The sequence below is a fragment of the Syngnathus scovelli genome, chromosome 9 (assembly GCF_024217435.2).
Source record: "Syngnathus scovelli strain Florida chromosome 9, RoL_Ssco_1.2, whole genome shotgun sequence".
Classification (NCBI taxonomy): domain Eukaryota; kingdom Metazoa; phylum Chordata; class Actinopteri; order Syngnathiformes; family Syngnathidae; genus Syngnathus; species Syngnathus scovelli.
Window position 1 is genome coordinate 10260142 of NC_090855.1, and position 288358 is coordinate 10548499.

Here is a 288358-nt window from a genome sequence, read left to right on the forward strand (position 1 = left end):
AAATACTTAGTGTGTGAGTGTGTGTGTGTGCGTGCGTGTGCGTGTTTTTTATTTTTACATAAACTATTTTTACAGGATTTTTGCATCCTGGATCAATCCATCCAATCTTTTTAAACAGCTTTCAAGTTACTATACAGTAGACGGGATCTATTACTTAAACTGCAAGAATTCTACCCAAAATGCTAATAAATATTAAACATGGAGAAAGTTATGTAGTACTTCACTGCATCATGCTGCAATACTGTAAGTTTTATAATTTGCTTAACAGCTGTATTAAAAAACAAGGCAACACTATTAGAAACACTGCACAAGTCCAATCACACTAACATAAATGTTGTTCTAATTCTTGGGGTCAGTTAAAACAGGAAACTTTGGATCTACATATATCTCTTGTAATAAGAATATACATAAAGATGTATTCATTGTGTAACGTTTATATAGTAATAGAAACAACGTCCTAGTTGTATCAAAACTAGTCTGGTACCCTTATACAAGACAGATAAATCAATTATTTTAAAATTTACCATTCCAGGTGATAGTGTCCAATTCAAAAACAAGATGTTCGGTCTCTCTTCATTATTAATTTCTTTTTTTTTTTTTTAATTCAGGTTTTTGCCGGCTGTAACATGTGGCACGAAACAAAGACATCATCGCTGTTGTGCGGGCCGCCAGATGCCTAAGGGACATTATTGGGCTGGCTGTTGGCGCTGCCAGACAGTCCAGTTTCTTTCCCTGCAAGTCAGTCAGACACCCTCAACTCCCCAACTCCCACAGCCCCCGTCACTCCTGCCTCTGTCTAATTACCAAACCTAAAATCCCACTCAACTAATTAGCCACAGCAGACCCAGGAACTGTGAGTAAAGGTAAAGAGATGGCTTCATTCAAGAATGTGCCTGCATGTGCGTGCACGTGTGTGACAGAGACAAGAAGGGAGACAAAATGGAATATTTGAGTCTCCCTTCGCTAGCCTGTCTCTACAGCCAATTAAAGTCATTTATTAAACTCTGCAGAAGCTGTTGAGTTGTGCATGACAGAGTGATTGGGAATGTGTTTATTGAGGCCATTTTTGTACTCCACACTCTCATGCCCACTCATTTATCCTCCTTGTGCATGCACTTGCATATGAGCAAATGGCAATATGTCTGTTCCTCTGTCCATCATCAGCGCCAGAATGCAGTGGGATATAAATTACGATATGTGGCAGCACCACTTGTGTAAGTCTTAATGAAGGGGCAAAATAATGTTATTCATCAAGTCCCTCTGATTAATTGTAATGAAGGTGTCATCTATAAACTTGATTGAGTAGTTAACGGCGGCAGAGTTTGTCCGTAATTGGGGTGTTGGATAGGAAAAAGCGGGGGCTAACAGGTGTTGGGGGTGCAGTGTGCTCAGAGATTTTGGAAGCTATTCTCACAATCAGAAAGAAGAAAAGAATCAATGACTAAACTGATGGACACATTATTTGAAGGCAAACAAAAACAGGAAACGATGCTTAAGATTAGGCAAATCTCTCAGTTTTAGTCAAGTTTTCAGTCCAATATATATCAAAATGGAAATGACATTTTATTTTGTGGTTTTGAATGAATGACATTTGATTTGTAATTTTACAATATTATCTATTGCATGTGTCCTAACAGATCTGTGACTCATTAAAATTGCCAGTGGCCTTTTAAAGATATGTATTTGAGTTCACCTGTTCTAAAATAAACATGTGACAATGAATTTCAGTGTGAATGTTTGTTTGTCTCTGTGTCCTGCAAGTAGCTGGCAACCAGTTCCAGCTTCTCACACAAAATTTGCTGGGACAGGCTCCAGATCAACCACAACTCGAATGAGGAAAAATGGTACAGAAATTAAATACATAAGTGGATTATTATCTTTTTGTATTTGTGAAATATGGTTTTCTGATTGGCAAATATTTAACCAGAACTTTATAGGCAAGAGAGCTTATGCAAATCCTGTATGGTAAAATAAATGTGATAATAGACTTAAAAAGTGTGTGTTAAAATCTCTTAATCTCTAAAAATAAGACCAAGGATGTAAGGATGGTTGTGGCCAAGTCCGAAAGCATTTTCACAGCACTGTTTTAACAATAGCATATATAACCGCACGGTAAATGAATCATTTAACACAATACAGTGTGATAAAAACTTGCCTTTAGTGGCTTCGCAGCCTGCAAAAAGATACCTACAAACAAACAATTCAATTCAACAGATGAAATCACACAGCACATTCATCATTTTCTCACCTATATTAACCCTTGTGGCAGCCTCTAGAGGGGGTCTGGCTCCCCAACTGCATCTGTGGAGATGTAGATATGTATTCAGGTGAGCGGTAAGGACACTATTCAACACTTTTACGATTAATGACGGCATCATCGCTGTTGCCTTGCTGACCAGCCCTGGAGTTTCATTGGCCGGATAAGAGGAAATGAGAGACGGCGCTGGGAAGAAAAGAGAAATATGAGCATCCTGTCGACAGGATAACGGACAGGTTCTCAGTCGTTCCCCTCGGTCCCCCTGTCCTCATTCTTTACTGGCCGAGAAGGCTAGCCAGACAGCGTTCTCTGCGGCCAAGGACACAAGGGTGTCAGCTACGCGTCTGGGTAACATCGTTCATCAGGGCCGCATCGGTAATGGGTATCTCTCTGTGACAGTGGTCATCAAGACACAAAAGCAAAAAGGCTCATAAACATTACATGACAGATGGCAGGGTGGACAGCTTTGGACACAGGAGGTGGGGGGTGGATGGAGAGTGAGAGATAAAGTGTGATAGTGAGAGAGAGGCAGAAGGACAGAGGTGGAAGAGAGATCTCAGTTCTATGAAAAGTCTCAAGTGCTGGATGCTTTATGAATGCTCTTGTCCAGTGTCAGCTGTGAAAGGATGAACTGAAAATCACAAAAGAAATGCTTTGTGTCCATTGTCCTGCAGAGGAGCGAAGTGCAGTTAGCACCTATAAATCAGGATACAATGTTACACCAAATCACAAATCTGTTCTAAGCCCGTATCTCACTGAGTGGTGAAGGTTTGCACACGTGTTGTTGTTGTTGTTGTTGTTTTATCAGGGTTCATTCAAGGTTGCAAGACATGTTCGCCTTTTGCAAACAATTTGAAAAGTCGCAAACACTGTTTCTTGTTGCAAACAAATTTTGAAACACGGCGACAAGAAAAAATTCGACTTTTAAAAATATTTGGATATGTCTAGCGAATGTCTTTGCAACATTTTGTGACCCTAAATAAATGCTGCCAAAAAAAGCGACATTTCCCACGTTCGCTAACACTAGCAAACCTTCACCACTTTACTATTAATCATGCACAAACACACCACAACATTAGACCGCAGACAAATCTGTAGCTCTATCAAAAGAAAAATGTTTAGTTATAATTGACTTTGTCAGTGTGGTATTAATTTAACTATTCTTACGTTTGCATCAGTTCACTGCATTGCATTATAGCAAGAGTTATTTTTACTCTCATGTTGCTACAACTCCCATATTCAATTGAAAACACTACAAATACAAAAGATATTTAATGTTCACGTTGATGAACATCATTATTATTATTATGTTGTTTACAAATATACTCTCACTTTCAATTTGACTTGATCATAACTCAGCACTAAATTGGCAATTGTTTGACACGGCTGTTCTTTTGGACTTCATTCAGATAAGCTTAATGTTGTGACTGCTCAGTGTAAAGGAAGAGACTTGTTCACAAAAGAGATGGACCGCAGATATTTTCACGACAATACATTTAGCTATTTAATGTAGTAGCAATACTATATGTACTTTATCCTCCAATTAGTGTATATATAATATGCGGCGTTGGCAAGAGTTGAGCTCAGCATAATGAAACTTGTTCCAAGCAGAGAAAGAAAAAAAAAAGTTCAACTTGTGGAGAGCAAAACAAGCCTACAGCACTGATATGTCAAAGGATTTCATCAAACACATCACTGGCACGACTGGGTCTTTGAAGAATTTGACGGATAAGCGTTGGAGGAGTCTGCCTGAGGAGGATGCTGTTGTAAATAAATTGTGGTCTATGCAGTTTGAAGCACACTGAAAGTATGCTAAAGAAATAATTATGGAGGTGGCGACAATGACAAAATGTGAGAAACAGGTTGTGTGAAAATGAGGTGAGGGTGTCAGGCCCGTCATAGAAGCGAGCGACTGTCGAACCTGTTACAGGTCCCCTCGGAACCAAGACGATTGTTGTGTTAGCAACACCTTTTTCCAATTGCTGATGTTTACTTTGTCGGTACAAGTCCCAAATGTGAGCTTTAACAGTCAAATGACTTTGCTTGCTTTGCAGTGATGCTGGAGGACCTCCTCCTTTGTTTAGTTGAAATAACCTTGCCAACGAGTAATCGTCATCCATCCTTTGTACCTGTATAGAAAATGGAAATTAGAATATCCATCACCCGTGCCAAATGTCAGCATGACTGATGGTTTAGTCACAGGATCCCCTTTGCCTTGTACCCGTGTCAATGTTTCAGAGTGAGAAGTGAACATTATCTAGCGCCATGATCTGATTTAGTCTGCACATTTCCATCGAGGAGAGCTTTTGGAGTGGATGATGCACAATGTCTGCAAGGAGGCAGCCAGCAGAAGCTTTATGGAAATCTAATACCATGAGAGCTTTTTTGCTATGTTGGACTTGTTATTCAAAGAGTGGGCAGGCGACATGTTTGATATAAGACAATGGAACGAGGCAGAATCTCATATTTTTGAAGTGTTTCTGTCAAACTGCTCTGAAAGATGATGGGAAAATCTGTGCAAACAGGTTTTGAGTGGGGTGTGCTAAGACTAAAATACCAACTGTTCTCAGTAAAAAATCCTTTAGTAAATAACAGGAAACGACCCTTGAGAAGGCGCTATGAATGCCAGAGAGCACAGACGCAAGACTGTCTATTAAAACAAGTATTTAAACACATAAATAAATAAAACGATTCCGTGCAAACAGATGAACTGAATAAAATGGAAGCATCAAGCCAATGTTAGGCTTTTATCAAAAACACACTGCCTGGAAGGATATGGCGGTGCAGCTGTGCACTCAAGATGTTAATTTAAGTGGCAAATATTCATTGCGAATAATGTCAATCCAAACATACCAACAACTAAAACCCCACGGTGGTTTAAGATGGTGTCCCTCCTTGCTTTTTGCCTGTTTATATGTGTGTGCACTTTGACGAGGTAGAGACAGGAGCCCTAACGCTGCAGGATGGAGAAAGGTGAACAGGAAACAGAAGGTGCCCATGGAGGAGGTATATGACATCTGTCAGGTTCCAGGGTAGGTGGGGGATTCGGCACCCCCCTCCCCCTCCATCGGCCATGGGTCACCCATTGCCTCTGTAGTCGCTGAAGTTGTCACAATGCTGTGACACTTTTTTGGCAGTGGCGGGAGAGAACCGTCAGGACAGCCATAGACATCCAAGGCACGCACATATTTTGGAGCTAAAAGTATCTAAGGGGAGGGGGTGGGGGCCATTTTGTATATGCTGTTTTGTTTCTTCTCCATGCAGAAATGTCAGCGTCCCCCTCCTCTCTTTATGGCCCTGGATGGAGGGAGGTCAGCTGACATAGCAAGGTCAACAAACAAACAAACAAACAAACAGAAGGAATTAAACCGGAGAAAAAGAGCAAACATGGCAGTGTGTTGTAACCAGTGTGAGGTTGATGACATGGAGCGCCCATTACTCTCAGTTGTGTCCTCTGCCCCCCATTGGCTACTACAACACCGCCTGGCGAGGTTGCCAATGTCACGTCAACTCGAGCATTCACGAGGAAGATTTCACCTCCGTGATCATATAATTGTTTCTTTCCGTTTTTGTCTTTGCTCAAGGTGGCTTTAAATCTTGATTTACTATCTAGTTTAGCTCACTCACCAAAAGTCCTCTCCACTTTTACTAGGATCTGTGAGGAGACCAAAATAGCAGATCATTATGGTTATTTTACAACAGAAGAGTTTACAAGCTTTTAGGTTGAACACCCCTGAGGTCTTTTAATTTGTTCAGCGTAAGACATCAGCAGGCCTCACGAGACCTCCGTTCTGCCAGAATCAAAGGATTAACTGTCTGAACTCAGGGTGAGTGAGGCGTTGACTAAAAAGGGAAAAAATGGGAAACACCTGCTTTGTTTGTCGCTAAAACGATGGGACCAAACAATGAAATTTTGTGAATCAGTTAAATTGCGAATCGAAACTTGATGTAGTGTTGTAGTTCTCAAGATCGGTCTTTTTAAGACGAAGAAGACGTCCGACGTGTTGTATATGTTACTGTGCTACAAAACAACTAACAAATATTTTTCACATTCAAAGACAATAAAATCCCTTGAAAATTGGTTTTGGAGGTTAATCGCTTTTAGTGTGCAAATAAATATTGATATGATATTCAAAATAAATCCTAATGCTTTCTGTGTGTGTACTGTATATTGGTGGCTTATTTTGTGTTACCGTCATAACGATGATTGGTGCTAATTTTGGGCACTAAAATTGTAAAGTTAAATGCTCTCACCGTTTCATCTTCACATTAGAATAAGCCTTTTTCGCCCATCAGAGCAGTGTTTGTGGTGACTTGAATTGATTCAAGCTCCTGTGAGCTTCTGTCTCACACATCTGTATGCAGTGTGCCATTTAAAACAAAAAGCATGGTTCTTTTGTTTATTTTTTGCATTGTCTTTTCCTTTCCGAGTGGAATTTTGACATTGGAGATGACAGGTGTCTGTGGGGGTGCGGAGGAGGAGGAGATGGTAAGAAAACAATCTTTGACTGCCTATGGGTGAAGGCAGACTCCTCCAGGCAAGGCGGCCTTCAGCGTTTAGCTGGGGGCGCAGTATCAAAATCACAGCCACTGCTGTACCCCTAAGGCACTAATCTCAACCAGTTACCGTCAAGTGCTGCTGCTTCTTCATATAATCCTTCATTTCCCCCCTTTCCCTCTGCTCTTGCCATCTCCACCAGCCTTCCACTGTTCTAGACGCAATCCACAGAGGTGAGAGGATAAATGACAGCTTGAGCAAGTGCAGAGGAAACCAGACATCTTGAGCTGCTAGCAATATTTCTTTACTTTGACCACAGTACAAAGCTACATCCAGATACTGGACCAAAGTAGATGTTTGAGACTGCGCTGTGGCCATCTTTTAGATGCCAATGGAGTTTGCTGTTGGACTCGACGTGATTGCTAATTTAGGAAATGCTAACATACCTTTTAATGGTTGGAGGAAAGACTGAATAATAAATCAACCGTCCTAGAATAATCCATGTATGCTAAGGAATATTTAAATGCTTTCAAAGTTCTGCTTATCATAATATATAGTGAATATAATGAGAAAGATATGCGTCAAAAGTATTGGGCAGCATCGTTATGAGACTGGCTCAAACATGCTGACTAATAGAAAGGGGCTGCAAGCATTTCTGATTTGTGTGGGATGGTCTGCCTTGACACTATTTATACACAGGCCGACAAACACTCACGAGTCTTGACGCAGACAGTTGCTGAAGGATGCTGTATGTCTGTCTTATGAGTGAACGGGTCCGGTTGGGGGGATACAAGGGAAGAGGAAATGGAAGGATTAGATGAAACCTTTCAATGCGTGTCATCATCCCTGACATTCTGTAGGGCTTGACCTTAACAGAGCAGCATCGTGTCAGAGACAGGGGCTCATCACTGACTGGGAACACACGCATAGACACACGCAGCGAGCAAGAAAAAGAAAAAGGGAAGTCTTCAGAGCTACCCAACATGCACACAAACACTCATACACAATGGAAATAACACAAAATAAAGTCTCCATTGATGTTCACTTAAAACTAAATTTTAATGTATTTCACAAATTGGAATTAAAATCTGTGCACTCACTCAATTTTAAGGACCTGTTACATAAGGCGAATTGAAATTCAATGAAACGTTTCTTTGTCTAACAGATTAATTTAGGTTGCATACTTGTAGCTTGTCGTTTCAAGAACTGAGTAGATATACCCACACTCATTTTTTTCAAGTCCCCTTACCCATAGAATTTTCACACAGTAACTCATAGGACAAGGATTCCACAGGAATTACAAAAGCAGATTCAGCAAAGAAGTGTCATTGTATTTTGGCGAGGACCTGAACGAAGTTACAAATACAAGAATTTACTTTTAACATTTGAGTCACAGGAGTATCAAATGAACATTCCACCCTGTAGAATAATAGGTCAATGGCATTAGTGACAGCTTATCATTTATCGTGAACCAGGAAGAAGTGTAATAATGAATAAACTGATAAATAAACACAAATATAATGGTTAACAATTTTTTTTGTGGCAGTCCTCTCCATTGTGTTAGAATGTTACTAAGGTCAGTTGGAATAATCACCTCTGTTTTCCATATTGTTAGATTATTTTCCTACAGGTGAATCTTGAATTGCAGTCTTCTTGCGACGAGTTTATATAATGTTAAATATTTTCCTCACGAATGTTCTATCTTGAAAGAACCTTACATAAGGCCACGCTATGAAACACAAAAAAATCCTGCAGAGTCCTCCCACTTATATACGTATATAGTGTGATAATAAGGCAGGCGCCAAATTTTATCGCCCACACTTTCTCATTGGTAGCCTCCCTATTCTTTGGATTTAGTGTCGGCCATCACACTGATACTCCAAAAATATGGTTGACCTTTGAGGACTCGGGATGGTTTACAGCACAATTGTTCCTTCTCTTTGCTGTTTGGACAGCCTGCTCCTCTTGGACTTATTAAGATGTGCTAGTTTCCTTCAATGCTCCCAGTCACTTTATTAAAAAATTTAAATGTAACGCCATTAATTTTTTTGATTGACCCCATAACAGAGGCACTCGTAGTCACGTTTTTTCATGGAAGAGTTAACTTTGCGAGAGAACCTCAGTGATTTACATTATTTCCATGTCTTTCTTAATTAATTTGAGATATTCTCCAATTCTGCGCTTTCTTGTTGCTAATCCATCTTTTTGTCTTTTCAGATGGTACAATTCATTTCAGTGTATATTTCCATCCGCAAGTTAAGAATGTTGCCTATATCAGTCACATAAAGTCACAATAAAAGCGGCATGAAACTTTAGAAGCTTGGGGTTTACATATTTTTTGACCCCATCATGCTATCTGTTCTAATGATGCTCAGGCCTCCATCAAAGTAGGGACCCCTGTGGTTCCTGGGGCCCCTGGGCTCAGGCACTGTTGCTTTGCTTCAGTTTTCTCCCCTCTTTGAGGCCTTGCACAGTAATGAGAAACAAAATTTCAAGAAAAACCAAAATCAAACAACAAAACTCTCTTAGATTGACATCCAGCCTGTGATCTGTCAGCCTTGCTCGTTTTCTGTATATCAAAAATAAAGATTGTTTTAATAGAGCAGTTCAAACACTGTGACTAGCTTTTGTTCAATACATCTTTCTCTTCCTCTCCAAACACATCATGAAGGTGCATATATGCACACACAGACAAACTCTCGTTCTCATCTAAATGGACCAAACGCAGCATAAATATGAAGAATATAGATTTGTAGCCAGACTTCCTATTGATCCTGGGAGACGCATACATTTTGTCAGTTACACAAGAAAATAGTCTCAGATTTGTTTTGTCAGCCACCAAGGCAACAAAGATCATCCATGTAAGAGTGGGGTCAGGACACTAACAAATGCAGTTTCACTGAAATTACATAAAAATATCGTCCATTGTTGCTCATGTTTGCTGAGTTTAGCCTTGGAAGTGTCTTTACTGTCAGGTCCAATTATTGACACCAGATTAACTGCAACAGCCCTCTATAACCAAAATGGCATCTTAGTCTGTTTTACATTATTGATAAGATTCTTGTAAAATGGACATTGGATTGGACATTGAGCTGCCAGCTGCTATGTGATGTCAAAAAACATTTGGCCGTCAGAGTATCATGCCCAGACTATCACTTGCTTTGCATACTGTGTATGTCAAATTTTTAAAGGTAAAATCTTTGACCATTTAGACATATGTATGTACTACACCAACCATGCTCATCTAAAAAGAGGCATAACCAAATTTCAAAATATTTGTATTTCACAGTGAACATTTTCATTTCTTTTTTTGTCTTCAAGTAAAGTAATGAGGTGAGGACCATGCATCGTGGGGCGGACCCTGTCTTGACCAGCTGCCACTGTTTGCATAGTCGTATACTCGCGGAGTTATTTTTTTTATATATATGTTTTACTGTAAATATTTGTCAGTGTTTTGTGAAGATTTTTTTATTTTTATTTAGTTTTAAGTTCTTTAGCTTTTTTTTTTTTTTAACCCTCACCTAAACCACCTCCACCATGCATTTGAATGGGCAATTATACCCGGAGTTTCACTATTTCCCGACTGGCCCTCACCCAAACACGTCGACAGCAAAATATCGGTAGAACATACTATTTTTGATTAGTTTGAGCATAAAGTAACACAATTAAGTGTGCATGAGAAAACAATATTGCATTACTAAAACCAAGAAACCTGCAGATTTATAATAAATTATGCTAAGACATGTTTTAGTTCCTGTATAAACTTGCTTCATGACATATTTAGCCTCACCCAAGGAGCAGTTAATTGCTAACACCTGTGCCCTGAAAGGAAGGAAGTCACCCCCTCGCCCCCTAACACAACGCACAGGGGAGGTGCTTCAAACAGACCAACACAAATTATTAGTGCAGAATGAGGACATAATGGTTGTTGTATTTTTTTCCTCGTCACGTTGTAGTAATTGAAAACACTACAAGCGTCACAGACTAATACAAGATTATTTGTCATTTTGACGGACAAATAAAGATGAACTCATCATCGCTCAAGCCATTTTACTCTCACCACGCCTTTCACCTCTGGATGTTCTACAACTCTCTGGCCAGGGTGCATCCTTCATTCTTCCCACTAAATTACTTAGATTATTACTGTCATTGTCTATTTGTTGTCACTGTGTTTAGGTGGTAATATGTTTCCCTGTCCCTCATCCAATTTGCTTGAAGTCGATGCGTTTTGGGGGATGTGTGCAAAGAATAAAAAGTGGAAGGCTTCTGGCCAACTGAGGCTAACTGACTCTCCTCAGGTGATAATTGGCTGCTGATGCAACATACAACCAAATGTAATTAAAGTGTGTGTGTGTGTGTGTGTGTGAGTGTGTGTGTGTGTGTTGTAACATACAGTAAATAGCATATGCTCATTTCTATGTAGATGATGTAATACACAAAATGTATCACTTTACCTCATTACTGACCCTGGTGTTTTGTTTGTCAAAACTAGTTTGTGTAGAGGGGTGGCAGTGTAAAGTGAAACCGCATCTAAATTGATGAAATGAAATGGCCTAGTCGTAGAGTGTCCGCCCTGAAACTGGAAGGTTGTGGGTTCAAACCCCGGCCGGGTCATACCAAAGACTATAAAAATGGGACCCATTGCCTCCCAGCTTGGCACTCGGCATTAAGGGTTGGAATTGGGGGGTTAGATCACCAAATGATTCCCGGGCACGGCACCGCTGCTGCTCACTGCTCCCCTCTCCCCCAGGGGATGGATCAAAATCACATGGGGATGGGTTAAATGCAGAGGACAAATTTCACCACACCCAGATGTGTGTGTGATGATGATCATTGGAACTTTAACTTTATCTATCATGTAATACATCAGTGCCAACAAATCACAAATAATTGTTCGAATAATATAAAGAGACAGTATTTGTGAAATATTTGCACATTTTTACTAAACCAGACTAATTTTTATAGGCAACCATCTTGTTTTCTTTACCATTCATACTGTTCAGGGTTGTGGGGAGCTGTTGCCTATCCCAGCCAAATTTGGTAAAAACAAAGCCTATAACCTGATGTGGTTTCCTGTCAATCATAGCAAATTTATAGGAATATATTTAAAAAATAATTTGATTTGAATACTCCGCTTCAAAATCTAAAGCTTAAAGCTGACTAATCGGCATTTTGGCATATTGACGTCCGATCTGCCAATTTACAGTGGACTTATGACTCACCCTTGCTGGCAAATATATGGACTCTAATACTGTGGAGCAAAAAAATGTCTGGGCAACAAGGTGACAGTCATCATAATCTATGCTGTTATGAGAGTACAAAAAACTGGTTCAGCTATTCTGTTATTATTCATATCACAACACCTTAACAAACATCACAACACTTGAGTGGCCTTAACATACCGTGCCATAACACTTGTCTCAGCACGGCCGTGTGGAAATATTTTGTCAGCTGTCTATCCTGAAATACAATAAAAGCACATGAAATGGAAGCAGTGAGAGATATGCCACATTTCAGGCACAGCGATCAAGTTTACAAGGAGAAGTCAGCGTTGCTGTTGCAATTATATCCTTCCAACATGTCATTTTTGCAAAACTGCTTATTTCATGTAAACACCAGTCAATGTAAAGATCTTTCTTTTATCAAAAACTGCTTAGGTCCTGACATCAGAGACCACAGCAAAACCTGTCTGTTTCTGTAAAAGAAAAACTAATAATACGTGGGAATTCTAAACAGAAACATTTATAACATCAGTATCATCTTTCTTATTATTTCACATCAGTCACTCTAACAGACGACAAAGACAAAGCAGCTGCTTCTATTTGACTGATGTCAATTCATCATGGAGGTCTTAAGAAAAGGCTGCCATAGGCCAATGCTCATGTCTTTACTTTTGTTCTGAGTCATTCTGATGGCAAGCATTAGGAAGAAGCAAGCCTGCTTCCCTGAGCTTTGTTCTCTGTTGACTCCCAGTGTGAGTTCCGTGTTAATTGGGTAAATGACGGTGTGTGTACAAACGGTGCCACCCAGCACTAATGGCGAGACCAGCAATCACAACAAAAGGGTCGCACCAACTAAGGCTAAGTTTGTGATTAAAGCAAAGCCGCCATGGTGAGGTGCAACAAAATGGCATACAGTGAGCTTTGAAGCTTATTTATGGCACGTTATCTAATCCCTACCACCCGTGGCTATGAATGAGTTATGGATGTATTATTCATGTTAATGTATGGCCGTAACCCGTATGCAGATTCATAACAAAGGATTTCTTATTTTTTTGCACCTCAATATGACCAATTATTTTTCAATCTTGCACCAACTACAAATGGATGAAATAAAAAGTCAGTCAGTGTTTTGAAGTTTGATTGAGCATTTCATTTGCCTATCTGTCTTGGGATGCTCACACTCAAGCAAAGAGAGTTCTTGGTGCAAATTGTCTTCACTTGAGGGAAGCCAAAGAACCTAAATGCTTTAGACTCATCTAAAAGCAACAAAAGGAACAAAAGGGTCCAAAAATAAAGACATTTGAATTAAAATTGTGTCTATTACACTTGTGGATATATTGTAATTGGAAGCGAGAATATTCCCAATTTATCAAAAATTAGATATTAAAAAATGTGTCTTTTTCTGACGCTAACATGAAACAGCTGAGTAAAACACAAACACTCTTCTCAAACAGGAGACTTCTTGATATGTGGGTTTATCGATCGGCCATCCAATCACTGTTAGTGGCATTTCTATGAGATTGCTGTCATGATCTTCATCTGCATCCCATCTCTGGTCTGCAGATCGGAGTTCATGTAACCAATAGTATGCCAAATTAAAGAATGTATGATCAGGTATTTGAAAGTTTTGTCTCTGCCTGGAGTAAATCCTAATAATTTGCAGCAACTAATACATGTTTAATTAGATATATATATTTCATGATGTTCATTTTACGCTAAGTCCTCTTTACTAATGTTGCCAAGTGCTCCAAAGTGCAGCTCAAATCTGCTTGGAATACTTCAATAATATTTATTGTACTTTATTAATTCCATTAGGGAGATTCTTTGCACTAAGCTGGATTCTTTTCTCATACTTTAGACAGAAAGATTGGATTCACATGCAAACATTATTATATTAAATGCACTCAGAGGGAAAAATATATTATGAAGAAATACGGATGATTATGGACGGGTGCCCAGGTCACCAATGAAGGGCGAATGACAGACCGGCAAATTTCTCACCTCTGGGTTTAAAGAAATATCACACATAACAGAAGGCATAAGGAAGTTTGGTATTTGTCGTGTGTTGATAAAACTCACACTTTCTCAGAGCTTGGCTGGTAAATTAGAGTGTTATCATGTACCTTCAAGTTATAAAAGGAATTGATGACTGCATCTTTTCCATCTTCATACAAACTCCAAAACTTACACAGTTCTGAATATCAAATGATTAGTTTGAGTTAAGCATTAATTGTAACATGTTTTGCTATATCATAAGCTCACACGTTTCCTCATAAACATTCAAGAAATTGAATGAGAAACTCCCAGTTTGAACAAAAAAGGATCATCTCCTGGGACAGAATTCATACTAGTACTTGTTGTGAGTGGCTTTTGTTTTACAGCCCATGATTCCGAACAAAGTTCATGAAGATTGATAATAAATAATATTATGATATTCTTTAGTGAGTACTGATCCAGTGCACACACAATACAAAATTTGTAGTGAGTGCCACAGACAACACTGTTACTAGTTAATATTTTTAGTAGTTGGTTGAAATAGTCAGCAATAGACCTGTTGCTAAAACCTTAAATTGCTTTTAATAACATGACATTGTTTGTCAATGTATTGTACGTATGCTCTAGTCTAGTAACTTTCAGAGGAGCACGCAGCAGCAGCAACACCATCAGCTAGCAATGAATATTTTGTAATCCCACCGACGGTAAAGTGATTTTTTTAAACCTTGTAATTATTGTTACAGGAGGTTTGATCTCATCCACCCTTATGTCTCTTTCTTTCACTGAACCATTTGTTCCCCTACTTCTCAACCCAGCCAGTCAAGCAGACGGCTGCCCCGCACCGAGTCTCTGTTCTGTTCAAGGATTCTTCGTTAGAGCTATTATTTTTATTTCCTTTGCCACTGAAGTACTTTCTTATAGTGTGTTTAGTTGGTTTTTCTTTAATGCTGAGGAGTGGGCTTCTCAATCTGTTCCCTATGTTAAGTGCCTCAAGATCATGTTGTGAATTGGCGCAAAATAATTGAAAATGACTTGACTTGCTCAAATGGTAAAATGTCGAGAGCTCACTGGAAATGAAAATGCATTAGAGCACATGATGGTGGATGGTCACCGAGACAAATAAGTGGTGCTGGATTTATAACGTCGTCAATCATGATAGGCAAGAGTAATAAAAGATCAGGAAACAAAGACATCAGATGTCAGAAACTTGAGTTTATATATTTTACATAAAAATACATACTACTAGAAGAAATGAACTTCATTTTAAACTTCTACAAGAATAGCCTTTTCCCCACAGATTTATGAAGCAGTTACAGCTCAGTTACATGTGATGACTTAAAAAATAGAATATATTATAATATTAGAATATATTATTGCACCTAAAATTAATGAACAGTTCATATTGAATAAAATGTATAATTTTATTATTGGTTATCACTTATATATTTTTTTTCAAATATGTGTTTCAGGTTTTCAGTTGGATTAAAACAGCATCTTCCGTGGTTTTTATCTGATCAAATGCAACGCCTTACTTTTGAAGGCTACGGTACAACACATCAGGAAAACGATGTATATGTGTGACATATGTGTAAACCACAGCGCGCGTGTGTGTGTGTGTGGGTGTGTGTATCTGTGTGTATGTGCGTGTGCCACTTTCTCCTTCTGACTGAAGGAGAAAAACAGCCAGGGAGAGTCTATCAGTGTGGCACCCTGCTCCAGAAAATTCTTGATGAAGCAAAGGTTGTCTTCATTAGGTGCATTAATATTCATGACAAATGGTAATTTTGACACAGAAAAGGTCTCAGTAACCTTTTCTCGTGCATTTTTTTTCACTTCTCAAGGAAATTACAGTCCGGCAATGACTTAATTAATGCTTGGTTTCCTCGCCAAGTCGTTTGAGGGCCTGTCACTTTGAGGTGGGATATCTGTCTCATAGCGACAGCAATTGAGAGGGAGAGATAGAAAACAAGAAATGGAGGGGTTTTTTTTTGTAGTGATGGGGAGAGACATGATCAGTTGATATAACGTGTTCTTATTTATCTTTGAACCCTCCATCTCTCCTTTGACTCCACCTCTATACCATTGCATTCAACCCATCCACATCTCTGCCTCTTTCATCCTCTGTACGTTGTGGCGTGTCGCCCTCAAGGCCCTGAAGGCCTCGAATTTCAGCCTGCAGATCATGAGACGTGACAGGATGTGACTGTTCACTTTCCTCTCTTTATCATCTCAGGGATGCTTCTGCAGCAAAGCTTCACAATGCCACTGAGCAGCGGAGCACTGCAGCCCTCCATGCATTCGCCTTCTTCGAGCTGGCGTCGACATAAAAACAATTCATGTCACACAGCGTCACCGGTGGGGAACAGCTCATGGACATCTGACTTATTTGACATATCACCTCTGTTTGAAGGAATTTTACTCATACGGAACTATATTTATGAGCATATTTGAAAAGAACTAAAATACGTATGTTGTTCACCTTTGATTTTGCTGGATCTCTAATTGATTTATATCCAACGGAAGATAATAATATGATATTAAAGCAATGTCTATGATGATATGATATGAAAGCAATGTATACAATCGAACACACGCAGAAGCACACGCACACGCACACACACACACATTCTGGTATAAACATCAGTGTCCCATACATGTGCATATCTGAATGTAACAACAAACAAACAAAACGAACTGAAGTTAGATTTACCCGCAGGGTGGTAATTAAGGGTGCTTGCTCTTTGTCTTCCCATCTTCCTCAGAGTTATTATATCATGTGGCAGTGTATTAGTTGTTTATTGCATTTTAACCCCTTAGAAACACATTTTTATGTGACTCTAACCAATCATCACACTATCTGTCAGCTCCAACAGTATAGACAATATACAAAACCACACGCATTCACATGCGCACGGACACACACACAGATCAGAACACAAAACACACATAGCAATCTACACCACTCAGTCCTTCCCTCTTGTTCTTAGACAGTAAAACATTTGAACATAAGGCAGCATTTCCTTTATCATGTCCCATAAAAAACTGTAATTTGCTGGAACCCCTTGTAGCACAATATGGAAGGCAGTGTGTTTTCCTGATAATGTAGAGATGACAGATAGCTCCGTACTGGGAGGTTTCACTTCACTCCTGGTACCAGTGTAATAAATTGCAGAAAGAAAGAAGGAGGAGAGAAGGAAAGAGGCAGTCAGAGGCAAGCAAGAGATGGGGTAACAGATAGCAACTCCTTTGACATCTCTCTTCTCTGGCCAGTGGAAGGCTGCACTGATTTTACGCTATAAAAATATAGGATTAATTAGGCCGGCAAGGGAAGGCAGCCCTGTCTCATTACTGGCAGACTACCCCACCATGTCCTACCCCCCTCACCCCCCGAAAAAAAAGATATCGCCACTGACAAAGCTGTCGCACTAATGCCAGAAGACATAGTCCTCTTTTTCTCTGTACATCGCCCTTATTATCTTATTTAAAGCCACTTAAGGAGGGTCCCAAAGGTGGACAACACAGTGGATTCTCCTCACTGTGCACCACTTTAATCAGGGCTTCTCCTCTCTTTTCACCTTAGTTACACAGAAGAAAATGTAGCTTTCGCTGACTTTCTCAGATGAGCGCCACATGTGTGACTGGGTGGGACACTGGTGGCACACTTTCCACTTTGTCACAGGAATAATTAGTCTACGGAGACTGTGTTGATCCTCTGTTCTTCTTTCTTCACCCATTTTCAGAGTTAACGTGTGACACAGTCATCGTCTGCCCCTTCCTCTGAAACATCAGTGACGCTCCATCATACACTGCTCAGGGTCAGCTCGTTATTCTTAGTCATCGAGTGCATGGAAGATCACTATAGAGGATTTTTCCCATTTTCAAGTGATCATTGAGTTGATAATCTTGCAAAGATTGCTTTGCTTCATCATCGTCAGTGCACAACTGCCACTGCAACGGAGGTGGGGGTCTTTTGCTCAGTTTTATTGCAAAACTGTCTGTCTGTCTGTCTGTCACATTAACCCATTGTCTTTGCCTCTTCAAAGAGGACTTTGAGGAAGAGGACAGACAAAGGTTTAGGGGTAAGAGGGAGGAATGGAATTCAGCACAAATTTAGCCATGACCAGAATCATGCACATATTTGCACATTCAGCAAAAATTAAGTCAACAAATAATAAGAAATAATGGACCAACAAGCACAGCAATTTTATAATGTGGAACATACAAGTAATAAAGGCAAACAATTTCCATCTTCAACTCTGAAGCATTATGAGATGAGATCATCGACACCCTATTGTCTATGGAAGTCATGTCACATATGCGCCAAGTCACGTTTTCTGCACGTTGGCGCCTCACATGTACATACCAATGAAGGAAGTAGAGATCTTCACATTTTTAAGCTGGAAATACAGTCCCTATGTTGGTTTTGTGTCAACTGATGATGAAAATATTAAAGTTGTTTCAACACTCCACACTGTCGACAAATTGTATCAAGGAAAAAAAAAGACATCAAATTTGAAACATTTGGAGTCGCAGCATGGTACATTCACGCTTTCAAAGTCCCAGCTTGTGTGAAGTAGAGCTGCGACTAATGCAGGAGGTTGTTGAATTTTTTTATTTTAATGTACATTAAGAAGTTTGACCATTATAGAATCAACAGTGAAGTATGTTATGTAAAATTAAACCTCTGACGGCGAGACAGACGTGCCAGCAACATGCTCTGCCATTCCGTTCAATTCAACCAGATAATTACCATGACAGCTTCGAACATAAGGCTATGTTGACCACTTCTTGTTTTGTCCAGGCGAATGTTCGATGTCTGAAGAACAACAAGACGTGAGACTGTCAAGAGCAGCCACTCGTGACTGTGACCTTGTTGCCCTGTGCACCATGCACACCTCGACGCCAATTGCAACATGTTGTGGAGCCGACATCACAAAACCTAATTAGATTGTTGAGTCAATCAGCATCCCACAGGTACCTAACATGGCTGTAGAGAACAACAAACCTTTCTAATTGCCTTGAGAATGATTACACCTCTCACCAGGATGAGTGCTTCAAACATGCTTGTTTTTGTTTTCGATTGCCTTGTTATTACGTACGTTAATTGCGCCATGCAAACCCGTTGGAGCGAGCTTGGAGACGGAAGTCGAAGTTGATAGCAGTCAGTAAAATAAGACAAACTGGGCTCCTGCAGTGGAAATAAAACAATTTCAACCCACCAAACTGTTGTTCAGAAGCATTGTTAGAGCGTCACCTACGCCAAGCGACGAACATAATTAGCCAGGTTGCACTGCGATAACGCCTACTGTCACTCCTCATTTACAGGGCCGGCTGGAACTCTACTCAATTAAGTCATAAAACATGTTCTTTGCTAGTACGCGCTACCACACTGATGCCACCAGACTCTAGCTAAATTGCTAAAAAAGTTATGCAAGGAAAAAAAAAGTTCCTCATTGAAACTTTGAACTCATTTAAACTTCTTCATCATAATATAGTTCTGCAAAAACTCACCTGCGAGTGAATATGCAACACTTTATGTAAATACATTGAAAGAGGCTTTGCTGTCTTAAAAATATATCACCAATCTTTTGATGAAATACGGAATCACACTTAAAAAATGAATTCCGGAGGACGTTTACCTCAATAACAAAAATAATAATCAAAGAAAATGGACAGACTGGGAATAGATGAACCGATTAGAATAGCTGTAAAAATGATGGACGACAAAGCGTTAAAGTACTTATTCGAATGTAAATACAAATATGAATACTTTCCATAAACTTCTCCAGCTGTCTTTTTACTTCCTAAAATATGGTGGATTTAAAATCATGAAAAGGGAGAACTGTGCAACATTACGGGGAGTAATGAAAGTGTCCCCCCAGTATTTATGTGCTCACCTACTTGTCACGGTAATGTTCCTTCTCAGGAGTGTCAGCAAGCTGCGACGTCTGTTTGTGCCCTACACTACAGAAGTATAAAAACAGCTATATTAGCACGGTGGGATTTATGCTCTCAAGCAAATATTGCCAGCTCCTCAAATGCAGGCCAGTTGTGGTGGCAACTGGAGACCTGAGTGCTGGAAAAGAAATGTGGTCTGATGCAAATGTTGGCCTGCAGTCAGAGCCCTAAAGTCGAACCTGAGGCAGTTAGCCTCGTCCCACACTGCCTTGTACACTACAGTGGATGCAAAGTCGCCATACTAAAGTTGCGTTGTCGCCGCTCACCTCACTGCTTTTCCACTAGGAGCTCTCCAGGGCCACCTTCTCAGCAACACTCACCCGTCTATGCACTGATGACTGAGGCCCTCACCACGCCTCTCAAAAGGGGTAAGGCTCCTCTACAAACTGAGATATGTCAGTATTAAAAATGCCAGAGATAAAGTATGTACATGCACCGTTCGCGGGAAAGGAGTCAGCACAGGTGTCATAAAGAAGCACAGTCTTACATGACTGCTGATCATCTGGGAAGAGTCATTTTCACTGGTCATAATCCAACAGTGTATAATACAGTGCACAATCCTCATCTATTACCCTGGACAAAGTTTTTATTAACTTCTATTTTAGAATATGTTCTCAAATTCTGGTGCGTTTGATTGCAGTTGCTCAAACTTACAAAGCAACCATTACATTTGAAATTCCACATTTCAATTCTAGAAAAGAGTAGCACCGTTATACATCAGTGTTTCCCAACCAGGGGTACATTGGGCGTATTGCAGATGGAAGTTAGAGACATTTAATTTTTATTTTGATAGAATAATTTAGTTTGTTACATGGCCCTATGTTTGGCTCACGACCGGTTCAGAGTGTAACCCACCTACCGCCCAAAGACTGCTGAGATTTACGTTCACTCAAAATTAAACATCATCAGAAGAGGGTGGTCTAGTTTTACCTAAGTAAGAGTATTGTTACTAAAAATAAAAAGCAGTTCCAACACTTCCAAAGTGTTGAGCAACATTCTCCCATTTGAAAGACATCAAAGAGTGGCCAAAAATATGTGTAACTTTCTCCATTGTACAATGTGACTTAGTGTCTGTGTGAAGCATTGTGCAGCAGTTTAGGCACAAGTAAGAGCAAAGAGAAGCATTTTAAGTTGACATAGGCATTGACCACCAGAGATGCCCACACCATGACTGGCAATGGTCGGCTGACTTATCCCCCCATTTAAGTTTCGGCGACACAAATTCATGTGTATAATTTTCTTCCACAATGTAAAAAAAATCAAGTTGTCTGTATGCCCCCAAATAGCTCAAATTATGTTGATATTATAAATGTTCCTGCGAGCTTACTAAGATACTATGTTATGCCATGCGTGAGAGCTTACCAAAATACTGCATGAAAATTATCCTGTTTAAAACAAGATGACAGTAAAAATCTAAGGCACATGAAATACATGAGGGTAACATTTTTAACAAGCAAGAGCTATTTTATTGGAGAGGAGTGCAAAACAAACCTGCGCGAGATAATCACACAAAAATGGCCTCATGAAAATTGCCGAAAACGAGACAGTTATCCCAAATCAGAGTATGAAATAGTCAGAGTTGAAATATAAAATAGAAGTTTTCAACCTCAGAAATTGTCCAGCAATATTACACCAACAAGGAATGAAACAAAATTTAGCCACACAAAACAGTTTTGAATCAGGATCAACTGACTTATTAGGCAGAGCTGACTAACAGCAAATTTTTTTCGGCGTATTTAAGGTTAACACAAGCTGAGTGTGAGGCCAGGGGTCTTCTGACTCTTCTGACTATAAATTGCAGCCCATTGCCTCTACCAGGCTTCGTATTAATGAGTCACTTTGAAAACTGGGAGGCGGCTCTCATGTCTCTTAATTGCAACATTTTCTAGTTTCTCGCTCCTTGATGCTTCAACCTAGAAATTATTCTCACTCTGCCATATTAGGAAGCAACTCAATTGGCTTCCATGCACATCGACTGCGTGTGGATTGAGCATTGACTAATTTAAACCAAGAATTCACAAATGTGTATACTTTGTCGATGGAGTTTTGCGACAGTGACATCGTATGAAAATAGGCGGGTGCAAGCTGGATAGTAAACGCAGCGGGACTTAAAATAAATAGTCTTTGTGATTCCTTGATTATTTTAATTTAAATGGCAATTCTCAAAATTCTTTGTTAAAATGTAAACAAAATCAGTTTGACTTGAAATTCCTCTCCTGAATGTGTCAGTCTGTCATAAGGGAGCTGCCCACTGATGACTGAGGGTGGTTCTCCTCTGTGGGAACAGAGTAGAGGACTGGCTAAGCTCTGTGCCATGTCAGCAGCATTTAGTCGAGACCATAAAGCCTCACTGCTGTCGCTCATTGTGACCGCAGTGTGTTTGCGTTAGCGTCAGCTCACAACACTTGATGCTGAGCAGCACTCAGACATGGGCCAACACAGACAAAGGAGGAACATGCAGAGGAACTATGAGTATTTCGGGTAAGGGGATCCAGCAAGATCATGGCAACCTGCCATACTTTATGGACTTAGTTAAGGGACTGTTTATTTTTTTAAAATAGGTATATAATTGTAATGCTGTTTTTGTTCCATCCTCTAGTAGCTGGACCCTATGACATATAACAGATGAGAACATTTGAAGAAAAAAATGGGATTTTCAAGTTAACTGCAAGAGGAATGTTTTTTTTATTTAATGATGGTTATTATGTAATAAGAGAATGGAACACGATTTCACATGGTACACCTCAGTGGTACTCAAAATGTTTCTTGTTAATCCAAATATAAAACTGTCCTCATTCACTAATTTACTGCAGCCCTTTCAATCTACTGTTGAAGAAGACATTCACTTCCCTTGGAGATGTTTTAATTTAAAAGTGAGCAAACACTTGAAAGGGCATACTTTTACTTTTTTTATCATGATACTTCTTACCTAACGTAAGTGTATGGAGTTTTGAGATGTTAGTGAATGTTGCAAATCAGATTTTTTAAAATTCATGAATGAACACAAAGAAAAAAATGCACGTGGTTGTTATTTAAATGTGAGTTTGTCCTTCGCTCTCATGATAAAAGACTGCAAAAGTGAAGTACGACGGCCAAAATGACATTAAAGTTAAACCCGCTTCTTGACATTTTACATCTATAAAATATGTTGAGATGCTCAGGCTGTGGCTTGCGGACCACGGTGAGAGGGGGATGAATATCTGAGGCAGTGGAATCAGCACGGTATGATTCCAATAAGGTATTACGGCTCATGTCGGCTCATTTAAACGAATGCAAGCTTTATCTTGTGGTTTCAAATCATAGAGAGACAATTAAAAGTGTGTTAAAGAACCTGCTACTCATCCCAGGAAATTATGATTCCGGTTTACACCGCTTAGGTGATGAGATCACATGCCTATATTGGGATAGCCTAGAATGTGTTTGTTGTATAAACACCCCCCCTCCCCCCACACACACACACATCTGCATGTACACATACTTGCATCAGGAGGCTAATTACTGGAGCTCATGCGTTACTGATACAATCTCTTATTTTTCTCCCCTTCCATGTCTAATGGCTGTGACAGTAAATGAAGAATGCCTGGGGGGGCATTTTCATTGTGACACGTTTGAGAACGCTAGCAAGCATGATGTGCGTGTGTGCATCTGTGAGCGTCAGTGAGCCTCTTTGCGACACTTCAAAGTGCTGTCACAAATCACAAACACACACACTGAAAGCTTGATAAGATCTGTTCAAATTCTCCATCAAAGATCCACCATTAGTTGTCATCTGTCACCACTGTGTTGAGGCTAGGATGAAGCGGTTATATTTCCATCAAGATGCATATTTTTTTATTAGTATTATTACTATTTTTTTATTTTTTTATTTTAAAGGATAGATGGCTTGATAGCAGCAAGATAGACCTGGCATCTCACAATTAGGTCGCTATTGTTGGTGTTGACAACTGACCACAATCTTGTTCTCTGTATCATCTAATTGGAGCTTTCACAAGGACTTCACTTTAATAAAAGAATACATAAGGTGTAAGATAAAGTGTCTTTTACGTGTTCAGTTTGTTCCTTATCCATTCCATTAAGTCACAGGTGTCAAAGTCAAGGCCCGGAGGCCAGATACGGCCCGTCACATCATTTTAGGTGGTCCGCAAAGACAAATTGTGCATCAAATCCATATGTCAATTCCAAAATTTCAAATTGTTTTCACCTTTAAAAAATAGAGATATTAATAGCCATTTTTATTCCCGTTCATTTTTTAAATAATTTTTATTTTTAAACGTTTGATTTGATTTCAGTACAGTGAACCCTCGTTTTTCGCGGGGGTTGCGTTCCAAAAATGATATATATTGCAATTATTATACGTATTTCATTTTTAAATATTTGAACAGATTTTATTAGTCTGTTTTGAAAAGTAGTTGTTCATCAGTTTGCTGTGTAGCCTATACTATAATACAATATGAGACGGTCATACATTTATTTGAGTTGACAATTTTAATGATCCTTTGAGGCAAACTATGACTATGATGCGGCCCGTGACAAAAATAAGTTTGACACCCCTGCAGTGGGTGAACAAGAGTTGACATTGCAGCCTGCTATCAAATCTCAAAAGTTAAAAAGGATGTATTGAGATCTTCCAATGGTTCTGGCGTACTCAATCTTGTCGTTTCTTAACAAATGCATGTAGACATCAACATCATTTTCAGCATCAACTTTGTTTTGTTGTGTACGGTACCTTTTGTGGCTATTTTGATCTTTTTACATGTCTTATCTTTATTCTCATTACCTTGTTTATTTTTACAGTGACTCCTCTAACCTGATGTCTATTCTAGTGTAGCTATAGTGCGACAGATGCTGTCCCTCATGACATTCCTGCAAGGGAACGCTTAAGAATGCAGGAGGCCCAGCACTCATGGATCACACTGACATTTGGTCAGCATCAGCACATTATGAACTCCAGTTACTTGACACCTCACTATTGTTGCTCCATCTAAATATGAACAATAAGGCTCATCCGAGGCCCACACTGACAGCACATTTGCGCTTATCATTTCGTCGCCTCGCTTGATATGGCCACTTCGCTTCTATTCATCGGCTTCCCCAATTGAACCTACTAAGATCCCCTAAAAGCAGCCCCCCACCCCTCTTGATGTTTCTGTCCCTTGTTAGATCAACCACAGGGCAAGTGTGGAAAGCAATGTGGCAAAGGGCATGGAGGAGCTACTCAGTGGAAGATGATCTTATCTTGAAGGCGCCTCAATGTTTTGTCGGAGGCACTTGGGGGCAGTCGTGTTTAGCCCCGTTTTGGCCCACGTGTCCATCTTGATGGTTCAGTGGCTGGATGTTCCTGTAATTGCGCGGCCATCGGGTTGATTCCCACTCAAGCCCTTTTGTCTCGTCGTCATTACTGTCTCAGTCCTCAACTGCTTGTCGCTGAAAACTGTCAGTTGAGAGCAACGTCCTTTGGATAGATCTTTAAGAGGTCAGAAACTGTGCAACTTTTGAGCATCGTTAGAACATCAACTCAACTTTCATTTGACCTAGGGATGCCATACATTTTCATCTATAGAAACACATCTGTTTGATTTGATTGGTTATGCAAAATAAAAATGTAAATGTAAGTTGCGGGTCTGTGATGGATGGTGAACTCCTGCGTGAATGTCCAATTCACCTTCCGCTTTGCTATTTATAGACACATTACCTCCTACTTTGGTGTTGAATGTACAAATAAGTGCTTATGGGCTCATAAAGAATATTTTGGTGTATAGTGGTTGGAAGTACTGGGGGTGGAATAGAGCCTAGTTTGGTTAATGGACTCTTTCGCCAACCATGACACTGATCTGCACATCTACTGTATGTTACCGTCAAATACTCACACCCTCTACCAGCTTCTAATGAGACTGCTGAGGTCCCTGTCGACAGCATACCTTACATAAAGAGCAGGAAGAGAGGGGAACAGTGGCTGAATGAAGTAGCGGATGAGAGCAGTGTGGGGAAAATTAGGAAGTGAACAGAGGTGGAGCGCTGAGGCTTTGTGAGAGAAGAAGAAATTAACAGGACCCCGGGGATGGTCAGATCGCAGCCACAGTCCCTGGAGAGAACTTGCCACAGGGCTCCCCGCCCAATGCTTGTTACGCAAGGCGGGGGCCACTAGGGGACTCCTTGGGCTACGCTTCACAAATGTGAGGCTCAACTTAAGTTCACCGAGCAAGCTGGTTAAAAGTCCGCTTGGATGGGAAGGAAGCTCACCACAATTATGACCTGCTTTAAAGCATTCTATTAGAACAGAAGCTGGGAAATGATCATAAACTCAGATACGTTTAAAATCAATTTGGGAATAAATCCTCACAATGACGTAGTCTTATTCTCTGAGAACATTACACTCAATAGGCCGAGTGAGTCCCATGTAGGGAATTTTAGGGGACTGAAATGTCAAGCAGATCACTAGGGATGAGGGAATTGGCCAATAATATGCATCCAGCTCAATGACACTGACACCTTCCATTGGCAGCACCATAAATTTGGAACTGCACTTTTCCAAAGGACAGGCGTAGCATCACATTCAATAGCAGTGAAGAGGGAAAAAAAACTCAATACAGCAAATGAGATCATGCTGAGAGTGGTGGTGTCACTTCCTCACTTTAAATTAGAAGGGAGAGTAACAGAAAAGGAAAAAAAGTCACATTTTGTCTTTGTACTCATTTATACACATTTGACACTGTGATGAGGGCAGACAATTGCATTGTAGTGGGATGAATGGAAACCAAGAGATGTTTATTCATCTTCACTAAGGGTACTTGTAATGCTCCTATTCTTGCCACTCGGTCAAGTTTGCACAACATAAATGAATATAAAATTGATGACATCAATCTTGTGACAAGCACTGGAATCCAACAGTAAAATATAATCTACAGACTGTACTGTATGTTATCATATCCAATATAATTAGGTAACAGTAACTGTTTTAGGATTGAATGTTCTTTTAATTGTTGAAATAATTCATTTATTTAACAAAAATTACTCTGATTTTTGATATTTGGATTATTGATGTCAAAACTATTCATTATGCATGTCTAACATGTCATGAGATTGACTGGCAACCAGTGCATATTGTACAAGGTATCTTCCCCTTACCCATGACCCTGAAATAGCCGAATTGGTCAATAAAAGGTAGACAGAAAACTAATAACAAACCTCAGCTTTTAACTAGGGTTTGAATCAATCCATCTATACCACTTGCCCTTAGTAGGGTCACGGCTGAGGTGGAGCTGACTTTTTGGGAGAGAGGAGTGGTTCAACTTGGATTGGTCACCAAGGAATTGCAGGCACATATAGACAAAGAAACATTATATTCACATTCACACCAATGGACAACTGACTTCAGTTAACCTAATAGGTTTTTGGAATGTGGGAGATAGCAGGAGAAAACATATGTGTACGAAATACATTCACTTCTAAGAAAGGTGACCGAGTCTCAAATGTCTTACGTAACTACTCAGCCACTGGCGGCTCATTCGGAATGGTGAGGTGGAAACGGAGAGTGTAGGATAAGGAGGGACAGAAAGGAAAGGATCCAGTGATAAAAAACAAAATGTCCTTTATGGTAACAAAATCATCACAGAACAAAGTGACGGTGGCTGAACTAACAAGCACTTAACACAGTGTGCGTCATGGCAACAGTTATCTCTCCACTGTGGAAACAAGATGACTGCAAAAATATTCAGTGACAGTGAGATTGCAAAAAATATGTCATGTGGTTGCACAAAAACCAAGGCTTTAGTTGAAAACGCGTTGGCACCATTTAGTCAACGTTTGTCACCAGAGCTTGAGAAAGCTCAGTATTTCAGCGTCTGTTCTGATGCATCAAATTCTGGCCACACAAAGGTGTTTTCATCCACTGTTCAGTATTTGGTGAATTAAATTAAATCCAAATAATAGTCTTATCTACCTACACCAGTTATATCAGTTACATTTCCTCCTACGTATTTGTTTAGCTAAGAGTAGCAAGCGGCAGAGGCACAGGCAAGCGCCCACAACACTCTAAGCAATCATGTAAGCTGTTTACACTTTACATTGCTACATTTGGTTATTTTTACAGACTTTGAGAAATTACATGACCGGTTTTTATTCCACATAAACAAACAGGACCTAATTATTTATTCTACCTTTCTTCCCCCAATACTGTCCCCAGGTGTCCACAGCAACAAAAACTGTCGAAAATAAACCAAAATAATAAAGGCCTGCTGTCAAATACTAAGTGTCATTTTTACGAACTAGAGCTATACAATTGAAGCGTAGATGGGTGATTTTTACCTAGGTTTAGATGCGCGAAGGGCGCCGTTGCTTACAAACAAAAAGGTTGATTCGATAGTTAAAATCTACAGGATTTTTGTCAGACACAGGTGGCAAATTTTAATTTTAAATTTAAAGGGAGCGTGCTGGAGCTGTCGATCAAACAGTGCAAGCTAAACAATTTACACGTCTAAACAGCAGCACAACAATGTTAACTATACTAAACATCATGTGGGAGGAAACTGGAGTGCCTAGAGAAAACCCACGGAGGCACGGGGAGAACATACAAACTCCACACAGGAAGGGTCGGAGGACCACTTGACAGTGAGGTAGCATTGCAAATTACAAATCCAAAACACCCTACATTTTTAACAACAAAACTAATAATAATAATGGGACTGTTTAATATCATTATTATAATGATAATATCTTTTTTCGATGTGACTGACTGATGAGTGTACGTGACTAAAATTCATACACCGAACTATGAACTGCATTTACAACTTCACACTGTACTTGACTGGATGACTGCACTGCATGACCCATTTTTGCCATGTAAACTATCCACGTCATTAAACATTATTCCAAGGTGTGAATTAAAAAAAACAAATCAACAACCCAAATTAAAACATTTTATTTGACTTCATCCGTCACACTGTTTATTTTTCCAAGATGAAAACAGCAACAGAATCAAGCCCTATGCGGCAGTGCTGACATAAAGCAGATGGCTGCAGCAGCCGTGTAGAAGGTGTTATCGCAGGCTGACAGTGAAGATCTGCTATTGAAGCAAGAGGGGCGGAGTGTTGGCATAAGGTAAAGTGCCACCTTCTCTCAGTCTATATGCAGTATTGCCACTGTGTGATAAAACATGAGCTTCTCTAATGGCAGGAGTTAGATTTAAACTTGAAATTCCATCAATCTATTTGCTCTGTTGTTTATTCTGTTAAGGGAACTTGAGCCTATCTCAGCTAACTTTGAGGGGAAAAAAAGTTACTACTCAATCACAAGATGTATAGAGACAGATCACCATTCATACTTTCTCTGACATGACGTTAGCTGACATCTTTAGAACATCAAACAATGACTATTTCAATTTCGAAGTACGCTATGATTGCTTTCAGAGCACTCTGTTTCAAATTAGTTTCAAGTAGCCTTTTCCAAACTTAGGGTCAGGAACCAAAGCAGAATTTGTTATGCCAAAACACAATATATTTTTAGATGTTTCAGTGCTGGACTTGCAGTTGCCGATAGATGGAATCTACATGTTTTGAAGTACAGACCTTGCACTGTATCTGATTTTGTACTGATTTTGTTTTGGGGCAGTTGTCCCTAGGAAGAAGAAATCACACATGACCAATGCTCCATAAATAGTATTATTTGTATAGTACACCCCTACATACCGTTTTACTAACATAAAACCAAACAAAAACGCAGATCAACTTACAACAAATAATAACATGTTTTTTTTAGTCCGTCACAGAAAAGATTTGAAGAACATCAAACTGCCCAAAATTTAAAAGAAAAAAGGAAATAATAGCTAAAGATAAGAATTAAGAGAATGTTTTTGATCTGGTTAAGCAGATAATTAATGGGAACAATTGTTTTGGTTTGTGAACATATCAATTTGCAAACAGTCTCAGAAAGAATTAAGTTTGTGGGCTGAGGTGCCATTGCGCCATTGTTTGACAACGAAGAGGAGTCATTAGCAAGAGATGAATTATTCATTCTTTTCTTTATCATTTACATTCCCTTCATTCAACACTCAGGGCCCTATTTTCATAGACAGGTGCCCTTGCGCTCGTTGTAAAAACAGGCGCAGCTTCATTTCTGTGCAGGAACAAGTCCAGTTTACCATGTTTGGGACCGTGTCGTGCCTCGCTGGGTGTTCTGGTGGACAGAGCTGCTGCCCACGGCGCACCTGGCAGTTTGGTGACAGAGCATGGACTGCGTTTGGAGTAAAAATGCGTGAATTTTCATTTTCACCTCTCGTTTAGTGTATTTGTGAATTTGGCAAACCTTCTTCTCTTTCCACAGCGCTTTAACTGAAAGTTACATAATTGTTTTACGAATGTGAGCTAATCAGGTCCATTTCCAATCAGACTTTGTATTTAATATAATACTGCCGACTTTGAATGGGGCACAAGTTACTTCCTCTGTGGCTTTAAATTATTTTTGGGGTGTAAAAGAAAGCTTCCCTATGAAGGAGCAGAGGATGTTTGCCAGTTTAGAAGGTGGTGGGTAGTGGCGGTTGGTCGAGTGGGCTGTCAATTTGTGTGTATGCTATGCAGACCAATGATGGGGGAGGGGGCTCTAGACAGGGATTAACATGATCAAAGAAACAAATGCAGAACCACATAGAAAAAATAAGAGAGCCAGACGAGCCATGCAGGGCCCATACAGCATCACCCCCTCTTAGTCCTTTCCCATAATAACTCCCAGGGAGGCAAAGAAGTAGAACTGAACCATGGCTTCAACTGCTCTCAACCCCTCAAATACAAAAGAAAGCATTTTTTCTTGTATCTGGCATTAGTTTGTACACATCATTTTGAAATCATGTGTTGGCATGTGCAGTATCGGACAGCAAATAAACAAGCAAATGGAGTTTAATAGAGTTGTACCCGAAGCCTCCAGGACATGCACACATGGACACACACTCATGCACACACACACATGCACGCAAACACACACACATGCACGCACGCAAGTAGAGCATATCATAGCTGGCATGCTAATACTGCCAAAGGGAAGCCAAAAACTAATAGCGGAGACATTAAGGAAATGATCCCCAGGCTGATGTGTTTTCTATTGATGGCGACTAAACACAATTGCTATATTTATCATACTCCGAGAAACAGAGCGAAAGAGAACCCCACACCACCACACCATTCCCACTGCCGTCCCTCTCACTTGTCCCCGGGAGAGTGATGAGAGTTGCCTGCAGGAGGGAGAACAACTTAGCGTTTTGTGTGTATGTGTGTGAGTGTGAGTGTGTGTATGCAAGTGTGTGTGTGTGTGTGTGTGTGTGTCACCCATCATTGTACTGCACTCTCAAAACAGAAATAAGTTACGAGCTATACAGATGTTTTCACTGCACTCGTTTGACTGGGAATATGCATATTCCTAGTACTAAGCTATGAAAAGGACATTCTTTAAACTATATTGAGAAAACAGAAGACATTTTGTACACTTGTATGTTCAATTTCTCTTGCTATATTCTACCTTTAAACCATTTTAAAACGATGGGGAACACTGCACGGGTGGACAGTGAGTTGCAGGGCATATAGACATAAACAAACACAGCTTCACGGACAACTCAGAGTAAATTTCTAGTTCCTGTAAAGTGAAATCATAGATTTGTTTCTGGATATATTCTAGGTTTTTGAAAAGCCATCCATCAACTATCTGAAGGAGTTTATCCTTATAAGGGTCATGGGCGGTAAGGTAGACCTTGAACTGGTTGCCAGCCAATTGAAAGTTCCATCCATTCACGCGGAAAACATGCAAACTCCACATGATCGAACCTGCACCGTCTGAACTCTGAGGCGGACGTGCTAACCAGTGCGAACCAGTGAAAAGGACTATGTCGTACTCACTCGTGGAAATCCTGTCAAACTACAGGTGTCCGGTCTCAGTGGGTCAGTATCCCACTTGTTTGGATAGTTCACTGGCATGGCCACTTTAGAGCGCCTCGTTGTCATGACATGGAACATTTCCACCATGGCCAGATTGGATTTATAGTATTCCACCCAGTGGCACTGAAAATGGGAGAATGAGAAGGATAATTATTGAGGCCCATAATTGACAGGGATCAAAATACCAGCACAACAATATGACAGTCAGTAATAAACTAACTTTTATATACAATGCACCAGGTGCATTTGCTTTGCATAAGATTTTTCAACATTGATTTCTATAAAATGCTTCAGGCTACCTGCTCCTACCTGCAGAGTGCTAACTTTGCACCAACAGGGAAGGGAAGCTGAAACAGCAGGATGCCTAAAAAAAGAATAGAAGCTCAGAAAGGAGAAAGGTGTCAGGCAAGGTGGATATGTTCGTGGATCGTGTGATGGAAAGTTCTTGAACACTCTTTGTTGTCTTTTCGTAACAGTTTACATATTCTTTTAGCTCACTTTAATCTCCTCATAAACTCGTAATTGACCCCCTCCCCTCCACTAAAAAAAATGGGCCCCAACTTTTGATAGGGGTTATTTATTTTTTAATTGGTAGCGACTGCAGTTATAAATACTTTGTGCTGATAACATCGTATTAAAAAAAAAATAATCATTGGCTTTTCCTTCTTCATTTTAAAGCATGTGCTTGAGATGACCACCATTCAGAATTTCTTGAGGCGCGGCAGTGTATCTTTCTTTGGTGACTGTCGCTATTGCTCTCAATTCCTCAAAGAACATTGATGCGATGATGCCTCTGGCTGAGATTGCAGCCTACGCTGTGCACTTAAGATAGTCTTGAGGTTTGGTGGCTACTTTGTTGGGCCTGCAGGTTTCCCAGATGACATTTGTCTTTGACATCACATTTCCTTCAGGAAATTTCACCCAAATTGTGCACTCTGCCTGTTTTTTTGGGGCTGCCATGTACATCATACAGTTTTTTTAGTTCAATAATGTAATTAGGCAAAAACTGAGAAAGCTGTTGTGCTCATGTTCAATCAGTCAGGCTTCGGTCCGGCTCAATATTATTCAGTCATATTCCAAACCTATCTTCAGTCATAGTCTATCTTTATGAGGGTTGCTGGTGGGTCATCATTGTTTTGGATATTTCATTATAATTACTGTTTTAATTTCATTTTGAGTTTCTTTTGATTAGTTTTTAGAGTGGGTTTGTAAGTTTTTATTTGTTTTCATTTGCCCTCCTCCAAAATGCTTCATTTTAGTTTTGCTTTTATTAGTTAAGTATTATTATTTTTAAATATATTGACTGTATTATGATTGCAGAATAAAAAGGTCATTTAGTTTTGTGTAATAAAGTAAATAAAACTATAATTCTCATTTAAAATGAATCCCAAAAAGTCATGTGATGTTAATTGAAAAAGATAAAAACAAGGGACATTTTTGTAATGATTCCAATTCATTTTATAAAGGTAATATGTAAATTAGTTTACGTTGTTGTTGTTGCTTTATGCATTTTCGTTATTATTTATTTTTGTCAACGAAAATGTTAAAATTTGAGTTTTACTTAGTTGGTTATTTTTCATGAACGTTGCTAACCTTGCTCCGAGGCCTGTTCACACCCCAATGTGCGGCCTTAACTGGTGGCCTGTCTTGCTCATGCGATCAAGGTCATACGAGTTCAGGGAAGAAAAAAGTCAAAAGACAAAATGTTTTTCATGTATCACATACACACTTCAGTGAAATAAAGAATTCCGATTTGAACAGTTATGTATATCTATTTTACAAATAATGAATTGAGCAGGTGAGGTATGTGACACGGGACCTGTGGTGATGAGGAGAGGCGGGTGAATCCAGGGGGGTTGGGAGAAGTCTTTGGACCAGTGCCAGGTGAGGCTCCCTCTCTCAATTTAAATATGAGAGGGACATTGGCCTGAAACCCAAATCATGTTTTCATTATTCATACCTTTCCTTTCTTCTCATTACATATTTGTTTGAAATTGAAACTTTATACTGTGGTTATTGTTTTTTTCTGTAGTTTATTTTGGTATGATTACTGTTTTTGCATCTGTAAGTAATAAATACAAACAAGTCTCAAAAAAAGTATTATTCCTCAAGATAAAAGTTTTATTTATTTATTTATTTATTTATTTATTTATTTAAAACAAAAAGCTTACTTCAAATACACGCGTCAAGAGGAGCAACAGTAACTGTTTGTATGTCAGTCCTCCGTGCCCCATGGGAAAAAGCCCAAATACATTGGAAAAAAAAAAGGTGTTTTATTGACTCACTTTTATTTTCTTAGTGGTTGCAAAAAATAAAATCATCTGGATCCAGATACTTATTCTAAGTAGAAATAAAGTCTACTTTGAAAATTTATTGAAAAATAAAAAAAAATGGAGAAATGATGCAGATGACACACAGGAAGAATTCAAACCCACAATGTCTTGACTATTAGGCAGATGTGCTAACCACTACGTCCCTCTGCTGCCCGGCTCCAAATTGGGAGGCTGAATTAGACCTTAACCATGCATTGTCAGTGTATCACTTTGATGACTTTGTGGTGCTTTGTGAAACTGGCTTAGAGGTGGTCCTGCTTCTCTTGAAGTCGAAAATTAGCTCTTTGGTTTTGCTTGTGCTTGTATACCAGTTCAAATTAGATTTAATATCAGAAGGAACATTTTTTCCACACATAAGTGGTCATTTTATAATTATAATATAATGATTTATAAGGGTTATGCTTAAAAGTGAGTCTCAAAGTAAAGTATTCAAAAAAATCAACAATACAGCGATCTCTTACCACTTCGCGCTTCATCTTTCGCGAATGTGCTACTGATGCGGGTTTATAAGTGACGGGAGAGCGGGGTTCAAATAAATGCTGATAGGAGTTGGGACAGTGGCAATGAGCCCTGATCGCGCGGGGCGTGCCTCTGAGCAATGTGCGTCACTGTGGACGTAACTGAGTTCAAGTGCAGGATGTGGCAGCCGGCCACGCGCACCAACTGGTGCAGAAGGAGTCGGTACACGTAACAATATCACGTGATTATTTTATTTACTGTAAAGGTACAATACAGTGTGGGAATGGTAATTAAGGGAATAGGAAAGGTTTATGCAGTGTAAAAGTATTGGGGAGGATTTAAAAGGCTTTAATATTGTGTACTGGACCACAATGCAACAGGAGATTCATGCGTGACTCATTTTGGTTTCGCTGTGCATGATGTCCCCTGGGTTAGTGTAGTGTGGTAATTCTGAAGGTGCACACTTTGCAAAGCTAGGCAATAAAACCACTCCCCAATTGACTTGCAATACACCCATGTCCCCTAACGGCCAACAAGAAACAGTGTTGGAAGTTTCATTACAATGGTGTAGAAATAGAAATACATATTCCGTTTCGATTTCGCGAGTCTTCGTTTATTGCGGGTGGATCTCGACCGCATCTCCTGCAATAAACGAGGGATTGCTGTATTGTTCATCCGGTGTAAAAAAATAATAAACAGAAGACTTCAACTGACCAGCAAAGCTCTTGTATCTTGCTCAAGATAAGCTGAATAAAACTTTACCAAAAAGTTGAGAAAAAATACTCCATAATTACCATAGTACTACCATAACTGCTATTCTCAACCCAAGGTTTTAAAAATAAGAGTATTAAAGATAAGATTATGGATGAGACAATTGGCGGTAATGCCCATCGTACAGAAGCAGGGTAAGGAAACAAAAATGTTCTCGGGCATTGTGGGAATTGCGTGACTGGACCTTCTGGATGTGGAACTCAATGGAGAAAAAAAAAAAAGCTTTTACACTTCAACATCTTTCACAACAGTGTGTTTTTGTGGCTTACATTCTCAGAGAACAGCAAAGTCCGTTCCAACAAGAGTTGCTTCCTGATTAGTCATCCTTGAATAAAATACTTTTACCGTGCATCATTTGCAGCCTCGTCTGTACTTTGTCACGCTCGTCTCTCATTCCCCGACCCCCCTTGTCCCCCGCTGCCCTTTCCTGCTCTCCAATTAAACTTCAGCGGCAGGTTTCCATCAGCCGTCTGGTCATTTGCAGCCGAAAGCCTGTCAGGAAATTAACTCATCACTGGGTGACAGCTGCTAATTTCTCCCTCCTCCATGTCACACAAGTGGTCTGCTGCAGTTAATAACGAGACATCCTGCACTGATTAGGGAGATATAGACAGGCAGAGAAGGTGGATATGCATACAATACAGCACACAATCACTCAGTCAGACGTGGAGAATAATAACTGCGCAGATGAACAGACAGGCGTCCATATTTAGAGCAAGATCATCAGCAAAGTTTACAGCGGAGGGCATAAAACCTGTTTCACTAAGTTCCGCTTTGATTGACACACAGAAATGCTAAATTTACTGGCAAGATGATGCTTGTCAATAAAAATTCAGACATTAACCACATCGCATTAAAGGCTGCAGGGTTCAAACTCTAAACATGGGAAAACGTAGTCCGTAAATTACGGTATGCACTGATAATATCCCCTTTACATAATAATAATGCTCGTATACTTTCTCAGGAGTATTATCAATAATCATATTTCTCTACTGATTTTTTTTTGTCATCTGAACCTCAGCGAGTTGCTAAAATACTTTAAAAATAAAATTGAACTGACTTATCTGTTTTGAACTTGCAATCCTTTACAATTCAGATCTTATGTATATGGTCAACCTTTGCGGACTAAAAGCCACAAACTTGAGTGCTTTATACCAATCCAATATTGTGTAAATGTTGAGCATTCAAATGAGATTCCTCCACTCTGTGGCTGTTAAAACATTGGTTCCTAAGAGATGTGCATGACCTCTGTTAAATGCGCAGGGTCTTTGTTGAAAGAGGAGGGCGAGGGGAAAAAAAAAGAATATAAAGTGTGACTTTATGAAATGCTGTATGAGCGTGAGAACAGAAGACAGGTTGAAAAAGCAGACAGGTGTTTTGTGAAATTGCAGGCTCCGTATGTGTTTGTGGGCTTTACTGCTCTTCCACTTCTCTGTGGCTTCACCTCTCTCAACATCCATCTGAAATCCTCTCATTTCTCCTGCCCACTCGTCCACCACTTTCTCTCTCAGCCCACCTCCTCACTCGCTCAGTGTGTGTGTGTTGGTGTTAAAGGGATGATCTTTTGATGCCCTCGTAGTGTTTGAGTGCTTTCTCCCTCTACTTTTAGCGGTCAGCCATTGTGCTCACAGCCGTCATACTGCTCTCCCACTCACTCCATCAGAAACTACAGGCCTGTGTAGCGGCCTAAATGAATATTGATTCTCCCTCCAGTGCCAAATACTGCATCGAGGGGGGAAACGATGAGTGTATTACACGCAATGAAGGGAATAGGCCTGATGGGGGGAAAGGAAGAGAGGATGGCGATTAGGGTGATCATTGTGGTGATAATGATAATGGTGATGATAATGACTGTGTTAGTGATCACAAAGCATGATGGGAGCTATCAGTAAATGCATGTATGTGCATGGAGGTTTCTCACTGGACGGTGAGAAAGTACGTGAATTGCTGTGAACGTAATTGCCGTATTGATGCTGAAATGACATGACAATCACAGCGCACGCTACAATAAAGTGTCAGGGCAACAATGAAAACCTATGGATGCACTCGTTCAAAGTGGCTCCAATGTTTATTGTTAGAAATTAAAATGAATTTAGAACACAGAGAGCTCACAAATAAGCAGCGGCCTTCCAACCATCTACATAATGTAGCCAGCATAGAGCCTCAGCAATGCATAAACCAACAATAAGGTTTTAACTATGCAAAACAGTGGTTCATCGCTAATTGTATGCTAATAAGTATGAAAAGGAGAAGAAAAAAAAGACAAAGGCTTGAAGTTATGTTATACAAAAGGATAATGGAGGGTAACAACAAAACACTGCAACACTAACAAGCAGATTACATATGGACACCCCACTGATGACCAAATACAATATGTGATAATAAATGCAAAAGCAATTTTCAGAAATGTGGCATGGCTTTAAGCTTTGTATGGGTTGTGGCAAAACATTTCAATTCACCCAATTATACAAAAAATCCTCTTTCCTTTGTTGTATAGTCAATGATAGGTTGAGGGGTGGTGATGAAAAACTAAATTTCAATTGCTGGCCAAGACAAAATGGTGCTTCTCCAACTACGGGGCGTCACTGTGACGGCCCTCGGCCTGCCGCTCTTCGGTTTCGCCTGCTGCAGCCTCTTCATACACACCTCCCTCCACCTGTAGGGTGCAGCTGTCCAGCTCCGTAACGATGTAGTGGGTGCCCTCATCGTTGACAATGACCTGGGTGAGACCTTCTTTTATCATCCTCGAGGCTGCTAGCTGCAGCAGATTCTGCATCTCTTCCTGGCCCGTCTGGTTAATGATGTGCACCTCCTCCTCCTGCTTGATCACAGGCTGCGCTTCACCTGGCGCCGACTCGGTCGTCTCCGAAGACACGGCCTCGTGAACGGCTGACGCCTCTTCCTGCATTTTCTCCTGTTGGCCCATCTCGCTCACAACGCTGAGCAGGGCATCCAGAGCAGTGGACGACTCGGACAGGACGTGACCTTTTCCTGCAGCTGCGCAGGCTTCGTCTGCTTTTTGAGCTGCGTCCTGCAGCTCATTCACAGCCTCACCTGCTGACAGCACCACGTATTGGGCGCTCCCTCTGGCAAGCTGGGCCCCTGAGGACGTCACCTCACTGCCTGAAGCGATCACTTCTCCATCTTCTGTGATGTGGAGCACCTCTGTCACCTGGCCTGCCATAGCCAGAGTCTGCAAGGTGGCGGCAGCAGACTCCTCCAGGGTTTGGTCGACGGCCACCTCTCCATCGCTGTAGCCTTGGATGATGATGACCTGCTGGACAGCTCCTTCATCACTGAGCTTCCTCTCTACAGAAGACTCCACAATCTCTGTCTCCACAAAAGATGCTCCCTGGCCTTTAAGACGGCACTCAAATGCTTTGGACACGATACCTGAGGACAAAAAGGGAGGCACACATTAGCACCACATTGCCTTGTGACATTTACTTCGTTCCCCGATCAAAATAATTCAAACAAGCAAATATGTTGCATGTTCTCCCACTACTCTATATGTGTTTGTGGAAGAGGAATTAAGCAGATTGTTCCATCCATCTCAGGGGGCTGCCCCTCTGAGGCCGACTAAAATTGACGTCAAACTGCCCTACGGCTCTCATTGCGTATGTCACATGACCATATCAAACTAACAAACTGCTTAACAGTGATGGCCACAATGCGAGCCTGAAGGCAGTTTGACCTCAATTTCAATCGATAGTAAAGGGGGATATTAGCGTGGCGGAACTTCATTGCATGTTTAAAACAAAACAAAACAAAACAAAACAAAACAAAACAAACAAAGGGAGCAAGTAGAAATGAATGATCAGCATACAGTCCAGAGGGGAGGGGCAGTTTCAAATAGTGACATGTCACTTTACATATTTCTGTGACTTTTTGCTTGATATGACACAGAATAGAGAGATAGAAGGCTGCCAGAAAAATGTAGAAAGAGAAATCTGGTACTAATTGAGCCACGTGGTGCCCTCTTGGATCATAGGTTGCCATGGTGTTACCAAGGTGATAGGAGTAGTGCTAAAATGCCATTGTTTGAACAATGAGCAATGTCTGGCTATGACACAAAGACTAATGTTTTCCATGAAAAAACGGTAACTAGTAGGACTAATAGTACTGAAGTGTGGATGGTGGTAAAACTTCTAAGAATGGATTTACTTATTTGAAATGCACATTTTACCTGTTGTTATTACAGACTCTGAGGAAAAATGAAAGAAAAAAGCTCGGAAGATTTGACTTATATATATAGTTTTCATGTATTTTTATGTATGGCTTAGGTGACGTTGACATTTTAGAGGTCCAGGATTTAATGCTCAGATGACATCACAAAGATCTCGGAGTGTATGGAGGGAAAAAATCATCCATCACTGATATAACTTATCTCTCCCAGACATTTCATGTCCAGCACCAATGTGATCACAAAGTCAGATTTGTTTCTGCAAATGCGCCTTTGCTTTGGAATGCAATGACTAAAATGCTGTATCATGACAAAACAACAACTAATTGGAATAATCTTCTAGAACGGAAAGACAATCTGACTTCAATGAACACAATCATCTTTGTGTTTGCATGTTTGTTTGTTCAATGAAGACACAATACTGACTATATAACTGAGTGTAATAGATTAGCAGTTGGTAATTTAATTTCATGTTTCTTATCAACATTTTTGTTACGTTGCATTATTGGAGGCATTTTATTTCCTCTATGAATAATAGAGACACCTTAATGACAGCAACATGAAGTCTATTGACTAATAAAAACGTGGGTGAACGTTTGTGTGTTGGCAAAGAGGTTCGCAGGGGTTCGTTCTTGTTGTAAAGACATTTTGAACAAGAAAAGTACAGTATGTTGAGCGTTTCAGTTGAATAGCTTGTATCCCCGAACATTTGTAAAGCTAGTAAATGTTGCGTTTTTGTCAGGCTTTGTCCAAGGTCGCAATAGCTCTCCAAACAGTTGCCAGAACTTTTCTTCTGGCAAAGGAATTTTGAATATCTTCCTTGCGACAAGAAAAAACATTAAGACTATTGGCGAATGTCTGGAGAGCATTAAATACCGTGTCATACTATTTATTGATCTGATCAAGAGACCTACTTACATGCTGAAGAGTGGACAATTTGGTTGACATTTTCAATGATTTGTTTGCCCTTTTACATAAAACTCTGTCTCAGATTATAGACGCTGGTATGTAGTATCTAAAGGAGGTTACCGATACCAGAAAGATCCTAAGAAGCTGTTTGGCAGTAATAAGTGTATGATTCTAAACAGAAAAACAAAGAGGAACAAGTGTTACCATTGACAACAATAAAGCACTGCCTGTAAAATAGGAGCGCATGCTTGTAGTCTTTCTTCATTGCAAGCTACCAGCACGACCTGATGTGTAAGTGTTTTCCATTGTTTTTTGGCAAGGGGTGTGTGATAGGATCAATTTAAGATAAAACCCAATACAACCCCAAAACTGGAAACACTTTCTCTCTCCTATTTCCCTTAACTTTTTTAATCCATCGCTGTGACTCTTAATTCTTCATCTGAGTTGAAGGCATTTTGAACTCTATGTTTTTCTCTTTTCCAGCACGACTGCTCCCGTAAATGTAATTGAACGGTTTTATTTTAAGTGAGCTTGAACAAAAACGTATTTTTTTCTTTTTTTTTGTCATGTTACGTGCGTTTAAATGCACATTTGTTTATTTTTGCATTTTCAGCATCCGTACCTATATACTTTCATGGACTGTACAGAATGCCATGTAAGAGTCCGACTTGCCAATGTCCGTGCGCTATCTGCAAATGGATTGTTTGATGAGGATACCCCAGAACGATCGCCATACCCAACAGAGACCTTTCAATATATAGCCATGCTCAATATTTATTTTCGCTCCGGTACTTCATTTGTTTATAACTATCAATCTCACATTACTATCCACAAACTGTAAAATGTTCAGACAGATGGATATTAGTCCGTTCCCGTTTCTATTAGTACAAGATGTCCCTGTATGTGGTTGTGGGTGTACTTATGTTGTGCCATGGGGGTGGTGAGGCTATGCGTTGCTAGTGTGTGTCACATTAGCCATGGGGTGCTGTTGGCAGGTCCCAGTGGCGGCCTGCTGAGGTTTATGGAGTGTCACTCAGTCGTCGCAGCCGTGAATCAAGTTAATGTTGCACATCCCATCTCTTGTGCTGTCCTGCATTCCCGGTGGAAGAACAACATTTGAGCAGCGTGATTTGGCCCTGGCGAGAGGTTGATGCCTGTTTAATATGTGTTCTGAGTCTTCTACGTGACTCATTTCTTTAAAAGGAAGTACTAGAAGGGATGAGAGAGAAAGTCAAGAAGGCTGCTTCATTTACTGAGATGTGAAATAAGATAGAGGATTGCTGAGAGGAGTGAAATAAACAAGAAGAAAAGCAGAAGCTGAGATTGTGATGTCATTTAGAGGTTTGATAACAAAAATGTCTAGGATAACTGTTACTGGGATCAATAATTAGAATCGTTATAACATTGTTAAGATTTTTGGCTCAATGGCGATACATTTTGTTTTTTTACTACCGATGTGCAGTGTTGTTTTTGGGAGCCAATTTATTTTTTCTCACTCTGCCTCACTTCCAAAATCACTCGTAAAAAAATGTTTTCTCTTCCTCTGTACTTATGTACAACACAGTTCTCTGATTTGTTGGCATTCTTTGTTATACTGGTTAATCTTTTTTTTTTTTTTCGAGTGGCAGAGATATAGTTTAATGGATTTTAAGTAATTCTGGGCTGCTGAGTCAAGAAATGGCATCCATTTATTTGAATGTGTTCTATTTTTTATAATTTTGATATTTGTCAATTAATTGATTTATAATTCATTTGGGGACATCAGAAATGCTTCTTGTTTATTCTCTAATGCTTCTTCTGACAGATTTTCTGAATTTTTACATGATTTTCACAAAAAACACAATTTGTATAAAAAGGCTCTCTGTGATAATGCTTGCTGACTTTCATGATATTGGATAAAAATGAAAGAGTATTGTATTGCGTGAAAAGAAACATACAGCTTCAAAGTTATGGATTAAAGGGAAAACAAATGCCAAAATATGCGAATTTTAGCCATTTTTTAAACAAAAAAAATCTCAAAATTTAGATGGATCCAATTGAGAAAAAACTGTCATTTTTGGATTCAGCATTATCAAAACTGTAAAAATTCTCTTGGCACTAAAATATTTGTTGACCAGTGGTATCAGAGTGACTATGAATGGGGGATTAGATTCAAAACATACCAATAAAAAATAAATACTTTTAAATCGAGCTTAAAAACTCATCATAATTTTGTCATCAATGAGCCATATTTGGTCTGTCACTGTTTAGTTGTCATCGAGAAAAACGGGCGTCAACAAAATCATTTTGTCATCGTCATTGTTGACGAAAACACGGTACCTACGGGGAACATTAATTGCTTGCGAAATTATTGCTGTTTTGGTAGATGATGCTTCTGGTACCCTTCAAGTGGTAATGTATGTCGTTTTTTTTCCCCATGCGTGCGTTACGCAGAATGCCGAGTCTAACGGCAGTTGGTGTGTTAGCATCCTTGTTCGGTGTATCCTCCAGATGCAACTATTGATCACTGGATCAATGGGTTGGCCAGAAGCGAGGGCCCGAGGCCTCTAAGTGGCATTACTTAAGCTCAGAGAGGCTACCAAGGGAGTGGTCAGACAGCACTTACCAGCAGTTACAGAAATTAACCTTAACACTAAGACACCAGTGCATGCAAACACAACCAATTACACTTGCTGTGACACACACACACACACGCACAGAGCAAAGTTGAGGTGAATCCACCCTGGTCTTGAGCACGTCGAAAACACGCAGAAAAAAAAAAAAAATAAAGCTAAATAGTCAATATTCGTAATAAACACAAGCATACTGTATCAAACCATAACACACAAGAGGACAACAAAACATGATCAAAATCTGTTACAAGGTCAATAGCAGCAGCACCATGAAAGGCTAGAGTGGAGTGACACAGAACTCAATCAGTTTATCAAGCGATTACCTTCAATTATAGATATAAAGGCAGCGTGGTTTAAAAAGAGAAAGATGGAGACCTTTGACCCTTACACACATATGGCTGTTATTTGGGTGGATAGCTGGGAGGGTTAGAGAGAAGGGGTGTAAATGCGTGTCACTGGTGCAGGTTATTTTGAAGGTGAAACTGTTAAGCTGATTAACTGTCAGTTGTTGGTGTATCTAGGTCACCGAAGTACAATAGTATTGTGACATCTATCCATCTACTATCCACCTATCTATCTAAACCCTTTTAAAAGTGAAAATTCTGCATTATTTTTTGTAAAGGAAGTATATTTGATAGAGCTCTTATTAATGTATACAATTTTTGCATGTGCTGACTGCATGAACAGAACAACTCCTCAGTCATGCATGTTTTTATTATGATTCTTTAGTCAAGCAGTGTATTTGGTGAACTTAACAGACTTACCTCTCCACACCCACAAGACCTGCATGTGTTTTCTTTTTTGTATGTATTGGTGTGTGTGGGGCGGTGTAAAATGTAGAGGGGCAGCTGAGGTCCAGCTAGTGAAGGCTGTACTTTGTCTGGTAGGGATAACCGCTACTGTCCCCTTTACAAACGCCATGAATCACCCACTGAGGACAGTCCGGTCGACCAAAAAACAAGCAATTATACAGAAGCCAGATTGACACCAAGTGGACAGGGCAGCGAGATGGCGACTCACTCAACCCCAAAGGACGAACAAACAGAAGACAAGGAGGGCACAGGCTGACAGAGGGCCTTCTGCCTTCAATTTGATTCAATGACACGAGTGTGTTTAAAAGTCCCTTATGGCTTCAATCTCCTAATATTGATTTGATTGTTATTGATGTTGTATTATTCAAATATATATAGTACATTCAGGTATTTGCTCAAATGGTGAATTGAAAGACAGGCGATGACGTTTTGTCAGCTTCTCACTAATTAACACGAGCAATCAAAAGCTAATGTCGAGAAAATGGTATACGTTTAAAAGTCCATTCTTTTATGTCGCATTTCTTACTACTTATATTGCTCAGGGTCACGGGTGAATTCTCAGCTAACTTTGGGTAAAAAGTGGGGTTCACCCTGAACCTATTGCCAGTCAATCACGGGGCACATATAGACAAACAACCAAGTTAAGCTTACAGAACATAGCTAAGGTGACATCACATTAACTGGTGATGGAAATCCACGTTACTGGTATTTCAAGTTTACTCTAAACTATGAAAGTGAAAAAAAAGAAAAGGTAATAACAATAAATATTGCAGTTTGCCGATTGAGGTGCACACAACTCAGAGGGGGTTGGAAAAACACAAACACGAAATAAGCGTGGGCCGGGGGGGTCAGTGTCCTGCTCTCAGCTCTTTTTCTGCTGACAGTGGATGACCCAGTATAATCTAGTCCACAATAACTCGAACTCTATCCCCCTCGGGGTCAAGTCAGCGGTCTAGAAGAAAGGAAACAACTACAAATAAATACAACAACTTAGGAGGTGTGTAATGTGGTATAGAGTAGATCTGGAGAGTAGTATATAACCACCCTACAAAGTCTTCCCTATATACTGTATCTGGCAAATTACCTAGACAGCCTATATGAGCACTAAATCTTCTAAATCTTTCAAATCTAAAATGTCTGCCCCTAGTAATTTTGATTGCGTCAAATGTGAATGTGTTGGTAAGGTAAATGAAGAGACACCCGTAACCTTGAACTAAGGTAGGTGGTACGGAGGAAGACATGTTCTCGCATTCAACATGAAATGATGTAACAACACCATGAAGTATGTTGACTTTCAGAAGAGCACATCATTTAAAAAATGCCTGATATTCATTCATTCTCCGAAATGCTTATCCTCACGAGGGTTGCGGGCGTGCTGGAGAGGCTTGGTAAAATGTAATATATGACACCCAAAATATGAAAGGCTAACTTTGTCTCAGAGTGGCGGGAAAAAAATGTGTTTGATTTTTTTGGCACTTGATGAAGAGAAACCTCAAATCTAATTCAGTGAGAGGACAACTGCTGACTGCTGGTTATATCAGATGATATTGGCCATTGATATTGGCCTTGAAACCCATCAGACAAGCCATCTTTTCAGCCAATCAGATACGAGTAATGTAATACCATTGGTTGACATGCTGGTTATTTCCTTGATGCTGTAAATCTTTGCGATTCGCTCTTTACAGATGAAGGTCAGAAACGATCAGCGTGATAGGGCCAGAAACACGCATTGAAAAAAAAAAACTAAACAGATTGAATATAAAAACCTCATCTCGGAAAGAATATGACATTTGACATAAGAAATGATAACAACGATCACTTTCTCGCTTCTCCCTAATAAGCATTCTTTCTATTTCTTCAGCACGTATCCTCTCTTCATTTTTTCCCTTTTAAAATCTCGAGAGGTGGACCTTTGATTGCTCCTTTAATTAGCCATGTCAGACGGCTCAGTGGATTTACTAGAGATGTTGAACTTGTGCAGATAATTATGTGTCTTTTCCTTTTCTGTCTATTGCTATTGCATTCACCCCCTCCACCATCCATCCCCCATCTTCCTTTCACTTGGCCTCCCTATCTATCCGTCTCACTCACTCTCCTATGATTTAATGATTAATTATGGATGTGAGTTTGTGAATAAAACCTTTTTTTGCTAATCAAAATGAAATGTCCCTCATTCTTGTAATTACAGTGTGAGAAGTCTCTTTGTTGCAAAAGCCTGGACTTCACTGTGATCAGCAGTCCATCAAGGCAAATTAAATGAATAATCGTAACGTAATGACTTCAGAATGCAACTGAATTCCCCCCACCCCAAAAAAGGGGATTGATTTGTAAGAGAGAAGAGACAACGAATAACTACAGTGGAAATAACATAGAATGCAGAACAAATGCTCCAATCTAATGTCTAGATGCCTAGAATGGCTAACCTAAGTTAGCACAGCTGGTGATAGAAAGTTTCAAAACCAAAGACGAATGCTACGGTCACACTTGACGCGTTTTGACTAGGGCTCACATCTGCAATTGCTAGTTTGTCAGAATGCCCATCATTAAAAATACACCAATGTAGAAAAAATATCATTAGACTCGCTAAAGCTCACTAAAAGACTACGAATGTGGAAGAATCTTTACGGCCCGCTCTGAGCTTTTAGACATGTTCAAATGTTTTCTTCAGTTCACTCGTCTTGGAACATTTCCTACTCTTTTCCAAGCATCAGCACTGCCGAAGCCAAGATAATGACTGGGTCCTCACTTTGTGACATCACCAAGTGAGGAGGCACCACTGTACCACCACCGCAGACTAAACACAAGCTTGGTTTCTCAGAGCAGCTGTCCGTACATCTTAAATCGGCATGCAGGTTTTCTATTCAAGACACATTTAATGGATGCACTGCGATGCTTCCTCTCAACATCATACACGCTCACCCGGGTGACCCAGCCGGGCTTGATCAAGTCTCAACTTACCTCCCATTGCTTTGGTAGCAGCTATGATGGCCCTCTTTTTTGTCGTCCCTATAATACACAAGTGATTTCGGACTTTGCACAGCTGGGGTCCCGAAAACCCCCTGCAGCCGATTTCTATGGGCTCCTTTTCTGCACTCCTCCATTAATTCCTGGTACTTGGTACGTTTCCTCTTATTGGCTTTCTCAATACAATCTTCCCAGGACACCATAAGTTCCAGTTTGATCAGGTATTTTATAGCTTCACACGTAATGATCACATCCGGACAGAGAGTTGTTGATATGTGGTGGAGAAATCTACAGCTGCTTTCCCATATCATCATGTAACTGCTAGTCAGATGCCATGTGGAGGAGGCCTTTTTTTTAGATGGTGACATGGTTTCTCTCTATCTTTGATGACAGGGACTACTTTCTTTGGAGCACCGCTTGCTGATGTTGAGGGCTGAGGCGAAGATCTCAGCAATTGCTTTCAGCACTTGCTCGTGGTGCCAACGATAGCGACCACCAATAAGAGCTTTTGGGCAGCAGCTGAGGAATGTTCTAGAGTCTCTTCCAGAGCTAAGAAGATTACATTATTTTGGTTAACCTATGCATTAACATTTCTTATTCAAGCCAATCGAATTTGTTGTTTCCGTACATATATGAACAGTACTGTCAGGGGCAAGACAACAAGTAAGATTAAATGCAAAAACAATGTGTTTGGATGAATGGGCAAATGTGTATCATTTTCCTCAAAAGGACACCACTAACCCTTGGAGTCTTATTTGCATCCAATAAAAAGCATTGGATTGTATTACGGAATTAGGCTAGTCTTATTTTTGCTACTTGCTGGGGAAAACACTTTAACATAATTATTTCATTTGATAAGTTATTTTTTATGGACCGTCATCGAAGCAAATATTTTGGAACAAGACCCATTAAGTAACTCAGATCTACCAGTCCGCTCCAACAACAACAATTTTTCGGTACACTAACAACATTTGAGCTTGGGAGCAAAACACAAATATGAGAAAATAGATCAACATCTCAGCATTTATTTTGCTCCTTTTGTTTGATCCCAGCCACTTTTCAGGTGAGCAATAGCATTGGAATATGTTACTGATAGTGTTTTTTGTTGCCCATGCGTGTCTTATTGATATTCATTATTCTAACAATAAATAGTGCTGAATGTCTATGCTCAGGTTCAAATTTGGCTTTTGTCAACAAAAATAAATGAAAACCAGAAAGCTTTCTGTGGGTGAAAAACAAGCAATTGTAAAGCTGAATGAAGACGGAAAATCAATCAGCGCCATTGCAAAAGTATTGGCTTTAGCCAATACAACCATTTCTAATGTCCTGAAGAAGAAAGAAACCACTTGTTTTTAGCATTGAACAGGTAGATCTAGAACAGCAAACAGAAATATGCCTCTGACATATTACAAATGCAGGATTTTGGTAATGCCAGTGGGTGGGTCACACGCTAGGTGCCGTTTGATATTAAATATTGGATTTGCAATTAAAGTATCAGTTCAACTATTGTTACAAGTGAGGTGCTTCACAATCATTGTCAAGCTATATTTTTTCCACATCTGTCCTTCGACCCACCATGCCATATTTACTGAGTATTTATTCACTTAACAGAGGGATACTCAAAATATTTATCGTTCTGATGGCATTATAGGGCCGATGAGCTTGCGAGAGCAGAGGCAGGCGCGGTGGGAGGTTGTTCCTCTAATCTCCATCTCCAGACTGACAGGCTTGAAAAGGGCCTAATGAATGGATCTTTTCATCTGCACGCCTGTGTGTATGTGACAGTATAAATATTTAGCAATATTGGAGTCAGCTCGTGATTTTACACAGATGGAGTGATTGATGCCTCAACCCTGACGCATGCCAATGAAAATGCCGGAGTTACTATATAAACCACATCTTTCCCTCTAACACCGTCGTATCCAGCTCACTTTCTCTCCATGTTTCACACTGCCTCCTCTGCTCTCCGCCTCCTTCCCAGCTTGTCTTCTCACTGTCGATCTGCCCTCTGTGGCACTGCCAATTGGCTTCATTGTTGAATTTCTATCATACATTGTGGCATCGCTATGGTTAAAACAAAGCAAACAACCTGACAAGGAAGGTTTGAGCAGATGAGTGCCTTGTCAACATCGTAAAGTTCATTTTAAATAAAAACATATCTTCAGGCCTAAACGGCCCAATGCTTGCACGTCTGCCTCACAGTCATAAGTTCAGGTTGTTCTACCACATGCCCAAAACATGCGTGTTAGTTTCATTGAAGACTCTTCATTGCCCTAAGGTGTGATTAGCAACTGGTGATCAGCAACTGGAATCCGTCTCACGTGCAGTAAGATGGGCTAGGCAACAGCTCACAATAATGTGAACAAGCAGTAGAAAATTAATGAATGAGTCAAACATTGTTTGACAATATAAGCGAGGCAAATGTCCATAGGATAGTGACTTTGGGAAAGTCAATTCTCAGGTCATATTTCTCAGTAAACTTTTAGATTTACACAAGATCAAGATTGTTATGTAGACATAAACTCAGAGGTTTGTGGTTGTGATTGCTATGCTCTTCCTCACATAATATATCAAGACTGAACACTGGGTCAGTTGACACATACATACCACCCAAACAAAATCTCTTCGCCCACACAGAAGCAGAACATGATTCACACAACATTCAGTTAAGTAAATATATTTGTCTTCTCTTTAGCCAAAACCAAACCAAACCAAACTATGCTTTCGCTGACCATATCGACTTGAGGGTCACTGTTTAAAATTCGGGATCCAGTGAGGAAAAGTCCAAGTAAGTGCGGTTATTTATGTGTTGCTTCTGGGTTTCATACCTTCCAAACCGAGGACAAAAATGTAACGGAAATATATTATGCATAGTATATACTGCATTTGTACATCTATTAATAACATATTTGTCATCAATAAATTTAGCTAGTAATGCACATTTATTGTTTCATTTGGATAAATTAGTTGTTTGCACTTTCACATTGCGTTTGCGCTCATTTTCATTTATCATATCAATCTGAATCTAACTGTGCATTAGTGGTAATATATTTCAACCGTGATCAGCCCCCCTGAGTGACTTTGCCACTGCTTGTAATTCCAACAAAATCTACTCCAATTCAGAAACTATAGTGCACTTCAAGTGCACTTCTGCCACCCATTGACAAAGCATTGATTTGTATTTGTTCCAAAATGAGAACAATTAGTCTTTTACTAGGCCTCCATCTATCATCTACATGTTATTGTGCCACCTAGCCCATCCCTGTCTTTAAAACCCAGCTGGTAGTCCTTTCTTTTGGCAGACAGCACAAAAGAAGAAAAGAAAAACACAGAGATGAGGACACCACAGAAGAGCAATAACAGAGAATTGTTTTTCTGACAATGGCAAAAAAGTATGACTATAATCTTGTGCAAGCAGGTCAGACGTCTCACCCTATGTGCTTCTCGATTAGGTTATTATAGTCATCGTCAAACACTGTAGGGTATACTTGTTACACTTTTCAAAGCAATGAGCAAAACTATTACAATGAGTTCTTGGTGTCATATCCTCCCCAATGTTGTATCTCCAATAACTGAAAGCCATTAACTTAACTTCTACTGTCGTAACTGCAAAACAACGGGTTTCAAATGAGTTCAGAAGCCTGATGGTCAAAAAGTCAACTGGAATTATGGTTGGGTTAAGCGTGAAATGGTAGGAGACATGTTGAGAGAAAATATTTCATTTAGTATTAGGGTAAATTTTAAAGTGGTCAGTGGAAGGTTTAAAAAAAAGAGTAAGGGCAACCACACCGCAAAAACATTTTGCTGCAGTTATGTTATTTGTGCTTTTATTTTTTTTTCCAGATGAAAGATATATTAGTATATTAATTAGCTAAAGTGCTAAATTCGTTTCAGAATGAAAATATGGGAGTATATCTCAGAACACTGGGGTTAAAAAGAATGAATGATCATCAGTCAGCCATAAAGCTAAACAACCAATCACAATCATATTCCCACCCAAGGGCAATTCAAAGTCTTCATAACATCAAATATATGTTACTGAAAGCTGGGACGATAATTTGTACAATCCAGAGTTTTTTCGTATTGCTATTCTTCAAAACAATGACCACCTTCAGACATGCTAACAAATGTCTGATGTTAACATGTATCATGAAAGGCTAAAACACAATAATTTATATTCAGCCATTAGTAGCCATTTAATTTCTGCTATGGCAGAAGAGTGGCAGCTGGGGCTGACTAGCAGTGATCAGGAGACTTTAGATCCAATAAACTACCTGACTGACATTGTGATTTGTGACTGACTGACTTGATAAGTGTCTGGCTCTTTCAGTGAATTTGTGAGAGTATGTGCGTGCGTGCGTGCGTGCGTGCGTGCGTGCGTGCGTGCGTGCGTGCGTGCGTGCGTGCGTGCGTGCGTGCGTGCGTGCGTGCGTGCGTAACAGCTATGGCCAGTGAGGAATGAAGCATGTGAAATAATTCATTTCTTTTAAGCCGTACTCACCCTAATGATGTATAATAGCCTGCAACTACACTTAGCATGACCATTACTGTGGTAAATCCTGACCGAGAGGCACGGACAAACACGTATCCTCATAAAGAACCTGGTTTCTAGAGGCTGTTTACCAAAGGCTGTGAGGGCGGGAAATAACTTGGCATGCAGAGAAATGAAGGAGTCACAAATTATACTCCGTCAAATGCGATCCGATTACAAGATGTGTAAAAACATGCACCCTGACAGCTGTATCCTGGTTTTCTCGCATCCATCTCTCGCACTTCACTCTGTTGTAATAAGCTAAATGTTACAGTTATAATTTGAATCAATCGTCTTGAAATTAAACTCTTCTTTTGGTAGGATTAAACATGCAGTGTGTTATCCAGCCTTTTAACCCTTAATACATTCATTAGTGCAAATGAGATGAAGCTCATCACTAACATGCATACTCCTTAAGTGTCGTGATGAACGTATATGCATGCAAGACAGGTCAGAGACAGTGGAGAGACAGTAAATGACAGTGTCACGTGAGGCGGCTACTGTATGAAACCTCAGATCTAATCAATAGCGGTGAGGAGGACGCCAGGCGCCAGCCGGAGGGTCACCGCTCATCACTCAGGTCAACAGTGAGCATACTCACGTACACATATGCACACATTCAGAAGCAGGCCATTGTGTAGGTCATATTAGTAGACAAGACTATGAGGAAGTAGACAATGGGTCAGAGAGAGGGTGAAGCACATAGCAATACATAGAAACCTGGATCAATAGGAGAGACTACAGGACCAGAATCATGGATGTCCAGAATACCACCAAGCAGAGTAAGCAGACAGCTTAAACAGTTTTGCACCACAGGTAGGAGGCAACAACAAGCCACCAAAGATGTAAGGTAAAATGACAAATTTTGATTTTCATCACGGTTGAAAGAAACGGTCTAATTACCAGGATTTTGAAAAAGGGATTATTGAAGAGTGATTCATGCAATGTCTGAAACATAAAATAAACTATAAAATTACAGCATAGAATTAATGCCTTGGTATTGTTATGTGTTTTTTGTGTGCATTTGACATTGTTCACTGAGAGAGATGAACCACGCCTGGTGGCATTTAGCCCTCCTCTCTAATGACACTGAGAGCTGGGGAGGAGACACAGCCACTGTTATTGAATTATTAAAGGTGCACAGTGAGGTATAAATCCACCATGGTGTAGCGCGCACACACACACACACACACGCACACACACGCAAAGTGAATGTACAAACTCATACACAGAGGCCACTGACAGGGTTGGCGTGACGACTGCAGGCTTTGACTTGCTGACCTTGAGGTTGTTAAAACAAGCTCTCTGTCAGCTTTTCTGCAAATGTTTACATCTTGAGAGGGACACACAGAGAGGAAGGAAAACTGCATGCGCGCTGCGCTGACAGAACTGTGCTTGTCAAAAGCAACAAGGGTTAACTGTTTTATAGCTTACTTATAGTGATAATATTCCAAATGATGGGTTTTACAGGTTCAAATTATAATTACGTTGACTACCGTGTTGTGTCTCTGAAAGTAAAAGTTGATTTTCAACTTCTCTCATTCGGTGCAGACCACAAAAGCAAACAAAACGAGAAGGAAGAAGATGTCAGGTTAGAAGTAGAGCACAGCATACAGGCCGAGGTGAATATTTCAGACACATGTTAAGATGCCATGAAACATGGTTGTATCTTTGAGTTGTCTCTGTCATCTTCACCCCAAAAATGTTTTTTTTAGTTCATAATATCACTGTCATTTAATTGTAATTATAGCTTGTACTTTTAAGTATATTCTTTGGGTGACTTTTATATTTAATATTGTGATGATAGTGAAAAGCGTGTGAATTTTTGTCACATTTTCATACCGTTTCATTTTAACAACAACATTGAAGGAGAAATAAGGTGACAAACTGCCGCGCCTGAATAAAAGGAACATTGTGACGGAAAGGCCAGATGAAGCAGCGAGGCTGCTAACAAACAAGATTCCTGTGAAGCCACGGTGCTCAAACAGAATAGCCGCATAAAGCAATATATGGGTAAGTACATGTGTGCACCTGTAGCCAAACTCATACATCAACCGCCAATTACTGATTTTTATCTGTTAAATAAAAAGAGGACGAATACCGTGACATGCATGAAGACCTTGCGATACCACATGTGGTAATTCCCCCTTCCAGCAGATTTTTACAGCATCCACAATTGCATTTGTACTTCTATTATTATTTCTGTATCTTGGTAAAGAACAGCGTGTCGTTTCTCATTTCCACTGCCTTCTCTTTTTGAACAAATGAAAAGCCTTAAGTGCAATACTGTCAGCAAATTGTGTGACGACAAAATGTCGCTATTTGTATGAATGCATATTTGTGCATGGATATCTGTGTATGAGGACAAGGCATTGGTGTCTGTCCTGTAGCCAAGGGGAGGGGGGCTCATCTTATTAACATCATCAGTCTGCATCATTACTGGGCTGCCAGCAGGTACCATAACAGTGCCATGGCTACAATGGCCCATACAATTGTACTTGCAAAACACACACACGCATGCACGCTCACAAAGCGGACAAAGACAGACTCAAAGCCCCCTTTTTAAATCCTCCAAAGGGTATGCTGGGTGTGTGTATCTATCTGTTATCCAGCGGGTGACCATTGGATGCCTGGCCATGTTTTCACTGGGTGGGACAGACTCCATCCATCCTCTTGACAACAAGGCTGTGATACACAGCAGAGGGTGGAATAAACTCGAGTCAGAACATGGGAGGGTCCCAAAGTCAACCATCTCTGAATGAATAAACACGGGCAAACTATTGGGAAACCTAGCTGTTATCCCTACAGATATGGAAAATGGGAGAAAATGTAGAGCTCGTCTACCTTTTACATATAGGTTTTCCTTTTGTGCAAATCATTCAGGAGAACACTGGTAAGGTCAGAGGTCCCCGATAAAGGACAAAAGAGCCTGTTCTTTAGTTAGTAGTGCTTGATGCCAGGAAGAAACTCAACCAGTACTTTATAGATCTTGCTTTGTGCAATGTGCAAGGGCCTTCCCAACATCAATTCACGCTACTGCGTATCCTGTTAATGGTCACAGGAAAGCGTGCACCTAGCCCAGCTCACTGCAGGCAAAAAACAGATGTTAGCGTGGATATTTTACCCGTTAATTGCATGGCACATAGCAACTGAACCATTCAAACCCAAATCCATATCTATGGCCACCCTGTGGTAATCATTTGCCAGAAGTGTCAAAAACAAATCCACTATCACATTAAACGCTTTGTATTTTAATGAGCAAGTAATCTTTCAGAGCCATTTAAAAAAAACAGTTTGTCCAAATCTTTTCATGCAAGGCCCTCAAAAAAAAAAAAAAGATTCTCTGATTTCACTAGGCAAAACAATAGGCACCAAATTCTGTTTAATTATTAATCACTGAATAATATCAACACAAGTACAATTGGTTAATAAACAGTAATCAAAGAAAAATTTAATACACTTGAATGCAACTAATTTTGTGTGAAATTATTCAATTGATTGCTTCACGCATAACAGGTCAAAATGAGTCTGTGACACGCTTTAATTTTGATATTTATGCAGTTTGCTGTAAAAAAATTGGCCTGTAAAAACAAGTGGATTGAATTTAGACTTTACTCTAATTATCACATCGTAAAGTAGCTGACTGATTAAGTTCTGTGTCTGAAAATCTTTGTCCATAGTGTCTAATAAAAAACAACACATGGTGGAAATTTTAATATTGCATAAACATTCTGTAAGACATCATTTGCATATTGATAGACGGATAGCTGTAGTAGTGAAGTTAATGGTAATAAAATACTTTACGTTATTATGGCATGTAACTGGAGAATGGTAATGAAAGCTCTACTGTAGGAATGGCAACCCGCCCCAGTCTAAGGCGCCTGTACGGCACCACCCGTGACACCAAAGATGCGTCAAAGGCATCAGACACTCAATATAGCGCTACTCTACCAACTGTTATGGATTATGTAGCCGGTAAGCATTCATGTAAGATACACATTGATTTGGCATTGACAAACTTGTTCATATTAGCCAGGGTTTGCTCTTTACAGCATCAAGGACAATCAGCCCAACGATACCGGATCAAGCTAAATTTAACCTCCTATCAATACAAATGTGATTCAAGTTATCCTGTTCATCTACGAAGGGGTTTAGTAAATACCAACCTATCAAAAAGATTCAAGTAAAAATGAATGAGTGACAATTGATGAGAGAGAGAGAGCGAGAGAGAGGGAGAGAGTGATAGAGGAAAGGAAATACAGAATGATAAATGAACGAATGCATTTGCTCTCGTACACTAAAGCAGGAGAAAATAAATGTTGCCGGTTAGTTAGTGTTGTTAATTGGGCATGCAAAATTAATATGTTAAAAGTCACCGCTAGAAATGCAGAAGGGCCCTCTAGATGTGTTTGACCTAACAGAGCATGTTTCTTTTCATTCCGTTTCTCTCTGCCACGTGTCTCCAAAACTAATAAAAAAAAGCCGCACAAATCCCCCATGAAACTCTCCATATGAACTGTCACATTAATAACACTGCACTCGTATTCAAATTTTCTGTCGAAAAGCTAAAGAAAGATTGAATGCCCTGCCGTTGCACAGCCAAAGATTGAAGACGTGTCTCATTGACATTGTTAAAAGTTTATGAAAATATATGAATTCTCAAACGTGGTGGGCCACCGTGCAGCTCCACTCTCAACACTTCTCTTAGAGACCGTGGCTTTTAATCAAAATGATTGAATACCACAAGTTTGGATTCAGGGATTTTAATAGAGGACGGATAAAGTGTCACGGTCCAGAACTAGAAAACCCACATGGGATCACACATGCATACATAAAACCTTACAACACTTTTCTTGTTTTTCTAGTTACGAACCAATGACAAATACATGTTTCCCCAGTAATACAACGCTCAAATGAATGACATCGAAGGTGACTGAGTAGTGGCTAGTTTGTCGTCAGATTATTTTCCCATAATGTTTTGGCGCTGGTAATCATTACTTAAATGGTGCTGTTTTATAATCATTAGTCACGTCCTCAATACTCAATCCAACTCAACTTTATATAGAGCACTGTAAAAACAACCATCGCTGTACATGGAGTAAAAATCAGACATACAAACAAAGACAAGAAAAGAATGAATGAATAAAAGAAAAACTGGTGTCCACATCTAACCCTCGAGGGCCACTATCCTGCCTGTTTTAAATATTTCCCTCATCCAACAGACCTAATTTAAATTATCCTGATCTCTATCAGGCTTCTATAGCGCTTGTTGATGAGTTGATAATTTGAATCAGGAGTGGTGGAGGAGGGCAAAATCTAAAACATACAAAAATGCAGTGGCACGCTTGGACCGGATTTGGATACCCGTGACAAAACAATGGCAAGTCTCATGCTGAGTTAAAAAACAGAACAAGAATGTGTTTTAAGGCGAGTTTTAAAAATGAACTGAGAGTGGGCTTGCTTAGCATTTACTGGGAAGTCATTCCAAAGAGATGGACCTGCAACAGAAAAACCTCGCTACCTCTAGTAGCATCTGGTCCGCTGGACAGAGGCACTGGGCACATGCTTAGGGGTGGACGAGCTCAGGGGGGCAAGATAATTTAAGACTTGAGTACAAATGAAAGAATCTTAAAATGAACTCTAAAATGTACAGGGAACTAGTGAAAAGAGGCAAAGGGGAGTTATGTGCTCCCTCCTACGAGCTCCAGTTAGGAGGCGAGCACCAGCTTTTAAGACCAATTGAAGACACTTGAGGTAGGACTGGCTGACTCCAAATTAAAGTGCAGTTGAGATGAGGAACCAAACAAGCATGCACACGTGAATGAGCAGGCAGATGGACAGACTGACAGACACAGTCGGCGGTCTTGTAACTGATCATCAAGCATTCTTTCCAGTCCACAGTAATGCATTCTTACCAAATATGTTCCCAGTGTTTCTGGCGACGTGATTCAATCGCATTCAGTGTCGTTTCCGTATGCGGGTGCATGTGAGTGTTGAGATGGTGTTATTGCATGCCTTATAGTGTTTTTAGATATTTGTATTATTTGTCATTTTTCATGTTGCACAATTGTACTGCAAAAAATCCTAGTTTTGTGAACTCCTTCACTGACAATGGTAATAAAGTGAATTTTGATTCTGATTCTAAAACAGGGAGTATTTTTATTTTTTTTACTTTCTTAATGCATATTTCTGACTGTTGCCTGCAGTGGTCTAATGGGTAACATAAGTGCAGTAGATTCCATTTCCATGTACTGTTTAGTATACTTTATCTGTCTTCTCATGTTGCTGTGGCAAGTAGGTGGTATTTTTCTCTCACTCCAGAAGGCTACCCAAACAAAGAGGCTTTTTTGCCAACATGCTGTATCACTCTCTACTTTGACATCCAAAATGGTTGCGTGGGGGGCCGACAGGCTGTGAGGTGAGAACAAGTACAGAAAACACACTTAAGGAAGATGCTTGGGTACACAATGTATGGGCCGCCTGCGTGGTGTTGTGGGAGGTGACTCTTACCTGTTTACATAAGTATCGGTGAAAACTGGTTTTACAGTCAAGGCATCACTTTTAGGGGCAAATGAAGTCGCGTTCACATTGGAGATGATCTCTTTCTTGTAAACAGCACAGAAAATCATCCTTTGGTAGTCTAAAGATGACGATTTTAAATAAATTTCACTCAAGCCGGATGGAGCAGAGGTTGAGCCCGCCCAGTAAATGTGGTGAGTTGCAAGTCCTTCTACAAATAAACGTAAAGGCCTCATCTTTCTCACAGTTGGCCTTTTCAAAGAAGCTCAGGAGCCACAGCTATCACTCTCTCTCGCCCCAACCCCCTCCTCCACCCATCATCCACCTTCTTGATTCCCCTTTTCATTATCTCTACAGCGAGTGTGGGGGGCTCGAGGAAGAGCGGAGAGGTCTGAAGAGGTTTTCAAATCCACTGAAGCCTGTCACATTACAAAAACATGTCGCTTTAAACTAAATGTGAAATATCAGTAATTGAAGCCATAAATCCACTTTTGTGTTTCCCTCCTCACCTCCGCCTCACCCCCCTTTCCTCTCTTTCTCGAAGCTCCCTCGCTTTCTCTCTCTTTTTTGTATGAGTGCTTTTGATGAGCAGTAAATTGGAAATTATTTTGTGTTGTACTGCTGCTCTGAAACGTCTTCCCATTACCATGTGTCAGTCAGCACTGACAGTGGAATTACTCATCTGTCAATCTGGCAATCAAAAGACGTTGGTGGAGGTGGTTTGCGGAGGAAGGTGGGACGGCAAGAAGGGGTATAAAAGGAGGAAGAGAATGATCAATAAAGATAGGGTGACGGGAGAGGCTGGTAAAGGGAAGATGTTGGGGGAGGGAGGGGGGGGGCGTTCAGTCCGTCATTTTTCTTCTGTTTGTCTGATTGAATAAATTGAAGCTCTTGTGCCATTTATTGCCACACTGCTGGAGAATGTTCTAATTATGGGTGTGTGTTTTTTCATGGTATTGGTGCCATAAGCTGATAGAAGGTTGTGAGGGCAATGGCACATTAACCAGAATTGCCAATAATGGAAAAAAGAGCAAGAAATAATGTTGTTGTATGGCAATGTGTACTGTTGGGGTGACCTGGACAAATTTCTCTTCCTGACGAAATGTCCAAGTCTCAAATGGCACAGCTGTGTTGTGCGTTACTTTTTTTTTTCATTTTGTTTTTTTCATTTAAGAGGCTATGTGGACCTCCAGATGATGGTATAATACAGGTAGAATTTAAGTGTAAGTAAAGCCTATTTTTGAGCTCTCACGTTGACCTCAACGGTCGCTTTACAACAACTACTTTACACGGACATCATGAAAGAAGCTGATTGCAGGATGCAGGTTTACTGTCTGATTGTGCAGAGTCAGGTTTTCTTGCTTTGCTGAGTTCTGTGTAAACGAGGTTTTCAAACCCTAAAGTGAGACACACCACCAACAACGCGCACTACTATTTTCAAAAGAAAGACATACTCTGCCAATATTTAGAATCACTTTGGAGTTTGAAGCAATTGTATATTCTGCTAAAAATAATAAATACTAATGTGACCGTTTTCTTAATACATATAAATAGTGCATACTTTCCCAAAAAATCCTACCATGCGGTCAAGAAAAGGCTATTTGCATAAAAACCTTCACCCTCACCTGCATGTTCAAGGATAGTTCATGATCATGTTCTAGTGACATCACTACAACACTGTTTTTGCTATGTGTCTGTAATGAATGCTGGGGTTGAGAGGTTTTGCATTAAATTCGGACATAGAATTACAAAGACAGAGGAGAATGAGAACTACTCTATTGCTCAATGCTAAATTAATTGCACCAATTATTCACAGAAAGAGTTGTCGAGTGGCGGCCTTTGGGGGGCAAGGCCTTGACCGCTCTCCCTCATTTTTAATTGGGTGTCCTGTTGAATAATTGATTGGAGCAAATGTGAAATGGATGGGAAGGTCCAAATGTCTTTCATCACAACTGGCTGGCTGCTCTGACAGTTGGTCACAAACAAACTCTGCTGCTGTGCGCAGTAAACAAAACACATGCACATACACAGCATGTGTAAACACGCGGGGGCACACACACACACACACACACACACACACACACACACACACGCACACACATACGCACACGCGCACATGCCCGCTGCAGTGGGGTCAGAATAGATATGACTTCACTAAGACCTCGACCTATGAACCCCCTCCTTTCAGACACAAAAATCAAACAAATGGAAAAAAAAAAATCCTGACAGACACAAACAAAGAAAAACAAAAAACAAACAAATGAAAAAATAAAAAAATCCTGACAGGGAAGGAAGCACCTGTGCAGGTGAACACAGTGCCGATTTGTATCATTGAGAAAAAAGGGACATGAAACAGCATACTGAACCATGAAGAATACTGTAACTCATCAAATAGGACCCTGATGGGAAGAAATACTAAGAGTTCCATACAAGGCACTTAATGTTCAGTCAGTACCGGTTCAACTTGTAGCTATTTTGACATATTGTAACCAAATGATTAGCATGAGGGTAAAGGGATTATCTATACCAAAATACACTCAAATCTGCCCGAATTAATTTCTTGGTGGAGCCCTACAATTTATGGAGGTTGTTTTCCAAATGGCAAATTTCTCCTAAAACTGAGTCATTTTCATACCTGAGACACAACAGTGCTTTGTGAATTTTACGGCTAAAGCAGCATCAGAAATTTAAGACAAAACTGAGCGGACTATGGAGCTAAAGCTTCCTCCAACCACTCAGGAGATAACTAAATGACAGTACAAACATTTGTTCAGTGAATACATCACATTGTTTCATATTCTTAAGTACACACACACACACATAAACACGCACGAATGCACGCGTGGCAATCTGGTAATCAAAGGCTATTAACTCCTGATGCTTTCACAACAAAACAGATGTAAGATTCATGACTTCCAGCCCATGTCTGTTGTCTTTGCCACAGCCTAGTAAAGAAACAATTAGTGCAGCGCTAGCTTCACTGTCCACTCCAATCGATAGTCCCTGATGGTCTTCTAAGCTTATTGACTGAGAACCGTTCCTCTGTCTGACCCCCATCTGTAGCAGCCGACAGCAGTTTAAGTCCACCTTTCTAGATCATGAGAGAGGGTTACAAGGTTAACCAAGACCCAATCCATACTAAGAAAGCATTTATCAAGACCTTCTGGCTCAATCTGCATTTTTGTGCTGAGATGCAATAAATTTAGGTCAAAAGTGGATCCAGTGAGTGACAGAGAGTCTCCACTCTTGAATGTTGCTGTGTCCCTAATGATCGGATTGTCTTGAAAACCTATCCTATGTCTAAACCCTGACATTACTTTACTCAAGATTTTTTTTCCTTGTAAACGTAGACACTGAGGCAACATGTTGATGTTAGTTGTCAGTGTCTTGACAAGAATCCGACTCCTTTCTCGCATAAAAGAACATCCGGACCTGTTTTATTAACCGCTACCTCACCTGACGAGCCTCGCCTCTGTGTTGCATTAGTGGGAGGAGGGGACGAAGGAGGGCAGCGAACAAGGAAGTGAGAAAAAGGCTGAGGCAGTGGGACGAGAGCAGCTGTAAAGATGAAGTGGTGAGCAGTGGTGAACAGGTGTCACTCCCACTGACAGGCTGCCGCTGTGCCCCACCATGACCCAGGCTACCACGTGCACACCCACGCAGGGTAGGTGTGTAGCAGTAAGTGGAGAACACGCTCCTTACCCAACGCCTACCCTTCCTTATCCTCAGTCGGCATTCAAGGCCCCTCAATCTGGCTGTTTTGCTGACAGACTGACATACAAACATGCACATATGCCCTAATTAGCAAACACAAATGTCTGTACATATTCATAAGTATATGCAATGGGCATAAAATTGCAAATGCATGCAAACAAATTAAAACAGAGACCTTTGTTAGGATTTAGTTCTCTAACATGTATAATCTCACAAAGTGATAGTTCCAGTCAATCATCACAGCTTTCATTTTGACGAAAACTAAATGGGTTGCACAAAAGTGGAGGTGGCACCTAACTGTTTTTGCTAAATTGGTAACGTTTAATTAATAAAAAAAAAAAGGCACGATTCAAGAAACTTCAATGGTAAATGAACTTCTTTTATCCTGTCGACACTACACATTGGTATCAAAAACACAAAATTTGTATTCCAGTTCACTTAAGAATCGTGCACCAGCCATTCCTAAAGTACTGAAACCGTGTGCTTCTTTTAGAGTATTTTGGTGCAGAAAGAAAATATAGACTAAAATTCTAAAATTAATAAATATATAAAAAATATGAGACAGTACTCATCCATCCATTCTCAACACCACTTATTCTGTTCAGGGTCGCCGTGGGTGCAGGAGCCCATCCCAGCTCACTATGTGCGAGAGACAGACCTCACCCTGAACTGGTACGTAAGTTCAACTCATTTGGTAATGAATAATGTTTTATATATTTAGTACTTGTTTTTTTTCTTCTACTTATCTTTCTTGGGGCATTGCAAACATTCCTGAATGTAAAATAGTAGGAGTGAATGATAAGTAGGAGTGAATGATAGATACTGATATCTGTGCAAATCTATCAGACTGGTTTTGGTGAAAAAAAAAAAAAAAAGATCAGACCAATATCAACAAATCTGGACTGACAACAAGAGGCCGTCACGTTTAAAAGCTAGCGCAAAGCCTCTGTTACATGATGTGGCACGGCCATCACTCATCACCATCACGAGTGTGATTTTTTTAACTTTTACTTTATTCCAAGCCGACACAACTTTGCAGAAATGTGTTTTACCAGAACAGTACAACTTTGTTACGACACAAAGCGCGGGACATCGGTTTTACAACGGATGTAAAGACATCTGACATTAGTCCAGTGATTACACGCTCAGCTTGAAAGTACAGATGGCCAATCACTACAAAAGATAAGCAGCAAAACTTGTGGGGTACATTCACACGCACATGCGTGAGTGCACATAGCAAGGGTGATCTGGAAGGCTTTCAAACCCATTTTTCGGCAGGGGAACATACGAATATGGTACAGGTCCTGAGGGACGATGCGTTTTTCAAGGCGTCAGGTCGCTGTAAGAAAGACTGTGGTGAGCCAGAGGACCATAGTGATTTTCTGTATTTCGGTCATTGATGCACTTTCTGGACTGCTACCTACATCTAACGACTGATTCTGATCGGGCATTGAACCCGCACTTTCAGCATGAAAGGAAGCAGCATGTACCCACCACACTACCGCTCTTGAATCTACGTTATTTATCATTGCTAAAAAGTACAGTTACAAATGTGAGTGGTGGGGTTCAATCTCTTTCTCGAGGACAACTCACTGGAGCTAAACCATGGCTGGAGAGTCAGAGGGAATGTAAATTATGTCATGTCTGATGACATAGATACAAAAATGATACAAAATCAAAACATATGTCTATGTCTACCCATCGCAATTGATTTATACTAAAACGTCCCTTGTAGCCTTGGGTTTGTGCATTGGGTGTTGCAGGAAATTGTGGTTGGGTAGGGGTGGGTGTGTGGTTCCAGAGGGTGGTTGGGGTGTTTGTATAGAACTGCTATCCGGCCCAATAGATACACCTAGACACAGACCACTATGCCCTCAACCCACTTCCACTCCCTCCTCTCAGTGTTGCGGTGGTGAGGAGGTAAGTAATTACTCTGGTGTCAGTGTTGCTAGGTACAACTCCTCCCCCAGCAAGGGGCGGCGGGCATCCATAACCCATCGTCCTGCCACAGGGTAAACGCCGCGCCATCCATCACGCACCCACTTGACAAATACCTTCCATAATAGAAGTTTATTTTTATGGGAGGCTGAATCAAGGACTTTTCCATGCATACAAAAACGTGTCAGAATTATTTATGGCTTGTGCTGAGACGCACAATATGTCATATCAAAGCCCCATCCCATTTGCCGGCGTTGCTGGAAGCTGCCTTGTGCTTGGCCTGTCGATATCTTTGCTCGCTATCAATAATGTGGAACACTGCCACGATAAGCCTCGGTATTCTGAGGTCGTACACACACAATCGCTTACACATGGGAGCTGATAGACATAAACAAGCATTACATGCATACACAGGAAAGGACATTTACAAAAAACACACACACACAAGATGACACACAGAGATGTGCTTTGAAATGCATATCAAATAAAAACGCACACATTGACGTTTAACTCATGCAGGAAGGAAAGACGCACCCAGATAAAAATGAAAATATAAATTTAGTTTCACACATCTACAACAAAAGAAATATGTTGCATACAAAACAACTATACTATAGAAATAACCCCCCCTCCCCCCTCCCCTTGTGAGTTCAGGCCAAATTTAATTGATTTCAATACTGATTCTTTGGATAAAACCCATGCCTAAACAAAGATGTTCACTAAGCTAAATGTAACCTGCAACGTGCTGAGCAGACTACAGATTGCCATCTGTCAGCTGAAATCACTGCCAAGGTCAGACCAAAACAAAACAGCAGCTAATATACAAGCACATGTGCGATCTTAAAAAAGCAAAAATAAACATGACAACTTAAAGGAAATCCCAGCTCTACAGTCTGCAAGGCTGAGAGCTGTCAATCACTTTGAGTGGCAACTCGCTTTGGCGCGGAGAAAAACAAAAAAACAAACCAAACAATAAATTGGGTTTCCTGATAAGACCCCATTACAGTGTCTGACCAAGAAGAAAAAATGAAAAGAAAAAACGAGACACTTTACCGTGGGCCACTTGAGTTCTGTCAATCAATTTGACTGGCAGGCTTACATGTCACCAGAGAAGAGAGCAATGGAGGGAAAAATATATTAATGTACAGAAGAAGGATCTGTGAGAGAGCAAGTGTGAGGAAGAGAGACAGCATTAAGCAGGACAGAATGAATAAATATGATAATTGAAATTGGGGGGCCTGGTATTGAATACACCCAAACGGATTAGCCCTTCACTCACTGTCATTTTTAGCCCTTATGTCCCATCTATACACACAAATACTGTGGCCATGTATAAATGCCCCAGAAAAATACATTATTGATGCTTTCTATAGGTATAACGCTGGGGTGGCTCAAAAGTAGAGTGGTCAACTCCCAACCCAGGGAATGAGGTTTGATTCCCAACCGTTGCGACGATGTCAAAGTGTCTTTGAGCTAGACACCAAATTGTTCAGTTGCTCTCGTTGGTTTGTCATCAGTATGTGAATGAAGAAGCAGCGTGAAGGGCTTTGAGTACAAAGGATAGAAAAGCGCAAAACAAGTGACAACCCATACCATTTACCGTAAAGCGGAAGGTGAAAACCTTTAAAGTAGCTGTTATTTTATAAAAGCAATGAAAAGTAAAACACAGTTTTAAAAAAGTGAGAAGCAGCGGCATAACTTTGTCCTGTGAGGACAGAAGATGTATGGCTTAGGGTAGATAGTAGCAACAGTAAATGATTACCTTTTTACAAACTGGGCCTCTGTAATAAAATGCATACGGGTGAGTATTATCAATTCAGCAGCCGGGTGAAGATAACATTTCTGAAGCCACAGCCAGGCTGATCACTATCTACAGGGGGACCTGAATCTGTATTCTTCACTGTGAGTCCAGAAGGGTGAGTTTGAGACCCGCTTGTATGTGTGTGAGTAAGGGAAAGGTTTTGTTTGTGTGCTTCACTGAGAGAGAAATCCGTTAAGGTCTCTTATGCCCGCAGGTTGAGATTTGACAGAACTAAGATCTATTTTCCAGGAATGAATGTAGTAGAGTGACATATGCGACTCCATGTTCCCATGAAATCTCCAATATGCACAAACATACGTACACACTTAGTCCTTGGGCAAAGATCTATGAGGTCGTAAATGAAATTCGGTGTCTGTTTTTGTATCCGTGCAGGCTGTGTATTGCATACCGAAAATCTCTATTAACCGTCTCACTCTAGGGAAACGTACGGAGATGTTCGCATACTCCAACATCACGCTTGAGAGCAATGAAATGGAGGAGATAAAACACCAAAAAGGCAACAATACAACAGTCAGACAACAGACATTATGGATGGACGTTGAAAGCCACTGCCCAGCACATAAACAGGAAATGATGAAACCGGCGACATGTTTGTAAAAATAAGTGAATCACTTTGCCGTTGCCTCACGTTAACACCACACATGATGGCGAGCCTTTAAAGAACACGTTTTTTGTGTGACATTTAAGTTATGTTGGTTGGGTGAAAACATGAGAAGAATTTTAATTTTGAGGCTTTGCTGTATTTTCTTATGTATCTTACTTGGGAGGAAGCAATCAAAAGCAACTGTAATGCAAACTCCTAATTTATTATAACCAGTACTTATCAAAACACAATTGAGGGGCAACTTTCTTAGAAGATCCAAATAAAAGGTAACATTTCATAAAAAAATCATAAAAAAAAATACTTTAAACTGGATAGGCACAACGGAACAACAGAGGCCTTATATGGGAAAGAGTGATCATCTTCCAACCATCATGACACTGAAACACTAACAATTTTTTTCTGATTAGAACGTGACTCTGCTTTTTGTGATTGTACTTCTTGGATTGCTAACTTCTTCCCAGAAAAAAAAAAGAGCTACAAAAAGCCACATAAAAGCAAAAAATACAAAGCTCATATGCAGAGCCATATGCTACTTTGTGAAAATTGTGGCCTACTTCCAAATGGTAATTAATAAAAGAGGACTCAACAGCTTAGTCAGTCTATTGGATCAAACACTTTAGGAAACTAACTAATTTTAGGAAGAAGTCAGGATACAGAAAAATAAAGAGCAAATACGACGAACACTTTAAATAAATAAATAAATAAATAAATAAATAAATAAATAAATAAATAAATGAACGACTTTCGGCCCACACCCAGGATTGCCAGTGACGCACCGATATTGACTAACTATATTGCAGTGAAACTGTGAGGTGTCATTTTGTAAGAGCCCATTCATCTCATATAAAAAAAAAAAAAGACAATATGCTTTGAGATCTCATTAAGACATTTCCCCTTTTTTCATCCTCCTTGTTCCTTTTTTTTGCCTTTTTACCAAAGGTGCCAAAAGAGATTTCATGGCCTGCGTGGAATTTGAATTTGCCACACCCCTTTTGAGTGCTAATTTACCCTTTTAGATTTAAACTCTCTGTGAGTGGCTTCTCTTGCCCTTTAATTAGGCTGTGGGGAGTCGACACCGACACTAAACACACAGACTTTAAGACGTGCACACTTTCTTTTTGTAACACACGGACACGCATGCACGTGCGCATGTACACACACGTACACATTCTGAATTCTCATATAAATTCAAAAGCTACTCTCTGTGGGCCTCTTTCACACTGGCCCCACTCAACTTTAGCAGTCACCAAGATGCGACCAAGACAAAAGCAGGGATATGTTCAGTACGTCCTAAAAGACAAAACAGGTCCTGTTGCGGAAAGCGTTTAATTCCAAACTTTTTTTTCTTCTCAAATCTAAAATCTGCAATAAGACGCATCCAATTTTGCCAGAGAGGCCCATGAGGCAGCAGGAGATAGATGTTTGCATTTGTAGTTTAGCAGCTTCAGTGCCTATCTATTTGCTAATGAGAGGTTTGTGATATGTGCACTCATTAAACCTAAATAAAAGTGGTTGAAAAAACATTTGCAATAGATTAGGTTGAGCACTCCCCGATGTTACAGAGGCACTTGAATTACATCCATCAGTTTCATCATGAAATCAGTGTTTCAGGCACAGCACAGATTTATGTTGACATTAAACTTACTCTGCAAATGGAAGCAGACCATAAAATTTAATCTCGAAAGAAATGGACTAAACTCCTTTGATACAGCTTGTACTGTAAAAGACTATTTTGTGTAGAAAACAGGAATAAACAAAGCAGTGAGCCACGTCAACGCAACGATTGAGAGCTTTGTATCTACACCACCCCTCGTTTCAGTAGTTCCTCATTATGTGTGTGGGGAAAAAAAGGGAACAAAAGAAAAACCCGAAACGCTGTTAACACTGAAATTAACCTTTGCCCTTTTATTTCTGCACTCTAAACAGAAACTGGCCGCTAAAAAGAGAACTACAATAACACCAGTGGCAGTAGCGACTTGTTATGTTGGAAATAAGAGGGCACTTAATTGGGATCTGATAGTCTAATAGGCAGGACCTCTGATTACCAACTGCACATTGCCTTAAAATAGCCCACTGATTAGCAGCCAGGGGATTCAATTATGCTGGGGGAGAAATAAGGGTCCTTAATAGGCCTCTGTATCAGAAAACATGGGACTCGGCTTTAGCTTAAGCGCTGATAATTGGTTGTTTAGTTGGAAAAGTTGAGCCTGCTGGTAATTAGCGATGCTTCTGCTGTGTCTGGAGTCACCAAACAGACGACGAGAGGCAAATGAAGAAGACAAAGGGTGCTTGGTACAGTAACCGAGGGCAAAGGTCACGTCAGAGTTCATAAAAAGAACACTTGAGCCAAAGAGGGTGTAGATGAGGTAAGACATCGAGACAAAGGGTTGTGTTGGCTCAGTAAAGGTCAAGATTTGGCTGAAACTAAAAAGCTGCAGTCTTGTCTCAATATGCTCTCCAAAAGTTCTAGTCCAATTCTTTCATTTGGTCAGCACTCCCCCCCGTCTGTATATCTCTCGCCTTGGACAGCTCAGATGTATCTGGGTAAGTAGTGTGTGTCTGAATTGAGGGAGAAGGTGGATTGAATAATGGATTAGGATTTATAGAACGACGGCCTGCCTGCCTGGTTTTAGTCACTATCCCATGGAGGAACAGTGCTGCACTCGAGTATTCCTTCCATACATCACTCACAGAAAAGGACCTCATGTGTGTTTGACTGTTTCAGCTTATGTATAATACACAGATATTAAACCGCACACACTAGTGTTGCTCAAAGTATTCCTGCACACAAAAGAGGTGTTGCTGTCAGTGGTCGAAGAAATGACGCCGAGTCTAAGTTTTGACAACAGTTAATATTTTGTTTCAAGACAGCCATTAGGTGGATGTAGGCATATGACGTCTATAGATAACATGTTACAGTAATCAACCAAACGTTTCATATAGATGCAGTCAAGATGTTTGTATGTTTATTTGTCTTACTATGAATGTCGACCTTCTGAAGTAGTTAGCTAAAAGTGATATACTGTGACTTGATGGGAATAAAGTGCAGTATGTATGTAAAGCATTTGGATGAGATATAGTACAGATTGTATGTAGTTTATCACAGCAGCTGCTATCACCATTTAAGTGGATCAGTCATTGGATAAATGACGGCTTCGGCGATGCATGTACGTGCACGATGCCTTTCTCAATGTTGTGTGACTCACTACCTTTTCGCCTTTCTCGTCATCCAGAAAATATTGGTAAATAATTCTACACAATATCTACACATTTTCATTTTAAAATTCCTTATTTTTCCCAGACCATGATTTCCAGGCTTCTTGTAAAAAAAAAAATAATATTTTTGTGACGTGAGTAAATAGATGTGTATCATTTAAATTATTTATATGCCATTATGTCACTAAATATTTTCTAGAAGATTAATGATATATAGCTCATGCAATTCAGTATTTTTTTTAATGTAAAGGCTCATGAAAGCTGTCTCTGTCTCTATCCCTCTGTCGGTCTTCATCGACTGGTCAGTGACATATAATTATCCCAATATATCACTCAAAACATCAACAGTAAAGTGTCCATTGTAGTTATTTATTTTGTTGAAACTTCATTTGCATATCTGTCGCGCCATTGTAGTTTGTCATAATGCACTCTGAGTAGTGATGTAACATGCAAATCATGGCTCACCTGTTTTCTAAATTTCATCATGTGACATTCACAATGTGAGCCGTGATTTGCTGTGGTTTCCCGTATTTAAAAGACAGGAAATACACATATTACTGAGGTACAGAAAATAAATTGACAATTTGGGGGAAGCCAGCAACTGCATAAAAGCCATGTTTTGTTTTAATTAACTCGACCCAAGTGTGTAGCAAAACTGCAGCTCATCCTGACATACTGTCCTGTGCAGAGCGTATTGAATTTGTCTGGCATATCTGACTGCAGATCGCAAAAGAAAGACAATTGCCATTACCATTTGATTACACCAAACCCTCCCTTTTCCTCATTTTCTTCTCAAATTCCAATCATCATTCCCAAGCATTACTTGCAGAGTCTAATTCCCTTCTCTCTTTCATTTGGAAAATCCCTCTGCTTTCATCCCTGAGAATGGTTTTAATTCAAGTTGCAACACTGAATAAAGAAGGGGAAGATGGAGAGAGACGTGGGTGAAGAGAATTATTTGGGAAGACAGAGCAGCAGCCAAGATATTTGGGTGTCAATCAATCTGATGCGATGGGGCTGCAAGGAATTGTGAGTAGGGTGCGTTTGATCTGTGTCGTTCAAAGGGGAAAAAGCAAGAAGGGCCATCACAGATGATTTGCCTCTCGCTGCTGGCCCTGGTGCCACTCTGACAGAGAGCAATCCCATGCAGGTTAATTCAACATCCACCTTCTTAATCTTTTTTCTTCTGTCTCTTTCTTTTGGTCTTGTTCTGCCTACTTAGATGAAACAGTTTTTTAGGGGGGGGGTGACCATCTCACCTTTTTTTTGAAAGCCGGAAAGATCACAAGCGCAATTTCGGTGATTCCAACCTCCTACCAACCACCTATAGCTTGAATGCATTCATGTGGGAAACACTTTTTTTTCCACTTATGCAATGATATATTACCATGCCATTTGACAGAGGCAAGATCATCACATCGCTTAAGATGATCATCATAATTTATAGTCAACACAAGTGAAACCATGTTTGCTTGTTTACTGTGTAATATTTTGTATTTGTCATGTGAAAATTGAATAAAAGAGGAGAATAATATTGTTCCTTCACAGGATACATGTTCCATACAGGAGTCGACCTTCAATCTGCAACCCTGACCATGAACTATATGTTTACAGTGCTTTATATGGTTAGAATGAATTGTGGTCATAGCATGATGCCCATAAATATGACCTTGAAATTTCCTCAACAGGATTTTGGAATAAGTATTGTGTTTTCTTATAAATGACAATTAAAAATGAAAGGGAACAAAAATCTAATAAAAAGCAAAAGAGTCTTTGCAGCAAAGTCATCCATATAAGCAGTGAAACAGAGGTGAGGGAAATTATGGGGTGAAAGGTTTTCAGGAAGCACTGGGTGCAAGGTGAGAGGAAACGATTTAGGTTCAGCTAGAGTTTTAAGAAAGAACACGTACAGTCCTTGCATCTGAAAAATTATTATAACTTCATAACTGTTTGGGGAAAAAAAATCAGAAACAACACAAGGGCAATATCGCCCCTGTTTAGTTTCAATAAGAAATGAAGAACAATGCCGCAAAAAAAATGCATTGTAGTGCTACAGTTTGAAGAGGTCAGAAGGATAACAGGATAAAGGCTACCTCCTCTGTTCCTATGAAGGACAAGCACTCTGTCAATTGGATTTGGTGGCCCTCCAAGGACAAATGAAGACCAATGGGATCCAAAGAACCCAACCGAGGAAGATCATGATTTCATCTGTCTCTGTGGTCTGAGTGACTGACAGCAAAGACTAGACCAGCAATCTTTGAGAGCAGTGTCTTTGTGACTGTGAATAGCAAGACTTGATCTCCAGACAAAAAGAACATTCAGTGAGATGAGAAGATCTAACCTCTACAATTGTCAAAGAGCTTGGTTTGGTTGACCTTAATTACCTCAGATGTCTTTAGTTGGATTCATACAAAACCCATTAAAAAACATTGATTATAGAATCTATTCCTTGAAAGTTAAAAAAAATAATGGTGGAGGACAGTCAGTGTGTAACATAGATTGGTGTATGAAGCTGACATAAAATATGTATTTGTGTATTAAATGTGTTGTGTTTTGATAGGCAATAACATAAATATGACATACCTGCATGGAGGTAAGCAAGGTCTGGATTCTCAATATCGGGGTGGCTTTCCTTTAGGTGGTTGCGGAACTCTGTCGGAGAGTTGGTGCCATAGTCACATTTTGGACAGTTGTACATCTTCACCCCCTCATGTTTTCCCGTATGGAGGATGTGCTTTCGAATGTTTTCAGCACAGTTGGATCTGGCAAGAGTAGAAGTTGGAGAAGGCAAATAAAAAAATAATATTTAAGGCCCACCACACACACTGAACAATGGAAGTCGCCTAAAGGCCTCTTTAAACAATGTTTGGAGGTGTTGCAGATACTCTATTTTCTCAATCTGACCACAAACACGATGGTGAGCTTGTCAAGGAAGATTTCCCTGGCCACTGTAGCTTAAATAATACAAAAAAGGTTAGTGTGTGTGGATAAAGCAACCGTAGTGTCCAACAGTAGACCACTTCTAAAAATGAGAGATTAAACCCCACACAGTGCGAGACAGTTCAGTAACATAAGAGTGTGTGCACCACCACATTATCTCATTTGTTTGTTCTTTTCCCTTTTAGAAAATATTTTTTTTACTCAATTGAATTACAGGACTGTCTCAGAAAATTAAAATATTGTGATAAAGTTCTTTATTTTCTGTAATGCAATTAAAAAACAAAAATTACATTAATAAAAGGCTTGCAATATTTCAGTTGATTTGTAATGACATTTTTGTTTTTTAATTGCATTACAGAAAATAAAAAAAACTTAATCACAATATTCAAATTTTCTGAGACAATCCTGTATATAGGTGATAGGTGAGCATGGTCTCATTTTCTACATAAAAGTGGCATTTTAACAGTGGTATGGAGAGTTTTTCTTTAATCCACGGTAGATGTGATTCTGCATGAACTGCACATATGCTTGTAGTAAGACATCATTTAAGCAAGAATGTATAGGTAGAAACCATTTTTTTTCTCCGCGGACACAAACACACCCCATCATGCGATGATGGATGGGATATCCATGCTCGGTTTGGACCTGACATTCTGGACAGTACAGTGCACAATTACTCTCCCTTATCACCTTGGCCAGGCCAATAAAGCCTTACTGTGCCATAGCTCACACAAGCTGAAGAGAAAATTTGTTTTCACTTTTGCAGAGACACCGATCTCCATCACGGGCCACAGTCCACTGGAGCTCCCCAAAAAAATAACCTATATGTTCTGCTCACGCTGTATAAAATCCATGAACACTAGCCATTGATCAACCTTGAGAGCAGGTCACAAGGATGAAGGCCAGTGTGTAATGCTGTGTTAGCCCGAATATAAACTGTTCATAAAAGCTGCATTTAGATATATTCTATTTGGCATTGGATTCCTGATGAGTGCATTGCACATATACAGTAAAACTAACATGTCAGGTTTTCAGGTAAGACCACAAACACTTCACAGGTGAGCATAGCAATAGCCGTCATTTCCTTTGTCATTGTTTGTGTCATTTATTTAGTCAAGGTCAACCAACTGCTATTGGTCACAAAATGAATTAAATTAAATTAAACTGTGAAACTAACAGACATATGAATACTGTATCAGTTGTTAAGACCGAAACTGTAGCGAAATATGCATATATTACAAAGAGTGACTTATTTTGCAAAAGTGAGAGTAAAATGTGTATTTAAGGTGACACTTAAAAACTTCTGCAGGGAGCGTAGGTGGATTCCTAGGGGGTATACTATCCCTCAGATATGGTAATGGTGTAATTGTCATATTAAAACAACACAGCGAGCATTTAGAAGTCAGCAGGTGCCACAGTTAGTGAAAGCCCACACCAGCCCTCCTACTATACACTGTATTAATTAGCCCAACACTGTTTCAACTTCCTCCCCCATCAATGCACTCACCATGGGAATCAGCCGTACTGATGCTGAGCGCGTTCATCACCCTTTCTGTCTAATTCTGTCTCTCCTGCTCTTCTGCCCTCCTTTATTTTAATAATTTCCATATTTCTCCTTGCAGCAAGCATATGGTAATTGGAAAAGTGTAATTGAGAGGCACTTGTGTAGAGGACAGTCAAATGTGTTTGAGTTTGTTAAGAGGTGCATGAGGGGCTTATTTAGATCAGTGGTGTTTTTTTGGACCTTTTACTGCCAAGAAAATCCCACTAATAATCATTACCAGCCTCCACATACCTGCTTTCACTTTACAAGGTTGCATACATTTCTGCCGCTGTCAAGAGGCGTGTCATCCTCAAAGCCACCATTTTTCAAACTGAGGCAGTATTTTCATGAAAGGTATATATAATAAAATGTATGTAGCACCGATACATAAACCGTCATTAGTTGCTGGCAGGAGTCAGAGGCTACTTTGACTTTAAGAATATAAACAAAACTAATAGGTAAATGAATATCAAATAGCATGTTTCGCAATTTGCAGAAAATGCTGAAAAATAGTGCCATCGATAGAATTAATCGGCAGCCATGTTTGTTCACCTGCAGTATCATTTTGCTCCTCTCACCTACGAAAATCATGTATGTATGGTCTAAACAAAGTGCTCGATAAAATTTGATTAAAAAATTTAATATTCGAGCTTTGACAATGGTCTTAATGGCTTTCAAGTAATAAAAATACTGAGAACACTGAGTAATAGGAGTGTTTCCAATTACATCATTTACACTTTTTCCGAACAAGTAAAACATTTTTTTATTTCACTCACAATTTCTTGTTTAATTAATGATGTGGTATGATGGGGTTATAATGACATGGACCTGCCAATGTCGGCAACATTGTGTCTGAGTGGGCGATTTTACTGAGATTGTTGATAATGAGATGGAGCAGTGTTGGAGATTAGAGCAGTCTCCGCTTCACCTCCTACATCCAGATTTTATACCAACACACATGCATGCACGCGCAGAAACTGTGCCACCTGCTTGGCAAATTACATATTCCCCCAAGTACCATACACCGGCGCTGATCATCATTGGCCATCAGCACCACCAAGTGTGGGGAGGTCAATGAGCTGATACCAACCTGTATTCGCACCAGGGGCAACGGTATGGTTTCTCCCCAGTGTGAACCCGACTGTGTCTTGACAGGTGGGACTGCGTGGTAGAAGCGAAGCTGCAAAGTTTACATTTGAAGGGTCTCTCTCCTATGGGTTGGAGATTTAAATAGAGATTTGACAATAAAACAGACAGCAGAAAGAAAAAAAACAATTGATTGAATTAACACATGCAAGGAAGTGGAAAACAAACTGAGTTGAACACAAACTAAATGAGAAGAAAATTAATTTGAACTCTTAATGTGATTATCGATCCTTGGGCCCTTTCTTGACAGCAGTTATGTTGTTTCATTTCCTCATGCCCCCCCAAAAACAAAAAAAAAAAAAAAAACACTATTATTGACAGCCCATCTAAAAATATGCAATTTCCCTAAGCAACAGACTGACATGGTGGAATGATAACTAAAATTAAAAATCTCAGCCATGCTGGTACACATGCCTATCACTGACAGCGGTGTGTCACACGATGGGAGTCTTGTTTGTATGATAGTTGGTAAAATTATGTACAGGGTGAAAATACTACTTTTTTTATCTTAAAGTGTCACTCTCAGTCCGAGATTATTGAGTTCACACATTGCTGCCGGTGTGTATTTCCTACCTGTGTGCTGGCGTCTGTGTTTGGTGAGAGCGTGTCGTGTGCCTCCAGCAAAACCGCACAGGTCACATAGGTAAGTCTTTTCACCTGTACAAGATGATGGAAAAAAAACTCATTTATTCCGATTATTGTCTACTTAGCAAAACAGGAAGTAGACACATAATTCTATATGCAGGAACATTATATAAGTAGCATACAAAACAAAGTTGAATGTGAATTTCACCAGCTTGTGTTATTGTGCTTTTTTACCATTGTTATTTTGACACTGGGTTTTAAAAAAAAAAAAAAAAATTAAAAAAAACCTGCAACAATTTTAAGTCGACAGTATCAAACTTGTTTCTTTTTTAAAAACTAGGTGGAAAAAAAAGTCACGGCTATGGTACCACTAAGGAAAATAATTTAATGTGTTAGAAGGGTGATTCAAAGTATTATAAAGAGAGAATAGAACAAGTAGAGTAAATATATGAGAAACAGGTTGAGTTGGCTCACAGATGAGCCATGCAAAAGTCACAGATCAGTAGTGTATATCCATCAGAGCTCTCGGAGCTAACTAATTCCTCCAATCAGATGGATCCATGTAAATATGTCAAATGGGGGACGGGAAATTGCCAGTGTGGTTTATTGACTGTGATAAAATCTGAAAAGCACCGCTGAACATAATTACATACTTGTCAGAGCCATAAAAATTAGCTTTATTATCAATGGGATGGTTTTCTACAACTTCATTTGGGGGCGATGCCTTCCAGATGGGGAGCGTGGAGAGCTTTTTCACACTCCTCCTCCCTTCTCTGCATCTGGCCTTGTCATTAACAGCATGATGAGCTCCCTCTCTCTTTCTCCCTCCCATTTGTGCAGAACTTCACGCACAGTCAGACACACGTACACACAACTGCACCTACACGCGCACACACAACAACACGTTTTTTGATAATAATGGAGGCCTTTTACAGAGTTGACACAGATGTCTTGCCAAATAATATGTACTATGTCCAACACACATCGTACTTCATGTATTGTGGTATATTTTTCCATGCATGATGATTCAAATACAGTTCAGTAAAAACTGAACTCACGCACACTTGCACATAGTATTTCAGCAAGCCAAGCCATTTAAATATTCATGTGAATTCAAATATTGAACTGCATTTTCTGATCATGGAAGTAGGTTACTCTCGCAGCTGGGCCTCTGTGGTACGCCACACGCTTTTCTCAAAGGCAGATAGCAACTTTCAGTGAGAGCCCAGAGAGACAAACTTGCATCGAGTTTCCTCGAACCTATCTGTTTAAAACCGCTCAACTGTGAAAAGAGCTTTAATGCAGCACCATTTAAATAAGAGAAAACAGTCTCAAAAAGCAACATTTGTCAAGCTACATGAATAGATTCACTTTTTTCAATGAAAACATATTAGTCTCCCCTCAAAAAAGAAATCTGTTTTCCAACACGTTAAAAATCTAATAATGGCGGCCCACAGGGTAAAATTGACAAGATAGTAAATAATATGAGATTTTATTAATTTCAATTTTAAGATTTGTTTTTACTCTTATTCAATTTATTACACATTCAGCATGTAGTTATATGTAGTATGTATATATACTTCAAATACTCCAGTCAAGATGATAATTAAAAGTGCACCTATTTTGTGGTCTGTAATGTGACAATGATCACAATAGTGTTTTGAACAGATACCCAGCATAAACGAGGTCCGTTGTCTCTAGCCTGTAAACCCTATCTGCTTAGACCTTGACTTTATATGAGAAAATACGATGCTGGTCACTCTCGCCCTTTCCCTCTCTCCATCTCTCATTACACCCAGCGCTCCAAGACCTCACCACAGAAAAAAATCCATAACCATCGATCCTTATGCCGAGCTGCGGTCGCCACAATTATTCTTGAGCATTCTTGAGGAGAAAACATTGGCAATAAATTACTTGCGTGCTTTTCATCTGCTGATATGTGGTGGAACACTCTTGGCTGACCTAAAAGGCAAGGTGGTGCAGCGGAAGAGTGATACATAGTTGTCAAAACTAAGGGTTGTAGTGACTTTACTAACCCACAATGACATGTAGGGCCTGACGTCAACCAGTCACTAATCACACAGTTTCGACTTGCAAAGACTTGCAGCAACAGATGAGTAAACTGAATGAAATACATCCATCACAATGAACCAGTGAAGGGGAGATAACTATAAAAGTGGAAGGCGGAAATTACTTCATCCCACACAAAGATGTCCCCCATTATTTGCAAACACCGCAAATGCCCACCATGCAGAACCTGCTGCTGTGAAAAATTTAAATTGTGCAGTTCCTAGTAAGTACTGATAGATCACCTTCTGTATCTAATCTACAACTAACAACACTAGGATTTACTTGAATATTTTCACATGTAACATATTTGCAGTATTACCACTAACCTCTAAGAGTAGTAGTCATCTTATTATATTCTTAAAGTTCTTTAATGCAAAACAATAAAATAAGTATCTTTAAATCTAAACAGTACAACCCTTCCTACAGTGTGTGTGTTCACATATATTCCATGATATGTGTGTATGTTTCAACCCTGAAGGAGTCTGCATGCTATAATTGCCACCCTCATTAGTTATGTTTTAACAGGAGAGGACGGGAGGGCAATTAATTTTACCGCTTAATTTTTGACACGGAATCCGCTGCTGTATTGATGTGCTCGCCATTTTGGCTCTCATTTTTCAGAGAAATTAATTGACAAAGTACGAAGATTTATCAGCATATCGCCAGATTAAGCGACAAACTGAGGCAATGAGGAAATCAATTGTAGCCCTGTCGCTGTGTTCAGCCCCCAACGCATCGCTCCCCCTCACCGCAGCCCCCCTTTTCTTGCAATGCCCAAGAGCATGGGGGGGAAAAAAAGCTGGGTGGGTAAGATGCAGCACACTTATTTATTTATTTGTGTCGTTCATTCATCAGCGGTTACAAATGACCCTGGCGGCTGAAGACCACAGAACTCCCCTCGCTGCACCCCCCTCCCCCCCTCCCAATCACTCAGACGACTGCCGTGTGAGGAAAAGTGATTAATAACAAAAGCACACAAATCAGAAAGGAACAACGCATGCAGTTCAGGGCAGTAAAGGAGAGCTGGAGGTGCTAACGTTTTTCACTTTAAACAATAACAACAACAAGGGGACCACCGTTTAGGAATCACAGTTAATATGGATTGCACTGGATATTCCCCCCCCAAAAAAATAAATAAAAAATATCTATATATATATATATTTGCCATTCAAAATGAATGATTACCCCAAAAGTCATTTGGTTGTTCTTAAAAGACAAGATATCAACATTTATTCTATATTTCCAGGTAATCACATCTGGTGAGCAAAAATATACGAACACAGAGATATAAAATACCATGAGTTTAGGTGAACAGGAGTTAAGATTTAATTGTAAACTTTTTGCTTGGAACAACTGTAGCAAACCTGTAACCTACTGATTACTGACTATTCAAATTCTTCAGTGAGGCTGTTCCAGGATTTCACCACATCTACTTTTACTCCAGTCTCTTGAACATGGGAAAAAAATGCATGCTCTACAGACTTTGTGTCTGGAGATTGAAGTGGCTTGATGTTTTTTTTTTTTTTTTTTGGTCTGTCAATCAACATCTGTAACTTAGTACACACCACTGGGTTCTTTCTTCTTCAGGACATTCCCAAAGGTTGTAAGGGCTATGTGTAATGGCGCCGATTGATTGCTTCACAATAGATTTAGTTGTTTTTCTAGTTTTTCTACACATAGATAGTTCTGTGGTTTTTATATTGATTAACTGTGGGTTTTTTTCATGAATAAAACTCAAATCTCAACAATCAGTGCTTTTTAATGCCAATGCAAAATGACCTGGGAAACAAAACAATACTGTATAAATCAGATTTATTAAAATCAAATATTGTTAGCGTTATTATGATTTCTCACAGGAAGTAATTTGTGAATGACATCCCCCAAAAAGTTGAAAAAGATTTGGTGAATAACTTTAAATATTGTTACTATAGCAATTACATATAAAAATCCCACGAGGATGTTATTGGAAAAATAATTGGTAATATTGAAACATGCTGATGTTTATTTATTATTACTTGTATTATTAGCTGCCATTACTTAATTAAATTAAAAATTTCAATAGAAAAAAACAGTCACATCTTAGGCATAGCAAGAAGTTTAAGTTTGTTAAGAAAAGTTACCTTACAATGTGATTATTACAGTAATGACTTTTAGCTTTCGAATTGTAGAATAATGCCGGTTTATTCTTTTTATTCATTTATTTTTGTAGATTCCTGTTTGCCTGAAGGTTGTGGTTCTGATCAGAGCTTCAACAACTACACAAGGTTATTTTAAAATGCTTGTTTTTCTATTTGTCTGTCTGAAATTACTGAAATATTGTGATATAAAGCAAGTTTTGAGTACGGGGCCGTTCTTAGTGAATGACAATATTACAATAACTTTGGGCTCATAACCACACAGCACAGTCACTGTCCTGTGAGTGCATTATTCATTCTCATTCATTCTCTTTTCAAAACTTTCCTTTTTCCATCTCACTTAATTCAGTCGTTTCAAATTGGTGTTTCTTTTCTGTCCAAGACAAAAACATACATGCACAACGACAACTGCACATGGCTCTTCTGGTGACAACTGGGTGACAGCGATGTCAGCAACCTGATGGGCAATGATGAGTGCTTGATACAAATGAAAATGAAATGTCTAATTGTGTCAGAGGTGCCTTCACATTATATCACTGTTGAAACACATTTAAAATAACATCCAGCAAATCTCGCTCTCACACAGCAGGCACCCGTGACGGATGGAGAGCTCTCCTGCAAGCATTCAGTCAGGCTGTCAGGCCGCTGGCTGCTGCTGCGTCTGTCACTGACTTAAACGGCCACGTATGGGACATTATTAAAGCTGAGGGGAAACTGCTTGGCTGCAACAAAGACACATTTGGGTTGACCTGTACTACCATTGAGGTACTATTTCGGGGGGTTAACAGTGGAAAATTGACCTTTTAATTAATTGTATATAAATATTTGGGTCTCGAGAGTGAATGTCCACCCATCAAGGGTTGTTCGTTTCTGTGTGCCCTGTGATTGGCTGGCAACCTGTTCAGGGTGTCCCCCGCCCGTTAACTGCTGGGATAAGCTCCACGCGCGCAACCCCCGTGGGGACAAGCGGTATAGAAAACGGATGGATGTTCTGATTATATTAAAATTATTTGTGGTTGGTGAAAAAATAAGGATAAGGAACACTATACTAACCGGCCGAACCTGGTCCAAATATCTAAATTAAAGTAAAAAATAAAAACATTGTCTTTTCTTATCCCTTTGAATCAAAGTTGTTGGTTACAGTACTTTATATAAATTGGATGGCAGTGATTGAATCTGGAAGTTTAAGCGTTTCTAGTTTCAATGACTGCTCAACTATCTCTGGGTGTTGAAAATGAATACAGATGGCCAATACTCGGGCAAAAATGTGTGATTTTCGAAACAAATCTGTGAAGTTTTTTTTATGTGAGATGACATTTTCACAGTTTACACACACATATCAGCTTTTTAGTTTCTCCACCTATTGTCCATCTTTTTTTTTTTTCTTTTTTTAAGAATAGTGTTTCATAAACTAACTGTGGTGTTTATTTATGAGTGCACGTCATTGTAAATAATTACTGGATTTAAAGTAGAAGTCACTCGATTTCTTACCAGTGTGTGTACGGTAATGGTCTTTCATTGCTGACAGGTTGAGGAAGGCGTAGTGGCAGGACGGCCAGGAACACTTATAAGGTTTCTCCCCACTGTGCAGTTTCAGGTGGTTGTTTAGTGCCCATTTTTCACTGAAGGAGCGCTCACACAACTTGCACTCGAACTTCCTGTAGAATATAGGAGGTAAGGAAGAAAGAAGGGAGGCAGGGACAGGAAGTCAGCAGGGGGGAAACTGTTATTTACCGAGATCCTAGCACGAACATAAAATACTGGTAAGTTTATGCCGCGAGAAAGAAAATGGAGGTTGCTGGGTAGTTGCAATCCTAGTCACAGTGCACGGGAGCGTTTGATTGTAAGCTGTATGTCTACATTGGATGGCACGCACGCACACGCACACGCAGGCACACGCACGCACACACGCACACACACACACACACACGCACACACACACACACACAGGGGCAAACACAGGAGTGTAGTTGGCTACTGGTATGTCATGTCTGTATAAGCAGGCATTGATTTTTCTGTCCTGGCCTGCCACCTCTACCATTTATTCTCTGCTTTGCACCAGGGCCCAGAGGACTACAGAAATTCTGTTACAGACCACACATGCACACAAACACACGCGCACACACACACACATGCGCACACACATGGGGTGGGTGGGGATATTGGAGGCCTGCGGGGAGAATAAAGTTCACCTGTCCAGCATCCCTGACCACTTAGCCAGGGTTAAATGAACAGTTATCAACATTTTAGCCACCATCTCTTGAGCCCCCTAGATCATAGCTTCTCCACCTCCTAAAAACTCCTTTCAAACACTTACTCATCTGTGTTTTTATAATGAACACACTCCTCTGCATTAAATAGACAGTATTAATCTCATAAACGTGAATGTGTGGATACAGTCCACATTGCTTGCTTTGCCAAAATGATTTGGGAATGCTTGACAATTGATACGTATGAGTCAATACATTTACAACAATTGAAAAGAACGAGAGCATATTTTCAAGATTTCAAATGGAATCCACATTATAAAATGTTTAATTATAAAACTACAAATTAACTATATGTATAATAGATACTGTATAATAATAAAATATGATCATACAATATAATATGATCATACAGCATAAAACATGTACAGTACACATTAGAAACACCTCTCCAATACAATGCAGTGCAATTTTACGACAGTGTACTTGTACTTACTTGGAAGGGAAAAAGAAAACAATTGTAAAATAAAATATCTTTTTTTAATGGCAATTAAAATTGGCTCTTATGTTCTTTAGAAAGGCTGTTGTTTTTTATTCCATGTTTGTAATGCATCAGGATAGTAGGTGTCAGGAGTGTGAAAACGCATCTTGTTTTTACTAACTCGACATGTGTCTGTTCCTCATGCTGACGCCTACATTATTTGACACACTGTGGTCTTTTTTGTCTCGTGTGGGATGTCTGCACCTATATTCATCTACTGTGCTATTGGGCTTCAAGAAACGAACAGAAAGTAAACACAATAGAAAAACTTGGGCTGGAATTAATCTTTGCCCCACTCTATAATTTAGACGCAGAATGACTAATGTGCAAGTCATAAACAAATGATGTCAGGTTTTGGGAAACATTTGTCTTGCAGTGAGGCCCGTGTTATTTTAGGGAGGGTGGCTGTCTTTAAGTCCTGATTGTGTCGTTTAATCCCCATGGTATCTGTTTCATAGCGAGCCGCATGACACTCACCTGAACAAATAATGACTCCACGCAGCATGTAGCATGTGTCTGAATCAATAATTCATACTCATACATCTTCCTTACTGGAAGAAGGGGGGGGGGGGGGGGGGGGCAACAGATAATAGTAGAGAGACATAAAACCAAAAAGGCAGGAATTAAATGTGGTGGGGGGGGGCGTATTAAGAGCAAAATGGCTTGTCATGGCTATAATAACAATCTATATGTGCAGTGAATTTGACTTTGGATCAGATATGCAATAGATGTTTCAAGCACGCTTACGAGAAAGGAAGCTGTAAAATGCCGCCAGTAACCGCCAATGCTTTATTAAACAGCCTTATTTCTTTCATCACGTGACTTAGGACAAACATAATTTGACCAATAGATGTACATTTGCATCTGTTTTTCTTCATTCCCTGCGGTATTTATAGAACAACTCATTGCTCGTGCCACCATGGGAGAGATAAATAAGGTGAGTGAAGAGATGCTATCTTTTATTGTAAGCAATATGAGCAACAGTCCTGCTTTATGAGCTAAACAGGCTATTGTTTATTATGCAGCCTAATCACAAAGTCAGGCAGGCCTTGACAATGCTGCGATGGAGAAAAAGGAGAACCAATGCAAAGCAGAGAACATGGAGGAAGGTGCGTGCGCTACCAGCACTGACTATCAGTCGGTGGTTTGTAAGGATGAGAGAAGAGCTTGGGTCTGTTTTTATGGGATCTTTGATCTTGTCCCCAGCATGTCCGATTCCGTCACGATTTACTGTCTCACAAATCCATATGCATATCGCCTCGAAATAGCATGGCACCTTGCAAAATTCATTGAAGGATCATTTCCTTGATTTTAATGTGGAATTGCACATTGCAAAGAACAAAGAACAATTTAAGGTCTGAATTTTTTTAAATGCATTCGCAAGCAAAGGACATTTAAACCCTTTGGACTCTTTTTATGTAGTTTTGTTTAGTTTGCATGGTAGTTTTTTAGGTTGTTTCTGAACATCAAACATTTAAAGGGACATGATAATTAATAGGTATGGATGCTGAAGTCTGTGTTTTATTTTGGTATTGACTGGACTACTGAGTACTGATTCATAATCAAATGGTAACCACGTTGAGAGTTGGTGATTTTTCATGGCACACAAACAACAGAGCACGCACTCAGGCGTAATTATGTTACTCGCTCACGCTAAAAATACCTTTCCTGGTTTGAAGCGAGTGAGCGCTCACTTCAGTATATCATTTATATTATACAAATATATTGTGTTTCGTGGAATGAAGACAAACATTAATACACAATTACAACATATCGTCGTTCCTTGTGCAATGTAATGTAAACAGCTTAGGGTCACACTATAGTTTGTAATAATTTATTATTTATATTTTTAAAACATTATACCATTATTTTTACTTATTTTAAACTCAATGTTATTTGATATATTTGCCAAATGCATGACTTGAAAAAAATACATTTTATTACTGAATAACATTGAAAGGCTCGAGGTCACCATATTCACAAAAATGCAGACTACGTGGAAGGGATTGAGAATCAGATTCGTGCTCATGGCACCTGTATGTTTTTTGTTTTGTTTTTTAAAGTGATATATATTAACAATGCAGAGACCAAACAAATCAACATCACTTTCAGATATTTAACCTGAATCCTGACTAGAAGATCACACGACAAATACGCGTTTGTGACTTGGAACTCGTTCCCTTTTGAGTCTTTATAACGCCCTTTCTTCCACAATATCTTGCCTCTGTATCCCCAGGTCAAGCAACGAGATGATATGACTGGCATGCGGTGGAGATTTATTCAAAGACCCAGGTGGGCTTGTTGCCTGTACTTTCTGAAAGCTGCCGGCTTCCACAAGTATACCGTCACTCATTACCATATACCGTGGTGTGATCTTGTCATGAGTTCAGGAATAAAATACTGGCAAAACATCACAGGCCACACTGGCCTTAATTGTGATATACTGTGTATCTCCTAGGAGGTGTAAATTTGTATCGTTATCAGTAGTTGTATTATATAGATAACAAAAAAAAAAAAAACAAGACCTGGTTTCTTACCATAGACTCACTGCTGCCTCCAAGTGGTAAGGTGTAAACGTGAGTGTTTAAGTGACACAATTGCTGGCAATTATTTTGATTCTTTAGGTTAATTGTAACAGGGGGAAGGAAAAAGAAGACTCAATAAAAATATATTCACCAGAAATCTCTATTCCTGGTGAACGTCACACCAATCAATGACGGGAAAACGTTTTTCTTTCAAAGAAAGACGTTTTTGATGGACCGCTCAACAATATTTATTTGTCAAGGTTGTTGGCCAGTTGGTGTGCGGAACTAATCTCCAACACTCTCTCATGGCAACACAAAGACAGAAAAAGAGAGGGGCCGACTCTCGCCTGAAGCCAAACTGACACAAACAGACAACTTCAAAGTGAAGACTGTTGTTTATTGGGCAACGGGAAAGGGGGGAGAAAATTTATCTGATATGCAACTGTCAGGAGAGCATTTTCACATGCAAAATAGCGAGTGAGTGAGAGAGATTACCTAGAGGGAGGAACATGACAGCATTCACTAGGGTCAGGATGGATCATCATCTTCAGCCCCCTACTGCATCATCTCTCTTTTTCTCCATCCATCTTTATCTCTCAGCTTCCCTCACTTCTTCCTACCATTTTCCCTTCCCCGGTATTTTCCCTCTCGTCCTGTTTTCAGACTTCATCACTCTGCACTTCGACAAGCTTTAGATCCAGACTAAATTAGCTGAATGAGGATTAAATCATAGGCCATGAGCTCTTTCTAGATATTGGGAGAAAGAGTGAGTAAGCCTTATATGCTAGCTGACTGATTTCGGACCTAAATATGTGTCTAAAGAGATGATCCTCTTTAAATAGGGATCAATGGAAACCCAATTTGATTGTGGTATAGGGTAAAAAAAAAAAAAAAAAAGCAGAACAAATTACATTTATCTTTCCTCAACACGGATGCTGGCTTTGTTATTTGTCACGGGCGAAGCCAATCTGGACTAAGCTATCAAACACTGCTCAGGGTGATCAGAATAATTCTATGAGATTTGTAGTTATTAAAATAAGTTTTCTGCTTGGTGTGAGTCAAACATTCAAATAAATAAAGAAAGCTCTCTATTGCTGGCTTCAGCATAAACTAGGGAAAGACAATTCTCTCTCCTGGGAAAGGCCAAGAATTACCCTAACAGAGGGCCGTTTTAAAGTATACAGCCAGCATACTCATCACAGGAAAAACAAATAAATACATAAAACCACAGTGAAGGGGCTGCGTGTGTCTACACACAATTGTGGATGAACCTCCTATAGAGGACCGCTGCAGATGACTGCAATATAAACAACGGCACACAACAGAGATGGTGTGGCTGATTTATGTTTACCTTCTATCCCAAGAGGAGGAGGAGGAGTGGAAAGAAAAGATAATGAAATAAATAATAAAAGGCCAAGCCCATCAGATAAGCTCCTGTTTATCCTGCTGTAGGGCAAATACAAATTGTCAATTTAATGAACACGGCAGACGTGACGAAAGCGGGGTGAAGGAGCCTCCCGTCTGACAAACAATCAGGAAATGTTATCTTAATATTGTTGTGCTGTTATTCAGCCCATAACTTAAGGACGGAGAAAGGAAAATGAGGTGGCATGACGGCAGAGGGGAGTGAGGGGATGGGCAGTGAGGTACAAAGGCCATGTCCCTCTGTGGTGGCCCTGTTATTGCCTATTTTTATTATTAGCCATAGTTCAAGAGTCCCAAACACACTTTGAAACATGCAGTCCTAAATCTTAACACATTGCACGTGCACACACACACAAGCACGCACGCAACACACACACTCAATTATGAAACTAAAAGAATAACAAAACATACCCCAGGTGTTGCTTTTCTATCGTGTGCTCAAGCAAGTTTGCCGTGATGTTTCACCACAAGCTACTGTCCAAAAATATACCTCTTCAAACATAACAAAATTGATTTGCATGACACACTTTGGCTCACGTTCAAATATTCATCTTCACCCATCTTTTACGGCCCGCTTAAAAGGGGTGTGAATGGGTCGTTCAAAGCTTCATTATAATTCTTTAATTTGAGGCTTTGCAATCTGTGTAGCCACCTAACTTAACCATTATCTCCATATTTATATATTGCGAGCACTAAATTGCGTCAGGAAGAATTACTATCAATATGAGTATCTGCAACAATAACTCAGCCCTGCAGCTAAGGACAGGATGCTCTTTATCAGACTCCTGATAGGCCTTAAATACAGCACAAGGCAGCCATATCAGAGCTTTTTCTCTCTAATATCAAGCTGCATTAGCACGTCGTAAATCAAATTACACTCAGAGAATTTCATTTGGGTCACCTGCCAGTGCTGCGGTGCAACAGAAATATTTATGTTTCCATGCTGCAAATCAGCGCTTTCAGGTATACAAAGAGATGGGGAGGGGTGGGGCTAAGTGTGAAAATTGGGTATAAACCTAATTATCTTTTCAGAATACAGAGAAAGCATGCTGTAAATTGCGGAACTCGTGAAGCAAGCAGGCGTTTTGGAAACCTGTGAGGACGAGGGGAGCTGCTTTAGCGGTTATCTCGTCCCTGAATTTGCTCAAAATAGAACAGGACGATATGTTGATTGAGCGGGCCCTCATAAACAGGCTAATATGATAAGGCAAACACAAAACTCCTAATAGGGCAAATACCTATTTTAACAGGATTGAAATGTTATGAGAAGGAGTCTGTCTTTATTATCTAATCATCGCCCAAAAATTCACTTTCAATTTGTTTATTGGATTATATTTGTGGCCCTATTAGGATCATCTTCCTGTGGGATAACACTTCATAGGTCCGGATCATAATCACAAAGGGGAGTTTGATTAGACACTGTCAGTGACCGGGGATGGCTGTCACGTCATAGAAAGTGCAGAAAACATGTCAAACAACATGAAGCAATAAATCATTAGGTCTACAACAACAATGCTCTAAGCCGAGCGTCAAACAGGCGACTCATATTTACTCTCTGAAATGATTTTAGATGAATGAGCACTGGCCCTAATCCAATTACATGGGGGCGAGTTACATTCATATTTGTTTTTTCTTTTCTCCTCTTTTCTTCCTTTTCGGAAATTGGGTAAATCATTTAGCTCGCAGATAGCAGTAACAGCAAATTAGCTCTTTGGCCTGACTGCTACAAGATGGCTGTAGTGCTATCTCATATGTAACACCGATACATTGCAACAATAGGCCGTTTATCCAGAATTAAGTGTGTGTTTGTGTGTGTTAAGTGTAGGTCTGTGTGTGCTTCAGTAGGTACAAGTGAAAGAGCAGGTCCATTCTCTATTATTACTGGAATTGTAATTCAATGATCACCTTAGATCACATGCGTGCCATAAATCAGATAGTCATGACAGAGGATGAAAAATTGTATTAATAATGTGAAACTTATTATACGGTCCCAAATGCTCCCTTGATAAATGACATTGTTTGGGTTTGACAATGATTGCATTTAAAACATTATTTCTGTGTGTGCGTGTGTGTGTGTGTGTGTGTGTGTATACTGGACATTGCAGCAGTGTCAGATTGTTGGGTGGGGAAGACAGAGGTGGGGTCCCCTGGTTTCATAAAATATTCAAGATGTTTCTTCCACTTCTCTCTGGAGTCAATGGGCATATAGTAGCTGTGGCAGTTAGGGTATAAATATTTGTGTGAGTGTGTGTGTGTGTTTGCGTGCGTGCGTGTGTGCGTACGTGAGCAACTGTGTGTGCGTGCATGCGTGCGTGCGTGCGTGCGTGAGCAACTGTGTGTGTGCATGTGTGTGTGTGCATGTGTGTGTGTTTGACAGAGTGTGTCTGAGCAGGAGTTAAATGATGAATAACTGAAACATGCACATCTTCAAGTTATGAAGCAATTATAATCCATCTCAGTCAGATATGCACATCTTAAAAAAAAGGACACATAAAAGCTAAACAAACTACACTTTTCTAAGCTCAATTATTTATGAATTGTTTTGTTGGATTTATTTTTTACCTTTTCATAATCTATTTATCTTGGTGTGTGACAGAAAAGGATCCAGTAGTGGTTTCCTTTCTATTACACATTCACAAACATGCACAAACACATTAATTAATGCACTAATGCTTGTTTATGCTTGTTTCAACACCCATTCATATGGATTAAGTGCCTTTCCTTAGTGCATTCGCTATATTGAAGGATGTGAAGTCGAACATGGAGCCAGAAACCCAAACCTGCCTGCCAACTTGGACTGTAAACTGCTGGACGGCAATGTCAGCCATTTAAAAAAAACTAAAAATGAAGATTGTACTGCAACTCTGACAAAATGCCGCTAAATAAGTACATACAAATTGTCTTCCTGAAAAAAGTGCATCGTGTTGTGTGTTGAATGGCTTTCTTAATTGTCTGGATTATTTGATCAAGGAAATTACGTCAAATCCACAGCAAAAGATTTTGTGTAACATTTTGTGCAAAGCTTATTGCAATGGAAGGTTTTTTCCCCAGTTTCCAAGTGTCTGCAGAGCTACTTTTAATTTCATGTTTCGACTTTCTAAATGAATGACAATAATGAACATGTGCAGTGTGCACTATGTTTCATATAGACTTCTAAATGTTGGACTGGTTCTGAATTTTCCTGTGTAATTTTATTTTGGCTTTATTTTTGGTTGATTTAAAGTCGTGAGTAGTAACACCATGACGAAGAATGGCCTTTCCCTCTATTTTTAATCGTCCAGGCCCTTTGTCATGTCCTGCAAAGAGTGACACAAGTTCTTCCTAAGGAACTTCTCAATACCACTACACTAATCATTTTCCACTCCTTTTCTCTTCCTTGCAAACAACAATAATGGGAGGCTATTCATCTCTCTCTATTTGAGACCACAATGAAATAAATCAAGATATTTTCCCACAAATATAATAATATTTGTATTTGGGGTAGGGCAGACATAATTGATGACTGTGGCCGTGCTAATTAAAAATGGCAGAGGTTTCATTAATCTTGGTCATTGTGTTGGGAGATAGTAGAATAGCAGCTGCAGAGGTTGCTGGACAGAAGAGACATCATCATCTATGTGATTTGGCATATTGTTGAGTTCATTGGAGGAATTGAGGTAATGTGAGACCGCCGCGAGGGGCATATTGTAGTCCATTCTATGGGCACGTTCGGAAATCAACACTGCCGAGTAAGCATCGAGTGAAAGGCAAGTTTATGATTATTCAGTGACATCATGAGAAATGTCAAGCCAAAAATCATTCAAAATCAAAGATCAAGACGAATGTAAAATAAACACAAAGAAATATTCCTCTGACAAAATTATTCACAACATATTGCACAGCACATAGAAATAGATACACAGAGGCATACTGAAGCTTATCAATGAACTATTTTTGACCTGTACATGGGTGTATGAAACACACACATGCATACACATTTGCATGTTGCATAATATACTATCAAATGCACAGCGGCTATATGTTATGTTAACATATACACACAAACGTGTCTGCAGTTCAGAAGGACAGCGGCAGCTCAGAGCCAGCTGTGACCTGGCGTCCAGGTGCTCAGGAAAACCGCTGTTAACAGCAACGATTGATGATCTAATCAAACTGTCACCACAGCAATCTGCTTTAGGGGAGGGGAGTCTGGGTGCGTGTGTATCAATGGAAGGTGAGGAGAAGTAGGGTGAAAGCAGGTGGGGTAGAATATCCAGGAGGCCTGGTGCATGCTTACTGTTAGTCCAAATTGAGAGTGACAATCTCAATAGTGAAAAGGCCTCGCCACCGCCTATAAGTAATGGAGGCAACTACTACAGCCTTCTTCCGGAGGATGTCACATAATCAGGGGAGCCTCAAAAAAACCCTCACCCCACTCTCGTCATTATGCCTTGATTCAAGCCTGGTGAGGGGACTACCAAGAAATGTATAGCATCAAGATCTGGCATATACAAAGCATAGCTGCAAGCCATGTCCGGACTGCAACCTGTTAGTTACGGGGCAGCATTAAAAAAAAAATCTGTCCAGAGTCAAACTTCTGTACGTGTTTTGACACTGGGTGGTACTGCTGTTTACAAGGCAGGGGAACAGTAGAAGAAGAGGTAGTGCCATGGTGTCACTGGTGTGATACGTATACCAAAAAGTAATTAATAATAAACAATTGAAAGAATACGATAAACCTCCACTATTCAAAGGGGATAGGGAGCGGACAATAGCAAAAATCTGCTTAAAATCATGTAAACGGTAAATGGACTGCACTTATATAGCGCTTTATCTACACCACATGGTGCCCAAAGCGCTTTACAATGTCTCAAGTTCACCCATTCACACACACATTCATCCACCGATGTACAACATAATGCCGCTGTAATTGTTACTACTGTATTTTCCGCACTATAAGGCGCACCTAAAAACCTCCAATTTTCTCAAAAGCCGACAGTGGGCCTTATAATCAGGTGCGCCTTATCGGTTGCATTGCCTTAGGTACTTGCATCTGTAATGTTCTGTTTTATAGCTTACATTTATTTTGGCAATATTTTGATTATCCTGCTATCTGGGATAATTTAGACTACTATAATGATTTCATCTTTAGCGAGGACATTCTACAGTATCGACTCATGTAGTCTTTTTATCCAATAATATGACAATATGTATACAGTAAATTAGGGCCAAAAATTATTAAACGCAAATTGATGTCATTTAGCAAAGGGTGGTGAATATTTGATTATTTTTAAATACAAATAAAGATGTAATATATGCAGATTAAAATAAATATGTATATTGTTGAATTGTTATCCGACATTATTATATTTTCCATTATATAGCCTACTACAAAATCTACATAGAACATGATGGCTGGATACATAATGTAGATAGCTAGACAGGAGCCTTCAAACTTAATAGTGGCTTGTTAATCGCTGCCTGTTATGCTTGTGTTAATCACCTTCCCCAGGATATATCCACGAATGCCACTTGCCTGTCCAGTTCGCATTAATTTAATCGCTGCCCGGCTAATTCATTGATTAATTGGTTCATTAGTGATGCCTGGCAACATCCATTTCTACCATGACAGTCTAATGTTTCAATCGAGAAGAAAAACAGGCTGGCAACAGGCCAGTTTTGGCACAGTCCCACTGTGCGTAATGTCTGACCACCATCACCGGTGAACCTCACAATTGTGTCATCGTGCAGTCGAACTTCGTGGGTTTGTGCCACGGGATACGGTGAACTATGTGCATTTTTTTTTTCCTGTCTGGTTGAGTAATGTTACTTGGATTATAGGAAGGGGTGCCATAATTATTTAGGCAAGAACAGCTTCAAAAGTTAAAGGGTCCGATGGATGGTTCTTACCGCTGCCATGAAGATGAGGTAGACACTGTTGTGAGAAGATAAACTACTGTTGTAGGGTTATTTCACGAGTCAAGGTCATGTCACTTTGACATGACAAGTGGCTTCCAATTCTGGCACAAGCTGTCCAATACTAACGTATACTATTGTTCGTAATAAGATCCAGTAGGGCCCTGCTGCACCTTGTAACAAGGTGCTGGATTATATTTTGATTTATATCAATACCAGACAATGCATGTGACAACATTGGCTAAATGATGACAGTATTCTCCGACAGCTTTACTTCAAATTACACGGGTTATTTTTCGTACTTTTCTCACTGTTGCTGTTCTAAAACACTGATAGCACTGTGTTTTATTTAACTAATGATGATCTTAACCACAGGGGTGGGAATTTATGTTTTACAGAGTGTCAGCAGTATACTGTACCCACAAAAACACACATATCTTGCACAATTCTGCACTATATGCCCATGACAAGTGCATAAAAATCGCTCCCAAGTGATGGCACAAGCCAAGCCATAAAAACTTAATGCATCTAATTTTCTAGTAATCAAACTTTTATAGACTGCGATGGCTTTTAAACTAACAAATTGTAATTATCGCTTAATTTTATCAGCAATATTAGCGCAATCCTTCATTCTGCGAGTGCTCATTCTTCATGAAATATTGAGTAGGGTAAACAGTGAGCCGCTGTCCGTGCAACCCACAACGCTAAAGGTCTGGTAGGGGTCGCTGAGACGTGGCCAGTGCCACAGTGGGGCGGCCGCAGAAACCTCTGGAAACTGATCTTCATGATTTTCAACACACAAACTAAGACATACAGCAAAAGAAAATAGTGCTGTTAGCAATGGTGTTTTGTTATGACCCTCACTGTACACTGTTTTCTTTTCATAAGCGTTGGATGCCGTAGCTGAGACAAACAAGAACAGACTTTAACGATGCTTAATATCCCGTAGTGAGTTACTTTGAAGTTAACATTTTCTTGCTGCCTTGCCAGTGTTTCGTGGTACTAATCACTTGCTTATGGTCCCAGCAGCATGGGATGTTACTGACTGCTGCCCTTGGGTGGCTAGTAACTACGCCTTACCACCCAACATCAAGACAGAGAGACAAAGTGCTGACACAAGCAGATAAGGGAAGGAAGAAAGAGGAAGATGAAAGAGCAGATTCATTATCAATAATTAAGCGAAAGGCTTTATTATAATAAATTAGAGTCTGTTTTATCAACTCTTATCTCCCTAGCACACAGCGAAGACCCTTCCTTAGCCAGCACAAATAGAAATGTTGCATACACTTCTGGGTATGTATACTTTTTGGTGTGGGGCCTGCTCTATTTAGTCTATGCTATCATCATACTGACACCAGGCAAGATTCTCCTGCCCAGTGTCCCCATCTGGCCAGCATCGTCAATATGGCTGTACTGTGAAGCATGCTGGGATGTGGCTGCAAGCTCGAAGCCAAATTGTGACCTGGCACAACCACTTGACCCCACTAAGTAGGAAGGGTTGCATTACTGTTAATTTTCTTGGTGAAAACTGGATGAAAATGTTTTTGCCATCACATACCTTTCACCGGACAAAAATTGGACTAAAGGAGACGAGAAAAAAAAAAATCAATTCATAAACAATAACTGGGATGAAATCAGTATGCAATTTCGTTGACAAATGAAGACAAGATGAAAATGTAGAAAATGATGTAAATGAGATATGTTATCCTAGTCGGTCAACTATGCTTTGATACGTTTACACTTACTGAAACTAGACTAAAACAAGGTGAATAAAATTATGCTTTCTTGGACCAAAATAAAGACTAAAATTCTTGACTAATAGTCGACTACAATTAAATTTAAAAATGTCTGACAAAATGAACACTAGTCGTACATAAATTACAGTCTAGATTTGAACTGATATGGAAAAAAAATCTTGATAGGATTTCACCCCACACTCACTCCCATATATGTATATATATATATATATAATGTCTTCTTAACATAGACGTAAAAACAGTCCGTGGTGTAAAAAGAGATTTGGGGACCACGACACTACTACCAAATCAGCTGATCACTTGGTCCAATACTGAGTCTTAAAAAAAATCATCCAGTGAGGTCAGTGGGTGGAAAAGAAGCAAAAGAAGCACTAAGCAACACCCTCTGTTGGTAATTTGAGAACCAGTCCAAAATTGTTATATGAACCCCTGATTTCGTATTAAGCCATTTTCTTTTCGCTATAACCAAGTTGTGTAATCATTATTTCCCCACCATAACTGGCTGTTAAGATAACTGTAAACTACAGCAGCGTCAAATGCTAACCAAACTTTGCAGGCTGTAGCAATTACACATCTCTAAAACAGTGAAATCATTATAGCCCCCCCCAAAAAAAAAAGTTAAATAAATATTTCTTTCTTTTGGGCTGTCAGCAGCCCCTGTTTTAAAAATGATGAGTGTATTAGTTTAAGCGGTTTATTATAACAAGCATGAAAATTACTGGCGTTTTAACAATTACCTGTGAAAACAAGTATGCGAGACAGGCCAGTTGTCTTTAGGCACCCTGTTTTGAAAGACTAATTACAAGCAATTGAGTCAAGGTTGCTGCTGTCAGTCATTCTCCCATGAGCCACTCCCCTCACTTTTTTCAAACGAGGACTCACTTACACGTGCCTTTGCTTTCACACAAATGTGCATCCGGTTAGATGCACACACGCGGGTGCGCCATTTAATGCCCCCTACCAGTAAATCATAGGTGTTTCGATTTAATTGACTACATATTTTAAATATGAATTGCATCGCGGCAATATGAAAAAGATCCTAAATGAAGTAGTCACCTACTTCATTGTCCTGAGCAATTTCAACAGTAAAATTGTACTGTAATTCTCTCTTTGAAATGAAATCAAGATACATCCTGTCACAAGTCATCAAAACACAAACACATGGAATGCTTCCCATGAGAAGAGTGCACATACAGTTAATACATGCAAAAGGACAAAAAGCCCTTATCTCGGCTCAGTGCCTGCAGTGAGGAGTGGTGGTATGACAGAAATGAAGACCCAGTTGTGTCACTTCCGAACAGTTCAAACATATGACTAATATTTAAATGATCTTGGACGCTAAGCAAAAGCATCACCAGACTTTTTTTTACTGGGCACATGCCCCAGTTAATGAGCTGTGCCCTAGTATTGGGTGCGGACGAGGCATCACACTGCCGGTGCGGCCGAAGTGGGAAGGAGACAGAAAAAAAAAAAAAAAAAAATCCAGAGTACTTATTAATTTGTCGCAGGCAGCCACCCGCAGTGTTTACATACATTCATTATTTGATTAATTTGCTCGCTGCTCACGATAGACCCTCCCCTTCCCATTACATTTGGGGCATGGATGCTCCGCTACAGAAAATATATGTTCAAATCGGTGGTGTTGGGCGGAATTCTCATATCTCCAAAATCATCACGTTTTAGTAGAGCAAAATATAAAAAGTTAATTCAAAAGTCATCATTGCAGCGAGAAAAAGATCGGGGCATTTTTAACACAATAATTTGTAAAAAATAATACCAGGGTTCTTGCAGGTTTGAGTAAGTGAAATGTGTGTGGAGCAAACGGACCCCTTGGGCTGCCCAACAACATGCCCGACCTAAATTAACGTAACAGAGGACCCCTTTGGCTATATTTTTTATTAAAAACAAGCTACATGTGTCAAGAGGTTAAGTAATACCAGTCTGTTAACACGTTTTGAATTTGTCATGTTCAGGTCTGTCTTGGTCGGCCATTACACTCGACCTCCCATTTGATTCTCTTTTCTTCGTCAGGACTGTACACTACTCAAAGTATACTAAATTATTTTATTGGATTCTTCAAATGGCTCCGGTAAATAGTGTGTTGAAACCGTATGCATAACACTTAGACTTATTCACATTTTCCCACTTTAGAACCTCAAAGGGTTTCTACTGAGATGTAAAATGACGGATCAATACAAAGCACCACATAATTGTGAAATTTTTGGAACATTCAAAATTGGATGGAGGTGCTCTCCAATTTTCAGTCTTACCACAGATGCTTAATGAGATTACGGTCCGGGCTGTACTGGCCCATTCTAAAACTCTTTTGATCAAACCATTCCGTAGTAGCTTAGGTTTAATGTTTAGGGTCATTGCCTTCTTGGAAAATAAATCTACTACCCTTTTGTAGCATCAGACAGGTTTTCTTCCTGAATCATCCTGTATTTACCTTACTACTTCTCCCGTGCACACTACACTTTTTACTATTATATTATTCTGTTTGCTGATAATGCTGAAAACTATTCATCATTTTTATTCACATTCATAATAATATGCTACTTCAACAAACTGACTGTAAAGTCAAGTGTCACCCGATGGCAAACCTGGTGTCTTCCTGCTGTACAACTTATTCTTTGACTAACAGTTCTCCCCAGCATTCTAAAAATATTAGGTCACCAGATGAAACTACCTCTCTAACACTGTCCCATTCCATCTCTCCACTGCCAACCAGCATAAAGCATTTCCGCCATTTGCTTCTCCCCACAAAACACACACACCTACACTTTCTTTCTGTCTTTCTTTTTTTGTCATACAATTTTCCGTTTGTAATTGTCATCCTCCTTTCATACATTTATTCTCTTACATTTACCAAATTTGTTCCACTCAATAAGCCCGCCCCAGTGGTTTTCTTCTAATTAAGCTGTTGAAAATGTGATAGTTAATTAATGAGGAGAGATAAAACATCTGCAGGATTGTTGGAAAAATGGTGACAACTTGTGCCTGATAGGTTTAAAGAGCCCTTATGATTGTTGTTCACCTGCACATGAAAGGCACCCATGCTTATTCTCTACATATGCTGTGCACAAAAGAGTGAAAACATGCAAAAATGCAAACTTCTGTAAAATCAACCTTAAAATAATGCTGGTATATTTGTTTGTAATTGGGCAACTGCATGTTTTTAAGGCTCCCAAAACAAATTTCATGATACAATGGAAAATATTCAATTGAATCACTGTGGAAATATAAGAAGTTGCAGACTTTACCTCTCTTTACGTTGGCCAATTCCATGTTTGCCAAGTAGGTGGGTGCTGAGGTGTTTCTTCATCACAAAAGCCCATCTGTATTAACAAACAAAGAGAGCAGGAGTCAACCACATAGCAATCTCAATGGATTATTTTATACCTGAGCGCATACTAAGTGAAATTATAATGATCAGTCTTTTTATTCCAAACAAAGTTTCTTTTTTAACAAATGGTATCACATCTTGTGCATTGAAATGTTAAAGGACTGTGCACAAATAAAACATACCCAAATACTTGTGTATGTGGAGTACAACCAAAAAGCAAACAGTACAAAAAAAAAAAAAAAAACGAGATGAAAAGGAAAATAATCATGGAGGGCTGGAATTTCCAAAAACAAGCAGCTTGTTCTTACTTTCCTGGATTTATTGTGTCTCCAAAACAGCACATGGAAATATAATGAATAGATGTCAAGACTTAAATACTCAAACATTCAAGCTGCTCCCACAATGATTCATCCTATGGCCTTTTCATTTAGCACTCATCATTTCCAATTATTGTGGAACAAATAGACAACAGCCACATCTAACAATGGAGGATGGAGTGCTAAAAGAAACCAAGTCATGCGGTCACAACTGTCGCTGCAAAAACTCAGGTCCCCTTCTGTACAATTCTTTTCACTTCCTACTTTTCTAACTTGATGTTCATCATTCTAATTTTTTCCCCACAGCAAATTAGTGTGTTTTGCCACTGGGAACGCGTCTATCAAAGAGAAAAAAAACATGGTTATTTCACCATTTATGTCACTATGTCAGATTGAGAAGACTAACGAGTATCACACACACGAACACACACAAAGCTATGTCCCCGCCAACATGGACCATCCTCGATGCCCTTGAGGCAAATGCTAACACCACTATAAATATTCAAAATGTTCCACTGTATTCCTTCATGATAATGACGCTACATTTTCTCAATCTTTTTCTAACTCAATCTACTTAGAATGTTGCCTCAAAGTCAATCTAGGAGAGTGACTCTGACTTAGTCTCGCATACTCCCTACAGAGAAACTTAAGAGTCCCAAGGATCCTAATGAGTCTAGCGCAAAACACGGTCTAACTTTAGAGTGCACATTGGTGGAGTTTTCTTTCTTTTGCTATTCTCACAGACGTGCACAGTTAGGAACTGGCGCTTGTACCATTGTGGGCGTGAAGACAGCCGACTTGCTATCCTGCCAATGAAAGTGACTCGTCTCGTAATACACTTAGAGCAGGAGAGGCTGAGGTCCATGCAGAAGATCAAAACGTACCAAGTATGTTTTAAGGAACTGCAAGAAGGATGATGTAACGTCGGCCAGGGAGATCACAGATCCCTGCTGTGAAGTGGGTACATGGAAAACACCTTTCACCCAGATAATTTGTGTTTGTGTGTGACAACCTCCACATAGTAAAAATATAAATGATGATAATAATGCTTTCATTTAGGGCTGAGCAACAGCAACCTATCAATATGTAATGTAATAGACACATGATCAATATGAATAGAAAATACAATTGCTGAAATGTTCAATACAAAAAAACAGAAAAAGAATTAGGAAGAACAGATTGTAACAGATACCATATTTTCCGCACTATAAGGCGCACCTAAAAACCTCAAATTTTCTCAAAAGCCAACAGTGTGCCTTATAATTCGGTGCGCTTTATATATGGACCAATATGGATTCGTGGATGAGGGCTAATTTGACGTTGAGTTAATGATATATTGTTATTGTTTTTACTATTTTGAGTGTTACTACATTGTGATTGCATTACCGTTTGAGTAACGTTGAGTTATTTATTCTATGCGCCTTATATATGGACAAAGTTTTAAAATGGGCCATTCATTGAAGGTGCGCTTTATGATTATAAATCCAGTGCGCCTTATAGTGCGGAAAATACGGTAATAAAATGGACAGTTGTCAGTTTTTTATGTTTACTTCCCCCTTATATATATACACATATATATATATTTCAACTGAATTCTACAGAAAGCATTATTAGATGAAGGGAAGTTTAAAATTGATATATCTTTGTCTCGGGCGGCTCGGTGGCGCACTGGGTAGCACGTCCGCCTCACAGTTAGGAGGGTGCGGGTTCGATTCCACCTCCGGCCCTCCCTGTGCGGAGTTTGCATGTTCTCCCCGAGCCCGCGTGGGTTTTCTCCGGGCACTCCGGTTTCCTCCCACATCCCAAAAACATGCTTGGTAGGCCGATTGATCACTCCAAATTGTCCCTAGGTGTGAGTGCGAGTGCGAATGATTGTTTGTCTCTGTGTGCCCTGCGATTGGCTGGCAACCGGTTCAGGGTGTCCCCCGCCTACTGCCCGATGACGGCTGGGATAGGCTCCAGCACGCCCGCGACCCCCGTGGGGACTAAGCGGTTCAGAAAATGGATGGATGGATATCTTTGTCTCCTTTTTTCATTTAACAAAAAACTGGAACAGGAGCAGGTGTCTGTAGATAATTTTATAGCCACTTAAAATAACGACAAAAACACAAGCATAATTAAGCATAATTAATGTTTTTGAGAGCAGGTGCTGTTGATGCATCAATAAAAATTGAAAGAAAAGCAAGGCCTTGAGAAAGCTTAAAGTTGTTTGTGTTTGTATGTGATGTGCTTGTTTAAGTCGTCGTGTTTAGAAGTGAAGAGAAAAAAAGAAATTTGCAAACATCGCTGTTAATTATGTATTACAGCTGTCCTTCATAAACCTAATTACAGAGCGCTGAAAGGCAACGGGGCAATTTACATATGTGCATGAAAGACAAGTTATATGCAAAATATGATTTTAATTAGCAGTCCTTGATAGCGAGGGGTACAAATCAAACTGGCATTTTTTCTACTAGATTGATCTCAGAATACTGTGAGTAAGACGGACGGGTAATGCCCTGAGGATGCTCCTCACTCAAACTACACACAGTCACATGCTGTTTGAAAACAGAAATGGTTAATAATTAACAATAATAACAATAATAATAATAATAATAATAAATAAACTGATCGATATACAAATAATTTGATCCTAAGCATCCAATTACACACAATTACAAACATCACTGCAAACTATATCATTGATCCCATAATACACGTGTTTAAAGGGAAATAGGTTTTTCATTGATTCGTCAATCAATCCCCCTGCTTTATATATGTCAGGTTTCTCTGGCATCCAGGTCAAGGCCTCAGCTTGTCGTGCCGATGCCTTGGGCTGCATCATCAACCTGAACCATCAGCCTTGATGGTTATTGTAACAAAGGGATACTTTAAAACGCCTTTCATTCGTATCAATTCTCCCCCCCCCCCTCCCCGTGAAATGAGCTAATAAGGCTGTGCCTATGCCCTCCAGGGAGGCTCATAATATCCATAGCAGATACGGAAAAAAGAAAAGAAAAAGGAAGACAGAGGCCGTGGTGTTTCACGTTCGACTTTCCCTTCAGACTAATCGCCGCGCCACAGCTCGTTAGGTCCGTGACGTGCCGGAGCTTTACCGATAAGCTTGGGAGACACGGCTCAATTACCCACACTTACAATCTTTCTCTCTCTTTTCCCTCCCACCGGCTAACGATGAAGAGATAACGTGTCAATATTTGATACAAACAACTTCATTTGACTAATGGTGTTCCTCGATAGGCCCATCTACAGGTCTGGAAGCCATGTAAGATCTAAGAAAAGGCCCCAAGGAACACTTGGCTTAGACATATTGTCTCGCCCCCAATTGGCGTAAACTCTCCGCACAAGGCATGCCGCCATAGTGCTCGATCAGACACAGTAGAATAATATACCAACTCGTTTGATGACTTGGAGCAGAAGTTCAGAAATCGGTCAGATAATAGTAACTTCCTTTCATTGGTGGACATATGACTTGACTTCAGGGATTTTTTTTTTAAGTTCCAAAAGTCAATGGTCTACATGTTAGACTTTAATTAATAAATCAGTGTCTTCTTTCCTCTTCGGGCTATTCCAAATTGTTGTAATGGTTGCTCTGATAGACTTCCATCTGCTCTCATCCTTCCAATTACTTTTTTTCCACCCACTGACACCTAGTTTTGTGTTGGTTACACCTCAAGATAATACCCATGCAGCCTTCACGGGGAAAAGCTGAAGCTCATAGTGGATTGTCTTTTGTTAACCAATGTAAAACAGACCAGGGCAGCAAAATACAACACACGTTTGAAAATTTTTACTCAAATGAAAACCAGACGTATTGAAACTTTAGGTACTTCTTCTGCTAAGTTGTACCTCAGATTCAGATCTAAACACTTGGAATGAAAAACTGAGAATGCTTATCAGTTGCCTCAGACCCAATGTCTCCCCAAGAGGAGCAAAAATAAAGATTAAAAAAACTTCCTTGATAATTCCCAAGCTATTCTGCCCATAATAAATACCAGTTGATATACTTATATGTACATTAGGCCTGTGACCTTGTTTTGGTATGCAAGACAAATTTGATTAAATCCTTTGGTTTAAAGACATATGCAAGAGCTGCCAGATGGAGCAACGACTCATTCCCTTTCCAGTGAAGATGTCGAACTTTGGCTTAAAACTACAGATGTGTCACGATGGGAGAAATACGGGACCAAAAAGAGTTCTGGCAATGGACTGCAGCGAATTTTGAGGAGATGCACCAAACCCACAGACAAATTGTGAAATGGTCTACTACACCACGGCCCCCTGTGCCTGCCCTAATGATGGCCTCCACCTGCTGCGTTAATGTCACAGCTGGATCGCCCTCCATCCCTCACTGACTCAGACTGCTATCAGCAGCAGGTAGTTTTCCTCAGTGCACTCCTCCCTCACTTCAAAAATACCTTGACGTCCATCTTTTTCTGACATGGCAAACTATCTTGATCTGCATTGCTGTTTTACTACCCCATAAGACTTTGCAGTCACATTAAACTGTTACTCCCATTTATGTTGATATATTGTCTTTTTTTTTTTTATCGCTGACATACGTACTTTATCATCAATTCTGCATGCGTTCATGTAAGCTCACCTTACCGTCTTCAGCTGCCCGGTTATTACTTGTTTATGAAGGGCAGGGTCTTTACGAAAGAAAAATATGGTCTTCGTTAACGAGCCTGGAAGCATTCTATCTGGCAAATCTCATCTTGACAATAAATCTTTTAAAAATGTTATCAAGTAAAAAAAAAAATACAGTAATTAACGAGGATATAGAAAAAAATTGATAGAGGTGCTTCGACACGCATCACCGACTTATTTAGCCATTAGAGCATTTTGGAAAAACAACTTATACTTATAGAGCTCTTTTTTTAATGCTAAGAATCCATTTTACAATTTTACAATTACAAAAATAGCAAATGCTGTTCAGGAAGTGAGTTATGAGTATTTTAAAGTACAATTTTGGCTCATTTCTGCACATTTATTGAGGTCATATTTTGACAAACTCCGCCTCGAGATTTTATCTGATTGTTTTCAAACTTTGGATGTTCCATGTAAACATGTTTAGGATGAAGTTATTGAAAGCTCTTTATTTTGTCGGACATGGTTGCAGTGTTTTCCAGGGTGTGAACCTTGGCAAAATTTAATTTATTGTCTTCTGTGCAAGTACCTCGAACATGCCAGTAACCCAACATGGCCAGGGTTACGAGGGCTCTTCATAAAACATATCAAACAGAGGAACATGCTGTGGATTTCCATTTTTTATTAGTTAGGCTGATGAGTTTGTCAAAGAGTACGATCAAACCACAAGTTATATCAACGCACTTGACATATGGAGCTGCCAACCTGTTCTGACTTGAAGTATGGTCCTCACACATACAATCAAAAAATCCAAATAGTTATGCTTGTAAATGAATGATTATTTACGAAATGATTATTTTTGAATTATTATTTACTGCTCAAATGCCCATTTCCCGAATAAATGAAAGCAAATGATTGCTCCTTTCTTTTACAACCCATCCTCTAAAAGTAGAAACATTGGAGCTACAGTACGAAGACATGTCTCATCTGAGTAGCTTTGACAGGCAAGTGATTTGACAGAAGAACAGAAAGTGACACTTGGCTGACAGCAAGCCTGCAGCACTGAGATGTCAGACAAACATATAAACAGACAGGAACAAGAAGACGAAAGATAAGACATTTGTTGATAGACAGTCAGTGTCTCATGACAGTAGAACTCAAGAACCAGGACTGAGAAAGTACGGATTCTACCAAGTTTCGACTTTCAAATGTTTGATAGCTGGGTTCTAGTAGCACAGAATGAGAAGAAAGTGCAGTATCATATTTTCAAATACAGTTGAAGTGATAAAAAGATGATTAAAAATAAAGAAAGAAAAGTCACATGACGAAAAAATATATAATCCTGTAATGGAATAAATAGTATAATGTCACGAGTGAAGTACTGTTTCACCCGACATCCCTAATCCTGTTCAATGAGAATAAAACTTGAATAATCTTATAAAACACCAGGATGAAATTGATGGACAAGTTGCATCAAATGTAAATTGACAAGAAGAGCAATGTCATTTAGCTTAACAGAAGCAAGAGGTGACTTTGCATCAATATCGCTCGGCCCTTAAGAGCTCCGCTAACAGAGACATCCCAATCATGTAACAGATATAGGGGGAGGAAATAAATAAATAAAACAGTCAAATTGATTTTGTTTTTTTCCCCCCCAGCGCTGTTGCGAAGCAAGCACTTGATCTACTCTAACGTGATCTTCATAAAAAATAAAAGGGAGTGTTTCCTTGATGACTGATCAATGTCAAGTATCTGAATGAAACAGACACCATTTCTGACGCTCCATTTTTGAGTGCGTAGCCATGTGCATGCACACGTGTGTATGTGTCCTACTACTCTAAGATGAGGTACATTAAAAGCTCACTTTGCTTCACCAAAGGGGTGTTTGGATGATCTGCTGAGGCAGGTGATGGGGCTTGACGGATTGATTGAGGCAAAGTTCTCATTGGCGGTGGCAGCGCCCCATCGAGTTGACAGCTCCAGTGCACACTGTTCCATTAAAGGATCATTTAGAGGCAGAGCAAGTTCCACCTGTATGTGTGCAGTGCAGACCCTAATGTGAGATGAAACAAGATATTTCCAAGCTATGGGGGGGCAAAAAAATATATAAAAGTGAAATCAAATAAAAAAGATGTTTCCTCCCAACAGCGCATTGTATTTTTCACGAGAATAGCGATTGATTAATTATTTATTATTGAAGAAATGATGATGCGCCGATGGCAGTTTTAGGGTTGCGAAGCCTAAAGCTCAAAGAGTCGTAGTAATAGTGAATATCAGGCTACTCAACTTCATTATATTTCCTAATTAACAGTTTTCATTTGGTATTCAAATCTTGAAATGTGCTGAATATTGCTGTCCTTTGTCTCAGATGAAAGGGGAGCTGTATAATGAACGAGGTAGAGGTAGAGACATATTTTACTGTTAATGTATTATGTTTATTATTAGGGATGCGTTGAGATTAGCACATTCATAGCTCAGGTAAAAGGGTATCATGACAATAGCCAGAATTCACACGAGCATCTCTCTAAATACAACTCGTTGATTTTTATTTTGCCACAGTAGGATGGTAATTGTACCCTTACAATTCCTTGTGTTGCTGGTATGTGAAAATCCACATTTTTTTTTTTTTTAGGGAAATGATTTTAAGAAGCTGGTTGTTAAAGGGGGTTAGCCACTATTGCTAATGTATCTCCAGTTTTCCTTCCTTTCTAAACTCTCTGCAGAGCAGTTAAAGGTATGAAAAATATATGCGCTTTTCTCCCTCTCCTCTCCACTGTGCCATGTTAAATCATTAAAAGAGAAGTCCTGCTCATTATCTCTCTAAACAAAACTCCTCTTATACCAAATAAATCACAGTGGTGCAGCACGGCTAACAGCCGTGAAAGGATAAATTACAAAGTGCCGCTCTGGCAGCATTGGTATTTTAAAAAGCTTGCAGCACAATTTCTATGATGTGAAGTAATTTGTAATTCACGTTTCCTTGTGTTTATAGCTGTCTTTCCAGGTGTATAAATTCTGAAATAACATGTTGTGCAATGGCAACGGCGAAACACCTGCACTAGATCAATTCATCCCAAAAAAATTTAACCATGCAATCTTTTTCAGACCCCCCCAAAAAATTTAACATTTAATCAGAAAGTTAGATAACTAATTAATTTATTAGACCACACTTAAATTGTTTTATTTTTTGGATTGCATGTTGAAGATGTGACATTCTTCTTCATCCTTACTGCACAGCATGTTTACTTTTTGGGGTTTTTGAAAGTTAAAATATCTGAAACAGATGATGATTCATGATCGCACGTGGCTGGCTGTGTTATATGTCATAAATTTGTACTTTTGTTTCAGAGGTTTATAAATGAGGGGTGGCATGCTGGCGCACTGGTTAACACATCCACCTCACAGTTCAGAGGATGCAGGTTTGATTCCACCTTCAGCCCTCCCTGTGTGGAGTTTGCATGTTCTCCCCGTGCCTGCGTGGGATTTCTCCGGGAACTCCGGTTTCCTCACACTGTACAAAAACATGCATGGTAGGTTGACTGAGCGCTCCAAATTGCCCGTAGGTGTGAGTGCCAGTGAGGATGGTTGTTTTGTCTCTGTGTGATGACTGCTGGGATAGGCTCCTGCACGCTTGCGACCCCCATGGGGACTAACGGTATGGAGGAGGATGGAGGAGGTTTATGAATGATTACAATGATAATCTTTAGATAATCTTTTACCAAAAGACTAAGATATTCAAATGAATTAGTCACCCAAAAGAATTTCTTACATATCAGTGCCTGGTGAGGTCACTATCACCCCAAACTCCACCTCCAACCTTTCATTGCCCCCCACTGGGCAGATTAAACTACACTTGGGTCCTTTTATAGCAGCAAGCCCCCCCCCCCCCCCCTTCTTATTCCTCCTGAGGATAAAAACCAACACTAGCCTTAAGACACCCCCACTTAAAATAGAGGGGGGGGAAATAGACCTATGATTTATTCAGTCTGTTTACTGTACACTATCTGCCTATCCTCTGAGATCAAATTAAATGTATGAAAAAGAGAGTGAAAAAAGAAGGCTAAAATGATGGATGAGAGAAAAGAAAGGGAAATATATCAAAATATAACTAAAATGAAATTCCTTGAATATAGAGGCTTAGGCTTATTGATGGTACAAGTTGCTTGGATGCCTGTTGTTCTAAAAGAAGAACTGCAAAGGCCGTAGACAACTACATTTTTATATCTGTTATGCAGGTGAGCCATTTCACATTGATTATTCAACAATGAATGTCTACACTGTTTCAGATTTCTGTTTTGTCTCTAAGGACTAAATTTGAACAAGTTAGATGTGCACTGAAATCATGACAAACAGAGAGCAGTCTATGTGTGAGGAATCCTTCCAATTGTGAAAAATCTGTCGCACGATTGCCATCCATCCATCCATCCATCCATCCATCCATCCATCCATCCATCCATCCATCCATCCATCCATCCATCCATCCATCCATCCATCCATCCATCCATCCATCCATCCATCCATCCATCCATCCATCCATCCATCCATCCATCCATCCATCCACCCTCACAAGGGTCACGGACGGGTGTGTATAGTCTTTAAATCCTAGCGTGAGCTTCTTGGGTTTCTTGTTTAGTGAGGGCTTAGGCATTAAAAAACAATGTACTTTGAGGATACAGCCTAGGAATACACAATACACTGTAAAGTGTTATTATAACTGTTGTTGCCTCCCACTCAAATTGAACATACATCTCTTTGAAAAGAGCACGCTCACTCACAAAGTCACAAAAGATGTCTTTGTTTAGCTATCGCTGCTGTTGTCTTGACACCTACCATCTGCCACCCCAGTAACAGAGAAGAGTGAAGAGGGGTTTTAACAGGAAACTGTCCGCCTGATCCCCACCCCCAAACACACACTGTGTAAGGGTTTAGTCATAAGAGTGTAGGCCTCCCTCCCACTGCTACTCAGATACTCAGATACTTGTGCAAGTTTTAACACTTCTCTTTAAGCCCTGATTCCTGATTATTTTGAAAAGTCACATCCTAAACATACAGGGTCCGGCAAAATGATCGGACACATTTGTAGGTTTAATAAAATATGTTTTGTTTCATTTCATTTTCGTTTAGTTTTCGAATAATGTTATTTTGTTTCGTTTCAGTTGCTAACATGAATTGGACGTGAGCATCACGCTTTCATTGAGAAAACATTTATCAAGAACATTTATCAAGAACAAATCTGTAACTGCAACACAATGAGCGTTCCGTTAGCGCTTCAGACTTGGTAGACATGATCCCGTACCACGCTCAAAACACGATCTTGTTATGGGTTACTAACTTTAGAGCCAGTTGATCAGCATTGAAACGAAAATCAACCGGCCAACCTCGCACCGCCAGAACTCCAGAAAATATGGCAGCGGTAAGACCAAAATAACATTATTCGAAAACGAAACGAAAATGAAATGAAACTAAACAAAATGGCATTATATATACTTTTCGAAAATATATATTTTTTGTTTCTTTAATTTATTTGCATTTTATTGAACCTACAAATGTGTCCTATCATTTTGTGCACAATGGCAGGGTTGAGATGAGTCCTCCTCAGTCACCATCTACAGGCACACAAATCACTCAGACCAACCACTAAATGAATAAATAGCGTAAGCAAATAAAGTATGTTATGCAGATGAGGGTGACAAAGTCTCCATCTCGACCTGTTCTACAATGCCCCCACCATTCATCACCTGCACATGCAAAGCGCTGTCTACGGTCCTTAGCATATTCGCATATTATAATGAAGGCTTGCATGCAAATCAGAACGACCTTTTCCTATTGGCTTTTCTTTTTTTCCCCACATCACAATTTTACAACTTTACATTAAGAGGAAGAGAGTGGAAAATAGAGGCTGTAATGGCTGTTAGAGCACAGGCTGAGTATGTGACGTGATCTAAACTCACAGACTCTGTAATTATACTAATCTATTAAAAGACGGTAGCTGTCAGAGATCTTTATAGCAAAGGACAGGCTTTTCCAGATACTTTATTTATTCAAAGTGTGGATGTGGTCAGTTACAGTCACAGAATGTAGCAACATGGTGACATGAGCTCAGCCATGGGGAACATCACCATTGGATGATCAAATTGGACAATACAAAGGCTACGTACATGCACAAACACAACATTGGAGTAAAGGCAAGTTTCATTTTAAAACAGAGATGTTTATCTTAAAATTGAAAAGATACATTTTCAGTCACCATGACTGCATCTGAAATGGTAACTGCTAATTAAATCCAAATCAAATAACAACCAAATTTTATGACGTGAAATATCATACAAGCTCCTAAATGCTATGTTTGTGCTAAATATAAAAAAGCCTTCACCTCTTCTTTTCCATTCTGTCACTAGTGACCAATGGGAGGGGGCGTCATAACGTCCACCAGGCGGGGGTCCTGTGGCGGGCCGAAGTTATCCTTCCTTACTATGACTTTGAACTTCTTCGGATGAGGCATAAATATTGAAATATTAAAATGAAAGATGCGGCAGACGCAGAGGGAGTGGGGGTAATGTTTGTGTGTGCATGTATGTGTGTTTGGGGTATATGGAGGGAGAAAGGCATAAGACAGAGACAGGAAGAGACGATAGATGGGGTGGGGGGTGGTAGATGAGACAGGAGACCCACTGAGAGAAGAGACAAGGCCCTCACCCCTCTGCCAGGCTGCATTCTAGCAGGCCGACAGTTATGGATAGGAAACATTACTGCTGCTGGTAATTAAAGCAAAAACTAATACTGTCTCTTGGATGAGGGGGCTTCATAGTGAGCATCCATTTGTCACTGCTGCACACTTGCCAAGGCCAGATTAAATTGCTCACACAGCCCTGCTGCATGCAGAGGATCTATCAACCCATCTATCAATCTATTCGCTTTTCTATCTAGCCAATATCAGAACTAACAAGGTAAGTGTGAATAGTTTGTGGACAAAAAAAACATGTCTCAGCCTTCAAAAGTAAATATACTGTATGTGAGCTACTGCAGACATTAGTGACTGACTGAATGACTGACTCCGGAGTAGAAGTGAAAAGGCCACTGGCTGGGTGGGGGTAGGAATGGGACACGAGAACATGGAGGAGGGGATGCCATGTCACTAGACGGAGGGGATCGGTGACACTGAGCGTGTCACAGGGTGACGGCTGCACTCTGCTAGGACCAGTAGCCCCTCTAGCGCTGTCAGAGGAACCAGCAGCTCCAGATAGTGACACTACCAGCCATACTGACAGGCCAAACATGACTCGTCTCCACTCTAGCCAAAGACAAGGCCTGACGGCGCACAGACACACGGGGCTGGAGCAAAAGGATGGGGGGAGGACTACAGCACATTGATGTCTCCCATAAATGGACAAAAAGAGCAAGGTTTCCAAACAATGTCTAAAACGCAAAGTACATCAGTTGTGACATAGAAAAACTGATAATATTGGCTTTCTTCTTGAAAAGATGAGAGAAGTTTGAGAAACGATTGTCTTTAATCGTATAAGCACAAAGTAGAGTTGTGAATGTCACCTTCTTGAGTCTAATATTTTTCTAAAACTGTAAAGCTACCGACTTGCTGAAAACTGTATCCGAGCAGTGAACGATAAGTGAAAATCTATTGTCTTGTCACTTAAGACAAAATAGGAGATGAATCAAAATGTAAAATGTAACTGAAGGAGTGTTGACTTTATACCTTTAAGTAGCTATTGGGTGGGCAAAGAACACATTTTTAAAACATTTGGATCAAACAAGAAAGTAGATTGTGGAGAGGAAGTAGAAGACAAGAAAGCTGACAATGGTAAAATACAGATGGAAATATGTTGTGAACAGGGAAAAAAAACAGGACTGGGGAGATTGCCCGTGGGGGAAAGTGAAGAAGACAGAAAGGAGAGGAAAAGAGGGCGGAGACATAAAAGACTGTGAGAGAGTGCAGTTGTGAGACTGATCGCTGTTGATCTTCACGATAAGCGCTCTCGACAACTTGTGACCAAAGTGGCGCTTCGACACTAATCGGCCGTGAAGGCTGACCTGCAGCAAGAAAGTGCAGTTCAGTTCACATACAGCTACCGCTGCCGCGCAGACAAGATGAACTCGGACAGGAGACATTCAGGCATCAAAACTCTCTGAGAAATCGCAACATAGCTTCAGTGCACTATGAAAGGAGCTTAAGAGGGAAACACACAAGCGATGATACTCTGCTGTGGCAGTCAAGGCAGACGGAGTTGGCTGAAAATGAAAGAGAGAAGGGCAGAAGCAAGAGGGAGACAGGGAGAGAGGGGGGGCAGGGAGAGAGAGAGAGAGACAGAGACAGAGACAGAGAGAGACAGAGACAGAGACAGAGAGACAGAGAGAAAGACAGAGAGAGAGAGAGAGACAGAGAAAGAGAGAAAGACAGAGAGAAAGAGAGAGAGAGAGAGAGAGAGACAGAGAGAAAGACAGAGAGAGAGACGGAGACAGAGACAGACTGAGAGAAAGACAGAGAGAGATGTATCTTACATATAAGTCATCAAATCCAAATCTGTAATGTTTGTCTTTCTTCTTCTGACATGATAAAAAGGCAGGCAGGTTGTTAGCAAATCTGCGCCACAGTCAAGAGGCTCTGGAAGCAAATCTCAGATGGAATTCCAGGGTTCCTACACTTTTGATATTTCTAAATTCACTACTTCTTCCCAGACTCTAATTTCCAGACTTCTCTGTTTTAGAAAACTCAAAAAGTTTGTGAAATTTGAGAAAATTGATGTCTATCATTCAGATTAGGAATGCAAGATAACTATGGGGCCGATATGGGAAAGCTCAGTTTGTGCGTAAACGCACACGCGCACGCACGCACGCACGCAAGCACACATGCACATACACACACACTCACACACTGTTAATTGCATGCTTCGATGTAAGGGGGATTTACCCACTTCAAGTTCTTGTCATAAGGCAAGATGACCTACCATTATATCAACAAAGAGCAGCTCTTATGATGCGGGCTTCATACAGTGTGTGAGAAGAGTTGTGGCAAGACTAGCTTCACAGTGCACCAGCTTCACAATGACAACGCACTTACAATGAATTCCGTGAGCAGCTGACAGTTCCTGGTTTAAAAGAGCATCACCATGTTGGAGGAGCCAAATCACTCAAACAGGTTCAGCATGCCTCCCACACCTTTCCCTAGTTCAAGAGTGTCATTAAGTGGACCCATTTTGATTATTAGACTACAAAATATTTTTTCTGAAGGAGAAAATGCAGTGCAATGTTGGGCATACCTTTTCTGAGACCAGTCATGAAACATTTCTGACACCTCTTATAGGACATACAAAAACTTAAGATCCACTGATTGTGATTGTGTGAAAAAGATTCCGTAATAGGCCAAGTTAAATAAAACCACAAGGTATAAAACTGGTTGTAACTCTTATCGTGACACGGCACGTATGCACGCACTCATCTTGTTTGGTTGAATCTGAGACAGGCACTGGGATTCTAGAAATATTATGTTATTGATTTGTTGTGGGAAGATGCTATCTCGTTACATAGCGTGCAGATCACTGGAGCCAGTCGTCACACACGCACGCACACACAAAACAGTGAGAATGTGCTATCATCTACAAAGATACATATGAAATATTTGCAAACCCACACGCGAACTTAGACAAAAACTTTTTTTGCAGGACTAAAACATACCGATATAAATAGTCATCTCCAATTCTTAATGATTATTAACTGTGGCAAAACAGCTTGCTAAATCTGTAAAATGTGTAAATCTATATATCTATCTTCATCTACATATAAATATATACGTATACACATTTACATATCGATCCATCTGTTATCTACCGCTTATCCGTAGTCAGGCCGTGGGGGCCACATGCTTCAGCAGGGAAGCCCTGAAATGATTAAATGGGTGTTTTTCAGACATGGCAAGAAGTGGAGTTCGTTAAACTAAGTAAATTGTTAAAACACCAGTGTCGTATTTTAACTAGGACTGATCAAACTTTCTATTCTAGTGCTTTCTATACACCCGAAATAAGAGCATAACTTTTCATTAAGTTCCAGCAGTCTCCAGCAGAGCTTGTATGTAACACTGGCGAGTTTCATGTAAATTAAACCATTTTGTTTGCCTTCCCTTCTTCAGCTGATTGTCAAAACATCTTGCCAGGAGCATAAGGTTTTGTCTACACGTGTAGGAGTGTGCTAGGTATAATGTATGTGTGCTTTACGTGCACATGCAGCACAGCAACAAGTGAGCAAGCGGATGTGTATGTGTATCTACAACACACACACACACACAAACGTACAACTCCCAGTCAACCAGATGTGCTCCTGACCCTGAGCTCAGTCACTGATATGCAAAGTGGAATGCCTACTTGGGTGCTCTTCATTTCAGTGCCCGTACAAGCAACTGTCACAAACAATAGGGGGGGGGGGGGGGGGGGGGGGGGGTGTAAGAAGAATATGGAGGTTTGGGTTTGCAACAACATGCTCTCAATATAAATCATATTCCACAAGAGACAAGCCAGTCTGCTACCCAGCCAGTCACCCAGTCAAAGAGCAACAAGGTGCTCTGCTGTTTTTCCTTGCTATTCCTAAATGACACTACGTGCAATAAAAAAAAAAGCAATCAACCATGTTCAAAGATTCTCCTTAAAATATGAAAACTAGAAATGGTTCAATTGTACACACAATAGAATATCAAACAAAGAAACCAGCAGACTTCATTAAGATGACAGTGTCTCCTTTTAGACTGAAGCTTTTTTCTTTCGAGCATCTTCCGACACACGTTAACAAGATAAACAATTGTTCAACATCTGCAAGGACTGTGGGAAGAACAAAGCAGGTCATTTGAAACACACTTAATGTATTTGAAGTGGTTGACAACAATGCTGAAGAAAAATTATGACTTTGTATGTACTCATAAATGCATTTTTGTTGATTAATGGTCAAACTCTTGGTTGCTGGGTCTCATTTACTTGAATGACGTCTACATCAGAGGGTCGCCGTTCCCTCGGCTTGACTGATCGTGGCCTCCGCCTAGGGAATGGCGGCTTCGGGGTGGGATTCGGACGCTACAGAGTGAGGATGACTAGCCGCTGAATCGGAGCGGCTACCAAATGAATGAGAGTGAGCGCTCCATTCAAAATGAATGAGCGCTGGCAGCAAGCTTTGCATACCGATCGTGAAACCTCTATCACACTATTTCATCCATGGTGTATATGAAATTGAAAACGTAGTTCAATATTGTTATGAGACAATAAAAGGTGTGCTGAAAATACTTTTTGTCATGACGGCGGCTGTCTTAATTCTTGGAAATAGATTTTTCATCTAAATCAGGCATGTAGCGTCCCGTAGCGTCTGCCAGTAAATTAACAATGTGTGGCCTATCAGCAAATTGATCACAGTACATGTACAAATAGCTATTTTATATTTCACCAGAAGATGGCAATAGACCTGTGGCCACACTCTCGGGTGCTTTCGGAAATATGGTCCGAGCTCATTCTGCCCTTCCGAACACAACACGCTGTTCTATGGGACGTTGCCACATTATGCAACGACAAATAATATTTGGAATCGCCCCACGGTGTCTGAAACTCCCGAGTTGTGAATATTATGACACGTTGCGAGTGTGAATAGTGCGGCGCAAGTTTGCAAAGTACAGTTAGTATTAAATCTCAAGAAAGTCCATCTAGTAGTTTCATCGGATAATACACAATAGATGACAGATGATTGTGCTATGAATGGAATGTAACGCAAAATCAGCATTCTAAATTTCTTACAATCACTTTTGATAGCAATGATGACAATTAAATCATCCCATCCAGTGATTGCAGCTTTTTCCTATCGACTTTGGACAAAGTTAAGAAAATGATTTTGTGATAGTGAGGTTATTCATCTTGGGAGCAGGTTGCATGTACAACAGATTTAACAAGGAAGCCTGAACTTCCTTCTTCTCAGCCTCTTCATCCAGCTCCTCGGGGAGGATTACAAGGCTTTGCCAGTCCAACCAGGGGACTTAGTCAGCATGTTTTGAGTCATCCCTTGGGTTTCCTCCCAGTGGCAAAGACCTGGAACACCTCACTGGAGATGTGCAGTGGCTCTACTCTAACTGAGCTTCTGTATTTTGTTATTGGTACACATAGTATGTTTTCCCTATGGTGTTGCTTGTCATGCTCTGCAAATAACAATTATGTCACACAGTCTACACATAGATTAACAATAATAGCCGTACATGTTCTTTTTTGTTTAGGCCTGGCGAGAAATCCACTGGATTACTTGTCTTCACAAGTGTTAGCACAGTTGTGGCTAACTCAGATCTAGAAGTTTCTACAAACCTTGGTCTCCTTCTGTCACTCAACCTGGAAATGCTAATACTGAGTTGGGCCTCCCTCACCACTTAATGACTCTCAGTGCTGCAAAAACCTCATTTGAAGTGAATGCGTATAGTAAAACAGCCAGGGCCACTGAGAGATTCTACTGGACATCTTCCGATCAATTAATTATTGCAGGAAAATCAAGAAATACAACATCAACACATCAACAATAGCAAGAGGCTAAACATGTGCCCAATGAGACGCAAACAAGTATGTAGCAATGCAAAAACAACAATGCTAATATCACACATTGGGTTTGCTAAAAAATGGAAATGTGTGAATTCCCTGACAAAAAGGAATCACTTTGGTGAAACTGAACAGATAAAGAAAGGTGTGAGTATCTTAAATTAATGTCCAACCCCTTCTGACTTCGGGGGGGGGGGGGGTTTGAACAAAACAGGGTACAATTGTGTCCTATCATTATTCTTCTCGATCGCGCACACAAACTGACTTGCACACCACACACTGAAAGCATACGGTGACCCCCCCCTTTGTTCTTCCTCCTTCATCTTTCTTATTCTAATCTCAAACTAATCTTTTCTCATTCTTACCTCCCCAAACTGAATCATATTTCACTGGCCATATCTTTATATTTTCTATTATTCTGCACTGAAATATGTGACCAATGGAGGTACGGTTTTGAAATAATATATGAATCACCCAGATGAAGATATGTTGTGGCTATTATATATTTATTTATCTTTAATTCATAGTTAAGCATCAGTAGCCTCTGTCTGCTGTGGTTGCCATCCTCCTTTTTTGAAGACTGCAAACTGAGTTATTTTTCTTCAACTCAGTGACATTTTTAGAACTAGCAATTATATGTTTTACTTTTTCCGCAAAACAGTGAGGCCGCGAACGGTAAGCCGCAATGTCGCGACACAGCACTGTATTATTTATTGTATAGCACATTTGCAGTACTATGTAAATTTAATTATTTATTTGTACGTCTTATTATTTATGTATTATGATTGTCAAAATAGAATTAATTCCGAAGCCTACAAAACCATTTTACAGGAAAATGCATCCAAACCAATGCTTCATCATGCAACAAAACCACGACCCAAAAAAAAAAACACTGCCCAAAAAAGTCAAATTTCCCTAAATAGTAATCACTCAAAAGGTGTGATAGGGGGAGATCAATCCATGTCAATTAAGACGTTTAAAAAATTGAAGTTGAAGCAAGTTTAAAGAAGAATAATAAACAAGAATTGAAAAGTAACAGAATTGAAAAAAAAGTATGAACTAATTTTTGTGCAAAGCAATATATATGTGCGTGTGGTTGTTTATGAAGCTACAAATCAAACATCTTTCATGTATGCAGCTGCTGTTAAAAGTATGTCTGATGGTGTCTGCTTTGCATGCATCTGTGTTTAATTAAGAGCAGTGTTTTGCCTTCCCAAGCCACCACTACACACACACAAACACACACTTACACAACAACTCAGCAAGCAAGGGTGGATGGCTGGCCCTAATGTGCATAATTAACTTAACCCCCATCACTTGACTTTAAAAGGGCTGTTTGGAGGACTGAGCCAGGCAAATGGAGGCTGGGAGAGTGGCCCTTTATGTCTAAAATATTCATTACTACATTTGAAAGTATTTTGAAGCATCCGCTGATTTTTGTTTTCTCGTTCGGGGGGACAGATTGTTGCTAAGCACTTCTGAGACAACCGGAGAGGCTCGTAGGAAATGGGGACATTCCTCATTAGACACAATGAAAAAATAAATTACAAAAATATTACATATATAAAGACACAGCAAATAACAAAAGTGGAAGAATCGCATGTAGTACACGCCGGTACCTGTACTGTACTACTCAAGGACAAGCCAGAAAGTATTTGCATGAGAAACAACGGTCGGGCGAAGGACATGAGTAGAAAAGACTGTCCAATAAAATCTCTAAGCCCTCCAGCCCAGTCCTTTTTCTTTCTCCTCCTCTTCACCCCGCTGTGCCAGAGCTGACTGCTACCAGCCACACACTTCACCTCTCATCAGGGTCAGAGCGGCAGCAAAAAGGTCAGCAAGACAAAAGCTGATTGGCTAGGACGGCTCCGGTCAGCATCGGGTAGCCAATGGCTATCCTGACACACCTGAAGTGACACACTGCTTCAAGCATCCTCTTCAGAACAGGCCACACAACAGTGCACCCCAAACAGTTTTGAAAACTTCATTTTGGAGCCAACAAAAATATATACGTACACATATGTATTTTGTACTTCATTGACCAATATGTACAGTGAATGTGCAATGAATGACTTTCAAAAAGGCCACACAACAGTGCACCCCACACAGTTTTGAAAACTTCATTTTGGAGCCAACAGAAATATACACATATATGTATTTTGCACCAATGTGTACAGTAAATGTGCAATGAATGACTTTCGAGCTACAGTGGGACAAGTTTTGAGGTCAATCGCAGGCCACAAACTGTTGCCTATTAAGTATGAAAAAATGTTTTATGGAAAAATATGCCTATTGAAGGGTTTTTTTTTTTTTTTATGATAATGAACCAAAGCCATTTACTCAGTTTCATAAAAAGCATGAAAAAGAAGAAAGAAAACATTAGGGGAAAGTAGATGGGAAAACAACAAATCCAATGTAGTCACTAGCAATAAAACCTACACCTTGCATAGAAGTGATGAGCAGTACAGAAAAAGAAGGAAAAAGTTGATTTGGAAAAAGCCTATGTGACATTCTCTTGCAGCATTTTGATTTTTTTGGGGTGTTGCGCCTTCTGTCGCTCACACCAGTAGTTGACTTACGCAGGAAATGTGGGTGGAGGTAATTGTTCATGTTGTGCCCTTGAGCATCCGTGCCAACCTGAAAAAGTTAATGCACGACTTGTTTTGGAGCACTGGGTGGGCTAGTGGTTAGCGTGAGTGTGTGTGTGCGTGTGCGTGTGTGTGTGAGAGAGGGGAGAAACTAATACCTGTGTGTAAATTGTCCACTATCCTTAGCCAAATTCCTGTTAATGGCTGGATAAATATTTTAAGCTAATAAGCATCCAGCCACATTGATGGTTAGCTTTGCAAATGTGATTTGCTGCTTCTGGAAATTGAATCTATGAGGGTTGGACTGCTTTAGAAAATATATCTGATGACTTTCATCTATTGTGGAAATGTATAATTTATAATTCAACCTTCAGATATTTTATTTTAAAATGTTCCCTCCCTAAATTTACATCAGCTTTGGCAAACGTAATTTGTATTTGTTCTTATAACTTTCAAACATTCTACAGAAAAAAAAAATCCACGGTATTTATTTTTTTCCAAATAAATGAATAATTGGCTTACTAAAATATTTTGAGCAATTTATGACGTACTTAGATAAAGCATTATGTAGGTCTTCTGCCATCAGTATTTCGGAATAATATTATTCATGTTCAGGTGAATACGTACAACACACACACACACACACACACACACACACCAACACCCCTTGATATGACAAATCGACTTGAAAGCCATTCACTGATATGGCCACGAATGATAAATGAGAACTATAGAAGCAATTCCAGGCTATTTATGGTGTAAGATCCATTTCAATTGATATTACGAGATTTGTTGATCATAGTATTCGGTATTAAGTGGTTTCACTTTTAATTCAGGCATTTATCATAAGTTCCTGGACCTTATAGTATTTCACTACTTCACACCTAAACACGCTCCCTTTTTTTCCTGTTAATAGTGTTGGGTTGACCATAAGTTGAAAGGGTAGTCTGCAAATAAATTATTCAAATCGATCATGTTAACCATAAACACACACGATGTTAACTTGAGAATGTTCAGTTTTATTTCATAGCAATTCATCAAATGTACCGCTTTCATCGTGTCCCTTTATCAACACCTTGATGCCAACATGCCACCACTGTAAGGCAGTCTTAATATTTACCTAGTTCACTTCTAATACACATCAGCATCACGAGTGTGTTTTTACTGTGCTCTTGCAAGCCAGAGAAAATATTTGCTTGTCTCAATGCTCCCCCTCATTCCCTAAAAACCAATGCGCTCCAAGAAGCTGCACGGTCATCTATTATATATATATATACATTTATTTATATTTTTTTCAGATGTATATATGTACGTACATATACGCACGCGTGCACACACACACACACACACACACACAGACACACACACACACAAGCACATTAGCTAGAGATTTTTTTTTTTTTAACCTTTACGTGTTTAGTAAGTACTTGAATGTAAGAAAATAATCTGTGATTGAAAACCATTTTGCTTATTCTTTCCAACAAGCAGCGGGCTAGTTGAAGAAAAAAATGTTATACAGCTTTACACAGACTCTTTCTAACTGGTCCAGTGAGGTGGCTGGTCTACTCAGGTTTCAACATGTGGGAACTCAGACACACAAACACATGTAAGCCTCCTCCCCACAAACGGTGTATATTGCGTCCTATTTTCTTCAAGTTTGTGAAACATCCATGACATTGTGTGTCAGCTCCATTAAGGTATGACATTAAAGCAAACATTACAGTGTCTTTATACAATTTAGACCTCCCTTCCAGTGGAATATCAAAGCCAGATGAGATGTCAAAAGCCTATATTAATCAATTTCAAACTGAACAGAAAATTGTTTCCTACTCTACACACTAACAGCTCTGATTTGGACCAATCTTGAAACCTCTGAAAAAAAGATTTCACCTCTTTTAAGTGAGAAAAGAGGAGGAGGCATGAGATGGAGTTGAGCAGAAAAAGAAGAAAAGAAAACCGTCAGTCTAATTAGGAGTAATTACAGCCTTTTCATTTCAAACATGATGAAATAATTTGATTCTTTTTAAAGATGGGGTCTGGTTTGCCTCAACGCAGACAAAGCGCCCCTACGTCGAAAGTTGAGAACTGTAGCAGGACAATGGTGGTCCTTCTGAGAGCTGCGGATCACACCAGCCCATAAATCATGGCAAAGGTAGGCTTCAGAAACAGTTACTTGACTGTGCCTTGCTGATGACTGCCATACAAAGGCGACCCACATTACCGACAAAATAAATACGGGCGATGGAATAGATGAGAGAGAATGAAGACCTGAGGCGCCACAAAATACTTTTAACATACACCCATGGTGCATCACTAATGTTTCAACTCTGTTTGTGATGACAAAGCAAAAAAAAAAACTATGGAAATAAATAAGTTCATGAAACAATATGCCTTAACACTTGAGCAGGAACATGTTTAACCGGCAACAAAATGTAGAAGCAGATGACAGTGAAATCAGAGCAGAGGAAAAAGTGATTCTGGCATAATTACTGAAGATACAAACATTAACAGAGAATAACAGCTCTAGTCTGTTTCTGTGGCATGATCTCAGAAGTTTCACCTTTTGAAATGTCAATTTAAACAACCTCCACAGACTTGAACAGTTTCACCTTATAAAGAAAATGGGGATATTATGAACAGCACAAGGTTAAAAGACCAACTTAATCATCAGCAATGCTTTCATTGAATAAACTCAACTTTTGAACTGAAGGTTGGACGGAAACTTGTGTTGGGTACAATTTCATACGATATAGAACGAACGTATGTTTGGAGAATACAACGAACCCCCGCATATTTGCGATAGCGGATTTAGGAATACAATATTTGCATATATACATTTGAATGAACTTGTCAATGCTGCCAATGTGCCATTTCTTTCTAAAGTTATATAGATATACCTCCAATATAAGACAATTTTGTACATATCTGGCTGGTTCTCAGAAGGTGTGGTCCAGGGTGTGAGGTCAGTGGTCACGTTTTAGCATCTTGTAGCCATGTTGAAGCCAATTGGGGAACTTCATTTAGACAAAAGTAGTGCTTCCTACTGTATATATGCTGCACCACTTCTCATGTCCTTATCTGACTTATCTGCGTCTATTTATTTTTTTCGTGCAATGCAGTATGGTCTTTTCCTTTCTGTATCACAATTTGTCAACAAATTACACTGCAAACAGCCAAAGTGAATTGTAAGCACTTTAAATATCCCTTCAGAGTATATTGTAGTTATATTGACATCATGATTTCATAATTTGACTGTCATTTCCCAAAAATGACATAAAGCTTGACGTTCTGATGGCGCTGACATGTTCAGTGACACAAATATTCATTATTGAGAGAGGAAATGGAAATGGCTTTTCCAGGGGAACCATGATGTTTTGCTATTCATATGTTGTTTTGAGGAAAGTGCTTATCGTCACTGCCGAGAATCATTTCAAAATAAAAGCTTAGTGATGCCCAGTATATTCTCTAAACTAAAGTTTGAAGTTGGCCTTCTCGCATGTTGGCAGCGTGTCAACGTCAGATATCGCTTTAAAATATTATACCTGCGCTTAGCTTGTACAATAGTGCCAGAGTTAAATAAAATGTTCCTTTTACAGTAAATGTCAAAACTTGTCTTGCTAAAACTGGTTAAAGGGAAGGTATTCCTCAATTTTACTTGAAGCACTAGGAAATTCAATTGGGAAAAAAAAAGATAATAGAAAATATATATATATATTTATATAATTTTTGTAATTACAAGGAAAAATTTATATTGGGATATACAAATTTCACACATTAAATATTTTAAAAATTACCTAAAAAAAATCCAGTCAAACCTTAGTTAGCGATAATAAATTTTTGTAATAATATCTACTATTATTTTTAAGGTAAAATCATACCACTGTGTAGAATTTTAAGTAATATTCCTCAGGGTTGCAGGATATTTTTATCTGCTTCCCTCACCATCACTGTGGACATTGTTTTGAGCTGTGACAAACAAAGAAAAGTCTGTGATGTTCTTTCCAACAGATTAATGTAGAAGGACATAAAACCTTTTTCTAAATACACAGTTATCGACATGTGTATCTATGACGGACGCAACGAATGTAAAAGCAAGAGAGATGACGGAGGTCAGAGCCCCTTTTATGCTCACAATCATAGCAGAAGCCCCACTGGGCGTGTAAAGCTGGACCAGGCATCTGTCTGTCTTTTTTAACTCTCGCTCAACACACACACACACACACAGACACACACACACACACACACACGCACACACGCACACACACACACACACACACAGTGAGATATAGACATAACTACTCAGCCAGAGCTCCCTCCTTTGCCTCTCGTCCACCTGGCCGTTTGATGAAGCCTCACTTGCTCATGACAACACATCGATTTTACTTCTAGCTGCCGTGTAAGCCGTCCGCCTGGAGAAATCCATTAGGACCAAACACTTCTCATCCTCCCATTGAGTGACAGCCATGACAGCCCCCACCCCCAATTGCCTCATTGCAGACTGACAGCTCTGCACTCAAACAGGCCTTTTTCACAGCAGCTCTAATAGTTTGAAACGCTTACCAATACCAAGCACAGACACAAGGGGGCTGGATTGAAGAAAGGCAGAAGAAAAAAAGTTTAAAGGTGGTAAGATGGCAAGACAGGTGTCAGGTGACTCGTTTCAGCGAAACCTACTACTGTTTTGTTGCAATCAATTGCTTTCATTTTGTATCATTTGCTAAAATAAGATGTCAGGGGAAGATCGCTTGAGACAAAATTCTTGATCTTCCAATGAGAACCTTCTGTTTAACATCTGGCAATGTGACAGAAAACCACAGAGGTCCAAGACATTCAATCAATATTTGTGACCAGAGTATCATCTTTCACAATTATGAAAAATGCTCTTCAATAGGGAAGGGTATCGTAAAGATTTTAACGACACTTCTACTCTAACAGTACTGCTTATTGATATTTTTTTTTCCCAGAAAATTCAGAAAAATACCAAAACAAATCGGGACCAAGAAATCAGGCGTCAGCCACAAACGAGGTCCTTTTCAGATAATCGAGACTCCCCTCCATTATGCCTGGATTGCCACTTTTCTGGATTTTAGAAATTTGATTTCATACCTAAACGTAAAACCCCTTAGTTCCATACGTTTGACACATTTAGTATGTATGGAAAGAAAATACTCTTGGGATTCTAACTTTTTATTTCATTTATTTATTTTTAGGGGATTTAAGGACTCATGACATATTTCCGGTGGACATGAGCTATCGGTTTGGATTTATTCCAAGCTACTAGCATCTGGAGGAAAAATAACCTCATTCTTTAAAATTGTCTTTGCGTGGGAAATGTCACTTTTAAAAGACAAAGGAACCTCTATTCTAGCCAACTCTGCGGTGTGCCGGCTAGATAGAAACATTTATACATAGATTTAACCATTGCAACATTCGTCAACAACCGTCTTGCTTTGTTTTTCCCTGCCAGGCCTGACGACGACGAGTCATGAAGCTGCCGTTTTTTAAATCCCTCTATGACCCGCTGTCCCTGCAAACCGCACACGACTAAGTGTACTCTCATCGAATCTGCAAGTCTTATAAAAACCTTATAGTACATGTTCCTCATATCAACAGCCACTCAAGAAAAAAAATGACCTGACATAAAAACGACCCAGGGAGGAAATTCCAGTGACAGACATACATAGAAATATGACATGACTGAATGACTGAACAAGTACCCAGTGATTAATTAGCTAATAATTAAGACACGGGGCAATATGCATTTTCAGATTAATTAAACCTTGCCATGCACCATGAATCAAGCGTAACTGTCATTGTTTTACTGATTCCAAGCAATAATAATGTTGATTGTGTAACTGCAGGGGTTGTCAAGGAAAAAAATCAGGATGCGTGTGACAAGCATTGACTCCACTCCAACACCCCCAAACCTTCAACCAGCTCACAATTGTGAAGTCAGCGAGCATGCTCAAAACCAGCATGGTTACAGATCAAGATGCAGGTCTTTCACTTTATGAGAGATTATCAATGCCTATGAACAAGAAATTACAAATTACATTTCAATGGGAAAGTGTTCCTAATAAAATGAAAGTAATGCTATCGTACATCTTAGGCAATGGGAATCGGTCGTACAACTGGAAGGTCTATTCAAGTATAGTGACAAAGTGCCCGTTTGCTTTCATTGCACACAAAAGAAATTTCATTACCTAACATTTACAAACACACAAGCCAATGGATGAAATCGTTATTTCGAATACATATTGTTTGTCACTGTTGGCAAATAGTGGTGCATTTGACTTCCTAGTTGGTTATGCATTAAGTTGCTGATGTTGTAAAATGATGTAAACAGATGCACACAAATTTCAAGTATATTGTGACGCCCGCATGTATAATGAACAATATGAGCCACTGGCATCATTATTTTACAAAATGTGTTATCTCCGTATCCATAATGAACTGCCGATTTGATTCCTTGATACAAACTATCAGCACTCAATTGCTTTTCATAAAATGGCATTGATTTATGTGGACACAAACACAAGACATACTTCAGTGGCACTTACTCAGAAATTCATGAACGGAGCAAAGCATTGCTTTGTGCTTCAATTATTTTACCTCCCAAACTGTTATTTTTTACAAAACGACAGACACTCTATTGCCAATAATTAGCAACTACATAATTTTCAGGAAAAAAAAGAAATTGTTTTGACAAATATATAAATGCACATGCTAAATGCATAATCCACTGGCAGCTAAAAAGAATTTCTACATTTAGACGATGTCTACAAGTTGCAGCCTGATCAGTTGGTTTTATTTGTATGTCTATCCTCTTAAGTTTTTGAGCCAGCTTGGTCTATGTTCTAACCATTGAGCCCTGGGCTGGCATACTAATATGGCCTTGGGTTTGAATATATTACTGCTCAGATTAGCAGGAAGGATGAATAGATTTTATTTTTAGAGATTTGAATATTTGTTACATTATTAAAAGGGGGGTACATCCTTTGATTTTTCCCTTGTCTTATTTTTTTTATGCCTTCTTCCTCTGTGAGCTAGTCCCCAAACTGCCTACCTGTGTAAAAACAAAAGTCTTCGGTGGACGTGAATATGGCTTAGGGAAATGAAAGCAGCATGTCTCTCCCTTCTGTAGCCAGGCGATGTGCAAGGCACGCCACAAACTCTATATTTACTGCCACAGCACATTTCTTCCTGCCCCCAGTCCTGCTTTCTTCATAATTCACTCAAATCTTTTGTTATAGGGATTCCCATATATGGGAATAAAGTGAATTGATTAATAAAAAGTCAAAAAAAATAAGGGATTATTCTACCTATACACACCAAAAATTACTGATCTGATGAAGACATTTTGCTGATCACTATTTTTTTATAGCTATTCTGAAATTAATTGTGGCTCTTGGTCTCTTTATTACCTACCAAGGAAAAACAACACCCTTAACGTGGTTTCTCAAATGGTTTTATGAAAAGGGAGCACCAGAATTTCTGCAGCATCTGCAGTTACCTGATTTGAACCACAACGGGCCCGTTCAATTAGTAAAATATATGTGCCTTCATGCCATATTGATCTACATTGTCTGCTAGTGAGGCAGTGATGTGATAGTGATGCAGCAGACTATTGACTAACAAGAGCACCAACCCCTAAATATACAAACATTTTTTAAGCGGCCTCAAGGCCCCCCCGGTCGCACCCACAGGCCATTGATATCTCTTTCGCCAAGACTCCTTTTCACTTTAGACTGCTAGGGTGTGAGTAGAAGGGTTGGTGGTCACTTCAAGTGTGTTAGAAGACATGTGCGTGCATTTGTCAGTGTGCATGCGCGTGAGATGGGCTGATTAGGCTGATGCCCTGAAAGAGGAACGATGAGCAACAGAGCAGAAGAAACTGCAAAATCCTCCATCCCTCCGTCACGTCGGGAGACATTCTGTCGTGTGAGACACCCAGTCAAAGTGTTATAATGCCTAATTACCACCAGCAGCACTCGCGGCAGATCGACTTATGCGGACGGATGGCCTTTTGTAGATTCAGAAGGAGTAGTAAGAGGGGGGAAAAGAAGAAACAGATATGGCCTTTTGGCACTGAAGGAGTGTGTGAGTGTGTGTGTGTGTGGGGGGGGGGAGTACTAAATAAAACAAAGAATTAAGTGCAAGAGTTTAAGTTTATTTGCCTGCCCTATTTTATTATTTTTCTGACTCCGCATGACAAATTTCATCTTAGATGTAATGATATGGAATATTTAACAGCATCACTTGCAGAGGACTTATTGTGCATCTTGATCTGTTAGTACATTATTTAATAGTTAAGTTACAGATTGAGAAAATATTACAGCTAAATTTGTAGGAAAAAAATTAAAAAGTGCGTATTTTGAAAATTAGAATGGACATTCACAATCGAAATTCCACCAAACTGTATTTTTCATCAAGCAGTGCAGTACAACATCAAAAATAAATCATAAATATTCAGTGCATCATCGTCCAGTGACGTATTTTCTTGCCCGGAGGAACATCCGAGCAGAGCTAGTCCTGTGCCATTAGTTGTAAATTGAATATAATTTCATGGCATCCACAGAGTGCGTCACCAAGGATTTGTTTTGAGGCATTCATGTGGGCTTGAACACGAGGAGCAGCAGGGAGATCTCACTTTGGACCATTTCACTCCGAACTGGCATGCTGTCTACGGCCTCTCCGGCTCAGACACACACACAGCAGTGGGTGGCGGGGTGGAATGTGATGTTGTGCGAGAAGAACAAGTGTTCAACCGGCACACTAATCGTCATGACAGAAATAAAATAAAAGGAGTCGGACTCCGTCACAACATGTATGGCCCCTTAACCGGAGAACCAATAAAAGAGCTACAGCAACTTGTCCTTTCAGCTGAGTCTGCTTGATCCCACATAGTCACATTATCTTAATTCAGGGGATTCTTTTAAGTGTCTTCTTAAACAACACAAAGAACCCTAATGGGGAAAGACAAATGAGTCTACCCGTTTTAGCAGGGCTAAGTGTCTGAATTCAGTGCCATCGATCCCTATCGAGATTAAAACATGACTAGGATTTGCCACTGGAACGATGCTTGGACTTAGGAAAATAAAATGGCACATTACAAGCTGTACAGAAATGTGTGTGTCATCCTCAGTAGTGCATGGTCAATACCTGCAGGCGCCACAGCAAGCACATTCACGCATGCAACTATTCCAGACAACGCACACACACACACGCGCGCACTCTATTGGTAAAGGGAAGCATTCACGATGGGCTGCCCTCTGAATCCACAGGGATAATTGATTTTTTTTTTTTTCTCGCTTGTCTTTTTATCCCCAAGAAGGCGCTAGGCAGCTTTTTAACCTAACACTCTAACCTGAGTGTTCATGCATAAAGAGACATTGTGTCCCATTGATCCATTGATGCCGCCACAGTATTTTCAAATGTCTGAGAGTGGGAAATAACATGAGGTGATAGAAAGATCAAATATCCATGAAATGAGTCAGCACTTATTTTTTTGGGGTGGGGGCATCACATGCGTATGCAAACAGACAAACACACGCACAAGACCCCATCCATGTACATGTATTCTAAAATACTTGAAGTGACGAGCAACCCTTCTACTCACACCCCTAGCAGTCTGAGGGTTCCAGTTGTAATTTATACTCAACAATCAACTCTACGCATCTTTAAAAATGTTAGTAGACAATTTTGTAAGAACTTTGAACTTAACTACCTGTAAGTGGAGTTCAGAATACAACTGTAGATAAAATTATCCCAGCAAGGCACATTCTGTCTGATAATTACTCTTAAAAATAATAATGATTAATAATAGATTAAAGAAATTTCGGGGGAAAAAAATCCAAGCCGTGAAACATATGTATTTTTAATACTAATTTCAGTGAATCAAGAGCCTCAATTAGTAACAGCAAGCAAATTGCCAGGCAAAGCATAATTACTGCAAGGTCAGGAGGTATTATTCACAGTCACTTTAGTTTACCACATTAGTACAAGACGGTATGCCGGGCTAAAATTATATATTCCATTCCCATATCTGTCCAATTCTGATTTAGATGGATGAAGAATAATTAACTCCTAATTATTCAGATCACTTAAGGCACTTTCTGGATCTACAAAAGAGATGCAGCCACGTCTCTCAGCCCTCTTCAGCTGTTATCAAGAAAAGCAATCCAATAACTTGACAAATGACAACATGGTCAAACGGAAAAGAAACCCGATTCTGGCTTCTTTTCTGGCCGCCTCCTCCCATCCGTCATCTTAGCTCTAACCTATACTACCACTGAGGGTCTTAAGGAAGCACCCTTCCTTTAAATTTATACATGCAAATTTCCAGATGTGATTTGCATTTTAAAGTATTTAACTCCCCATATTTATTGGGCTTTAAGGCCTTGCTGATCATTGATTTATGAGCTTCTGGCAATGGTATTTCCATATTTTGTGTGGTTTTTAACGACGGTAATAATTCAAATATGCAAAAAGTTGTTCTTTGAACGATATCTTTAATTATATCCTCAAAGCATCATTCTTTTTAGCCTCCTTTTCCACACAGCTGACAATAGCTATGGAGCAATAAATTATTTTAATTTGTCATGCAACTTTCAACTCCATTGCCTTATCTACAGAGAGACATCTTACTGTAAGAGTGTTTACCCATCTCTTGCACTACAAACAGATTTGCAGCACTCTGCTGCACGGCCACTTGTGTGACCTTGTCCTCAAACCATTTATTAATAGTGACATTCTTTCACCTCAAATCCAGTCCCACATAGTGAAATTTGTCTCTTATGTGAAACCAAAAATAAAACAAAAAAGCAACACGTGCATTAGAAAAAAAAAAAAGCAAAGAAACCTCCCCCCTCTCTTTTGCCGCTAACACAGAAAGTTTCTCTGTCACCTCTTCTTATTAGAGTTGTCAGAGTCGCCGCATGCTCTTATGAAAGCAGTCACTACCCACATGATTAAAAGTGGCGGGTTCCCAGCACCGTTTGGCCTATCAGCACAAGCAAGCAGCCATCAAATATGTCCGGAGTCATCCTTGCCCGTATTCACATTGACACCTCGGCATGATGTGGAACTTTTTAGAATTGCTCACCCATACATCACCATGAGCAATAGATTTGATTAGTGGTGTTTAGTCGCAATGAAGAAAGGAGACATTTTATTATCTTGTTCACTTGGTAGGCTACATACTGAGATGCAATATGAACATAAAAGACTGATTCATTCCGTAGGAGAGCCTTCACATTAGACCTTGGCCACAGCACAACAGCATACTGCATCAGAAATGATGGCGCTAATCATTCCGTATGTCAGATATATCAATATTAAAATAGCAACTGACTTACCAATAGATGATCACGACAAGAACTGCCTGTGTATAATTTTAAAAATATACAGCTACATTTCATGCACACCAGCATAAAATACAGCACATCCCAGCGCAGCAAAACCTGGATTAAAGCGGGTCAAATTGCAAGTTTAACAGATATGCACACATATACTGCATATACTGCATACACACACAGAATATTAAATCTGTTGACAAATATCTAGTTTAATTAGTTACACACAATAATATTGATAACAAATATTTTACTACTAAAAATTACAGTGTCGTGATTGCAAGTATCAGACTGGTTATTTAAAAAAAAAAATCAGTCAAGTGTGAATTATCAAAATAATTTGGAGGGGCTTTACAGACAGGACGACACAAAAAAAATATTTGAATTTGCTCTTGAAATATGAAATTCAACTGGTTCAATCACTGCTGAGACTTGCACTGAGGAACACATTTTACAAATCCCACCTACAAGGAGACATTTGGTAGGCCACCTTCCACCATTAAAGATCCATTCTGATTATTATTTTTATTATTATAATACACATGAATATGCATCCATCCATTTTGTAAAAAAATTATAAAAGCCAATCAATCAGGCTCCTCTATACAATAAATGGCTCAAGTGATGAAGCGGAGTGTTGCCTCTTCTCTCAATTCCTGTTACCTGCTCTGATTCGCTATGAACATAAACTGATGATTTGAATAAGCAGCGCTCAAGAGGCTCTCTTATCAGATCACAGATGGGTGTGTGAACATAGCAGTATTAGTCACAAACCGGAGTTACCGCAAAACCCGCCTCTTTTCACCCCCTGCCCCATGAATGAGTACACAAGGAAAAATAATTTTTGCATTTGTATTCAATTCCTTAAAGCACAATATGATTGTTTGGAGCTCTTTTTTTCTTCTATCCAGTATATGTATTTATTGGTACCTTGCATGAAAACGCATCAATTCATTTGACATGAAATTTTCTTATTTTTTTGCAAGTTTGATAGTACTTAAAAAAAAAAAAAAAAAGTCAAGAAGTGATGCGTTAAAAATGAAATGATGATCTGTTATTGTGCAGCATTTACACTCCAGGGTATGTTCAAATTTGTCATTGGCTCTTTTTTCCTCAGAGGCACACCCTTAAGATGATCATTTGGAGTTGATGGTTGTTTGCATTTTGCTCCATGGAGAGGAAACCACCAGCAGGAGAAAGCATCGTTCAAGGAGTTCGTAAGAATTGTAGCTATATGACCTCTGGTAACGTATCCTCTTTGGGTATGTTAAACAGTAAAAACACACGCAAATACAGAAAAATTGCACACTGAGGCCATGCTCATCACTGGTTCTCTTAAGAGGCTAACCTGCTCTCTTCATTAGGGTCCTGCGGGGACTTATCACTGCAGAGTCTTTGTCCTTGCTGTAATTGCCCTCTCGGCATGTCAGCCCACACCACCACCATCATCATCATTGTAGCCGCCCCACACCCTGCAAGCCAACCAAGCCAGCATCAGCCCCCTTCATGACAGGCCCGGTGAGACGACAGAGTGGGGAGCCTCTCCTGAGACCTGCTGATCGGCCCCTGAGGTGCACCGTTATTGAGAGGCTTGTCCTAGTTAAAGCAGGACTGCCTTTAGGAAGATTTCATCCGCCCTGCCAGGCTCCAATTCTGCTCGTTTACAACAAATCTGATCGCGTAGTTTTCTACTTATAGGGATTATTATTATTATTATTATTATTATTATTATCATTATAGTCACACCTTCCATCTTCCTTCAAGGTCCCAATTCAATTAATCACAGATGGTTTCATTTTATTGGATCTGAAAATTGTTTTGTCCGACCAGACAGCCAGTCAGACACACACTGTATGTATGTGAGATGTGTTTTCACAAAATCACACCTGTCACTCTCGGTGAAAGCCAGAAAGAGGGTTTTTTTTTTTCAGAAAAAGTTACTTTTTTTTTTTGTTCACTGTATTTTCAATGGTAAAAATGCTCTGAAGCTAATCTGAAAAAAAATATCTTTTTAAAATCTATTTAAAAAGTCACTATTTTGGATGACATTTACACCTTGAAAAGCACAAGCACCAAATGGTGTCGCGGTATCTTAAAAAAAAAAAAAAAAAAACGTAAACTCATACGCCTCGAGTTTTTCCACCCAAAATGTGTCGTAAGCTACAATGCATACAGCTCATAAAATATATTTATTAAGAATCCCAACAGTGTGTTCTTTCCATACATACTAAAAATGTCTGTTACTACGTAAAACTCAAACGGATGGTAAATAAGGTGTTTTAATTTGAAATGTTAAATTTTGAAAACCAATTTTATTAACATTTACATTTGAAAATGTCTCTAGGTAAGGTACGTAACTCCGTCAAATTTACTCAGAGTTCCATGCATCATTTTTATTCCATATAGTCTGCTCCAGAGGTGGGCCTTCTGTCACAGTGACATAATGCTCCATCCGTCTGTCACAAACAGACGCCCATTTTGCATACGAAGGATGGGGGACAAGGAAAAATAAAAGGACGGACTGAAGACGTGGGGAAGTGATTTTCCGTCCGTTTATAGAATCATCCCTATCCAGGTCAAGTGCCAACTAACCTTTAAGCCCAACCAACGGCGCGTTTCAGCACACCAACATGGAAGTGTAACAAAAATAGGGCAATCCCTTTATATTAGGGCTGCACGATATATAAAAAAAATATCGCCATCTCGATAATGGCACGGGGAATATGCTCATACCAAAGACGTACGATAAATTAATACTTTCGCATGGATTCCATGCTTTGTATTATGAGCTGGCGATTACCTAATTCTGACCAATCAGATGGGACATAAAATAGGGATTGTCACCTAACCCACTAGATAGTGCTCTCCCATCGGCTAGAGTGGGCTCATTGAGCACCCAGTGAGCAGCCCACCGGCCGCAGACAGAAGAAAAAAGCAATGGCAGACACGGGAGAGGAGCAAATCAACAACTTGTACCTAAAAAGAATAGCACATCTGAAATACGGATCTACCGCCGGCTCCAGGAGAGAAGTTCTCATCGTTTACTGGTTGCTGTTTGAATTATGATGAAAAATAGATACAACACAACCACAATAAGCTAAGTAACAAGACTCCCAAAACTACTAACGTGAAGCAAGTTGTAAAATAGCAGCAAATTTACAGTCAACCTTTAAGATTAAGGACAGTTTTGAGAGTGTCACACCTTATGAGAAAACTTCCTAGCGCAAGAGATATTACTGCAGCATCTCACCTTTCCACACTTGAGCAAACTCGCCAGAAGGTACCTCAAGTAAGCGGCTCACGTTCACAAGAGACTTTTTAGTGCCTCGGCATGTAGCTACATTTAGTTGCCGGCGTACTTCTTCGAAATTGAACTTGGGTGATTTTCATGGCAAAAGAAATACCACATGAATTTGTGGTGCAGTAATTATTTTCAGGGTTTACATTGATTCTAAATGAACAGAAAAAGAAGATTTACAGCTTGGGAACTTTCTTTATAATATTTTTTTATTTAAATATATTTTATCTCATTTTAAAAAATATGTTATATGTTAGTTTGGTTCGATATGTTATGTTATTAAGAAGAAAATTGAAAAGTTTGGTTTTCAAAAAGAATCTTTTACATTCTATTTTAAATCTACGAAAAAACAGATATTGTTAACATCAAGGTTCGTCTAACATCGAAAATAATCTCAAACAGAGCTCAGCATGAGCACTGTGAGAGAATTGTTATTTGTAAATTTACACCAGACAATGTTAAAGTTCTTGGAAATTACATGGTTGTCACTTACACATGGTTATGCATGAATAAAACAATTGATTAGAAGTAATGCTTCATATTTTTCACACGCGCACACACGCGCACACTCAAACACGCACCAAAAACGCTGCAGCAGGAAAAGCGACCCACTGTGTAATTATTGCTTGCTGTGTTCACTCCCCTACCACAATCAGATGCAGCAGACACGTTTTGTGCATTACATGCAAAATGTATGCAAATCAATTAATAAATCGTAGTATTCAATGGCTTAACTGTATATCACTCAAACATGGTGTCCACATCCCAGCAGACAATAGTCACACACAGTATTGCAACTGGAATCCTTGCAGGTTTTTAGCTAGTTAAATGGCGCCATCTAACGTTCAATTAAGTCATCAGCATGGGTGTTTGCCTCAAAAGTGAATTTCATGGAAGGAATTTGTTTTGGGTGTTTTTGAAGCTTATGTAGCCTGTAAACGTTTCAGTAATCACATTTTGCTGGGGGGCTTGAAAGGCCAGGCAGCCTTTGAAACAACCATAAAAGTGATGAAAGTGAACCGCCTAATTTGAAATTTAACTGTAATAGACATCCGGCTATCAGTGTTTCAACACAACCCTGACCTATGTTTGTTTTGCTGAACTAACAGAATAAATGAATAAATGCTTCCGCTTCACACAGCGTGCTCCTCCTCATCACATACACAATGCCCCCAACCCCAGCCCACCCCAACCCCTGCAGGGATAATTGATGTGTCAGTGTTTTTACGGTTGGATGCAGGGTTGCGGACCTACAGTGCCTTATTTAGGAAGCCGAGGTTTGTGGGGTTAACATGGTGTAATGTGAAAGGATCACACAGATTGTCTGCTTGACAATTCTGCCCATGTGTACGCTAATTTTTCCTGCAGGCAAGGTCCAAATTATAAATGCAAGTAGAGACAAAGATGATCATGCTATTGTTAATAATAAAAAAATGTGTGCAACCCAACATTTATTTTCAATAAATACAAATCCAGCTTCACTCTGCACATTTTGAAAATTTAGAAATTATAAAAAATGATCTTTTTAATGCATGCAAGACACCGTAAAATGCTCTTATAATTATTAATGACACCGTTGATCACAGAAATATGTAATCTGGTGTGTTGGCACACTTTGCAGCTACCGCCACGCATTCTCCTCATGCAGCGCAATAATGATCAGTCTGATAAAAACTGAAATATCCCAAGAGTGGATTGTAGGTGAAAAATGATCAATCTACTGAGCTCCTTTCTACCATGTTTGGTACAGCACTATAAAATGTGGCTGATGTCATCTATTTATTTGCTGTATGGATGTATTCCTCTTTCTCCGACGTGCACACCCAAAAGCACAACTACTTCTCAAAGAGATGTAATGATTATGAAAATCTCAAACTCGAATACCACCCCTTTAGAAACATTTCCATCCCTAGTTGCAAGCATGCCTCAACAGCCTCATTTCTCCACTCTCCATCCTTTAATCTCCTAATTTTTCCCAAGTGACCCTGTCAGGGGTTTTGGCCTAATTTGGTGGCAATTGTGATATATTGGCTCACCTATAAGAAGCAAACAAAGAAATACAAATGTGATATGCATCTTAACACCCGTATATAAGAAATGCACACATTTAAAAAAAAAAAAAAAAAAAAAAAAGGCCAATGTTGCATTTTAATTAAACGCAGCAACGTATTTCTCACTCCACACTAGGACCAGACTTGTAATACTCTATCCATCCATGGATGCATCCCTACAAGCCTTGAGAGTTTTCAACAGGTTTTATGCTTCCCACGATACTCAAAGACAGTGAGATGTTGCTTAGAGCACACAGAGGATTCTAGTCAAGGACACAAGCACTATCACTCACCGCACCATTATTTGCTCATATTTAAAGCTGGGTGGCACGGAGGCTACCAGAGGGGCTGTAGCAACGTACACAAAGAAGGATGGGTGATTTTAGAGTCCGACGGGTGTGCTGAGCAACTGGGAACTAAAGGCGATGCAACTCAGGTACCCGAAGAGAGGATGGGACACAGGGCTTTATGTCAGCCCGGTGATATGAGCGCTTTCATGGCCGAATATTTTTCCTGATGTCACAGTTGGAGAAGAAATCACCATAACGTTGGGGACTAAGAATATTGCCCTTGAGGGCCCACTGTGGCTGCTCCTGTTTATGGTTGACTAGCAGTCGGCCACTGATACAAGACCCACAACCTCTCATCCATCCATGTCAGCAATTAATCAATTAAATGAACAGCAGAAGTGAGCGGGATCGTCTAGGTGTGTTAATACACGAGCATGTTTAGGTTGATCTCATTTCATCACTAATGTCACCCATTTATCATGGCTTATTAACTGTTTTGCTGAGACAATGGTCAATATGGATTTATGAATATGAGAATCGGAGACCTTGGGATATTAAGCCTGAAGGAAGGATGGTCTGGGACAATTTAATTGTTCAAGGTTTGGTCAATATCCGGTGTACCCATTTTTGTGTCTAGTCTCGTATTTGCCAAAATAATCCCCTTTCTACCGTGTGACGTCATGACGTTGACAGGGCCATCCATTTCGCCCATCACTTGTTGCATCCCTTTGACAAGGCAGCTAATATCTTGGTGAGGGACACTCCATGAAAATAAATATACTACACCTACAGCAAGTCAATCAAAAAGGGCCAAGGGAGATGAAGTGTTATGTGACTTCTTTTGACCAGGCCGTGAGTTTGCCTGAGAGAACGGGCATGTCGTTTGACTACTGTGTTAGTTTAGGTGATGAAAAGTTTCTGTTCATAGTAAAGACATGTCAGAAAACAGATGGTGGGAGAGGGACAAGATTGCTATTGGAAAACCTTTTAAAGACCCCAACCCCCATGAATATTAAAGAGGCCCTGGCAGCAGACAGCCTCAGGTTTACAAACCGGAGTAATGTGTCCGTTCGCTGAGGGAGAGCTTCCGTCTGGATATCAATTAAATCACAGGTTGTCAGTCTGATGGCCTCTCGATAGTGAAGCAGCCCATTCCCCTTTGCCCATCAACTCAACTCTGTGTCAACCATCCATCTCTCATTGTCGCCATCACTATTTCTTCCTTCTTAGTTGCCATCTTTATCCTCTTCGTGTCTCTCAAGCAGCTGGCAACTGAATGCACAAATTACTCTCCCCTCCACCTTTAACTCAGACTAAATCTTTTCCTTTCGTCACTTTGCTGAGCCAGGATATTTTATTCTCCCATCAAATATGTATCCCATTAATTAAGTTAAATTACTCCTGACTGCGAAATATTCCCTGCCTCTATGGGCGTCAACAGAGAAAATAAATGACTATGAACCTCCAATGACACGGGCTCAACACTTAAACATGATTTACAGCCTTTTCAGCTCTATCCATGGGCAGATTACCCGGCACTTTGCTGGAATTCACCAGCGTTCTTTTCTTCCCCTCTACCGTGCTTTTAATAAGTGTGCGATGGATGACCCTCACGCTTCGGATAATGAGAAGACTAATATTTTGATTATACTGTATACGTTTGTTTCATTTTACTTTCGCGTTATGGTTTAATTGCTGTTGTTAATCCCTCATTACATTCTTATTTCTTTTCCTGCCAGAATATACAGTGAAACAACAATGCATTGTTACTAAAAAAATATATATATATATTCTGCTTGATGTGATAAAAGCATATTTTTTGCATGTGCTGAGTGTTTTTGGTTTGTTTGTCTCTTCCATATTGGCTCTATTTTACATTGCTATTAAACTGATACGTGATGATTATCAGGTCCCCAGGTCACGATTATGTGTGCACTTTATGAGATTGTTATTAAAATAGGACTGGTACAGAAGAATATTTCTCTCTTTGTCTCTGGCACTCGGTAAATGCCGAATTGGGTCCACTTGGAAAACTTCTTTAAAATGAAAAAATAAAAAATAAAAACAGAATGACCAAGCAAGAAGCGTTGATCTCCCTTAAGGTACCCTTGGTGCGCGAGTTAAAACAAATATTTGTATATTACAGCCACAGAACTTGAATCGCCTTTATCTTATAGTTGTATTAACCACTGAAAGTTAAGCCTATTATATATCCCTATGCAAATAATTATTTCATGATCCAGTTAAAAATTCAAGAATACACTGACACTGACGTGTGCAATTCTCTCTGAAATGTTTTATTTCTTCTCTCCTTTTCCTTTTTTCTGAATGTACACATGCATGTGTTTCTTTTGCTCTTTTGCAAAAAAAAAAAAAAAAAAACATTAATTTTACAAACATCAGCCTAAGGCTACTAAACACATCTAATCCATTATGCCACACGTTATCGTGTTATGGGGGGTAACGGGCTCTAAAGCTGTCTCGGTCATAAAGAGTGATCACAGAGTATCGAGTCAAACCAGCACACCAAGCTCTCCGAGCCAAACACAGCCCTTGTTATCATCACAACTGCTCATTCACATACTTAACCTTTCCAGACCAGCCATGCGGCATTATTTTCTAAATGACCTTTAGTGTTATTCATTTCATCTCCAATAATGGTGGACTAAATTCAGTTAAATGCATTAAAGCATAATGTGTGGGTTTTTTTTGGTGAAAGGGAGAGTAGAAACTGAAAAGGACTGTGTTCTCAGGCAAACATTCAATTCAAAGCTTTTCCTGATGTGAATGATGAGGCCTAATATTTGAGGAGGTGATATGACCAAATGGCTCCTTTAGCATTTTAAACGGAAATGATGGAACTGAACAGATAATCAGTGACTTTAGTAAATTGATATGTTTCGGGTAAATATAATAATAGCAGTAAGTCAAGCACTATCACTTGTGTGAAGGCAGTACAGCACCGTTAAGGTTGATATAAACTACTAAGAAAAAAGTACGCAAATGCAAACACAAAAGGTTTCACAAAGTCATTCACCAAATGTATCAATGTGTTGCAGATTATTTTCCTCTACCCAAGAAATGGTTCTTGCTTGACACCCACAGACCCCAAAAAGTCTAGCAGGTGGATATAGAGTATCAAAACATAGTTTTCCAATCACTAAGCTTATTAGGTGTAGTATTTACCGTATTTTCCGGACTAAGAGTCGGAGTTTGGCTGGGGGTGCGACTTATACTCAGGGGCGACTTATGTGTGAAATTATTAACACATTGTATCATTTCACATGTCAATTTTAAACTAAACTGCAAGAGGTCTCTCGAAGCCTGTGGATTAAATGGAACTGCAACTGACGATGAGTCTTACGTAAGCGACGTAGAAGAGAAAATGCCGCATCTCCTACCTCCGGGGTTAGCGGAATTGTTTATAAGTGACACTGAGGATGAAGATTTTGTTTGATTTAATGATTTGGAGTGAGATGGATGGTTCGATAAACTTGTTAGCATGTTATATATGCTAGAGTTATTTGAATAATCTTAATATGTTACCTCAGGCACGTTTTTAGTTCCTTGTTTATGTGTTTATGTAACGTTAGGACACCGGACCGTTCAGCCCATTGTTGCCTATTATATTTTAATTTTAAATTGCCTTTCAAAATGACATGTCTGTTCTTGGTGTTGGATTCTATCAAATAAATTTCCCCCAAAAATGCGATTTAGACTCTGGTATCTAGGGCTGGTGCGACTTATACTTCAGAGCGACTTATAGTCCGGAAAATACAGTAACACCCTTGCTATGCATGACGAGGGGTAACGTGTGCTCTTCGTAAAATTGTTAAAGTACGCAATGATTAACTATTACTCAAAACATTGTGTGTGTTGTCCATTGGCCTGACAGGCAGTAATTCTGTGTATTATATTCGGCAGTTTAAATTGCATGCCACCACTGTGTCCCTCTGACACGTTATGAAGCGATGGTGTACAATTATTACGAAGCGGCGGGAGATCATTGGGGTGACATTATAATCATCCTCAAAGGGATCCTTCTCTTCATCTGCGACAATTATTAATGTTCAACTGGGAGGGAATAAGGAGGGGGGGGGGATCATAAAAATAGTTCTCAGGGAGTTCTAACTAAAATCTGTTTGAGGATTACAGAGAATCACGTCAAAGGAGAAGGAGAGGGGTGTGAATAGACAATAGAGGGTCCGCATCAAGTGACGCTTTCTCTGGATAAGTAGCAAGCTGAGATGCTCCTCTACTGTCACTGCCAGGCCTCACAGTACTCATACAGGCCCGGGCATTAACGCACATTACTACGGATGAGCCATACAGGGTGGAACTGATGGGCTATTCTGGGAACAGACCAGACAATCTCACAAGACAGGAGGACATAAAAACCCTGACATGAGCCAGCCCCGTCCTGTTAACAGTCAAATCACACACCCGACATGAAATCATGACTATTTATATATTTTCTCTCCAGCACATTAAGTCAAGAGAACTGTAAGCACGGAGGGAGGATGCCTCGGCTGCAGGGAGAGAAAAAAAGATGGATGCAAACTTTTGAGTTCCAAGCAACAGTTTTGAAAGTTTTACTTAAATTCCTGAAGTGACACACAGTTTATGACTCATAATAATAAAAAAGCAGTCCACAAGAGAACAATCCACGCCTTTGATAGTGTTAATACTAGTAAGGCCAAGGCTGAGGGGGCTGATATTAAACCAATGCCTCAAAGCATTTAGATTGTTTATGCATAATTTAACACCTACAACAACACTGCATGTCCGTCTGGACCAGAGAGCAGGGGGGTGAAAATGCTGAATGCAGGGCCTTTCTGGTAGATGATGGAGTAGAGGAAGAGGAGGCTCATTAAATGACCAAGCCCCACTGTGGACAAAACATGCTGGGAGGAATACACAAGAACTTACCACCTCACGTACTGGTGGAATTTTTTTAAACCAATTAAATATGAGAAATCTTATCGCGCATGCTAACGGCCAATTTGTGTTTTCTGCTGTTGTTGCACCTTAGGAGTTCTTTATAGGCAAATTTAAAACAGATCTCTTTGTTGTGAAATGAAGACACCCATATGCAGATAAGTAAGATCACTGACAAGCATGCGAGTGAAGGAAGTGAGCAAGATGGCAAGGCAAGTGTTTAGGGTGATGCGTTAGACACAGATCAGCCTTCTCTGGCAGCGTGGTCAAGAGTTTTATATATGTCGTGGCCTCGCATTTGCATTTGTTAATTAAATGCCACAACAATGTGATCTTCAACCATCAACAACTTCCCCCACTCATGACAAGACCTTAACAACAATAGACAAGTAAGGTCCAGCAGACCCAACCGCAGAGATTTAGGTCAGAGATAATCGTGTGGTTTTAAGATTTAACAAAGCAGAAACAAGAAAATTGATGGCAAGGTGATGAGAAGGGTTTGGTAAAGCAAAGAAAAAAAACTGCACAATGACATGCTAGGATTTGTACATTCTCATTGATTATCTACTCCGTAATGATGTCGTCAACTAATAGCTAATCACGTGTTTTGGAATAAGACAGAGCCACTTTCACAAAGAGATGAGTGTGCTGGATAAAATTACAGCTGAACCTCGAATTTACGCACTTTGATTCTACGTGATTTTCTGTCTAACGCTGTATTTTTTTTTTTTTTGTCGCATTTTAAATTGATGATATAAAGACCGTACGAAGCTAAATGAATAGCGCTTGGAGCTTAGTGCTAGTGATTTCATTTTCGTGACTAATTGAAAGGTGTTTAATGAGATGGCAATTGGTAAGGGCTGTTTGATATTTTTGACTGCTTATGCTCATAGGATAGGACGTCCCTAGATGATGGCTACCCCGATTGGTCATATATTTTTTTTTAATAATTAGATCGTATTGATTTCCACCCAGAACAATGTATTCCCCAAATACAAACAAGTGTATCTTGTACGTATTTCCCTACTGCAATTTCCCGATACACTCGTATGCACGGCTCTGATTTTATTAAACTTCACAGACTTTCTCAAAATCGCATTTTCGGGGTTAAGGCAATCCTCAAATTGTGGACCCCAAAGTCTGCATAAAATGGTTCAGCTGTAGTTTGTCACTTTAACTGATTTCAAAATGCTTCTATTTTTGAATGTGCAGATTTGTGAAGGAGATCCAGTCGTAGGGAAATGACGGGCTTAACCGAGTTTGTCCATCAAAATGGAAGGAGAAAAGGAATTTTCATACCATACGCATAGCGGTTCGCTAAAATTTGCAACGCATATGTCACAATTCAAACACAGCTGCTGCTGTGAGGGGCCCAGAATATGCACACGTTTCTCTGTTTGGACATGTCGTGCAAAGGTGAACTTGGCTGTCCCAGTTACAAGGACACCAGTCAAGAGGATTTTTTCTCTGTTTGGAAATACCCCCACAGGACAGTGTGTGAGCCTTCACCCAGCCCGCAACATGGTCTTGGATATGTCCAACATAAATCGAATTCATAACATAGCCATTGACCAGTGAATAGAAATTATTCCACAAAGTTCCTTCCTCCTGTAATTTTTAGCAATTACAGTAACTGAAAAAAATGACTTCATCAGCGATGACACAACATTTAGGCAAGAATGAAACATCAATTGTAATTCTTGGAAATTAATTAAAAACACAAAATGCTCCATTTTGGGTTGAACTAGACATTCTCTGAAAATAACATTGTACAATGCAGAATTGAAAAACTTATTTTTTGTTCAACTCGTACAAATTTGCAATACATTATAGATAATAGTAAACTTGGCCCACTACATGACCAGGCCAGTACTAGTATAAAATATAAATATGATGAAAAAAATATTCAATTTTCTTAATACTAAATATTAAAGTTTTATTGACCTAAATTGTTCAAACATCATTGATAATTTTGCTGCGTTGGCCACATTTCTTTGATCGTAAGGTTAGATGCTTCTATAAGCAGGGGCATGGTGGCAATCGGGAATTTTGTGAAATTGACTGAATTTTCTCGAACGGCCGGTGTGTATCAGGGCTGGTCAAACCGCTCATCAGCCATCCCACCACCATGACGACTGCCGTCCGCACCCCCCACCTCGCCAGCAGCAAATGTTTTGGGGGGCGTGACGGCCAATGTTCTCAACAAGGCCACCACCAAAAAAGGCCTCGTGTAGGACCCTCCACTATGTGGCCATGGACTAGTGATGTATTTTAAACTAGAATTAAGGAAAAAAAATCAAATAGCAAAAGTTGAGGCTGTGTGTGGTTCTGTCCTTAATGAGGGTGTTTCTGGGGGGTTTCTTTGTGTTTGCCCCTATTTATTCAAGATGAGGGACGGCCCGGTAATCAGTCAGTAATGAAAGCGCACACAGGGTCGATTTGTCACCAATGGCCAGCTCTGGCAGCACTTGGCTCCTCTGTGCGTATGATTTGTGAAACCAGGGACCGAATTTAGTAGTGCCATTTAAAGACATATTGGAGAACTGTTCCATATGTATTTGTGTGTATGTAAAGTGTCACATTTGCAGCACTTGGGAGAAGAGGGGGTTTTCACTGGAGAGCTTGTGAAACATGAGCATTTCTACTCATTAAAGGAAAAGCAATGTTTAGACCAAAGCGTGCTTGCGCCTCCTGTAATATGTTTGCAAACATCGTTGAAGCAAATAAACATTCACTCAGCGGCTTTGGCCTGCAAATGAACTAAGTGGAGTCAGTGACAGAAAAAGACACAGAAAGAAAAGTTAATATCTTTAAATATATATAATAAATAACATAATAAATACATTTCTAAAACTTCTAACTGCATGCTAATTACAACAATCTAAAAACACTTACCTTCTTTACCAAGCACTTGGGTGAAATACACACATTTTAATTTTGGATGCACAAAAAAGTGTAGTTGAAGTAACGATAACTTAAACTGTGGGCATTAAATAGAAGATAGAAATTTCAAAACTGTAAGCAAGATATTTAAAACATCTACACACGTTGATAAAATTCAGCAGATTATCTAATCACTTTTGCATCCAACTAGCTGCAACAGTGTGTGGAATGTCTGACACAAAAAACCTTGTGATTAAAATTGGAAAAATCGCACACAGCTTTGCTTCCACTTAGAAATGTTCAAATTATGACCGAGTTGACCACAGTTTGTCACATTCCGTTTCTAAACTCATATCATTTGACAACAACATAGTGCAAGCCCGGTAGACTGTAAAATAGAAAAGATACAAATCTTAAAACTCACCCACAGATGTCGCATCTGTACTCCCTCATGCCAAGGTGCCTTTTCACATGGTTTCTGGCATCTCCCAATTGAGCCGTCGCAAAATGGCAGATTTTACAAAGAAAGGGCTTTGATCCTGTGAAAAATAAAAAATAAAGAGTTCATGCACAGTATTATTAAAACCCACAAACATTTGAGTTGCAGTGTTTTTCTATTTTATCTGTAATTATTCAGTCTAATTGACATAAAACTTAAGTCTCGCCTGTGGTGCTTCATTTTTGGAGTATGAATGTGAATGCGTAATCGAGGGTCCATAAGCACGTCAGCCTGGTTTTGTGACAAATGATGAGAAATTTTGAGAAACTAATAGAAGATACCGTCTCTCTGCCACAAGACTGTCAAGTCTAACATAAACATGTTCTAAATTTCCTTGCGACAAGAAAAATACAGGCCAATGTCTGTTGAATGGCTGGTGACTTTCGGGCGAACATTGGGAACTTTGGGCAAGTGGACCAACTACTTTGAGGTTCAGTCTTAAGTCAGGCAAATGATTCAGATGAAAAAGTGACCAATTTAGCTAAAGATGCAAATTCTAGTGGTACTTCTGTTGAAAAAAAAAAAATGGAAATGTGCACACGTTTCTTTAAGGGACAAATTGACAAATCTTTGTGCAACCTCCCACTACCTTCAGTAATTAATCAAAGGGATAAAAACTAGGTCGTAATTAAAAGGATCTGGACATGATCCCAGCTTCAAAAGTGGCAGACCCCCATTGAGCTGTTTCACAGTCCCATAAACAAATTCCAAAAATGACTGAATGCCATAAAAAAAAGGAATTAATTCACAATAATGAGGGAGCATAAACAATACTACCAAATTGCAAATGATGCCAAAAAGAAGAGAAATGTGTGCTTTCCATAATCATGAAGGGCTTAAATGAAAAAGAATACTCCAACTTTTTTACACAAACAATTTGACATCTGTATTTTACGGAAGAGCATTAGGGCCAGTGAAGAAAAAAAGGCCAAACTATCTCTAAATTAAACACTATTTTAGCACTTTCCAAAGTATGATATTATTGTCCAAACCATGAGCTGGCTGTAACACACACATGCAGATTTTGAATGGAGCCCCTTCCTTGCTGTCGAACCTTGCCTTACGATCTAAAGCAGGGGTGTCAAACTGATTTTTTTCACAGGCCGCATTGTAGTCATAGCTTCTTTCGGAGGGCCATTATGACTGTCAACCCAAAGAACTGTATGAGCACCTCATATTATACAGTCAAAGCTACAAAACAAACTGACAAATAACTCGTTTTCAAATCAGACGAGTAAGAACTGGTCAGATATTTAAAAAAAGATATGATTAAAAGTGAAGATAATTTGCAATTGTAGTAATGACAGGAATTTGATGCACTATTTGTCTTCGCGGGCCACATAAAATGATTTGGCGGGCCGTATCCGGCCCCCGGGCCTTGAGTTTGACACCAGTGATCTAAAGCATTTCTCGAAACCGTCCACGTGGTACAACAACCAGTGAAGCTTCGGATGTGATTATTTTCAGCCCCTCCCCTAAACGAAGCAAGCCTCCAAACACGCTTTGCATACATGATGTATAGACACTCTAACTGCCATTAAGAACAAAATAACTGTGCAATTGTGCTCACAATTGGTATTTAAGCTCCAATGAGGAATCAAATATTAGCAGTTTTCGTTTGTCAGTCAGTTTGGCAAAATAAAAGAAATATCTTTTATTACTGTTGCAATTTGTCGGAATGCATGACAATCTACAAGAGAAAACGGATTGCTGATTCGAAGGCTCATTAATGCTTGAGCAGAGGAGGGTGGGAATGAAACATTCAAGGCAGAAAGGGGCATTTATTGATGGTTCCCTCACATCTCATTCGTGCATTAAGTTGATTTTAAAAGCAATTAATACACATGGTCAGGGAAATGTAATGGAACACCCTATGTTCTTAACCTGTCGAACATTTCCCAGTCAAAGCCCTGAGCGATGCTCTGCTTTGCATTATAAATGACAGAATAAATCTTAATGGATTGGGGATAATCAACTACCTATGAAGGCTGACATACACACACATTCACTCAGCATTCTACCACTTACACACAACTGTGGACGTTCAGACACAAGGGAAATTAAAGGCTTTGAATACGTCTGCATTGATTATTTTAAATTATTAGCCCACCTCTCTTTGGACCTCCAATGCTTTTAGCCTGAGCTTTAACACATTTACAGAGACTTATTGACTATAATTACAACTGAGTCTTGGTAATGGACACATCAATTATGAGTCGCACATGTCTCTGACCATGCAAGCGTTGCTCAGGGAATCCCAATCTGCGGTCCATTAGTGTTTCTCTCGTTGATCTGAAGCCTAATCAGTCTTTGCCATCACCTAGCTGTACTTGAACAGCTTTTACCTGGCTATAGTAGACATTAGCTTTACCATAGGGCTGTCTGGCAAAAAGAAGTTAGTTACACTTAGGGTTCATTCAAATGATATTGCGTTGTAACACATTCAAAGTAGACTTACAGTACGTGAGAGCAGAAAAATAAAACATCAATTAAACTACTGATATAAAGATCACATCCCATCAGAATGGATTATTACAGTCCATCTGTTTCTAAAACTCGATTGATTGGGTGATAATTAAAGATTTAGGTTTGGTTAGGATTAGTTTCGCCCAGTCTATACTACACGTAAGGTTTCACCACACCAGCATTTTTATAGCCCAATCTACACTACCTTGACATGGCACTTTCAGTTCATTTTATGGTCCAATCCGGTCTGCTGTGCCCTGGCACTGACAGCTCATCCCATCTGTATAATTGTCAAGATTTTACTTACATGAAACAACTTGTCAGTTTTAGAGTATAGGAGAATTTTTGATTATACGTTTTGATGAGGGCCTGTTTTGAAAAAAAACTATGTGCGCCAAAGACATGTTGGTCACCTCCTCTGTCACAATTTGTTTAATTTAATAATTTCTCACAACTATGTCCTATTGGTCCACGTGTAAGGGTGTTATTTTTACAAATTACTGACTAAGTGATGAAAATGGCCTGCTGTTGTTAATGGTTGAGCAAACATGCCGTCTGTAGATCCAACTGAAAAGAGATGATTGTGGAAGAAGAATACCGCCCGTCGCCAACATTACAGAAAATAAACAGAAAATGACCGTATGCCGAAAACATTTTATCATGCCACTTAGATAGCATTAGCATTTCCTGTTAGATGTTAATGTGCAATTTCAGTTAAGAAGACGAAAAAAAAGTCTTGTAGCGAATGAAGACAGACAAACTAATAAACCCTCATACGCCGGATAGACTGTGATTGAATGCAACAGAATATCTAGCATGCACCTTAGCTTGCCATGACAACCAAGACAAAATGCACAGGAAATACAGCATAACATAACACAACTTGAAATGACCTTTAAATGCTGAGGAATACATTTGACAAAATACCACGTAATACCACATTCTCTACTATAGCAAATATTTTGACAGGCATCCCAGATGTCTAAGCCTGTCACCTTTGCCCATTTTATCCCCATGTCAAGGTCATTCCTGTATGCATGCGAGTGCCTAGTGTCCAAGACCACATAAGTAAACATCAATAGAGTGGCTTTGTCGTTTTAGGTTTCCTTGAGATGTTTTTTCACTTGAAGTGTACGTGCCATAACTGATTTAATGCGGTAAAAAAGGGTTTTACATAAATGTGTTGACTTTCCATAATCAATGTGCATGTAAAAGCAAGGGAGGGAGGGTATAAAAACATTCTACCTACCAGTATGTGTGCGAATGTGCGCCAGGAAGGCCATGGAATTGCTGCTCTTGCACACCTTGCCACAGTACTTGCACTTGTTGCCTTGGTGCTCCTCCCGCTCACGATTGATCTGTTCCGTGTCCTCGATCACATACTTGTTTACTTGTCTCAGCAACTCATCATGTTTCTCCTTGATGTGAATGAACAGCTCTTGTTCCGTTTCAAAGCGATCTGTGCATTTGACACACTTGAAGCACGCTCTGCCGTCGAGACCTTCATCCAGGCTGTTTTGCTCATTTCGGATGTGGGAAGCGCTGGCCAGGTGTTGATGCAGGTTGCTCTCAGTGTAGAATGACTTGCCACACACCATGCAGTGAAAATGTTTATCCTTAGTTGGGTGCTTCATGGAGATATGCACATTGAGGCCGCTGAGACCATCCGCTAAAAAGCCGCAGTCGTCGCAGCGAATCCGGGTGCTTCTCACTTTGGCTTCAACGATCGCTTGCTTGTGCTGAAGCTTTTTGACATAATGGGGCAAGAGCCCAGAGGGCACTGGTGCTTCTCCTGTCAAGCCTTTAACAGCGTCCGCGCCTTCGAGAGCAACGCCCTCCAGCAATGGCTGCCCTTGTTCATCGAGGGCCTTTATGGACATAATGCAGGTATCAAAAGGTCGGGAGGCGGACATCCTTGGAAGTGAAGCACTGCTTGTTTCTAGGTTGGTACCTGCGATGCATTTGTCATCTTTTTCTTGAATTTCTTGCGGTGGAGATTTTTCCACTTCAACTTCAATTTCTGCTTGGACCATATCTTCAGACTGTGCTGTTTTCCCTTCTGAACAATCATCACCACATGCCGATTCCATGCTCTCTGGTTCCTTTGCCTTTGCTTTGCCAGCTAACTCGACCACACCATCAATGTGATCGACAAGTACGGAAGATGCCTGTTTTGTTTCTTTTGGGCTTTCTTCTGAATTTAGTTTTGGATTATCTGGGGGCATTAAAGGTTCAGATTGAGGATGAACCGTCGCATTGCTATGATCAATAATCTCGTTCTGTTCTTCAGGGGTCGGCAATGATTTTTGGCCACCACGCTCTTGTAGTTCCAGGAATGTCTTGCTTCGCTGCTTATGTCTCTCTGTACTGGCATGGCGAGACATTTCCTCGCTTGTTACAGCATAGTATCTGCATGCCAAACACACATACTCAAAGTCTCTCGTGTGCTTTCGTTTCACGTGAAGATTGAGGGAGGAGACTGAGCGAGCTATAAAATTGCAGTGACTGCAAGCGACAGAGTCATCTGCTCCTTCTACTGGACACGTGTACAACTCTTCTTCACTGTGTTTTTTCGAGCCTTGTGATTCCTGTTGCACGTCTCTGCTCTCCGAAGCTTTATTTGATTCCGGGGACTGTGTATCTGCGAGTTTCTGTGGTGAAGGGTCTACATGAATTTTAGCAAGGCTGCTATTTTCACTCTGTTGCACGCGTTTCCTGTGTTTTTTAGTGATACAATGGCGATCAATGTCTCCTTTGGTCACACAGCTATAGCAGCATAGTGTACACCTGTAAACATACTCTTTGCTGTGTTTGCGGCGGACATGGACACTGAGGTTGGTAGCATTAGACACGACCAAACCACAATAACCGCATTTGGTCGAAGACACTTGTTTTGGTCTCCCTCTTTTAGGTTTTGGAGGCTCAAATTCCAAGTCTTCCTCATCCACCACCACTTTAGCAGCCTCCAGTTCCTCTTGAATTCCCTGAGCTACACCATCGATGTCATCTGTATCCCAATCTCCTTTGGATACCCTTTCAACGCAATCAGTGGAGGAATGAGAATCACTATCCTGCGTGCTCTGATGTTGCTTGTGAATATCTGAGATGAGGTGTCTGTCCATCCATTCAGATGTAGCAGAAAAGAAGTTACATAATTTACAGCGGTACCAATCCAGGCCTGGATGCTTCTTGCGAGCATGACTCTCCAAAAAGGAAAGTGTGGAAACCCTTAAATCGCAGTTTGCACACTTCATTTTAAATCTGTTTCCTGTATCTTTTGGGTCCACTTGTTCAGGGGTTATCTTGAAAGGACTTGCAGTGTCCTCAGCATTGTCTTCTTCCTCCATGTACTCTTCAGCATCAACTGAAAGACAAAGACGGCTACTTCAGGCAATGCAATTCTTGAGGTATATTAATAATGTTGATCGTAGCGCAATATTTTCTGTTATCGGTTTTCCGCTATACATTAAAAAAACATAGCGTGTGACCCAAGGTAATTTTTCTTTAAAAAATTGGTCCAAAACTGAATTATTAGTAAATTGGGTTGTTCATAAACTGTTTCATTAATTAATTAAAGTTACGCTGTACTTGTTTAGGAAGCAATGTTATATCAATGACAGATGTGCTTAGAAGAAATACTCACGCGTGCGCGGGCTGTCTTTGCTGTGGTAACGGTTGACATGAACATCAAGAGGAGATTTGTCCCGAAATTCGAGTCCACAATAGTTGCATGAATAGATAATCTTGGGTTTTGGTGTTCTTTTGCTCACTCTTCTCTCTTGATTGGATACAGATTGGTCTTGTTTTGCTTGCGTGTCTGGTATTGCAACTTTATTGCAATCTTCATGGGAGGGAACAGATCTCACACCATCAGGTCCTGGCCCTGGATTTGACCTAGCAGAACTTTCAGTCTCCATGTCCGTCTCTTTATGAACATCACCTGGGCTATCATCGGAATTAGTTTGCTTGTCCTCAGCAGATTTTGCAGCTTTATCTGTGCTTTTTTTATGTTTCTTTGAATAGTGAATCTTCAGTGATCTAGGGCATTTTGCTGAGAAGTCACAAACAGAGCAACGAGTACTCACATCTTCATTCTCATTGGATGTCTGCAGACATTGAGTGGGTCCTTCATTTTCTTTTTCAGGCTTCATAATCTTTTTGGGTGAGTTGGGTTGTTCATCATATCTTTTCACATCTTGGCAACCCCTTTTTGGCATTTTGTTCAATGGTCAGTATGTGGTTTTCATCTGTCTTACTCCATTTACATAAAACTGACAAAACTTGAGATATGTTGATGATGGATGAATCACCTGCACAAAATGAGACATCATATAACTTCAACTTGGCATCCTTTATTAGTCTAATACAAAATCAAAGACATACATATTGAAATGCATATTGTAAACCAAGTACGTCGGAGTCAAACTGGCCAGTAGCAAAAACGACAAACGTGCAAAAGTCGCCATCTAGCGTTTGAACCATCACATTGTTTTAAAAGTACTGTGGGTGGGTTCCTTTATCGAGTCAACTTTTTATTCTTCCGTACTACGCAACAATCTTTTTTTTTTTTTTTTTCAAACAAATCTTCAAGTTACAAAGTACTGAGCGGGGTCATCATAAACAACTGGCACTTTGAGGCCAATCAAAATATTAATAAGGCTTCTCAATGACAGTCTGAGTCTATTAATCATTGACTTACGCAGCTACTTAAAAAAAAATACATTCCCTATGGAGCTCAGCGATGTTTTGTTTCATATACAAAACGTACTCAATTCACCTTGCATGGAATAAACGGGCTGTCTGTCAAGGTGTACAAAATATTTGAATGACAAATGCATTTTGCAACTTACTTGCAGATGCAAAGCGAGGCTTTTTTTTTTTTTTTTTTGTAGCATATAATTAGAGACCCAGATCAGCTCCTCGTATCGTGGTTTTTACACTCAGCGAAACCTTAATTAATATCTTTGTTGCCTTTTTGTAAAACGTGCAAAAGGAGTCCTTTGGAACAGACACAAACTAGGACAGGAAGGTGAAGATTGCCCACACACTTAATAAGATAAAGTCATTGAAGCACATCCCAAGACATTGTTGTTTTTCTTTTTGGTTCAAGTTATACTAAGACGTTAGTTGTGCTAAGCTTGTTGTCAAGAGCATTAGCTAAAAAGTACCGCGGAGTTGACCTAACCACGATCGCTACTAAAAAAGATCACATGACATGATCGTACATCACAACCAACATCGCTTACAAATTCTGTGGTGTAATTACTGCCTTGTTTGTGTTTGTTGTTGGTTTGTAATGCACGGTTTTGTCAATGCAATGTGGCAGACGTGGAGCATTGTGAGCTAGCTACGTGCTCTTCTTCAGTATGGAAAAACTGACCAATTGAATTTCGTCGTTACCGGTGCAGGCCAATCACGGCGCAGTCCAAGATAGGTTACAAGCGTCGAAACTCGGAAAACGACGGCGGCACAGAGGCCCAAAAAGTAGGCTAACGTCGGCCACCTAAAACTGTGCAATAATAGCAACAACATATTAGTTAGCACATAAATCCGGTGGGCTCAGAACTTCGCAATGTAGGATAAGACTAACACTAGTGCAAAAACGCGTTCAATAGCACAAACTCACCTTTGATTATCCCAATATCGCCGTCGTCCGCGCTTTTTGTTGCTAGACACAAATGGCGTACCGTAGCATGAGCGATACGTCACATAAAGGCGGAACTTGCAGCCGCCTTTCCCCCCTGACTTCAGCTGTATAAACCAGTGATGCATTCAATGTCATGGGAGAAACTGTAGTCACAAAGTGTTATAATCGTTAAGCTGATTTAAAGTCACAGGGCGCAATGTAAATTCATAACTCCATTGATTTCAACACATTAAGCATCTATGTGCTGTTTGTGGTCGAGCCAACAATATAAAGAAGAAAAAACCAATTTGAAATGTGCAATTTTCAAGTTGTGTGCGTGCGTGCGTGCGTGAGCGAGAGAGAGAGAGAGAGAGAGAGAGAGAGAGAGAGAGAGAGAGAGAGAGAGAGAGAGAGAGAGAGAGAGAGAATTTTAACGTAATACAGCGTTAGTTGACTTTCCTCTCCACTAGAGGGCAGTATCTACACAATTATTCGGCAGCTTGCAATATCACAAACAGCTGAACATGGATTGGGGTATTCCATTATTTGCCGCATTCATTACGCAAAAAGCAATTCAGAAAAAAGCAACAGTCTCCTTATCCTAATCAATAACCAGGCCAAATTGATTTTTTCATTGTATTTTCATTTTTTTACTTTCAAATGTAGGGGTGACTCTAGTGTCAGAGATTTAAGGGTGCTCATTGAATGAGCTGAACATTTATAATTTGAAATGGGAACGGCATGAATATGCTGTGTTGGATGTGTCATTGAGAATGACGGGGACTTTTTTTTTTTTTTGCATGAATTTAGTGGGGATAATGGTGATTTTGTTTTGGTTAAGAAGATTTTTTGACATGCAAATTGAATTAGCTGAACATTAAGATTTTCAAATACAAACCATGATAATCTGTTTTGTTAAAATCGAATCTGTTTTGTTGGCTGTTTCAATTGGAATTAAGAGGGACAATTTTGTGGTTATTTTTATTGTGAAACATGGGGTTTTGGCAAATGGTAACTGTCATTTGAAAATTCTTCAAAGTTGAAAGTTTTTAATTTTTAATGGTAGCAATGTGAATTTGGTTTGTTTAACAACCATTGGGAACAATTTGAGAACTTTTGGTTGAAAAAAGGTAGAATTAGGGGAAATTTATTAATTTTTGGAATGAGATATAATGAATGACATGATTTTTTTATTATGTTGACCTTACAATCAAGTGACACGGTGAACACGTCCACCTCAAAGTGCAGGTTGACAGTTCAATTCCGCCTTTTTCTCCCCACGCCTGTGTGGGTTTCTTCCGGGTGCTCTGGTTTCCTCCCACATCCGAAAACATGCATGGTAGGTTGATTGACCGCTCCAAATTGCCCGTAGGTGTGAGTGCCAGTGAGGATGGTTGTTTTGTCTCTGTGTGCCCTGCGATTGACTAGCAACCAATTCAGGGTGCACCCCGCCAAGTCAGCAAGGATACACTCGCAACCTTTGTGAGGAAAAGCGATTCGGGAAACAGATATGTGGGTGAAATTACAATTAGTGAATGAATGTAGAAAAAAAGAGCGAATAATGAAAAATATACTATGAATTTGTGAGGCTGACTTTCAGCCACTTCTAAAAAAGCAGCTGAAATTCATCATTCTTCTTCATCTTCTTACCTTGACCTAGATGTCAAGGTAAGAAGATGAAGAAGAGGTGACTACTTCCTCTAGAAAGGGAGAGAATAATATACAAGAGTTTGGACTACATTTGAAAGTATTTCTTTGAGGTCTGTGCTGGTTGGGAGTATCCGAGTTGAAGCAATGTGTTGATGGACACAAGGGAGAAGCGCCTTACTTTTCTGGAATCAAACACAACAGCACACTACACAGCTGTGGGATACTCCTATAAAAGGGTCACTCTCTGTCTCAACCCCGCCCGCCACCCCTCTCAATCCTTCGTCACTCTCATCCCCCCCATTTTATCCATTCCTAGAAGCATTACCTCAGACCACATTACGGAGAGCTTGAGGTGTCACCTGGGGAGTTTACTAGTACAATAGAGAGTATGAGGGTGAATTAGCAAAACAAAATCCTCTTTGAATATTTCTACTGAAAGTTTTTTAGAGCAGTGGGTGGAGCACCACAAACTTAATTATTCCCTCTTCTGTTTCTTGTATTTACATTGCTTCACCAGCAACTTCAAAACACAACATAAATAGTGATAATATAATGCGGACAAACAAATCAATTGTATGTCTACATGAAAGTCGACACTGGGGAAAAAAAGAACAGATAACATTTTCACTGATAACTCCCGGTAGTCAGAAGTTCAAGTACATATACTCGTCATAGGCATGATTGTCAGATTAACGCGGAACTTTTAAAAAGTGATCTTTTTTTCCAAAGGTGGAATGATTACACTACATATATATAAAATGAGTGCACTCACAAGTTTATATATCTTCAAGATTTAGGGTTAAAACTATATGCACTCCTTATAGTATGTAAATATATTCACAATATTATCGACATAAATTCAGATTAAAGCTGTCGAATATTTATAAAGATGATAAAGCCAAGCCCTCTTAACTTCTTTAGAGGGGTCTTGATTGAATACGCCTGGTAGTTTTTCTTTGCAAAGCATAAAAAATAGTCTGACATTACTTATCGAGTTGACTCATACCAAGAACAATGGGAAAGTCTAAGTAATTCATCTGACAAAGATAACGAAAGATTTCACGCGTGCTGGCAAAGTCTTTCGACGCCATTTCTAATCAAGACAAGATCCTTGGTTCAAACTATTGTGCACAAGTAGAAGTTCAATAAATGTGTAACCACTTTGCCTGTTCCGACATGAATACTTTCAATCTCGACTAAAATTTGTAGCTGAAAATGTAGAGAACCTAAATATCTTCTGGACAAAGGTTTAATGGTCAGTTTGTTATTGCAGGTGTCAATAAGTGTGTAAATAGATGAATGTGAGATTTTGTAAAGCGCTTTGAGCCACATGGTGAAGATTAAAGCATTACATAGTAGGTCCACTCCATTTGTTGTTCCACTGTTGTCATTTTTGCTAGTGTCTTTTTGGGGGAAATAGTTGCAAGGGGGTCAGAAAAGCCACTCAAAATAGTGAAAATATTACTAAATTGGCAACACTCTAGAGTCAGGACATTAATCATAGCTCTTGTACTAGGATCTACCATGTGTGTGCCCATACTACAATAAAAGCAAAATGTTCAAAATCAATACTGTTTCACTTTGATTTCATTGACATTTTGAGGTCCAGTCAGACACTATGGGCAGGCCGGTTTGGCCCCCAGGCTGAACTTTGCCCATTTCAGATTATTAGTTTGGGTTTGTGTATACATTTGAGCTTCTAATGTATGGTGTGGATTACAGCAAATCAAAAATAACTTCATATTTGTCTTGTACACCCAATTCATTTTTGTACTGTAATTAAAACTTATTGAAAACGATTTCCACCGTGCTGCTGCTCAATATGAGTAAGATCACAGAAAATAATATGTAGCGGTCATGTCTTTAGCCAATAGTAAGCCAAGCTAAATGGAGAGCGAAAATGTTGTTGTAGAGCCATCAAATGATGCTGACAGTCATGTAAACATCCTCGAGGTTGTGGCTTATGAAAGTGGCTGTGTATAACATCAGTCAAACAGCAATGAGTTTAATCTCACGGACTCTTCAAGCCCACCCAAAGAGACAAGTGAAACAAATGGAGAGTGGTTTACATCTGCCGCTTGCTTTTCTTCATGCTCGCCTCACAAGTTTGACCTAATCTTATGACTCTTTTCACTCCTGAGTTGATTTTATTGTTCTACACACCACTGTTTTGTGGTTCTAAACTTGATCTCACAATTAATCTTAAACCTATGTGTTTTAAGCATATTACCGTAAATTTCGGACTATAAACCACTACTTTTTTCTCTAATTTTGAACCCTGCGGCTTATAGTCCGGTGCGGCTTATATCGGGGGTTTTTTCCCGTGATTTTTCTCATGACTAATACACTCATAAAAAGGCTGTGGACCGCTGTTGTGCTGTTATGTTAATAAAAGTTATGCGTCCCTAAATAATCATCTCTTTCTTGACAATCATCTTTGTGTATATTCTCTTACAAATGGGAATTAAAAATTAAAAACCTTATGCGATCATGCGGCGACTTTACATGCATATTCCAATCGCACACTGAGGAGGAAGATTTTGCTGGTTTCAGTGGACAGGAGGAAGACAAAGATGGCTCTGAGTGACTGGTATGTTATTTTTTTACCCGCCTAGTTAGTGCTGTTACTTCCGTGTTTACAACAAAATGTTAATGTTATTAAAACTTTAGCCCAGCTAGTGCTGTTACTTCCATGTTCACAACGAAATGTTAATGTGATTAAACTTTAAAAAAGGCTTTCTGTGTACTGTCTTTCTTTGTTAATAACTTGTGCGCATGAGCTGCTTATAGTCTGGTGCGGCTTATATAAGACAAAAAAAAAATCAAGAATTTTAGCTGCTGCGGCTTATAGCCTGAAATTTACAGTACATTGAATGCAGGTACAGATGCAAAAAAAAAAAAAAAAAAAAACATACCTTGTTCCATTTTGACTACAGTAAATTCATATTCATGAAACAGCACATTATCATTTGGAGAACTTGAACGGCACTTTGGACTTTCCAACAATGTACGTGCTTGAGTATGGCCTCAAAGCATACTTTTTTGTGATGAATGTTATAGAATTGTGGAGGAGTGGGGGTCGGGGGTGGATCATGTACAAATGTCTTTAGGTGATTATGATGTCATGCTTTTTGCTTCTTCTTTTTTTTAAAGCATTCCAGCACTCACGTCAAACACAAACCTGCTTGCTTCCGTCATATACATGTATATGGAGACTTATGCACATTCACACACATGATTTGCAGGAAATGGGTCCTCAGAGAGTATGTTTAGATCTGACCATTGACCCACAAGAGTTGATATGTGGGGAGTTGGCTGTAGGCAAAGAGCTGCATTAAATGTCAACTTGTTGAAAGAATAATGAGTCAAGAGTATACGGTACTGTGCATTACATAGAGTGTATTCATTCTTTAGATCTTGGTATGTAATTCATCAATATTGTTTATGACTGAGCCTCTTCCTACATAAACAGGATACTATGGTCACAGTTTCAGAAAAGGCCAGATAAAAGATTTACTTGGCACTTGATGAGTGGGTTGGCTATTTCTTTACAAGCAATTAAAAAGCCAATGTTCTATAATCTGTCATTGACACACGCTAGTGATGGAATTGCAGCATTGGAATGAGCAAAATTTTTCTTTTTTTAATTTCTGAATTTTCTAAAATTCTCTCCTTTAGAAATTGAGTAAAATTGTATTTTTTTTTTAATTTCTGAATTTTCGAAAATTCTCTCCTTCAGAAATTGATTGCACCATTGGAATGAGTAAAATTATTCTTTTCTTTTAGAATTTTCTAAAATTCTCTCCTTCAGAAATGGATTGAGGAGCAGGATCTATTATGTGCCTGACAAGAAGGAGACAAAGATGAGATTGTGGAGAAGAATACAAAGAATATCAGTAAGTACAGCCCAGTGTAAGTAAGCACCGGAGCGGAAGAGTGACAAAGAGTACTTTAATTAGACCAAATAAAACCTAATACGTATATAAGTGTCATGGAACAGAACGGTAATTGCACAATAACTGTTTATCCTAATTATTGAATAGTGCTGTTTTAAAGGCGGCCAGAGGAGCATCTCATAGTGTAGCTCTCTGCTTGTGGAAACAACAATCAAGGTGTATCTTGCGTGTAAAGAAGAAAAAGCACCACTCGGAAGTTCATTTCATTCTAACTGGATTAGAGCGTTTATATGGGTAAACTCAGACAACATAAAACTTCAAACGCGGAGACTAAACTGTGGTTTGGTTTGTGCTATGTCACTGTGATCTTGACTCTGAATTACTGTCAGTATGTGATGGTGTCATATTTTGCCCATTTATTAATCACGTTTGCAGGCCACACTGACCTCTGATCTGCAGCAGCACGCCTTTTTTGAGCCGGGAGAATGTGCCCCAAAGTAAATAACACTTACACGTGCCTCCATTTAGTTCCATTGCATTTGCCATGGCTACTGTATTTAAAACATATAATAGTGCTGAGTGAATGCTTTAAACTCGTGAATTTGGGAGGGATGTCACATTGTGTGGAAGTGAGGGCATGTGTGAGTCCTCTGTGGGTGTGTTTTAATAAAATGTCGGGGCCTTCTGGGAGGGAAGGGTCTGAAAAAGGTCTCTTCTGATGTCACGCACATACTGATGGAGTTACAGCTGTCAAGCCACAAGCCTCTGAGAACCTCAGTAACATATTCTAGTAAAAGCCTGGTGTGCACTTCCAGTCTTGAAGGAACCAGGAAGTCCCCTTTTTGTTTGTGAAACATCTGGAGCACAGAATCCCTGAATCCCTTGTTCCCCTGGCAACACTAAATCAGCCAGCCCACTGCCTGTCTTCAGTGCAGTTTGTGTGTGTGTGCGTGCCTGCACGTACGTACGTGTGTGTTGTGTGTGCGTAGTCTGCAATTGAATGAACATATGAAGAAAATGAGTGTAGAGGTTGTGTGAGGTTGCCTTGCAGGACTAACTTGGGGTACCCTGAAAAAATGTTGTTTTCAAAGCAACTTTTTAGGAATTACATTTTTAGCCGAACTTTTCTTTATGAATGAAATTTTCTTGAGAAGAATGCGGAAGTCGGTTGCCCAAATACTGGATATCTCTAACTTCTGTATTTGGTGTAAGTGTTTACTTTCAATGATTTATTTTTTATTTATTTTTTTTGTGTGTAAATGATCCTTGAAACGGGCGGCTCGGTGGCGCACTGGGTAGCACGTCCGCCTCACAGTTAGGAGGGTGCGGGTTCGATTCCACCTCCGGCCCTCCCTGTGCGGAGTTTGTATGTTCTCCCCGAGCCCGCGTGGGTTTTCTCCGGGCACTCCGGTTTCCTCCCACATCCCAAAAACATGCTTGGTAGGCCGATTGATCACTCCAAATTGTCCCTAGGTGTGAGTGCGAGTGCGAATGGTCGTTTGTCTCTGTGTGCCCTGCGATTGGCTGGCAACCGGTTCAGGGTGTCCCCCGCCTACTGCCCGATGACGGCTGGGATAGGCTCCAGCACGCCCGCGACCCCCGTGGGGACTAAGCGGTTCAGAAAATGGATGGATGGATGGATGGATGGATGGATGGATGGATGGATGGATGGATGGATGGATGGATGGATGGATGGATGGATGGATGGATGGATGGATGGATGGATGGATGGATGGATGGATGGATGGATGGATGGATGATCCTTGAAACTTTGATTTAGATTATAATTGGCTGTCGAACATCTATTGTTCTGCTAAATGCTCAAATAAATTTTGAAGATGAAAAAGCTCCTAATTTATAAGGGGAAATACCAACGGGCAGAATCATGAAAAGGGAGTGTTTGCTTTTGCAGAGAGAGAGAGAGAGAGAGAGAGAAAAAGAGAGCAGAAAAAAATCAACCCCGCGAGAGGGATTAATTGATTCCAATTTTCAGGAAAATAAGTCCACTGTATTCTGGGGTGGTCTGTACATGTCATGACTAAAATCTTTGTTCTGATTGTGGAATAAATTGCATCTGCCAGATTTCAAGCAGATGGATGTTAGTAGTCCTGTCATGCAGAGACACCTCAACGCCATGTTCCTAGTTTCCTACAATGTGTTGTTTGTTTTTCATTTGATTTTTGACAAGCATTTATAACTGACACAGAAACATTATTTAAAATAAATGAGTGCATTGTTTTTTAGGCTGGATCTCATTAAAGATTAGATACTGAAAAAAAAATGATTTCGACGATAGAAGAAAACATTCATATTGTGTCAAGGCTTCCTCCTTCCTCTGTTGTTTTTGCCAGTCTTCTTTGATTCATTTCTTTTTACCACTGGGATATTGGCACATCTCTGCAACACACCTGGACTATATAGAGAGGCGTTTTCGGTAAACCGACAAAAAGGCATTGATAATAGGGTTGTGTATTGTGTTGTGTGAACATGTGTGTGCGTGTATAAGTCTATGCCCTCGATTACCCGTCAGCACAACAAAGCACATTGTCTAGTTGCCATGCAGACGATCTCGCTGAGTCCTTACCAGTGACGTGAAGAACAGGAAAACTGAGGGTATAATGGGTATTGGGAGGCTCCAGCGTCCGGCTGCATCAATATCCAGGAGATAAGGGTCCAAGATAAAGTTTTTTGCGGGAACAGGCTGAGAATAACTTGTCAGCCTTGAGTCTTTCACTAGAGCTCTCAATGGGCATCGATTGGCCGAAATGGCGATCAAGTCTTTGAGGTGAACCAGATTGAAAGAGTAAAATATAAAATATTCTAAACCTAATCTATGGGGTAGAACAATTTATTTTGATACAACAGCTCCTCAACATACACTTACAGTGTGCATGTTTCTGGACTAGACATACCTCCAACACGGACAACAGTTACCAGTTTTCTGGAATGGAACGCTTTCCCTGCTCTTCTCTTTCTCATATGCTAAAATTAAGCAAATGCCGTATTTTGCGGATTATAAACCGTTATGTTTTTCCCCAAGCTTGGAACCATGCAGTTTATTCATAAATTTTTACAAATACAAGTCATGAATAGATTTATCCAAAATCTTGTCAAATATGACCAATGAAATATACTGAGCAAAAATAACCTTTGAGATGATTATCCAAGGAGTATCCAAGATTGACCCTAAGACTCTGAAGATGGAGCCACACGCTGAATCTAAGAACCCAATCTAATACATCAATGGCCAATTTAAAACTGGGAGCAAGAAAGTGAGGTTAAAACCAGCTCTCTAATGTCTACACTATTCAGAAAAGAGGTGGTTATTGAAGCGCTGCCAACCTCTGTCAGAAGCAGACTGAGGGTGTAGGACTGACGTCACATAGAGAATTCCGTGAGCATGCCGTTGAGAAATACAGAAGGAATCAACCAAGGATCCAGGAAAAAGACAGACACATTCAAAAAAAGCTTGACTGGCTGCAGCTTGTCATCAATGCTGTCATCCTGAAAGCGAGAGCAATTTTACAGTCTGCCAATGAGGAGACATTTATACTTATTGCTACCAGGGGGGGGGATTGGGAAAACTGAATTCAGCTGTCAAACTTTGTGGGTGTGTTTGCATTGGTATGTCAATAGCACAATATCCTTTGTGAATGGCAGACAGAGCTAACTGCTAGTGCAAAAGGCACCTTCAGGAGACAAATATCACTTTTTTAAAATTTGGCTCACTGTTTTTTTTCTTACTTTTATACAATGTGAAAACATAGGTACCGTATTTTTCGCACTATAAGGCGCACCTAAAAACCTCCAATTTTCTCAAAAGCTGACAGTGCGCCTTATAACCCGGTGCGCCTTATTTATGGACCAATATGAATTCGTGGATGAGGACTAATTTATTAAAGTAAGCTTTACGTGTTTATTTTGTGTGTTGTGTGATATTAACGTTTGAGCAACGTTGAGTTATTTATTCTATGCGCCTTATAATCCAGTGCGCCTGATATATGGCCAAAGTTTTAAAATGGGCCGTTCATTGAAGGTGCGCTTTATAATCCTGTGTGCTCTATAGTGCGGAAAATAAGGTACTTAAATGGCACAGTTAGTGTATCACATACTTAAATAAAAGCTTCACTATCACTTGTGGCTTTTGGAGGAAAAGGAAAACACATGGGAGTTTTTAAAACAATTAACTTTGGTGAATGAGCATAATTATGTTGTTGGTGGGGGTGGGGGAGGTCAGGCAAGAGGAAACCTAAAAAGAGAAAGTAACTTTGACTGGAGACATTTTGGGTGGAGGGGGTTGGTAGTGTTCAACTTACATTACTTAAATGGAAGTAGCATTGACCCATTGTGAGAAAGCACTCAGGGAGGGTGTATGGAATGCATCTCAGTGTTTAGAATACTCTACCCTGACATGTCAATTAGGGGAGTCAAAAGGGCAAGTTGCTATCACAGGTCCAGTCGTTACTGAGAAAAAAAAGAGCCTGGTTATAAGCTATTGGTCTTCTCTGACTGCAGAATAGGATACGTCTCCGAGCCAGAAAGGATGTATATAGAATCAAAAACAAAAAATACATACCCAAATGACGATTCCATCCATTATATAGTTATTGTACAGTAAATCTTTCTAAATTTTATTTCTTGTATATCTCTAAGTATAATTTAACTATAACTTTCTTTATAAATGAATACACCCCCTTTGATTTTTTTTTTGTTAATCATTCCTATGTGAATCGGTATGTCGATGGAGAGTGGGAGTCGTTACTTAAATTGCCACTGAAAATATTTCCCAAACTTTTAGACACCGGGCAGGACATTTCAGACTAGAATATTTTGATAATCTTGTGATCTTTTCTTACCCTGCACAAATTCCAAACACACTATATGTCACGTCTCGTCCCCAGCCGTTTTACAATGCGTCTGTTGTCATGGTTTTTGTCTGTGTGCTCGCCCCTCCCCTCCTGTGTGATCATTCTCACCTGCCTCTTGTTACCTGTCGTGTATTTAAGTCCTGTCTGCCCCTCATCATTGTTGTTGTACTGTCTTGCTGTTGTCATGTCCTGCTGTCTTCTTGTGTCACGTCCCGGTCAGTCAGTCAAGTTATTGTTTTGTTAAGTCATGTCAGTTTGCCTTTTGAGTTCCCTTCAATAAACCCTGGTCCAAGCTGCATTTGATCGCCATGCTCCATCCGTTTCCATGGCACTATAATTGAGTCTATTTTACAAAAACTGCAGTGTTCAGCTAAAGTTGAATTACTTTGATGAATTTGTTACACCAAAAGGCTAAGTAAGGAATCAATAATAAATAACCAAAACAGCAGCACATTGAATCATAATGCTTTATTTGGCACAACACAAAAGTGCTTAGTAATAACACCTGCCCATGACTAGCCAGGCATGAAAATGAACTTGTGTTTAGTTGGAATAACACCAAACCTTGTAAATGTAAATTGTGAAAATAATGTGTATTTCCTTTTTGTTCAGTAAAAGAATCATTCACCTTACAACATAATTTTTGTACTGAAATTAACGTGCAAATGTATTTCTTTTTTTTTTACTTTGTTGACTTACATATGTATCTGTCTGCACTGACTTAACAGAGCAGTCACCAAATTTGTCACTGACGTAAGCATAAATAAATCACATAATTTCACTGATGCAAACAAATTCGTCTAATTGCACTGGTCAACATTTTTTTTAATCAGAGATGAAAGGAAACTATTCTAGATTTTTTTTTGCTTTGATTCTGAATCATTTTTCTCTAGCACATTAGGTTTTAATAATAATAATAATTATAATAATAATATATTTAAGAATATTTATGATTTAAGGGTTAGGTTCACCCCGCAACCCTCATGAAGAAAAGCAGTTCAGAAAATGGTTCAATAGATGGGTTAGGTTATCCCCAAAGAACCTGATGTGCTAGAAATAAATAGATTTTTTTTTAAATCAGCGTCAAAATATGTTTAAGACAAATAAAGCCATCTCTGATTATCATTTACTGTTGATCAGTGTTATGTTTTGTCTCGCGGAAGCATTCAAACCTTCACTGTCTAACCGTTTAATAGTTTTGAAATAAGTGTAAAAATTCAACATAAAATATACAATCTAAAATTATTCTCTCATTTTGTGTTGTACCTTCTCAACCTTACTACTAAGCACATTTAACATGGAACATAATGCTGTAATATAAATATGAAGATTTTATACACAATCACAGGTTCATCATCTCTCATGAAATCAATAACTTACTCCTCCAAATTGCATTTGTATTGCTGTTATTGCAGACAAAATCCCCAGCTCATATTTTCACATTGTTTGGTCAGATAAACAAGTCAATGCCGGAACAGTTGAAAGCACAAAATAGATATTCTTTTACAAAACATGAATGAAAAGCATAAAATGTAATTAAAAAAATGCATATACACTACTGGTCAAAAGGACTAGGACAGTTTCTCATTAGAAAATGTGTCAAAACCTTTGACTGGTAGTATATGCTTTATATATACACTAAATACAAAATGCACAGAAATACAGGGCAAAAAAATAAGTCAACAGGTACAGCAAAAGACCAACAAGGCAGAGGAATCTATCTTTAAACTCCATATAAAAAAGGCCACTTTTATATTCAACAAACAGATCATAAATTACATAAGCCCTTTTAAATGCATCAATCTATGAATGGCATCCTGCATGGAAAACCACTGAGGTATTTCATCTCGATTATGCCATTACAAAGGACGATGGGAGAGACATAGTGTAAAAGTGCATAAGAGTTCAACTCAAACTTCATCTGGCTTTACTACAGCAAACATTTCATTCCAGAATTATGTTTCCCTTCATGCAAGTGCCCTTATTCACTTTAATTTGATCAGTTATTCTCGTTAGGTACTTTGGTTACGGTTGTCACATTTGTTTGATCCCACGCCACTGCCCGCTGAATCCCACAACCAACCAACACACCCCTCTATTACTAATAAAAGATTTAATACCATCCTGAAGTGGACACGTTTAACGAAAGGTCACATGATGAAAGGAAGGGAACAAGGGCATGAAGGCATGATTCACAACATCATTAGATTAGAAAATGTTGTTTTCTTGGTGATTTTCATGAAATTTAAAGGTCTAAAATCAGGGGTGTCAAACTCTGGCCCGCGGACCAAATTTGGCCCTCAGTGTCTTTATATTTGTCACCCGAAGACAAATTGTGCATCGATTTACTTATGTATTATTATTATTATTTATTTATGTATTTTTTTTCTGTTTGTTGGTTTATATTTTGTTTGTTTGTTGTATGGACTTATATGTGGCACTTTAGAGTGTGATTTGTTTTGTTTTTTCTTTTTTGTTTTGGATGTTCAAAATAAAGATATCAATCAATCAATCAATCAATTTTATGTGTCAATACAAAAATTGGAAATTGTCTAAAAAATAGAGATGTTGCTGGCAACTTTTATCACAATTCTTTTTTTTTATTTGAACAGTTTTTACTAGTCTCTGATTTCAAAAATAGTTATTTATCACTCTGATGTGTAGCCTATACTGTAAATGAAACATTCATACATTTATTGGGGTTGACCGTCTTCATAACGATGCAGCCCGTGACAAAAATGAGTTTGACACCCCTGGTCTAAAGCAACAATATAGTGTTTAACCCACTGTCAATATAAAATCATCTTAAAACACAATTCATTGTTTCTGGAAAAAGATAAAATTGTCACAGCAGCAATGATACACAGTCTCTCTTCTGGTCACATTTTCACTTGATTTGGTAGAAATTATACCTACCAATCAATGATCAGTTTGAGATTCTTCACCTTGTAAACTTACAGAAAAATACTGAATTCAAGTCATACGGGTTTCTCAACAATACTTGTAAGTAGGAATAGAAAGATTGTTGTAATATATCTTATAGAATTCTCTTCTTCTATTATTATTATTATTATTATTATTATTATTATTATTATTATTAACCAGAGATATTACGTTGGACGCTTGTAATCCACAGAGCGGGGGGGAAAGAAAGAGCCTCCGAGGTTAACCCTAACTGAATAACTCGTGCAGAACCAAAATGGTTAAACTTATCAGTTTAATTGTTGTTTTTTCTTTTGTTTAATTGATTCCAACCCTAATGTCCATACATATGTAAATAATGTTATCAGCAGGCACACGCACAGACATTTTCGAGGACAGATGCTCAAGTCCGCTAAAATGGGCACCCTTCGCCAATAATTAAGATCAGCGCCAGAGTATGTTGGACGGGAGGGGATTCGGCAGGCATGGGGTAACCAATGATATAGATTATTTGTATTATTTCATTCCTTCACCCAATGAGAATTGATAAGTGAATGTGTACGGAATCAGATTGTTAAGCATTATCAACAATGGAACCACTAAATTCGTATCAATTCCCATTCTACTTCTACGTGAGTCATTTGTAGAGAATATTTTTGGGGGTTCATTTAACAAACAAATGATAACTAGCATACACACGTTTGTTTCAAGAGATTTTTGATGAACAACAGTATTAGAGTTTTTTCTGAATTTCTTACAGGATTGTCCCTATATGACTTGAAATCAATAAAAGAAAGAAAGCAGCATTCCATTTCATAGTTGTTTTTGCATCCTTTCATATTAAAAAATACCATCAAGGTACAGCAATATAGAGCCTCTGAAACAACAATGTAGAAATGGATGACAAAAACAGTTCCACACACACCATTCCAAATATTATTTTGTTTGGCAATAGCTGCACACAAATGATAGCAATAAGTTCTGTTTACATTGCCAAACATAAGTTCAATGCTAATTATAGAAAGCAACCTGGTAGATGCTGATTGGTACTTTGTTATTTCACTTTTTCAGTTAAGGTAAACCACAGGTGTCAAACTCAAGGCTCGGGGGCCAGATACGGCCCGCCACATCATTTTATGTGGCCCGCGAAGACAAATTGTGCATCAAATTTGTGTCATTACTAGAATTGCAAATTGTCTTCACTTTTAATATCGTTTTTCTTTTAAATATTTGACCAGTTTTTACTTATCTGATTTGAAAACGAGTTACTTTTCAGTTTGTTTTGTAGCTTTTACTGTACACGTATAATATGAGGTGCTCATACATTTATTTGGGTTGACAGTCATAATGGCCCTTCGAAAGAAGCTATGACTACAATGCGGCTCGCGAAAAAAATCTGTTTGACACCCCTGAGTTAAACAAAGTCTTGCATAGTTATCCTCTGGAGTTCCTAATGGTTAAGAAAAACCTTAATGAGCAGTATCGACAGTTTCTTTGAATGAGATATGACAAGTGTAAGAGGTAGCTATCCATACAAAGCCATACACGCTTACTGAAAATGCTTCCTCTTGTCATACTGGGTCATCTTGTGCACCGATTGCAAACAAGTTGTTATTCATAGTGTTGTCCAATAATTATGAATAGTATGGTGCGCCCGAATGCATGGTGACAGTCATTTTTGTATTGTTGTTATTCAAGTTTGAAAATTTTGGTTCAGCCTATTGCAGTTTAACTCAACACAAACTCCAGAGATGCTCATCTTATCAGAATGTCCCCTAAGAAGAGCATCATTAAGGCATTGAGTGATACATACTAAACGTCCAGCACCATATCGTAGTGTGTTTCCTTCTTCCTTTTACCACACTTGTTAATGAGCACTGCATACAAAGTCAGCAGTATTACCCAATAACTGGCATAGACGACCGCCCCAATGATCAGAATGAGGATTTCTGATTCAGGAAAGGGTTTTTTCGTCTGCAGGATTGTAGTGTATATGAACCCAATGAAGAGGATGGTGAACCAAACAGATATTGGAATGAGACCAATGAAGTTCACCACTATTGTTTTCCTCCCAGAGGTTCCCCATCCAGATTTGTTGATTGTTGCTATTGCAAACATTTTGGCTGGCAACAGGCTTGACATGTACAGTACAGAATAAAAGGACATAAACACCATCACAATGTTGCCTCTGAGGCAGCTGGCAAATGTCGATTTGATCAGTGCCACTGCCTGGACAATAAGAAGAAACAATAAAATATTCCAAAGTCTTCCTTGGTAGAAGAGTTGGATGGCGGTGGCAATGAGAAAAAATGGGAAGAACCCAGTAATCACAGCCTCATAGGTCATCCAAAGATGATGTTTGTGGAACCACATGGAATTGTAGAGCCATTCCCGGAAATAGGACTTACTCCACCTAGTCTGTTGATTGAGCCACCGCAAGTATGTGATCGGTGTCTCTGTTAGGCACTTGGACCGTGCAGTGTACTTGGTTGCATACCCAAGACTCAGAACTCTGTTTGTAAGGTGGCGGTCATCACCAAAACTGCAGTGGGATCCCATGAAGGTCTGATTGTACCAGTCCTCAACAAACTCGTGCAGGAGTGAGTTTCGATACATTCCTAATGGTCCGCTGATACATTGTACACAGCCAAAGTAAGACTGGCAAGCCCGCTCAATGTTGAAAGCCATCCAGTACCGGACGCTACTCAGGAAGGAGATCCACGATTCATATTTGTTTAGAATCTAGGCAGAGATGTAGGAGCAACACAAGAGGAAAATATCGTCAAAATATAATTGGTAGAAAGGAAAACTGTAGTTTGGTTACCTTACCTGCACATCACCTCCAACACCACCCACCATAGGGTCTTCTTCAAGAACCTTTACCATCTCCACCGATGATGCTGGATCCAGCATCGTGTCAGAGTCACACACCTGGGTTAAAAACACACACACCAAAAAACATGATAATATATTATCCGTGCAAAACGCAGATGAACAACTTTTGTACATTCTTTTTCTTTGGTTCTATGATGGCCCAAAAGTCCAACATTCGCTAAAACTCCTGCCAAGACAGAGAATTAACCGTGAACCAGGGAAGGGAGTAAATGCTGTTTATTGTCTGTTAAAACATGCTGAGTCAGAACGACAATAGCTGTAATGTTGTGTAGTGTGTAATCATTTTGTTGGCACCGAGAAGTGAATTGTAGCTTACTGTCGATCCCAATGAGTGCTTTCATTGTGTATTTGTGTTTCGAATCTGTGTGGCGGATTGAAAAAATATGAGCGGCAGAAAACCACGTCCATATGAGGACTGGGATTTCACAAATGGTCATCATTTATTCAAGCTGCAATCTATTAAACCTGGGTGAGCAAAGACTATTTGCTATACAAACATGTTATCTGTTACAATGTGTTTGACTTTATTTTACCACTCAACAAATGGCTGAAAATGCATAAAATATTTTGCTCTCCTTTTTTTCACTTGACTCAAGATGTGGCTTCTGTGAAGTTTGCGGGTCAAAAATGAGTAATTGATTAGTGTCAATGACTCGTTTCTCCAAAAGGTTCTAAATAATAATAATAGTAACAAAATAATAACAATAATAATAATAATAATAATGATAACAACAACAATAATTTATTATTATTTGTATTTAGATGCGTCAATTTCCTTCTTTAAATTGTCATTTTACAACCTGAACCGTGTTTAGGGTTCACACAGTATCTTACACATGTAGTTCCTTAGTGAGTATTCGGATTGCTGGCTTCATTACAATGCATTACTCAGTTTATCAAATGCTTTTTCAGGGATTCATGTTATTTTGGACTATTGACTTTTATACGGCTCCCGAGACACCAGTCGTACAGCCATATTTCACACAACTTACATTCTCACCTGTACATAGTCAACGCTCCTTCCAAGCGCTTTAAAGGCTGTGTACATGACTTCTCTCTTGCCTCCCCATTTCTGCATGACACACACACACTTGCTGTTTAAGACCAGTCTAGAGACTTGCTGAAGGCTGTCAGCGTAGCTCTCATCTGTCTCCTCTGGCCCCCTGCTGTGAAAGTTACTCCTCCACACATATGTGGCAACTTTGTCCCATCCCATGATTTCTTTGAAAATTTCCATCATATACAAGTCATCCTCTGAGTTCCCATCGACCACCAAGATGACTTTGATTCCAGGGTACGTCAGCCTCTTTACTGACACCAGGCATTTCCTCAGGTAGTTTGGATCCTCTTGATATGCTGCAATGCATAGGGCTAAAGATTTATTCAGTTTAATTGGCGTCTCTAAGGACCGCTTCATATTTCGGTGTTCTAAGAGTGCAAAGATGCTCTGGATAAGGAGATGGATAACCAAGATGGCCCCGTACAGTCCAAAAGACAGATGATTGTGGGCAGTGGTGAAGAACTGGTAGCCCATGATGTATGCTGTGGAGATGCCCACCAGGAGTGAAACACCAAACATTGTGGTCCCAAATATCCGCAGATAGGTGAGCACTCGTTGACCACTCATCTGGGTTGGGGGGGGAAATAGAAAGTAATTAATGACAGTGGTGGAAATATTCAGATTTAGGTTTATACATGTTTAATGTGGTGCAGAGATTTTATTATATAAAAACAATGATTGAAATAGTAAAAATACAATTAAAAAAAATACTAAATACAATATTTATTGGGTAAAATATACAAGAAATTCCTTAAAAGTGGCGTTTAGCATACAGGATTTGCAGACATGCATTTCCTCTTGCATGTTGTGTGGACCTGTTAGTACATGGGAGGTCCGTGAAAACTTCAGTTTGAGGGCACTGGGGACATAGACGCTGATGGTTGGGATACTGAGATTGTAATCTCGTAATCAGATGTTCCAAACTGGTATCTGGAAATTACATTAAAGCGCTTCTCTAAAATATGCCAATGCCCAAAATATTGAAGACAGACCAAAACAGGTTAGCATGATATACAATGAATATTAAATGAGGAAAGAAGTCCAAATTGTTTTGCTTTTGTAACAGGCTGCTAATTCACGTAAAGACAAGACTAGGAAAAGACTACCGTATTTTCTGTACTATAAGGCACACTGGATTATAAAACGCACCTCTATTGAATTTATTTTAGAAATGTTTTCATATATAGGACGCACATAGAATAGAAGCTACTGCATCAAACTGTGGTTGACTAGGGTTGCGGTATGCATCCACTAGATGGTGTTGTGCTAAAGGGAATGTCAACCCAGTCAATGAGGTAAAGTCCAGCTCCCTTTCTGTACGAAAGTGATATCGTTCAGCTTCTTACTTGGTTCAGCAACCCCACTCATTTTTTATGCTCATAGCTTCTTAGCTTTGGTGTCTATGTGCTGCGGTGAAAGGGGCGGGGGGGTTCACTGTGATTGCCACCCGATAGGTTTACCCGTATGTCAATCAACAGATGGGATTAAAGTGATTCGGTTTGGCCTCTTACTTGGTCCAGCAAGCCCACTCATTGTAATTTACTAGTCGTACTAAAACGTACTGAACCATTTTGTTTTTAAAAGGTGGAAACAAGTTAATATGATGGATGTATTAACCAAAATATATAGACAGTTGAATGTCAGCAATTGTTCCAACTCCACTGTTGTGTACACATGACAGGACCTCCTGACCTACTTTTGACAACAAATTCGAAACGTTTAGGTTCCGAGTCCTATTTAAGTTTTTTTTTTCTCCACTTATCATCAGTGACAAGCCAAACATCCAATACATAAATATCTGATTTAGGGGAGTTTGCCATTCAAAGTAATTGCGTTTTATGTAGGTACTAGTAAAGACAAATCTCTTTTCATTGGTCTCAACTATAAATGTCGGACTTGTATGAAATTGCTCTGCTCGCAGCCTTCTTTCCAGCAGTCATTATGTTGCTACTTCCATCTGTTTGGCAGATCAGCGGAGACCCACTCAGCGTGGCTCAGCGCAGTGCGGACCACCCTGTGATGTCATCTGTTTATATCTCCGTGGGAAGAAAAGGACAAGCGCTTTAGGGTTTTCTGCTGCTGCATATGTGCTCAGTCTCTTCTATCACTGTGTAGTGTATAAAGCTATATACTTGCATGGAATCTATGTCACAAAAGTGGGTAAACGCCTACCGATTTATAACCTTTGAACCGATTTTTGAGATTTCAGGGCCCTGTGATGAGGACAGAAATGCATGTTATACTGTGTGGTGATGTTTGGTGACTGAGAGGGCAGCCGCTGAACGACGCCCGGGCAGAGCTCCAGGAGGTTGGCTCGACTCTTTTGGAAGCCAAGCCTGGAGCCCCCTAGGCCACCCCTGGTACCTAAAGTGCCGAAGGCAGCCCGGGCACCACGCCCGGGCAGAGTTCCAGACGTTCGGATTGACTTGCATGAGCTCCCTCTGATGATGACAATCATTATTATTATTATTATTATTATTTTTATCATTATCATCATCTATGTTGCATTATCCTTCCATAATGAAGTTAAATGCTAAAATGTGGCTATATTGTATGCATATTTATACTTTTATGTTTTATTTGGTTTGTAAAGAAAATATGTGAATTGTATGGGCAATATTTGTAACACATATCCTAATGAATCAATCATATTGAGCTACATTGTCTTAATCATCAAGTTTGTTTTTAAGAAGGCTTTTTTTCGGTCGAGCATGACTTTGCCCTAGTGTACATACAAAGCAAGATCTATAATCTGACTTACATGTGGGAGAAGAGATGTGACCGGATAGGTCTGACCCTTGTATTTACTATTTGTGACCCTTGACAGTCACTCTAAAAAATTATAGTACTTTCTAAAAGACTGGAATTTGTTAACCATCATTTTTTTTTCTTCCAGAACATATAACGGACAATATCACAATATTTATGATGGCAGCATCTCACAAAAATATATAGTTAACTGGACCAACAACAAAGTTATTCAGCTGACCTGTGCAATTACCAAAGTAGACCACCCAAAGATGTGCAGTAGGGGGCATTCGGAGTTCTTCACACACTACCGAAGAAAGATAAAGGGAGGGATAAAATGATGGAGACAAAAGCGCTGTCCAATGCTGATTGACAGGGAAAGAAAATACGACAAGCCCCCAACCTTTTAAGTGTGCTGTTGGACACTAAAAAAGGAGTGAGAATCCAGATAACCAGCAACCAAGTCCAAAAAGCTTTTGGCCCTAAAATAATACCTTGTTCATTTCATTATTAGATGAAAAGGCCCCAAGCAGTGTAACAGGCCTTCTCTGGCAAGTGTCGAGGCTATTAATGTCAGACTCTCTTATACGAGACCTTTTTTATACACACACTCTATTCATGCATGCTTAAGACAAATGCACACAAAAGCTCATTAGAACTGAGCAAATTCTACGTTTATGTAAATATACACAAATCAACCTCTTCAACATTTGTGCGTTAGCTTCTATTGTTCGTGTACAAAGTTTTATTAGACAATTGGAGCAGAATAAATCGCTTTGCCCTTTTCTTTTGGATCAACTTTCAATGAAACAAGCCGCTCGCATAGAGCAATAAAACATTCATCAAAATAGTTTTTTTTTTTTTAAATACACAAAAGTCACCTGGGACATGGGACCTTGTTGACCCACACATGAGGACAACTCTACTGCCTTGCTGGACTGTTTTCTTTCTTTTTTTTGTGACAAAAGCCACAATGACTAGAATCAATCAAGAAACAAATGTATTCTTCTTATGTCACCATGAACTCTCACCCTGACAAAGACACATTCACACCTTGGTGTTCCGGTTCCCCTCCTCAGTTTGTTTTTGAACTCCAGGAGATCCTGATTAAAACCACCACAAATCCATGGACAGCATGCAAACATCCATGGTCAACACATTTTGTTGCCTTCAGTCTTTCTTGTTTATTTACCATTAGCACTCCATATGGTACATGAAATGCCTGTTGATGATTTTCTTTAGAAAATAAGGTGTTAAATTCCATTTTGTTACCAGAGACATTCACAATTTGTTGCTGTGCTATTGCTGTAAATAGGGTGGCAAACTGCAAAGCGTCAAACTTTTAGGATATGTGTGAATTCACTATTATGGCGAGGATGACGCTCTTCAAACTTGCAACTTGTAAGGAGGCTTTTGTCCTTTGTAGCATGCCAAAAGTCCTTTTTAGTCCAATCCAGCAGACCAAAGGTCAGATCACCAGTTGGCCAGTGTGAAAGTTAACGCTAACAGCAGACAGAAAGTCGTTACAGTTCCGGACAAAAAGTCGTTGCAGTTTCTCTAAACTTGGGTCAATTTGCTGTGAAATAAAGTAAGTCTGCGTCAGTACATGAAGAGAACGTCACAATGTGGCTCTCCATCATACAGGATAAGAACATGCAAATTGAAGTGGTCATTAATACTTGTCGATGAAATCATCACAACTTCATGTTTGTTTTTTAGATTTGGCACTTGAAATTGTAATGAACGTATTAGCCATGTCATTCTGATGTCACTTATTGAGTAAACTCCCTTTGGCTCCATTTCACACATAGTTTTGTATGGGTTTGAGTTTGAGATGAATGAAAAACATGAATAAGTGAATAAAGTGGGCTCGAGAAGACTGTGCTGGATATTTAAAATGATAACAATGTCTATTCTCCTGAGATTTCCCAGCCAAGCAACATAATGACAGATGGGTGTGTTTGGAGAAGCAGCAGCCTTGACGTTTGCATATTGGTCACTGGGGACATAGTGAGGCTTTGAATCCCTGCTAAGCGGGCGAAAACATCAAGCAGTTAATTCCAATGAGACAGAAAATGAGACTTTTATCCATTTTATTTAGCATAAGCATGATGGTATGCTCATGCGAGTTACTTTGAACTTTTTAAAGCCTTAAAACATATCGCTTCAGTGTTTTGATATAACATTCTATTTATTGTGTTTTCCTGCTTTTCGACTTAAACAAATGCCAATAAGGGTTGGGATAACATTCCTATGCTGAATTTCATGGCGTTTACAAAAAGAATTTATTGACACAGCTTTGCTACATGATCAGAAAGGTCTCATCAAATGTATGCATCAAGTTTCTATACTGCTTATTCTTGCGAGTTTGTAAAGCGAGGTACACCCTTGATTAGTTGCTGGCCAATCGTAGGATACTTTGATACAAACAAACAACGTAACCGTTGATTCTCACATTCACACCTATGGAACATTTAGTGACTGTAATTAACCTAATAGGCCAATGTATTTTATTGGAATGTAGAGAGAAATGCAAAACCCACACTGGAAGGCCCGTTATGATTTCCCTGACCTGAGAACTGTACGTGCTAAGTAGATGGCCACCATGCCAGCCCTGAAATTTATTAGAATGTTACTTATCGACTGGGCCATAAACAAACATGTGACATCTCCCGCAAACTGGCTGACTAAGTGATTAAGCGTGTCCATGAATTGAACGTTAAATTGCAGTTTAAAAGTTCAAGTACCGCACCCCGAGCTATCACTTTTTTGTGGTAGAGAGGTTTGGATGAGAAAGAACAACTTCCAGATAACTTTGAGGAAATTATGATCCACCATCCGGTATCTCCATTGCTGCTGATCTGAACTCAGGAGGTTGTGAATCTGTTGGGATAATAGAAGACCTCAAGTCCAACAATAGTTTTCTCTGTGTCTGAACTCTGAGGTGAATTCTCCGATCTCCGAGATAATTAAAAAGCTCCAAAACGTAGGTGAATAAGTCGAATACAGGGCTGCAGATCAAAGTGATCCAATTTCAGAAATGTGCCTTGAATTATAAAACACAGTCTTGGAAATACAGGAGATATTCTTTTAAAAGTAAAGATTCCCTTAAAAAAATTATACCTGTTTCTGATGTGCTTACTGGTTTTAACAGCACAAGAAATCAACAGCAATGCAACCCAATCCTTCAGAGCCTTTGAGGCTATAAACAACATTTTCAGTTTTGACCTTATTAATTTGGAGAATATTCCGTGTCATCCAGTGTAAGACGGAGACTGGCCGTTGCATAACATAACCAAGTGGGGATGTGTAAATTGAACAGGAGAGGGCCAAGAATGGATCTCTGAGGAACACCACACGGGAAGATTACATGGTCTGATTTGTGGTCACTAAGGCAAACTGAAAATGATCCATTGATGAGATAGGAGGGAAACCATGATTTGTGGTCACGAAGGTAAGATGAAAATGATCTATTATTGAGATAGGAAGAAAACCAGTTTAGACCAGTCCTCCTGAGGACTACGTCGTATATGTCTTCAAACTTTTCCATTGTCTGAATTCATTTTAAGATCCATGACAACCCGGATAAGCAGGGTTTCTCTACTGTGGTGGATTCTAATACGAGACTGATACAAGTCAATTGATTTATCTTTTACCAGATGCTCGCATAATTGTTGATATACAGGTTTTTCTTGAATTTTTCCAAGGAATAGTAAATTTAAGATTGGTCTACAGTTATTGACCCATGGATCAAGGTTGCTCTCTTTTTAAGACGGCACGGGTAAAATTCCGGATAGCAGCGGTATTAATATTCAGAACATTAGACGCAAAGACCACTCTTATAAACCATACTAAACTGACAAACATAAAAATGTGTGATTAATTAATACAGTCAGGCTTAAAAACTCATAGAGTGGAGCTTACTGGATTGTATTTCAGTGCGAAGTTTGAAAAGAAACATCTAGAATCACATTGGAAAGTTCCGGTATGCAGTGGTATAGCATTACTTGAACAACACATACTGTAATAACTCCAACAAATGGTATGTAAGAGTAAAGTGTCAAGCATGTTAATGTGGAAGACCATATACATGTGCACACAGGAAGACATGGTGAAATCCCTGTTGGCAGAGGATTTACGGCCTTTTGGATCTTTATACTGTGTAAAAATGGAGTGAGTCCACATTGTGTGTCATTAGCGCTCAGTATGATTTGTTTAGATCGATTACAAAGTGTTTTTTTTCGATGCATAACTCCCTGCTTCATGTCAAGACTTTACCCTAATGTAAAAAAGTCCCCCATGTCTGCACATCCAACTCAAAAGATGTCTCTGGGAAAAAAAAGATACCTCTAACGGTTATAGCTGATATTCAATGGTGCATTTTGCCAGAATTTGCTCTGTGTTTGTGTGAGCGTGTGTGCGTGTGTGTGTGTGTGTGTGTGTATGTGTGCGCGCGCGGGCGTGTAGGCTTACGTATCTGTGCATATGTGCATACACACTGTGCTGGAGGAAGTATTTTAAAGGCATTAAATGCAGAAATGGGCCTCCTGGTAGTAGATGGAGGATGTTGGAGAGTCTAACATCATGCTGAGCAGAAAACGATGTAGAAGAGCAATGAGGGAATCAACCTTATCGACTTTAGTTTCTCTACTTCTTTCTGTTGCACTATACGGTGAATGAGGCTTTTGCATATTGCTGGAAATATGTCTTTCGGGGATTGGAATAAAAGATGACGCAGAAACTATACATTATTGTTCTTGCAACACCAGGAGTTACACCTCTGCCAAGAACAAAACTTTTTGCAAACTATCGTACTCATATCCAGCTCTGTGCATTGGAGAGTCCAAAGTGTCCCCAAACTGCTGTCCCACTGTATGTACACGAACGTGAAACAGGAAGTGGTATCGACCTTCAAAATAAAGCACCCTACCTCAAATCAAAGCACGGCTGAATAACATAAATAACATGGAGAATTCTTAACAATTATTGTTATTGAATAAATAAAGTGCAGTACAGAATACTCATATTTGTGACGTTTGGTTAAATCAATATGCATGACGACTTGAGGTTGGTCTTTAAGCATTTCATCCCACGGACAGGACAGTCCAGGATGATCAGACGCTCATTTGGTGGACGAACAATAACCGATTTGGATTGGGTGCAATGCAAAGTGGAATCCTAGGTAAAGTAAGCCATCTAAAACCTGTTTTTTTTTGTGGTGTTTTCAGTTTGCAAACAAAAATAAGTGGATGTGAGGCTATCTAAAGCTCTTTGGCAGCCAACAGATGGGTTTCTCATCTGTATGACTTTTTTTATACAGACTGAAAATGAACGGAGGCACGTACCAGTGACAGAAGCCCTTTTAGAATGACAAGGACAAACGGACGGATGGACGATTATATTATGAATAAAGACCGACAGACAAGGACGAAAGAGTGCCCAAGTTGTGGACGAAGGTCAAACCAGCAAAATGTGTGTCCACTTCTGTTATATTTCACTGTACTGTTTTCAGCCATGCACACTCATAAAGACAATTGGGCTATTTTTGTCCTGAATTTGCCCCTTCTCGACCAAGGACATCAAATGGCATCAAAAGAGTTTAGAATATATAATTGCACTGATTCATTCTCAATGTTATCACTAAATGGTACTCTTAAACAGTTTGCTACACATTCTTAGTCAACACTATGGTAACTTTAATTGTGTTTGACAGATGGATAAAAATGGGGAGCTACATAGTGTTAAAAAAAAAGTGAGAAAGTGTCTTGGAGTTTGTTAGCGAGCGAGGGATAGGAGACCCTAAGAGGGGGTGGGGTTAGAAAGAAAGACTGGTAGCGTTGACTCAATTTATTTTCAGTTGGAGCACGAGAGTAACTGCACTGTGGTCGACGCTTATGTGTTTTGGCAGGCAGATTAGCTGAGAATGAATGCCATTTTCATACTGCAACTTGCATAGTGTAAATAGGCACTTTAGCAGCATAACAATAGAGCTGGGATTTATTAGACTGACAGAATTGTGCGTTAATAAGGCGGTTGGTTGCAATTTGCTCTAATAAAATAAATCATTACAGTACAAGCGTTTCCCTGTCTAAGAATTGTTTTTCACTTCTTCAGCTTTCAAGAAATAGATGAACAAGTTCTTAGCCACTGCTGCTGCATCTGTTGCTTAATCATGATGGAGTGTTGCTATCAGCCTTGAGAGCTGTCCAAGTCTTTTTAACTTAAGTTGCTAACCAGAGGCAAATAATTCTGCCAAGGAAACAGACGCTGCTGGGTGTCCTCGACGACACGGCGAGGCTGCACGTGAGCCCACGTGTACATATCAACAACAGCCCTGGGTCATGTCTTGTGCAGGATATTCTTGGTATGACAAGACAAGTGTTAAAAAATAATTAAAAATAAAATCATAGGCATAAAGATGGTATTTGTATTTTTATTTTATTTATTTTTTCCAAGGGTTGGCTTCACTGACAGTTGTCCTATATACTGCTATCAGGATCTCCTTGTAAAGCAACTGTTTGTGGATGACTTAGTTGAAAATTCTATTTATACTGTCCCGTATTATCACGTAGGCCAAGAGATAACAGTCACAATCAGTTACAAGAGAAACTATAAATAGCAGCATTTAAAGCTTAAAATGTTTAGTTTATGGGTGATTAACAGGAACAAGGTTACAATGCACCAATGTATTTGGCTAGGTTTGGGTCATTTAGTACACTGTTGGACCTCAGTGGTGTCGTCAGTACTCCCTGTGTGACTCATAATGAGGTCGTGGACAGCTCTCATATAATGTTCACTATTACTGTCTGACTGAAGCACTGACTTTCTGCTACTTTATCTTTAAAAAAAAAAAAAAAATCTGCTTTGACGCGAAATCGATGAGGTGGATGGTGATGTATGTTTGATAGGGATCCAAGGCACTCCCTTCCAACTTGAGTAGTAATTTGGGAGCCCTGAGGCCTATGCAATGAAGGACCCTGCACAGGCTGCACATCCTGGAATGCAGATGATCTGAGTGTTTGCCTGTGAACAAGACTTCTAACACTTTGCGGCACCGCCTTTCTTGTACAGCTTGCAAACACACATCTGTAGTACATTACTACAAATTTACATGAGAAAGTTCTTACTGTACCACTAATCTGCAGACTCCTTTAGGGCTGACAATATAGGGACAATATGCATTCAGTTGGGTTTGCTTGCTACTGATGTGAACATAAAGTGTGCATACATTAAGAATACTGGGGATGATTACGCAAGATATATATGTCAATAAAGTGTGACATTTTAAGAGATGATGAGCAGATTTAAATTGGGTCTTAATTACTATGATAGCAAAAGACGTGCATGGTAGGTTAACTTTTTTGTCTTTTTTGTCACAATTGTCATTCGGTGTGAATGTGAGTGTGAATGTTTTTTACGTGTGCCCTGCAATTGGCTGGCAACCAGTTCAGGGGGGATAGGCTCCAGAACACCCATGACCCTCGTGAGGATAAGTTGTTAGGATAATGGATGGCAATGGATGGACTGTTTATTGCATGGCATATATATATATATATATATATATATATATATATATATATATATATATATATATATATATATATATATATATATATATATATATATATATATATATATATACAGATTTAAACTAATTCTCTTAAGAGGAACAAACTATGTCTGCATTGTTAAATAAGTTATAAAACGCGATGCGATTTCAATGAAATGATCATCTCAATGGGTCGAATTACGCGCCTCGTCAATGACGTACACAGGACCCAAACGAAGCCTTCCCATTGGTGCACACTACGAAATGAATGACGTACATGCCACTGACGTCTGCGACCAAATGCTGCATGGGCTCTGGTTTTAATTACTAGTTTAGCCATGTGTGGTTTTACATGAATAAAAAGAGTCGTTTACATTTCCATGTTAATGCAGTCCACAGACAGAATCGCATTAAGCAATTTAAATGGCAAATAATAATCGGGCTTTGTAGATTTGAAGACATAATTGGAGAAAAATGTAGTAATTAATTTCAGTAAGTATAAATGTGCCTTTAAACACGTGACACACAACCTAATTTTATAATTTACATTTATGGGGTTAAATATAATATTTAAATAATAAATTAATAATGATTGTTTTTCATGATGATGCCATCTACCTTGAGGCAGCCGTCGTCAGCTCGCTGGTCCTCGTTGGAGAGATACGGTCAACTCCGCTGCTCCAGTGAAAGAAAAAGTCTAGATAAAGTTTTACAGGCCACTTGCGTGACTCTCATGAATCCTCTCAATATGTTGATTTAAAAAAAAAAAAAAGAAAGAAAGGGGGGGAAAAAGGCAAAAGTAGTGGCGTTTCCTCTGCCTTAGATGCTCAAGCAAAAATGACCAATTTCCTCTTGTCCGTCAATATCATGGCAACATGTCTTGTATAAATAATCATGTCAGTCAACTTCGGAATTAATGTAAAAAAGTATACACAAAAATGATCCGTATTTTTTTCTCCATCAACGTGTTCATGCATGGTTTAAAAGTATTTTTTAAAAGCAGCCATCAGCTTTGACAGCGTCACTCATTTTCAAAATAGTGAGAAAAAAAAAATCTTCTAGCAATCATTCTAGGGCTCGAAGTTGGATTCGTCAGTCTTTTGGGGCATTTGTGTGAGGATAGCCTGTCCCAGCATCCAAGCCTCGCAGAGCAGAGATCATTGGTGCTGTTTCAGCTGTCCCAAAGCCCCTTTACCGGGCTGCACCAGGTTGGCGTGTTGTTTTAATAGTAGGGGGAGTTTGGGGGGAATTGGAGGGGGTGACGAGCAGGAGGAGAGAAAAGAAAGTGGGGGTGGTGGGGGCGTGGGGCGACCCACTCATTCGAGCTCATTACTAGAGAAAGAGGAGCGCCATCAGAGCAGGGCAGTGGCTAGTTTTTTATGTATCTATTTTTTTAAATTACCTCAATAATACATATACATATTGTGGTTGTGCCAAAACGTGATTATTGAGTTTTTGTCTGACTTTGTTGAATGATCAGAAATATTGCATGGACCACCAGCTGGAAGTAGGAGAAAATAGTGCAGTCATCTGTGTGAGAATTGCAGCTGGAGTTGTGCAGCTGCAATCGGGCTCTTTTGGTGCACTTACAAGGTTCGATCAGCAGGCAGTGCTGAAAGACGTTTATCTGATGGGAGGACTCTGTCATATTACAACTTACTGTAGCTGGAAGTCGGTCACTGAGGATATAATTGCCATATTTGTCAAACAAAAATATTTTTTAACATTTAAAAACGAATTGGGATAGAAAGTGTGGATTAAAGAAACTGTCTACATAAATGAATGAATTTGTCACTCAACACAATGCAAAGGTTGTGGCAAAAACTGTGCATTTAAAAAGACAAACTTGATCTTAATGATGAGATTACTTCACATTTAATAATATTATTAATGTGAATTCATTAATTATTGTTAGGGTTAGGGTTTTGCTGTCAAAATCCACTGCATCACAGCATGTCTGCTTCAAGGTTTTGATCTCCTGGGTTTGTTTCTAGTCTCCGACCTGCCGTTCTCCCAGTACTCCACCCCCCAGGATGTGGGTTATTTGTGCACATGGTGAGGGATGATTTATGGTCTTATGTTTTGGTGGCTTAAGACAATGATGCTTTCAAGTATTGTGGGGAAAAAACAAATAAAATATTATTATCAATATCAATCCCACTTAAAATCAAAGTGTAATTTTGTCCATCCATCCATCCATCCATCCATCCATCCATCCATCCATCCATCCATCCATCCATCCATCCATCCATCCATCCATCCATCCATCCATCCATCCATCCATCCATCCTCGTCATTTGAAAGGGCTTCTGTCACTGGTACGTTCCTCCATCCATCATCAATACAAGTTAAAAAAAATAGAAAAGAAAGTCTAGTCCAATAGATAAGAACCCCAATTTGATTAAAATGGTTGACTGCATGAGGTGGCAAGGTACCATCCATCCATCATATGTACCGCTTGTCCCCATGGTTTTATTTTGAAGTCTAAAAAGAGAAAACCTGGCATCCTTGAACGAAAGTAAATGACTGTTCAAAACCATTCAATGAACCCAAAATGAGCGCGTTCACAAAAACGTCCACAGGGCAAATATGCGCTACGTTCAGTTCACGTGGGTCTTGCACGCACAGAACAGAGTCGCAAAACTTCGCTTTTCCATATTTTATTTTTCCAAAATAGAATTGTTACAACAGGGTGTCCAGAATTCCTGAACCAAAAAGCAGAGCCAACACAAATATGAAGAAAATAAACAATCATTTTATTAAATCTAGGAAACGCAAAGTGAACAAATTTTAAAGTATCGAAACAAACAAAAAATCTTCACTAATCATGATGCAGAGCAAGTGTGCCCATTATTCCCTAACATACATTCTACAATTTTATTATTGTATTTTTTTCGAAATTGACACTGTGGGGATGTAATGACATATTGTGGCATTTGGACATACACATGCTGTTATGTACCACAAAACTCCTTTTTATATTTTATAGTATGAGCTTTGCGAAAAAAAAAAAACTTTAAAACGTTTGCAAACATGCTCACCTCATGTGACCCCCGTGCTTTTAAACATGAATGCAGTCTGTGTCATGTGGATATGATTAGTTCAAAATAACACGAGTGCCAGTGGTCATTTTCTTAACCCTATAGTGTGAAAAAATACACTTGGGGTCCACCTGTGTCACTTTCAGCTGTCTTTATCAGGCCACAATGCACAATTTTTACCTCCAATTGTCGTGGGATAAAAGGCAACAGATGTGTAGGGGTGTTGAAGTGTTATCAAAGGGCCGCCTTCACAACATTTTTTGTGCCTTTATTGCGAGCGTGTCCCAGAGTGTGCAACATTTCTGACAATCTCATGTTTGAAGTTGGTCCCTTTTAAAACAATCACTAACAATGACTCACTTTTGGTGTTCCAGAATTTAACACAAAACAAATTGCAGTGATGCTCTTCACATTCTCGTCAGATGATTTGAAAGCACCATGAAATTGATCCATTTGCAACAGACGTGTCATCCAACCAGTTGTCTCCTTTTAACTAGCCTTAAACTAATCGTCTGACCCTTGATTCCATTCCAGTTTAAGAATTTTATATATAGTCTGTTTAGTGAGAGAGAGAGAGAGAGAGAGAGAGAGAGAGAGAGAGAGAGAGAGAGAGAGAGAGAGAGAGAGAGAGAGAGAGAGAGAGAGAGAGCTAAAATGCATTACATTTTAATTACACCAATATTTTGCACTTTATCAGCAAAATGCCAAATTAAACTTGTCAATTAGTTTGCAGACATAGGTATTTGGCACAGCTGGACACACAGCCAAACACAAATATGCCCCTACCCCCACCATGTCAACAACTTGTCTAATTTCACACTTCATGGGTGGGCAGGCACTCCAGAGAATTATGGGTAAAAAAAAAAAAAAAAGGTCACCTTTCCATGATATACCTCCAATAACATTTCCAAATATGGAAAATGGCTATATATAGAAATGCATTACGATATTTTCATTGTGTGTAATCTATTCCTTTTTTTTTTTTTTTTAGCATCGGCAACTGAAAACACGGTTGCGAAGTGGTAATGAGCCAACACCACTCCTGGAGGTCTTGGGATTATTTGTCAAGGTCACAAATTCCATCTACCACAGTAAGGTTCACCATCGGCCTACAGAAACTTGAAAATAACCAGTTTTTGTTTTTTAACGTGATAATTCTTTTTAAATTATATAACATAATTGTATTAGATACTTTGTGTGCATATGAGACGTTAATGCGCTCTTCTGATCAGAAATTTTATGTAGGTGAAGCCATTTAAAACACTTTCATGCATCAATGCTTGGATGGTATTCATCAGCATGTCTCAGATGTTGAATTACAAATCTGTTCCATTTTCAGGCATGCTTTTTAAGTTTAGTAAACCTCAACAATTCAATCTACAGACTCCAAAAATGATGCCATGTCATGTAGCTTGTGGGATTATGTTACAAACAGCGCACATATATAAAACAATTTGAGTTGGGTGTGACACCGTGGATGAGACTTTCATTAGATTCCAATTCTTTTTCCTGGTTGAGGTTAAATTGGTAACGTGTTTTATACTCCTAAATACATTGCAACTTTAGATCAATGATTACAGTATGCCTCTGTGGGAACTTTCTAAGTTAATCATTTTTTTATTTTCTAATCTTCAACAAGAGGAAAAGGAAATGTCACAGTCCAGCCAATATGCCAAAATGTTAACAGGATGCAATTATAATGAGATATTTAAAATGACAAGCAGGGCGTTTGTCAAACACATTTGTCATTTTACTCCTTAATAATATCTCATGAAGACAACCGTGTTTATCTGAGCGGTGATTTCTTGTTTTCTTCAGCCTCTCAATATGTCTGTTCATAGCGACAGAATAAATCATTCATAAATGGCACAAAAAGTCAGTTTCTGTTCCTGATACAAAAAGGTTGACTCACCGCACTTACCTCTAACAAAATATCATTCCGCTTGTTGTAGGTGCGCCGTCTGCATAGCCCGCTTGTCCAAGTTTTGATTATATCCATGGTTTTTGGGGAGACACAAATGTTGTCACTCCTTGTGCACTTCAAACGAACTGTCAACGGTTCTTGTCGGGGGAGAAAAAAAAAGTGTCACGTGACGAGCGGGATTTTGCCATGTATCAACATCGTGCACTGCCAGAGAAAGGTTGGAGGGCAGACGTGCATCATTGGTGCGTGGTGCTGTTAGGAGCCTGCAACTGCCAAGGCACCTGGATGTTGGAGAGCACAAGAGATGCGGGGAAAGTGAAGGTGAAGTAGGTGAAGTAGCAAGAAAAAGAATGAACAGATCAAGGCTTGGGGACATGTTTGGAATTACACAACTTGGAGAAGGCTGAACCAGAACCTTTACGCCATGATGCTCTCTCTCCTTCTCTGATGGAGAATTTCTTCTTCTGATTCGAGGCACGAGTAAGCGATGTCTTCCATCTCTGATTGATATTACACCTTACAACTGATCAGCGAGAGTAGAAGAAATGTTTTGCGTAAGTTAGAGAGAAAAAATATGAGACGGTTACTTCAGGTATGGGCCCCGGCGGCGGGGTCTCCGTTCCCCATGCATTGGTAATAAGTATTTGGATCGCTCAAAACTTAATTCTTGTCCATGTAGGATGTTTTCAAATCAAAAGTTCCTATATACCAATGATGATCATTGAATGCATTCTTCCACAGAGAACCAGCTGAGGTGGAGCCTTAGCAGTAATGGATAGATTTAACCCTTGGCCCAGAGAAGAAAACACCTTTCACATCCATGTTCTGTGTTCTTCTGGGAGCTGCTTCAGAATTTCCACAAGTGGCACGGCACCCCTCAATCCTCATCGTCCACTTTCAAAAATGCAATGAATGCAGAGGAATGATGATTATATTTGTATTGATTTGATTTGAGAGTGTTAACTCCCATTAGTGGAGCTCTTGCAGGAATGTATGCTTCAGTGCAGATTGTCAGTGTGTGTAAGCTGTGTTAAAAGACAGAAACAGATACACCCCACCCTTCTTGTTGTGGTATTGTTGCCACGGCAACAACTAACACCAGTCCACTGTGCAGAACTGAACCAGCTTTAAAGGATAACTTTCTCCCTGCTTCCCGCCTCCTTTCCCCAACACATCAGGCTGATGTCTGGGCAACTGCTGAGTGTTATTTGAGGTCATGTCAACTTCTGGGCCACATGCATTCACCCCCCAACCCCCCAATAACAAGAACATGTACCATATGCTTGCCAACTGGCAGCATATTATGATATAGTCTTTACCTGGTTAATGATGGAGACAAATAATCGTGAGTTGTCATGATTACTAATAGTTAATACAAAAATTAAACCTTAAATGTCATGTGAATGAAGATCACTGTTGAGCAGATCTCTGTGCCTAAAATTGTGTGCTTAAGTCAATACATTCTGAAGACTGTCACTAACCTATGCTAACACAGCAATGAAATCTCAACTATAATAATTACATAAAAAACACTCCTAGGCCATCATTCTGGGAAAAAAGTTATTTAACTATCCCATAAATTTTTGATAATAAAGAAGCCACTCTGCATAAAAAAACAGGATGAAACTGAAAGTTCAGTATTGATGTTCTCACCCTAGTATCGATCTGATATTGACGAGTTAATCAATACCGTCGATATTTGGATCGATACGCTACCTCTAGTTGGGTATCGATATCATCAATCTTTGGATCGATCCTCTACCCCTACTTAGGGAACACTTGTTTCAATGTCCCAGCTTTCCATTTTACTTGTGCAACATATGGTTACACTACACTCTAATTCTGGGTCACCTGAGCTGTGGGCACGTTTTGCAGTTTTGAGGTGCACACTTGGCACACTCCTGACCTGAACTAGTGCTTTGAGAGGGGCCAATGACAGTAAAACACACATACACGAGTGTGCACCAAAGACAGGAAGTCTGTTTGTGGTTCTTTACAACCCTTGCCTTCCTGTTCTTGGCTTCAAAGAGTCTCTGTTATCAGAGTGGCCTGTTAATGGTTCTACTCACACAGAGTTCCCAGTTGCTTTAAACTGGGAGGTCGTGATGGCGAGGTGGTGGAGCATATTAAATGAGAAATAAATGAAGCAATGATTTGTGTGGTAGTTTGATATCATATTGATACCATTCATCCATCCTGTTTGTACCCAATAAATCTATAGTTTATTATGCTACATTGCCTCATATTCAACTGTATTAGTGTACAGTGTAAAAAAAGAAAAAAATACAAAAATATTTAAAAATGACAATGCAATATTATTGGTTTTGTTTTTGATGGGGGAGAATCATCCTTTTCAGGCAAAACCTTTACCTATGTTCACACCAAAAGTTACCTCACTTGTCATATGGAGCATGTTAAGCACCATTATCAATCCTAAACCTGGTCATGAACTGTAAATGAACCTGAGAACAAAAGCTTGTATAATCTGCTCTGAACCATTCTATAACACACTCTTGTTAATTTATGTAAGCGTTCCTTTATCAAATTAGAATTTGTTAGTCTTACACGATAGGCCAACATGTCACTTTTTAATGATCTTATATTAATGCTTAATTATGGGTCTGAAATGGCCGTAATAAAAAAGCTAATCTTCTAATCTTCAATATTATGCATAATTGCACATTGTCCCAATACATTGTAGCCCGATTTAAAAAATAAAGATATTGCGAACAATTTTATGACCATTCATCTCACCCTTGCTCTACACTCTCTAACATCTTTTATGTCTGACATACATCATCAATACATCTTTTGGACTTTAGTTGATTTGTTGGTTGGACAACCATAATTTGTTGTGTAAGACACTATAGCATTAATCCAATAACTGCATTTCCCCTTTGATTCCCCATAATTAGTTACCAAAGCTAATTGCACTTAAAGACTGATGTGTAGTGTAGCATGTATTCTCTGGGATTTCAAGTTCACATATAACATTTCAGGTCGCCAGTCACAGAACTACCTGGAAAGCCTCGTATGAATTAGGATCTGAAGCCTCCAAGTGTTTGTCTCTTTGGTGTATTGTTTGAAACATTTACGAGAACTTAACAGTTAAACAGCACAGATGCCAGACATGGCTGAATAATTCCAATCTAAATCAGCACCTAAAGCAGGGGTGTCAAAGTCATTTTTTTGTGGGCCGCATTGTAGTTATAGCTTCTTTCGAAGGGCCATTATGACTGTCAAACCCCCAGGCCTTGAGTTTGACATCTGTGACCTAAAGTAATCAAACTGTACCCCATACTCAACCATTTATTCATTTTCTATAGTGCTTGCTCTGTCGGGTCCTGGGTGAGTTGGAGCCTACTGCAGCTGACTGGACTGGTGTGCACCCTGAGCAAATGCAAAAGGTCCATTACACCAGTTTAGTACTGTAACAGCAACCAAATCAAAACATGTTCTTGGCAGGTAGGGTTCATTTTGACAAAGCAAAATTTTAAACATATTAAAGAACGCGATCAAGTAATACTATGATTCTAACATGTGACACATACCAACCAGGGGGACCTTCCTGATTTTCACCGTGATGATGGGAGCACACCAATAGAGAAACCTAGTATCTGCTCTGCATCTCGCCGACATCCATTATTTGTAAAGCCTGCTTCCTTCTTTGCACTATAAAGGGAACTGTTTGTCTCAGTGCTGTCATTCTAAAGTGCCGTCTTTCAGGATGCCTAGGCTGTTATGTTGGTGATAAGACGGCATTCACGGGCTTGCTAATGTATATCTGGCCAGGACTGATTCACACATACAAACGGTACTTCAAATGACAATTTTTCAGCTTTCATGTGAAGACCTTCACAGGCCTGCTCGGTTGCAGCTTGTCAATCTGTTTTACTGCTTTCGTCCTCTCCTCGCAGGTCTGGTGAGATAAAGCACAAAGCCATGTTGTGTTGTAGGCATATTTCATGGAAAGGTCAAAGGGTATGAGGCTCAACTGTTCAGATTAAGGTGCCAATAGTGAACGGTAATCTGAAGGCTCCAGCAACAACAGCCAACCACCATTGCACTCTGTTGATGAGAGATCATTGGGAACAACCAAAATTTGTCTGTGCTTCATCCAAATTGAGACCCATTTTCACGTTAGCATGTTTTCATGGGTCCGTCATTAAGAAGTAAATCCTTTAAGATCTTAGTTTGATGCTGATTTTGTCCTCCTCATGGAAGGTGTTTTCCCACGAGCATCCATGTTAACTTCAGATTCTAAGAACTATTTTGACATTGTTTCTGGAATATGTTTTTCAAAACTATGAATGACGAGTGCTTAATATTTGAATTGTTTGAATTACCGGAGCTTTTATGGATATGTGACTGTACTGTAGGACACGCATGTGTATGTGTGTTTTGTCACAACTATGGCAACAACTCCATAATTAAGTCCATTTGTATATATATACAAAAAAAATCCGAGACCTTTGATCTGTGATTTGTAGTAACACACAAAGAAGCCTTGTTGCTATTTGACAGATGCAGGGATTAATTAGGGGAGCAACGTCACAAAGATGTAAATGCGTCATCGGCGGAGTCTCCTTTGGATGTACTCATTCACACTCTTGACTCCTTAAGCTGTACTCATTCACACTCGGGAAATAGTGGGTGTGTTTCAACCCAGAGAGCCTCACTAGGAGACTTTATTTGGGATTTATTTGCGTTCTCATTTTGTTCCCTAAAACCTTTGCAATAAGGACCAACACAAGTTTACCATTGTTTTTTTTCTCCACTTTTCTTCAAATTTCATACTTACCTTCTTGTATTGCAGCCTCATGTCACTATGTCAACTTTCCTTTATCTTGTATCTATTTCTCCTGACTTTGAGCATGGTGCACACGGGGGCTAACTCTAACTCCAAACACCGCAGAGTTAAAGCAAACCCTTTTTGCCACAATAAAATAAACTACTTTCCCCCTTGGTTTTCTCTCTCTTACAACCCCCTCCTGTCTCCCCTCCACTTCAGACCCCCCTTCCCCCATTCAGCCCGAGTGAAAATAAACTCTTCAGCCTCTATTTATTTTGCTTCGAAAGACTGGACCACCACAGAGTTTCCTCCGGCCCATTTCAGCTCTAACTTGCTTAATTTCCCCGTTAGAATAATTTTATTCAGTACTTGCTGTGAAATTTTGCCGATGAATATCTGGCAACATCATCTTATTCGATAATATGTTAATTTGTTGCAACATATGTGATGTGTCATTTAAAGGAATTGAATTTTACCATGTCACATGTACAAGCATGTTACATCATCCCATAAACAGAAAACCGAGCAGTGTTTTCCCGTTGCGCGTATTAGGTGACATATTACAGATGCCAGGAAGTGCGACAAACAATCATGCAAGGAATCCGAGCAAGTGTTAATGACCAACGAGTCAGTAAAACGCCTCAACAATACCATCAAATTATTCATACCAGCACAAAATAATATGATAGGTCAGTTCTGCAAATGTAAATTACTTTAAAACTGATGAGAGATTAATTGTATACGGTGAATGTATTTCTAAATACATCATTCAAGTAGGGCAGGTATAAAGAATAAAAGGTGAAGCTAATACAACCCTCCGAAACACTCAGGACGGTCGATTTACCACTCTTGCGGGAATCATCTGGCAACTGCTGGCACATCAGGAGAGGTCTAAAATGCGGTTGATTGCTGATGAGCTGAGCAGGAACGTGCCCCTCAGAAGTTGACCCTGCTCAGCCAGGATCAAGGAAACAAAGTCAAGCAGGAATTCACCAAAATGAAAGGCAAGCTCAATGATGGTGGGCAATTCACCAAATATCGCCAGTCCGTCCTTTGTCCTTAATCATTGTTCTGGGCAACCATCCATTGTCAGTCATCATTCATAATGTAATTGTCCATTTGTCCATCCATCCTCTACATTGAAAAGAGCTTCGGTCACCTGTCCATTGATCCATCCATGATCCAACAGATGAGAAATCAAATTTAATAAAAATGATGCAGCTGCCAAAGAGCTTTAGAAAGTCACACATTCACTTTTTTATTTTGCAATATTAAAAAGCCAATGCCACTCTACATAGTAGGGTAGAGTCAAATAAAAAATTCTGTTATTGCGGTGTCGTACAAAATATCTGCCACACCAATGGCCATCAGCGGCATCCTGAAGCTGAGATGTTTTCTGTAGGTCAAACGGTTTTCATTTTCTGCCATGTGTGAAGGCGTGAGAGTGAAGCTAATGGCTCAGGTTTCATAATTCATAATAACATTTAGAGCTCATTAGCGGGCTCTCTTCGTCGTTAATGGCCCCTGTTTTCCCGGGTTGGTGTTTTGAGCATTGGTAAATCAATGATAGTCTCGAACCAGAACAAGCTATGCTAAAATTACTGTAATACTGAAAGAACATTTGCATTCCGAAGTCTAACACACTCACATGTTTGGAAGACATTGTTATGATCCGTTATGAAACCAAGGTTGAACATTTTGACAGTAAAGTAAGTTAGCTTTGACATGAACACAACATTGATCATCACCAAAATAATAATAATAACCTTGAAGCATGGTGGCAAGGTCATGTTTTGGGATTGTATTTCTTCCGATGAAACTGAAGATTGCTCAACACCAAAACGATGATAACAGTCAAGCATGGTAGCAGTGTCATGTCTCAGGATTGTTTTTCTTCACATGAAACTGGGCTTTAAAAAAGAAAGAATTATGAACAATCCAAAGTAGCAACCAATGTTAGCACAAAACCTTAAAGCTTCTGCTCGACTACAAAACAATGTTTGGAATAGTATACCAGAACAACTGAAATTTATTTGGTCCTGATCAGAGCACTTTAACCGGAGGCAGATGTGTGTTTAACATGAGTTTGAATGGGCGTGCACGTTAGTGCAGCTACTTCATTTAATTTCTTTATTTTTACTTTTTTTTACTTCCTCTCTTGAAAAAAAATGGGAATCATTTTCAATCAAAAATGACTTTAGTTTTACAGTTTGTATGTCACATCAACAGTGGAAAATGTTTTGAAATTGTTTCATTTCTGTCGACTTTTTCAAATTTTTACAAACTGTCATTTAAACAGGTATTGTGTATTGTTTTTATATCTGCATTGTGAGAGCTTGATTTTACGACTCATGATATTTTGTAAACTTCTCTAGTTTTTATTGCTCTGATTCTGAATCTGTCATTGTTTTTTTCACTAGTACGTTAGGGTTTCATGATAATAATAATAATCATCTAAAATCACTAATATACGGCAATATGTAACAGTAATATTAGTAATATTTACAAATTAAGCGTTGGGTTCAGCAACAGGTGGAATTTTGTTTTGTAAATTTTATCACATGGTGAAATCCGTATCATGCGAACTTGCATAGGTCAAACTTAAAAACAAAAAATCAGCTCTGATTAAAATTTCCTGGTATATAGTATAAGGTGACAAGTGATATTGATCATTTCAGTCTTTGTGTATGTTGAAGTTTTCATACTTCTCAGGAGCCTGCATGAACAATAAATATACGCGTATGCGAACGGAAGTGTCTTAATTTGAATACATATGTTTTTATGTGCTCTATGATTTTCCAAGGACAGAGTTTATTCATCTGTGTTTCTTGTTAAATGGTGATAGTGGGCCTGTGATGTGTCTTTTTGATTGATCAAATGAAGAACACATTGAGGGGGAAAAAAGTGTGTGTGCGTGTGTGTGCGTGTGTGTGTGTATGTGTGTATGTGTGTATGTGTGTGTGTATGTGTGTTTGTTTGTGCCTGTGTGTAACATTACACACACTAGACAACATCTGGCCCATGTGGTCTTTATACTTCCTTTAGCAAAAAGAAAGACTGTATTGTTTTGAAACACACTCACTTTGTGCGGGTCTGATTTATAAATGCGTGTGTGTGCGTGCGTGTGTGCGTGTGTGTGTGTGTGTGTGTATATGTATGTGAGTGCGTGCGTGTGTGTGTGCGTGCATGCGTGTGTGTGTATGCTTGTAATGTAAGGAAAAGTAGTTCAGGCAAAATCCTGAAAAGCATAATGCAACAATTCAAGACATGCAATCATTCTATTAAAGTATAAACTCTGTAATAACAGCAAGCATTGTACCAAAATATAACAAGCCCTGGTCTTGGCTAATTGTCATAATCCGAGTGTTTTTCTGTGTGATGTTGTGTCGTCAGTCGCGTGGATGGGAGGAGCCTCCTGCGCATACAGTATACGTAAAATACATAGTTTCTCGACTTTATGTCTGTATGGCTCTTGGTTTATACCCTATCAATCGCTCTGACAATAGTGACCCAAGGTTGCCTTATGACATCATCGCTGGCTCTAATTAGTTTGCTAGGGAAAATTCCCTGCTCTCAGCCCCAACAGCCACTCATCATATCTGCCTGTAAGTCTTCTAGGAAACAATATTTGGGTGGAAAGTCCTCCCCAGTAGTGGAGCTTGCAAACATGAAGTTTTTATAGAGTGATTTTTTTCGTTCTTTTTTTTTAAATACCATCACACAGAGGATTACACATAATGTGCGTCCCATTGTAAGTAATGGTTCGCACTCAAATACTTGTTAAAATCTATAAACTATTTCAATAAGTTTATGCATTAGTGTGGATGTTTGCAAACACATACACACACTTGTGCACATACAAGGCAACAGCTGTGCTCAGTCAGAGCCAAGTTACTGTCGTGCTTGAATAAAGAAAACATTAATATTTTCTTGCTTACCGGAATTTTTAAATCAGCGCATGTAGGGTTCAAGAGGCACTTAGTTCCTTTCATATGACTTGCTATGTGATATGATTGAAAATTACAACTTAAGTAGTGTAAGATGACCAAAATGTCTGAAGAGTATTGTAAACAAAAAAGTAAAAAATTGCCTCTACTGTAAAATAACAGAACCTGTGAAACGTTTTATCATAGAGTCTCATCATATGCGTCAAAAACACATGCAGGAGGCCCAGATTAGCATAATTACATTTTGTTAATCCAACTAATTTCAATATTAATTGTGTGATAAAGATTGTAAAAGTGCAATGTAATATGTATAAACAAAGAGGCGAATCAGAGGAATCAATTGGCATGTTTAATGTGACATCTCATCTGTCAGTTCATCTCCATGTGTTTACATTTTGGATGCTGTGAATATTTAAATTCCACATTGCCCTCATCAAAATCATTCAATGGAAAAATGGTTAAAAACCTGTTCACCATGTCCAGTTGGAATAGGAGCCAGAGAAAACATGGGTGTAACCTCCTCAATGCGCAAATTCTCTCATATGCCAGTTCTGAGAAAGACAAGTGTTAGAGGAGCCCAGGATGGATGAAGTGAAGAATAATGGAGCGACTCCAAGGAACAGATGGCGGCAGAGGCGTGGTGGTCAGCACGTGTACCTCACAGCTCTGATGTTTGGGTGCAAATCTCAGATCTGCTCAATTTGCATGCTACTTGTGCGGGCTTCCACCCTTATTACAATAACGTGAACGTTACCTTAAATATAAATAATCTCAATTGACCACAGAAAGGCTCCTCCATGCTGTGAGACTTTTTTACTCACTGCAGGGTTCAGGGGTACGATCACCGACATGGTCTTGGATTAACGTTAGGGTGACATGTTTCTGATGATTGATGTTCAATTATTTATTTATTTATTTATTTATTTATTTATTTATTTATTTATTTATTACTGGTGCAAGACACTTTTGTAAGAATCTACTGCATATCTGTTATCCTCTTTTATGTGCCAGCTTTTGGGTATGGATACTGCTGGACACTGAAATTCCCCATGGGATCGATAAAGTACCTACCTACCTACCTACCTACCTATCTACCTACCTACCTACCTACCTACCTACCTACCTACCTACCTACCTACCTACCTACCTACCTACATACATACTACGTAATCACCCTCTTACCTAAAGCCAATTGAGATAGACTCCAGCTCACCTGTGACCCCAGTGTGGACGACCGCTATAAAAATTCAGTGGACGATTCTGCCCGGGCCAGACTTTATTTTGAAGTCGAAAGAAACCACACCAATAAAAACATTGTGACCTACGTCTACTCACATGAAAATGTTTAAATCCTGTTTTCATCAAGAGTTGGAGCTACTAGACAATTTCTACTAAGACCTCAACCAGTGAGCGCTGAATTGCATGTTTCCTCTAACTTGCATATTATATTTTGTTTTATTTAACTCTTCCAGAATGTAGGGGAATTTAACAGACAGGTGCTCTATGAGCCCAAATGGCGTAACATTGCATTTAAAACGCACTTAAATCACTCAAGATTATTTTTAGGGGGGCGCTCAAATTTGTCCTGTTTGTCAATTTTTGTGTAGCCCTCTGGACTGTGCGTGTGATGGTTTGTGACTGTTGTTGCTGCTCCTTCTGCTCTAGCGCTCTAAGTTCAGCAAGCAGTTGGCTGTCCATCATGCCTTTACTTGAAGTGTTGACTAGCCCATGACCCAATGACATTTAATACTATAATGCTAAACACCCGGAAAACTGCTCTGGGAGTAGCAAGCATCATGTCACACAGTGGGCGAACACACAGAAATACTGAGCTTAAAGTTTTGATCGCCGCCGATGTGAGTTGCAGTGCGCCGGTGAAACCACACCGTGTGAGTGAGGCGTTAGCAGCAGTGTTGAAAAAGTGAAAGTCCAATTTACAATCCCATGATATTCATCTCCAAGCAGGGTTATGTGTAAACACCCACACAAAGAAAATACATTTCAAGTCCAAGAATGTCATCAGACCTGAGGTTGAGGTACTTTAGGTCTGAGTAGGTTTGGGCTTGAAAAGCTGAGAGATTGTAAATCAGTCCAGTAGTGTAGTGCAGTAGTAGTGCAAAGTAGTGAGGCTTGAGAACTGTCCTGGAACAATACTTGTCTAAATGTGGATAGTTACTGGCTCAATTGCTGGCCAGAACCTCAACAGTGAAGAAGGGTTTGAGGTTTGGATTGTTAGGTTTGGTTTGGCCCTGACGTTTCTCAATGTAATAGCGATGGAAACAAGGAGCTACAGGGTAAGTAAATTCACCAATTGTATTTGATTTATTGTGGGATCTCTCTTAGTGACAGACAAAATTAGAGAGTAATTTTATTCCATTTCTACCCATCTTGTCTTTTTCTTATCTGATGTCAAATCAAACCACAGAGGAAAGTTTCTAGAGTGACAAATTATTCTGAAATCAAGCTCCTTGAGTCATGATTACTTCATATCACATCATTAATCTTGTCCATTATCACTTGTAATCATAGGTCTGCTTGATCTTGAGGTAGATGTTTTCCAAGACGCTTTCTCATCGCGTTAACAGATTTTAAGGCCCATGAGGCATCTCTCAAAGCTTAGCTACTTCTTCTACATTTACTCCAGTTAATTGGGTTTAAGTAATTAAGGGATAACCAGCAATGATAAATAAAATTAATCTGAAGTCATGTCCGATTAATTTAAGACATGAGTTCAGATTAATTTTATTTATCATTACATGACTGGCTGGTAAGAAGCTGTTCTGCTAATCTTGTTCATTTAGCGGTCATAAGGTAATTCTGCCTTGACAAGCCATAGAATGTAACTGGAGCTGTAACAACTTTAGTTTGCGCAAAGAACCGTTTTTTTGCGACCACACTTGAAATATGATAACCCGGATTGTCGACCGACCACATAGGATCTTTTTGCCTCCAGCTAAGTCATGACGCCACATTGTTTACAATGATTGAAAGGGTTCATAGTACGCTTGGATCATATTTTTTCTTGCCATCCCAAATCCTCATGATGGATAATGACAATACAAACAGTTGTGACGAAGATGCTGTAAATTATTCCCCAGACATTTTTACGACGATAACTTTGACACCAGAATATCATCCATCCTTCTATTTTGTACACCACTTGTCATCATTTGGCTCACAGGTTACAGCCACATCGATGGTCAGTTTAGTCTTCAGTTTAGCTAACATCTTTGTGTGAGAGAATGTGAGCGAAAGCCCTCACAAGCACAAGGATAAAATTCAAATAAGAAGGCCCGAGATACAATTCAAACACTGAACGTCATCTTTGTCTCTTTTACATTTGTTTGATACTGAATGACACCTATCCAAATGATCACCATCTTCAGATGAGCTGATCATTTGAATCTCTCAATTTAGCTGCAGAAATAGCTGTCCACTGTATGGACTAAATTTCACAAATAGAAAAACATGATTTATTGAGTTAAGTTCTTTGTTTATCATGAGTTTATGCATCCATCCATCCATCTTCCACATTTTTCATCCTGTTCAGGGTACTGGGGTTTGCTGGAGTCTATTCCAGCTAACATTGGGTGAAAGGCAGACTACACCCTGAACTTGTCGCCAGCCAGCCACAGGGTACATATAGAGACAAACAACCAATCCCAGTTTATACATTACAACCACATTTACAGCTGTGGTCACTAAGCTGCTTGAATTCATCACTGATCATTAATCATGTGTGATTCATGCCGTCATATTTGATTTGTCTCAAGAGAAGCAACATTTTTTAGACATGCATCGTAATTTTGCAAGCAACACACCAGTTTGTCAATCATGTTAGCTGAGGCATGACATTATTAATAGGCTTTAAATGACTTGATACATACAGACACTTAGTGTAATGTGTGTTTACCAGATGTCTTCATTGGTCATGGTTTGACCCATCTGTATATGCATGGATAGTATTAAGGATATTAACTGTGATAAATACACCATTGTTGAAACATTATGAAAACATTATGCCATCAGGATTATTTATAAGGCTTGTCTTTCTTTTAAGTTTACTTTCATATCCATTTCCATGAGAAAAAATATCACAAACCATAGTCCTCCAAACAAATAGATTTCACAACCCTAATTATATTCAAATGTTATTGTTTTGTGAAGAAATCTTCGGGCCTTCGAGATTTCACAGTGGTAAATAAGTTCACATGAAGAAACCTCTGTGATACCATCTTTACAAAGAAAAGGTGTTACACATTAGAATTTGTACAGTTCAGTACGAACTATTGTTTTATATTATCAGTTGCCTGAAGAAAATTCTCATGAGACAGATGGAACAGTGTTTGCAGCAACATTTATCTGCAGACTGGAATAATTGCCATGCACATGTAGAATGTTATTTCGATTAATTCCCAAAAGCCCTGGTATTGAAGGATTCTCTAGAATTTCGCAGTTATCCAAAGCTTCTAGGAATAGACAAGAGGGACCATGTGGTTTTATGATTGCCATTTCCCAATAGGAAATGCTTCAAATCATGGGATCAGCTTACTTGGTCAGGTTTGGAAAATGTTTATGATTGAGCAACTCTCTTTTCTCCAACTTAACCTCAAAGGAGGTGTCAGGCACATCCATCATGGCCATTTGTTGAAACTAAATTTCAAGAAGTTGTCCCCCACGAAGAAGAGGGAGGAAAATCAAGGGATGATGGTGGGAGATGTTTTGATTGTCTGATCTAGATGAGTTCATAAACAAAGGTGGTGTTGTTGAATAAATATTACCTACCTACCTACCTACCTACCTACCTACCTACCTACCTACCTACCTACCTACCTACCTACCTACCTACCTACCTACCCACCTACCTACCTGCCTACCTACCTACCTACCTACCTACCTACCTACCTACCTACCTACCTACCTACCTACCTACCTACCTACCTACCTACCTACCTACCTACCTACTTAACCACCCATCCACCTACTAATCTACCTACCCATGCACCAGGTGAGGTCCTTCCACAAGGCATGTGTTTCCATAAGTACTACATTCATACACTAATACTTGCACACATTTATAGTATAATTGAAGAAAACATAGAACTACAATTTAGAAATCAAACATTATTTGTGTATTGAAAATTGGTCGTTTTGTTATAGCCACACATGGTAGCTATAAGTGCCAGATATGTTGGAGCCAATTTGGTTTCCTTACACTTTAATTTTGGTTAGGATTGTCTGGCCTCGGGCCAGCACTTTTATTTTGAACTTTGGTTGAAATTTGCTGGCCTTGGGCCATGGACTTTTATTTTGACACAGCCTTTGGTCACCTGGTCAGTCACCTGATCAGGCACCTCATCAGGTAAAGATGGCTCCTCCCACATGGCAGTCTGCCTCAGTCAGTCTCAGTTAGCCAAGAAGATAGTAGTGATATCGTTTTTTATTGCTTCAAGCTTACAATTTGGATTAGCTGCCACCCCCGTCTCTCTCCTTGCTTGGCTGTCATTGCCTCTCCTTGCCTGCCTGCTATTGCCTCCCTACCTCTGCCATGCTTGCCTCCATGTTGGACATTCTTTCTCCATCTCCAACAAGGTATGAGCAACACCTGTACACAATGTTTTAAGATAAGTGTGTGACAACAACTATACAACATCTAACTTTGGAAATAATTGAATTGACACTTACATACCTACCTACCAACCTACTTACCTACCTTTTTTTTATTTTTTTTTATTTGATGGCGCACAAATTAAAGTTCTGTCCTAACATATACAGGACAGTATTAAACTTGTTCTATATATAATACTTTCTTTCCATATATGAATGTGATGTTTTGAAGACGGCATATCAAGAATGACCCAAAACTGTATTTGTCCGTAGGGATAACCCCTCAAGTGTTGTTTTTCAACTTGAAATGTTATGTTTTTAAACCCAAACATTGGGAACATTTGGTTTTGTCTTTTGGTCATATTTTGCCTGACAGTCAAAAATCACAGTGGCATGATTGATGACTGACTAGTGACTACAAAACGCGCAGTCACAGATGTGGATTAAATGTCTTAGAAAGATTTAAAATGTTTTCAGGCAGATGTACTTACTAAATATTCATCAAAAGGACTATTAAAAATACAAATAAGGGCGGAGGACACGCAACTGCATTTACTGTAAAGAATTATATTAATATACGGTGAATTTACAGCAGTCTATTAGTGTAGTTTGTAATAATCATAAATTACTGTTAAACAGTCACACTTGCAGGTAAGGTAATATCATTATTAGGCATTTAATACAATAAATCTACAAAGGCGAAATGATCACTCAGATTTGTGATCAAAATTTGAGGAAAAATCGGATTTGTGCATGGAGTAACAGTTTCTGCTCACAAAAATGGGAGCTAAAACAAATGTGTTGCATTCATATCATTGTTTAGTGTATATAAAACTGATCATCGCCATTTACATACAACTACACCGTTTCCTTTGGGGGGGAAATGCATCAGAAATTCAAATTAATTGGAAGTGAGCCAGCATCTTGAACAAACTGTTTGACTTTTGAGGTTTCCGTGGTTTTACAGTAGTTGTTATTTGAACAAATTTAATCCACTGAAGTTAACAAACATGACAGATGTATCTTGACTCACCACTTGACTTTAAATCCATCAAGTGAAGCTCAATGACAAGCATTATTTATCCTGGATTTGTTACAACCATTCTAAACTCAAAATAAGACCTAGAAGAAAATAAGAAAACGAAGTTTTTCCAAGTGACGTGTGTTTTGCACTCTTCAGAGGTGTGTTTAAAATGTTGTCATTGAGCTTGTGGCTTTGCGTCATTTCATGTGAGGTATTCACACATACTGGTGTTAGCTATCCTCAGTGGAACAATAACTGTCAGTTTCAACATTCATTTGGAGCATGTACATCCACAGCACTTTGAATATGTGCACAGGCCAAAAAGGATCACACAGTTTCACTTTTACTGTAATCTTCAGTTGTGTCAAGTGTTGTTGTGATCACAGGATATTTTAGAATGTTTTCATATTTAGTAAGTTCCCTTTCATCCATCTCTCTTTGGTAAACTCTGCTCCCTAGCTCCAGTATTATGGCAGCCATATGCTACATATGTTTCTGGGACAAATGCCAGAGTTGAGGAAGAGAGTTGTATTCACATTGATGGTGCCAAGAAACACACCAGTGTGTTGCTTTAGACACAGACTCATGTCAAGGAAAAAAAGGTGTTTAGCCATGTAGTAAGGGTATTCCCCATGCATATTGCTCAATAGATGACACAATACATATGCCATTAAATTCAAATTGCCATTGCTGTGTTCCTAAGAGTCATCTTTCTATTTGTAATTGTTCAGAATATTTTTATAGTTTGAATGTATGTACTCTTTGAAGTGAAATTGCAAAACACCGTTGACAAAGTATTAAAGTAATTTGATTATGAACTCTGTCAATCTTGAGTCATGCAAAGTAAAGATTAGATCTACAATTTTACCCCCCCCCCCCCCCCCCCCGCACACACACACACACTCACACAAAATCTGCAGTCCTGCTAATGATATCTCTCAATCACATTTACAACAAACCAACGCCAATGTCATGCTAGCAACTTAAGACACACATTTTAAAAAGTTTATATTGTTAGCTTTAGCAGGTTCTTCATCCATTTTCTATACCACTTCTACTTTTTATTGTTATGGGTGGGCTGTAGCCTAAAGTATCTAAGCAAACACTGGGCAAGAGGCGACATACCACCTGGACTGGGCATCAACGAATTGCGCGAGGTACTTGCACTCAAACTCAAATTCACAACTCGTCTTGCACGCGTATGTTTGGAAGGTTGGAGTAAGTCGAAGGAACCAGAAGAAAGCCCTTAAAGCAAAGCAAGAGCATTTCAACTCCACACAAGAAGGCCGGAGCTGAGAAAAATCTCAGAAGTCTCTCAAATCTCTCAAACTCTGACCTCTTTTTTTTTTCTTTTGATGACATCATTTTGAGCAGTAATAGTAGTAATACAATTTCAAATTTTGTTGCTCAGTTTCAGTTTCTCATTTCATCATTCGCCACCCACTTTTGTTTCCCACAGAACTGTCTGACTGGAACAAATGACCCTGGTTTGAAACTCATGTTTCTTAGAGATAATGGAGTATAATTGTCATCACCTCAGCAGTATTTTGCACCTATTATGACCGCAAGCCACACTATATTTTAGTCTCGTTTTGACATTGCTGACAAAAATAATACATAAATCCTTTTTATTGCCACAGTGATATCACAGTTTTTGTTAGCCAAAATAATCAAAAACAGCATTTCTTTGTTTTTTGTTTTAGTTTATTTGCCTGACCTGAGCGTTCTGTCACACAGGTCTTGGTTCGGCAAAGTCACAGTGTGGGAAGTTGGGATGTGAACATAATCATTGTATCCTTAACGTGGTATGTGCTGAACGGGTGGCACCTTCAAAAACGTAATCCAGTTATCTTCAGTACAGTACACTAAAAAATACAATAAAATAAAATCCCCTATGATACAAAAATATGACACGTTTCCAAAGCAGTTTGGATTGATCATGATGAGATTCAGTGGGTTTGGAATGGTTTTCATAAAAGTGCCCTTTGTCATTCACTCATCAAATATAAAAATGTGTGTGACCCTGAAAGCCCCTTATTCAAAATACTGAATGTGTTAACAGGCCTCTGCAATGGAAAACTGGTTATAAATGTCTTATTATTTCGCAATTGAATAATCTTCCCTTTTTCGTACACAAGAAAAAGATTATAATGATGGAGCCGAGCCGCTTCTGTAAGAGGCTGCAGTTTGTGAATTCATCACAGTAGTCAAGGGGATTTTTTTTTGCTTTGTCAAGGTTTCTCTGTTGCCATGAGTTCACTGTAGTGTTCTGCTTATAACATGTCAGCACTCAAAGAAACAAATTAAAGCCTCTGGCATGAAAACCTGAATTGCAACATTTCTTTTCGGTCAACATTTATGTATTCACGGATGAACAAAAACAAAACTTCTTTTCAAATTTAAGCGCTGCCTATTATGATAGTGATGCAAACTCTAACTACAATAACAGCATGTGTGTAAATTGCTTTTCTTTCATATTTTGATACGACTTCGTCATACAATTGTATTGTTAGCTGAATGTATTTTGTGGAGGTAAGCGATACAGAAAATTAATCAAACCCAGTTGGTCTGTCATCCATTACGTATATCTTGAAAAGCGCTAATTGGAAATGTGAGCTTATAAAGAGAAAGTTGTAAGAGAGAAAACAGCCACCCTCCATGCTGAAGTATGAGAAAATTTTGCCTCGTAGTATCTGGATTTGAAAATGCAAACATGTCAATCATGTACAGCCACAATGTATGCTATGTTAACATACTACATTTAAAAGTTGAATGCCTGACTCCTATGAGACACACACTGCAGCAGACAGCAAATGGCTTTTCACTTGAGCGTTTCCACCTGTTAAGTCCCTCAAAGCGCCCCGGATAGCAAATTATTCTTAAACTACAAATTTGGTGTGTTGCTAGAAATCCCTATCATTGTGATCAAACTAAGCTAAAAAAAACAGTTTGCAAGCTACCTTCAAAGCACCAACTACAAGTAAAGGCATTATGTACCGGATTTTCCACACTATAAGCCGCACCTTCAATGAATGGCCCATTTTAAAACTTTGTCCATATATAAGGCGCACCAGATTATAAGGCGCACCTTCAATGAATGGCTCATTTTAAAACTTTGTCCATATATAAGATATATATAGATTTTTTTTTTTTTTTTTTTTTTTTTTTTTTTTAGGTTCAAGATGGCGGCGCGTGCACACGCAGCGGCCACTCTCTGTCCCGTTCGGTGTTTTGTGAGTGTTTACTGAGTGTTTGTCCGGCAGTTTGGTATATGTTCGTCTCGTGTGATACGTCGTGCTACTAGTGCGGCGGGCATGTTCTGCTCAACATCGGCGGAAGTGGGTTTTATGGCGTTCTGGACTTTGGTGCGGAGAGATTAAGGGCGCTCGGACTGGTTCGTCATGGAGCGACGCCGGACTGGCCTGCTCTTCCTCCCCCGGTAGGACTGCGTCGTGAGCTCGGACTGCTCCGTCCTGGAGCATTGTTGGGATGCGTCGGCAGCGGGTCTGCGAGGCAGCGGAAGAGGGGCCAGCGCGGAGACGTCGGGCCAGGCTTGCGGCCAACCCAGCTCGCCCAGCCGTGCCTTCCATTCTCCTGGCGTACGTTCGTTGGCGGGACGACAAGATGGGTTGCGTTCGCCTGATAGGATCCACGAACCGGACAGTGCGTGCCTGCTGTGTGCTCGTGTTCACAGTGGCCTGGTTGACTGTCATCTTTCCGGACTCTGCTGTGCATCGGGAGCGGCTAGCGTGCTATCACTCTTATTGTTCATCTTCTTGTTTTATTTTTCCTGTGTTGTTTACTTGTATGTCCGTTGTGAACTCTGGCTTGTCACTCTGGGATAGTGAGAAACGTAATTTCGATCTCTTTGTGTGTCTTGACATGCGGAGGAATTGACAATAAAGGAGACTTTGACTTTGACTTTGATACATTTGGCCAGCGGGCCAGACTTTGGACACGCCTGCTGTAGTGGCTCGATATTGGTCCATATATAAGGCGCACCTGATTATAAGGCGCACTGTCAGCTTTTGAGAAAATTGGAGGTTTTAGGTGCGCCGTATAGTGCGGAAAATACGGTACCTCTAATGAACAAGACTTAAGCCTGATGCAATAGCTTGCTTGAGTGCTGTTGTTGTTATAGTAACAATCATTTTACTGTACCTACTATTAAATGTAAAAATTGCACACGGAAAAGAGACTAAAATAAAAACCTTGCTGAAAACCTCAGGTATCTAACCCAGGCACTTATTCGCTGTTTACAATATAAAGTGAGCTCAAAAACACATGAAAGACAAAGTACAAAGTGCTAAAATCACTTCTCTAACCACATGCACATTAACACTCTCTGAACAGGTGTATCCATCCTCCCATGAGACACACTCAGGCCAAAATAACCAGAACAAATGGCTGCAAAGCCAATAAAACAGAACAGCCTCTGTAGTTGCTATTTCACTGCCTTGTCTAGACAGAATCCATTATTCCCAGACAAGGTTCGTAAATCTGGAAAAATAATTGTTAGTTTGTGTGATTTTGGATTATGTCATTTGCGTTCACTTAGACTACCTTTGACAGCTGGAACACAGAATATTATATTAATATGAGATAATATCAAGAACAAATGTTTTGGTGTACCAGACCACACCTACAGAATGTGAAAATGGAACAAATTAGGGAGTCACTGCTCCTCACTTTCCAAGATTATATCTATCTCTAGGACGTGTCTGTGGGAATTTGTGTCATTCATTCATTCGTTCGTTCGTTCGTTCATTCATCTGTTCATTAATTCATTCAGATGAGTATTTGTATGGTCAGTGGTCACTGATATTGGAAGAAAAAGCCTGGCTCACAATTCACAGATGTTACTAAAGCCAAGTCTTTCATGTTTTTTCATGTCAAATTCATCCAATAATACCATTTATAGACCTTGCTTTGTGTACTGGGGCAAACTGATGCAGGTACAGGGAAAAAAAAAACTCTCCCGATTGACGAAAGTACTGACTGGGTTGTGTCAATACTTTGGCCCTTATAGGGTGGGCTCTGTCTGTCACAGGGATTCTTGTTCTCATCAATAAAGATGGGTGTGACTGTTTTCTTAAGGCCCTTTGGCCCCAGAGCGGTATTGTGCAAAGACTACTTTTTGTGACCGTATACATATATATATATATATATATATATATATATATATATATATATATATATATATATATATATATATATATATATATATATATATATAGATATATAGATATATATATATATATATATATATATATATATATATATATATAGATATATAGATATAGATGGATAGATGGATGAAACACTACAGACAAACACTAGCAGCAAGAGCCCAACACATGGAGTCAATTGGCAAACAATGAAGCCTTTCAAATCCACTTGTATACTCAGAAGAGTAAAGCAGTTTTCCAGGTCAGATCGTCTGGGTCAGACAATATGGAAAATAGAATGGCGTCAATTCTCATCAATTTGTTGGATGGAAAAGTGCTTCCTGGTTGTTGGAAGATGACGGATGACGTTAAGAACAGATAGATGGAGCCAGAGAGGAGACTGTTCCATTGACGACATAATGACTCAGTCAGCAAAAATATTATATTCTAGAGATTTGATCCAGAGCGGAGTACATCAGCCCCACCTGCTTTCTCATTTGACATGAAGGCCTTGGATATATTTATTCATTAATTTACCTTCTGTCAGTATTGACGCTAGAAAATTGCAAGAACAAGTCAGAGTCGTCTGAATCTGACCAACAAAATATTGCGTTGTACTGCGATCTCTTCAATACAGCCAACAATCGCAGCGTGGTCCGCAAACGTCTGCACATTGCAGAACTCAGAGTTGTACTGGAAGTTAGAGAGCACTGTTCCCTGCAGTCCTCCCACGCTGTTCCTCACTGTGCATGACCTACAGCCTCCTATGGGCACATACTGAGGTCTGCCCATCAGGTAGTCCATGATCGATGCCCTCACCTTCTCCTGATATGCAAACTGTAGAGGATCGAGAGCATGCCGAACCTGAGGCCTGAGGTGGTGAAGCAGCAATCGCTCCAGAGACTTCATCACGTGTGAAGTTAGCGCGACTGGACCGAAGTCATTCAGCTCCACAGATCGTGATTTCTTTGAGACCTATGCAACTTTCACCGAAATCTGATGCTGGTCCAGCAGCATTCCCATGCTGGTCTACCATGTTGGTTCACCATCACTGCCATCCTGATCCACCAGTAAAAAATCCATGCTTGCGGATGCTGGATTATTTTTTTTTTAGCATCTGAACTTTAATTGATCATGACTGCTGACATTTCAGAAGTTTCAAATAATAAATATCAAGACATATAATTTAGCAACACAGAACCCAAAATGCCTTACTTATGAACATTTTGTTCTTGGCTTTACATATCCTAATTATGTGGTTTATCAGATCTGAAACAAAAGTGTGGAAAAACGACCCATCAACTCACCGCCACTCTGCAAAATCTGAGGCTAGTACAAGAACTTCTTGCAGTGAGGGTGCCTCTGCAGGCCTCAAGTTGGACCACACACATAAATAGACAGTGAAGGCAGCCTACATGGATTGCGCAAAGAACGGCAGCTTTAAATTAAAGTGACGTACGAACAATACGTGCGAAATTGTGTATGGAAATAATTCAACTGTCTCTGCAAGAATAACGAGCTGCCCTATAACTGCAAGACCTCAACGTATTCCACAAACCTCACGACAAAGCTTAAAATGAGACACGACTGCATTATTCACACAATACTTCACAGTGTCCAACACGCGTGCATTGCAATTTTGACCAGTTCATGAATTTTATTATGACTCCTATCATTGTTTTCCATTACTTGTCACAGATGATCCTGTAGGAGAAAAGAGGGAAATGCTAATGCCCTCACACTTTATACCCAAACTGGTCTTTCCCAGCTTCTGTGACAAATTAAACCCCCACGCAGGTTGTTGGTGGGTAGGACAAAATATACTGCTGAAATTTCATGAGTTCATCAAGTTTTTCCATAATACCGGTACTTTCACATCAATGTTGTTACATGCACTAACTCTACTGGGATGTAAAATCCAAGCCACTAAAATACAGTATATACAATGGATAAACATACTAATATGTATGGATTTTTTGTTTTGATTTGAGGATGACGGACGGCGCCATAATGCAATAGCTGCCAAGGAAAGTGGCACACAAGGACACACAACATATGATATGTTTACGTGACACAGATGGGAGAAAAATAACAAACCACACACAAATCATGAAATAAGATACAGCTGAACTGGACACAAGGGGAGGTAAGGCGTGTCCTGGCTGAGTTGCAGAGTAGAAAGGCCAGTTTCACCAAAGTGGATCTAAACAAACCTAGACAATATAACTCCAGATAGCTCCACGGGGAAAAGTCCATCCTCAAATTAATTAATTAACTAACACCCCAACAAATTGGACTCCCACAGTTCTAATATTTAATATATATTTTTTATTCTTACTCCTTTTTGGTTCAGTGGGTAGAGTAAACGCAAAGGTTGTGGGATCAATCCTCAACTCTGATGACCATGTCGAAGTATACTTGAGCAAGACACTGATCCCTAATTTGCTCCCAGTGAACATGGCAGTAGCCTTCCACTGGTGTATGAATATTTGTGTGAATGGGTGAATGGGAGGCATTGTAAAGTGCTATGGTCTGAAACAGATATGGTAAAAAAAAAAAATTGTAAAATATCAGTTATTTATCACACATGACAAACATTTAAGTACAAATTTTAGTGAGAAACCTGAAAGTTGGCAGACATCATTTCCTTTCAAGGGCCACGTAAAATGATGAGGCAGGCCAGATCTGGCCACCGGGCCTTAGGTTTGACACTAGTGGTCTAGATAAAGCGTGATATAAGAGTAGTCCATTTACAGTCGGGTAAATAAAGTTTTGGTGAATACCAGTTTTGGCAGAATATCTTTAATTATCGTCATTATTATCAATATGTCACTAGTGTTGCATTCGCTCGTATAGGCAACGTAGGTTCAATTCCCGGTCACTGACGGTGTGACTCACCCATCTATCTCAAAATGGGCCCTGCGACCCGTCCAGAATGCTGTCTCCTTTTCGCCTAAAATACAGCTTGGATAGGCTCCACCGCCCTGAACATAAGAAATAAATACACAATAAAAATGCATATTTCAGTAGACAGTAATTTTAGAAATAAATTTAGTTCACGCCGGCACGGTGAAACACTGGTTAGCACATCGCCTCACAGTTCAGAAGTGCGGGGTTTGATTCCGACTCCAGCCTTCCTGTGTGAAGTGTGCATGTTCTTCCTGTGCCTGTGTGGGTTTTTTGCTCATTTCCTCGCACATTCCAATAACATGCATTGACCACTCCAAATTGTCCGTGGGTGTAAATGTGTGTGATAGCTTGTTCGTCTGTGTGTCCTGCAGTTGGCTGGCAACCAATTCAGGGTGTCCTCCGCCTGCTAAGTCAGCTGGGATAGGCTCCTGCGTGTCTGCGATCCTTGTGAGAAACGGTTCAGATAATGGATGGATAATTTCAGTTCACAATATAAATCTTTGCATCTTGGGTATATATACTGAGTAATTTGCAGAAATGATCCTCAAATTAGCGTCATGAATATAAATGTGGAAATTAAAATGTACTGTACTGTACTTTAGTAGCTTCATTTAAGTGATTAAGGTAAAGGAGCACAACCACAATGTCTCACTTAGACATAGTATTTATATGTTGCTGTCTTGTATGGTCAATATAACACAATACTAAATAGATAGAGAAGAGAATTCAGAAAAAAAATGTGGAAGACGGTTACATTTTGTCATAGACAGCTGGAGGATACAAATAACATATAAACAGTCCTCCACCAAATGTGAAGGACTTACTTACAGCCCACATAAATATTGCAGTACAGTATTATAAACCAAAGCATGATGTAGAGTGCAGACTTCCACCAAGGGTGGACATTAAAGTAAATTATTTGGTCCTATTTTAGCAGATAAACCAACACGATAACTTTGAGAAAGAAATAGTCAAATATGCAGAATATACTAGATCTTCTATCAAGTTGCTACTTTGTACCTGCACATGACTCTCTCGCATTTTGGGGGGGGGGAGGGTTCAAATAACTTCAAAACATAACTGACATGCATTGTTTACTTGTATGATTTTTTTCCTTTTTTTTTTTTACTTGATATGAATATTAATAAATAATATTAATAAACAATAATAAGCCTAAATTTAACAGCCAGTCCAGCTCTCATAGACAAGGCAAGGCAGGTTTATTTATATTGCGCAACATGGTTCAATTGTGCAAGCATGTGTGTGTGTTGTTGGTGCTCTGTGGACTTAATTGTGTTTCTATTTACTGTTTTCACTGTTTATGTGGTCGTCCCATTGCTCAATGTGAAATGCACTATGTAAATAAAGTTGTATTGTATCGTATTGTATTAAATGAAACAGGCACATACTATATGTCTGTATGTATTTGTCAGTTATTTCTTAATTAATGGTTATTATTGATTTGCCAAAATGTATAGTACATCATATTCTAAGCACACTAGATTTGCCATCACTTACTAATAGGAGGAGTGGAATCAAAATATATATATATTTTTTTTTTTTCCAAGGATTGCATCTCAAGTTTCATTTCTCTACTAATACTGGGTTTGATACCGACTCCACCCTTAATTTGAAAGTGTGATGAATGGTGAAGAATGATGTGGTTTTTATCCAGCTGGCTCTGTTTTACCATCGACATAAACACCCTTTTTAGGAAGTAAAACAAAAAGTGTTGATTTACAACATCAAGTCATTTTGGTCCTGAGCAACAATCCACAACAAAACACACCTATTGACATCAGAATCTGAGTCAGCAATGAAACTCTACTGTCACAAGCACCTCTTCATGCATTGACATCAGCTAATATCCATCATTCTGACAAAACTTTGTGTGTGGGAATGGGACATATGCCCAGATACAGATGAACAAAAACAACCATCAAGCTGTAAATGCAAAGTTAAAGCTCTGCTAGGCACCCATGCACAAGCAACACTTACAGCAGAGGTAATATCCCTGATTCTTTCCAGTTTTGTTGTGCAACAATAGTCTCTTGTGTGCCTCTGAGCTGTCTGCTTATGACTTTCACCTGTGTGTAGTTTGCTCTGTTAGCTTTCCTGCATCGTATGTGTTTTTGCCAAGCCCTTGTGTTTCTTTTTGTACAATCTAAAACATTGCATTGATCACTTAGTTTTTATATCATTTAAAAACATCCCCCCTCATAGAATACATCTCTCAACTCTACAGCAAAAGGAACCCATGTTTATTTTAAAAGTGAAAAAAAAATCCTGTAACTGGTGTGCAATGGATACAAGTTAAAGCCAACATATGCTTCAAATCAATGTCATTACTGATAATTTGCATGTGAAGACAAACTCCAAATGAGACTATATCAGCTTCATTGAAATAATTTTGGTGGTGGAGCACAGCCACAATCCATCATTTAAGGATATTTAAGTTATAAGTAGCCCACTCTGACATGTACTGTAGTGATAAATTCTCTGCATTCATGTACTACAAGTGAGAGATCTCATTAAAAAAAGACAGCTAGTCAACATTATATGGCTGTGTGAGTGCGAGTGTGTGTGCGTGCGTGCGTGTGTGTTCGTGTCTTAGACAGAAGAAAGAAACACAAACTTTCCGAAATAACAAGGGTTACTAAAGGAGGCATATAATGGAACATTGACGTTTTCATTACTTTTACGTATAATATACATGATTTAGTCTTTGGAATCAATAAACAGCAAAAACACAATCATGACATTTATTTACTTTTGGGAGACAAACAAATTAGCAAAAATTATTAGTCTCTGATAAAAACCACATACTGTAGCTTGGGACGTTTATTGAATGCCATGTTGTCTGGGGCTTCATGCCCCTGGTAGGGTCATCCATGGCAAACTGGTCCTATGTCAGGGGCCAGACAAAGCACGGCTCACAAGCCCCTTATGATGAATAAAATAAATTTATTGCATTTTCCCTCGCCCGGACGCGGGTCACCGGGGCCCCCCTCTGGAGCCAGGCCTGGAGGCGGGGCTCAAAGGGGAGCGTCTGGTGGCCGGGCCTTCACCCATGGGGCCCGGCCGGGCACAGCCCGAAAAGGAAACGTGGGTCCCCCTTCCCATGGGCTCACCACCTGTGGAAGGGGCCAAAGGGGTCGGGTGCAGTGTAAGCTGGGCGGCGGCCAAAGGCAGGGACCTTGGCGGTCTGATCCCCGGCTGCAGGAGCTGGCTCTTGGGACATGGAATGTCACCTCTCTGCCTGGAAAGGAGCCCGAGCTGGTGTGCGAGGCAGAAAAGTTCCGAATAAACATAGTCGGACTTGCCTCCACGCACAGTTTGGGTTCCGGTACAAGCCCTCTCGAGAGGGGCTGGATTCTCTTCCACTCTGGAGTTGCCCACGGTGAGAGAAGTCGAGCAGGTGTGGGTATACTTATTGCCCCCCGGCTGGGCGCCTGCACATTGGGGGTCACCCTGGTGAACGAGAGGGTAGCCTCCCTCCACCTTCGGGTGGGGGGACGGGTCCTGACTGTACACCTAACACAGCTAGGGGCCATACACCAAACGGCAGCTCAGAGTACCCACCCTTCTTGGAGTCCCTGGAGGAAGTGCTGGAGAGCGCTCCTTCTGGGGACTCCATCGTTCTACTGGGTGACTTCAATCCTCACGTGGGCAATGACAGTGAGACCTGGAAGGGCGTGATTGGGAGGAACGGCCCCCCCGATCTGAACCCGAGCGGTGTTCTATTATTGGACTTCTGTGCTCGACACGGATTTTCTATAATGAACACCATGTTCAAACATAAGGGTGCCCATCTGTGCACTTGGCACCGGGACACCCTAGGCCGCAGTTCGATGATCGACTTTGTAGTTGTGTCATCGGATTTGCGGGCGCATGTTTTGGAGACTCGGGCGAAGAGAGGAGCGGAGCTGTCAACTGATCACCACCTGGTGGTGGGGGAAGATGCCGGTCCGACCTGGCTGACCCATACGTTCTGTGAGGGTCTGCTGGGAACATCTGGCAGAATCCCCTGTCAGGAAGAGCTTCAACTCCCACCTCCGGCAGAGCTTTTCCCACGTCCCGAGGGAGGCGGGGGACATTGAGTCCGAGTGGACCATGTTCCGTGCCTCCATTATTGAGGCGGCCGACCGGAGCTGTGGCCGTAAGGTCGTTGGTGCCTGTCGTGGCGGCAATCCCCAAACCCGCTGGTGGACACCGGCGGTAAGGGATGCCGTCAAGCTGAAGAAGGAGTCCTATCGGGCCGTTTTGGCCTGCGGGGCTCCAGAGGCAGCTGACAAGTACCGGATGGCCAAGCGGAACGCGGCTTCGGCGGTTGCTGAGGGAAAACCCCGGGCGTGGGAGGAGTTTGGCGAGGCCATTGAGAATGACTTCCGGACGGCTTCGAGGAAATTCTGGTCCACCATCCGGCGTCTCAGAGGGGGAAGCAGTGCAACGTCAACTCTGTTTACAGTGGGGATGGCGTGCTGCTGACCTCGACTCGGTACCTCGTGAGTCGGTGGGGAGAATACTTCCAAGACCTCCTCCATTCCACCTACACGCCTTCCTTGTGGAAGACGGGGCCTGGGGACTCCGAGGTGGACTCTCCAATCTCTGGGTTCGAAGTCACTGAGATAGTTAAAAAACTCCTCAGTGGCAAGGCCCCGGGGGTGGATGAGATCCGCCCGGAGTTCTTAAGGGCTCTGGATGTTGTAGGGCTGTCATAGCTGACACGCCTCTACAACATTGCATGGACATAGGGGATAGTACCTCTGGATTGGCAGACTGGGGTGGTGGTTCCACTCTTTAAGAAGGGGGACCGGAGGGTGTGTTCCAATTACAGGGGAATCACACTCCTCAGCCTCCCTGGTAAGGTCTATTCAGGGGTGCTGGAGATGAGGGTCCGTCGGAAGGTCGAACCTCGGATTCAGGAAGAGCAGTGTGGCTTTTGTCCTGGCCGTGGAACAGTGGACCAGCTCTACACCCTCAGCAGGATCCTCGAGGGTGCATGGGAGTTCGCTCAACCAGTCTACATGTGTTTTGTGGACTTGGAGAAGGCGTTCGACCGTGTCCCTCGGGAGGTTCTGTGGAGAGTGCTTCGGGAGTACGGGGTGCCGAGCCAACTGATAAGGGCGGTTCGGTCCCTGTATCACCAATGCCAGAGTTTGGTCCGCATTTCCGGCAGTAAGTCGGATTCGTTGCCAGTGAGGGTTGGACTCCGCCAAGGCTGCCCTTTGTCACCGATTCTGTTCATAATTTTTATGGACAGAATTTCTAGGCGCAGCCGAGGCGTTGAGGGGGGTCGGGTTTGGGGACCTCAGCATTGCGTCTCTGCTTTTTGCAGACGATGTGGTGCTGTTGGCTTTTTCAGGCCGTGATCTCCAGCTCTCACTGGAGCGGTTTTCAGCCGAGTGTGAAGCGGTCGGGATGAGGGTCAGCACCTCCAAATCCGAGTCCATGGTCCTCGATCGGAAAAGGGTGGAATGCCCTCTCCGGATCGGGGATGAGATCCAGCCCCAAGTGGAGGAGTTTAAGTATCTTGGGGTCTTGTTCACGAGTGAGGGGAGGATGGAGAGCGAGATCGACAGGCGTATCGGTGCAGCGTCGGCAGTAATGCGGACTCTGTACCGGTCCGTCGCGGTAAAGAGAGAGCTGAGCCAAAAGGCAAAGCTCTCAATTTACCGGTCGATTTACGCTCCTACCCTCACCTATGGTCACGAGCTATGGGTCGTGGCCGAAAGAACGAGATCCCGGATACAAGCGGCCGAAATGAGTTTTCTCCGCAGGATGGCCGGGCTCTCCCTTAGATATAGGGTGAGAAGTTCGGTCATCCGGGAGAGACTCGGAGTAGAGTCGCTACTTCTCCACATTGAGAGGAGCCGGATGAGGTGGCTCGAGCATCTCATCAGAATTCCTCCTGGACGCCTCCCTGGGGAGGTGTTCCGGCCATGTCCCACCGGTAGGAGACCCCGGGACGACCCAGGACGCGCTGGAGAGACTATGTCTCTCAGCTGGCCTGGGAACGCCTTGGGATCCCCCGGGAAGAGCTGGATGAAGTGGCTGGGGAGAGGGAAGTCTGGGAGTCCCTCCTCAAGCTGCTGCCCCCGCGACCCGACCCCGGATAAGCGGAAGAAGATGGATGTATATACATTTGGCCCGCGGGCCGGACTTTGGACACGCCTGTTGTAGTGGCTCAATAATGGTCCATATATAAGGCGCACCTGATTATAAGGCGCACTGTAGGCTTTTGAGAAAATTAGAGGTTTTTAGGTGCGCCTTATAGTGCGGAAAATACAGTATTTGAAATCCCTCTTGATAATGAGATGTGTTGGTGTAGTTTTCTTGCCTCTAGCTACTCAAGTTGGTGCTGGCAAATTGTTCAACAGGCACAGTAACATTACGACAAACACCTCACTCTTGCCACTGTAGCCAAACATGTGGTCACTGGAAGATGTATCACTGGCCATCGTCCAGCCACTGCGTAAGGCCTGCTCAACATCCACAGCTGTTGCCAGCTTCTCGTGTTTGCTCCACAGGTGGAACAAGCAAGTGCGCTCCTGTCCCAGGCATGACTCACAGCAGTCATGGGAACTGAAGCTCATTATGTGGCCTGCATGGCAAAATGAACACAATCAGATATTTTTGGCCACATTTACACATGCTTTAAGTGAGTGCTGTGTTTGACATTTCCATAGTTTTAGGGTACATAATTCTATTTGACTGTGCTTCATTATTCTTTAGATTCCATACAAACATTCACAGGTGTGTGGATTTTTTCGGGAAAATTATACTTTATGTTAAAATGCAATATTTTGAATTATTTGTAAGATATTAAATCAAATTGGAAATTGTTTCGCCACAGTGAAGGAGACTCAGCCAGAGTACTAAATAACAAGGAATAAAACCTACTAGAAGTACCACAGACATTTCTGAAATGAACCGACAGGTTCTCAAGGCTTCACGTGTTCACATTTGACACTCATCACAATAGTAAAGATCGGTTGCAAATGTGATCGAGATCTAACACAGTAATTTGGCTGCATACTTCTACACTCAGTAAGGGTGGGATTGCAGCTGGCAAAGAGATTCTCTGTCAAACAAATCAAACCAAAGCTGTGTAAGTTGCAATTTGATCAATTCATGCTGTTGATTGAGTGGACCGCCTGAAGGCAAGCACTCTCTTGTATTCTGGACAGCTCAACCACTTTGGATAGTCATCAATGCAATCAGCTTGAGTTCTTAAGAATTACACACACGCACACGCACACGCACACACACATATACATTCACACACATTGTACCAATCCATTTTTCGTACCCTTTTCACGTTTTCGTGATGCTGCTGTCAATTACATTTGAAGCTATCGTCAACAAGAAAGGGGATCCCCAACTGTGAATGCGTTTGTTTGTTTGTTTGTTTGTTTGTTTGTTTGTTTGTTTGTTTGTTTGTTTGTTTGTTTGTTTGTTTGTTTGTTTGTTTGTTTGTTAAATGTTTTAATACATGTCTTAATTGACATTCGTAAAAAGATTATTATAGAGATTATTATTTCATTACTTTTGGTGCTTGGCATGTTGAGAAATATCTATCTATCTGTACAATGTACCATTTTTAAGACTGAATTATATATTAAAATCACAATTTTAAATCACAACAACTCACAAAATCACAACAACTCAATAAAATGTAAAATGTAGTCCTTGAAACGACTTGAGTAAATACTGTAAAAAAACTAAAAAGTATGCTGCATTAAAACATTTTGCTCCTACAATATAATGTATCCCAAAATGTACTTAAGCGCAATAAATTATAGTCTGTCTCTCATTATGACATACCTCTAATGAAAAGATACAGAAAGAATCACTGTCCATTATTGCATAATTGTATTTGACCCTAAAAAGCCAATGATTCATGGAAATTGGCTCATCACAAGCATAAACTACAGAGTCTCTTCTCCAACCTAATGGTTTGGAGGAGCCTGTTTGCCATACTGCATAGATGTATTACACTCCCAAGCATACAATGTGACGTCAAACACAGAACACACATGAAAGCACAGCTGTGTAAATTGGGATTCCGTCTTCGTATTTTCCATGAACACACTGGAGACGGTGACGGCATAGGCCAAATTCAAAATGGTGTGAGTGACTGTGCATACATGTGTGTGTGCGCTTGCTGATTTACTTGCATATAGGTTAATACAATACATCGGAGAGAAATATTAAGCGCGCTAACAAATATATGATGTCAATGTTTCTCATCAAAACAACTTAGGTAAAGGTTAACTTACATGAGCAATCAATGGAGTGCAACCTTACGGAACATAAATTAATTCTCTCCATTCTAATACTGTGCATATTGTGACTCCAAATTCAATTTGATCTTTGCAGTAGCCTCTTTACACAGCTCTCTTGCTTGGCACATGTGCCATCCGTAAGTTTAATGGAAATTTGCTGTGTGGTCTTTCCGTAATCCTTAATTCATTACCTCGCTCCTTTACGCTTTTATGCTCTGCGAAAGCTCAAATTAGGATTTAGCCTGCCAACAATTTGTCACATAAAAAGTTGTATAGAAACTGATTCTTGGATGAATAAAATCCCTCCTGTTTCCAATTTAAACTTGCATCATCACTTGTGGTAGCCTCAGCGGTGACGACAAACTCTGTTTTTTAATAAATACTTTGAAAACAGACAGACAACTTGACGATAGAAAGTGGAGCGCTGCTCGTAAAACCACTCTGCCAGGTCATCTGTCAAAAGAAAAATTAATAGTGGTGTGGTCCCAATCCTTTATCCCCCTCGCAGCAGATAATAAATGGGGGACAGGGGTGTTCGTGTAGCAACGCAATATTACCACAATTGAAGCGAATTCATGTTTTTCTCACAAATATTGAATACCAGGCCATGACATGGCTCTCTTAAGGCTCTTATATTTGTTGATGAATTAATTTTGAAGGCGAATTTGACTCATTGGAGAGCCGCTCACCGTAAATTGGACTTCTGCTATTGTCTGTGAAATGTATCTTTCTTTTGCATCTTTTGCATACGCTCGTGTGTTGAATACTCGGTGGGCCTTTTCAAAAACGTCTGCTTTACGCATTTTTCTACCATGAGGATTTAATCTTAGTGTCGTAGGACTGAAACAACTTGACATGTATCAAGCGCCAGTCAGACAAAAGTAACAAAGAATCTAGTCACTTTTCAAAGTTGTGATTGGGGACCACTGCTTTAGAGTACAGTATAACTTCACTATGAATTGTTGATCCACATACAAATCTGACAGACATTACCATACCTCAACCTAAGATTAGTTGTCCCGACCAAGTCAATGTTGAGTTTACCAGATCTCCACTGCGTGTTGTTTCATTGTTGCAAAGCTTCCCCGCAGCTTCTGTCAAGGAGTTGCCACAGCACGTTTCTTTTCCCAACACTCACTCACAACACACTGACGACTAAAACCTGAATGGAAATGAATAATACAGTATTGCAAAAAATTGGCAATCTATCATTCAATCCATATTCAGAAAGTGACAGTTATGTTCCTATGAAAGTGTCAAGGGTTCAGATTTATAGAACTTTGGGGGCTGAATTTTCATAGACGGCGCAGCTGCAGTCCAGCATAAAAGCCCTATTGAGCTTGTTTGGGAGTTTGGTGACATGTTTGGCAATCTGGGATACAGATGGTGGCTCTTTTGACATGTGCCTGGAATATCTGACAGGTGGCAGAAAGTCATCTTAACATTATGCCTGCTGAAACCACATTTTTGGCTACAGTTTTGGCAGAGAGAGTCCAACTTAATTTTTGTGAATTTGATCAGGGAAAAGGGAGATGGGTTCTGTCAGTATATTTTATTCATACATATGCCAAAAACTTGCATCGTTATAGTCATTGTTGAAATCAATGCAACGAACATATAATTATTATTATCTGTGGTGGAAGGCAGTCTTCAATTGCCCACTTCACAGATCATGTGATTTCCTGGGCCAACTTTACATCATCTGCTACTTCTAATTGAATCCTGCAACTCAGAACTGTGGTGAGGCGTAACTTATCCACTACAAATACGCAATAACCATTCAAAATACCTATTGAACATGATCCATAACCTATAATAACTTCCTTTAAAATCACCTTGTAAGTTCACTTTGTGATTATTTAAATAGCAAGATTCTCCATGTTCTTCTGCATATACTGTGTAGATATAACCAATCGGTTTTTAGTAATTCTAGTTTTTAGTATCTGTGTCCATCAAATACATAATTCCCACCATCCAAGCAGTTGGGATTATTACTTGCCACCATGGGGATTACGGTTCAAGTGAATGAGTACCGTATTACCACATAATTTGCCTCGTGCTTTATTGTATGTCTGTTGCAGTGTTAGGTGGTTCATGACAGTGATGGGTTGAATGCGTGCGGTCACGGAAATAAAACAGATTCGCTTTAGATTACATCTTCTCAATCAATTTCAGTTGGCATTTAATACAGATCTAAAATCACTGCTATGATGAGTTCATTATGATGCAAAAAAATGCAATTCTTTCTGAATAGTACACTTAATATTTTAAACCCTCGTGAGAATCCTAGTGTTTCACTGTTTCACACCATAAAATCTGAAGAAAGATCACTTCAATTTGAAGACATGATCATGTGGAGACATTATGTCTATAGTAGCTACTGTCAGAATTGATGTGGTTTCATATTGGCTGGTTAATGGAATTATGTAACCAAAGAGTTAGTCCAAAGTTAAGTTACTAAACATCCCATTTTGTGGTATACTTGAACAGACATTCCCATGTAAATCAGATTCTGGGCAACATTAAATGCTGTCAGTGTGTAAGTCCCAATTGCAGAAGTTTCTTTGGCTCTATCGTTTTGCATTTTCACTAAATCTGTGAGGAACATCCTAATGTTTATCTTTCTCCCAGACCTCTGTGTATATTGGCGAGGCACCAATACGCGCACACATGTTACACACACACTCACATAATGCATAAGATGCTAGCAAACAATCAAAATGATGCAGGTTTACCTTTTTACATCAAATTGCGTCCTTAAACAATTCTGGGACATGCCATGCGGCGAGAAGATGGTGTTGGGAGGTAATAATGACCCCTTGGTGGCTGGAATTGATCTTCAGATGACTGGCAGATGTAGGTCAGGCGAACAAGAGAAAGTAGGTCGGAGAGGTCAGGCTGAGCTTAAACACTAGCAGGGCGTGTTGCATTTTTTCCCGAAAGTAAATTTCAGTGCATAGGACCTCTTTCTGGAAGTACAATCTTAGGGCCCTATTGTTATGCAGAATCCAAGTCAGCTATTTTGCTGCTAGATTAAAGTAGCTAGACCAAAGGTAGCATAATGGGAGCGTTTGCGCCATTGTGGGATGCAAGTTGTCCATTTTCACGGCCAATCCTCGTGGCAGTCTCCATTGTATCAAAATCAGGGTGTCTGAATATTTTATTGACATTGTGGAAACAGAAATAGACACGCTGGAGGCTGTGCATGACATTGGCACGTAAACTGCAAGCTCTCCCCTTGTGGATGATGTGCGTCACATGGGCAAATGGAGACCACCTAGCATGATTCTGATCTGTTCTGTCATGATCCGTCTTTGATTTCCTTTTGATTAATAACGTATGTAATCCTGGTCTTGTCCAGGTGCTTGTCATTGTCTGGCCAGTTTGTTTGTTTTCAGCATCCTGTTTTCTTTCAGTCCTTGTTGGTCCACCGTGTCCCTGTCACATCTAGTTCCTGTTTGTTAATCTTCCCATGTCTAGGTCAAGCCAAACTGTTTTTCATGTGCTTTCAGGGTTAACGCGATTCACAAATTCTGGACACCAAAGTCTGCGTAAAATCGAGATTAAGGTGTACAATGTTGAATTTTTTTTTTAAAACTTTTCTTTTTTTTATCAAACGAGCTATACTTTTAACAGTAATCTTTCTGGAGTCTGTCAAGTGTGAGCACAACTTCTCATTTGGATATGAAACAAAAACAGTGTCCAGGCGCCTATGAGACAATGTAATCCCATGACCCCTCCTCAGGCTCCTTCCTGACTTACTTATGACTGTGGACCGCTTTCTTGTTTCCCTTAGTTGCCCCACTTTTTCTGCATTATTTTTTTAACATGCTTTCCCAGCATCATTTTTAACTGTTTAGAAATTTTGAGTAATTATTGCAATGTAGCAGCAATGAATAATGATCTGTCTTTCTGTAGCAGTGTGCACTTGGAAAATGTTTATTTTCTGCATCTGGTGTGCCACCATGGCAACAGTTAATAACAAGACCTCATGCTTTACTATACATGTACGTATTGTATATCCCATCCATATAGTCATTCTATATCCCAGCAACATATCCCGAAAGGCCAGTCCATTACCCACAGGTTCCAGTGACATCACTAAAAGTGTCAAAGTTCAATGTGTGTGTACCGTGCCAACCAGCCAGACTACTTAACATTAAGATCATCCAAATTGTAACTGAGCAATGTACTAGTTACCATTCAACATTAAAAACTTTAACAAAAGAAAAAGGCAGAATTATTAGTCAGTTACAAATGCGAAAAGGGGGAAAAAAAATCTTCCTTTTTCGTAACTGTCCACTAAGGTTCTTTATGAAACTATGATGAAAATATTTATAAAATGTGTGAGCAAGACGAGCGCAGCCAAGAAACACAACATGATAGTTTTGGTTACCTGTTCAATGGACCAGTTTTTTGTGGAGAAGGGGGCATAAAGAAATAGACCAAGCCTCAAGCTTTGACATAAATGTCATATTGTGATTTGACATTACAGGCAAGGTGCTACATACCTTGCTTATCCTTACCCTAAGCCATTTATGTTATAATAATAACCACCACCTCTATGTGTCCACGGCCTAATTCAAAATCTGAATGGTAATTTGGTGGAAAGCACTTGTTCGTTCACTACAATTTTCAGAAGACAGACTATCCCATCTGATTTTTTCTGAGATGAAACACTCCAACTGGTTGCAGCTAATAGACTCTTTACATCACTTATGATCTGATAAACCATCTCAAAAATACACAATATAAACCCATCTTGCGCTGTTCTGTCTTCATTCTGAATAATGGACTCGAAGTGTAAAAAGATGTATGCGTAAAATGTACAAGGAACAAAACAAGAGAGTCGAGGCCTAAGGTGTTGCTGTTGAAACAGATAAAAAGCCAAATGGAAAAAAAAATCCCAGATCTGTTAACTGAACTAAAGTAAACAATTTGAGGTTTTGCATGATGCTATTCGAAAATGTTCGGTGTAACTCCCATATTTTCCCCCCAAATTTCCAAATTGTACGACCTTAGAGGTAACTGATACTCGGTTTGTTCTGTAGTGAGACTTCCTGCTTAGCCGAGGTCAACTGGGATAGGCTCCAGAAACTTGCGATTCTAATGAGAACAAGCTGTACTGAAAATTGATGATTGGATTCCACTGTATGCGATCTGTGCCTATAATTTGACAGTGTTCATATTTTATTCACAAGTATCAACAATTGAAAAAGGACAGGAAATGAGATTTCAGTCGGGCATTTTAGTCGGTACAACGGCATAGAGAGAATATTTCTAAGAACAGGCTTGAAGATACGGTCCAGACTGGTGTGGACGTTTATTGGCACTTACAGATGCGTATGGCCTTGTTTATATTCAGACTTTTCCCCATTCAACCTGAAACTGGACAGTCCAAACATAACACTAATATGGAACTGTTTCATTGTGATGATTAACAGGCATAACTCTCGCCATCCAAAACGGCTGCAATCATTTGTTGCTCAAATCGGTCGTGCTTTGTTTCAGATCTGTCCACAGTCAGTTTGACGATAAAGTCCTGTGAAAATGCATAGTCCTCATAGAAATGGGCAGCATTAACTGAAAAGTTGCATAGAATGTCATTCAATTATGCGCTTGGGACTGTGGGACCACATCTTATATCAAAATGTTCATTGAGGCCTGAGAAATTTCTCCCATCCAGTAGTTGAATGTGAAAGCAGAGATCCAAGTCTGAGCTCCAGTGTGCAGAATGATATATAGTATTTCCTCTGTATTAATGTCCAACAGAAGTAACAAAAAAAAAAAAAAACATGAAGAGAGGAGAGGGACTATATTTCCATGGCTCAATACAAATCTGTTTTAGGAAAATATAATACAAGATCATTCCCACAGTTTCTTCAAATTATTACTTTATTTGTGACTTGCATTGCCTAAGGTGGAGTGGCCTCAAATCGGTGATATTCAACAAGTTGGACTTTTTTGGTCCAACTTCAGACTTTTTGTGGCGTACCCCGAGGACGAACAGGCACGCAGTCCTTTGATAGTCACATGCAGCCAATCAGAAAGTGAGGTGACGAGGCGGCATGGAAACGCGGTGGGGAATCCAAAATCAAAACAGTTATGGCGCAACAGAAAGTCTGTGCTTGCACTGTCTCCATTCCTTCAACCAATTTTTGTCTGCTAAAAAAAAGAAACTCGCTTCTTTGCTATATTTGTTTACTGAAGTCTCGTTTAATCTTGGGAGGTTTGGCGAGATTTAACATCCGACGTGGGAAAATTCATGAATTAAATCCGTTCATGCGTTGCTCTTGCTGTGTGGCTGCTTACCACACATGGTACATTCAACTTCAACAGTTATACCCATGATTTTTCTTTCATCCCGTGGGCTTTCTCATTCTTTCTAAGCCGACCGAAAATTTTCAAATCTCCCGTGTGCTTTAAATTAGTTTTTATGTTCTCATTGGTCAGCAGTAATTTTGGCTTTGGAACTTTAACATAAATATAATTTTGACCAAATCTCTTTCTTATTGCTGAGTCATGAAGGTGGGCCTGCAGTTCTTTAGCTCAGTGGTCCCCAACCACGAGGCAGCAGGCCACTTTCGACATGGCCACGGCGGGTGGCACAGATGAAAGAAGAAAAAAATAAAATACATTGGGTTTATTTATTATCCGAGGCTGAAAAATATTTTATTTTAAAAAATGAGCTATGATATTAGTCTATGTCTGACTCTTGCCTTGGTTGTGTACAACCCACAAGCTAGCAAAATGTAAGCTTTGTTGTGGTCATTGAAAATGAACTCAGCTTTGCAAAAATGAGATTAGCAAATTTTAATTTAGGAGTTAACAAAGGAGACAACTGCTTTTTCCACACAGAGCCAAGTAGCGTTGACTCTTTTTTTTGCATATTGTGTATTTTATTTTATCCATATAGACAAGAATGCAAATTGTATGTGGCAAAATAAGAGTTAATTACACTCTTCTGATTCATATTTAGCCTGCATGAAGGGTAACTATTCACTCAGTGCATTGCTTCCACACTTGGCTGCAATTCAGGGTGTACCTTTTCTCTCACCCAGTCACCTCGAATGAAAAGTAAAAAGTAATATGCAAAAAGCATTAGAGGCGGTAGAAAAAAAAAACAGGTTTGTGTCAAAAGGCAGGGATTCCAGAAAAAAGGACAATAAATAAAGTCTAACAGAGATTTGATGAGGAATTTTGAGTTGTAATGATGGCTTTTCATTTAATACTCTATTACAATCCATGGAAGTACATTTAATTTCATTTCCTCTCGCTCTCGCTCTCACGGTCTCTCTCTCTGTCTCTCTCTCTCTTTCTCTCTCTCTCTCTCTCTCTCTCTCTCTCTCTCTCTCACTCACTCACTCACTCACTCACTCACTCACACACACACACACACACACACACACACACAATGCATGGGAATGATAGCTCTGCAGTGGATAAGGCAGTGAGGGTTTTTTTTTGTTTTGTTTGTTTGATCCAGCAGGATTCATAATTTTCCTCCTGTCCATGATGAATATGACCTGCTGGCCTTAAGATTGTTTGGTTTATTTTAACGTGACTCTTTTCCCGTATCCACATTATCCAGATTGTCTGATATTAGTTATTAAACTTGTTATTTTTTTATCAGTTATTTTCATCCACACTGAGGTCAAATGTGTGTTCTTCGCCAATAACTCAAAGGTTGGATTGGTTGGAAAGAAAAAGACCGGGTATTTGTCCTACTTTATTTGCAAAAAAATAAAAGAAAAGTAAAATATTCATTGGTCAGGGAAGAGACAATTGGCAGATGTGTTGCAGGGTGTGGGCCCTGGTCTGTCAGGACATTTACCAACATGTCTTAGTAAATTTCGTTATATTGGCTGTGCTTTTTACCCAAACACAGTTGTGGTTAGAAGAAGGCTGCCACACCCTTCCCACGCCCCATTTATTTCACTTAACAAAAAACATATAGAATAGAATAGAATAGAATAGAATAGAATAGAATAGAATAGAATAGAATATCCATCTAGAATTGCACAAGATTATATTCATCTTTGAGTAGTTGTGCATGTTGAGTGTTATAGTATATTGAATATTATAGTGCACATATGTGCAACATAACATGTTATTAAAGTGTCACAGCGTATTGCATAAATATAAATTTGCTTTTTGCTATTCAGAGCATGACCATGATGAAGGCAGATGCAATGGGAACTGGAAAAGAAGATGGCAACAGGAGGGTCGGAGAAGTGGAGGACAGGGGAAATAGAAACCATATGCAGTTACATAAAGTCTGTGTCAACATTTCACATTGAGAAGGAATAGGGTAGTAAAAGGGCTTGGGGGTACTCTCAGGATAAGGGGTGCTTAGTGGAAGACATCAATAAGACCAGTGGAGTTTTCTCTGATCACAAAACCTCTATGGTTGGATTACACGATGATAGTAAGTCAAGGGGTGAGAAACACATGGGAGTTAATGCCTTTAATGGTAAATAACACTACTATGGCTCTCGGGTTTCCGTTTTAATAATATAAACACACAAGTATGAAGATTATGAGGATCATTGGTTGAACCAACATACCTTAAAAATACTGAGCAAAAGCAATACATAGATGGTTCTTCAGTTTCTTGACAATACTTTCTACGGGGGTTTTCCCCTTAAATATAATATTTAGAAATTTTTGCCAGCAGAAGAGTGTCTGCTCTGAGAGTTTGTGTTGGATATTAGTTCAGTCTGAATTGAGTTTGGTGGTGTTTTTGGCAGGGTTTACAATACGTAATTTAAATGGCACAATTTAAAGATGTGCCTCATTATCTCTATACCCCAACTACTCTTCTAGCCATAAGCTTGTAAAACTGATCAAGTTTACAGACGAGACCGCCATCATCAATGGTGTAAAAAAACAAAATCCTAAAAAATCCTAGTTGTGAAAGTACATTTTACTGATAATGACAAGAAAATTGATTCTGATGACAGGTACATCAGAAACACATTTACATGCTTTGTGAGATGTAACTATGAATTTATGATCTGCACATAATTGAAGCAATAATTTATCGATTTGTGAGCATCTTTTTATCTAAGTCTGTTTTTTGTTTTTTTTAAAGGTAACATATATTTAAGACTTTATGCAGATACTTGGAAATCAAATTAAAAACACACACATTTTAACCAACCCAGTGCTTTTGAGTCTCATCCTTCATATAACCCCTGACACAAATTGTGGAATCATCAGTCTTGGGGGATTTTCAATCAATTGTTTTATTTTGTAGAAAAAAATAGATCATAGACATGGCAAGCTAAAATTGTTTCAACTTTCTGGCCTTAGGAAACACAGAAAGAAATCAAATGTGGTAGTCACACAGAGCCCTAAAGATGTGTCCTTAAAGTACTGAAGAGTCACTGAGATAACAATGTTCGGTATACCGCCTGCTGTTTAGTTCTTAGATGCAAAAAGACATTTTGGCAGAAGTTTTTATTTTTTAGTTTGACAATATGTGATTCAAATCACTGTGGGCCGTATTATTCCTGGAAGTATGACAGTTCTCCGTATGGCTGGGCAACTACTCAAGACTTCCTTGAATATGTGTCCACCCTGAGTTATAAACTCTGAATTCTCATCGAACCAAAATACAGTCATCCTAACCACAGAGGGCCACTTAGTTGCAAAATATACATGACCACAAATTGTAATCCCTTCAGATGTAGGGTGCTAAAACTGAGGAAATGTCACTAAGCTAATTTATACTATTTTATCTTATTCCAAAAATCTAATGTTAAGCATAATACCAGGTTTATACTGTTGCTTACACATACCGTTTAAAAAATACCATAAGGTTGACTTCTGCTTTCAGTACAAAACCTTTTGGAGAGGTGGGAATGGTCCTCACTGAGCTTTTGAACTTTGCACCATGTAAATTACAATGCAGAGCACTGATGATTGAGATTTGTGTCGAAACTTCTCGTAGAAATATCAAATTTCACTGTACTATGAGCTAATCTGCCATTAGGATTCAATGACTATTGTATGGCCTGAATTCATTATTACAAACACAGAATCTGGACTAGAGATGTGATTGTTGTTTGTGGCCCACAAAATGACATATCCATTCTTGCAGTTGATTTGCAATGAAGGATTAAGACATCCGTGAGAACTAACAGATGTGTCCAATGCTAGCATGCATTTCACATTGGTCCACACATTGGTGTGGTATTATTTAACAGAGGTGAGGTGTTGTTTCTCTAAGCCTTTGTCATACTTGCCAACTTTAGGTTGTGAAAAATGGGGATTTTTTTTCAGCGGTTTATTGACCCTAAGTTTCTTTCCCTTGTTTCCAATTTTTTTTCCCTTATATTTATCACATGAAGGAAAATTATCTGTACAGAGGCTGTTTCTCTAATATTAAAAAAGGAAACTTGTAGAAGGTGATTTGCCTTGTTGAGATGAATCTTAAACAAAACTATACATGGCAGATGAACGAACATCTAATGAAATGACCTCAGTTTTGGAACATCAAAACCCACTCTCTCACTTTTACGCCACACACAGGCTAGGTCAAAGGTGAACTTGTGCACAGGTGGTGTCCCACATGTTTGTGTAAGTTGTTTAGAAGTCGTCAACACTTTGTGACCTGACCTGTGCAAAGCCTCTGTATTTTCTAGAGCGCTTAGAAGCCCCCCTAGTTGGGTTTGCTTCCCAGATGACCCTGGTATTACACCAGTTTGAACCTGGTAATAAGCGTATTAAGGCCTGCGGACCCTTTCAGTTGGCCCAGCAGTAGACAAGACAGCCAGTCTAGTCTGTTTCCAGATTATTCAGTCTCAAGACATTTTTAGTTTAATTCTGGAAATAATAGCCACTTAAGAAAATAATAAGAATAATTAGGAAAAAATATTGTTGCATTATTTTGTATATAATTTCTGGTTACATAAGCATTCATTTTAGTTAGGGATATTTTTCAGGCATGATTAACTGATTCGGTTTGAGATTTAGTAGCACACATTTTGCTTTAATGTGGACCTTTTCAAACATGTACGTATGTCTGAAACACTACCAATCATGGACCTGACTACTGTCTTACTATTGCTCCAACAACTTTCATTTGATGATTAGTTTTATTATATTTTTGTATGTTTATTTTTATTGTTCTGTTTTATTATCTTTTTCTTGTACTTTGATTTTTTGTTTGCTTTATTATATATGGTTGAAATAAAAAGGAAAAAATAGTGAGATTTCTTTAACACCGGACTGCAATTTATTTATTTATTTTCTATCTTTCTCATAACGCCATCAGTAGGACGTGCTGCTGTTGTCCAAGAATCTTTTGAAACCATGAAATTGAAAACTTACAAGGGCTTGTAAATAATTCTATCACTAAAGTAATAAAAGTGCCATGAAACAAGATAAAACAAAGTTCAAACTTTTAGAAGCATTACACTTTCTCACACCTACACACAAACACACACACACACACACACACACACACAAAGACGTATGTAGACACACAATGGCCAATTTTGGCATTCATGTACTGTATCAGCAAAAGACGTAGCATCTGTTCCTTGCACCTACTGCACCTGATAACCACAACACGTACACTAACGTCCACACACACACACACACACACACACACACACCACAAACATTTGTACACAAGCATGCCTCATTGTGTGCAGCGTGAGATAGGAAACAGTCACTTCTCCATCAGGCTGGCAGCTGAATCTGTTAAGCTTTATGAAATGTCCAAACACAGACGCGCTCACGTTCTTCGTAGAAGGACCAGACAACTGGAAGCTGTGATAAAGAAAGAAACAAATGAAACTCACATGGTGTCTGTTCTTGGTGTGGCCATTGAAACAACATATTCTCTCAACACTATGCATGTTTTCGAAAGAAGTTTGAAATAATAAAATTGGAAGTGTTAGTAGAAGACAATTACTGAGTTACAGAAAATAATTCCTTCCATCAACCATCCATCCATCCTTTGTTCCACTGAAAATTTTAGTGAAGCTAGCAACCTAATAGAAGCCATGGTTTACTTCAATTAACTTGTCCTTTTACTGCACAACTTGGATCAGCACAACAAGAAAACTCCTTTGAGGGAGGATAGCACTGGACAATTGTCACAGACAAAAGAAAATCTAGAGTTGAAAGAAGTTTTGGCAAAGGTGACTGGCCCCATGTCAGTGCTTAGCTCATCCAGTCAATAAAAAATTGAATTGCTGGTGCAATATGTTTACAGAAGTGGAAAGACGCAATCCTGGATATGCGGGCTTCGTAGATCGGCTTCCACATCTGTTTGAGAGCAATCTTGCTCTTCTTTTTGTTCGCACAAGTCTACATTGTGCCGTCAGAGCACTGATATTGTAGAACTACATGCTGCTGCCTTTTATGCAGACAGTGCCGGTTTGATTCCTAGCCAGTGCTGCAGGTCACAAGCACTAATAAATGGAAGATGTGTCAGAAAGGGTGTTAAATGAAAAACTGCATAGCAAATCATGTACCTTAATATGGTGATGTGAATGATATGCTAAAATTTATGAATACGCCCTTATATATGTCCACATTGGCTCAGGCATTCTATCCAGTCGTTAATTTTATATCATGCTTATCCTGTTCAGGGTCTCAGCAGATTAGACTTTTTAGTATACTCAAGATGACCAACACAGCACACATACAGTATGGCTGTCTATCAATATGAAGAACATTGAGTACGGTCTTGAGAACACCCCAAGTATTGCCTTCCTAAGAACGTACATAAGAACTATCTTCTGAAGAAGTCAAGTCTCTTTGTAAATTGGAACAGCTGTGTATTTTTAGCCTCCCCACCCCCTGAAGCATATTTCCGAGATGAAATGTATCTTGGGATATTTGCCTTCAAAGGTAACCAACCAATGCAACCTTTAAGTTTGCTGACAAGAATAACAGCCGGGTATTCCGTGCGTTCTTGGTTTATTCGTACTTTCAGTTGGATCCGTACTTGGGCCACAAATGATGACGTTGCCGGAGATTACGAGAAACGGCCCTTATCAATATACTTTATCTCCATTGACAATCAGCAGTTCCCTTCCTTATACCAGATGTATATCCTCGTGTCAAAACCAGTGAGAGGCAGCACAGGGCAAATACAAAATTCAACAGAAGAAAAACAATAAGCTCTGCTAATTTATTTCTCATCTGGTTACTACATTGCAATGTCAAATTCTTCTCCTTATCATGTTCATCATGATGAATGACTTGTAAGGATTGATCACAAAGATTTTCGATAATAATACTGAACTTTTACAGCTATTAACCCAACCAAATTCTGAACAAAATGAGGAGGGGAAAAAATATCTCTCAACACACTCCAGCCCACGGAACAATCGTTGGGAAAATCTTAGAAGACGCCTGATAGTTTGACCTCTATCAATTTTGATCGAAAGTACCGAAATCGTGTTTGAATTATACAATTTTCAAGTGGTACGTACCCGTCTTAAGCAAGTATGAAAAGTGTGAGTGTGCATGACGTCATTTACACTCATTAAATTGGAACCAAACAGTTTAGGATGGCCCAAATAAGAATTACTAGTGTGAAAACCTCCAGGCTCCAGGCTGCTGCAGGCTGGAGCAAGAACAGAAAGAAAGAAGGAAGGAAGGGAGGGGGTACTTGTGACCAATGAGAGATTACTTTTGGAGAAGTTCCTGCAATTTTAAGGGGATTTCTCCTCAGAGCCACACAGCTGATTGCAGCAAGGCTTTAACTTTGAAAGGGCGATTAAGGTAAAAGTGAGGGTGACAGTGATGTGGAACAAAAGTGATGTTGACAGTGTATGAAATAATAAGTGTCACCATGCAAATCATGGGGAGGATTGATGTGAAGAAGCTTTGAATAATGATGTTATGGATGTGAACATGCATAAAAAATATTTGCGTATCGCTTATCCAGTGATTCCAGAAAAAATCCATCTGAGGTTGATCTAATATTCTTGTGACGGAAAACTAGACTCATGATGGGATTTAAACTTCATATTAACATGAAGAAAGAAAAACGTTTGTCTATTCCAGTCACACTGAGGTTCCAGGTGTGTGCTCCAAATACATCTTCTCAAGGATACATCAGAAATCCAGTTTGGTTGTGACTTCATTCACATAGCTTGGTGGGTGGCAACAGACCTTCCTCACCCTTAGGCTGTGACACACACATGATTAAAAGGCCACCTCTTTAAAGTTAATTCCCCAAATCGTCTCTTGGGCATCTTAGGATATGTATTCATGTCCTGTACCACAAACCAGGAACTTAGCGAAATCTCCCTCGATTGGAAGCACACATACACAAACTGTTGGCTAATTGTCAATGTGCTGTTTCCAATTGTTTTTGAAGTGTGAAATTGAGCCCAGCTGTTCAGTGAAGCAGTGGGAACAAGAAGATGGGCGGTGTGTTTGTGCGTGTTTCTGTGTGTGCGTGAATCTGATTCCCAGCCTAATTCATGACTCTACTGAGGAACCTTATCAGTCCACTGAGTTTTTACTGTATTGGCATTGAAGCAACTCAAATGTTCATTAAAAACTGTTTGAGATCAAACCGGTAAAATGTGATCGGTGAGTCATACGGGAAATGCTCGATGATCTCACACAAACATTTTTTGTTGTAAAATACACTCTCCCCTCATACACCCCATTCTTAATTGTTACCTCTTCTTTAGAATTAAAGATGGATCACAAAGATAAAGGAGAAGTATTTCCATTTGAAAGTGAGGTCATGAGATGGGAACGAATACATAAGTGGATTTGTGAAGCTGCTCCAGCATCTCCGGAGTTTCCGCTTAAGCTAATCACCAACACGGTGCAGGGTCACCGTGTCTGGAGCTAGGATGGTTTCCTGGTCATTCCCCAACCTTATAACCACACACACTCAAATAAGTTTTCCTGTTTTTGCCTGAAAGGTGACAAGAGGGCATCATGTTTCAGATATGCTATCAGTAAAACAAGAATAAAAAACAATCTCTAATGTTCTTATCAGTTCTTATCTTACCTCCTTGAACAAACTTCAATCATATGTAGTTAATTAGAGACATTTAGTGACACTCCCAGACATAACATCACCATTCCGCAACAATTACGAAGTATGACATAGTTTATAGGTGTCCTTCGGCTGCCCCTGCAGCGGCTTGTCTTCCCACATGGTAGCCTATTGTAAGCACTTGTGTTCCACCGGATGACACAGAAAGGCTATCGACCCTTATCTCAACGACCACAGCTGACCGATATACAACTGACATGCTTCATGTCCTTTCTCCCCAACACCAACAGGCAAGTACAGCCTGTGGATTTTGTAACTCAAAGTTTATTCTTCAAGTTGGATAATACTGCAGATTAAACACAAAACTTTTATGATCGGAGGATAAGAACAAAGAAACAGGTGGATGTGAAAATAATAATTGAGAGTTGAACGCTCGACGCATCTGGTGACCAGGTGGATTATGACACTAGCCTCGAGGATGTGAGCGGACTATTGCATCTGGTTTCTAAGTAAGGGAAATGCAATTCCACAATTGGAACAAATGTGGGCAATGTGAATATGAAAGTGAAAGTTTGCCTAATTCAATATCTGCCCTGTGATTGTCTGTTTGTGTATTCAGCCTTCTGTCCAAAATGAAGTGGGCTGCCCTGAACGGTGTAAGCAGTGCAGAAAACAAATGAATTGATTGATTTCTGTGTTTTCAACTGATGTCAGTCATGAATGACAAAGTCATAAAGACGCTTTATTCAATTACACATTAAATTAATTAGTACTCTGACAAGCGACCCCACTGTCATAACAGTCTTGTCTGTAATCAGATATACTATCGTATCACTTAATCCATTACTGTTCAAGAAACCCAAAAAATCTGATATCCTACCATATCTCTGCCATAGTATCTTTGAATCCGTCACTTTTCTCAAGAGACCAAAAAAACGGCATTTGTTGATCTATTAACATTGCATCATCATAGCCAGGGAGATATTTTTAACAATTTAAACTAATCATTCTTCTCAGGGGTCGCCACAGCTAACCATCTGTTTCCATATGGAATTAACAGACTGGGTTCGCATCATGAAAAATGTTGGCAAATGTTTACGCTGGATGCCCTTCCTGACGCAACCCTCTGCATTTACCCAGACTTGGGACCGGCACAGGAAAGTCACTGGCTTGTGCCCCCCTATGGCTGCAATTTAAAATAGTCAATAATTTGTGTAAAGATCCAGGTGTAGATTGACCAGTAGTACTGATTTGTATTTAATTGACCAAATTTGGACATGCATGGTTTCCTTCCCACAGTGATGATATGTCCCACTGATAATGGCTTTGTTGTTGGAGGAATTGTGTCATTGAATGAAAATGTTCAAAACCTTGTGGGTCATTAGAAGCAGTATTACACCTTTTAGATCGCAGCTTAATTTTCCCTTATTTTATTTTTAAAAGGATAAAGTTTGAAACTACCCATGACAGACTGTAACCTTCAACATTCACTCACCTATCACGTGATGGGAAACACGCACGTCAGCCGTCGTCAACAACTCGGGGTGACTGTTACGCCACATGAGTCAGTGCGACCCACCCACGTAGCAGATACGTATGAGGGGGATCTGGGACCATCTATCACAGTGTGTCTTTCTTTGAGTCTGTGGGGGGATTCGAAGCTTTCCCAAACAGTTGAGCAATCTGATTTGGAGTGATAGAAGGGAGGATGTGTGCACAGTAATAATGCGTCATTTGAGTACCGTATTTTTCAGACTGTAAGTTGCTCTCTTCCGGGTTTGACCGGTCCTGTGACTGACATTCAGGTATCAGTTTTATATATTAAAATGAGAGCTCAGACTGGCACCCCAAAAACCCATTCCCAAATCGTCTTGAGTTTTTGCAGTTAGCCATAAATATTTGCCAACCACCAAAATAATGTAAGGTAGTAATAAAGTACTATGGCTAGGCCGATTCATCAAAGTTATACTGGACTATCTCATTCAATAAATCCTCAATTTTCTACGAGTATTGATTCCAGTGGAATGGATTTGGGGAAGATTAGTGTGTATGGAATATACAGAAAAGATTCAAGATTCAAGAGTTTTTATTCGCCATGTTTGAGCGTGCCAAACAAGGAATTTGACTTCGGTAAATCACAGCCTCTGTTCAACATTTAGGTGACTAACAACAACACTCAGGACATGTGAAAAATGGCAGATATTCTCAAACATCCCCTGACCTTAAACTCCCAAGAGGGCAAGAAAAAACTCAAAATTCCAGCTAGGGGAAATGAAAAACTTTGAGAAGAGACCACAGATGGGAGGGTCCCTCTTCTAGGATGACCAGGCTGCAATGGATGCAGAGAGGACACATAGTACAAACAGTGTAGACAATTCAAAAAAGGTGTGGAGAGCAGGATGTTATTGCACAGTAATGACTCTGAGACTCTAAGAGTGGTGTGAGTTCATCAGAGCAACAGCCTGGGGGAAGAAGCTGTCTCTGTGTCTGCTGGTTTTAGCGTACAGAGCTCTATAACGCCGTCCGGAGGGGAGTAGTTCAAACAGACTGCAACCTGGGTGAGAAGGGTCTGTAGAGATGTTACTTGCACGTTTCCTGGTCCTGGACAGGTACAAGTCTTGGATAGATGGGAGGTTGATTCTAATTATCTTTTCTGGTCCTGATTGTCCGTTGTAGTCTGTGCTTGTCTTGTTTGGAGGCCGATCCAAACCAGACAATGATGGAGGTGCAGAGGACAGACTGGATGATGGCAGTGTAGAAGGTCTTCAGCAGCTCCCGCGGCAGGTTGAACTTCTTGAGCTGTCTCAGGAAGTACAGCCTCTGCTGGGCCTTCTTCCAGACAGAGTCTATGTGGCCGGTCCATTTCAGGTCCCGAGAGATTGTGGTTCCCAGGAACTTGAAGGTGTCTGTGGAGAGAATAGTATTATTGCGAATAGTGAGGGGTGAAAGTGGTGAAGGGCCTCGCCTGAAGCCCACTGTCATCTCCACGGTCTTCAGCGGGTTCAGCTCCAGGTGGTTTTGGCTGCACCAGTGGACCAGCCGCTCCACCTCCTGTCTCTACGCAGTCTCATCACCGTTCTGGATCAGTCCGATGAGAGTGGTGTGGTCTGCATACTTCAGGAGCTTCACAGGAGAGTCACCTGCGGAGAAATGGTTGGTGTAGAGAGAGAAGAGCAGTGAGGAGAGGACGCACCCCTGAAGGGCTCCAGTATTGGTGGTCCGGGTGTCAGATGTGATGCTCCCCAGCCTCACACGCTGTCTCCTGTTGGTCAGGAAGCTGGTGATCCAGTGACAGGTGGAGGCAGGCACCGCGAGCTGGATGAGCTTCTGTTGGAGGATGTCAGGAGCGATGGTGTTGAACGCCGAGCTGAAGTCCATAAACAGGATCCTGGCGTACGTTCCTGGGGTGTCCAGGTGTTGCAGGATGTAGTGCAGTCCCATGTTGACCGCATCATCCACCGACCTGTTTGCCCGGTAGGCAAACTGGAGGGGGTCAAGCAGGGGGCCCGTGACATCCTTCAGGTGGTTCAGCACTAACCTCTCGAAAGATTTCATGACCACAGATGTCAGTGCGACAGGTCTATAGTCATTCAAACCTGTGATGGCGGGCTTCTTGGCCACTGGAACGAGCTCTTGAAGCACGAGGGCACCTCACACAGCTCCAGGGAATGATTGAAGATCCGTGCAAAGGTGGCCGCCAGCTGCTCAGCGCAGACTTTCAAGCAGGAAGGTGACACACCGTCTGGGCCCGGTGCCTTCCTGATCTTTTGTCTCCGGAACATCTGACGCACTTCCTCCTCACGGATCTGGAGTGCGGGCGCGGCCTCTGCAAGAGAGAGTCGGTGACCACGGTGATGGAGGTGTGGACAGAGCAGTTGTGGGGGGAGGTGAGTATGTAGATTGTGCTGCAGGAGGTCCCGTTGTGTGGGAGGACCGATCAAACCTCCAGTAGAACCTGTTTAGCTGGTTAGCAAGTCTTGGGCTCTCCACAGGACGGGGATTCGTTTCTTGAAGCCCGTGATGCTCTGTAGACCTTTCCACACTGTTGAGGGATCAGGATTGGCAGAGAGGTGTCTCTCCAGGCTCTCCCCGTAACACCTCCTGGCTTTCCTGACCTCTCGGTTCAGTGTGTTTCTGGTCTGCTTGAACAGGTCCCGGTCACCGCTCCTGAAAGCCTCCTCCTTAACTTTGCGCAGCCTCCTGAGGTTCGGTGTAAACGAAGGTTTGTCGCTGTTGTACGTGCAGAAGGTCTTAGTCTGCACACACAGATGCTCACAAAAACTGATGTATGATGTGACAGTGTCAGTGAGTTCATGTAGGTCTGAAGTTGCAGCTTCAAAAACTCTCCAATTGGTGCAGTCAAAGCAGGCTTGGAGGTCCTGCCTTGACTCCACTGTTCACTTCCTCATAGTCCTCACCACAGGCTTAGAAGTTTTTAATTTCTGTCTGTAGGCCGGGATCAGATGAACTAGACAGTGGTCCGAGAGTCCTAAAGCTGCACGAGCCACAGAGTGGTATGCATCCTCAACGACGGTGTAGCAGTGGTCCAATGTCTGTGCCCCTCTGGTGGGACACGTTATGTGCTGTCTGTATCTGGGGAGTTCGTGTGCAAGGTTCGCCCTGTTAAGATCACCCAAAACAATGATTAGTGAATTTGGTAGAAGGTAAATGGCATAAATGCAGAATATTATCCATTTGTTCATGTAAGTTAAAAAGAAAACAATAGAGGACAGTCGTAGTGTAGTCTTGTGAAGTAAATAATAGTTCTCACAGTTTGTAGGTCACAGAATCTTAGCTGCAGGCAAATGTAAACTGGCTTGGATTTTCTCATTGTTTTGAAATCACTGCATCAGTGCTACGAGCAACTCTTAATAAAAGACACGTACGTGCACAAAGAATCCAAATGAATCCTTGTTCATTGGGCTGTCCATTATAAACCATGTAAAGTTTCCCACGGTACTTACTGTGAAATAAGGCGGATGCTCTTGTCATGTTCTGGGACTGCTTTGTTACATCTGGCACAGGACGTCTTAAATCGGCATGGTACAATGAAATCTCAGGACCACCACGTCTTCTTATATGTCGTTTATAAATGGCATAGGTCAAAATATGTGTGACTGACTCATTACAATTGATCAACCTTTTCGAGCTGTCGTATTTCTGCAGAAAACTTTTGCAACTTTCCAGCACCCAACACCTACTGTATTTTCCGGACTATAAGGCGCACCTAAAAATCTAAAAATGTTTCAAAAGCCGACAGTACGCCTTATAGTCCGGTGCGCCTTATATATTGACCAAATTCCTAAATTTAAACTGGCCCGAAGCATTGTGTCATGAAATCAATCATAAGTGGCCCGCTGAAGACTATGAATCATGAATCAAAAAGACTATGGATCATTATTTTGTGATTATAAAGTAATTTGTTGCGTCTGAAGTTGAAATAAAAAAGATAAAATGGAGAATAATTTGATTTGGATTAAAAATCTGACATGATGCATTAATGGTGCGCCTTATATAAGGACAAAGTTTTAAAATGGGCCATTCATTGAAGGTGAGCCTTATAGTCCGGTGTGCCTTATAGTCCGGAAAATACGGGAGTATATACAGTATAACATTGCTGTGTGGTCTGGTTGACTGTCAATCTATATAGTTGTTCCTCACCTTACCTCATAGGGCAGTGGATAATTCTGATGTACGGTACTTGAATGACAAGCTTAGCTACTTATTCGATAGGGCAGTTTACCTCAGAACTTCATTTGCTTTAGTTTCAATCCAACCTTTGACTTAAAACTGGAAAATCAATGTAGTAGAAACATGTGTTGTGCTTTGTGTAAGGGATGAGGAACCTTTAGGAGGTAATTAGATTCATAAACGTCAACATCCTGTCAATATGATAAGCATGACAAAATTTGCGTAGTTTCATAATTCCTTTCGGAAATTCAAATTACAGTCCTTGAGAGTGGCCCATTCACAGAAAACGTTTCCCAGTAATTTTGCTTGAGTCCTTTTTCTAGAAAGTGTTGACCTTACGTAACACAACTGCTTGTTGATCATGTAAAGGAGGATGGCATTTTGGAGGAATCTTTTTATAGAAAAAACACAAAATGAACCATATTGTCAGAAACATGCTTGGTTTATTATGAAGACCGCTTATGGTAAGGGGATGAACATTCATCCATCCACCCTTGATCCGGGGTCAGATCGTGGAGGCAGCAGCTTCAGAAGGGAAACCCAAACTTCCCTCTCCCCAGGCACTTCATACAGCTCTTCCAAAGGAATCCCAAGGCATTCCCAGAGCGGCCAGGAGACTTAGGCTACATTCACACTGCAGCTCAATTCTATTATTGTTTACCCATAAGCAACCTAGATCTGATTCTTTAAATACGGTCCTAGATTGGATACTTATCGGATGTTTTTTTGCAATGCCAGGTCAAGGTCTAATACAAACTAGACATCTGAAAATTCTACTGTACAGTGCAATAATGTTGTTACTTCCCACCATAAATTCTCAGTCAAAGCTCTTGAGATGCATTTGTGACCTGTGATTATGGATTTGCATGATTAAAGTTGCTTGGTTTATTGCTTTGGCCTGAGTTTGAGCACGTATATCTGTCTACTCTATATGAAAGCCCGGATTCATGTAAAGTCATAAAAATCATCTGTCTTTGGAAACAAACCCAGTAACTCGGAAACCAGTTCATCTCAATGCCATTCAACCTTCTCTTCCCGATTCTTCACGCTGTTTTTTTTCCTTGTTATGCTCAACTTACTTTTTTGCACTTTCCTCCATCTACTCACTACTTGATTTATCGAGGCTTACACACACACATGCACACACGCACACACGCACACACACACACACACACAAAATGCCATAAGCAAGCGACACAATGAGAAGACAAATTTGAATCAAATGCCATGACCATGATCAACAACATCCCCAACCCCACCCTTTTCTTTGTAAAACCCCTGAAGCTCCTTTACACAAACACACAATAGCATAGTGCTGTGACAAAAAAAGCAGCATAGAGACCAAATCATACAAAAAAATAAACATAGAGAAGATGTTGCTACACTCATTAAATGTTTTACATCATATCCGAAATAAGCCAAGGCAGTCATGAATTTTATGGTCATCTAATGGACTCTGAGAAAACAGGTGGCATTGCAACATTAATAATGTTTGTGGTTACACTGGAGATCATAATTTTTTTCGTTTGTTTGTTTCTCACACCTTTCACACTGCTCTTGGACGCCGCAACACATGGCTGGTGAGACAGTTGATATTCACGTCCATACCATCCATCTTCTGGAGTGTATACCCTCACCAGAGTCAAGAGTGTGATAGAGCCTATCTCTGCTGATTTTGGGCGAGAGGCGGGTTACACCCTGGACACCGTCTTAGTCTTATATGCTAAAAATAGTAACATATCCCACAATCCCATGCGCTAGACTCGCGGTGGGCTGCGTCGCCTTTTCATTGTAAACGCCGCTACGTTGTGCATTTGTTTAGGTGACTAGAAGTTAGCAGACTTTGATCGTCTGAAGCGATGGAGACGTACACGCAGACTTCAGAAAGGCATTGGATACTTTTAAAATCCCAGTAGTACATTGCTACTCAATTATTTTCTCTTACATGTTTGTTCTTTTATTCACTGTAAAGGTCCAATACATGCACAGAACAGTGTGGGAATGGTTATTAAGAGAATGGGAAAGATTTATGTAGTGTAAAAGTATTTGGGAGGATTTAAAATGTTTCAATATTGTGTACTGGACTACAATGCAACAGGAGATTCTGAAGGTTGACACTTTGCAATGCTTGGCAGGTAAAACCACTCCCCAATTGACACCTATGTTCCCTAGAGGCCAATTAGAAACACTACATGTTAGAAATTTCAATACAATTTATATAGATACAAATACCGTTTCTATTTCGCGAATCTTCGTTTATTGGGTGGCTCTGGAACGCATCTCCCGCGATAAATGAGATTACTGTACTCTCGGAGCATGCCTGGTTGGCCCCGGCTGTTCGCCTGGCTGTTCGGAAATTCAGTGCTCAAATTTTCAATTCGGAAAATCAGAGTGCAATAAAAATTAACTGCTGGTGCGCACACTCAAATGCTCCGACTGAGGACTGAGTAGCTACTAAGCCGGTGGTGACTGCGGTTGAAAATGAATGGAACGGGGGGGGCGTTTTATCTCTCTCTCTCTTTCCCAACACACACACTCAGACTAGTGTACGAGCGTCAGAGGGATTTTCCGAACACACCACAGGTTAGCGATCATTCGGCTGACAGATTACTGCACGGGTGTCAAAGCCAAGGCCGGGGCCTGATCTGGCCCGCCAGATCATTTTATGTGGCCTGTGAAATCAAATCATCTCTGTCATGTTTAATAATCCTGGCTAAAATTTGTACCAAAATATTTGTCATGTGTAATAAATATTTCACTTTTATTTTTGACCATTTTACACTCTCTGGAACAATCATTGAACAAACTGATATTCTTGATATCTGATTTCAATATTTCATATTTTTGTGTAATGTGTCTCGCCGCGTTAGCAATGTGTCTCTCCAAAGACAATCGATATGAAACACAAAATCATAAAGGAAAGGCATGCGTATCATCGAGTAAATGCGTCAATTTAAGATTTAACTAGAAGTTAGGACATTCTGGGTTAACTAAACCCTTCACCAAGTGCGTTCCACGCAGTGAATAGGGGTGACCTCCCCACCTTTCCTCATGGCCAGTTCCTCTGCCTCGGTGAGGGCTCAATTAATGACGGTGTAACTCTGTCCGCGTGGAAAATGTAATCCTGTAAAATTATCCCCATTTTTAATAAATGTATCTGTAATCTTATTACGTATTCTTTTTCTGTAACTGTAATGGAATACAGACAATTTTTTTTTGTATTCTGAGTATGTAATGTCAGTACATGTATTCCATTACTCCCCAAGCCTTTCTATGAGGTTATTTAAAGTCATGCCTGTTTTCAGTTTGTTGACTAAAAAGTCACAGTCTTGTTGCTTCCAAATCCATGTTGAAAAAAAAATACACTCCTTGGCTGTGTGGGTAATAGTGCAAAAAAGACAAAAATCAACAAAACCTCTTCATCATCATATGGTGTTCATGAACACGCAGGGTAAATACTGAAAAAACAATTTCTTTGTATTTCTTGGTTCAGTAATAATTAATGTCAGATGCTGATTTGTGCAACAGCACTACTACTTGTAGATTAGGTTATGTATAATACTGGGAATAATATGTATAATAGTAATAATAATTATTATATATATATATATATAATTGTACTGTATATGATTCTATGAAATCCAATGAAACGATTAAATATAAACATTATGGGTTTGTTCATCCACTGTAGATGTTTTTTAGATCTGGATGGATGGATGGATGGATGGATGGATGGATGGATGGATGGATGGATGGATGGATGGATGGATGGATGGATGGATGGATGGATGGATGGATGGATGGATGGATGGATGGATGGATGGATGGATGGATGGATGGATGGATGGATGGATGGATGGATGGATGGATGGATGGATGGATGGATGGATGGATAAGATAAGATAAGATAAGAGTGGGTAGGGAAAACAGCGTGAGTCCACCGCCCTTGTTTTCCCATGATTTCCCCCTCTGTACCCCATTCTCTGAGACCCCTGAGTATGAGACTGTCCAGGTTCAAATAAACACACTCAAACACATGCACGCACACGCACACACGCACGCACCATCATGCTCAGATAAACATAGAGTTGTATGTACAAGTTTGCTAATGCATGCAGACATTTGGGCCCATGAGGACACGGTGAAAAACACACACACCCTGCACTAGGCCAATAGAGATGATGTCAGTTCAAGATATACAAACATTACACTCACTAGATCTGCTCACTGGTCAGATCTATAAAACATGATAGGGGACAAAAACACTCACCTGAGGCTGTGTTAAATGTAGACTGTCAAAACGTGTGTTTGCATTGGGCTTTAAGTAATGGATTGTAATTTAAGAAATATTGACTTACAGTATTTCTTCTCCATAAATTACAATGTAAGCCTCTCAGCCTTTATCACGGGAAGCTTTACGCCGCACCGTAAGTTACCCTGATGAGCACAAGAAACTAAAAGAATTACACTAATACATTATATGTGACTGTTTAATACATGTGCACTCTGTCGTATATATAATGGGTGTAGGTTGTAATATAGAACAGCCAGTGAGTTCATGGAAAACTTAGATCTTTTACTACAACCACTTGTTGAGCCTCTCTTTAAAGGCCGATTCACTGGATGGCAACACAAGTGCAAGTGAACGTATTAATTTTGCATTAATTCGTTAATTTATTGATGCCATATGATGACCGGTACAGAGTCCGCATTACTGCCGACGCTGCACCGATCCGCCTGTCGATCTCGCGCTCCATCCTCCCCTCACTCGTGAGCAAGACCCCAAGATACTTAAACTCCTCCACTTGGGGCAGGATCTCATCCCCGATCCGGAGAGGGCATTCCACCCTTTTCCGGTCGAGGACCATGGAGTCGGATTTGGAGGTGCTGACCCTCATCCCGACCGCTTCACACTCGGCTGCGAACCGCTCCAGTGAGAGCTGGAGTCCATCTCGGAGTCCCCAGGCCCTGCTTCCACAGTGGAAGGCGTGTAGGTGGAATGGAGGAGGTCTTGGAAGTATTCTCCCCACCGACTCACGACATCCCGAGTCGAGGTCAGCAGCACGCCATCCCCACTGTAAACAGTGTTGACGTTGCACTGCTTCCCCGTCCTGAGACGCCAGATGGTGGACCAGAATTTCCTCGACGCCGTCCGGAAGTCATTCTCCATGGCCTCGCCAAACTCCTCCCACGCCCGGGTTTTTCCCTCAGCAACCGCCGAAGCCGCGTTCCGCTTGGCCATCCGGTACTTGTCAGCTGTCTCTGGAGTCCCGCAGGCCAAACCGGCCCGATAGGACTCCTTCTTCAGCTTGACGGCATCCCGGTGTCCACCAGCGGATTCGGGGATTTCCGCCACGACAGGCACCAACGACCTTACGGCCACAGCTCCGGTCGGCCGCCTCAACAATGGAGGCACGGAACATTGTCCACTCGGACTCAATGTCCCCCGCCTCCCCCGGGACGTGGGAAAAGCTCATCCGGAGGTGGGAGTTGAATCTCTTCCTGACAGGGGATTCTGCCAGACGTTCCCAGCAGACCCTCACAGAGCGTTTGGGTATGCCAGGTGGGACCGGCATCTTCCCCCACCATCGGAGCCAACCCACCACCAGGTGGTGATCAGTAGACAGCTCCGCCCCTCTCTTCGCCCGAGTGTCCAAAACATGCGGCCGCAAATCCGATGACACAACTACAAAGTCGATCATCGAACCGCGACCTAGGGTGTCCTGGTGCCAAGTGCACACATGGACACCCTTATGTTTGAACATGGTGTTCATTATAGAAAATCCGTGTCAAGCACAGAAGTCCAATAATAGAACACCGCTCGGGTTCAGATGGGGGGGACGTTCCTCCCAATCACGCCCTTCCAGGTCTCACTGTCATTGCCCACGTGAGCATTGAAGTCACCCAGTAGAACGATGGAGTCCCCAGAAGGAGCGCTCTCCAGTACTTCCTCCAGGGACTCCAAAAAGGGTGGGTACTCTGAGCTGCCATTTGGTGCATAGCCACAAACAACAGTCAGGACCCGTCCCCCCACCCGAAGGCGGAGGGAGGCTACCCTCTCGTTCACCGGGGTGAACCCCAATGTACAGGCGCCCAGGCGGGGGGCAATAAGTATACCCACACCTGCTCGACGCCTCTCACGGTGGGCAACTCCAGAGTGGAGGAGAGTCCAGCCCCTCTGGAGAGGGCTTGTACCGGAACCCAAACTGTGCGTGGAGACTATGTCTAGTCGGAACTTTTCTGCCTCGCACACCAGCTCAGGCTCCTTTCCAGCCAGAGAGGTGACAGTCCATGTCCCAAGAGGCAGCTTCTGCTGCCGGGGATCAGACCGCCAAGGTCCCTGCCTTTGGCCACCGCCCAGCTTACATTGCGCCCGATGCCTTTGGCCCCTCCCACAGGTGGTGAGCCCATGGGAAGGGGGACCTACGTTTCCTTTTCGGGCTGTGCCCGGCCGGACCCCATGGGCGAAGGCCCGGCCACCAGACGCTCGCCTTCAAGCCCCGCCTCCAGGCCTGGCTCCAGAGGGGGGCCCCGGTGACCCATGTCCGGGCGAGGAAAAACTAGATCCAATTTTCTTAATCGTCATAAGGGGTTTTGTGAGCCGTGCTTTGTCTGGCCCCTCACCTCGGACCTGTTTGCCATGGGTGACCCTACCAGGGGCATGAAGCCCCCGACAACATGGCTCCTAGGATCATAGGGTCACGCAAACCCCTCCATCACGATAAGGTGACGACTCACAGAGGGGTATTATTATTATTATTATTATTATTATTATTATTATTATTATTATTATTATTATTATTATTATTATTATTATTATTATTATTATTAATAGTGTTAGCACAAGTTTAATTTATAATTTAAATAAAATTATAATAATAATAAAATAATAATAATAATAATAATAATAATAATAATGTTATTATTAATAGTGTTAGTACAAGTTTAATTTATAATTTAAATAAATAAATAAGATAATTTATAATTTTATTTAACTGCTTCACAGGAACACGTACCCCCATTTGAGAACCAGTACCTTAAAACATGACCCTAAAAAACAGAACACACCTCTTGTATTTGTTCTTGGCAAACTCCATACATAAACCACATTTATACCAGCAATCCTTTGAACCAAATTATATCGTTTTGTTGACGAAGACGTGTGTATCATATATTTTATTATACTTCCAAGTAACTTGATGAATTTTATGTGTTTGGACTGGTTATAAAATTAATTTCTTATGGCCCCTAAAGTTATGAACGGGGCAATAAACTATACATTGAGGAGGAACGTTGATTTAGTCTTTGGATTGGATTAAGTTAAATTCCAAACATAAAATCACGTCTGCGAACGTGTGTGCAGTTCCTTCGCATCAAAGAGCTTTCGGTCAGGCTCCTGGAGCTCTCACAGATGCCACACTGATGTTTCACTTCAGTTGACTCATCGTGAGAACACTTCAGGCAAAACAAAGCCCTACAAGGATACCTGCATCCTAAACTTTTAAAGTCACTCTGCCTCTAAACACATGTGCATCAGCTTCCAGCAATTCACATCGGCCTGTGAAGTGTCAGGTGTGGTGCATGCTGTTGCTATAACAAATGATAACCGTTTCAAGTAAATTGCTTCAAGTTATTTACTTTCTCAGCTGGCCTTAAGAAGTGTAGTATTGCATTCACAAAGACATTATGGAAGGAAAATAAAAGTGTTTTCAGAGACATCTTGGGCAAATCCATAATAATTTAACATACTGTAGTACATACTGGAGTCAGTGACATGAGTTTGTCCAAATAGTCCCACAGGCCAAAAAGGCCCAATAGGACTCTTTCTTCGGCTTGATGCCGTCCAAGGGTTGCTGCCAAAACAGGCACCAACCATCCTATGGCCACCTCAACAATTGATTCACGGAAATGGTCCACTCAGAATCAACGTCCCCCTTCTGCAAAATTCTCCCGGAGGTGGGAGGTAAAGTTCTTTCTGCCAGGGGATTCTGCCAGACGACAAACCCTCACAATACGTTTGGGTCTGCCGGGTCGACCCAGCATCTTCCCCCAGAGTGTCCAAAACATGCAGCTGCAAATCTGATGATACTACTACGTCAATCATTGAACTCTGAACCCTCGGGGGCTTCCTGGTGCCAAGTGCACCCTTATGTTTCAACAGCGTATACATTATGGACGATGTGTGACGAGCACAGAAGTCCAGTCACAGAACACCACTCGGGTTCTGATCATGGTGAGGGTGTTCCTCCCAATCACACCCTCACTGTATTTGAGTATTGAAGTCATCCAACAAAATGATAGCCTCCCAAAATAGGAAGTCACGTCTGCTTTTCGCTGATTCATTCCTTTTAGAGCCCTATCAAAATCATTGGGGAGTCCTGTCTCATACAAATTAGCCATTGCAGGTAATCCATAGACCAAATTATGCAATATGTTTAAAAAGTAATTGCATAATATATCCTATTCATAGGGCTGGAGGTACACAAACGTTTGTGTGAAGTATCCAAGGACCAGAGCTGATTCATTTCAAGAAATTATTTATAAAAGGCTAACAGTCTTAGCCTTGATCTTCAGAGACAACATGGAATCCTGTCACAACATCATGATGTCTGCTGCTCAGTCAGACAAAGGTCATGAGAAGCACACACTAACAAAACTGGGCCACTGACCTCCACCCACTGGATTAACAGTAACAGGCCATGTTTTGAGTCTGGACAGACGGCTCCATGGCTGACTGCTTGGCTCACTGGCTGACCACACCTGACCGCATGCACTTCTGTCAAGGCACAGTGATAGCCGAAAAAGAGATCTAAAAGCAGCTAAAATCTCAATATGACAAAAACTGAACTCAAGTTGCACACAGAGAATGAAATAAATGAGTAATAAAAATAAACAGGAAACAAAAATCACCAATCATTACAGGACAATGCAGAAAATATATTAAAAAGCCTCGTAACGTATATATGTGGATGGAGACTTCCATGAGAACTAACCGAAAACGTTCTCACAACAGAATCAATGCTGCACCCCTAAAATAAGCCAGTTTCACCACGGCAAGAAATACAGATGCTGTAAATATATTTCGGTAACCTTTGACCTATTTTGACTAAAGCGTGTCACAACCAAGCGTGTCACACACACGGTTATTAAGACATCTGCAAACTGTTTTCAATTGTAATAACATTTCTCCTTTAAGAAAAAAAATGGGACTCTTGGGGAATGAGACCCATGTTGTGAATGTCCGAGCGTGGTCATAAATCGGTGGACCACACTGAAATAAGAAACCAGCACCTTTTTATTCCACTTAATCGCTACTCAACCTGTCTGCATTAGCCATCTAAAAGCTGACAGTGATCAGTCATGCAAGTGTGTCTGTGCTTGTGTGTGATATAGCAATAATGAATCACCAGGCTCTGCAGAACCCTAATAAGCAATAATCAAAATAAATCTTGACCGGGATCTCTCTGGCCCCTCATTAGAAACTAATAAACCCTTTCACAGTGGATAGCAAATTAACACTATAAACTTCTAGCTTGTGGGAACGTGTACGATCAGCATTCATTACGATTCACATCGACACTCTGACATTTATTGGCGCACCTCTGCTACCCCTGGAGGAATAAGGTAATCACCACTGACTTTTGTTTGTGATTTTGTTTTTTTTCTTCTTCAGGATTTTGACTGCCAGTGACGTACGTATGTGTGTAAAATGGCATACAATAGGTCTTAGTGGTAGAAAGTTAAAATCACTAGCTATACTAATAGCTCTCACAATATGGTTCCCATCAGTACCGAGAGTGGCTCTCCAGGAGGTCAGTCAAAGGCTTTGCCTCTGTAAAGTCGCAAGGCACATAAACCAACGTTAGATGAATACTACAAGCTAGGTGATAGGCAAAGTAAAACGAAAGTCCTGAACGAAATACATAACTAAACCTTCTGAGATGACATAGAAAACGCACCGATGGCTGGAAATAATTTACAATTTCACATAGTATGCCTCATTTTTTCCTATGGGAAATCCAAAGTAGAAAGGGGGTCAACACTGAAATCTTAGCCTTCATCAGTCTTGATCTGCTAGTATTGAGGGTTTTAGTTTCATACAAGCATCATTGCGGAAGTGAGGGGCCAGTTGTGCATGAGGCCCAACAGATTAGTTTGTATTTGGCTACCTTGTTTACAGACAGACGGACGGACGGACGGACAGATCGTTCGATATGAATGTTTGATTGCGGTTAGGCACACGTACATAGTTACTTAAGAACCAAACTGGTTTAAGCACTCCTTTTGGAGAGTTTTGCTGGAACATTTAAGTGTATTGATTTACAAAATGTTCATTTTTTTTATTGAATTGCAACTTTTTCCCCCCTCAAAATTCTATGTTTATGTTATGGGATTCTAAGATATTTATCCCAAATACTCTTTAGCTGTAAAAGTAATTGTAGTAATCCAACTCCGTTTATTTTGTTTCACTCTTCTCCAGAACCAAACATGGGATCCGACTTCTCTCTTATGTACTTATGGTTGTGTTCACATGTCCCTGAGAATGTGAGTGTGTTCTTTTATAATTTACACCCCCCCCATGTGAGGGTTAAGGACTCCTGATTGACCTGTCTTGAGCAAAGAATTGTAAGGTAGTCTTGAATCCATCAAGAGAAGGTGTAAAAGATGGGTCAAGGCCATAAGTTGATTGAGTCAGCGACGTGTACACATATAATCATGTAACCAAATAACAGTGACACAGAAAACCTAAACATCAAGCCACTTAAGTACTTTTTGATCTATTCATTCTAAAATCGAGATCAGGAGTGCTCAATTAGGTCCCGCCTCTTTGCACTTGGCATATACCCGGACCTCACTCTTGTGTGATTTTTAATTTCTATGTTAACCCCAATGTTTATGTACCACTAATAAAAAGACAGACAGGCTGAAATTAGGTTACCTGTTCATCTGAGGACATACTGATTCCAAATTTAACATGAAATCTATTCAAAAAGTGTTTAGACATTTATCACATAGAGGAGGCATAGCAAATAAGATTTTGCAAGACAACCCCCGAGTGCTCTACAACAACAGCGCCATGCGCCAACAAACCAAATGTATGGCCTTGTTCAGGCCTGATGTGAGGAGCCTCCTAACAAAGGAGGGCTCATTCATCTGTGTTTAGATTACCTAGGGTGGGCTTTCATTAAAGGGAGTTCACAGAAAATGGGCCTTTTTTTCTTGAGAGATCATTTTAGGTTAGTATGGAGTAAAATAATATGCAGTTTATTGAAGTCCCCACGAAGCCCCACAGATTTCTTTTTGTTGGAAGTTCTATAATGATTTGTAAACTGTCAGTTATTATTTTTGCCCATGTTTATTAAGACTTGATTTTTTTTTTTTTTTTTATTAAACACCACCTTCCCTGAAAATCAGTCCAGGATGGATGGATGGGCAATATATGACTAAAGATGTCAAATGGATGCTCTGTTTACTTTAAGTGCTCTACCAGGTTCAATTGTCAATGAATTTTCCTCTCTGCAAGTGATCATTTGGCATCAAGGTTATTATAGTCACTTGAAATAAACAAAATCATTCAAACTAAAATAGAAAGATTTTTTTTATATACATATTATTTTATGGATGAAATTAATATGTGAGTGTTCTATACAAATACATACATACGTTTTGATGTCGGTTTTAAATGTATTTAAATAATAAATAATGAAAAATCCCAAACTATTGATTTAGAATAAAAATCTAAATACCCATTTGATTTAAAATAGCCTGACACAAATTGATTTCTGATGACAGGTTCAATGTCAGACTTTGGGTTTCTCCCCTAAGTTGTTCAAGGTAAAACCAGCAGTCATCGTTACATCACCAACTGGGACATGGCCAAAAATCCACATGCTGTTTAATTTTTGACATGGTTGTATTATTTGTTGTGGCTTCACACTGCTTGTAAATGTTAAAGCAACTGATTGTTAAGAAAGGCCATGTTTTAAGGAATATAAATGGAGACATATTTTTCGCTGAAAATAAAGCGCCATCTATCAGTCTCACAGTCACTAAGGAAGCATACCAATAAAGTTGCGTGTAAGTGATTTTGTGGGATTTTCTTCATTTTGTGTTAATAGTTGCGATGGCAACTTTGCAAAAGCCTGGAGGGACTGTTTTTTTCAGGCTAGCGCCGTGGTAAGGACAGAGGAGAGGACCACTGGCACTGACCACTTTATTGATTTTTAGCGACTTACAAAAAACAAATTGGTATTGCAAAATTACACATCGTCAACATTCGCAATGATTTCATAAACGATACATATCGTCAACCCCTAGCTTAACGTCATAAAATTATGACCAGTCGTTATCAAAAGTCAAGCTCTGAAATTTTCAAAGCAATTTCAACAGCATTGTGGATTTCATGGACAGGACCGTCACTAATTTAAAAATAACGATTGACCTTCAATTATTTTATTTATTATTTATTGTTGTTATTGTCATTTATTTCTCACTGAACAATTTATCTATTGCTAGTGTTATACGCTTTATTATTGCTCTCTTCTTTGTTTGTTACTCATGTGAATTTCCTGAGTGAGCAATCCTAGGGGATGAATAAAATTGAACCTAAATCTAATTTAACGGGATTTAGTATTTAATTTGCAATTAAACAAATGCAACTAAATTACTGATTTTCTTACTTAAGGAGCGTGAATGGGGCTTTCCATTTTATTGAAAGTCTTTATGACATGAATGAGGGGGGGATTAAAATAATTCAGTAAATGACTGTAACAGATGATGACAAATAAAGAGTGGGAACAGAACCGAACTCCTTTTCAGTACTATTTGCAGTAAATATTTAAGATATTGTTATTTTAGTTGGTGCGCTTCTGTGACTCACTTGGACTCACACTGAGCTCAACTGGGAGCTATGATAAGATTATCTGCTCATTCTACACAAATCACTTCAGAAAGAAGGATGAATCAGCATGTACAACATTTTTTAGTATTAAGTAGTATAAGTATTGAAATAAGATCTAATGATAATGTCATGCATTTTATTTCTGAGACTCCGCTGTTTTAATAGAAAAACCAGATGAAGCGGAGGTGAGAAACATGACATGAGAAACAACTTATAATATATACTTGATATATTTTATATTTGAGGGGGCAAGCAAGACATTAAGAAGTGGAGTAGAGGAGAGAGGCATGAAATAATAAAAATATATAAAATATAATACTACATTTGGGGGGGATTTAGTTTGAGGGGGCACAACATTTATTTGAGGGGGCCAGGCCCCCTCGTGGCCCTGCCTAGGCCGGCTCTGGATACTGCAGAAGATGATTGTGTGGTGATGTCACTGTACGTGCGTGAGCTCCAGCCACTCTCGTTCTTGTTATGGCCAAGGTAAGACATGTATGCAGCTCTCTTTCAATAGTAGGGGTGGGATGATATGCGTAACTCAATTCAATATTGTGACAAAATGTGGCCCACGATCCAACGATTTCACAACACACACTATCTACAATATTGTCAGAAATTTTTAAAGCCGAAAAATCACAACGTTGTACATTCAGGTCAAATAAAGACGCTGTAAGACAAACTTGGCTGCAGTTATTTAGGAAAACCAACCCAGAACACACAGGGGTTACATTAGAAGCTTTTTTGCATCCGCTTCTTGAAATAGAAGGACACAAATATTGATGAGGAAGATAAACATTAGAATTATCTCAGCGAAATATTTGGTTGCACTTATGTGTGACATTCAAAGAAGAAACAATTGTTCTATTTGCTTGTTTAGCAAACAAGCATCTCCATAGCAACAAGGGAGCTAGTCTCCAAATCCTGGGATGATATTGCAACATCTGCTGGTTACGTTCCAAGGGTGGAGCAGAAAATGGTGAAAGAAAATAAGTAGCATGTTTACACATGATGACCACAATGAGGATGTACTACTTCACACAATGGAAATTTAAATTATAGTTGTCACTGAGCTAATCATCCCATCTTGGTTTTTATTCTATTTCAGAAAATGCCTGAAAATGATCCTGCATTTTTTAATGAATTTTAAAATGTAGCTATATGTGTTTAACCTCATTTTTATTGCAGATAAATAACTATTAAGTTTAAGTTGTCTGGGAGCAGCTAGCTCCCACTGCGAAAGAGCCTTTGCCCTATTTGGCGAACTCTCAAGGTAATGTGTCGTAAATGTCTACTTTTCCAACCCATGAACTCTTAATTCATTAACGCCCAGTTTATGACCCCACCCCTCACAAAGATCACCACCTACCCATCTCGTCATTTTCTTTCTCACTGGGTTGACGCACATTCTTCCTTGCACCATTCTCCGTGTGGGTTATGTACTCAGTGTTGTCTTAGACAATTTACCAGTACGGAACCAGTCCTGTGTTGTCGCTGCCCATGCCTCTGAGGGCTTGTTGCTTTATTGCTCAGTTATCTCTATCGAGTAATCAAAATAAACCTCTGAAGTGTGGCTAAACACACATTCTAAAGCCAAGGAGTGAAACTGTGATGATTTAAGTTCATAGTTTAATTTGCATTCAGAAGCTGTATCGCTGTCCTGTTGGTATGATGCCCTCATAAGAAATAATGCCTGCCATTGTTGCCAATGTTTCCAAACACATGCTCTCTTGCCGAGAAAAGAAATTCTCTAGTGTCCTAACCACACTTTCGAATTGTCCAGTTGTCAGATGCTCAATGGATTAAAAAAAAGTATCCATTTTTTTTTACCCGATTTCATGTGGTGAAGAAATGTTTGACTGATGGAAATTCAACGACGGGTAGAGTTCATCGCGCCAGCTCTTTTCAACACCATCACCGCACGACACATGCAACTGTGTGGAATTGGATCACGGCATTACAAAATGAGAGAAAGAAACTAAATGTATTTTTTGTGTGTGTGGATGGTGGTTTTCTTGTATTTCATGAGTTTTTTGGAAAGATATGATAATGTATTAGGGTAGTTCATAAATACGGTAATATGTTAAAACAACGGCTTGATTTTCAAATTCTGGACCCCAAAGTCCGCGTAAAATTAAGATTTAGGTGTACAACATGACTATGATGCACTCAAGTGCTCGTGCTTGCATGAAAGTTCAAATCGTTGGGCTTAGCTTTTCTAAATGCACCCTGGATAAAACAAAAAAGTTCAAAACACATTACGTAGAAAATAAGTAAGTGCAGGTTTGCGATATGCACACCTAATGTTTCTCTGCAAACAATCAAATTGTTGGCTTGTGAGAGCAGAAGACATTCATGGATGTTAAGTATAGATAACCAAGTTTACGATGCCATATTTGATAACAGGTCCCCAGCAAAGTTGATATTTCCTGCATTACTAGCACAACCAGCAAAAATGCAGTCATTACAAACAAAGCAAATTCAACGTCCACATTTTACATTTATATAAGATGTACATGATCTTTAATGTTCTTAAAGTTTATTCTGATGCGAAGTAATTGCATTTGGGTCGTGACCATGATTGATTTCATGCTGTTTCGCATGAAATACATCATACTTTGGAAGTTTCACCAAAAACTGCATCAATGGCACTTTCTAAAAGCCTCAAACATCTGTCTTACATTGAGCTTCTATGTCTTACCACCAAGCCCACAATTGTGCCTGTGCTGTTTAACTTTTTTATAGGAAAATGATAAATGTGGTGGTGTGTTAGTGATGTGTTAGTCTACACCAGAGGTGTCCAAATGTTTTATAAAGGGGGCCAGATTTGGTTAGATGAAAATGTACAAGGGCCGACCATTCGGGCTGACATTTCTTGAACCGTTACCATTGTAAATTAACTTGTAAATATGTCCTTTGCTGTCTGCCGATAGGTTGGTATTGCAAATGAGAATCTGTTGTCAATTGCATTACCAGGATCATTAAAGATTAAAATTATAATAAATTAAATACAAATGAATGATTTTATGAGTGATCTTTTATTAAATATATTGAGTTTGTTTTAGTATTGTTATTGTATTAATGAGAAGGGTGATATTGGTGTTTCTAAATTTCTCCTGTTCGCCATTGCTCAGTTGTCTCTTTCAGTTAGGGAAGAAAACTTTTGTAGTCGTGGCATCACCAAAACTGGCTTTCCCGAAAAAGAAAGTGCTCGTCCAAAGATTGCAATTTCTACGACTTAGTTATTTGAAAAAGACCACCTCGATGTTGTATATGTGCTGCTTTTCATTTCATGAATTTTGTGCAAATGTGCTTGCATTAAACTACCGGAGACTTACCACAATAACATTGGGTATTGTTGAAATGTGTGTGGGAGACTTAGATTTCACAACCTCTGAAATTATTAAAAGGATTGCCGCAATATTTTGCATTTTATGGACAGTAATGTCTTTGTCAGTAAGCTGTAGTGTGGCGAAAAAAATGTCATGCTCATAAAATTTCAAATATCGAAGCCGATTGTTTTAATATTTGTAGCGCCCGTTTGAAGTTGACATACTGTAAGTAGTGATGTTCACATAAACTTTGAAGAATGATTGCAGTTTGTGTACATAGAGTGATTTGAAACGTCACGGTTGTGTTTAGCATGCAGTGCAAACAGATAAATCTGATGAAAAGTTGAATGGCAATAAAAAATGCTAGCCATATCTCTGTTTTTAAAAGACAGTTTGTAATTTTAGTAATGACACAAAGTCAATGCAAAGTGTTTCTTTGCGGGCCACATAAAATGACATGGTGGGCTGTATTTGGTCCCCGCCCCTTGAGTTTGACACCTATGCCATCAGCGATATAAGGATGAGCATTTGTGTATTTTATCACAAACAAAAGAAGGGAAGCCAATGATTCAGTGGATGGGTTAACATGTTATTTGAAGTGGTGAGATCCCCCATTGTATCCGTTGGTGGATTACATTTGTCAATCAAATGTTTCCACCCAAACAATGAGGTCTATTCATTGATTCTTCATAACAAAACTGGGGTCAACAAAGGGTTCTCAATAATGAGCTAATATAACGAAATACAAATTAAAAATTGGGATGAAAAGGTTTGGGGTGATTTCATCATCAAGAGCCAAATACATCTGTGGAAACTGAGCTGAACAACTGTGAACAACTATGAGTTACTTTGCTCTACTTTGTAAAATGTTCTAAATGAAACTGTATCCACAAAACGACTGACACTGTCACAACAGATCTCTGGGAAATGCATGCACCCCCAGTGACCTTGGATCTTAAATGTGGTCAAATAAAGTAGAAAAATTCAAAATCACAATTCATTTTTGTCCTTGTCAAATGTTGATCAGTTTGGGCTGTATTCTCATAGACAGGCACATGTGCGCTCAGTGTAAAATCCAAAAACTTTCATTTTCATGCTGAGGTAAGTAGTTAAGCGTGTTCAGGAATTTAGCAGATCATGCTGGCCGTTCGGGCAGACCCCAGGGCATTTTCTTTTACACCGCCACCATTGGCGCACATGGCAATTTAGTGACACATTAAACTTAATCAGATAAAATCCCACATGGATACAAATGTCAGAGATGTGATCAATGATGTCCTGGTAAACATGACTCATCCACTTTGCGCGCTTCCATCTTCTGCATGGACTCCAGCAATTGTATTTCTGCTTCTGCAATTTCATGGACTATGCCAGGGGTCGGGAACCTTTTTGGCGGACAGAGCCATAAATGCCCATTTTTTTAAAATAATTTCCCGTGAGAGCCATACCATTTAAAAAAAAAACGATAGGTTAAATACAATCAAATGCATGTATTTTAATTAAAACCAACGATTTTTTGAGTGTACTAACATATTCTTTTTAATAAAGTTTTTAATGTCGCCAAAAGAGGATAAGCAGGTCGGCTGATGGATGGACGGGTCTTATATATGTCGGAATGTTCCCTCACATTGGTCTGGTAGAGCTTCTCATCCAAGAGGCTTCTGCTGAGTTGCAATTTTCTCACTAAGACTCAAGAGGTGGGTAATTTCTCAGCCAATTACCTTGTTCAAATTTACGCAAAACCCACTGACATACCGAGGCGTATTTTGTGATGCATTTCACTATCTGTTTGCTCAATAATCCATTAGATCCACGGAAAAGAGACACAATCCTTTAGTGAATTGCGGCCCTGTGAGTTTGGGATTTCAAATTGGGCTACTGTAAAATGTTGCCCTTATGATTTACGTATAAGACATGCCGCAGCCACAAACGTATTGACTCATAAATTTCCCAGCAAAGTTTGCAGCTGGTTCATCCACAGATGCTTAAAAGAACTTGTGTGTCAGTGGAACATTATGCACACTGTCACTGATAGGAGATCGTCACAGGAAATACCTGAAAGTAAAAGAAGACTAAAACAGCTGCCCTCCACACCAAAAAAGGTTATAAAAATAATGCTTAAAATACTGTTCTTGGTTGTTTTTCTAACACAGTAGGATCATTTTCTTTTTTGCTTCATATTTTTATATCTGACGCATGGGGAGTCAATGCCTCATCAGTCACATGTTACTGCTACCAAATGTTAATCAACGCTAAATATTCTTTGCCACAGCTAATGCAACATTGTCATATATTGTTCAGTCACCGTGGGGTGTTTAAATGGATTTTGATGGCTTTAAATCCATCTCTGCACTCTGTTAAGTAATCCTTAATCATCCAGTCGAGCCTCAACAACTTGACTACTGTCTGCATGTTTGACAGGAATCGCCCGCATGGCTTACTACAGTGTGTGTACACTTCGAATGTTCTGCAGGAAGTGTGTCTGTAGTGTTATTTGACTTTGTGCCCATAAGCCGCGATTCTTGTTGTTTCTCATCACACCGCTGCAGTCGGCTAGAACTAAAAGCTTAGTGGCCAATTAGTGTATGACCTCTGGGTTGGCTCTGCCAGCCCCATGGTGCCCCCCTGTCCTGACAGGCTGTGACATGGCAGGCCAGCACCTAATTGGATCAACAGGATTTCTCGCATTCCAACCATGCTGATGTTAGGGGCGGGTTGAATTGTAGCAGAATTTTATCAGAAAGATGTGAAAACACATTAACTGAGATACACATAAAGCAATTTACCCTAATGCTTTATTTAAACTTAATGACAGGGTTTTTCAATATGAACTGAATTTTAATATTGAAAATATTGAACATTCAAACATTTATTTATTTATTTATTTATTTATTTTACCTCATTTGAACATTTGAGCCACAGTCCTTCCTCTCTTTAGGTAGAACATTTCAATATCTGTATTTTTTAATATGCATGATCTGAATGGTTGAAAATATTACTAGGTACATTGTCAGCAAAGCTGATGTAAGATGACAATGCAGTAATGATTGTCTGAAAACATCTTTTTTCGAATAATCACTTTGTCACTACTTGTATTTATAGACCTTACATTAGTCATGTTGAAAATAACTGATGATTTTCTTCACCTCAATCTAAATATGTCAAAGTTGCAGCAAAAACGCTGAGTCAATAATTTAGAAATGACAGAACTTTGCTCTACTGCCACCAGGTGGTCAACCCAATAAAACGTGAAGTACGTTTATCATGTTTATTAAATTAATTTCGACATTGGCCGAGACTGAGTTTTGCTGCTGCAGACATGACACTTGAAGAGGAAGCAATTGAGCACAATATAAGTAGCCTACAATATCATTCTATCAGTCTATTGAACCGTCAGGCGGAGGGAGGATTGTGTATGAGAGAATTAAGGTCCAGGCATCATAGCAAACCACTTCCCTCCCTCTGCAGCGCATTTGGCTCCAATTAGCAAGCAGCCCCCCTCTAGCCCCGGCTTCCTCTTTATCTCCTTTTTCTTCTAATGTTCTTTCTTCCAGCTCCCCCCTTACATGAGCGGCTTCCTACACCATGCAACTGACACAATTACCCCAAGTAGCTTTTGCAATGAGGCTGTCTTTGTTCAAGAGCAAGAACCAAGTGTGGGCGTGCGTGCGTGCACGTGCAAATTTGTGAGTTTAATTTGTAAGATAACCCTTATCCTCCCACTGCATTTTAGTTTAACAGGGCACCACCAAGGCAGACCTTGTCTGTTTTGAGATGCAAGTACACACACTCACAAAATGAACAAAGCCTCCTTAGTAATTTAAGACTGAACATAGAGTACATATTGCAATGAAATTTAACAGCCTGAAAGCAGTTTAAAGTTGTGGCAAACATTGTACCTTCTGTTTTTGACTCTTTTGTCTTATCTGGCCTAAATTTGTAACAAATTAGAATCACTCCTCATCATTATACATTCTATTAACTGTCTATTGACTAACTAGCAGACAATTATTGGGTGTGACCTGTTGAAAATCCATCAATCTATCTATTTCCTATACCGCTAGATTAATGAGTGAGTTGACATAAGGCTTATACCCTGGAATGACAATTATTCACTATATAATTATATATTATATAGAGCAGGGGTCTCAAACTCAATTTACCTGGGGGCCACTGGAGGTCAAGTCTGGGGTGAGGCTAGGCCGGATTGGGTTTTTTTCAGGGACCCCTGATATAGAGTCTTCAATCAACCTAAGAAGCATGTTTTGGAAAGTGGGAGGAAGCCAGAGTCCCTGGAGAAAAGACATGGAAGCAGGGGGAGGACTTGCAAACGTATGCACAGAAAGGAAACCCATATTCAAACCGTGCACATGCATTAATCGTGCCACCCTACTGAAACATGTCAGGTGATTTTGGAATACCATGTGGTTCCAATGTGGACCACTTAAGTTTGAGAAAATTGTTCAATTAAATCAATCGAGCTTGTCAATGTATGGGTTGAATGTTTTCCATTGTTCCATCAACGTTTCCAATTCAGGGACACGAGAAGCCAGAGCCTGGCTTTAAATTGGACTCTATCCTTGTCACCAGTCAAAGATACAATAAAGACAGACAACCTTACACACTGGCAAAGATTGGAAAGTGAATTGAATTCATGTAGCCTGTAAGTTGGTCAATTGAATACTATACCAATACAATTTATATTTAAGATACCATAGTAACTCAGGTCTATAGGAAATAACGTGAGGGACAAAGATAACGGGTAATGAAACAGATTATCTACATATTAAACCCTTATAAATCTTCTCTGCATTATTAAATGCTGTCTTGTAATGGCATAAATCTATTTTATTGTCTGTCCAAACTCCCCTATTGGGTGTCTCTCTTCTTTTGTAAATTAAATGTTTTTCGGTTAATGCAGAAGTGAATGGCTTCATTGGTGTTTATTGATTGAGTGACTTGACTGCTGGATGAACTAACAAGATCAATTCTGGGTGTAGTATTACGATTATTCTCTATCCTCATATTCACTTAACGGACAGTGTGTATTATTTAGTGACATCTAGTGGGGAACTAATAGAATGCAATGATACAAATTCAATGCGTGTTAATTTTGAAGCACGTGCACTACAGTGCCACACAGACAAAAATGTTGCAAGCCTACCACAATGTCTTCTAATTTTCCCTTTAGTGACAAAGTGCATTGTATTTGTTACACAGGCTATAGTCATTGATGCAGCAAATTTGCAATTTTTGTCCTCTTTGGGGTTCCATAGTAGAAAGATGGCAGCGTCTGATACCGCGATGCTTGACCCATGTAACAAAATTAGAGATTACCACACTCGTGGGATTTTAAAATGGCTGATCATTAATCAATCACAAGGTTACACACTGTACTTCTAATATGCATTACATTATGAAATTGTTTGTGGGTATCCAATTATTTTGCAACCGTACTGTATATTCACGGACATTCTATCAGAGCTAGGATGCAGGAGGTTTTCCCATTTCTCCTGAGTCAGTAACTTTGTTTCATTTGTTCAAACTTTTATTGGGTCTTCATTAGGTTTATCCTCTGGCTTGTGGTAATTTCTTATAAAGAATGTTCCCAGAAGCATCTGGGACAGATTTACATAATTCTAATATATGTTTTTAGACTATTTATGAGTGTGGTCACTCTATCCCAAAAAAAACCCCAAAAAACAGTGATAAGGTGATAACTTTGGAAAACAAACAGGATACATTTAAGACACATTGTATCATTCTCTGTTACTGTATATACTGAGGGTTTGATTTCTAGATAATGGCACGATTCTCTCTCTTTTAGTCATCGTACGAAAGTAAACTGTATTGGATTTCATGGGTGACACTATGCTTGTGTATTTGTGTGGTCATAGGATTTGTGACAATCTTATCTTTTATTTCAGACAGACCATCTGTGGAGGAAGTTAGAGTTCACCAGTGTCAAAAAGGAAGATGAACAGTCCCTGAACCAAATCCAACAGTTCCTTGGTGCTCGGTGGGATGTGAAGCTGTGGTGAGTCATGTGTGATGATGCATACTGTAAAATGCAAGTCACGTCCGGACCTTTTAAAACTGTAGTGACAGACTGTTAACTGTCTGATGATACATTTAGATGATTTAGATTCTCAAAATCGAATGTTTTAATCATTTAGAATCGTTAACTTCAGATTTTAGAAATGCAGCAATAAGCTTGGTTTATTCCATAATGATTCATAAATACATGTACAATAACACATACCAAACGTTTAGAAGATTATGTTTTAGCTTTTTGAAGAGACCAATGGACGGCATGAAATGTTCCCACCTACACAGTATGAGAGGGTGCCAAATTGTGGTTAACAGTCAAAGCTGATGCAGATGTCCCAGGGTTTTCGTTTCTTGTTAGCGACGGGAAAGAATCTGGCCAACTGACACATTAAAAAGGGTCCCCCGGCGAGGAAAGGAAGCCAGAATGCCACTTCACTTCCTTTAGCTGCAACACAGACACACACAAACGTTCAGAGTTTGCCATACACTGTTTTACTATGTTTCGGTATCACAACTAATGGGGGGGATGACTGGGGTTGGATAAGCATGACTCTGCAGCCTTGGGAGATTTATGAGAGCTCATATTTCATGAATATTCTTGCACCATTTGTATTTGCATTTGTATATGAGATTCTAAGAATAAGAACAAAAGACCAGAAGCGAGGACAATAGCACAATTGTTAGTGTTCGGAGAAGGGCATAAATGATGAAAGAGGTGCAAAACAAGACAGGGGGTTGGAAACATGTCATTAATTATAGACAATAATTATGTTGCAGTCATACCTGACAGTTTTGAGAACATTCCAAGATCATGGTGGTCCCACAGAGTTACTTTTTAAATGGTGCAATGACAGAAGATGTCAGACATCATCAACTGGTCCATTCCAGCATTTGTTTTAAAAATTAAAATAATTTTAAAACAATGACATATATGGAGACTAATTAACTTTACATGTATATTTTGGAATGCAAGAATAAGTGTCTGGAGAAAACTCATTTAGCACAGATTAAAATCTACAATCTATCAACTGTGAGAGATTGTGCTGATCATTACATCAGTTCTGCCTAAAATCACGATTAAAAAAAAATAGTCATAACATATGCTAGAACAAAGGAAAAACATAATCATTGCGCGCAACACTTTGGCAGCTGTTTGAAAAACAGAGATACTCTTATCACACCTATTTCAAAGTGGTCACCTCATCAACAAATTTCCCAAACTACTCCAAAACAGAGAAGAAACAGCATGAAATCAAGTAGCACAGCACATCACACTGTAGACATCAAACAATGTTTTCAGGGTTCAAACAAATTTTCCCCTTCAATGACCACACCTCCATTCATTCCACTTCTTGCCCTATTATTCGAGAAAGCCGTTTAACCCATGTCTGTGACCGCGGGTCAGTCTTTCAATTAAACCAGTAAATGTGAGTGAATCAAGCTGGAAAAAATCCTGCTTTCCAGGTGAGTTGAATTCAAGTTGACCAGCTCAGACTGCGGTCACAGCAGTGCCCCCATTCTCGACTTTGCTGGGTTTGACTCACTTGGCTGTAAAAGGACACCATTAGCCAAAAGGCTCATTAAGCCATTTTTCACCAATTACTTTTCCTTTACACGCAACACTCTCAGCCGGAGGGCTCTTGTATTTTTTTACAGAAAGAATGAGGCAAATCAATGCTCTGTAGAAAGTAAGAATAGAACAGATCTATTAAAATAGGCTGTTATTGTTATCAATCCACTAATCGAAGCTGCGATAATGGCTCAGACTCGTTCTGTTTGTGCTGAAGTGTAGCTGGTATTCTCAGCAGGAATTTGGGATGTACTATGTACCGTAAATTTCGGACTATAAGCCGCTACTTTTTTCTCCAGTTTTGAACCCTGCGGCTTATATATGTTTTTTCCATGAATTTTCTCATGACTAATACACTTATACACTCATAAAAAGATTGTGGACCGCTGTTGTGCTGTTATGTTAATAAAAGTTATGCGTCCCTAAACAATAATCTCTTTCCTGACAATCATCTTTGTGTATATTCTCTTACAAATGGTAATTAAACATTAAAAACCTTACCTTTGTAAATAACTCGTGCGCACATGCGGCTTATAGTCCAGGGCGGCTTATATAAGTATAAAACTAAAAAAATCATGAATATTAGCTGGTACGGCTTATAGTCCGGTGCGGTTCATAGCCCGAAATTTATGGTACGTATTTATTAATTTTTTATTTTTTTATTTACCCTCAGATCATGTTGGAGGGAAGCCTCGCAGAATTGAATCGGATCTAAATGGAAAAGGAGAAGCGAGCAATTCTCTCTCGGTCTCTCCATTTATCAATAGTCGCTACAGCAGATTGTTTACTTTTCACTCGTAGCTTGTAGCATATGGGTGACATCATGCAGTGAAAGGAAACTTTGATTCTTTCTTTCATCTACACGTAACTGCTTCAAACAACAAGGCGCATGTATGTCGGAATAGTTATGATTGTCTTATTGCCAATGTTTAATGTTATGTGTTCTGTTGATATATTGTTATTCTGTTATATGGTCTGTATTGCGCTTTGTACAGCTACAGCTGTTGTGAAAGCGCTATATAAATCAAGATGTGTTATAGTTTCCCAGTTTGTTCTTTAATGCTTACTATGCAATTAGTAATAAAGAGAGTATCCAAACAAAACACTTTTTTTTTTATTTTTTTAACAAAGATAAAAATCGCCGGGGATCTGTAAAGTCCCTGGGATGGACGGAAACACATTTCCTGTTCCGCGTTAACGTCTCTGTTTGGGTCAAGTCAGACACATGTCCATCCTGTTATGCTTTGTTCACTCAGGATGCAAAATGAACTGTGGCGTGGTGTGCCTTGCACAAGGTTGATTTCCCTTCACTTGCTTGTGCAAGCATTATTAGGGTTGTCAACCCCCTAAAAAATAAATAAGGGACATCTCATCAACAGGAATGGCCGACCTTGATGCCTTCATTGCCTTATAGGCTTGATTTGGGTTTTATTTCCAATTAATTTTGGTGGGTGAAACAGTTTTTAACTAATTAAACATGATTTGAATAAGATGCACTTTTTAAATGACCCAAAAAAGTCACAAGGGGTCATTTTGCTGTTCAAACGTATGTCGCTGTCATCAATGCTGCTTTGTTGCTATTAACAGTAACGAGAGCAGATTCTGTATCATCATACTCGTGTATGAATATGCTGTTAGCTCATTGGTCACAGAGGAAGGGGAGATCCTTGGACTGTTCCCAGCGTAAGTTGTCATATCGAGGGCACCGTTGTTCATTAATTCCATCGATATTTTACAAACTATTTTTGACTCACTCTGTACTAAGGGACAAAGTGCGGCCCTGTTCAACTCAATATGAGACAATAAATACGATTCCATTTTTCAAGGGACAGTTTGCAAAGAAAAAGAACCAATTTCATCATTTCCGAAGCAACAAGGATGACACAGCAACAACAGCTGCTTTATTCTTGTAATCCGGGACCGTCAATAAGCACACAGCTGCTTGTGAATTTGGCAGCCTTATTGGGGAATGATTGACGGTTGCAGAGTATTCTGTGAGGTTGTTTGTTATACTGGTTCGTACTCTGCACTACGAACGTGTATTTTCCGGTTTTGATTACCGACTCGAGCTTTTGGGGGAGGGGCGGAATGACGATTGATGGAAGCGCTTTTAAAATAACTCGGATGAATATAATATGAGGTGGCATGGTGACGCACTGGTTAGCACGTCGCCTCACAATTTAGAGGTTATGGGTTCGATTCTGGCCCCGGCATGCTCTCCTCTGGGTTCTCCGATTTGCTTCTATACATTCCAAAAATGGTAGGTTGATTGAGCAGTCCAAATTGCCCATAGTTGTGAGTCCTGATGATTGTTCATCTCTGTATACCCTGCAATTGGCTGGCAATGAGTTCAGGGTGTCCCCCGCCTACTGCCCAAAGCTGGCATAGGCTCCAACACGCCCGTGACCCTTGTGAGGTTGAGCAGTCCAGAAAATGGATGGATGGAGCATAAGGATAGACTGACGATGATGGACTTGTGCTCAGGTGGTGAACAAAAAACAAATGACGTGCCTTGCAAAATTTGGTAAATTGTCCACCTCTGGTGTTTACGGAATCGAGTCAGTACTTGACAAGTTTTTTGGTTGACTCAGACTCAGCCATTGGACTCGCAAAATATTTGTTTCTTATACTAGTGGACAACTCCCCTGCTCCTCCACCCATTCAAATTAAGAGAGACACATTTTACAGTGGTGTGTAATTTTTTTCTGCCGGTCAGATTTGATGAAACTTTGTCTGCATGTTCCAAAATACTTCAAAATTATGTCGTTATAAATATTGCAGCTAGCTTTTGACACTTTTTAGGTGGTCAGAGATGAGTTATCCCACCGTGCTTGCCTTAAATATAGAAACACAGCATGAAAATCATCATATTGAAATGGCGAGAGGAGGTTCCACTTTACATCATAACTAAAAATAGATGCAACAAACATATTTTTAACAAGCCAGAGTTGATTTTTCTAAGAGGAGCACAAAACAGAGCACACGAATGTGTTCTGAGCAATTCAAAAGAATATTGGGTTTGTTGCATGAATTGGAGTATATTTTAAAGCATACAAAGCTGTCAGGGAGGTGCTTGCTGTCTATGATTAAGTGTTGAATAGGAACTCACCTTTTATTTCAACTCCATACGACTTTATTTAGCGACTGCCCTCCTGACATGCAATAAAATCAACTCAACTCCCTCGAACTGCGTGACCTTTCTGGTGATTATCGAAGTAACACTGCCCCCTAGCAGTGTAGCATGTGAAGGATGTTATTTCAAAAAATATAAAAGTTGAAAAATGTCCCATGTCACAAAACTCAAAAGAACTAGAGCAAAAAGAGGCTGACATTGTATTTTAATCCATCTGAAGGATACCATAGCATTAAAGACCATCATACTTTACACTGTTCTAAATGTTTAAATTAATTATCCATTAATCATCTTTTCTTGCATTATTTTATCTGTTTTTCCTCCTTTGCTGAAGTCATTTCCCCTCCTCCGCTTTCGCTGTGTCATGTTTGAACCTGAACGTGGGAAGGCCAGTTGGTTTGATTTTGTGTGGGGTGTTTCTTTAATCCCAGCTGAATATGTTGTCTGTGAATGCATCTTTATCAAACAGTTTCTTGACTACTGTCCAACACTCTGCTGACTGCATGAGCCAAAACAACTTAGTATTCCGTCTTTCAAATGTTTAGATTGTAATATATCATTGTGTATCATAGATGCAGAATACCACAGTATTATTTTTACATTCATTTCTACTTCCTCTGTGGTCATCTTAAGACAACCATTGAGCTGATCAGATACTGGATGGTATCATGAGATGTCTTTCCTTAAGGCATAAAGTTCACGTAACCTTGCACGTAACCAGTATAATTCCAAAACTCATTAGTGAAAACTAATACTTTTCAATTAGTGCAAGTCTGTTGCAGTGAGCTGCGTAGATCCGCTAAGAGGCGAGTCAGACAAGGTTTGGGTACGTTCACAGATGCATGCAAGATGACACCGTTAACAAAAGGGCAGTATGCACCGTTGTGGGCGTGGACATAACCAATTGATTCAGCACCAATCGAAGCGGCTTCTCTGATCATCCTTGAATTTGTGAAAAAGAAATTGATTTGCTTGAGTTCGGGAAATTGAATTAAGCCTACAGTTGTTACATTTAGGAACTGCAGACAAGTAAATGGTGTAAATTGGTCCAGGGAGATGCCAGATCTGTCCTATGAAGGAGGCAATTGGAGAGCGCCTTCCACCCCAATCATTTGTGTTTGTGCGTGACACCAACCCCCTAAGCTGATGATGACTTTAAAAATCTAATAAAGATAAGAATAATTACAATACAGTACTTAATAATGGTTTATTTTTCATAGATTCAGAGGTTTTCGATGCACGCTGTTGTCATATTTATGAATAAAATACGAAGACATCAACTTTCTACTAGCTCTTGTGATTTGCTCTATCAAAACAACAGTAGTAGTGCTTTCAATGCGGAACTCCCAGTAAATCAATTCTCACCTTTTCTAAAATAAAGTTAATTTCATTAAGAACAACTATTGTATCGGCACGGAAACATTCCGCCACCCAGCTTCTTCTGATTATTTGGCAAAATGCATAGGAATAAATCCTGTAGCAATCTTTTAGCACCATCTAGTGACTTTTGACTTCCATTGCAGATTATTCAAGTTTCTTTTTTCTTCTTTTTTTTAATCCTGATAGGGAAAATAGTTTTACATCTCATTATTGTAATTAATTTAAATTTAAATGTGCTCTAAGTCAAGATATAAGATTAAATGATATATAGAATATACTATATGTGTACTTCTAGAAGCCAATACTGTACAGCATGTCTTTTGAATTTACTGAATGTTGTGATGTATTTACTCTTAGAAACAGTATTATGCATTGTACTTAATATATTATTTCCAGATCTGCTGATTATTACATTTGAGAGACCAGGCAAACATTTATTTAGTTTTACCACTCCTACAGCTTTCAGACTTATTTCAACTTGGTAAAATACACTTTAGGTTATAAACATAGGCCTATATTCTCTCTGCTCTGCTGAAACAACACCTATGACTGTTGTGAACTACAATCAAATTCAGAACCTCCTTACAGTTAACGACAGTTAGCTGTTATGCTGCTGGCAAATTGAATAAAAAGCCAACTGAAGTGATGTCCGCTTAAAGTGTAAATGCTGTTAACTCCAGATTTAAAAACTAAGCTTTTTACTCCATCTAGTTGATTAATAGCACATTGTGGTCACCACTTCTTCTCTTCCTCCTCATGTAGAAAGGCACTGTAACAGAATAGTTACTTTTTTGGGGGGTGTTATTAATATGTAACGCCGGTACATGTACATATCCACACCCAAGACAGGAAGGAATGAATGATTTTTAAAAAAAGAACAGTGTCTTTACTATATAAAAGACCAAAACAACCCCAAAGTGCAATAGGTCAACAACAATCACAACACCATCATTTGAGTTTTAATAAGTTCTCTTTTTGGGGGGGGAGGGTCTCTTGGCTTAGAGAATTCCGAAAATGCAAATGGTATACACCACATAAACAACAACACAAACATCAACACAAAATGCTCTGACAGCAGCAATTTTACCAGCATGACCGTTCCAAAATAAGTCCAGAGGAGGTCCCTGCTGTGCGATAGGTTTTCAGGCACCAAGGATTTGTGTGCGTATGTCACGCACGCACAGAAGGGGGAGAAAGGCAACATCTGCCTGCAGACCGCAAGACGGGGGCGTGATATGACAGGGGCGAACATCTAAAAAGAGGCGTACCCCCAGAAAGGGTTGTCAACTTGTATTTCATGACGTATTCAGACCACTCTCGAGAAAGGACGTGGAGGGGGCGGTGCTTGGTTCTGAAAGCCACGCCCCTAGATGATTTCATATTAAATGAGGTCGGAACAGACGAGTGCAGTCATCAGTACAGTAACAACACGGACTTCATTCACCAAAACACCGGTCGTCATGCTTCAAGGATGCGTCGGTACATCCTCCGTTACCCTGGCAGGAGAGTTGGTCCACTTTCTACCGCCCTCCTGTGAACTTTCCACGGCCACAGCAGAACGCAGCGGCTATGGACGGATACCGGTGCCCCTGTGCGGCATGCAAATACGTACTCTGACGTCGGCGATCATGTGGCTTTTGGCGTAGATCCTCCTTGTGATCGCCAATTTTTCTCTCTGCTGTTGCCTGTTGTCTGCCTAGCTACTGGAGCTACAGTGTTTTGGACAGCTTTCGCGCAATCAATCGCTTTGGGATTGTAAAGCACGAAACCCAGGCATCGCGACAGAACAGTGGACAGGTAAGAAATAATCCTAGTTTTCATTTAGCGCTGAAGTCCTGCAAGTCAAAAGTGGATGTATTCGTCTGTGGAACCATTCTCTCCTTCTCATCTTTTGCGCGTCTTCTAAACAGCTCAGCGTCTGCGTCTAAATATTCAACTTGTCACCCTACGTGAACTTTGCTTGCCTGCTTTTCTCCACCTGCGCGCTAAATGTGCCCATCAAGTTTTGGGACATTTTGGGTACCCTCCCCACCTATGTTCGAGTACTACTCTGAAACGCCGTCGCCGAGTCGACAGACGGAAGGAAGCCAGGCAGAAAGTCGGGGAACTAGAAATGTCTGGTCGACTTTTCCTCCTCCTCCGTGTGTCGACATAACCAGCAAAACATGGCCGTCCTCTGCCGACATGTTGTTACGTCGCTGGCGAGAAGGAGGGGAACGTTTGGGAAGCGGGAGAGCATTTCCCCGCGCCGCTGTCACACCTCAAGCGGGGAGATAGCGTTCGGCTTGACTCCCCCGTCGCTGCATCCGTCCAGGGGTCTGAGTGCAACTTTAGGAGTCCCCTGTTGTTTAGCCACTTCGAATTGTGATGGAGGCGGCGTAACGCGGCCAGTCGGTGACGCCTCCTCCCAGCCGGGCGCAGGCTGAGGCTCACTGAGGCTGCGTGCAGGCTCCCTTAGTGGAGCTCACTTTCACTGCAGTGGCCCGCTGCAAGACGCCAGGCGCGGTTCTCTCTGTCCCAATGTCAACTTTGGGGGCAGACCTATTGCCTCTTGCTTCAGATAACAAATTGTGATTCTTTGGTTGTGATGGGAGCTTTGCATCACAACACTGTGTGAACGTACACTTAGGGAACAATTTTGCTTTTTCTTTTGATACATTTCTTGTTAAATCTGTCTGTCATCATTTTTTAGCCGATGCCAAGACAACTTCATCAATTCTAAAGCATAAAGTACAACAAATTAGAAGTCCTGCTTTCAAAGATTATTTCACTTGGTATAATCAGAGAGTATGTCAGTTTCACAGAGGTGTTGATTTAAATATTTAAATGTCTTGTATTTTGACTCTTGCCAAGCCAAAGGAGATAAGACAGAATATCAGAAAGCAGCGATGATTAGCAAAGGTTTGCACAAGGCGTGAATGTAGATTTTTCATCAGGGTTCGTTCAAGGTCGCAAAGACGTTTGCCAGATATTCGCTAACAGTTTTAATAGTTGTCAACAGTTTTTCTTGTCGCAAAGAAAACGTTTCTTTGCGACAAGAAAAAAACTAACCATTCGCGAGTGTTTGCAACCTTCTAGGAACCTGGCAAAATATATAATATTTCATAAGAAATTAGATCGCCATTGTACCTAAGATACAATAATTTATATGCCTGTAATTATCTTGGAAAGCTTAAAATAGTGAGTTAGAACAACAACATAGCCATCACGCTAGTGGGAACAATAACAATGAGATGATTTACCCCCAAATCATTTAAGCAAATGTGTTGTTTTAGAAGTGCGTGTCAAACTGGTTGCCCTTCGTCTTAACCAGTACCCAAGAAGTAGCTTATTTCCAAAAAGTCGGTGGCGGCTGCCTTAGACTCTGAAAATGTTCTTTGTGTTTTGGCCCGTCAGCGAATGTATACTGATTGTGTTCTTAATTTAAGTCTTTTTGAGGTTCATTTTGTGTTGTAGCACTGGTCCTTTGTAATGTTTTCTACAGTTTTCAGTTCTAGAAACTAACATATTTATCATACTGGTAATTATGCATCGTTCCGTGTGCAATAGATTTTACCGAATGTACACACTCTACGGAAGCTTTTGCTCTGCGTGTGTGCGTGCGGATAGTTGTCTGGATCGTTATTGGATATGACACGCTTGGCTTTTGAAGACGTATGGTGTACATGTGCCAATCCCCTCCTCACACTGGGATGACCTAAAAATTCCATGTTTGTGAACACACACTACTCAGCTGCAGCACCCAGTCAGCCTGAGATCTAAGTGGGTTTGATCACAGTGCAGTTAACCTCCTGTCATACTTTCTAGTACCTGCAATTCCTCCGGGTATAAACTTGTCGCCTCACACTCCTGCTCTGTACATGTGAAGAGCTTTCCGGCTCATGTTTGTTCGCATGTTCGCCCGTGTGTGATGTAGCTAATCGAGGATAATGTATCATTTAGAGTGACAGCGGGCTCGATTCTATTGTTGCAATAATGAATCAAAGAAGGTCTCCTAGGAATCAAAGTAAAGCGTGATTTGTCTGTACATTCTATTTCAGCACAAATGTAGACCAAATTAGCACCTTTTTATATAGCTACGTCTGTTGTAAGTAAAAAAAAAAATAATAAAAATGCTGATGATGACAGATGTATTTTGTGGAGGTGGGGGTTGGAGTGATGGCAGAATTGCTCAAAGGATTATTCACAAGCGTACAGATGTCGCGTCATCATTGCTACACAGAGCATTTAAGGTCAACTTCAAATAATAGTTTATTTTTGTTGATGGTAACGTATCACACGGCCGTCAGTTGCCATTCAAAGCACCATTCATGATCAAATTCTGTGTAACCCGCTTCTCACGCCCAAGTCAACTGCAGTAGGTTGTACAGGACCTGGAACAGGATAAAGCTGTGTAGAAATTGGATGAAAGGACCCAGACATGAATTGTTGTTACTGTTGATAACGCTGAGAAATCCACTCTGCTTCCCGGAGGTGTTTCCTTCTCTTCTTTCAGCGGAGTGGAAACGGGAATGACTGGCTCTGTCAAATGTTGTGAGATAGAAAATCACTATGCATGAAGAGCCGCCATCAAGTTTTAATCCAGAAACAGAATCAAAGGACATTTCATTAACTGTCTTATTTGTTTGTTGTCTGACTTCTGCTGCAGCTTCGCTATTGTTTTGTCATACAAATGTGTTTGTTTGCAACTTTTGTATACATAATCATAAGATATACTGTATTTAATGACAGGGAGGTTAACTGCTGTGATTAAACCCACATAGAAAATGTATTTATTTGTTTTACTGTATTGTTAGAGGGGTTTGGTGTGGAAAATGATTTCCTGTTACAGAGCCATGGCCCGACCCCAGGCCCGTCAGACAGAGAAGAAAAATTGTGAGCAAGGTCTGAGCATTCAAATGGTCTTCTGAGTGATTGGACAAAAACTCACACTCCTACTGTATATCTTGAAAGTATTACCAGAAGCTATCATAGCTGCGGGTGGGAGCCCATTTCCATATCATTTTCCATTTACAATTGCTGTAAATGTAATTACTCATTGTCCCAATATTTATGTATTTTTTTTTTAATAGATGTCATTTATGGAATACAGAGCACAACTAGATGGGCCTGAATACATTGTGTGTGTGATCGTGTGTGTGTGCGTGTGTTAGTTTAAAGGCTTGTTGATAACTTTTTACTTTGGTGAAACAATAATGTTGTGTGTTTGTGTTATTTTTGGCTGTCTTGCAGTGTTGTTTTGTTTTTGTTTTTTTCAATTGACATCAATAGCTTTCAGCATCTGCTGACTCTACATAAAGCATTCAAATCATGTTTCAAGCCGCCCTCGGTCTTTACACAATATAAGTCATAGCACATTTGAAAGATGAATCTGATCAGCTCGGCACTGCAATGACATCACCAACAGTGACGTGATTTAGTTTCAGTTTGTCAGATGTTGTTTTGTGACTAATGCTACCAGAGATGTTAGGTCATCACCTGTTTTATGAGGCAAGTTGGTATGAACCAGATGGAAATGTCTTTGTTTTGCAGGACTGAAAGATTAATTGCATTTGCAACATAACCATAATTTGATTAAATGGGATTTGCTCATTGGAAGTGGTTAGGGGTTAGGGTTCTGACTTGTCACTGGGAACTAAATGGAAGGGTTCAAAGTAAGCAGCTCCATGAAAGGTGTAATTCGGTGTGCATAAATTTTGGTGGGTGTTCTGTCTAGGCTTTTGAGTATTCAAATTATTCAGTGTCTTAAAAGTCAGTTTTTTTTTAATTGTAAGAATTGTAATATGGTTTAAATAATTTTAACTTCATATTTTACACAGTGACGTTCTGGTGCATTTGAGGACTGACGGAAACCCCAGTATAGTAGTTTTACAGGAGAACCTGGATTTATTGTGTATTTTACATAAGGAACACAAACGAACCCCCGTGATAACCATTCAGCTGCTGCCAAAACAACCATCCCTAATATGCATAGCATTATTTTACATGTATAATTTACTCACCTCATCTTCTCTCCATAAACATTTATTCAATTCCATGCAAAGAATGGATATTCTCCGTTTTTACGTGCTTACAAAAAATGTGCTTGGTCACCCAAGGACTTGTATTTCACCGATAACATTAGTGGATAATATTATATACATAGGTCAACGCTACACTTGAGTGACAGAATTTTGTTGTCGTGGTGGAAGCTTACTGAGCGTCACGATTACACCTTTACAAAGCATTGAGGACATGAATAGATTTTTGCCACTTCCTGGCTCCCACCTTTGTTGGAACAGTTTGGAACTGGACATTTCTACCTGATACATTGCACCAGTGTACAAACCAAGTCAAGTATGAACTTAACTGGCCTGCATAGAATCCTGACCTCAAACGGATAGAACATCTTTGGGAGTGAAGACTCAGAGCCAGGCCTTGTCCAACATCAGTGTGTGAACTCACAAATGCGCTTCTGGAAGAATAGTCAAAGATTCCCATTAACGCACTCCTAAGCCCTGTGGACAGCATTCCCAGAAGAGTTAAAGCTCTTACAGCTGCAAATGCTGGCGATGGTGAATTAACGTCATATTGAACCCTGTGAATTATGAATTCATAGTCAATTCGGGAAGAGGGGGTGGCTTAGCGGTGGAGTGGTTGTCTCCCAACCAAGAGGTTGGAGGTTTGATCCTCAGCCAGTGACCATGTTGAAATGTCCATGAATAAGACTTTGAATGGTATGTCATCAGAATGTGGATGAGGAGGCAGTGTGAAGTGCTTTGAGTACCAAAGGTAGAAAAGCGCTATACCATTCAAACAACCCCATGACTTAAATTGTCATTTAAGTTGTGTGTGAAGGCAGGTGAGCCACAGTTCTCAGAATGCATTGCATGGTGCAATGCAATGAATTATTGAAGTTATCGTTAACCCTTGTTTTATATGTGTCTGTTTGTGTTGCTGGTAATTTCTTGAATGTGTGTCTTATTTAACAGTCACATTTAAGGTCAATTTTTCTTGCAGTGTTTTGGTATTTCGGTCTCGTTTTATGCTCTAGCTCCTAAATTAAACTATTTTTGTTTATAGTCTAAACAAATCAGGCATTTAAAATGAACAATAATCTGAAGAAACAAGGGTTTTGCATCTTTTTTTTTCCCCCCATCACTATCTGTACGGCGGTGAATATTTTGAAATCCTGCTGCCATTTTTTTAACAGTCATTGCAGTCTTTTTCAAATTTTGGAGTAGGCAAAGGGAGGCACTGCGTGTTCACTGACAGGCTCATTGCACTGCATCACGTCAGCCACGGGCAGCGTAATGCCACCCCAGCCCCCACCTCCCCTGATAGTGTAAAGAGAAGACAATTCTCATGTGAGGAAGACACAGAACAGGACAGGTGCAGAGATTTGACCACACGGTAATGGGGAGACTCACACATAAACTGTTTTCTTCAATGTGCAATTTGTCTCTTGATGTATCCAAATCCATGAGCGATCGTTTTAGATGTTGATGACAATGTTGTCACGCTGACCTAATTTGAAGGCTGCTAGATTAAAAGTGGGCACCCCTCCTCCCGCATCCCTCTTTCAATTTTCTTTTTTTTTTTTTTTTTATATTCACTGCCAATGTTGGAATTTCCCAGAGTGGGACAAATAAAGGAAGATTGTATCTTATATCTAAACAAAACACTATGTTCCTACTTGGGGTTATTTAGTTATTTATACTTTATTTGAGTCACAAATATCCAAGAGCTGTCTTTGATGGTGTGGATAAATGTACAAAGTGTAGTGTTAGCTTACAAACTAACGTCGTGGGTCCCACATCACTACCGCTACTTCTATTCTGCTTATTATTTTTCTATTTATTCTTTTGCTTCGTTTTGGCAGTTGACAAATACATGCAAATTAAGTCATTGTCACCTATTGGGTTACATGGTATGATCGGTCTTTTTACTATACTGTATATATTTGTACTACTCGCATCATAAAATCAATCAAGCCTTAATTTTGTTTGTTTCTTTCATACTACGTGTGCATGTGCGTGCGTGTATATATACATATGTGTGTGCGTGTGTGTGTGTATGTATGTGTGTGTATATATATATATATATATATATATATATATATATATATATATATAGTTACACTTTTGAGCTCTCTGCAAAAATATTCTCCAGTTAACATGTTAATCCTATTGAAAGTAAGCCTGCTCTGTTGCTGTGCAGAACATAGCACAGCACTTGAGATCTCAGTGCAGCACTTTGCTTTGCCCTGGAGAAGCCACGTGATTAGTTTTCAATTAATTCTGTGGTGGTCCAAAATGCTGCCTCATACAGCCCTGCTAGAAGACACGATGTAAGTGGTAGCCGTGCCTTTCCTTACCCACACACATGCATTTCCTCTTGCTCTGCATTGGCTAACTTGTTGAACAAGTAGTATGAAGTAGAAACAATAGTAGTATGAAGTAGAAACAATGCATGTGTTTCTACATGCATTGTAGAAAAATCGCTGTACACAAGCAGCAATTTTTGATGGGACGATAAGTTGCAGTAAAGCCTCTTGTCGTTTTATGGTTGATTTATGAGCGCCATTTTAAAGGACAGATATGGGTTTATATTCAGTGTTTTACATAAGTTGTGGCCACTGCTGTGACAACTGTGTGCCCAAAAAACTGTGATTGGCTAACTGCCCTGGTGCAGATATTTTCCTGGTTCTTTCTGAACTACACTAGTGTCAGCCCATTTACCGTTTACAGCAAACAACTTTAGCGGAATTCTGCATGTTGCTCAGTACTCTCTGTGTTCAGTATTTTTTTCCTTGCACGCCTGATTAATCCAGCTTTCTCTTGCCCTGTCACATCATCCATATTTGAAGAGAGTCCATGTCCTTCTGAAACATGTATTTAACATGTCTGCGACTTTTTGTTCCCTCTCACAGAATGTAGTTACCTTTTGACCTTCAAATGCAAATACACTGCAATTACCATCAAGGTTTGTCAACTGTCATAGTTATAAGAGAGAACCCCCACATATTCAGTGGTGGGGCATTCACATGTTACTATTCTTCATTATTCACTGAGATTCTTGTGCCCAGGCCAAAGCAAAAAGAGTATGCGTATACGTTAGCATCTTGTGGAATCTTGGTGTTGTTGTTAGTTTTAAATTAATTGATTTTTTGCTTTTTTTTTTTTTTTGCTTTTGAGAAGTCCTGGTTTGTTTGTGATCCTTTAAGGGTACTTAGTAGGCGTGTAACGGTATACATCAAAATATTGAACCGGTCGGTCCACTTAGCTTGGGACAATACGCCCTAATGGACAGTGAGATTTTGGTACTTTATTTTACACAGATATATTTACAGGCAACCGTGTATGTGCCTCTTGGAGCTGATAAAAGGCCTGCCCTCCCTCCGCAAGGTCATGTCCAATCGCTGTTGGGTCCACACTCGCGCTCTTGTACCACCCCTTATTACTTTGGGCTTGTTGTTTAGAAAAATCGCTTGTAAATGTTGGCAGTCGGAAGTTATGGTTTCCATGTGCAGCCGCTATTTTGAACTTTTTCTACTCCCAAACCCAGTTCGCTTTTTCTGGCATTTATTTGACTGTACACAGATGGGTACTTCTCACATTTATAGAAGTTAACAAAGTTGTAACAACACATTGAGAAGTCATTGTTTCTGAGACCATTCACAGTCATTGTTTCATGTAATAAAAATATATAACTTGTATTCAAAATCTGAGCGGGGTGAAATAGGATAATGTCACGCTATGGGCACTCCAATTGGACAAACTACATAACATTACACCTATTAAATAAGAGCCCATGGTAATCATTTATCTTTTCCATTTGCGCCTTCTCTTCAACTTGAAAAAGAGAATAACAAACAAATGAACTGAATTGTGCTTTAACACTCTATAGTTAAAAGTCTTTATTACAAGTTAACTTTACCACCTAGCAGACCTGGGCAAAATACGGCCTTTGTGCCCGAGAAATAAATGTGTGCTGACCCTCAGAAAAGAAAGGTTGACAAGGAGCGCCATGTTTTCAACAAGACATGGACTGCCAAGTATTTCTTTACAGAAATGAAAGGTAAAGCCTTGTACCTGATTTGTGGTACACAGGTCGCTCTGTTTAAAGAATATAATTTGAGTCGCCACTACATGACCAGGCATGAGAAAAAATACACCTGTCTGATAAACAGCGCGCATCAGAGGCTGATGCATTGCTAGCAAAACTGCAAGCCCAACAAGGACTTTTTATCAAACTTCACACCCAGAGATGCAGCAGCTTTGTCATTTGAGGAAAAGAATAAATTGTACTGATTAATGATTGTTTTTTATTTGACCTATACACCACAATTTCACACAGCTTAATATAAATATAAACAGAATAATTGTATTCTTCTAAATACCAGTACCAGCTATTTAAAATAAATATTTTAGTGCATTTTACAATGGAAGAAAATTGAGCCGGTTTAAGTTATCGTAGGTGTGGCCCTCTGACACAACTGAGGTTTTTCATGTGGCCCTTTGTAAAAATTAATTGCCCACCCCTGACCTACAGTATGGTTTCAATTTTTGCATCTTCCTTTCAATGGCACAATAAATGGTGCAATTTTTCTTCGCATAGAGCGGCGGTAGCAGTTTTGAGTGGACCCAGGATTCTCACTAGATCTTGGGCAACAGCAATGTCACTGCAATCCAACGTGTCAAATTTTTTGTTGTAGTTCTGGACAGCAGATTCAGCGCCTGCTGCTAGTTAACGTGTCTAATGAGCTGTTCTGGCATGTGACGTCCACAAATAGTTTGTGTGCATTTATTCGACAAAAGTGTTGTTGCTGTTGAGTTGTGAAAAAAATTAATAAACTATCTGCCAGACACATACAAGCAAACACGATATGCGAGCAACTTTGAGAACAGTCTGACCATCGAGATGTATCGTGAGTCCCGAGCAGAAAGGGTGACTCATAACTTGCAGCCTCTTGTATCCATGTGCTGAATGTTGTCGGTCACAACAGCAACTCTGTGATTTCAGTTTAAAATCTTAAAAGCTAAACTTACCTATTGAGCAGAAACATCGATCAGCCCTGAATCCTCTTCGCTGCATGTCGGCTCCTCCACTTTGAAAAGCAGACTGTGTAACCAAGGCCAAGTAAAAGAGCTGGACAAATAATGATTTTTACTCTTGATACCTTTTAAGAGACAGTTTTGCAGTGGCAGCTGTCTGGTAGCGTACTTGACTTTCTCAACAAGTGAGGACGGCGTCTGTGTATGTTGGAAGCCCAGTTATGGCTGTGACTGGGCTGCACACACTACACTGTGTCGTTATTGTTGTTATTGCGTCGTAAACAGAAAGCAAAATACATTCACACACAAACAACAGCACAAATCTCAGTGAAGTTGTATATTTTATCTCTGCAGTGTGTCTGCAATATTATAGTAAGCAGTAAAATCAGGTGATTGGCTGTAAAGGGAAGAAATTGGCTCTCAGAGTGAATCAGCGTTTGACCATGCAATTTCACCGCATATTTGGAGAACGGCCCATATAATCTTTAGTTAGCATGGTGCTACATTGGCAAGGTTACATAGAAAATTTGCTATAAGGGGTCACCAACCTGTTGTCCCATAGGACCATGTGAGTAGCCCATTAGCTCACCAGTAATGGGACATTGTGGTTTTCAAGTAATGTCATAGAAGTGATCATTTGAAAACGCTGGCCAGTATTTATAGATTTGCCGTTGTTGTAATGCAAATAGATATTTTTCTGTTTCCTAATTCTTGTGATAAATCATTAACGTGATCTATGTCATTGCCTTAATGAGCTTCATTCAATATTAAAAATAAAACAAGAACATTAAAGGTTATTCGAGAGCAAATCTGTTATCTAACGTATCAAACTGGCATTGATCCCTGCCCAAAAAGTAGATCTCCGTTTCAAAAAGATATGTGACTCCTGCCCGAGACACAAACGATGTGTTTATGTGGTTTTACACATAAGGACACTGGTTTACGTCATGTTTTTCAGAGGAATTTGTAAGGACGACTCACTTGACTGTGTGGGATGTGTTGCTGTGACTCACCCCCACAGTGTATTTATCATCTAGCTGCTCCTATAACAGTTACACTCCAAATGTGGTCGTTCTCTCTGGCGTCATCGTTGCCAACTTCATATATGAGACAAGTTCTCTACCAATTTCCCCTGTGCTGTTTTGTTTCTCCTCCTAATACATGCTGTAATGCTATCCAGTGCTCATCAGTGGTCTTGCTGCCATCTTCTGATTCCCTCAAAATGACATTATACGGCTCCATTCTCGCATATAGCATTAAGAAAGAAGAAAAGAAAGTCTGGCAAGTGACTGCCAGGCTAAGTAGTCATACAAACTTAATGAGCATGGCGGGAGTAGCCAAGTGATGCACCAAGGTTAGACACGGCTGGTAGACATGCTTTTTTCTTTTTGTTTGAGACAGTGAGTGTTTCTTATTTTTTATTTGAGATACCTAATGTTTCTTAGGGCTTTAACTTGATAGCTGTTACGAATTATATTATTTGGAGTCTCTCTACGTTTCTCCAAATGTCTCAGTAGGTACTTGGAGAAAATGCAATATATGACACTAAAACGTGATTTCTTAGTCAGTTAACACTGAATATCATTATCTGTGGCAGTTGTGATTACAGCTTACTGATGAGGATATGGCATTAATTGAATTGCTCATCAGATCTCTTTTCTTATTGTGTGGGCAACACAAGCGGGAGGAGTACTTGGTCCAGCTCCATCTTCATCGTAACGCATCCTTTTTTATTTTTTACTCCAATCCCCTTCAGAACTCAAAAAGTGATGAAACAAAATGTCCTACAGTAATGATCCATCCGTCCATTTTTAATACCGCTTATCCTACACCCTAGACTGGTTGCCAGTCAGTTGCAGGGCACATATAGACACATTAACACCATCAATGAGTGGGAACTGAACCTACGCCTCCTGCACCGAAGTCAAATGAATCCAACACGCTACGTCATCAGTGACTCATGTAAGAGTTATGATTTCATTATTTCTGCTATTTTAGCCCTCATATCATTATTTCTGCCATTTTAGTCCTCATACGTACAAGTAATAAAACATCCTGAAATTCTAGAAGAGACATTTTCAGATACCAAACGTGACATTTTCTTTGAATGATTTCTCATTTTATCCGTGGCTCACCTCGTTCTAATACACATTGCGGTCAGACTATTACTGTGAATATCGTCACTGTAGCAGCTGGACTACAGCGCTATGTCCTCAGTTGCTATAGCAACACCATTGTAATGAGTCTGCATTCTAATGACTTCTGGGTCGGTCGTTTGATGAGTTACATTATCTGGGGAGTAACTTTGATTCGCAAAGTTCTGTCACAGCGGTTGCATCAACTCTTATTTTTCTCATTTATGTAGAGACTCAAGTATTGCCATGAAGGTGGTATGCAAATTTTTAGAGGACATTCTGGTATCAACTCTTGGCTGTTTTATGCAAACTCACTTGATAGTGAAACACTGTCTTTTTGATTTGTGAGAATGATGCGTCAGTGTGGAGCCCCGAGAATATCAATTGACATTCCAGTCTAACCCGCTGCTTCTTTTAGAGTTACCCTGGAAAACTTCTATCCTTTCTCTATTCTCATTATTGTGTTCGAAAGTTGTCTAGCAACAACAAAATAAAGCTGATTGTCTGTCTTTGCTTTTGTTTCTTTGGTTCTCTATTTGCAGCATTGCTTTCAGTCATTATTCTCTTACCGAGAGTCAGGCACCATTTTCATGTTTTATATTTGCACTGCAACAATGTCATCAATTACAGTGATAACACTGCTAGGTCCATCCTGAAGTTGTTAAGAGTTAATGTAAATTTAAAATTCATTTTGTGACAAAGAGGCGGCAAATTTTACATGATCTAGTGATCATTATCTCATAATACAGTATTTCGCTGAAAGTACACGTTTCGAATCAGTTTCTATTAATGCTCCATTAGGTTTTGCCCACAGTAGTCGACTGAACATGTGACTCCCTTCTGTCCTGCATTGGTACATGTTAATAAAAGTGGCTTTATGTTCCCTTTGAGCTTTCCACTGCTTGTGTTGTGTTAATGAAAATAATAGCACAAAAACTTCAAAATACCCTTAGAAAAATGTCTGATCCCTTTACGATAGAACATTAAAAGACTAGCCTTAAGCCTTGATTTTACTGAGCGGAAAAGGTTTGCAAGACTTTTTCTTACGGGCACATGTCACAGTGATAAGCATCTTCGGCGAACAATCGATTTGTTTTGTCAAACAAAGCTTATCTAATTCTTCTACTAAAAATCGGCATGCCAAAATGAAAAATGCTAGATCTCAATTGCTCATCTTTGTAAACAGTCCTGAATCAAGAATTGTCATGCACTGCCCATCTTGTAGATGTCATATCATTTGCGATACTGAATCAGCCATCGTCACACCGCCCACAAACACTGACAGAAACACAATCCAGCCCAGGGTTTTCATTCCGAACCGTAACATTGCGAGACAAACAAAACTGTCTGTCTTGGTTATACCGTATTTTCCGGACTATAAGTCGCTCCGGAGTATAAGTCGCACCAGCCATAAAATGCCCCAAAAAGTGAAAAAAAACATATATAAGTCGCTCCGGAGTATAAGTCGCATTTTGGGGGCAATTTATTCGACAAAATCCCACACCAAAAACAGTCATGAACGAGCAACAACAGGCTAAACGATAGCAACAACAGGCTAAACGATAGGTATGCTAACGTGACAAACACAAACAAAGAGCTGAGAACGGGCCTGACGTAACATATAGAGTGATTAAGGACAACTATTACATGAATAACATGTTTATAAAACCATCAGTGTCACTCCAATTCATTAAATAGCAACAACAGGCTAAACGATAGGTATGCTAACGTGACAAACTCAAAGAGCTGAGAACGGGCCTGACGTAACATATAGAGTGATTAAGGACAACTATTACATGAATAACATGTTTATAAAACCATCGGTGTCACTCCAATTCATTAAATAGCAACAACAGGCTAAACGATAGGTATGCTAACATGACAAACACAAACAAAGAGCTGAGAACGGGCCTGACGTAACATATAGAGTGATTAAGGACAACTATTACATGAATAACATGTTTATAAAACCATCAGTGTCACTCCAATTCATTAAATCCATCGATCGTTCTTTGTCAACAATGGGTGCGCACGGCTGAGGGCGCTTGCGCTTCAAAATATTCCACAGGCTCATATAACGATAGATAAACTATATTTTAAATAACTATAATACAAGCCAATAATATTATCAAACCATCCGTGCACTTTAATTCCATTAAATCCATCGATCAAATTCCTCGTCCTTTGTCAACATCGCCGCGCGTGCGCCCTGACGTCAGCCTCGTCTTTATTCCACAGATCTACTATATAACTATATTGTAGCGTTAACAAAGTACAAGGATAGACGTAGGTTTGGTAAACGGCTCTTTATTAAACAAAACAAACTTCCAAGCGTGTGGCGGCGTGGACTTCCAGACAGACCGGGCGTGCGTAATGGCCATGTCCGAGCCCCACGCACCGTTCGCGGACAGCCACTCGGCCGAGCGTCGGCCCCCGACTCAGTAGAGACCGGGCGTGCGTAAAAGCCATAATAGTTTTTCAAACCTTCTATGTCACTCCAAATCCTTAATTCCTTCAAACTCGTTGTCCTCCGTGTCACTTAGAAATGGTCACCGCTAATGATGGTAGTCCTTGTGTGGGCACGTTTGTATGTAAACAACCGGCGCGCCGCGCTACTGACGTCACTTGAAATAGTAATCCATTGGTACATCACGGTTCTCCAAACTTTCTTTCTGCTGCTCGATTACTGTTTTCAGCTGCATATTTTACAACTTGAAGTTTGTAACCTGCAAAATATGAGTTTCTTTTTGGTGCCATTTTTCTTAAGCCCACCCAGTTGATGAGTCACGGCCAACGGTAAAATTTAGAGCGCCCTCATCCAGTTTCGTCTGAAAATATAATTTTTTTTGGTTGTTTTATCAAAGTCAAAGTCTGCTTTATCGTCGATATATTTTTTTATATACTAAGACACACAAAGAGATTGAAATTACATTTCCACTATCCCTCGGTGAGATAGTACACATATGCATACAAGCATCACAAAAAAAAACCAAGAAGGCACTAACAATGAATAAATAAGAGTATTGAATAAATGATAAATAAACAAATAATAATAAATAATAATAATAAATATAAGAGGAGCAAAAATGGAGCAAGTGTACATACAGCAGACAGTGGACTTGGATATGGTGCTTTAAAGTGTTAATTGCTTTATTTGACGTTTTCTCTATTTTTTATGTTTTGAATATGTTCAAGATAAAGAAATAAAAGCATGTGAAGTGATCAACTATACTAAAAATAACATGGGAAGTGGTCAACTATACTTGTAAGTGATGTCTTAATGATCAAGTAAAAATTTGTGAAAAAAAACATATATAAGTCGCTCCTGAGTATAAGTCGCCCCCCCACCCAAACTATGAAAAAAACCGCGACTTATAGTCCGGAAATTACGGTAATGTGGCTTTGTAGTGATGGGAACATTGCTTTCCGCTCTGCTGAAAACTAAATAGGGCTATCAGGCATATTTAGAAGTAGAAGAGTTTCCCATGACTTGTGTCAGGCGGCAATGTATTTAACTTTATTTCTTCCTTGCGAAGGTAAAAGCTGATATCTGTTTTTGTTTGTCCAGGTGTTGTCCTGTCATGCAGTTTCACGAGGTCGTCCTACTGCAGAGGTGACGCTGTTAGCCAGACAAGCCCAGAACGTCACCCTCTATTGCACCTTTCTCTGCTACTCTCTGTGCCCTAAAAGTTTGACCCATCCCAATACACAGTTCTCCGAGCTAATGCATTCTGCCTCTCTTGGTTCCCAGTTGTAGTTTCATTTACAGCATATCTGGTCAAGTAAAAGTGTAGCGAGCCGTCCCTCATTATTCATCATCATGTCGAGCCGACGGAAGGCTTCCACCCCCTGTATGATCCGACCACAGGAGACCATGTTGCCGCTGGATGATGAGGAGGAGGTACCGTATTAATGTCTGGAATTTATAAGTCCTTACTCTGCGTTAGTTAAATAAATATCTTATATTTTATTAAAAAAATTATTTTGTTAATTTTGAATCAAAATACCCTACCTGTACAATATAGGAAGAATTTAGAATTGCATACTTTTTCACTCGGCTTATTTATTCATTTTGGGCAAATATATTTAATTTTATTTTTTATCAAAATACCTTACCTGTACAATGTAGGAAGAATTTAGATTTTTTTTTTTTTACATACTTTCTATCTCTGCTTATTTATTCATTTTGGGCAAATATATTCCAGCTGTAAAAAACGGATTGCACTGATTTGCAAATGGAATATCTTGCCCGGTTATTTATGATTGTAAAACCTGTCTTCCTCTGCCAGACAACAGAGAACCATACTGAGGAGGATGCTATGGAGACAGATCCATCTGGTGACCTCGACCTAACGGGGAAGACCTCTGACTCCCCAGCAGCACCTGACATCCCAGTGTCCGAGTCATCAGACACTTCCAAGTCTTCGCGTAAACAAGCAAGAGGCTATGAGTGCAAATACTGTTCCTTCTCCACTCAGAACCTCAACACATTCAAAGAACACGTGGACGCCAATCACCCCAATGTCATCCTCAACCCACTGTACCTGTGTGCTGTATGTAACTTCAACACGAAAAAGTTTGACTCCCTGACAGAACACAATGAGAGGAGTCATCCCGGGGAGAGCAACTTTAAGTTCAAACGCATCAAAATGAACAATCAGACAATCTTGGAACAGACAATAGAGGGCTGCAGCAGCAACGCAGTCATTTACAATAGTTCCAGTGTTACATCTGGCAAAGCGGAGGGCCAGACCGCTGTTCCCCACAACAAAACCACCGCCGTCAAGATGGGGAAACAAAAGGTCATGTCTTCAGATAATAAACGGACGGAGCCTCAGTTGTGTAAACTGAACCCCGACTTGACTAAGAAAGCAATCACAGCACTCAATGTCAACGGGACCGTAATCATCCCAGACTCGGCTCTTCTCAAAGCTGACGGCCTTTCTCACATCATGCCTTCCTTGCAGCGGCCTGTAAACTACACCCAGGTAGGATGCAATACAAAGTCCTAGGTTAGGTGTCAGCAACTCTTAACCCCAAATTTGAGCAGTATCCCACAGAATGAAAGTTTTCTTCTGAATATTTTCTTCAGATTTCGTTTTCATGGTTTGCCTTATGTGGCAAATAGCTCAATAAATCTTGGTGCGAGGTATCGCTTGTTTACCAGAGGTGAGCATTCCGTCAATACTGACGGAAGCTCTGTCCGTCCATCACTAATGGATGCTCCTTTTGCTGGTAAATGGCAGGAAACGTAAAAAGAAAACTGAATGACTAAACACTAACGAAGTTTCTCACTCACTGGGTTACAACTAATTTTGGATTTTAATACACCAATGAACCACTAAACAATGAGATCAGTGCAAATCGTTAATGGATGGATAAATTACTTAAATTAATAATTTACGTTTTACGTTGAAATTATTTTATATTGTACATCCCGCGCTGTTGTTGACATGGGCCCACTGTTTTATCTGAAGCCAACAATCTCGAACTTGGATTTTGAAATTGGAAAGTGATTTTAAGGTGAACTGGCAAATTGGCGCTGTTGTCTGGCTTTTTTTTTTTTTTTTTTTTTTTTTTTTTTTTCCTTTTCCCCAGACAGCTGGTTAAAATAAAGCCTCTCCTTTCTCAACAGCACTCAAACACTAATCCATGCCTTTGTTACATCTCTGCTAGATTACTGTAATGCAGTAAATGGACTTTATCTGAAAGGTTCTTTTATTTATTTTCAAATCTTTATCTTGCGGAGGATCAGAGGAGTCGAGCTTTTTCTGTTTCCGGCCCCTCTTTTTGGAATGATCTTTGTGTTAACTTAAAACATATTTTTATTCTATGGCTTTTGACTCCGCATGAGACTCGGCATTGTTCTCGTATTTTATGATGACTGCTGCATTGGTGTTTAAAATTGTATATTTTCACTGAACTTTGTATGCAGCAATGGTTGTTTTAAAATTCTCTATACGTTGAGTTGAGTTGAAAATAAGGCTCTGTTGGTGAATTTTATTAGCTTCCATAGCTCCTTTCATATTTTCAAGCTAGGACATTTATTTAATTTATTTCACTGCATATTGAGTTTATCATAATTTGTTTTATAGTAGTGAAAACTATATGAAGTGTAAAATGTCAATATTACTAAATGTTGGCATTTAACCATAATTAGCAGTCCGTCATTATTATTCCAGGTGCCGAAGATCGCTATTCCTCTCAACACAACCAAATACAATCCCTCTCTGGACGACAACCTGACCCTCATCTCTTCCTTCAACAAGTTCCCATACCCAACACAAGCTGAGCTCTCTTGGCTTACCGCAGTCTCCAAACATCCAGAGGAGCAAATTAAAGTTTGGTTTACCACCCAGAGGCTCAAACAGGGCATTAGCTGGTCACCAGAAGAGGTACAAACTGTCTATTTGTTTGTCATCACGTTGTTTGAGGCCAGCTCAAGACGGTCAAACACACTGAGAGGTTATTGTAATTGAAATATCAATGGACATAACTGTAATACATTTCTCCCATACCAGGTGGAGGAAGCAAGAAAGAAGATGTTCAATGGTACAATCTCCTCTGTGCCTCAGACCTTCACAGTTGTCACGCCTCAGCTTACCACTCAGTCTTCCGCCAACACAGCACCAGTAACCACCGCAGTCTCCAAATCCTTGCAGCCTACGGCCTCACTCCTCCAGTCCGTCCCTTGTCAGCTCCTGGGACAGACCAGTCTGGTGTTGACTCCCGTAGCCAATGGCTCTACTGTTACATGTGCACCGCTGGCACTCACGTTGGCTAACCAGGTGCAAACAAAATATAATAGATTTATTCTGCACGGGATTTTACATTCATTTTTCATATCTAATTTGAAATGTAACAAGAGCAACTCATGGTCTTTGCCTCCGTTTTTTTTTCAACAGGTTGCTCAGTCACTCAAACGACCCTTGGCCTCTCCCTCAACTGCCTCAGAGAGTAAAAGGCCTTCCATCATTCAAGCCATATCTGCGCCTATCGCCACATCCAAACTTGCATCGCCCAAAGTGTTAAATTTCACCGCGGACCCCAACAAAACAGCCGAGCAGCTATCAGTGCTGCGGTCCAGCTACATGCAGTGTCCTTTCCCTGAGGAAGAAGAGGTAGGAATAATGATATAACCACTGTTATCGCGATAAATATAGACGGAGATAATCACATGCATTTTGTCATGTGACAGATCTACAGGCTGATAGAGACCACCGGGCTGTCCAGAGGGGAGATTAAGAAGTGGTTCAGTGAACAAAGGCTCCTTAATCTGAAAGGTACCTCATGTCTGAAATTATGAATTACCTCGACCTGTAGGTTTTCATTTAATGCTTTGAAGCTATGTTTGAAACGGTCACGTGCAGTCCTAAAATAACAGGTTCGTAATCATTTTGGAACACTGGTTTGGGACGGGGAGGATATTGTCTCTGTTGTTGCCATGGTAACACCATCTACTTTTGGAGGACTGAAATATTGGCGGGCTAGCCTGGACACAGTGTTCAGCACAGATTCCGGATAAGGGGAAGAAAATGGACGGAAAGAATATTAATTGGGGCACGTTAGTGTAGTCTTGTGTGTTATGGGAAATTATCAAATTTCACTTAATTGGCCAAAAAAATAATTTAGTCGTGACATATAATATATCTATTGTAGAGACTTAGCCAACTTATTTCCAGCATCTGTCATGGAACCACCAATTTGTAGGGGGCTTCCAGTCAAATTCTCTCATTGGTTACAATGAGTTTCGATTCACCGAGTGGTTTTTGAAACAGTTTTCCTTTTCTAAGCGACAATTAACCCTCGTTCCGTTGAAAATTGTCTTGCACGCTTTGGCAGCGAGTAGGTGTGCTACTGGCGGTCGTACAAAAAAGCAGTTGAATCTTTTACTCCAAGAGCATTGTTTTTTAACTGGCTTTCCCAGACAAGCAAAGTGCTTAAAGATTCCAGCAAGGATGACTAACAAAGATGAAATTAGTCTGAGAGTCATTTGGAGGGGAAAAAAAACACCTTGACGTTGTACCTGTGCTGCTTTTCATTTCATGGATGAAGCACGACGCAATGTTTGCATTTAATTTTGTGATAATGTGCTTGCATTAAACCACTGGAGGAGAGTATTTAGTATATTTTTGATTTTATGGACAGTAACCTGTGGTGTAGTGTAGCAAGGAAGACATTTCGCTCATAAAATTCCAAACATTGAAGCCGATCTTTGTAATATTTACAACGATTCCAGTTGTAAGAAGCTTGTATACAAGCAACTGAGCTCATCTATGACCTACTATACTTCTGCTATCGTTCTAAATTTCAATTTCTGGCTAACATAAATAAATGTTTCTCTCTGTACCCTTTGAAGGTGTTCCTCCGCCCCCAGTATTGGTGAAAGCTGAAGTGACTCCAGTCCTGAAAGATGGACCTGTGAGGAAAGCGGTCCCAAGCCATTTTCCCCTGCTGGAGCGAGTGAAGGGCAAAACCTCTGAGCAACTCAATGCACTCGAAGAGAGCTTCCAGAGAAGCAGCACTCCAACGGACACTGACCTTGGTACAATTTCACCGTCAGACTTTTATGTGAGCCTTGCGCTGTGGCAGACGAACAGCAATTGCTGAATTATTGAATAGAAGTGATGCCTTGCGAATTTGGCCTGAGTAAGAAAACCTCGTGAGAGGTTGAAAATAGAGTTCATAGATTGATCTAAAAGAGGAAATCACAGTGAAGCATGTGTGAAAGAGTCTGTTCAACAGTGATTGTCATTTTCACACAATGGCTAAGAGCTTGTCGAGTTTTAGTGGAAGCAGCTCACCTGACTCCTTGAACTCTGTTCTGCTCTAGACCAACTGGCCCAGGAGACCAAGCTATCCAAGAATGAAGTGGACTGCTGGTTTTCTGAGCGCAGGGCGCTAAGGGACAACATGGAGAAAGCCTTGCTCAGCGTGACCCCGAAGAACACAGATGACAAAGGCGACAAACCGGGCGTGTTGCTCAATGGCTCTTCCCATCGCGAGCAGGATGGGAAAATGCTCCAATCGTCAGCTCTCCCACCCTTCCTCTCTTCTTCCTCATCTTGCTCCCCTCCTGTGCTCGCAGCCTCCTCGCCTCATCCCCCGACCTTGTCTGCCTCTGCATCACCTCCAATCCTTAATTCGTCCTCCTCCTCGTCTTCTCCGCATCCTCCCATCCTCTCGCTGTCGACGAGCCCGGCTCCCATCCCGAGTGGCTCACTCGCTCTGCTGCGTGAGGTAACAATTGATAGACTGCCTAAAATCATGCCTGAAAAATATGTCATTTTTAGATGGTTTGCTAATGATTACTGAGTTTTTGCGTGGGGACGAGAAATTACTTGTCAGGTTTTTTTTTTTTAACAGAAAGTAGCTTTTTCTTGCTAGTTTGGATGTAAAGAGGTTAGAACGGAAAGTGAATGGGGTTTTCAGGCACTGCGTTGTACTAAGTGTAATGTGAAAAGGCCTTTAAAACTAGCGCCATAAAATTTTGCTCTATTTCTTCTAGTGTAAGCCACATTTTTCTGCGGGTAGAGCTTATTCTGCCATCTGCTGTTTGTTTGCATGTAATACTAGAGTCCAGTTTTGGGAGAGCCAGTCAGATTTTATTGTAAATGGTTGAGGAGTAAATGAAATTCAATTGCTTTTTTTTATGTAATATATTGCGTTTGCTTTTCTGACCTATCTTGGCAGATGTTCTGCCGGACCCAGTGGCCAACACCCGAGGAGTACAGCCAACTGGAAGGGCAAACAAGCCTGGGCCGCACTGACATTGTGCGCTGGTTTAAGGAACATCGCTCAGCCTTGAAGAACGGTGAGACCATGGCCTGGTTGGAAGCTTACCAGAGCCAAAAAGAACAACAGAAATCTGGGCAAGAGCAAAATGGAGACAGTTCTGACAAACAGCAACAAAGTGTATCACCAGAAGGAAAAGGTATATTACATTGGATCAGCACGCTTTGTGGAGTTGTCCCGTTTTAACCCCACAAACTTTGCTGTAGTGGAGGAAGCTGGCGAGAAGAAAACAACAGCAGCATCTATGGAGAACTCCAAGCAGTCCAATCCAGACACAGTACAATGGTTGACTGAAAAACTTACTCACAGTGTGCCGGACCTCAGCCAGGCCAGGCTGGACCAAACCAGCTCTAGCATTGCTGAAAAGGGGAGGTGGGTATCTTGCTGTCAAAAAAGAAATCCTAAAAAAAAAAATCAGACGGATGGACAGTTCCACCTTACAAATAAGACAGTTCTAGCTTACAAATAATAATGCTCCGTCATGACACTTTCAGTATTTAAAGTTCTATCCGATGATGTATGAGGTCATGTATCAGCTCCGTTTCACGCACATTGAATATCGTTGAAAGCGTCATGCTGTGTTGAAAATGGTGCATTATGTACTGCGTTTGTCAGGTGGGTTCAGGTGACAGTAGCTGTGGGCGAAGAGAGCGAGGGAGGATTACAAAGACAGAGACTGGCGGCAGATACTGATGTTTTGACTATGGAGCAACCCGGGAGGGTTACTGGCTGATGGTAAGTAGATTTATTTGATTATAGTTTGGTAAGTTAGTTAGTATAGTTGGCAAATTTCTTTGGTAGATTGTTTGTTGTAAATAGGCCTTTTTTCCCCCCCAATAAATGTTATACCAGATATTCAAACCTTACGTGTGCATAAACTTATTGGTACTCCTCCTGTTAATGAAAGAAAAACTCAGACTGCTCATAGAAATAACTTAAATATAGAAATAATTAGCCCTTTCACACCTGCATTTTTTTCCTTAGGGATTTTTTTTTTTTTTGCTGATGTTGACATAAGAACAACATAGGGAAAATAGAGTGCTCATGTTTTTATTCAGGTATTTATTTTATGTATGACCCCATTGTTGGCTTGGCATGCTCCACTGCGCTAACTGGGCGTATGTGAAACGTCCTGACTTGATTGTTATTGGTTACCTGGGACATGGACGAACATGAATCAAATATGTTTGCTGCCATCATCATTTTTTTAATAAGGTTACTTAGGTCGCTGATTGTGTAGGTATCGCCTGACTGT

At 39.9% G+C, this 288358-nt stretch overlaps 3 protein-coding genes and 1 long non-coding RNA gene across 7 annotated transcripts in view; 2 read left to right on the plus strand and 2 right to left on the minus strand.

Moving 5' to 3' along the window:
- Positions 1-37457: 37457 nt before the first annotated feature.
- znf407 (zinc finger protein 407) lies at positions 37458-150930 on the minus strand. Its single transcript, XM_049729504.2, has 10 exons — positions 150802-150930; positions 148819-149485; positions 146425-148539; positions 142635-142749; positions 97265-97339; positions 81143-81309; positions 75435-75518; positions 74806-74926; positions 71816-71994; positions 37458-38801 (listed from the first exon to the last, which is right to left on the minus strand). The coding sequence occupies exons 2-10, from the start codon at positions 149390-149392 to the stop codon at positions 37981-37983; spliced, it is 4251 nt and encodes a 1416-aa protein (XP_049585461.1). The 5' UTR covers positions 149393-149485; positions 150802-150930; the 3' UTR covers positions 37458-37980.
- Positions 150931-161668: 10738 nt separating this feature from the next.
- On the minus strand, positions 161669-179573 carry has2 (hyaluronan synthase 2). Its single transcript, XM_049730264.2, has 4 exons — positions 179008-179573; positions 168033-168659; positions 166967-167068; positions 161669-166879 (listed from the first exon to the last, which is right to left on the minus strand). The coding sequence occupies exons 2-4, from the start codon at positions 168657-168659 to the stop codon at positions 165950-165952; spliced, it is 1659 nt and encodes a 552-aa protein (XP_049586221.1). The 5' UTR covers positions 179008-179573; the 3' UTR covers positions 161669-165949.
- Positions 179574-197458: 17885 nt separating this feature from the next.
- On the plus strand, positions 197459-260652 carry LOC137840585 (uncharacterized). Its single transcript, XR_011087332.1, has 3 exons — positions 197459-197685; positions 257931-258040; positions 260298-260652. It is a non-coding gene; the product is annotated as an uncharacterized lncRNA (long non-coding RNA).
- Positions 260653-265539: 4887 nt separating this feature from the next.
- zhx2a (zinc fingers and homeoboxes 2a) overlaps positions 265540-288358 on the plus strand; it is a 26034-nt gene continuing 3215 nt past the window's right edge. For 2 of the 4 annotated variants that reach the window (XM_068651822.1, XM_049729558.2), the window contains exons 1-12: positions 265540-265934; positions 280877-281209; positions 281598-282296; positions 283491-283703; positions 283830-284096; positions 284214-284429; positions 284507-284591; positions 285668-285853; positions 286142-286548; positions 287002-287242; positions 287310-287475; positions 287719-287838. In XM_068651822.1, the coding sequence (XP_068507923.1) occupies positions 281129-281209; positions 281598-282296; positions 283491-283703; positions 283830-284096; positions 284214-284429; positions 284507-284591; positions 285668-285853; positions 286142-286548; positions 287002-287242; positions 287310-287475; positions 287719-287836 (2679 nt within the window). In that variant the 5' untranslated portion in view covers positions 265540-265934; positions 280877-281128 and the 3' untranslated portion in view covers positions 287837-287838. The remainder of the gene's footprint in view (positions 265935-280876; positions 281210-281597; positions 282297-283490; positions 283704-283829; positions 284097-284213; positions 284430-284506; positions 284592-285667; positions 285854-286141; positions 286549-287001; positions 287243-287309; positions 287476-287718; positions 287839-288358) is intronic. The other 2 variants (XM_049729556.2, XM_049729557.2) reach the window with 2 other exon arrangements.

What these genes read in the sequence shown, in the direction of transcription:
- znf407 (XM_049729504.2), bottom strand. Translation starts at nt 149,392, where the DNA reads ATGCCAAAAAGGGGTTGCCAAGATGTGAAAAGATATGATGAACAACCC. An exon ending in GCACATTCGCACACATACTG is followed by an intron (nt 142,750 to 146,424) that starts GTAGGTAGAATG and finishes TATTTTTCACAG; the next exon opens with GATCAAAGCCCTTTCTTTGT. An exon ending in CCATTACCGTACACACACTG is followed by an intron (nt 75,519 to 81,142) that starts GTAAGAAATCGA and finishes CATCTTGTACAG; the next exon opens with GTGAAAAGACTTACCTATGT.
- has2 (XM_049730264.2), bottom strand. Translation starts at nt 168,659, where the DNA reads ATGAGTGGTCAACGAGTGCTCACCTATCTGCGGATATTTGGGACCACA. An exon ending in GGAGCGTTGACTATGTACAG is followed by an intron (nt 167,069 to 168,032) that starts GTGAGAATGTAA and finishes TTTTTAACCCAG; the next exon opens with GTGTGTGACTCTGACACGAT. An exon ending in GTGTTGGAGGTGATGTGCAG is followed by an intron (nt 166,880 to 166,966) that starts GTAAGGTAACCA and finishes ATCTCTGCCTAG; the next exon opens with ATTCTAAACAAATATGAATC.